Source organism: Lethenteron reissneri, unplaced genomic scaffold (assembly GCF_015708825.2).
Source record: "Lethenteron reissneri isolate LAM-NWPU_2019-01 unplaced genomic scaffold, ASM1570882v1 scaffold_1640, whole genome shotgun sequence".
NCBI lineage: Eukaryota > Metazoa > Chordata > Hyperoartia > Petromyzontiformes > Petromyzontidae > Lethenteron > Lethenteron reissneri.
In genome coordinates this window covers 741,320-1,006,541 of record NW_026891378.1, presented here as the reverse complement: position 1 = coordinate 1,006,541, position 265,222 = coordinate 741,320, and the positions used below count along the sequence as shown (strand labels likewise).

At 47.9% G+C, this 265,222-nt stretch overlaps 15 protein-coding genes and 1 long non-coding RNA gene across 23 annotated transcripts; 12 read left to right on the top strand and 4 right to left on the bottom strand.

Moving 5' to 3' along the window:
* The first annotated feature begins 5,545 nt into the window (after positions 1-5,545).
* On the top strand, positions 5,546-15,632 carry LOC133339169 (lamprin 0.9-like). 3 transcript variants are annotated; one of them, XM_061547320.1, is made up of 7 exons: positions 5,546-5,731; positions 6,100-6,159; positions 8,103-8,174; positions 9,720-9,779; positions 11,419-11,493; positions 12,505-12,558; positions 13,262-15,632. In XM_061547320.1, the coding sequence occupies exons 1-6, from the start codon at positions 5,668-5,670 to the stop codon at positions 12,543-12,545; spliced, it is 372 nt and encodes a 123-aa protein (XP_061403304.1). In that variant the 5' UTR covers positions 5,546-5,667; the 3' UTR covers positions 12,546-12,558; positions 13,262-15,632. The 3 variants fall into 3 exon arrangements, with proteins under 3 accessions (XP_061403304.1, XP_061403305.1, XP_061403303.1); XM_061547321.1 differs by having other exon boundaries at positions 5,563-5,731; positions 9,723-9,779; positions 13,240-15,632; XM_061547319.1 differs by having other exon boundaries at positions 5,563-5,731; positions 13,240-15,632.
* Positions 15,633-16,352: 720 nt separating this feature from the next.
* LOC133339043 (prostate stem cell antigen-like) lies at positions 16,353-21,543 on the top strand. Its single transcript, XM_061547167.1, has 3 exons — positions 16,353-16,568; positions 18,409-18,534; positions 19,937-21,543. The coding sequence occupies exons 1-3, from the start codon at positions 16,508-16,510 to the stop codon at positions 20,155-20,157; spliced, it is 408 nt and encodes a 135-aa protein (XP_061403151.1). The 5' UTR covers positions 16,353-16,507; the 3' UTR covers positions 20,158-21,543.
* A 16,413-nt stretch (positions 21,544-37,956) lies between these two features.
* Positions 37,957-45,820, top strand: LOC133339163 (B-cell receptor CD22-like). Its single transcript, XM_061547308.1, has 4 exons — positions 37,957-38,232; positions 41,239-41,283; positions 41,927-42,013; positions 44,591-45,820. Exons 1-4 carry the CDS (start codon positions 37,965-37,967, stop codon positions 44,617-44,619), a joined length of 429 nt encoding a protein of 142 aa, XP_061403292.1. The 5' UTR covers positions 37,957-37,964; the 3' UTR covers positions 44,620-45,820.
* Positions 45,821-47,248: 1,428 nt separating this feature from the next.
* On the bottom strand, positions 47,249-222,678 carry LOC133339158 (uncharacterized). Of its 6 annotated transcripts, none has more exons than XM_061547302.1 (7): positions 222,637-222,678; positions 54,879-54,953; positions 53,282-53,377; positions 52,429-52,541; positions 51,510-51,702; positions 50,237-50,409; positions 47,249-47,436 (listed from the first exon to the last, which is right to left on the bottom strand). In XM_061547302.1, exons 2-7 carry the CDS (start codon positions 54,916-54,918, stop codon positions 47,371-47,373), a joined length of 681 nt encoding a protein of 226 aa, XP_061403286.1. In that variant the 5' UTR covers positions 54,919-54,953; positions 222,637-222,678; the 3' UTR covers positions 47,249-47,370. The 6 variants fall into 6 exon arrangements, with proteins under 6 accessions (XP_061403286.1, XP_061403283.1, XP_061403288.1 ...); XM_061547299.1 differs by lacking the exon at positions 222,637-222,678 and adding an exon at positions 56,081-56,396 and having other exon boundaries at positions 54,879-54,951; XM_061547304.1 differs by lacking the exon at positions 222,637-222,678 and adding an exon at positions 56,081-56,396 and having other exon boundaries at positions 51,576-51,702; positions 54,879-54,951.
* LOC133339170 (cytochrome c oxidase subunit 6A1, mitochondrial-like) lies at positions 57,507-64,169 on the top strand. The gene is made up of 3 exons (XM_061547322.1): positions 57,507-57,698; positions 61,593-61,735; positions 63,276-64,169. Exons 1-3 carry the CDS (start codon positions 57,605-57,607, stop codon positions 63,369-63,371), a joined length of 333 nt encoding a protein of 110 aa, XP_061403306.1. The 5' UTR covers positions 57,507-57,604; the 3' UTR covers positions 63,372-64,169.
* Positions 70,345-77,359, bottom strand: LOC133339146 (prostate stem cell antigen-like). The gene is made up of 3 exons (XM_061547269.1): positions 77,241-77,359; positions 73,718-73,834; positions 70,345-70,840 (listed from the first exon to the last, which is right to left on the bottom strand). The coding sequence occupies exons 1-3, from the start codon at positions 77,290-77,292 to the stop codon at positions 70,653-70,655; spliced, it is 357 nt and encodes a 118-aa protein (XP_061403253.1). The 5' UTR covers positions 77,293-77,359; the 3' UTR covers positions 70,345-70,652.
* On the top strand, positions 92,082-92,760 carry LOC133339038 (uncharacterized). Its single transcript, XR_009754672.1, has 3 exons — positions 92,082-92,234; positions 92,287-92,491; positions 92,597-92,760. It is a non-coding gene; the product is annotated as an uncharacterized LOC133339038 (long non-coding RNA).
* Positions 93,562-96,030, bottom strand: LOC133339037 (single-stranded DNA cytosine deaminase-like). Its single transcript, XM_061547161.1, has one exon. It carries the CDS (start codon positions 95,186-95,188, stop codon positions 94,565-94,567), a length of 624 nt encoding a protein of 207 aa, XP_061403145.1. The 5' UTR covers positions 95,189-96,030; the 3' UTR covers positions 93,562-94,564.
* On the top strand, positions 128,311-132,442 carry LOC133339062 (lymphocyte antigen 6A-2/6E-1-like). The gene is made up of 3 exons (XM_061547184.1): positions 128,311-128,453; positions 129,977-130,105; positions 131,850-132,442. Exons 1-3 carry the CDS (start codon positions 128,399-128,401, stop codon positions 132,062-132,064), a joined length of 399 nt encoding a protein of 132 aa, XP_061403168.1. The 5' UTR covers positions 128,311-128,398; the 3' UTR covers positions 132,065-132,442.
* LOC133339067 (CD59 glycoprotein-like) lies at positions 137,721-146,417 on the top strand. Its single transcript, XM_061547189.1, has 3 exons — positions 137,721-137,865; positions 141,267-141,395; positions 144,473-146,417. The coding sequence occupies exons 1-3, from the start codon at positions 137,811-137,813 to the stop codon at positions 144,682-144,684; spliced, it is 396 nt and encodes a 131-aa protein (XP_061403173.1). The 5' UTR covers positions 137,721-137,810; the 3' UTR covers positions 144,685-146,417.
* On the top strand, positions 151,323-160,115 carry LOC133339091 (lymphocyte antigen 6E-like). The gene is made up of 3 exons (XM_061547209.1): positions 151,323-151,505; positions 154,039-154,164; positions 158,804-160,115. Exons 1-3 carry the CDS (start codon positions 151,451-151,453, stop codon positions 159,016-159,018), a joined length of 396 nt encoding a protein of 131 aa, XP_061403193.1. The 5' UTR covers positions 151,323-151,450; the 3' UTR covers positions 159,019-160,115.
* Positions 164,646-181,490, top strand: LOC133339054 (lymphocyte antigen 6E-like). Its single transcript, XM_061547174.1, has 3 exons — positions 164,646-164,890; positions 174,869-174,997; positions 177,669-181,490. The coding sequence occupies exons 1-3, from the start codon at positions 164,836-164,838 to the stop codon at positions 177,884-177,886; spliced, it is 402 nt and encodes a 133-aa protein (XP_061403158.1). The 5' UTR covers positions 164,646-164,835; the 3' UTR covers positions 177,887-181,490.
* LOC133339048 (ly-6/neurotoxin-like protein 1) lies at positions 193,176-203,572 on the top strand. The gene is made up of 3 exons (XM_061547171.1): positions 193,176-193,357; positions 200,389-200,517; positions 201,867-203,572. The coding sequence occupies exons 1-3, from the start codon at positions 193,303-193,305 to the stop codon at positions 202,079-202,081; spliced, it is 399 nt and encodes a 132-aa protein (XP_061403155.1). The 5' UTR covers positions 193,176-193,302; the 3' UTR covers positions 202,082-203,572.
* On the top strand, positions 208,818-215,137 carry LOC133339055 (lymphocyte antigen 6E-like). Its single transcript, XM_061547176.1, has 3 exons — positions 208,818-209,007; positions 212,885-213,013; positions 214,503-215,137. The coding sequence occupies exons 1-3, from the start codon at positions 208,953-208,955 to the stop codon at positions 214,715-214,717; spliced, it is 399 nt and encodes a 132-aa protein (XP_061403160.1). The 5' UTR covers positions 208,818-208,952; the 3' UTR covers positions 214,718-215,137.
* A 1,667-nt stretch (positions 222,679-224,345) lies between the features above and the next one.
* LOC133339087 (lymphocyte antigen 6E-like) lies at positions 224,346-232,322 on the top strand. Its single transcript, XM_061547204.1, has 3 exons — positions 224,346-224,536; positions 227,980-228,105; positions 230,654-232,322. Exons 1-3 carry the CDS (start codon positions 224,482-224,484, stop codon positions 230,878-230,880), a joined length of 408 nt encoding a protein of 135 aa, XP_061403188.1. The 5' UTR covers positions 224,346-224,481; the 3' UTR covers positions 230,881-232,322.
* Positions 232,323-237,846: 5,524 nt separating this feature from the next.
* LOC133339093 (lymphocyte antigen 6E-like) lies at positions 237,847-244,897 on the bottom strand. Its single transcript, XM_061547211.1, has 3 exons — positions 244,709-244,897; positions 242,372-242,497; positions 237,847-239,638 (listed from the first exon to the last, which is right to left on the bottom strand). Exons 1-3 carry the CDS (start codon positions 244,761-244,763, stop codon positions 239,424-239,426), a joined length of 396 nt encoding a protein of 131 aa, XP_061403195.1. The 5' UTR covers positions 244,764-244,897; the 3' UTR covers positions 237,847-239,423.
* Positions 244,898-265,222: the final 20,325 nt, after the last annotated feature.

Below are 265,222 nucleotides of genomic sequence, written 5' to 3'. Positions count from 1 at the left end.
TTAACATCTCGCCACTGCGGCAAGATTCTGGGAGACCAGCTCTGAGGTTTCAGGCTGGCAGTCTGTAACTTGCTGACCCGCCTCTCCTGGACACCTGTGAAAAAGAGCTTCATTGCTGATCGGATTCCTCCAGTTTAAATAAAAATTCTGATTCTATTGGCATTCGAAATGTATTGCTACGGTAGGATACCGCATCTAAACTGAACCCAAAGAGTGACCAACATATAAAAAAAGGTTGAACATAGAAGACGACCTGATGATGCAGATATCAATGAAAAGGAAACTGGCGCTATTTCGACACAAATGTAGGATGGACAACGGGAACATTAAAACTGTGTTTGAAAACATTGAATGAACCATAAAGAGAGGAAGACCTAAGAGAGAATGGCTTGATGATGACCTTAGAGATGTGTGCCAGAAAGACGTGCATGACTTGACCATAGTGACCATATTGGGACAAGACATTTCGTCATTTGTTTCCAAATGACGAAACGTGCAGTGGATACCTACGATCTTCCCATGGATCATGATTCTTTCATATGGCAAGGAGGTGGGGGTGGAGCAACAGTTTGTATACATGATGTCATAGTTGAATGCTAAGGTCCTTCAATCACTCCAAGGCGGCAGGTAGCCATTACAAATTTCGGCAAATCAACACGACTACGGTGAGAACATGCAAACTACAAATGTAAAGGCATCAGGGTTGGGATCGAAGTCACGACCTCCTGTATACCAGGCGAGGTAGTTAACATCTCCTAGCCACCGTGGCGTCCTGCCACGGTGGCCAAAAGACATAAGCCCACACGTCACAAAACACCACCACTGCTAAATTTCCCAGTCGCTCCCACTGATCTAGCACTGAATACATATTCACAAATGTATCTAAGAAGTAGTTTTACCCTGAATTTACTTTCAAAAATCACTGTGACTGCAGCAAGATGCAGTGCAAGACAGCTACTACTGGCCACCGATGGACTGCAAAAAACCCCTGCCTTGTGCGGTTTAACATTCAGGCTAAATAAGAAAGTTAGTTTTAGTGGGGAGGGGGGGGGGTAGATTGCGTAAATGTGTTGTTCATCCACCACCAAACGACAGAGCCAATTGGTAAGGGTTGTCACGTGACCAAAACGTGCTAATTTGTTACTACTTCACACACAAAGACAACGATAACCCGTATAGCCTTGACAGACCGTTGGGGAAAGTGCTGTTAGCGAGTAGCACCTATGAAGGCAAACACACGCACGCACACGTTTACACCCACATACAAAACAAAGACCCCCCCCCCCTATACAGAGGTGGAGCCAGGATTTTCAGGAAGGGGGGGCAACCCCTCCAGCAATGATAGGAATTATTCGATGCGTGTGCGGCGATGGCGCATTGCCTGAAAGTATGCGAAATGCCGATGTATCTCCATATATATAAAAGGTAAAGTTGTGATTATGTGTGTCTGTTCAAAATGTTTAGCGTACTTCCCGACATGCAACAAACTTGAAAATCGCTATGTGGGTACTTTCCAGACTATACACCATGCAAAAATTATAACAATACACTTTTTGTTGGAGGGGGGGGCTCAATAATGCATATATTTGTTGCACGGCAAGTGAGCTGTGACGTCAATCTGTCACGTGACCCGCGCATGTGGAAGCGTAACGCATTGTAGTGTAGCGGTTAGCGCGCTGCGCTACGAACCCGGCGACCCGAGTTCGATTCCCGCTCACGGCCACCGGTGACGATTATGTCAACCGGTCCTGGGCCTCCCCTTGGTCGACTCAGCCTCAAAACGAGTAACTGCTGTGGTGTGTGAACATCGCTACTGGGGAGACAAAGGCGGCCGGGCGTGGTGAATCCAAGTCCCGGGCGAAGCCGGGTAGTAAGGCTAGTTACTAATAAACCCCAATGATCCGATCGAAATTAGGTATTTCGATCGGATCATTGGGGGGGGCACGTGCCACCCCCCCTCCCCCACTGGCTCCGCCACTGCCCCTATAGCCTGAACAGACTGTTGGGTGCTGTGAGAGCGAGCAACTTTGAAGGCTGCCACAGCACACGAAGGCTTGGGTGGCCAATATCACACCTGGCTACATTTGTCTCCCCATTGGCGAAGTTTACCCATCGCACCAGATACTCATTTGAGGGAAATAATAAAATAATAAAAATAAAACATAATAAAATAATTCTCACGACGTTTCCTGCCACAACGCAAGCAGCCGTTCTCAGGTGAAGAACAGGTCTGTCGGAAAGACAGCGTCTACGTGACTTTACCGAAAGAACCAAGAAGATGAATCCCTGCAGTCACGAAAGCTTTAAATCGAAACTCATTTGAGGCTGAGTCTTTTTTCTAGGAAAGGCCCAAGATCGGTTCAGATAATCGTCGCTGGTGTTGAATCGTCGCTGGTGTTGGCAGTGAGCGAGAATCGAACTGGGTTCGCCAGGCGAGGTAGTTAATATCTCACCACCGTCACGCCCATATCGATATCTATAGATACAGAAAATGCGACTGCGTGTCTTTGTCTTGTGTGAATATATGCAACGTGGGTATAAACGCAAATATATGAGAGTACTGTACAGAGGTCGCAAACGGGTTTTGATTCCTTACCCGTACCCGGCCGCACCAGGGTCGCAAACGGGTACCCGTACCCGGCCGGGCACGGGTAGCCGGGTATCGGGTAGGGTACGGGTATCGGGTACCTGGTTGCGACCTCTGGTGCTGTATATGCGCCGCGTGTGCAGGCAGCGTCTCCCCGCTCCCGCTCTGTCTCCGTTTTTTTCTTGCCCCTCTTCCTGGCCCCCTCCATCACATTCCATTAAGTTAGGTTTTTTTTTGTTTATTACTTTTAAATTTTCTTTTGCTTCCGCGGCAGCGGCGGCTTCCCCTGGTGTTGGCCGCCTGCCGCTCTCGTCAGCCTGCCCATTGAAGCCATCGGCCTCCATAATACGTCTTAGATACATTTGTGAATGTATTCAGTGCTAGATCAGTGGGAGCGACTGGGGAATTTAGCAGTGGTAGTGTTTTGTGACGTGTTGGCTTGTCTTTTGGCCACCGTTGCAGGAAGCCACGGTGGCTATGAGATGTTAACTTCCTCGCCTGGTATACAGGAGGTCGTGACTTCGATCCCAACGCTGGTGCCTTTACATTTGGAGTTTGCGTGTGGATTTTCCTCCTGAGACCTCCGGTTTTTCACTCCACATTTAGAATCAGCATCCACGCGTTTAGAGTAATTGGCTGCTGCTATAAATTTCCACATGATAAGCCACTTCATTAGCATGTCATATGTATTTTTCGGTTTAAAGCTTTCGTGACTGCAGGGATTCATATTCTTGGTTCTTTCAGTAAAGTTATGTAGAAGGGAAAGAATAAAATAATAAAAATATAAAACAGTAAAAATTATCACGACGTTTCGACTGCAACACAAGCAATCATCATCAGGTGTGAAATCCACAGCAAGAAAATTTGAACAAAAATATAGAATTTTTTTAGTTTAGTATGTGATAATAAATAAAAGCATATATACGTATTAGATTGTTGGGGGGCGCCCCCCAACAACATAGTATTAACGCGGCACGGATTGCTTGTTTCCACCAAAAACCCAAGCACCACTAAAAACCGAAGAAAATACAAAAACCCTCCGAAAAACAAAATAACTCATTAAAAAGGCCAAAAACCACTAAAAGCCGAAAAACCCCACAAAAAACCCAAAAACCACTCAAAACTAAAAACCAGTAATACCCGATTTATTTCTTCCCCTTTTATGTCGTTTTGCAAATAAGTCGTTTCTTTATGAAAACCGCTGCCTGATTTGCGTCGCCTCAACCCCACACTTACATCGCTGACAGCACCGTCCGTCCTTTCTTCTTATCCGTCGCTTCTCAGCCTTCGCCTCCACCCAGGGGGCAACTATGGGGGTGGGTTATGGGGCAGCCTTGTGCGACGCATAGTGGGCCCAGTCGGCCACAAGGGGGCCCCGAATTAAAAGATAAACAAGTAATAAAATTTGAAGAGAAAGTATTCGACAAAAAATAGACACCAACAACCGTGAATGCCAAAAAAAACATAGATCCAAATGAAAAAATAACATTTCCGAAAAATGCACGCCACAAAATATTGTAGCACTGCTGGTGGTTGTCACTGAACACCGGGCTTTTGTTTGTTAATTGACATGCGTATGAAAGTAAAGACACGCGGTAACTTAATTGTGAGTAGTATTGTACCATTAAATCTCATGAATACTGCCACTGTGAGACTGTCTTCCTCTATACATCTTATAGCCTAACATATTATTACATACGGGGTTGAAAACATTCGAAGCGATTTCAGTAAAAGTGAGTCTTGATAAAGGAGGCAGGGCCCACAGTCGTATCTTGCATAGCCCCCCTCCCCCCCCCACTTAGGTCGCTGCGCGCCTGCTTGCACCTACTACCCTGTCAATCGCTTTGATTAACATTCGTTTCGATATTCGCCACTGCACCTTTCAGGAACGCATCCCCGACGTAAACCGCTGTATCGTAATCTGTCTAGAATTCACGATGGTTGGATGGAGTTGTTGAGTTAAGCTGCCTACAAAGGCATCGGAAGTGATGTTAACTACCTCGCCTGGTATACAGGAAGTCATGGGTTTGATCGCAATCCTGACTCCTGAATACTTTGAATTGGCATGTTCTCTCTGTGGTCGCGTGTATTTTTCTCCGGGTCCTCCGGTTTTTCCATCCACATTTAAAAGCAACATCACGGCATTTAAGAGCATTTGGCTGCTCAACGTGATGACAAGCCACCACTTCGTTCAGCTACCACTTGTGCTGGCCAGGTCGCTTCTGAAAAATGAGCCACACTAGCTCAGTAGAGGGGCTTACTAGGTCAAATAAAAGAAAACATACGTTTAGTTTTCGTTTAATATCGAGGCAAATGCGACATTTAGCGGCGTAGAGTGGAAATGTACAGACGCTCAATCAAAAAACGTAGCCCAAAAACATTTATAGAGGCCTCAACACCTCTCTGTTGGCCGTGTTTACCCTCCCAATGTTCAAACGAGGCCACCCCCTTCCTTATACGCGTTGAGGAAAAAAAAAGACATGGGGCCCCATTCAGACGCCACACGTTGACATTTAATTTTGCCCAGCCTTTGGCAAAACAGGAACTGAAAGGAGGTCCTGTTTCTGTTTGGGAACATCTCTCAAAGAGGATGCCTCTTGTTCAGCCAGTAGCAAGGGTGCTTCAGGCCACCCTCCATGTTTGCTATGATATTATTATTTAGCATGAAGCTGTTCACAAAATGTTGGCTTTTTCACATTTTAATTTCAGAATGAATCAAGCAGTTCCCTTATTTAGTTGAGCGTCTCTTTGTTCAACGTTTAATTAGAAAATTGTGGTATTTACGTTAGCAGGGTGGGAGGAGGACAGAGAGAGAATGTTACAGCTCCCGTATTTTGACAGGAAATAGACGGGGTGGCGTTTGCTTTGCTTTTGGCCGCTACCAGCGCGACACTGCACCTATTGAGGCTGGGCCCTGTTGCTGGCTGGGTCAGAGCCAGGCCCAGCCCCTGGTTGCTGCATTTAAAGCCGGGTCTCAAACTCCCAGGCTCGTCACTCCGAAGTAAAGCTTCATCTGCCTCAACTCAAGCCACTCTCTTTCTCGTCGTTGACAGCGAAAGCAAAAAAACCCCAAAAGAAAAATGGCCACCACCGCTATGCAAGCTCTGCTCGTCCTCGCCCTCCTTCACCTCGCCACCGCCACTCGTAAGTTGGACGGGATCTCTGTGTGAGTGTGGCGATCTGGCTGTCGCCTGATGAAGCTAGTTGTAATTACTGGAGAAACGTAGTACTCAGATTGTAAATGTTGTGGCTTGGCTCTCCAACGGTGGCGAATATTTGAACTGGTCCTGGGCCTTTCTTTAACCTGGCCTTATGAATGCGCATATGGTGCAGTGTACAAACATCACCGGTGGGGACACAAAGGCGGTTGCGCGTTGTGCCGGCCTTCATAGGTGCTGCTACTTTCTAACAGCACTTTCCCTAACATGATATGTAGGCTATGAAGGGGATTGATTGATTTTGTCTCAGTGTGTCTGTTTGTGTTGCGCACGTGTCATTCTGCCTTACTGCAGCTGTCATTGGCAAGCAGAAAGTGAGCACTTTCAATACCGGATATCTGGGACACCCTCTGGGTGAGTGAGGTTCATTACACTCACCACCACCACATTCAACTCACTCACCACCGCACACTCACTTAATTGCATTTAGTGAGTTAAAAATCACAATTGTTGACATTCAAAACGGTGTTATTGGCTCGTGTTGTCTCTGGGTCAACACGTGGGCTCACTGGGCCATGTACTAGATGTGTTGACCACCCTTCTGCGCTCTTGCACAATGTTCGGTGGGGGATGGATCCCCCCCCACACACACACATCTACGCCTCTATATAAGGAACGAAACAGTAAGACTTCACAAATCTGGCTGTCGCCTGATGAAGCTCGTTGTAATTACTGGCGAAACGGCGTACTCAGTTTGTAAATGTTGTGGGCTTGGCTCAGCAACACACCGGTGTGCTGTACTAGTGACGAATTGGCACGTTCTGTTTACGTGACAACCCTTACTAGTTGGCTGTGTAGGGTGGTGGTGGGTTTTAACGACACATTTATATATTTACGCGATCTAACCCAAAAACCTCTATTATGAATTGCATTATTATATTAATATTAAATAAGTTTGTCGGTTGTTATTTTGATATTGTTGTTATAAACAAATCTCGTGGTGGTGGGTTGTCAAGGGGGGACCCTAACTCATAGCTTTGGCCACCGGGGGTACAGCGGTTGGCTACCGCTGTACGAATGTATTGCTTCAATAATTCTCCTCCCTACTCCACTGCCTGACGTCTGTCTTTCCCTCTCCCACTACAACTCACACACACACACGTGCGCACATGCACGCACTCATATACTCACGCATACGTACACTTACTCGCATTCTCACTCACGCACTCACATTCCTTATCAATGTGTCTCCCTACCTCCCTGTGTCTCTTCAATAACTCGTGGACATCTTATAGTGGGTAAGTCATTGGCGCATCTCACTCACATCGGTCTGACCAATCAAGTGTCAGGTGCTCACCTAGATGCCTTGGCTTCCGGTTTCCGAACAAATACATTATAACGTCACACTCATTGCGTACAAAGTGCTTGCCACCAAGTGAACCACGATACCTCGCTGCGGATTTAGTCAAGTAGCAAAAAACACAATTCCGCAAACTCTGATAATTCTTGCAGCAGCGGCGGCTTTTGGCTAACCATCAAACAAAGATAGTGGTCACCGCATCACCACGCGGCGCTTTCAGATGCGCTTCTGCATCCATCTGGAACGCTTTTCCAATATTAGGAAGCCACTGGGGCTGTGCACTTTTAAATAATCATCTAGATTGCCAAACTAATTTCTTAGAACAGTTTGTAGTGTTTTGTTTATTGTACTTCCCCCGCAACCTCCGATGGGCCACAGTTGGCTACGTATGGTGCGAAAGAAGTTCAACATGCTTACACGAATCATCCTGTTCTACAAAATAAATGCATACACTCAGTTGTTGCCAGCCGCTAACACTGTTGCTGTGCTGTGAGCAGTGCCATTGGGGGGGGGGGGGGGGGGGCAGGCTGACGATAATCACCTGTTATGTCTATGGGACCCTTTTTGCCGGTATCAAAATGACGAAAAAAGAATCGGCTTTACTCTTTTTCTACAATAATGCAGGTGGTGTTAGGCTGTTCAAATACCGGATAGACACATGTTTGAAGGCGTCAAGCAGTTTGTCATTGACTGCTGAAAAGTGGCATTATGTTCGATGCGCGTTTTAGGTTGTGTAAAAAGTGTTGGCTCATGGAAGAACCCGCGTGGGCTATGTAAGCTGCGAAAGAAGTTCAGCGTACACACAACAACACGTCGCAGTGTGAGCACCACGCTTGCAGCAATTACTTGCCGAGCACTTAAAACAGGCCACCGCAACAAGGCCTACGTGGGGGGGGGGGGGGGGGGGGGGGGGGAGAACCCCATCCAGCAGCGGATTGAACCTGACACCTAACACTCTCTATTCTATCTCCCCCTCTCTCCTTACTCGCTCTTACAGGCGGTCTGGGCTATGGTGGTCTAGGCTACTATCCCGGAGTGGCCATTGCAGGGGCCTACAAGCACCATGCAGGTAAGAGATCCTTCCCCTTCCACTAGGCAAAAGACAAATTAACCTTATGGCAGGATCCTGCGGCAGAGGTCGCAATCGGGTACCCGATACCCATACCCTACCCGATACCCGGCTACCCGGCCGGGTACGGGTACCCGTTTGCGACCCTGGTGCGGCCGGGTACGGGTACGGGTAGGCCGTGAGTCACTGGTGAGTCACCGTTTGTCACTCATTTCCCAACGTCTTGACTCTTCTCACAATTTAAATTCCTAGAATCAACCCACCCGCGCCTGCAACATGGCTTCATCCCAGAGGTCACAATCGGGTACTCGTACCCGTACCCTACCCGATACCCGGCCGGGTACGGGTAGCCGGGTATCGTGTAGGGTACGGGTACCCGTTTGCGACCCTGGTGCGGCCGGGTACGGGTAAGGAATCAAAACCCGTTTGCGTCCTCTTCCCTGGGGTCCTAGAATAAACGGAAGTAAAAGGCGTTATTTATTTATTTTTTGGCGGCTCCGTCCCACCGCGCACATAAAAGGCGCGACCTGCCTGGCGTGGATCGTTCTGTTGTCATGTCGTGTCCAAGCGCAGCAGCGAGGACGAATGCGCAGAAGAAACAAAACTTTGAAACTTTGATTAGCGCATCGTGTAGAGCTCGTCGAGAGGAATAGATCGCCGTATCGTTCGCCTTCGACAGACGTAAAATGACATCGCAACACAGTTAATGCGAGAGCCTGGGGCTTATGGGACCCCGGGGTTCTGCCATAAAGTTCAAATATCCCCTCAGCTTTATGACGTAGTCCTCGCCCCATGCCACCCCCGCACCTCTGATTAGCGTGGTTGACTATGTAAGGTGCAAAAAAAGTTCAACGTACAAACACACGTACGTGCGAAACTACCGAGCTAGTTAGGTTAAGCTGCTTCCTAAAAGAACGTTAGCGCCACGCCCACTCGACTGCCCACTGATGATAAGCCCCACCCATTCCTCTTCCAGCTCCGCCCACTGCTCAGGTAGATCCTCCCCTGCCCAGAAGAGGAGTTGATCATGAGGGGAATAATATTTTTTTAACCTTGGCCGAAAAGCCACATTTCACGGGAACATAATCAACCGTTATGACTGTGCCAATCAAAGCAGAGCAGTTTGATAAGACCCATTAGCCCTTTGTCATTAACTATTAAATATTTGTTATTTTGCCAGGTAAGGGCCCCCTGAGCTATGTAGCAATTTTGTCAGAAGGAACCTGGCGATGACAAATGATAACCCTAACGAAGCGAGTTATCACGCTGAAATTTATAGCAGTCAAATCAACTCTAACCGCATATTTCTAAACGTGGAGCGGGAAAAAAACGGCGGGAGGACCCAGAAGAAAAAAAAAAATCAAAAACTTAAAATATACAACAGCAGGCATTGTCAGCGTCGGAATTGAACCCACAAACCCCCTGTATACCAGGCAAGGTAGTTATAACGTCTCCTAGCCACCGCATCAAATACATCCATCGACAATCTCATGTCGAACCTCCCCCCCCTCCCCGCGCATTAAACACGGAACTGTCTTTCCCTAGCAGCTGGACTCGTCCACCCATACGGTGGGCTCGGATACTATGGGGCCCCCTACCACCACGGTGGGTATGGTGCATGTGCATGAGCTTGCATGTGCTCCCCCACCCACCCCACCCCTTTCTAAATGTTTTAATTCAACATTTAAATCCCCTACCACCACCCTACTGCCACGACGACAGGCCAAAGACAAATGCGAGTCGCTAGTAACAACAACATCAATTATAAGAATAGGGTGTTTTCCCATTTTTTTCTGGCGAAAACTGAAACCTTTTTACGAGGAATCATGTCTGCATTAACCACAATACTTGTGGTCAAAATCCATGTACTGTGGTTAATGCAGACATGATTTCTTGTAAAAAGGTTTCAGTTTTGTTGCCAGAAAAAAGGGGAAAACATCCTATTCTTATATTTTGGTACTGGCAAAGGAGGTCTAATGATGAACAACAATTATTTCAAGTCAACGTTGAATTGGTTACAGCTGAAGTGTTGGTGGAGGGGAGGGGTTTAACAAAGTACTTAACGGCCATCTCCGATCATCATCGATATCATTACTTTCTCCAACCACTGCTGTTGTTTTATAATGGCACGTGACCGGTATTTTGTCCAAGGTTATAGCAACAGCAATGGGGCACGCGCACGAATGATGATACCTCGCGTCGATGATGATTTGCATTGATCACAATAGTGATAATGATCTTGTCATTATCGCTATTACCCTGACCGGTAACAACACGGCTCGATCAGCAGCAATTGTAACGCGTCATTGCAGTGTTAGCTGTGAGCACCGCTAATGTTGTTACTAGTTTGTATAAGTCACGAGACGAGCGGAAAGGCGGACGAAAACCTGCAGCCAACGGTTGCCCATGCTCTGTGCTCCCGTGTTGGGGATGCTTGGCCAATTCCATTCACGGGTTTAATTTTTTTACGAAGATAGAACCCGCAGGTGCGAACTGGTTAACACAGCATTCTCCAACAACTGCCAACACTCTGTGGCACTATACGTGTTGAGCCTGGACTTGTATTTATGGGGAACAGGGAAGTCAACAGCACGAATGACTGAACTAAAGGAAAGGAGTTCTAGACATTGCGGGCAGCAGGAGCATTATCGCAGAATGGGCGACTTCCCACCGAGTGACGGTTGACTTGCGGGCTTCGATTTTATGCCTTGGTTCATGGAGCCGGGAGTACATAGAGGGGATTAGAATGAAATAAGAGCGTAGAGGTAGGAGAGCGGGTGAAAGGCATAGAATGTTGATTACTGAAAGCAAACGAAACTCAAATAGGCCAATGGCATTTGCAACATGGCAGTGGAACTCTGGGTAACCTGTTGGTTACTTAAGGCAGAGGAGCCTGAAGTAGGCTGATGGCACTCCCAACATGCCAGTGGAACCCTGGGTAACCTGTTGGTTATCTTCTTCTTGGTTCTTTCGGTAAAGTCACGTAGAAGGGAACCAAGAAGATGAATCCCTGCAGTCACAAAAGCTTTAAATCGAAATTTAACCTGTTGGTTACTTAAGGCAGAGGAGTCTGAAGTAGGCCGATGGCACTCCCAACAGGGTTGAAAGGACCAAAGGCCATTGGCATCTCGATTATCCAATGTAAACCCACGTGTGCGGGTGTCTGTGTGTGACTGTGTTGCGGGAGTGTGGGTAGATGAGGTGTTTTGACCTTTAACCTCCTCTCTGTGTGTGTTGTTTGTAGCCCTCGGCGGGTTCGGCTACCCCCTGGGCATCGGCGCCGGCGTCGTGGCTCCCCACGTGGTCAACAGCAAACTGGGTGAGGGCTTCTCTTTACCCTCGGCCAATGCCCGGTGCAAAAATCGTTCCCAGCGTCTATAGAGCTATGGAGTGTGTGTTTAGTGTGTTTTTATTTTCTTCTGTAACGCTTTGTGGAAAAATCGCGTTCTAATAAATAATAAACGCATGAGATGACGATGCGTAACGCAGGGCCTGAAGAAAGACTGGAGGCACGTGTAGGAGAGCAGCGGTCTAGAAGCGTCCAGCAGCATCCCCATTGCCTTGCATGAAGATGCTACGCCGAAGTAGCAGCTGTATTACAAACCACAGCTCATATAATGTAGGGGTTAAAGCACATTCCATGGTAACGCGTGAGATTATGAGTAACGCAGGGCCTGAACAAAGACTGGAGGCACGTGGGTAGCATCTAGAAGCCTCCCAATGCCTTGTGTGATGATGCTACGCCAAGGCAGCAGCCGTATTAGGATCGCTTATTTCTTCTCGCACGACGTAGTTCCAAATTTGAGACCCTTTTGCCATGAACAAATTATGAAAAAATAAGAAAGTTTTACCCTTTCCGGCAAAGGGCGCGCGCGCATGGACAGTTAGGTTCCACTCCTTACATGTAGAATGACTTGGGAGACACGGACTGTAGAGGGTTTATTTTGATTTATTTTCAATCTCTTCCCAGCGTCGACTCAATCTCACAGCTACGACTTTGAGGACATAACGACTCCTGACTATATAGCTGACTGACTATATAGTGACGACTGACTATATAGCTGACTGGCTATATTACCACTCGTGGCTGCTAGTCCACGCACTGTCTCTACACATGGTTGGGGACTAGCAGCTAAGTGAGGCGGGGCCATTGACAGGTACTGTAAGTAGGGCCATTGACAGAGGTGAGCGGGGCCAGTAGCAGAGGTGGGGTGTGCGGCTGGCTATTCAAAAATAGTGGGTGGTCTCTGGCAGTGTGTCGTGGTGAATAATTGTTACACGCGCTTGGAGTGAATCTTTGTGTTATCTTTGCCTGTGGTGGTGGGTGCAGGTGCCGTGTATGCAGGTGCCCCATTCGCGCCCGTTGTCTAGGTTGTTGTGGCCGGTAAGTGACGCTCGCAGAGACACCATAGGCTCGCGCAGATACACATACACTACCCTAGAGACTCATAACACTTACCCAGAGACCCATACACCTTCCCAGAGACCCATACATTCACCCAGAGACCCATACACCTACCCAGAGACCCATACACCTACCCCGATACCTAAACACCTACTCAGAAACCCATACACCTATCCAGAGACCCATACACCCAGCCAGAGACCAATACACTGACCCAAGAGACCCATACAAAAAGCAGTGCTAAAACGATGACTTTTTAATTTAGATTTAAAGGTGCGTAGCTCCCAGTGGCTTCCTAAACTCGGAAGGAAGAGCTTACCAAACGGCCCCAGAAGCACGTTTGAAAGCACGTGTGCGATGCGGTGACTATCTTTGTTCGACGGTTAGCCAAAAGTGTGGTGTATAGTGAACCGTATAGTGTATTGTGCAAAGTATATTAAAGCGCGTGATATGGTGACCGTCTTTGTTTAACGGCTAGCCAAAAGCCGTCGGCGCTGCGAGGATGTCCGGAGTTTGCGTGATGACGGTTTATGCCGGTTTAGTTTTCATGACGTATCAGGTCCAATCTTCGCGTGGCCACGAATTGATTCTTAACGATGACAATGAATGATACTGATATCATTGAATGCAACCCACTAACGATCTGCAACGTATACCCAGTCCTGCGTCCCCATGTCTGCAGCCACTTCAGCAGGAAGTGCTACCTCCGGAAGTGACTCAGGACTATGGTGAAGAAGCAACTCGATGAAGAACGTTACGGACGGCCGCCCGCCGCCAACCACCACCACCACCACCCTGAAGGGGTGTAGGTTCACCACATACTCCGCCTCCCACAGCTGCCCCGCTCCTGACCCGCTCGCCTGCTCGCCCACTCACTCACCCACTCCCTATCTTGTCAAGCACTCCTAATTAGATAAACGTTTTCAAATCCACGAGCCCCGTCGCCTTTGCAAAGTCACAGCTCAGCCTCAGGAATCGACCCATTCCTGCCGGAGCGTTGAATTGTTATGTTCGCGATCTAATGGCGATGAGATTATAGCTTGCGCCAGGCTAGGTGCACTCTGGAGGCCACGGTGCGTCACGATGCATCATGCACCACACACATACATGCATATGCGCGTGTGTGAGTCTGTGTGTACGTGTCGCCAAATATAATTCAAGTTACTCACCTTTGCAATCAAGCGCATTGCAAAGTGTAAGTTCACCCACCTAAATCCATCCAGTCTAACTACCCAAGCATTGACTATGAAATTCTCATCGTCGGCAAGATGGTATCATTCCGTCATTCGTGAAATTCCTAACCCCCCACCCCCTCCATCACCGCACGCCAACTTCCTGCAAAAGACGCGAATCAGACCCTTGAGTGCGCGAGTGTGAGTGCGTGCGTGAATGAGTGAGCGATTGCGCGAGTGTGTGAATGAGTGAGTGAGCGAGCTTGCCGGCGGCAGTGGTCCTTAAAGTTTGTCTTCGAACTTCTTTGCATTTAAGAAAAAAAAACAACGATGGCTTCACGTGACCGGGGAGAAGAAGAAGAAGGAAACTAACAAATCAATATGAATGAAAAAATATATATATAATTAAGATATTTTAAAAGATCCCTGGCTTTAATCGAAACAAAAAACTGGTGCTGGTGGGAGGGCGGGTGGTGGGAGGGAGGGTTTCTGTGATCGGTGGGCTAAGAATATGACTCCGCGATGAACGCTGTGTGATGCGTTAATGAAACAGCAAATCGTAACGGTGCTTTGGGGATCGACTGTCAATAACCAACTGTGGCGGCCGGGCTGATTCTAATAGTCAGGTGGGATTGTAACATACGTACGTGTATGTGTGTATGTTGAACTTCTTTCGCACTGTACGTAGCCAAGCACGCTAATCAGAAGTTGCAGGCGGGTGGAAGGACAACTAAACTAAACTCGACGCAAAAACAAACTTAAGAACCCGATTGGGATAGGTGCAACACCCCGATAGGAGTTTAGTTTATGGATAGATAAACATATTTACATATATATACGAATGCATCTGGCATCGCAATTTTTTTATGACGAGTCGATTAACCCTTTTTTTGCCTTCGTTAACGTAGTCACTGGCGTTTTATTTTAACACGGAGGCAGCTTTGAAACCTCAGAGCTCGGCAGTGGAGGCATTTTCGCTCGAATCGAATCTGCCGTACCCCCCTCCACTTCGCTTGCGAGAAGCCCTCCAAAGACATCTCCCCACGTGTGTTTACGCGTGCCCTTACCCACCCCACCCGGCACCGAGTGTATGTATATCGTTATTTAGCTCTCCCGTCAGTACAGATTTTTTTTAACCGGTTGATAGCAGTACACGGAAGTTACGGTGGTCGCAGTTGCATATTCGGTTTTACGTGTTTTTTTTGGGGGGGGGGGGGGCGGTGTTACGATCATTTAATTCCTGTCAAACCATATGATTTACCTGTCATCTTGTACAGGGAAATTTAGTTTTCAGGTTCATACGGTGTACAGCCATTTCAACCTGGGCACATTTTTTTTGTCTATTTGTTTGTGTTTCTCCATTGTGATAAGAATTTGTAGGCTGAACGTTGAGATTCATAAGGGCAAGGTTTAAAATAATGTCTGAATTGGTCTGTAATAAGGTAGGCACTGACAAGGGTTTGACAGGTATGTCATTTTGTCGTTTTGGTTTGTTGTGCCATGCGTTGGCACAAAACCCCATCCCCTCCAAAAGCCCTCCTACTTTTTGTAGGTGGGCCTTTGGGTGGGGGGGGGGGCTCCCTCCCAATAAAATGGCCGCCACAACATGAAAAAAATGGCGGCGCTGGAACTGCCTGGAAAAAGAACAAAAACCATGCAACAATGACCAACTTCCGTGGGTTGTGTGCCCCGCAAAGAATCATCTCCTTGCGTCTTTGTCTCACTGCGGCTCTATTGGTTGAATGAGGATTGGTTACGAGTTTGATGGATAAAGGTTGTTGAGTCCTGGATATATCCAAACGTGACTTGGGTTGGGTTGTGCTCTGTGCAACTTCCTTTCTTTTTTTCTGGATTAAAATAAAACATCTGTACTGACTGCCATTACGTTTGTCGTTGTCTATGTTGTGAGCCTATTTATGACTTCGTGTGTGTGTGTGCATGCGTGCGCGCATGTGAGCGGTAGTGTAGTGGTTAGAGCGCAGCACTACGAACCCTCGTAATAGCCTTAACAGACTGCTGAGGCAAGTGCTGTTAGCGAGCACCTATGAATGCTGGCACTGTACGCTACTATACACTACGCTACTATACACTATACTCTTTGGTTCTTTCGGTAAAGTCACGTAGGTAGAAAAATAATAAAATAAAACAAAAAATCATATATCACTACACTATACGCTACTTTGCACTATACTATACACTACTACACACTCATACCTGTCAACCGATACGGTTTACCCCGTTTTCTTGAACAGGGAAATTGAGTATTTAGGTCCAGACGGCATACAGCTATTTCAATACGGGTAACAGAAAATGCGTCTATTTGTTCGTCTTTCTTCCTTGTGATGGGACTCTGTAGGATGAACGTTGAGATTTATAAGGGCAAAGGGTGACCAATAAGGTCTGAATTGGTCTGTAATAAGGTAGGCGCTGATAAGGGGTTGACAGGTATGCTGAAAGTGTCTCTAATAAATTAGCGATCCGTAAATACCTAAACCACGCCCCCTTTGAGGCCATGCTACCATATATGGGCAAGGACACGCCCACTCCCAAGTGTCCACTTTAATTTCACGTCAGCTTTAACCGTGTGTGCTGCATAAAAAGAGACCCAACCCCACTCCACTTTCGTGAGGCTCCTTCAGTCGAGCGCTCGGATCTCTCTGCTGACGCACACTCATTCCGCTCAGGGTTTAAACAACCCTCCTCCCCCCAAAAAAACTTTTTAATATTCTCAAACGGCCACAAAAGAAAGAAAAACCATGACTTTCTCAACTCTCCTGCTCGTTCTGATCGTCACGATGTCTGCTACCGTAACGCCAGGTAACAATCATCATCAGTGTAACGGTGATGCCTTCTATTCCCTGCGTGTGTTCTCTATCCCACGTGTTCGTCTCTGTCTCTCTAAGTGTCATCATCATCGCAGTGGTCTATCCACTACTAGATTATGATGATCAGTGTAGTGGCGATGTTTCTGTGCCCTGCCGTGTGTCATCTATCCCACGTGTTTCTCTCTGCCTACTCAGTGTCATCATCATCGCAGTGGTCTATCGACTGTTGGAGAATGATGATCAGTGTAGTGGCGATGTTTCTGTGCCCTGCGTGTGTTCTCTATACCACGTGTTGTTTTCTGTGTAATCATCATCGCAATGTTCTATCTACTGCCTGGATGATGATCAGTGTAGTGGTGATGTCTCTATTCCCTGCCGTGTGTCATTTATCCCACGTGTTTCTCTCTGCCTACTCAGTGTCATCATCATCGCAATGGTCTATCTACTGCCTGGATGATGATCAGTGTAGTGGCTGATGTCTCTATTCCCTGCCGTGTGTCATTTATCCCACGTGTTTCTCTCTGCCTACTCAGTGTCATCATCATCGCAGTGGTCTATCGACTGTTGGATGATGATGATCAGTGTAGTGGCGATGTCTCTACGCCCTGCGTACGTTCTCTATTCCACGTGTTCCTCTTCGCCTTTCAGTGTAATCATCATCGCAATGGTATATCGACTGATGGATGATGATGATAATGATCAGTGTAGTGGCGATGTTTCTACGCCCTGCGTGTGTTCTCTATTCCACGTGTTGTCCTCTGTGTAATCATCATCACAATGTTCTATCGACTGATGGATGATGATCAGTGTAGTGGTGATGTCTCTATACCCTGCGTGTTTTCTGTATCCCACGTGTCCCTATCTGTCTCTCTCAGTGTCATCATCATCGCAGTGGTCTATCGACTGTTGGATGATGATCAGTGTAGTGGTGATGTCTCTACGCCCTGCCGTGTGTTCTCTATCCCACGTGTTCGTCTCTACCTCTCTCAGTGTCATCATCATCGCAATGGTCTATCGACTGCTAGATGATGATGATCAGTGTAGTGGCGATGTCTCTGTTCCCTAGCCGTGCGTTCTCTATCCCACGTGTCCCTCTCTGTCTCTCCCAGTGTCATCATCATCGCAGTGGTCAATCCACTGCCTGGATGATGATCAGTGTAGTGGTGATGTCTCTATACCCTGCGTGTGTTATCTAATCCACGTGTTCCTCTCTGTCTCTCAGTGTGATCACCAGCCAGGGTTTACCCGCTGCTGCTGGATGAAGATCAATGTGATGATGATATCTTTAAGCCAATGGTTGTTCTCTAATCCACACGTCTTTCTCTCTCTCTCTCTGTCTCTCAGTGTAATCATCAGCCAGGGTCCAGCCACTGCTGGATGAAGCTACTCCCTGAGCCTCCATCATCATCATCATCATAAAGCCAGGGTTCACTTTTGATGTCCATTAGTGACGCATCCAGTTTCACGTGGAATACAGCGTGGACATTTATCGCAGCCAAATACTCTCAGCGCACGTTTTTAAAGGCGGAGTGAAAAACCGGAGGAGCCGGAGAAAAAACTCCAGGCGACCACGGGGAGAAAGAGAAATGCGAACTCCACATATACAGCAGCAGGCATTGGCAGAGTTCGGGATCGAACCCACACCCTCCTGTATACCAGGCGAGGTAGTTAACATCTCCTAGCCACTCGGTTGGCAAGAAGGTTCAACAACCCGGGGGTGCCAGTCGCCTAAAAAAAGGGCTTGAGAATCTACTGGTGAAGTGAAACCAACCGAAAGTTAAACTAACAGCAAGCGATGTTGTTTTCCCTCTCTCTACTACACACACACACAGCACGTGCTCTGCAATGTTTCACGTGCATAGCCGCACGCAGCAATGAGAACTGCAATGGGAACGGCCCCGTGAATTGCACAGAGGGCATGGACACCTGCCAGACGAATGTGATCGGCGCCATCGGGTGTAAGTACCATTAGAAGTCGCCGTCCGATAACACTGGTCAACAAAAAAAAAATTCTGGCCTGGACTTTTGCAGCTGTTTTAGACTAATTTCAGGGTGCTGATTCCAAATCTGATCTCAGATTTGCTCTATCACATCTCATTTTATGCTATCGGCATACCCAATTTTAATTGATTTTACCCGAAATTAACTCTGTCACTTATGATTGCAAGTTGTTGCGAGTCAGTGACTGCTTTAGTGTTAAAATATGGCGCTGTATTTTTAGGATAGTGTATTTATAATATAATTTTATGTATATATCCACATTTATTTAATATTTTTCTTCTGCAGTTTTTATTGAAAATGCAATATTTGATATCTCAAAAACCTGATGTGAAAGACAAAAACTGATGCCAGATTTGGAATCAGCACCCCAAAATTACCTTAAAACCGTTGGAATACCTTATGCCAGAAAAAATGTGTTGACCAGTGTAATCATCGTGATACTCATCATCATCATAAATACAGCCCGTTCTCCTATGACGCCGCGCGTGCGTGCGTTTTCAGAACGCGACTCGGATATGCGTAACGCGATCGACACATTATAGGGAACACGTCTCTTTTTTATAACGCGGGTGCCAATTGGATATAACGCGATTTTAGTGAACGTAACTCTAGGTCGCAGCACGAGTAGAAGTAACCTGTGGTTGGTAATACGGCTGCTACCACGGCGTACCATCATCATCGCACAGAGCATTGGGATGCTGCTGGATCATACTTCTAGACGCTACCCCAAATGTGCCTGCTGTCTTTGTTAGGGCCCTGTGTTATGCACCACCATCTCTTATTTTTTCACCTGAAAACGATTGCTTGTGTTGCGATCAAAACGTCGTGATATTTTTTTTTTTCTATTGACGTGGCTTTACCGAAAGACCCAAAGAATATAAACATCTATTTGTTTGTGTTTCTCTCTTGTGATGGGACTGTGGGATGAACGTTGAGATTTGTAATGGCACGGGGTGACCAATAAGGTCTGAATTGGTCTGTAATAAGGGAGGCACTGATAAGGGGTTGACAGGCGCTCTTCCGACAATCGGCCTCAACGTGCGCACGTGCATTGAACTTTTATGAAGGTTAAATTTCGATTTAAAGCTTTCGTGACTGCAGGGATTAATCTTCTTGGTTCTTTCGGTAAAGTCACGTAGAATGGAAGTAATAAAATAATTAAAGAAAGCAAACAGAACAAAACAATATAATTATATAATATATTAATATAATATAATAATATTATATTATAATTGGTTTATGAAGGTTACTAACATTATTAGAAGTAAAAAAAATGTGTTTAATCGTTTGACGGACATTATGGGCCATCCCGCCAACCCTCGCTTTACCCTTCCTACCCCCGGCACCTTCCCTACAAAGTCAACACCTTCACCAAGCTGTGCTCCACCTCGGGCGTCTGCGCCTCCCTGGCCCTCACCAACATCGACCTGGTGGTCGGAAGCGTCCGCACAACCTGCTGCACCGAGGACCTGTGCAACGCGTCGAGGGGCGGTCCAAGTCTCCACGCGCCCCTCGGCCTCGCTGGTTCACTCCTCATCCTCCTCCTCACCCTCCTCATCGTGGCCACGGCCACGTTCTAGTCAAGGGGGGGGGGGGTGGTGGATGGGGGCGGTGGCGTCGCAGCGATGGCAAGGAGCAGACAAGGGCTGGCGGTGTCGTCGCTCTGTGGTTGTTCTTCGTCTTAACCCGAGACCTGTGTAAAGGGGAGCAACCACGGTGGCTTAGGGAGATGTTAACTCTCTCGCGAGCACGTGAAACCCGACCCCTGGCGATGCCTGCTGTTGCTGCTGTATATTTGGAGAGAGAGACACGGAAACTTCAAATCTACAACAGGCGTCAGGGTGGGCATGAATTTCATGACATCTTGTATACCAGGCAAAAGTAGTAGTCGGGCCGTGGATAAGAGGGGTTTTTTGGCTCAGGATTGGCTCTATCAGTCCCTCCCTCCGTAAGCCACGCCCGCTTTTATATTGCCACACCCACTCAACTAACTAGCACCGCCCACTATCTCAGGTAGTCCCGCCCACTGAGCCACTAGCACTGCCCCTTTTAGCCACTAGCACCGCCCACTAAGGTAGTCACATTCATTAAGTAACTGGCACCGCCCACTATCTCAGGTAGCCCCACCCACTGAGCCACCAGCACCGCCCATTAGGGTAGTCACATTCACTAAGTAACTGGCACCGCCCATTATCTCAGGTAGCCCAGCCCACTGAGCCACGAGCACCGCCCACTCCGCAAGTAGCCCCGCCCACTGAACCACTAGCACTGCCTACTACTCAGGTAGCCCTGCCCACTAAGCCACTAGCACCGCCCACTACTCAGGTAGCCCTTCCCACTGAGCCACTAGCACCGCCCACTACTCAGGTAACCCTGCCCACTCAACTAACTGGCACCGCCCACGACTCAGGTAGCACTGAGCCACTAGAATCGCCCACTAATCAAGTAGTCCCACCCACTTAACCATCAGCACCACCCACTACTCAGGTAGCCCCGCTCACTGAGCCACTAGCACTGCCCACCACGCACGTAGCCACACCCACTCAGCTACTATCACGGCCAACAAAGTAGCCACACCCACTCAGACACTAGCACTGCCCACCAAGGCAGCCCCACCCACTACTCAGGTAGCAACCACCACTCAGACACTAGAACCGCCCACTAATCAGGTCCCACCCACTGAGCCACTATCGCCATCCACTACTCAGGTAGCTCCACCCACTGCTCAGGTAGCCCCGCTCATGTCCGTAAAAGGTATTGAGCATTAGGCCAGAACATTTTTCAGTTTTAAACCTGGGACAAAAAAAAATCCAGATTTTTTTTTTCACAGGGCAATTATGGACCCGCAGGGACTGTCCCGACCGAAGCAGGACAGTTTGGTAGCTTTTAATTGTCACGTATTTACCTCATATTTATCTACTGATTGCGATGATTTCTTCCAAAAATAATAATAATGATGATACAAAAATAAACGATAATCAATTATAATTGTCGGGATGATTCTTTGTCGCGTCGGCCTCGGGACGGCGAAGAGTCTATTTGGAGGTCTCGGCGAGCGGTGCAGCGCCCCCTTCGTGTGAGCCGACAGTCGATGGAGAATCCGGTAGATTCGATTAATCACGCTCGATTAACCGCGCTAACGTGACAGGCAGGACGGCCGCGGATAATTCAAAATCACGGACTATCCCAAAAAGTATAAATTTTTCCACGGATCTCTATCCCAAAAACCACTGATCTAGGTGTAAAAACATGTCTAACTTGAGATGTTTAACGGAACTGCCGTTTTCAAATTTACGTACAATATCCAGCGTCTGGTTTAAAGTTAAAACGACACGCTTCCGTTTCGCTGCCATGGGACACAGTTACGTAAATTAAACCCCCCCCAAAAAACGATCGGATAAATCGCCTAAAATTAAGCGCAACTGACTATTTCTATTGCTACTCATTCGATTGCGAACGAATCCTAACGATCGATGATGCGCGTGCTCGGTGATAAATAAGTATAACCCGTAAAAACAAAGTTTTTCACTATAAATCATTTATATGCGTGGCGGCTAGAGTCCTCTCGTCCTCTGGCTTGAGATGGATGCCACCTATGGGTCAGATGATTGTCTGCCAGTATTAAGCAATTGGTAATACAATATTTAATTTGTTTTCCCTAAACAGTGTAAAATTTTGGAAAAAAATTTTCACGAACATTAATTGTCTCGCACAACGAGTCTGTGTGGAGAATGTCAGCTCGATTGGATCACGGGAAGTGGGTTAAAAAACGACCGAAAGATTTGCACGGTCGTAAGCAAGCAAGCAAGCACGCAAGCACGCAAGCAAGCGAGCGAACTTAATATAAAGGATTTAAAAACACTTTTCTGACTCCGGCCCAGCAGAAGACTCGGTCCACTGGGTGGATGATAGCAGAGCCACAGCCAATCAACAATGAATCAAACTCCGCCCGACTGTTGTAAATATATTGCAACTACTGTACTTTAGAGGCGATCACGTTGAATTTCCAAGAACGAAAATTTATAACTGTTTTTACATAAGGGGCCGTCCATAAATGACGTCACGCACCTAGGGGGAGGGGGGGGGTCAGACATTTGTGACGATGTGTGACGGGGGGGGGGGGGGTTGAGAAATGTGACGTCACATTATAATGCGCAACTTTAAATAAATATAGACAACACGTTCTACTTAATTAAATATAATTTTTAATAAATGGTTTAGTTACTGCAGCTACATACTATTAACATACCTTCCCTTTATTAATGCTACCCCTATCCCCTCCCTTTGATGCTGCTAATCCTGCATAATGCACGGGCATAATATGACTTTGAAACCTCCCGCCCACCTCCTACGCATTTCACAAGTAGTGACTAATCCCATATCTGCATTTCCCATAAATATGCTAAATTCCTCTTGATATGCAAATTATTTTGTCAAGGCGCTCTTCCCCCTCCAACCCAGCTTAAATATACGCTCCAAGCCTGGTGGTGTTTCATTCAGACGCTGTCTTCCCGACAGACCTGTTCTTCACCTGAGGACGGCTGCTTGCGTTGTGGCCGAAACGTCGTGAGAATTATTTTATTATGTTTAATTTTATTATTTTATTATTTTCCTTCTACGTGACTTTACCGAAAGAACCAAGAAGATGAATGTTTTCTCCTATAACATCAGAGTTCAGCGCCACATTAAATACGCACTACAATGGCAATAGTTTAAAGCGATTTGAAGCATGTTTAATTTTTTTTGGGGGGGGGGGGCAGAACTTTGTGACGGTCATATTTGAGGGGGGGTCTGACTTTTTGTGATGCCGTGTGACGAAGGGAGGGATTTAAAAAATCGTCCAAAATCGCGTGACGTAATTTATGGACGGCCCCTTATTCATTTGGGCTTCAGGGAAAATCCTCGGTTAATTTATTTATTCGCATCCGCTGCTGCCATTGTGGTTGAAAGTTGGGCGGTGGAGCTTCGTGGAAGGTCAAACCCCAAGGGGCATCTTCTGTGGTTGGGTCTTGCACAAGCGCAGCGGCTAGCGGGAAGTCTCGTAGCGGTTAGCGCTAAGAATCCGGCAGAGACCACGCGAATCGATTCCCGCTCACGGCCACCAACGCTAACACCCAAGTGACAGCGATTATCTCAACTGATACCTGGGCCTCCTTCCATAGGTCGAGCTCAGCCTCAAAATTAGTTACCCGGTCCCGTGGCATGTAGTAAACATCGACATCAGGGGGAGACAAAGGCGGCCGGGCGTGCTTGATGCAGCCCCCCCCTCCTCCCCCTATAGGTGTGCCACAGTGTCGGCTTTCATAGGTGCTGACCGCCAACAGCCCTTGCCCTGACAGTCCGTTGAAGGCTACACGGGGGATCTTTTAACGTCTTTTATTTCCTTGTTAATAATTGTTATATTTGACCAGATTAAGGCCCCACCGAGCTATGGTGCCTCTCTTTTTCAGAAGCGACCGGCCTATCACAAACGATCGCCCCCCAAAAAAACGGCTAATATTGTCACGGAGCAAATGCACGACAGCCAAAGAGATACTCGAAACGCACGATTCTAAATGTGGAGGGAAAAAACCGGGGGACCCGGAGAAAAATCCACGTGACCACGGGAAGAGAGGCACAGGATGCGTCAGGGTCGGGATCGATCCCACGACCTTCTGTATACCAGGCGAGGTAGTTAACATCTCCGAGCAAGCATCTTTTTCTGGGCGTGGTGCAGGCCACCCAACCCCTCGTGTTTCAATGCGCCGACATTCATAGGTGCTCACTGACAGCACTTGCCCCAGGAGCCTGTTCGAGGCTACATGGGGGGTCTGTGTCTGTGTGTGGTGTAGTGCATAGTCACTGTTGCTACTCGCTCCTAACAGCACTTGCCCCTACAGCCTGCTAGAGGCTACACGGGGGACCTTTGTCGGTGTGTGGTGTGTGTAGTTGTAGTACATAGACACTGCTGCTGCTACTCACTAGCTAACAGCACTTGCCCCTACAGCCCTGCTAGAGTCTACCTGGGGGAGCTTTGTCTGTGCGTGGTGTGTGTAGTACATAGACACTGCTGCTGCTACTCGCGAGCTAACAGAACTTGCCCCTACAGTCCTGCTAGAGGCTACATGGGGGAGCTTTGTCTGTGTGTGGTGTGTGTAGTACATAGACACTGCTGATACTACTCGCTAGCTAACAGCACTTGCCCCTACAGCCCTGCTAGAGGCTACCTGGGGGAACTCTGTGTGTGTAGTACATAGTTACTGTTGCTACTCGTGAGCTAACAGCACTTGCCCCTACAGCCTGCTAGAGGCTATCCTGGGGGAACTTTGTCTGTGTGTGGTGTAGTGCATAGTCACTGTTGCTACTCGCGCCTAACAGCACTTGCCCCTACAGCCTGCTAGAGGCTACCTGGGGGAACTTTGTTTGTGTGTGCAGTACATAGTTGCTGTTGCTACTCGCTAGCTAACAGCACTTGCCCCTACAGCCTGCTAGAGGCTACCTGGGGGAACTTTGTTTGTGTGTGTAGTGCATAGTCACTGTTGCTACTCGCGCCTAACAGCACTTGCCCCTCCAGCCTGCTCGAGGCTACACGGAGGAGCGGCGTGTGGGGGGGGGGGTCCTTTGTCCTTTGTCCGAATTATCGACGCTTCTCAACTCTACGAAGGCAACACAACGAGACCACCGCCGTCGTTCCCTCTCCAAATGTCAAGTGGCCACTTTGCGAGCGGCAGCGTTCACCAAGCGAAGCCCTTGGACTCATCCCCCCCCCACCCCTCACTATAGCCACTCGACGCTCCCGCTTTACCGGCTTGAGACCCAACGTCAACACGTGCACAATATCCATTCCAAGACGCTATGCACGCCGATGCTTACGCACGCACACACGCACACATCATCTTGACTTAAAGCTTTGGTGACGTCACCACGACGCTTGTGCCAGGCTAGGTGCACCTTGAGGCCACGTGAAGTGTCGAACGTCCGCTGGAAGGAGGTCATGGGGCAGACCTAGGTGCCACGGGTCGACTGACTGAGATGACCGAGACGACTGGCTGATGCACCACCTGTGCCCCCTACTGTGCCAACTTGCTGTGCTTTAGCCACCCGGCGGCTCCGCTCGTTGTTGTGAGCGTCGCTCCTCCGACTGCCTCCAACTACCCAGTAGCAGCGTCCTTCACGAGCCTCCTCCACAGAGGCCGATCTTGACACCGCTGGTAGCAGTCATCGGCAAGTCCACTGAGCTCCACGTCCTCCTGTACCACATCACTCCATCTCTTCTCTAGCCCGTGCCGCGCCCGTTTAGCCCCCTCGATCCGGCCGAACAAAAGCTGTTTAGGCATGCGGTGGCTGGGGATGCGGGCTAAATGGCCCAGCCTAACGCAGCCTTGCCTGCCGGAGGAGCTCACCGATGGGACTTTTCCACGCACAACACACGTGCACACATCATCTTGACTTAAGGCTTTCGTGACTGCAGGAATTCATATTGTTTGGGTCTTGACTTTACCGAAAAACCCAAAGAGTATGGACCCTCCCCACCCAGCCCCTCCCTGCACGACGGACGGACGGACGGACACAATCATCCCCTGTGGGCTGGTGTAACCAGGAGGTTCCTACCAGTATAAGGAACAGTCTCTGAACCTTTACTGCTACCCTCGATAACAACGGAGTGGCTCATGGACTGCGAACAAAAGCAAAATAAACTCCTTAAAAAACGTTTTTTTAAACAACCGTTTTATTATTAACAAATTCGTACTGGTAGGAACCTCCTGGTTACACCAAACCACAGGGAATTATTGTGTCCATTCGTCGTGCAGAGAGGGGCAGGGAGGGGCAGGGTGGGGAGGGGAGGGGAGGGTGGGGACCTGTTCTTCTGATTCAGACGTCTTCCCGACAGTCCTGTTTTTCACCTGAGGACGGCTGCTTGCGTTGTGGCCGAAACGTCGTGAGAATTATTTTATTGGTTTATTTTTATTATTTTATTATTTCCCTTCTACGCGACTTTACCGAAAGAACCAAGCAGATGAATCCCTGCAGTCACGAAAGCTTTAAATCGAAAATTAGCGGCTTTATTGCGTGGTCATTTTTCGATTTAAAGCTTTCGTGACTGCAGGGATTCATCTTCTTGGTTCTTTCGGTAAAGTCACGTAGAAGGGAAGTAATACAATAATAAAAATAAAATGTAATAAATAGACACTCCAAGCCTAAGACGTGTCATTTAGACTCTGTCTTATCGACAGACATGTTCTTCACCTGAGGACGGCTGCTTGCGTTGTGGCCGAAACGTCGTGAGAATTATTTTATAATGTTTTATTTTTATTATTTTATTATTTCCCTTTTACGCGACTTTACCGAAAGAACCAAGCAGATGAATCCCTGCAGTCACGAAAGAAGCTTTAAATCGAAAATTAGCGGCTTTATTGCGTGGTCATTGTTGTGGCTCCGGGCAATGGAAACGAAATTCCGCGGCTGTAATAACAAGCACAGAGGGAGAGACGCCTTCTCCAGCCACCCATCCGTGACAACGTTGAAGAGCCCTCTCGACTCAAGCCACGGGGGTGAGTCGAGTGCCGTGCGCATACCAGCGCACTGTTGAACTTCTCATGCGCAATCGTACGGAGCCAACCGCGCCAATCTGTGGGCCTCTTGTAGGACCCTATGGGTGTCTTTGGGTCTCTGTGTGTGTATGTGTGTGTAAGTTGAATTTCTTTCGCACCACCGCAAGTAAGCCAACCGTGCTAATCTGTGAGTCTCTGTAGGTCTCCATGGGTCTCTATGGGTCTCTGTGTATGTGTGTGTGTTGAATTTCTTTCGCACCACCGCAAGTAAGCGAACCGTGCTAATGTGTGGGTCTCTGTAGGTCTCTATGGGTCTTTGTGTATGTGCGTGTGTGTTAAACTTCTTTCGCACGCCCGCACGTAAACAACCGTGCTAATGTGTGGGCCTCTTGTAGGGCCCTATGGGTGTCTTTGGGTCTCTGTGTGTGTATGTTGAATTTCTTTTGCACCACCGCAAGTAAGCCAACCGTGCTAATCTGAGTCTCTGTAGGTCTCTATGGGTCTCTGTGTGTGTATGTGTGTGTATGTTGAATTTCTTTTGCACCACCACAAGGAAGCCAACCGTGCTCATCTGTGAGTCTTTGTAGGTCTCTATGGGTCTCTATGGGTCTTTGTGTGTGTATGTTAAACTTCTTTTGCACCACCGCAAGTAAGCGAAGCGTGCTAATCTGTGGGCCTCTGTAGGTCTCTATGGGTGTCTGTGGGTCTCTGTGTATGTGCGTGTGTGTGTTTATACTTCTTTTGCACCACCGCAAGTAAGCGAACCGTGCTAATGTGTGGGTCTCTGTAGGTCTCTATGGGTATCTGTGTATGTGCGTGTGTGCGTTAAACTTCTTTTACACCACCGCACCTAACCAACCGTGCTAATCGGTGGGTCTCTATAAGTCTCTATGGGTCTCTGTGTATGTGCGTGTGTATGTTAAACATATTTTGCACCACCGCACGTAAGCAACCGTGCTTATGTGTGGGTCTCTGTAGGTCTCTATGGGTCTCTGTGTATGTGCGTGTGTGCGTTAAATTTATTTTGCAACCCTTCGCAACCCTCCACCACCCGACACAGCCAATCAGTAAAAAAATGTGTCATGTTAACAAAACGCCAATTAGTTACTTCTTCAGCCCACCAGTGTGTTTGAAGAGTGGATCCACAACATTTTGAATTTGAGTACGATATTTCGCTGGCAATTACATCCAGCAATTTCAGGTGAATTTCCAGAATATAATTATTATGAGCATTTAGAGTATTTGGCTGCTACTATAAATTGGGGTCCCTATGTGAGTCTGTTGGGTCTCTATCTGAGTCTATGGGTCTCTAACTGAGTGTATGGGTCTCTATATTAGTCTGTGGGTTTCTATGTGAGTTTTATGGTCTCTAAGTGAGTCTGTGGGGTCTCTATGCGAGTCTATGGGTTCTCTATGTGAGTCTATGGGGTCTCTATGTGACTCTGTGTGTCTCTTTGTGAGTCTGTGGGGTCTCAATGTGAGTCTATGGGGCCTGTAGGTGAGTATGTGGGGTCTCTTATTAAAAACGAAACTTTATTTGATTTTAACAGGTAAGTCCCACTGAATATTATAGCTCAACGAAGTGACTTATCATCATCATCATGTGAACATGTATAGCATCCAAATACATACTTGAAACGTCTGACGTTGAGTCTAAATATGGAAGGAAAAACCCGTAGGACCCGGAGAAAAATCCACGCAGTGACCACCACGGGGGAAGAGACGCAGACTCCAAATATACAGCAGCAGGCGTCGTCAGGGTCGGGAACGAACCCACGACCTCCTGTATACCAGGCGAGGGAGCTAACATGCCCCGAGCCACCGTGATGACGATGAAAGAGAGACGTTCTCCAAATATACAGCAGCAGGCATCGTCAAGGTCAGGGAACGAACCCACGACCTCCTGTATACCAGGCGAGGTGGTTAACATGTCCCGAGCCACCGTGATGGTGATGAGAGAGGGATGCTGACTCCAAATAGACAGCAGCAGGCCTCGTCAGGGTCGGGAACGAACCCACGACCTCCTGTATACCAGGCGAGGTGGTTAACATGTCCCGAGCCACCGTGATGGTGATGAGAGAGGGATGCTGACTCCAAATAGACAGCAGCAGGCCTCGTCAGGGTCGGGAACGAACCCACGACCTCCTGTATACCAGGCGAGGGAGCTAACATGCCCCGAGCCACGGTGATGACGATGAGAGAGAGACGTTCTCCAAATATACAGCAGCAGGCATCGTCAGGGTCGGGAACGAATCCACGACCTCCTGTATACCAGGCGAGGTGGTTAACATGCCCCGAGCCACCGTGATGACGATGAGAGAGAGACGTTCTCCAAATATACAGCAGCAGGCATCGTCAAGGTCAGGGAACGAACCCACGACCTCCTGTATACCAGGCGAGGTGGTTAACATGCCCCGAGCCACCGTGATGACGATGAGAGAGAGAGACGTTCTCCAAATATACAGCAGCAGGCATCGTCAAGGTCAGGGAACGAACCCACGACCTCCTGTATACCAGGCGAGGTAGTTAACATGTCCCGAGCCACGGTGATGACGATGAGAGAGAGACGTTCTCCAAATATACAGCAGCAGGCATCGTCAAGGTCAGGGAACGAACCACGACCTCCTGTATACCAGGCGAGGGAGCTAACATGCCCCGAGCCACGGTGATGACGATGAGAGAGAGACGTTCTCCAAATATACAGCAGCAGGCATCGTCAAGGTCAGGGAACGAACCCACGACCTCCTGTATACCAGGCGAGGTAGTTAACATGTCCCGAGCCACCGTGATGGTGATGAGAGAGGGATGCTGACTCCAAATAGACAGCAGCAGGCATCGTCAAGGTCAGGGAACGAACCACGCCCTCCTGTATACCAGGCGAGGTAGTTAACATGTCCCGAGCCACCGTGATGGTGATGAGAGAGGGATGCTGACTTCAAATAGACAGCAGCAGGCCTCGTCAGGGTCAGAAACGAACCACGACCTCCTGTATACCAGGCGAGGGAGCTAACATGCCCCGAGCCACGGTGATGACGATGAGAGAGAGACGTTCTCCAAATATACAGCAGCAGGCATCGTCAAGGTCAGGGAACGAACCACGCCCTCCTGTATACCAGGCGAGGTAGTTAACATGTCCCGAGCCACCGTGGCGCCCCGTGTGAGTGTGAGGTGTTTGGTGGCAGAACTAGAACTATACATTCTAGATTTTAAGCTTTCGTGAATGCAAGGATTCATATTCTTAGGTTTTTTCGGTAAAGTCACGTAGGTAAAAAAAATTTAAATAAATAAAAGTAAAATAAAAATGAAATAAAAATCTTTTTATTAATAAAAGTAAAATAAAAATCATTTTATTTAAAAAAAAATTTTCTTACCTACGTGACTTTACCGAAAAAACCTAAGAATATAGAACTATACACTAACACATTTTTTTCCGCAAATTATTTCCACTCGGTTCAAACCGCCTCACCCCCTCCCTCCCTCCAGACTCTGAGCTTCAGCCCACAAAATGTTACTCAGCCTCCCCCCTCTATCCCCCCAGCAAACCAAATGCACACTTAATCAATATATATTTCAGCAACTGGTATCACAGTTTTATTTTTCCGGCACGCTCAGCAGAATGGGGTGCAAAGCGTCGGCACAGGCCACGATGTTGCTACTCTTCGTCCTGACGGCGAATCTCGGAGGTGGGTGAACTTAACTAATTTAACTACCTTAAGATGGTATTCTTAGGTTTTTTCGGTAAAGTCACGTAGGTAAAAATAAAATAAAAATACACGACGTTTCGGAGGCAACACAAGCTTCCGTCTTCAGGTGGAACCGTCACAGCCACGACAGCTGTATCAAGTACATTTTTTATTTTTTTTATTTTATTTTTACCTACGTGACTTTACCGAAAAAACCTAAGAATATGAATCCTCGCAGTCACGAAAGCTTCAAATATAGAATTACCTTATGATGGCTTCACTATTCTGGCAAATCGCCCCGAAAATGGTGGATGTAAATACCAGAGAAACGTCGTACTCAAATTGTAAATGTTGTGACTAATGTTGCATGCAGACTAACATTGCCCCTAAGCTAATAATGCCCATGTGCTACATTTGCCATAGACTATCATGATCCATTAACGTACATGCTCATAGACTAACATTGCCCATACACTAACATTTCCAATAGACTAACATCGTCCATTGCCTTTCATTGCTCATAGCGTAACATTGTCTATGTACCTACATTGGCCATAGGCTATTGTCCATCGACGAACGATGTTCATAGATCATGGGACCTCCTTTGCCAGTACCAAAATATAATAACAGGTTTTTCCCCTTTTTTCTGGCAACAAAACAGGTGTTAAGATGTTAAAACACCAAACTGAAACATTTCACAAGGAATCGTGTCTGCATTAACCACAATGCTTGTGGTCAGAATGCAAGCAAAAAAACATACTCTGATAATATATGCATTGTCTTTAAAACTGATTGGTCTACACCAGAGACAGCTTTCTTTTGAGTCTCGTCCCAAACGATCTAACATGCTTCAAATCGATTTAAACTATTGTCATTGTAGTGCGTATTTAATGTGGCGCTGCACTCTGATGTCATAGGAGAAAACATTTATTACAATTTATATTTAATTAAGTAGAACGTGTTGTCTATATTTATTTAAAGTTGCGCATTTTGATGTGACGTCACAATTCTCAACCCCCCCCCCCTCGTCACACATGGTCACAAATGTCTGACCCCCCCCCCTAGGTGCGTGACGTCATTTATGGACGGCCCCTAAGCCACTCGATGTTATCGTGACCTCCGTGTTGTATTCGAGAAGCCAGTTTCAACTTGTTTGCTTCTGTAGCTGTGGGTTTTTGGTGGCTGTGTGTAACTAGGAGAGATAAGCCTTGTCGGTGCCTTGCAGCCACCACCAAACCCGGGGGAGGAGGGGGGGGGATCATGCTCGCATTAATACATTTTCGACTCGCATGAAAATATAAATGTCACGTACAGTGAGGGAAAAAAGTATTTGATCCCCTGATGATTTTGTACGTTTGCCCACTGACAAAGAAATTATCAGTCTATAATTTTAATGGTAGGTTTATTTGAACAGTGAGAAACAGAATAACAACAACAAAATCCAGAAAAACGCATGTCAAAAATGTTATAAATTGATTTGCATTTTAATGAGGGAAATAAGTATTTGACCCCCTCTCAATCAGAAAGATTTCTGGCTCCCAGGTGTCTTTTATACAGGTAACAAGCTGAGATTAGAGCACACTCTTAAAGGGAGTGCTCCTAATCTCAGCTTGTTACCTGTATAAAAGACACCTGTTCACAGAAGAAATCAATCAATCTGTAGGCCCTCTGTTAGATAGGATTGTTTCCTGACAAAACTTTCTATTAAATTGCAGTTCATATAGGTAGGCTAAGAATTTACCTTGTTTTTTTATCTTTACATTTTACTGTGCAATACGGTATTATAATTAATAAATACATACAGTATATCGTTTATACAGTACGGTACTGTAAATTGCTCTGTTTTGCTAAATTATCACCATTCTTTAAGACTCCTGGGTAGGCTAGGCCATCTTCGACTTACGATATTTTTGACTTACGATGGGGTGGTCGTAACGCATCTCCATCGTAAGTAGAGGACTACCTGTATAGTGTAGCATATCGTAGTGTATAGTGCAGTGTATAGTGTAGTGTATAGTAGTTTATAGTGTAGTGTATAGTGCAGTGTATAGTAGTTTATAGTGTAGTATATAGTGTATAGTAGTGTAGTGTATAGTGTAGCGTATAGTAGTGTAGTGTATAGTGCAGTGTAGTGTACAGTCGTATAGTGTATAGTGCAGTGTATAATAGTTTATAGTGTAGTGTATAGTGCAGTGTATAGTAGTTTACAGTGTAGTATATAATAGTGTAGTGTATAATAGTTTATAGTGTGCCGTGTACTGTATAGTAGTGTAGTGTATAGTCGTGTAATGTATAGCAGTGTAGTTCATAGCAGTGTAGTGTATAGTAGTGATGTGAACAGTAGTGTACTGGATAACGTAGTATATAATGGTGGAGTGTATAGTGGTGTACTGTATACTGTGGTGTATAGAAGTGTACTTTATAGTCGTGTATAGTAGTGTAGTTTATAGTCGTGTATAGTAGTGCAGTTCATAGTGAATAGTGTCAATGACATTCTTGGTTCTTTCGGTAAAGTCACGTAGAAGGGAAATAATACAATTATACAAATAAAACAATTACATTCTCACGACGTTTCGATGATGTTTGCTCTGCAGTTCCTCACATAAATATTTTCCCTTTTCCAATAAGTGCATGTAGGGGTTGGCCTATGGTAGCGAACTGTGGGACGAATTTCATGTAGTGTGAGACGAATCCTCGGAATCGTCTGACCTCGGGCGCTGATGTAGACGTAGGCCATTCCTGTATGCAGGCGGTTTGTGAGGGGTCAGTGGCATTCTCGGCTGACTACATGACCTAGGTGCCGGACTGATGTCTGTGCCAGGTGGCATTTGGCTGGTTTTAATTTCAGGTTAGCCTGCCGGATCCTAGAGAAGACTTGACTCAAGCGATTAAGGTGGTCGTCGGGAGTGTTTGTGAGCACGATAACATCACCGAGGTAGACGACGAGGCAGGTCTCCCATTCGAAGCCTGCCGACACCAGCTCCATGAGACGTTGAAATGTGGCCAGGGTCGTATGTAACCCCATCGGCAAAAAAGTTAAAATGGTAAAGTCCCTGCAGAAAAGGTCAAGTGTGGAGAAAATGTTTTGTCCCGGAGAGGGCTTCGAACGAGCCGTCGATGCGGGCGATGGGGTATTAATCTGCCAATGTGACCTTATTTAATGCGCCATCTGTTTTTCGCACAAGGACAACTGGTGCCACCCCCATTGTCTGTTTGATAGTGATTTAATATCGGCCTTTAACATTTCTCTGACGCTATCCTGAATGTGTAGTTGTTCGGTGGGGCTCATGAGGCGCAGATTCCCCCGTTTCTATGTGGTGCTTAAAAAGATGAGTGCACCCAAGATCATATTTGCGTTTGATAAATACATCTTGGAATGTGTGTAGCATAGAATGTAGCTGCGTGGTCTATGTGGGTGGCAATCGTGCAGTGTCTATGTTCATCTAATCTATCCGTGAGGCCTCCTGTTTATTTTGACCACTGTGTTGGATTCAAGCAGTCCCGTCCTCCTTTGAGTTGTCATGGTTCGCACTTAATTGCAATACATGTGCTAGGATTGCAAAGGTTTCAGTTTGGTGTTTTAACATCTTAACACAACAGTTTTATTGCCAGAAAGGGGAAAAACCTATTATCATAATTTAATACGTGCAAAGGAGGTCTCATGTTGTAGCTGCTCTCCCCGAGCTCTCAATGTCCTGATAGTGACATTGTCTTTGTGCTGGTCGCCTTTTGGCGTCCTCCGGTCGAACACTGTTTGAGACCAGGCTCTAAAGAAAACTGTCTCTGGTGTGGACCAATCAGTTTCAAAGACAATGCATATACTATCAGAGCATGTTTTTTTGCATGTTTACCACAAGTAGATGTGGTTAATGCAGACATCATTCCTTGCTAAGGTTTCAGTTTGGTATTGTAACATCTTAACACAACCTGCTGTTTTATTTCCAGAAAGGGACAAAAAACTATTATCATAATTTAGTGCACACAATCGACAGGAGGTATTAGAACAAATCCGCATGCATAATATAGGTTGATTACCATAAAAATAACCAAAAATGAAATGGATACCCATAGTCATTTATATGCATTCATGAATCACCTCCCAATTCGCGCTAAAAGTGCTCACGAGTGTCGTGATCACATCTACCCGTCTATTTAAGGAACGATACAGGAAGATTTCTCCACAAATGTGACTGTTGCCTGATGAAGCTAGTTGTAATTACTGGAAAAACGTCATTCTCAGATTGTACTCGTGACGAATTGGCATGTTCTGTTTACGTGACAAACCTTACTAATTGGCTGTGTCGGGCGGTGGCGGGTTTAATGACACATTTATATATTTACGCGATCTAACCCAAACAAACCTGTATTATGGAGTGTAGTGTATAGTAGTCCAGTCTATAGTAGTGTAGTGTATAGTGCAGTGTATAGTGTAGTGTATCGTGTGTACTGTATAATGGGGCCGTCCGTAAATGACGTCACGCACCTAGGGGGGGAGGGGGGTCAGACATTTGTGACGATGTGTGAAGAGGGGGGGGGGTTCAGAAATGTGACGTCATGTCAAAATGCGCAACTTTAAATAATTAATAATTAAATATAATTGTTATAACAACACACATTTTTATAAATTTTAATTATCATTTATTTGATTATTTAAATTTACTAAGGCCACCTATTATTTATTCCATGAAGGAGCATTTCGTTTCTCCATGGGAGAATGGAGAAGCATAAATTTTGTAAATTTTTTTAATGATTGTTATTAAATATTTTGATTCTAATGATTCTACCAGGGCTTTTAATTCTGTGAAATGAATATGTGATTGCTATAATTGCCCTCTCCATTTTGCTTCGTTTTACTATAAAGTTACAATTATTTTTTCATAGTTATAATTACTTTTAATATTTTATAATTACGACAGAATTTCAATATGATATTCTGAAGATCTGTAGTTTTAGTTACACGTTGAATATTTTCAAGTTATTTTTATGCTAAATTTCAGCTTTCCAACGCCTCATTTTTAATACACGTGTTTCCCTACAACATCAGAGTGCAGCGCCACATTAAATACGCACTACAATGATAATAGTTTAAAGTGATTTGAAGCATATAAATTTTTTAATAGTTCAGTCTTTAGTAGTGTAGTGTATAGTGCAAAATGGAAATATGGTTTTGGGGGGGGCGGGGCAGAGCTTTGTGACGTCATATTTGAGGGGGGTCTGACTTTTTGTGACGTCGTGTGACGTCGTGTGACGAGGGGGGGGGAGAGGGGGGGGTCAAAAACCGGACAAAATCGCGTGACGTCATTCATGGACGGCCCCAATTATGTATCGTAATGTATAATAGCGTATAGTAGTGTAGTGTATAGTAGTGTCGTGTATAGTGTAATGTATATTAGAATTTAGTAGTGTAGTGTATAGTAGTGTATAGTGTAGTATATAGTGTAGTGTATAGTGCAGTGCATAGTGCAGTGCATAGTCGTGTATAGTGTCGTGTATAGTAGTGTATAGTGTAGTATATAGTGTAGTGTATAGTGCAGTGCATAGTGCAGTGCATAGTCGTGTATAGTGTCGTGTATAGTAGAGTATAGTAGTGTATCGTGTAACGTACAAATGCGTGCCGTGTAATTTTTTTCCCTCTTTCGTTCCGCAGGTCCCGTGGGTGCTCTCGAATCCGTCGCCAGTTGCCCCGGAGCGTCCGTCACCCTCCGACGGAGGTGCACCATTCCGGACGGAGCCAGGTGGAGCTGGAACGTGATGCGAAAGGGAGACAAAAAAATAATAATTTACGATCTGGTCCGAGCGTCTGATTGGTCGTCTCAAGAACCCACCCCGAACTACAAGGGGCGAGTGGAGCTCACCGCTGACATGTCTCTGCTGCTCAAAGTGGTGGGCGACGGAGACCGGGGAGTCTACGAATTGGAATACAAACACAATCACACTTTGAAGAAGTGCCAGTCGTATGATTTGCGCGTCACAGGTACGTTCACGTCGGTTTATTGATCAACTGTTTTTTTTTCTTGTGCCAGGTGTAAAGAGGCCCCACCACTGAGCAGCTGTGTAGCTTCTCTTTCAGACAAGCGACCCAATCATAGCAGCTCAACCAAGTGGCTTATATCATAATCATCGTGTGGGAATACATAGCAGCAGTTAAAAACTCTAATCCCGTGGTGATGTTAATTTTAAATGTGGAGGGAAAAAACCGGAGGACCCGGGGAAAAATCCACGCGACCACCACGGGGAGAGGGAGACACACAGATACCAAATATACAGCAGCAGCAGGTATCGTAAGGGTCGGGATCAACCCCACGACATCCTGCATACCAGGCGAGGTAGTTAACATCTCCACGGGGAGAGAGAAATACAAACTCCAAATATACAGCAGGTATCGTCAGAGTGGGGATCAAACTGACGACCTCCTGCATACCAGGCGAGGTAGTTAACATCTCCACGGAGAGAGAGAGAGATGCAAACTCCAAATATACAGCAGGTATCGTCAGAGTCGAGATCGAATCCACGACCTCCTGCACACCAGGCGAGGTAGTTAACATCTCCACGGAGAGAGAGAGAGATGCAAACTCCAAATATACAGCAGGTATCGTCAGAGTCGAGATCGAATTGACGACCTCCTGCATACCAGGCGAGGTAGTTAACATCTCCTAGCCATCACGGCGCTGGTTACATGTCCACAAAGACAAAGGACCCCCCCCCCCGCCATGTAGCCTCTAACAGGCTATTGAGGGCAAGTGCTGTTACACATACGTACATATGTATGTATGTATGTTGAACTTCTTTGGCACCGAACGTAGTGTATAGTAGTGTATAGTGTAGTGTATTGTAGTATAGTAGTGTAATGTCAAGTGTATAGTGCAGTGTATGGTGTAGTGTATCGTGTAGTCTATAGTTGTGTAGTGTGTAGTAGTGTAGTGTATGGTGTAGTGTATAGTGTAGTGTTTAGTGTAGTGTATAGTGTAGTGTATAGTGTATAGCAGTGTATAGTAGTGTATAGTGTAGTGTATAGTAGTGTATAGTGTAGTGTAAAGTGTAGTGTGTAGTAGTGTATAGTAGTGTATAGTGTAGTGTATAGTAGTGTACAATGCATCTGAAAGTGCGTGCGACGCGGCTAGACGGTCGTTGTCCGTTTGATTTAATTTCCTTCGCCTTGCAGGGCCACCGCCCATGCCGTCTATAGACGTCCACCCCAACCGCATCGTCGAGGGCGGCAACGTCACCCTCAGCTGTCGCGTGCCCGACGGAAGCAGCGGAAGCGGCGACGACGTGACCGTGAGCTGGTTCCGAGACGGCTGCCCCTTGGGGGAGGACACGAGGGGCAACCGTTCGCTGGCGATGAACTCCGTCGACAATGGGGCCGTGGGTCACTACGGCTGCGTCGTGAGCAACGCGTGCGGACGCAGCCCCAGCGCAGAAGTCAGAGTCGACGTTCACTGTGAGTGGTGTCCCCCCTGCTCGTACGGTGCATTTTGCACTGCTCCACTAAACACTGCACTGCTATATACTACACTATACACTACACTACTATACACTACACTATACACTACACTACTATACACTACACGATACACGACACTATACACTACACTACTATACACTACACTACTATAAACTACACTATACACTACACTACTATAAACTACACTATACACTACACTACTATAAACTACACTATACACTACACTACTTTACACTACATGATACACTACACTATATTCTACACTATATACTACACCAAAATCCACTACACGGCTATACACTACACTACTATACACTACACTACAATACGCTACACTAGAATGCACTCCATTACACACTACACTAATGTACACTGCATTATATGCTACACTACTATACACTACACTATAATATACACAACACTACTATGCACTGCACTATACACTCCACAGTACACTACGAAACACTACACTATACGCTACACTACAATACACTACACTATACACTACACTACTATACAATACTATATCCTGCACCACTATACACTACATTATATAAACTACACATCTACACACTACACTACTATACAGTACACTATATACTACACTATATACACCACTATACACTACACTATACACACACCACTTTAGATTACACACTACTATACACCACACCACTATACACTACACTATTATACACCACACTATACACTATACTCTTTGGTTCTTTCGGTAAAGTCACGTAGGTAAAAATAAAAATAAATAATAAATCACAACGTTTTGATCGCAACACATGCAATCGTCATCAGGTAGAAAGATACAGCAGTGGAGTTGCTGAACGAGAAACGGCTGTTGCAACAAGAGGTTTGAGGTGGGTGTCAACCAAGGGTAAGTAGGCGGGGTCAGACATGCAAAGGAGCATCGTCGCCATACGCACGCACAGCAGCTGCGTTAATGGCAGAGACATACAGCCTATTGAACAGCGAGAGCTACCATTACACTATACACTACACTATATACACCACTATACACTACACTATATACACTACCCCACTATACACTACACACTACTATACACAACACTACTATACACTGCTATCCACTGCACTCTACTCTACACTATACACTACACCACTATCCACTACATAACTATACACTACACTACTATACACTACACTATTATACTTTACACTATACACTACTATACACTACACTATTATACTTTACAATATATACACTACCATACACTACACTATACACTACTCAACACTACACTACTATACACTACACTACTATACACTACTCTACGCTACTATGCACTACACGATTCACTACACCCTACTATACACTAAAAAACACTACACTACTATACACTACACGAATATACACTACTATACACTACACTATTATACACTACACTACAATCAATACACTACGATATTATACAACACTACTATACACTGCTATGCACTACACTGCGAAACACTGCTGTACATAATACAACTATACACGACACTACTGTAATTCCAGAAAAATTACCCCAAGTAAATGTGCAGCCTAATGGATATTCGACAATAAACCAAGGTCTCCGATTGGCCGAAAGAGGCCTCCACAGGGATTGGTCGGGAGGAAGTATGTTAAAGTGATTGGAGAAAAGGGTCTAAAGGAGAATTGGCAGGAAACAGAAGTGGAACCCAGAGGCGAAGGTTGGGATCCGTTGGAGGGGAACGACAGGGATTGGCTAAGGGGAAATACAGCGAGGGAACATTCCAGAAAGGATGCTACATATAAGTAATATAAAAAAAACACTTCTTTTTAAACACGCTTTAATGAAATGTATCGTACTAGTAATGAAAGAACTCCACGACTCCAAGAAGTGACCAGGAAGCTTGCCATAACGTAAGGGACCGTGGTGATTTACAGCCAACGTAAGTTGAGCGTGGACAATTAGACCCAAGCTGAAACATATAAAAAATAATGTTTAAAACTATTTTAATTTTAATGATATAATATAGTATTGTCATCAGTATGACATAAGTATACCAAGTTCGCAGTCGATACCACATTTGGAAGTGGGTAGAAATTGAGTTACAAGATTTGAGGATACAACAGACTCAGTGAGTTAATAAAAAGCGTGTAATAAAAGGGCAGAACACAGGGGGAGGGCACGTTCGAGGGAAGACAAGTTTAAGAACAAGATCGAGGCCCAGCGTCCCGTACTGTGGCTGTGTCCTGATAAAGTGGCTCTTCTTACTTTTTATCTTCTTGGTTCTTTCGGTAAAGTCATCACGTAGAAGAGAAGTAATAAAATAATAAAAATAAAACATAATAAAATAATTCTCAAGGGAATTAACACCAGCGCTCGCGGTGGAATCGTCATCGACTCTCCCACCGGGGCGTGTACTCTGGCGGCCTTTCCTGTCTCCGCATCAGGCCGCAAAAAATATGTTCTTTTCCCTGACGGCGTCTCAACACAGCCCTGGGCCATTATTATTTTAATCGGTTGCCACTCCGGCCAAAACCGATGTTCCCGTGGCTGCTTCTACCACTTGCCTCACTAACTTTTTCCACTTACCCCTAGATGTTGGCCAAATTTGCCCTGTTGTGCTGATCTGGGCTGCTGCGATCGAGTGGTGTGCCGGTGATGATGAAGATGAGGGTTTTGATAATGAGGTGTATGTGTGGGCTTGTGTCGTTCTGGGGGTGGTGGTGTGGAGGGTGGGTGGGTGACGATGGGGGGAGGGAGGTGGGAGGTAAGGGAGGGGAATTTTAGATCGAAATCACACACACAACTCCTGTCTTCTTGCCAGAAAGGACAGTGAAGCCTCTTCTTATTTTTGAGACTGGCAAAAAAAAATGTCCCATAGCTGCAACCGCTACCACTACTCGCTTGCTCTGTGAATGAATTCACCTTCATATGAATGAGGATTGCTTGATGGTTGATATTAATGTGCATTTATTGTTGTTGTTGTGATATGTTGCAGATGCCAATAACAAACTACCACTTGAAGGAAACGAATGGACGACTTGTGAGACTCCGCAAACCCCACAACACAACCCCATTGCATGCATTGCGCATTGGGGATCCTAGGATGGAATTCCATTCCTGTCAACCCATACGGTTTACCCCGTATTCTTGTACGGGGGAAATTGAGTTTTCAGGTCCATTTGGCGTACAGCCGTTTCAATACGGGCTTTGGAGGATAAACGTTGAGGTTTATAAGGGCACGGTGTGACCAATAGGGTCTGAATTTGTCTGGAATAAGGTAGGCACTGATAAGGGGTTGACAGATTGTAGTAGTGTAGTGTATAGTGTAGTGGATAGTAGTGTAGTATATAGTGGGGTGTATAGTGTAGTGTATGGTGGTGTGTAGTGGAGTACATAGTGTAGTGTATAGTGTAATGTATAGTGCTGTATAGTGTAGTGTAGTATATCGTGTAGTGTATAGGATGAACTTTGACCTATGAGGTTTGATTTGGTCTACAATAAGGTAGGGCACTGATAAGGGGTTGACAGGTATGGAATGCGGCACTATACATTTAATTTTTATTAGTAAGTACTCTCCGAGCAGAAGCTGCGCGCTGGAAAAGGTTCGCCAGACACCCCTCTAGGCGTGCCTCATGGTTTACTTCCCCACCGCCCCACCCCATTTGCCCCATCGTTTGTTACAGACCACCGCACTTGTACGATCTTAGCTGTGATCATCTCCGTCGCCATCATCAGCGCCGCCGCCGCCGTCGCCGTCGTCGTCGCCAGAGGTAAACCCTCGATCTCTTTGGGTTAAAAATCGCCACCGACCATCTGCCTTTTGGGTACTGGCCGCACTGGTACTGGGGCCAGACTCTGGCTCGGCGCTCCTTAGGGGCCGTCCATAAATGACGTCACGCACCTAGGGGGGGGGAGGGGGGGTCAGACATTTGTGACGATGTGTGACGATTGGGGGGGGGGGGGGGGTTGAGAAATGTAACGTCTCATCAAAATGCGCAACTTTAAATAAATATAGACAACACGTTCTACTTAATTAAATATAATTTTAATAAATGTTTTCTCCTACAACATCAGAGTGCAGCACCACATTAAATACGCACTGCAATGACAATAGTTTAAAGCGATTTGAAGCATGTTTTTTTTGGGGGGTGGGGGGGGGGCAGAGCTTTGTGACGTCATATTTGAGGGGGGGGGGGTCTGACTTTTTGTGACGCCGTGTGACGAGGGAGGGGGGTCAAAATCGTCCAAAATCGCGTGACGTCATTTATAGACGGCCCCTTAAGACGCGCTGAGCAGTGAGCGGCGCTAATCGACAGTGCTAGGTATTAGGCACGCCACCCTCGGCTGCCTGCTTAACTAACTAAAAACTATATTCTTAGGTTTTTTCGGTAAAGTCACGTAGGTAAAAAATGTAAATAAAAATGAATAAAAATTAATAAAAGTATAATTAAAATAAAATTAATCACGACGTTTCGGAGGCAACACAAGCTTCCGTCTTCAGGTGGAACCGGCTCCTCCCCCCTCAACCAGTATATATACAAGGTCGGGTCTCTTGGAATTTCTCTTTACTTGAAACAGCAATCGTGCTGTGACGGTTCCACCTGAAGACGGAAGCTTGTGTTGCCTCCGAAACGTCGTGATTTTTATTTTTTTTATTTAACTTTTATTAAGTAAAATTATTTTTTACCTATGTGACTTTACCGAAAAAAAAAACCTAAGAATATGAATCCTTGCAGTCACGAAAGCTTCAAATCTAGAATTAACTAAAAACTAATATTACCAGGTGTAAGGTCACACTGAACTACATAGCTCTTTATCAGAAGCGACCCAAGCCATAACAAAATGATAGCTGCTCAACCGAGTGGCTGATATCGTCATTAAGTTTGGGGCAAACCTTCGCCCACTTTTCACCCAGTCTCTAATACTAAACTAAACATGTGTTGATAATTTGTTTTTTTACCTAGATTTGAAGCTTTCGTGACTGCAAGGAATCATATTCTTAGGTTTTTTCGGTAAAGTCACGTAGGTAAAACATCAAAATTAATAAAAATAAAATAAAAATCACGACGTTTCGGAGGCAACACAAGTCTCCGTCATCAGGTGGGACCGTCACAGCCGGATTAGCTGCATCAAGTGAGGCAATGATTCAAGATGTAATCCCTTAAAAGCAAGTTGAGAGGGGAGAAGAGGGGGGGGGGGGAGCTCATCAGAATGTGGTAGCCAATGAATGGAACGTATCGGGAGGGAGGGGGGCGGGGCTCAAAGACGGCACGGAGTGCCACGTACAACGCATCGGGAGGGGGAGGGGGGGCGGGGCCAAAAGAATGGACGACGGCGTGGACGCGGTTGCATTTATTAATTTTGATGTTTTACCTACGTGACTTTACCGAAAAAACCTAAGAATATGTTTTTTTACCCTTTTATCTGGCAACAAAACTGACACCTTTTTTACAAGGAGTCATGTTTGCATAGACCACATTACCTGCAGTCATAATGCAAACAAAAAACATAACTCTGATAATGTATGCACTGTCCTACCATACACAACACTACTATACACTACACTACTATCCTGAATGCCAAACCGAGAGCGTAAGGTACACGACACTACTATACACTACACTACTACACTATACACTACAGCTCTGGATATAATTGATGCAGGCTGTGTGTATGAATGCGTTTGGTGCGTGATAAGTTTGGAAAACAAATTTGGATTATTATTTCCATATTGGGGCACGAGGCACTGGAGAGTCACCATTTTATACAATTCGGAATATTGGATAATTCGGCAAGGCTTGTGTGGTATTAACAAGAGGTTTTACTGTATATAAAAATCCGTTTTCCGCGTTATAACAAAAAATGCGTTGTCTGTAATAACACGTTTTCGTCGCGTTATATTACATTGTCTATCTCCATACTCTTTGGTTCTTTCGGTAAAGTCACGTATGTCGAAAAAATATTAATAGATCACGACGTTTCGATCGCAACACAAGCAGTCGTCATCAAGCGGAAGAAAGAGGGAAGCTGCTGATGCAGGCTGCATTTAAAGGTTAGAGATGGGCATAGCCCCAGAGTCATGAACGAATTGTGGGGGGAGGGGGCTAGTGATGTTAAAGTGAGACATCTGAACGTAAATGTACTGTGTAAATGTGATTAGCATGTCAATGTAAGCTGGCAGCGCGCCGTCTATCTCCAATTCGCGTTAAGGAAACAACAAGAGCTCAGGCGCTGCGTTACAGCAGAGCGGGCTGTATTTCATACAAAAAAAAACCACGCAAAGATGAATCTATTTGTTGCATTGTTTCACTCTCTTCCCCCATCCCCTTTGACACACATACACACAGCTCGGCGCATCGGAAACTTCGGAACATAACCCGGAGCCGCCCCGTGGCCAGTCCGGGGCCTGGAATCCAACCCATAGGTGGATTTGAAGATTGACAAACGACGGCAGTGTTGAACGATCACCTCTGGGTTGTTTTAAGTTGAAATCCGAGTTTCGAGTTGTAGCGCGTTGATGGTTTTGGGTCGTTCAGAATATTCGGACGACGACGTCTGCTCCTGTACATCTGGAGTCTGTGTGTCTCTCGCTCGTTCTCTCTCTCCCAATGGTGGTTTCTAGGTCCTCCATTTTTTTTACCTCCGTGTGTAGAATTAACATCACCACGCTTTTAAGAGTATTTGGCTACTGCTATACAGCAGAACCACCCCGTTTAATGACTAATCGCTTAACGACGGGCCTCCATAGAGCCCAATGTGTAATGTATAGTAGTGTAGTGTGTAGTAGTGTAGTGTGTAGTAGTGGTGTGTAGTAGTGTGGTGTGTAGTAGTGTAGTGTGTAGTAGTGTAGTGTATAGTCGAGAGTAGAACCCCTCTTAATGACCATCCCTGAAAACGACTAATCGCTTAATCACGGGCCTCCATCCAGCCCAATGTATTCGCTTACCCACCATACAGTAATGATGCATTAACTCATTGATTTAACCATGCTACTTGTTCATATTATGTGTTTATAACGTTGTTATCATCTTGGTGTATTAATAGCCATTGTTTAAATATAATGAAGTACCTTTTTTGTGGCGGAAAAGGGATAACCTTCGATACTATCGGGACGAAATAAGCCTTGAACGTGCATTTTCTATTACTCACTTAACGACCGGTTTCGTAGAACTAATTACCGTCGTTCAGAGGGGTTCTATAAATGTCCACGTGATGATGATATCAGTCACTCGTGTTGAGTTGCTATCATTTGTGATGGCCAGGTCGCTTATGATAAAGAGCCAGAGAGCATATTCTTGGTTCTTTCGGTAATGTCACGTAGAAGGAAAATAATTAGTATTATTTTATTCTTTCCCTTCTACGTGACTTTACCGAAAGAACCAAGAATATGAATCCCTGCAGTCACGAAAGCTTTAAATCGAAAAAGCTAGAGAGCAGTTCAGTGGGGCCTGATCTGGTAAAATGAAAAATGGTTTAGTTTTAGTATGGGTCTCAATGACTATGGGTCTCTTTGGGTCTCTTTGAGTCTGGGTCTCTGTGGGTCTCTATGAGTCTGGGTCTCTGTGGTTCTCTATGAGTCTGGGTCTCTTTGGGTCCCTATGAGTCAAGGTCTCTGTGGGTCTCTATGAGTCTGGGTCTCTGTGGTTCTCTATGAGTCTGGGTCTCTTTAGGTCCCTATGAGTCAAGGTCTCTGTGGGTCTCTATGAGTCTGGGTCTCTGTGGTTCTCTACGAGAATGGGTCTCTGTGTGTCCGTGGGCCTCTACGAGTCTGTAGAAACACCGGAACATAACAACGCCGGCAGGGGAGATGTTAACTACCTAGCCTGATACACAGGAGGTCGTGGGTTCGATACCTGTTGCTGTATATTTGGAGTTTGCGTGTCTCTCTGAGTTCCTCTGGGTTTTCCTCTCAACATTTAGAATGAACGTCACAGCGTTTAGAGTATTTGGCTGCTGCTATAAGTGTCCACGTGACGACGATGACGATGAAGATATCAGCCACTTGGATTGAGCTGCTATCGCTTAATGATGACCAGGTCGCTTCTGAAAAAGAGCCACATAGCTCAGTGGGGCTTTATCTGGTAAAATAAAAAGTTTCGTTGTATTATGGGTCTCTGTGAGTATGGGTCTCTGTGGATCTGTGGGTCTATATGAGTCTGTAGAAACACGCGTTTAGAGTATTTGGCTGCTGCTATACGTTCCCAAATGATGATGATGGTATCAGCCACTTGAGTTGATCTGCTATCTTGTTGCGATGGCCAGTTCAGGGCTTCTGACAAAGAGCTACGCAGCAGCTCAAAGGGGCATTACACCTGGTTTATTGAGTAATAGTTATGCATTTATGCGCCCCCCCCCACCCCCAATTTTTTTTACTGGCAAATGAGGTTCCAGTGGTGTGGGTGCTTGCCCCGAGCTCTCATACTCTGGTGGTGCATTGTCTTTGGGTTGTGCGCCTTTTGGCGTCATCTAGTCCAACACCACGTGAGACTAGGCTCTAAGGAAAGCTGTCTCGGGTGTGGCCAGTCGGCTTCAAGGACAGTGCATATATCGTCAGAGTTATGTTTTTTTGTTTGCATTATGGCTACAGGTGTTGTGGTCTATGCAAACATGACTCCTTGTATGAAAGGTGTCAGTTTTGTTGCCAGATAGAAGAGTAAAAAAACAATTATAATAGTTTTTTTTATTGTAATATTAGATTGACTACCCGGCTTCGCCCGGGACTTGTCTTGGATTAATACACGGCCTGCGCGGAGGGTGGGGGGGGGATGCGGACGTCAGCAGGCACACTGCGTGACGCTGCCGAATGCGGGTGACATCACAGATATGACGTCACCGCTCACTTGTGTGCCAAATATATGCATTTATGCGCCCCCCCCACCACCAAAATACAAAAGTAATTTTTTATACGTTTTCCATTGTGTACAGTCTGGAAGCTACCCACATGCCAAATTTCAAGTGTGTTGCATGTCGGGAAGTATGCTAAACATTTCGAACAGACACATATATTCACACATTTCCCTTTTATATATATAGATACAGCAGTATCATCGAGAGTTGATGGTCTTCCAATGGACCGGATAGACAAAAAAATCTCTGCATCCACATCGCGGGTTTTTTGTTGTCTTCCTCAGCGTCTGGCGGGTGACGATTGGAGAGACGTCAGATAGCGGATGTGATTCCACACACACCACACCTGTCACACGCACACACCACACAAAGATCTCTGCCTTATGTGTATACCTGTGCGTGTACACTCATGTGTGTACGTGTATACGCATACACGTGTGTTTACACGTCTGTGTGTGTACACGTGTGCGCTTCTAACACGTGTATGTGTGTGTGTACACAGGATCTACCGTGGAGTTGATCTGCCCACTGACCATTGGCTTGTCATCTGTATGATGCGCCTGCCATTCTTCCACTCCGGTGGTGGGTGTCCATCTAGGACCCCATTGAAACCCACAGTGGCCTGGTCTCAGCTCGCTGATGAAAGTTGCAAGCAATAATTTTATTATCGCATGCAGCTAAGGTTGGCATCGCCCCCCCCGCATCCTGATGTCGAGGGGAAATGGGTGAGGTTTAGGACTGTGGCTCATGTAGCTGCAATGGCTGCTTTGGGAACGCGGTCCAGACCTCAGAGACCCTGGCTGACAGCGGAGGTGTTCAGGCTTGCTGATATAAAGCGACAGGCCTCATCGTCTACAGCATCCCACGTCGGAGAAGGAGGCTTCCTGCAGCCTTCGCTCGGAAGTTCCGAGAGCCGTGCGGTGCTGCAAGGATGGGTGGTGATCACGGGTTGCTGAGGAGATGGAGTCTGCCATGAGTTGCTTGCGATCACAAATTAATCTTGAATTTCATCAAAAAAGTTTACTTGCAGCGCCACACATCACCATTCTTAGAGAAAAGAAAGGTGATCCGATCTCTGACCCCCAGGAACATGTTTGCAGATGTTCTGAGCATTTCTGTGAGGTCTTGGGGAGGGGAAATTCCTCAGCCTGGAAACCATCATGGGGCAAAGTGGGGATGACCCTGGTGAGGCTGCAGTGCCTCAAATATTGGAAGAAGTTGTCACCCCCAGTGAGTGGCTTGGCTGAGGTGCCATCTGTTGAGGAAGTACTGAAGGTGATCCAGAGCCGGAGACCATGAAAAGCACCGGTCAGAGATGATCTCCCAAGCGAACTGCTGAGGGAGGGTGGTGTTTCTGTGCAGACTGCCCTATATGACATCATATCAGTTGGACCACCGGGACGCGTTCCTCAGGATTGGAAGGATGCCCTGGTGACTCTACAGACTAACTACAAGGAGCATCTCACTCCTCAGTGTGTCGGGAAAGGTCCTGGCAAGGATTATTCAACATTACTTAGCCAGGTACGCTGAGGAGAGGCTTGCATAGCCCCAATGTGGTCTCAGGCCAGGGCGGTCCTGCACAGATGTCATATTTCCTGTCCATCTGATACAGCAGAGGTGTAGGGAATTTCCAATTATGACCTACATCTCTGCTTTATTGACCTGGTCAAGGCCTGTTATACTATCAACAGGCTTAGTCTCTGGGTTGATCTTCGTAGTTTCGGAGTCCCTAACTCTCTGCTCACAATCATTAAGGACCTTCATGATGGTGGGGAGTCAGAGCCACTTTCTGTTGACCTTGGGGTGCGGCAGGGATGTCCTCTGGCACCAACACGATTTAACATATTTTCAACCACGTAGTTCGAGAAGCATTCCATGGCTGCAACAGTGGAATTTCCATTGTATCTGGGACAGATACAATGGGAGGCTGATCGATGCTCGGGTGCAGGTCAAGGGATGACTCCCCATTGGTCAACCATGTTACGTATGCCGATGATCTGGTTATTGCTGCTCACTCAGAGGATGAGTTGGCTGCTGCTGCTGAGCCTGAAATTTGCCACCAAGAGGTGGGGCCTTACCATCAGCCCCTCAAAAACTAAGCACCTGCCTGGGTATTTTGTGTCATTGGACACTCCACCCCCCTCAACTCCACATTGGTGGGGCAGTTGTGGAGAGAGTGGAGAGTTTCCCATACCTGGGCAGTGTGCTTATGACCAGGTCCAGTTTGACAGTACAGGTCTCACTCCAAATCAGTCGAGTGCATTATCTTTTCATCAGCTGCGTAACGCTGTGTGGAAGCTACCTGATCTGTCGCTCCACACGAAGCTTCGGGTCTTCTCGGTCACAGTAATGCCCTCCCTTCTCTATGCTTGTGAAACGTGGGCCCCCCTAATGGAAAATATTCGCCAGTTAGAAACATTCAAAGGTGGCTTGCTTACGATCCGTCCGGGGTTCAACCAGGCTGGATTGTGTGAGGAGCTCACAATCCTCAAAAGATATGGACACAGTCCCATCGGTGAGCTCCTCCAGCAGGCAAGGTTGCATTGGCTGGGTCATGTAGCCCGCATGCCCAGCCACCGTATGCCCAAGCAGCTAGAGGGGGCAAAACGGGTGCGGCATGGGCTAGAGAAGAGATGGAGCGATGTGGTGCAAGAGGATGTGGAGCTGAGTGGACTTGCCAATAACTGGAACCAGAGGTGTCAAGATCGGGCTCTATGGAGGAGGCTCATGAAGGACGCTGCTACAAGGCAGTTGGAGGCAGTCACCCTCCAGCAACATTGGAGGGCAGAGGAGTGACGCTCACAACAACGAGCGGAGCGCCGGGTGGATAAAGCACAGCAAGTTGGCACAGTAGGGGGCACAGGTGGTGCATCAGCCAGTCATCTCAATCAGTAAACCCATGGCACCTGGGGGTCTGTCCCGTGACCACCTGCTAGCAGACGTTCGACACTTACTTGTAGCCTGGCACAAGCACCGTGGTGACATTACTGCCACCTAGTGGCGAATGGCAGGTTGTTGTGTGTGCTTTCAAAGATATTGCTCGCTACTACTTGCCCCAAGTCTGTTCAGGCTATACAGGGGGATCTTTGTCTTTGTGCATGCGTGTACACGCGTGAACGTGTGTGCGTGTGTGCGCGTGTCCACACCTCTACGCCCAGGCAAATCGCGCGCCCACTCATCAGCAGTGCCGTGCCGGCTGTGAGCAGTGGCAGTGTGAAGGGAGCCAGACCCAGTGGCTCTCGGTTCTGACTCACGTAGAGCCACAGGGGTAAGACGTCCAGACCCATGACGGCGAACAATCCCAGCGGCGTGCAGAACCCTACGCACACAAATGCAAAGGTGCCCCCCGTGTAGCCTTAACAGACTGTTGGGGCAAGTGCTTTTAGTGAGAACTATATATATATTTTTAAAGCGTCACGCATACGACGGCCGGCACTGTGGATGGGTGGCCAGCACCATGCCGCTACTTACCCACTCACTCATCAACTCACCATCTTGCTCACTCACCCACCCACCCACTCACCCATTCATCTTCTCACTAACTCACTCACCCACCCACTCATGCATCTTCTCACTCACCCACTCACCCATTAATATTCTCACTAACTCACCCACTCACCCATTCATCTTCTCACAAACTCACCCACTCACCCATTCATCTCACTCACTCACCCACCCACTCACCCATTCATCTTCGCACTCATCCACTCACCTATTCATATTCTCACTCATCTACTAACCATCTCACTCGCCCATTCATCTTCTCACTAACTCATTCACCCACTCACTCACCCACCCACTCACCAATTCATCTTCTCACCCACTCACCCATTCATATTCTCACTCACTAACTCACTCACTCATCCACTCACCTTCTCACTCATGCACTCGCCAACCCACTCATTCACCCGTTCATCTTGTCACTCACTAATCTATTCACTTAAACCACACATACTTGTGGTGCACATGCAAACAAAAAACATGCTCTGATAGTATATGATGCATTGTCTTTGAAACTGATTGGTCCACACCAGAGACAGCTTTCTTTAGAGCCTCGTCTCAAACAGTGTTAGACCAGAGGACGCCAAAAGGCGAACACAAAGACAATGCACTATCAGGACATTGAGAGCTCGGAGTAAGCAGCTACATCATGGGACCTCCTTTGCCAGTATCACAATATAAGAATAGAACCGGGCCAAGTACACTTATAAGACCAGGTTTTACCCTTTCTGGCAATAAAACATGGTTTGTGTTAAAATGTGAAAACACCGAACTGAAACCTTTTGCAAGGAATCATGTCTGCATTAACCACACATACTTGTGGTACCCGGCCGGGTATGGGTAGGGTACGGGTACCCATTTGCGACCCTGGTGCGGCCGGGTACGGGTACGGGTAAGGAATCAAAACCCGTTTGCGACCTCTGCGAGGGAGGTCCCATGATGAAGCTCGTGTTGTTTTTTTCTTTCCCCTCTCCCGCACAACACCGTTGGCCATGACGGCTTGAACCCAGCGTGGTGCTCCGTCGAATTTCTCCTTCCAGTCGGCTCCCAGCGATCGGTGATTGCAAACGAAGACGATCCACTCGAGCGCGGAGATCAGGTAGCCCCAGCCCTGCGTCGACGACGAAGAACAGAGAAGGCAGAGATTCGCCCCCCACCCCGTCCCCCAGTGCAGCCTTAACAGACTGTTGGGGCAAGTGCTGTTACATACACACACACGTCTACACACACACACACACAAAGTTCTCCTCGGTGAAGCATTCGAAAAACAGTGCTGTTGTCTCTGTGTATCTCTGTGTGTCTCTGTGTGTCTCTGTGTGTCTCTGTGTGCCTCTGTGTTGTATCTGTGTATCTCTGTGTGTCTATATGGGCTCTCTGTGAGGTCTCTCTGTGTCTCTGTGTGTCTCTGTGTGTCTCTGTGTGTCTCTGTGTTGTATCTGTGTATCTCTGTGTGTCTATATAGGGTCTCTGTGAGGTCTCTCTGTGTCTCTGTGTGTCTACGTGTGTCTCTGTGTATCTCTGTGTGTCTGTGTATCTCTGTGTCTCTCTGTGTGTCTCTGTGTATCTATAAGAGTCTATGTGTATCTCTGTGTGTCTATGTGTATCTCTGTGTATCTCTGTGTGTCTCTGTGTATCTCTGTGGGTCTCCATACCTGTCAACCCCTTATCAGTGCCCTACCTTATCGCAGACCAATTCAGACCTCATTGATCACCCCGTGCCCTTCATAAAATCTCAACGTTCATCCTACAAAGACTACGGGGTAAACCGTATGGGGTTGACAGGCATTGGCGGTAGGCGAGGGGGTGGGGTGGGGGTGAGTGAACCCCGGTTAGACACCTGGCACAGGTGACTCCACAGGAGCCCGCGTCCCAGGTTGTCGATGGCCACGTCCAGCCAGGCCCCGTAGGCGGAGGTCTGATGCAGGCGGCGCGCCAGCCACCCGTCAATCCCTGCACACGCCGGGGGTGGGAGTGGTGGTGAGGGTGGTGGTGGTGGGGGTGGTGGCGGTGAGGGTGGTGGGGATGGTGGTGGGGGTGGGAGTGGTGGTGAGGGTGGTGGTGGTGGGAGTGGTGAGGGTAGTAGTGGTGGTGGGGGTGATGGTTGGGGTGGTGGTGGGGGTGGGAGTGGTGGTGGCGGTGGTGAGGGTGGTGGTGGTGCGGGTGGTGGTGGGAGTGGTGGTGGGAGTGGTGATGGGGGTGGTGATGGGGGTGGTGATGGGGGTGGTGGTGGGGGTGGTGGCGGTGGTTGGGGTGAGGGTGGTGGTGGTGGGAGTGGTGGTGGTGGTAGTGGGGGTGGTGGTGGTGGTGGTGGGGGTGGTGGTGGGAGTGGTGATGGGGGTGGTGGCGGTGGTGGGGGTGAGGGTGGTGGGGGTGGTGGGGGTGGTGGTGAGGGTGGTGATGGTGGGGGTGGTGATGGTGGGAGTGGTGGTGGGAGTGGTGATGGGGGTGGTGGCGGTGGTGGGGGTGAGGGTGGTGGTGGTGGTGGGGGTGGGGGGTGAGGGTGGTGATGGTGGTGGGGGTGGTGGTGGGGGGTGGTGGTGGGGATGAGGGTGGTGGTGGTGGGGTTGGTGGCGGTGATGAGGGTGGTGGCGGTGGTGGGGGTGGTGGCGGTGGAGGGGGTGGTGGGAGTGAGGGTGGTGGCGGGGGTGGTGGCGGTGGTGGGGGTGGTGGCGGTGGTGGGGGTCACTCACAGTCCAGAGCTGCAAAGGTCGAGTATAGAGGCACGAACAGGTGAGGGGAGTCCAACCACCACCAGGCAAGCGCGAGGAGCAGTAGGCGGACATAGCCTGGCACGTGCACGCACAGACGACACGAGGGGCCGACGCACCCTCCGATTGGCGACGGTTGGGGTGACGTCACGGGTGGCGTATGACGTGCGTACAATGGCCGCTCGCTCACAACCCCTACCGAGGCGTCCAACTCACCGCCCACCCACTCACCTAGGAACTTGCGCACACTCACCCCACCCACTCACTTACCCACGAAATCACCGACTCACTCATCCACCCACCTATACACCAACCTATCCACCCACTCATTCACCCATCCATTCACCCACCTAATCAGCCACCCAATCACCCACTCACCCACCCAATCACCCACTCAACCACCCACTCGCTCACCACCCACCTACCCACCCACTCACCCACTTACTCAACCACAGGCTTACTCAATCATTCACTTACTCACTGGCTTAACCACTAATCCACTCATTCAACCACTCACCCACCCGCTCAACCACCCACCCACTCATTCACTGACTTACCCACTAACCCACCCACTCACTCACCCACCCACTCACCACCCACCCACCCACTCACCACCCACCCACTCACCCACTCACTCAACCACTCATCCACCCACAGGCTTACCCAATCACTCACTGGCTTAACCACTAATCCACTCATTCAACCACTCACCCACCCGCTCACTCACCCACCCGCTCAACCACCCACCCACTCATTCATTGACTTACCCACTAACCCACCCACTCACTCACCCACCCACTCACCCACTCACTCACCCACCCACCCACTCACCCAATCATCCACTCACCCACTCAACCACCCACCCAATCACCATCCACCCACTCACCCACCCAATCACCCACTCACTCACTCAACCACCCACCCACCCAATCACCCACTCACCCACTCAACCACCCACCCACTCACCAAGCACCCACCCACCCACTCACCACCCACTCACTCACTCAACCACTCATCCACCCACAGGCTTACCCAATCACTCATTCACTGACTTACCCACTAACCCACCCACCCACTCACCCACCCACTCACCCACCCACCCACCCAATCATCCACTCAACCACCCACCCACTCACCACCCACCCACCCACTCACCACCCACTCACTCAACCACTCATCCACCCACAGGCTTACCCAATCACTCACTGGCTTAACCACTAACTCACCCACTCACTCACCCACCCACTCACCCACCCACTCACCCACCCACCCACTCTTCCACCCACCCATCCACTCACTCACCCACCCACCCAATCACCCACTCACCCACTCAACCACCCACCCACTCACCAAGCACCCACCCACCCACTCACCACCCACCCACTCACCCACTCACTCACTCAACCACTCATCCACCCACAGACTTACCCAATCGCTCACTCACTGGCTTACCCACGAACCCACTCATTCAACCACTCACCCACCCACCTACCAGATTATAGGACGCACCCGCAAGTGTCTTACGATCCGGTATTTTGTCACAATCCTTGTTGAATGTTGGGAATGCGAGGAGTCTCACCTACAATGTTCGGAGTCCAAAATAGAACTTTCAACGGCATTCCGTCTCCCTATGGATGGTCCACTCCCGCTTCCTGCACGGTTTAAAGATTCACAAAGCTCCGGTTAGAACCAATTAAACTGGTCAACAAAAAAAATAATTTTCTGGCCTGGACTTTTGCAGCTGTTTAAGACTATTTTCAGGGTGCTGATTCCTAATCTGATCTCAGATTTGCTCTATCACATAATTTTTATGCTATCGGCATACCCCATTTTCATTGATTTTACCCAAAATTAACTCTGTCACTAATGATTGCAAGTTGTTGCGAGGCAGTGACTGCTTTAGTGTTAAAATATGGTGCTGTATTTTTAGGATAGTGTGTTTATAATATCATTTTATGTAGATATCCACATTAATTTAATATTTTTCTTCTGCAGTTTTGATTGGAAATGCAATATTTGATATCTCAAAAACCTGATGTGATAGACAAAAAACTGATACTGGATTTGGAATCAGCACCCCAAAATTACATTAAACCCGTTGGAATACCTTATGCCAGAAAAAGTGTGTTGACCAGTGTTAGCGTTACCTACGAATAACAAGACAACTCTTTTCTGAGAAGCGATCAAAAAAATTACAGCAGCTCAATCGGGTGGCTGATTTAATCACGTGGAAATTGATAGCAGCAGCCAAAATAACTCTAAACGCGTGGTGATGCTGATTCTACATCCTCCTCGAGGCTACACGGGTGACCTTTTGTCTTCGTGGCTAACGAGCACGCCCGGCCGCCTTTGTCTCCCCTGCGTTGATGTTACACACACACACAACACCGTGATATGGATGCTACAATTTTTCATGAACTAAAGGCCGACTCCGCCTACAATGCTCGCCCTTCAACAACACAACACCAAAGCTCCCCCAGGTAGCGTCTAGCAGGGCTGTAGGGGCAAGTGCTATTAGCTAGCGAGTAGCAGCAGCAGTGTCTATGTACTACACACACCACACACAGACAAAGCTACCCCAGGTAGCCTCCAGCAGGGCTGTAGGGGCAAGTGCTATTAGCTAGCGAGTAGCAGCAGCAGTGTCTATGTACTACACACACCACACACAGACAAAGCTACCCCAGGTAGCGTCTAGCAGGGCTGTAGGGGCAAGTGCTATTAGCTAGCGAGTAGCAGCAGCAGTGTCTATGTACTACACACACCACACACAGACAAAGCTACCCCAGGTAGCCTCCAGCAGGGCTGTAGGGGCATGTGCTGGTAGCTCGGTGGCGACGTTTCGTACACGCGGCTACACCAGGTTATTCATTTTGAGGCTGAGTCGACCTAGGGGAGGAGGCCCAGGCTACTGGTCGGCGAGAGGCCGCGGTGGTGACCGTGACATCGAACTTGGCTCTCGCTCCTAGCCGTGCACACACAACACACAATCATTAATTACAAATAAATAATTAAGCTGTCAATCAATTAACTCGCTCGCCCCTCCCCCCCCCGCCTCTGATTGGCGGGACAGCTCCAAATCACGTGGGCGCGACTCTCGGATCCAGGAAGCGATGACGTCACAGGGCTATTTTTAGCCCTCCGTGGACATGACGTCACCGCCCAGCGGGTTCTTACCCTTTCACTCCGTATGACGTCATCCGGCTCTTTTAAGTTCCTTTGGCGACACGCGTTTGACGTCATGCAGAGTTGCCTCGCGCGTAATGACGTCACGCACGCGATGACGTACGAATCCTTAAACCAAGCGAGATGATGATGTCACTGGCGAGAACGCGAGTCGACACGGTGACGTCACTATCCATCGAAGGCTCCATTGACTTGGGCCCCTCCCACTTACGTACGCGACGAGGTGACGTCAGCGTCCTTTTAATTTACGCGATGACGTCACGATCCACCTCACCTTGAGCATTGCCCCTCTCCCCCCTCCAACTGACATCGTGACGGGATGACGTCACACCCTATCATTATGGATCCAGCGCGATGACGTCACCAACCACCACATCACGGCACGTCTTCCAACCATTGGGCATCGCCCCACCACAACGTACGTCGCGACGTGGTGACGTCACATCCTTTCAATGTACACCCAACGCGATGACGTCACGCGTACGTTCTCCAAAACCTTTGGTCCCCCTCCCCCCCACATACGCCGGAACGCGGTGACGTCACATCCGCTCATCGTGCACCCAACGCGATGACGTCATCGTCCATCCACGTCGCGTACGTCCCCCAACGTCTCTTCTCCCCCCCCTCCACCCCTGCGTGCTCGGTGACGTCACACGAGACCGTGCGTGCTGACGTCACTCCCCCTCACGTACCCGCGAACATCACACAGGCCCGTGCGCGCTGACGTCACCCACCATCCCTACCACCCACCCCTTCGTGCGCGCTGACGTCACGAGTCCTTGCGTGCTGACGTCAGCCACCACCCCCACCACCCACCCAGCGTGCGTGCTGACGTCACGAACCCTTGCGTGCTGACGTCACCACCACCCCCACCACTCACCCAGCGTGCGCGCTGACGTCACGAGCCCGTGCGTGCTGACGTCAGCCACCACCCCCACCACTCACCCAGCGTGCGCGCTGACGTCACGAGCCCTTGCGTGCTGACGTCACCACCACCCCCACCACTCACCAAGCGTGCGCGCTGACGTCACGAGCCCTTGCGTGCTGACGTCACGGTTGTTTCAAGGTTGAGGAAGGCGGCCATTCGCGTATCTCGTCTCTCGTTCCCCGATCTCGGCGGCGATGTCTCCTCCGTTGTCTCTCGCCTCGTCCGCATGGCGCCTCGTCCGGGTGCCCGCGAGGCGGTACGCCTCGGTGGCGCACGAGGAGCACAAGAGTGAGTTGACGGGAGAGACGCGGGGGTTGGTGGTGTGGTGGTAGCGGTGGTGGTTAGGCAAGGTCAGGAGGAGGCTTCGGTGTGACGGACTAGGCCTCGACAAGTTTTTTTAACGAAATTTAACGTAGGTTTTAATTATACACTTTGGTTCTTTGGGTTTAAATCACGTAGGTAGAAAGTAAAATAAATAGCGACGTTGTTCAGCACTTCTACTGCTGGATTATATTTTTTTTCCGCTGGTGTTGCGGTCGAAACGTCGTTATTTATTTTATAATAACTACGTGACTTTACCGAAATAACCAACCAGTATGGATTCCTGCAGTCACGAAAGCTTCAAGTCAAGTTTTAATTAGAGTTGGAGCCTCTGCTAGACGTTCTGCTCACGCTAATTGGTGCGTTTCTTAACGTTTTGCGAGGCTTCGAGTTTACATTAACCACACACACAGTGTCCATACCTGTCAACCCCATATGCTTTATCCCGTATTCTTGTATAGGCGTACAGCCATTTCAATACGGGCAACAATTTTGTTTTCATCTTCTTGGTTCTTTCGGTAAAGTCACGTAGAAGGGAAGTAATAAAATAATAAAAATAAAACATAATAAAATAATTCTCACGACGTTTCGGCTACCACGCGTGACTTTACCGAAAGAACCAAGAAGATGAATCCCTGCAGTCACGAAAGCTTTAAATCGAAATTTTGTTTTCGTCTATTTGTGTTTCTCCCTTGTGATGGGACTTTGTGGGGTGAAGGTTGAGATTTATAGAGGCACGGGGGTGACCAATCAGGTCTGAATCGGTCTGTAATAAGGGCACTGATAAGGGAGGGGTTGACAGGTATTTAGTAGTGTATAGTGTAGTGTATAGTGTAGTGTATAGTAGTGTAGTATATAGTAGAGTGTAGTGCATAGGATGAACGTTGATCTTTACAAGGGCACAGGGGTGACCAGGTCTGAATTGGTTTGTAATAAGAAGGGCACTGATAAGGGGTTGACAGTTGTGCACACTGCACCACGATGCACTACACGATGCACTACACGATACACTACACGATACACTACACGATACACTACACGATACACTACACTACTATACACTACACTACTATACACTACACTACTATACACTACTGTACACTACTGTACACTACTGTACACTCATACCTGTAAACCCATACGGTTTACCCGTGTTCTCGTCCAGGGGAAATTGAGTTTTCAGGGGCAATACGCCGTATAGCCGTTTCAATACGGGCAAAAAAACAATTGTTTTTGTCTATTTATTTGTGTTTTTCCCTTGTGATGGGACTTTGTGAGATGAACGTTGAGATCTATTAGGGCACACGGAGAATTAGTTATTGCAATACACGATTCCTTGCAAAGGGTTTCTATTTGGTGTTTGCACATCTTAATACAACTCCTGTTTTTGTAAGAGTAAAAGCTCTTCTTATTATTTAATACTCTGATACTGGCAAAAGGTCCCATTTTGCTATGGCTTATTTTTTGTAAACTATGGATAACACTGGTGGCGATAGCCTATGTGTTAAAACTGATTTTTTAAAGAATTACGGACAGCGAGAGAGAGAGATGATTCTATCTGTGGGGCCTTTTTGACACAAGTATCATCTAGCAATTAAAACAGGAGTTGCGCTAAGGTGTTCACACATCAAATGGACGCGCACCTATTTCAAGACGTCGTCGAGTCTGCATCAACCACACGTCATCCTTGCGGTAAAACATGAAGACAAACGTTACCTTTGGTAATACTGTTGTATGCGTTGTCCTTGAAACCGATTGGCCTACACCAGAGCGACAGCCTCCTGTATGACCTTGTCTCTACACCAGCGTTAGTACACCAATGAACCACGGCTGACGTAGATGCACAGACAATGACTACTAATGGCACATCCAGGTGGTCAAGCCACAGAGCCACCGTGTCAGCAGAAGCAGTAGCGGAGTATTAATCATCACCGCAGTGATGTCTGTCTCCTACTCCGTATTTGTGGTCTATTCTGGATGACCACAGTCGTACACGACTGGTCGGTTTGTAATTTTCCATGAGTGTATCATCAGGCATCCGCATTTGCTTCAGTGGGGATGCGGCTTAGGATGGACCACGAGCTTAGTGGAAGTTAAAAGCAAGGGATCTTATGGGTCGTCCAGTTTTTCGGTTTGGCCACGTTTGTTTGTTGTAGTACAGACACGTAGGTAAAAAATTAAAGTTAATAAAAGTAAAATTAAATAAAAAATCACGACGTTTCGGAGGCAACACAAGCTTCCGTCTTCAGTTGGAACCGTCACAGCACGATAACTGTATCAAGTGAGAGATTCCAAGAAAACAGTCCTTGTATATATACTGGTTGAGGGTGGGAGGAGCCAAGGTAGGCCCTGAATATTATTTTTGTGATTGTCGGTGCGGTTCCACCTGAAGACGGAAGCTTGTGTTGCCTCCGAAACGTCGTGATTTTTATTTTATTTTTTATTTTACTTTTATTAACTTGAATTTTTTACCTACGTGACTTTATCGAAAAAACCTAAGAATATGAATCCTTGCAGTCACGAAAGCTTCAAATCTAGAAAATTAGTACAGAGTTAGACTGATGGCCTTAATCTAAGTTGTCTTGTGGTTGTTGTTGTTTGACTTGCATCCCACTGGGATTTTTGCACGCAGTGTTGGTGTACGGTGCTTTTTCTGCAATATTTTGCTGTCTTTTCTTGGATTTTTTGTTTGCACATAGTCACTTTAAGATGTTTTCTTGTTCATGTTTTTGTTTTTTTGTTTGTTGCGGTTGCAGCCGATTCAAGAGCCGAATGGCTCACAGGGCTATACCTAATAAATGAAACTTGAAACTATATCTATGGGATGTGATGCCTTGCAATAGGGGTGTCTATTGGGTGTTGAGACCTCTTAGCACTTCCTGTAATATTGCCGGGCAGGGTAAAGCCTTTTATTTTTTCATCATTTTGATACTGGCAATAGAGGGGTCGCATTTTAGGTATATATGATGCTATAGTACATGCGAGTTAACCATTTCCTGTTCCGGGCCATCTGCAGATTGCAAGGTGGGTGTGTGCTGTTCACCATTAAATCACCACGCAGAGACCCCATCGACTCACCACACAGATCCATAGACTCATCAAAAGAAACCCATAGACTGACCACACAGAGATGCCATAGACTCACCACACACACCCTATATAGACTTATTAAAAGAGACTCATAGACTCACCACGCAGTGACCCACAGACTCACCACACGGATACCCGTAGACTGACCACACAGAGACCCCATAGACTCACCACACATACCCCATAGCCTCATTAAAAGAGACCCATAGACTAATCACGCACAGACCCATAGATTCACCACACAGAGACCCCATAGACTCATCACGTAGAGACCCATAGCCTCACCACACAGAGACCCACAGACTCGCCACACAGACCCACAGACTCGCCACACAGAGACCCACAGACTCGCCACACAGAGACCCACAGACTCGCCACACAGAGACCCACAGACTCGCCACACAGAGACCCACAGACTCACCACGCAGAGACCCAAAGACTCATCACGTAGAGACCCATAGACTCACTACACAGACCCATAGACTCACCACGCATTGACCCATAGACCCACCACGCAGATACCCATAGCCTCACCACACAGAGACCCACAGACTGGCCACACAGAGACCCAAAGACTGGCATAGATTTTAGATTGAAAACTAATTTCTCGAGCGCTGCTTTTTTTGTGTTTTTTTAGTTGTCCTTGCCCCGCACCTCCCGAATGGCAGCGGTTTGCCTCCGTGCGGTGGTTTCCAAAAATAATTTCGGCGTACGTCAACATCAACACTCGTGTCATTCTCCCCTCGCCCCGTGTGTCCTGTGCCGTGCCAGGCTCTCGCATGTGGAAAATCCTCACCTTCACGGTCGCCCTGCCCGGCGTCGCCGTCTGCATGCTCAACTCCTACCTCTCGAGCCAGCACGAGCACGAGCGGGCCGAGTTCGTCCCCTATGAACACCTGCGCCTGCGCACCAAGGTGGGCCAACGCACGCGGGCGGGCAGGCTCACGCCAATACAGTGATCCCTCGTTTATCGCGGTTAATGGGGACCGGAACCCCTCGCGATAGGTGAAAATCCGCGAAGTAGGATTGGCCCCCTAGGAATTTCCGTATATGTGTGTGTGGGTACCAGAATGTTTAAAATATGTATATTTATACTTTATATATATATTACTTAAATCTATTTAATTATAAAACCTTAATATTATACATTCACTCTCTCTCATACGATACGTATTATGGTGTTCTACACTCGCCAATGACAGTAGTATCTTGAGACTTGACTCCAGTAATGACGACGATGACAATGACGACGATGACAGACCTGTGCAGTTCGATGAATGTGATGATGAATGATGATGATGATGGTGTTACTGCACAGGTATAATGAGGCCTTTAAATCAGTTCGAAAAATCCGCGATGCACTGAGGCCGCGAAACTTGAACCGCGAAGTGGCGAGGGATTACTGTACACGCAAATACACGCATACTCACACCCACACTCGCACGCACACCCATACGCGCCTGCACACTCGCAAGCACACTTACACGCACACTCACACCCAAACATGCCCGCACACTTATAAGCACACTAACACGCACACACCCAAACGCGCATACACACTAACACGCGCATACACACTAACACGCGCATACGCACTAACACACGCGCTAACACGTACACTAACAAGTACACTAACACGCACACTAACACCGCACCAGGTACTCATTTTGAGGCTGAGTCGACCTAGGGGAGGCCCAGGACCGGATCAGACAATTGCCACCGGCGTTGGCCGTGAGCGGGAATCGAACTCGGGTCGCCAGGTTCGTAGCGCGGCGCGTTAGCCGCCGCTATGGGCATGCGCGGACCCAACTCCTGTTTCATTGCCAGAAAGGGTAAAACCTATTCTTATCTTTTCATACTTTGATACTGGCAACAACAACAACAAGCAGCGGTTCTAAAAGCAATGAATTTTCGATCGTTAGATGCAAAGTGTCTCGCGCCAGTGGCTTCCTAATTTCGAAAGGAAGAGAGCGCGTTCCAGACGTCCGCAGATGCGGGGCACCCTGGAAGCACGATGCAGCGGTTAAATAAAATAGCTTCGTTCCATTTGCATATATTTATTTTACGTGATTTCTTTTTACCATTCCTATGCTGGGCACTTCACTATCGTGGTTGCGGGCACTGCCTTTGTCCGGCAACTTTTTGCCAGTATCAAGGTATGAAAAAAATTGACGATTCCTTGCATAAGGTTAATCTCCTTGGTGTTTGAAAATCTTAGCGCAGCTCCCGTTTTATATTTCCAGAAATGGTAAAAACCCTATTGTTATTTTTCATGTCGTGTTTGTTGTTGCAACGTTTTGACCAGTGGGGCCCTTCGCACCCCTTACCGGAGACATCCGGCGACAAAACAAGAGCTTCACAACTCATCGGATTCCTCCCGCGGTCCCAACAATTTCCGGATGTCCCGTCCTGACCTCTCTGTCTCTCTCTCTCTACCCCCTCCCACTCCGCCAGCGCTTCCCCTGGGGCGACGGGAACCACAGCCTCTTCCACAACTCCCACGTCAACGCCCTTCCCACCGGCTACGAGGAAAACGACAGCCACCACTAGAGGCGTCCTGCGCCGCTCTGCCCTCCCGTCTGTGCTGCCCTCTTGGCTCTGCTGCTGCTCCTCTGGGCTCCTAAGGCGTGCGCATGTGTGTGTGTGTGTGCGTGTGTGTGCGTGTGTGCGGGCAGAAGTGTTGGTGGCGTGTGGATTTGTCTCCGTGAAACCTTTGTGGGCGCCTCGATGATTTTAGAGGATTTTCTTTGGTTTCTTTTCGTTGGGTTACCCCCCCCCCGCCCCCACACTGGGTGGCCCCAATCTCCGTGCCGCTGGTATTTGCTTGACCTCCACCTAAGGCCTGGCTCGTTCGTCTGTCCTAAATGTATAATGCTCCAGGAGCCCTAAACTTAATTTTAAAGACGTTTTTTTTGACCAGGTGTCTAAAGGTCCTCATACACTGAGCTCTTCTACGTAGCTCTTCTTTCGGAAGCGACCTGGCCGATCACAAGTAAACTAAAGATATTTTTATTTTACCGCTTGACCAAGGGCGCCACGCACTTGAGCTACGTAGCTCTCATTTCAGTTCGCTTCTGAAAGAGCGTTGTGGTCTTACACGCCTGGTGAAGTACAAAAATCGTGAATAGATTTATAAGTTGGGGGTAGACGTTGAGCCAAAGGATGTAAATTGTTTATTTTCTTTCTCCGAGTGGGAATGATTGAACGCACGCACGGACGGCCCACACACGCCCACACACGCCCACACAAACGCAGGCTACACACCCCCAAAGCCACCTTTCAATTGCTGTAACAAGTTGCAAGGAGTCTTTCCCGGGCGCTGAAAATAAACACGCAGTCACAAACGTCTCGTTCGTCTCGGCCTGTCGTGTGATGGTGACTCGTCCGAGGTGGTAGCGCGTTGGCAGTGTGTTTGTAGTGTATGTAGTTTGGTATACAGTAGTATAACACATTTCTGCGGAGGGAGCTGGTAGGAACGTTGGGTTGCTCGGTCAATGGCCAGGGTCAACGGCGGCGTGGTGTATTCCGCAAATATGGCCGACTGATGGCGGGCACAAGCCGGCGTGAGTAGGTTAAACGTTGAGTTTTATAAGGGCACCACGGGGTGACCAGCCCCTCCCCACCCAGCCCCACCCCTCCCACCCCCCACCCAGCCCCACCCTCCCCACCCAGCCCCTCCCTACCCAGCCCCTCCATCCAGCCCCACCCCTCCCATTTTTGGATGCACGACGGACGGACACAATAATCCCCTGTGGGCTTGTGGAACCAGGTGGTTCCTACCAGTATAAATGCTGGTAAACTGCCCGCTGTTTACAGGCAAGGAGTGGTTTTGAAATTCAGTGTCTCATCGGTAGAACCAAAAATATTCAGTGTCTCATCTCTAAAGTGTCAGGCTCCCGTGAATCAATGCTGGTGAACTGCCCACTGTAGGTAAGGAACGGTTTCAACTTGATTTGAATTTTTCGTGACTGCAGGGATTCATATTATTGGTTCCTTCGGTAGAGTATAGTTGTGTGTGTGTGTGATGAATTGCCCGTCGGTACAGGACCACCACGTGAATGATTTCACTCGGAAGGTTGCCGTTCGTCGAGAAACGGAAGGCGGCATTTCCGAGTCAGCTCTGCCGTCAGCTTCTTCCGTTCTGGATATGTTCGTGCCATCCACAGCCGAGGAAAATCCGAAGGATCATAACGGCTGCTCCAACAATGTCCCCCCTGTGCACTGGGACCTAATGCCGGCCGACACAAATTTTTGAAGGAGTTTCTCCCGGCGCTTTCTGCCTTTCATCATGAGCACGTGCAATGTTTCAGTCGCGCAAGGTTGTCGACGAACTAGCCAGCGCCATGCCATAGTCACACCACGGTTGAAGAAGGCTGGAGCAAGACCCCTCTGACAAATTGTCGAGAGACTGGTATGTCCTCAGCTATCTGGAGCAAAATAATAAAATATGTAAAAAAACATTTTATTTAACCACGCTTTAATGAAATGTACTGTCCGAGCTGCCCCTGCCCCCTTCCCCCATCGCCCCTCCCCTCCTTCCACATCCTCCGCCCCTCGGCGTGGCTCCCCGAGGCTTGCCGTGACGTAAGGGACCACGTGGTGATTTACAGCCAACGTGAGTTGAGCGTGGACAATTAGAGCCGTAAGATTTGAGGATACAACACAGTGAGTTAAATAAAAAAAGCGTCTCAAATTTTTAAAAAATTATATTTTTTAATTTTAGAATATAGTATTGTCATCAGTATGACATAAGCATACCAAGTTTGCAGTCGATAGAACATTGGGAAGTGGGTAAAAATTTAGAAGATGTTTTGAGGATACGACAACAGACGGAGTGAGTTAAATAAAAGAGTGTAAAAACGGCCTCATTCCAAGCCTTCAATCATGAAACCAGCATGTTCACTCAACAGAGACGGCAATGCTGAAGGTCATCCATTACGCACTCACGGTGGCTGACCGTGGCGATGTCCCGCTGCTCTGACTACTAGACATGTCTGCTGCGTTTGACACAGTTGATCATAACACCTGCTTATGGTATACAAGGTACCGTGCTCTCATGGATTGAGTTCTTCATTACAGGTCGGACACAAAGGGTTAGCTTTGCCGGTAACCTGTCACAAAGGTCATCGGTGATGTGCGGTGTGTCACAGTGAAGTGTACTTTGTCATCATGGGACCTCCCTTGCCAGTATCAAAATATAAGATGAGGTTTTACCCTTTCTGGCAATAAAAAACGGGTTGTGTTAAAATGTTAAAACACCAAACTGAAACCTTTTGCAAGGACTCATGTCTGCATTAACCACACATACTTGTCGTGAACATGCAAACAAAATTCACATGCTCTGGTAGTATATGATGCATTGTCTTTGAAACAGATTGGTTTATGTTAGACAAAACTATCACGTTACCATACATAGCAGGCGTGACCAAAAAGATCTCCAAAATTCTAAACAAACATAAGATCCAAGTCCGATTCAGTACAGTGCATAAAATCCGTGATCTGATTCCATCTGTGAAGGATGTCGTTCCTGACTTACAGTATCCTGGAGTCTACAAATTGAGTTGCAGTTGTGGTGATTGCTACATTGGAGAAACGAAACGTCATGTTTTCTGATCGTGTCCGCGAGCACAAGTCAGATCTGAAACACGGCAGAACTGATTCTTCGGCCGTTGCCGATCATTGCTACAACTCGGTGGGCACTCATGAAATTGTCTTTTCCGAGACCAAGGTTCTCTGCAAACCTCCTTGCTACCATCAAAGGTTTGTACACGAAGCCATACAAATATACAAACACAGACATAATTTCAACCGTGATGATGGTTACAAACTGAGTAATCATTGGAAAGATGTGATTAACCATGCAAAAGAGATTTAACTACACTTATTTGGACCATCTTATTTGACAGACAACTATTAGAGGTTATTGATAGACAGCCAGGCTTGTTTTACCATGTTTAGTTTCTTTTTTCATACTTGTTATGTAGGCCAGGCTTAGTCACAAACCGTACCTCTCCATAACAAAGGCTCAGCCTCTTAAGCCTCACCTTACCATATTAATAAAAAGTGTGCCGTACTTGGCCCTCCCCCCCTCTCCAACCATTATATATACGGATGGTAGCTCTTGTAATCTCTCATTTACTTGATACAGCTGTCGTGGCTGTGACGGTTCCACCTGAAGACGGAAGCTTGTGTTGCCTCCGAAACGTCGTGATTTTTATTTTATTGTACTTTTATTTTAATGTTTTACCTAAGTGACTTTACCGAAAAAACCTAAGAATATGAATCCTTGCAGTCACGAAAGCTTCAAATTTAGAATTATGTTAGACAGCTTTCTTTAGGGCATAGACTCAAACGGTGTTAGACCTCAGGTCTACAGCATGTGTTTTGTATGAATGTTCACCACAAGGTATATCTGGTACTGGTAGGAACCTCCTGGTTACACCAGCCCACGGGATTATTGTGTCCGTCCGTCGTGCAGGGAGGGGCTGGGTGGGGAGAGAGGGGTGGGAAGGGGAGGGTGGGGAGGGGCGGGGTGGGGCTGGATGGGGAGGGGCTGGTCACCCCGTGGTGCCCTTATAAAACTCAACGTTTAACCTACTCACACCGGCTTGTGCCCGCCCTCACAGTCGGGCATATTTGCGGAATACACCACGCCGCCGTTGATCCTGGCCATTGACCGAGCAACCCAACGTTCCTACCAGCTCCCTCCGCAGGAATGTGTTTAATGCAGACATGATTCCTTGCAAAAGGTTTCAGTTTTGGTGTTTTAACATCTTAACACAACTGTTTTATTGCCAGAAAGGGTAAAACCTGGTCTTATAAGTGTACTTGGCCCGGTGCTCTTCATACTTTACACCGCTGATGTCAACGTCATCCCCTCTCGTCTTTGTATCGGTGCGCATTAATATTCCGACGACACGCAACTTTACTTCCATACGAAAGCCGATTCGTGCGTCTCGCATGTTCCACGCCTCGTGCGTCAATGAGATGAAGAACTGGATGACATCAAACCTTCTGAAGATAAACTCGAATAGGCCTAAATTCAGTTTAACACGTAAGCTTTCGCGACCTATATTATCCATAACAGATCTCTTTTTTTAAAATCCTTTATATTGAGTTCGCTTGCTTGCTTGCTTACGACCATGCAAATCTTTCGGTCGTTTTTTAACCCACTTCCCGTGATCCAATCGAGCTGACATTTTCCACACAGACTCGTTGTGCGTGACAATTAATGTTCGTGAAAATTTTTTCCAAAATTTTACACTTTTTAGGACAAAAATATTATATTTAATTACCAATTGCTTAATGGTGCAATGCAATCATCTGACTCATAGGTGGCAGCCATCTCAAGCCAGAGGACGAGATGACTCTAGCCGCCACGCATATAAAGGATTTATAGTGAAAAACTTTGTTTTTACGGGTTAATTTTTTGTTGATTTGGATCGCATAAATATTGTCAACGTGTCGTTAAAGCTGCCACTATCCGACGCAGCCAATTAGTCAAGTTTGTCACGTGAGCAGAACGTGCCAATTCGTCCTGTTTACGTGACGAGACTGAAGTTCATCGTACTTGGGACCCGCCATCAGCATGCTAGAGTAATCCGTAGAGTCTCTCTCCACATAGACGGCTGTGACATCTCAGTGTCGGATAAGGGCAACGTGGTTTCCTTGTCGACGGCGAACTTGACAGAGGCCGCCAAGATCCGGCGCCCGACTGGACGGCGCTTCCACCAGCTTCGACAACTGTGCAGAGTCCGTCGTGTTCTGATTCTGGAAACTGCTAGGATACTCGGAGAGTTGTGTGGAACTCCTGGACGGATGACCCCCCCCCCCCCTCTCTATTTAAGGCCTCGACACAGATGTGTTGTCTTTCTGTGTGTCTTTGTGTGTCTCTCCCTGTGTCTTTGTGTGAGTCTCGCTCTGCTTGTGTGTCTGTCTGTGTGTCTCCGTGTCTGTGTGTTTTGTCTCGCTCTCAAATTTAGCAATCTTTGGAAGAACGTTAATCAACCAGGTTTTGTACCAGTTTAAAAGGGTAAAAACCTACTACTATATTTTGCCACTGGTAAAAGAGATCTCATAGTGTAAATGCTTACCCCGAGCTCTCAATACTCTGATATTGCACTGTGTTTGAGTTGTACGCCTTCTGGTGTCATCTGGTCCAACACCAATGGGGACTAGGCTCTAAAAAAAGCCGTCTCGGGTGTGGACCAATCAACTTCAAGGACCGTGCATATTATTATCATTATCAGAGTTGCTTCTTTTTGTTTGCTTTTTTGACTACTTGTGTTGTGGTTATTGCAAACATGATGCCTTGAATAAAGGTGTCAGTTTTGTACCAGTTTAAAAGGGTAAAAACCTACTTCTATAACCAGGTATGGTGTTGACTGTTATATTAGCCGACTCTCTGTGCTGTATTGCATTGTATTTACAAGTTTACTAGGTTTGATCATTGTTTTTTTTACCCTTTTATCTGGCAACAAAACTGACACCTTTTTTTACAAGGAGTCATGTTTGCATTGACCACAATACTTGCAGTCGGAATAAAAAAAACAACAAACAACACAACTCTGATAATGTATACATTATCAGAGTTGTGTTTTTTGTTTGCATTATATTTTTTCAACTACGTGACTTTACCCAAATAACCAAAGAGAACGGTTTCAATATCCAGTGTCTCATCAGCAGCATCAGCAGAGTCGGACTCCCGTGAATCAATGCTGGTGAACTGCCCACTGTAGGTAAGGAACGGTTTCAACTTGATTTGAAGTTTTCGTGACTGCAGGGATTCATATTCTTGGTTCTTTCGGTAAAGTCACGTAGGTGAAAAAAAAAGAAAACAATAAAATATAATAAAATACTTAAAAAAAAAAATAGAAATAACTAAATTAAATCGCTAATTTAGTTATTTCATTTTTTAAAATATTATTTTATTATTATATTTTTTCACCTATAATAAAATAACATTAAAAAAAATAGAAATAACTAAATTAAATCACTAATTTAGTTATTATTTTTTTTTATGTAATTCTTATTTGTATTTTATTATTATATTTTATCATATTTTTTCACCTACCTGACTTTACCCAAATAACCAAAGAGAACGGTTTCGACATCCAGTGTCTCATCAGCAGCATCAGCAGAGTCGCTCTCGCCCGAGCCAGTGCTGTATGCCGTCGAGTAAATGACGTTCAGATCACGCGAACGATGTCAGCAGATTTAGCGTTTATTTCGCGATAGACGGCACGACATTTTAAATCACAGGATCATTTAAAAATCTGTAATCGAACCACCACCACCGCCATCATCGTCGGCGTCGCACTGCAGGGGTGTGGATTCACAAGCCATTGCGACGTTTGTTTCATTGATTTCTAAATATCTATAACTCTCGTACAGAGCTGCGTTGCTAATTAACAGAGGTCGCAAACGGGTTTTGATTTCTTACCCGTAACCGTACCCGGCCGCACCAGGGTCGCAAACGGGTACTCGTACCCGTACCCGGCCGTACCCGTACCCGGCCGTACCCGTACCCTACCCATACCCGGCCGGGTACGGGTAGTGTACGGGTATCGGGTACCTGATTGCGACCTCTGGGATGAAGCCATGTTGCAGGCGCGGGTGGGTTGATTCTAGGAACTTGAATTGTGAGAAGAGACAAGACGTTGGGAAATGAGTGACAATCACGGTGACTCACCAGTGACTCACGGTCTACCCGTACCCGGCCGCACCAGGGTCGCAAACGGCTACCCGTACCCGGCCGGGTACGGGTAGCCGGGTATCGGGTAGGGTACGGGTATCGGGTACCCGGTTGCGACCTCTGCCTGTCGCCCTTTGCTAGAATCCCACCGCGCTGCTGATGAGAGCCATCGCCGTGGCCACGATGATGGAAGCCACGCGGCGCGGGGAGCCGGATACGTTGCACAAGTCGGTGGTGCAGCAGGAGACTTTCGAGTTGCTCACGTACAAGTTGAGGTTCGTTGGCGTGCAGGGGGTGGTGATGCACGACTTGGTGTAGCTGCTATCTGCTCCTCGGGTCACGCAGGACGATGGCGATGATTATGGTGGTGATGGTGGTGGTGATGGTGATGTGATGGTGGTGATAGTGGTGGTGATGGTGGTGATGGTGATAATGGTGGTGATGGTGGTGATGGTGATGGTGGTGATGGTGGTGATGGTGGTGGTGATGATGATGATGGTGGTGATGGTGGTGGTGATGGCGACGATTATGGTGGTGATGGTGGTGGTGATGGTGGTGATGGTGATGATGGTGATGATGGTGGTGATGGTGATGATGGTGATGATGGTGGTGATGGTGGTGATGGTGGTGATGATGGTGATGGTGGTGATGGTGGTGGTGGTGGTGATGTGATGGTGGTGATGGTGGTGATGTTATGGTGGTGATGGTGGTGATGATGGAGGTGATGTTGGTGATGATGTTGATGATGTTGATGATGATGGTGATGGGTGGATTGGAGGTAGGGGAGGAGGCAATGGGTGGGAGGGGGGTGGGAGATCAAAGTGACGCGAATTCCAGAATCAGAATCATCATTTATCTTGCTGGAGGAATCCGATGAGCTATAAAGCTCTTTTGCACACGTGTCCAGTACAGTTAGGTCGTCAGAACGGGAAAATGTGAATGTGGGTGGGTGAGTGAGTGAATGGGTTAGTGAATGAGTGGGTGAGTTAGTGAATGGGTAAGGGAATGAGTGGGTGAGTGAGTGAATGAGTAAGTGAATCAATGGGTGGGTGAGTGAGTGAATGAGTAAGTGAATGAGTGAGTGAATGAGTAAGTGAATTAGTGGGTGAGTGAGTGAATGAGTAAGGAAATGCGTGGATGAGTGAGTGAATGAGTAAGTGAATCAGTGGGTGGGTGAGTAAGTGAGTGAATGAGTAAGTGAATGAGTGGGTGAGTGAATGAGGAAGTGAATGGGTGGGTGAGATGAATGAATGGGTGGGTGAGTGAATGAGTAAGTTAATGAGTGGGTGAGTGAGTGAATGAGTAAGTGAATGGGTGCGTGGTGAGTGAATGAGTAAGTGAATGGGTGGGTGAGTGAGTGAATGAGTAAGTGAATCAGTGGGTGGGTGAGTAAGTGAGTGAATGAGTAAGTGAATGAGTGGGTGAGTGAATGAGGAAGTGAATGGGTGGGTGAGATGAATGAATGGGTGGGTGAGTGAATGAGTAAGTTAATGAGTGGGTGAGTGAGTGAATGAGTAAGTGAATGGGTGCGTGGTGAGTGAATGAGTAAGTGAATGGGTGGGTGAGTGAGTGAATGAGTAAGTGAATGAGTGGGTGGGTGAGTAAGTGAATGAGTAAGTTAATTAGTGGATGAGTGAGTGAATGAGTAAGGGAATGGGTGGGTGAGTGAGTGAATGAGAAAGTTAATAAGTGGGTGGGTGGGTGAGTGAATGAGTGAGTGAATGAGTGAATGAGTGGGTGGGTGAGTGAATGAGTAAGTGAATGAGTGGGTGAGTGAGTGAATGGGTAAGGGAATGGGTGGGTGAGTGAGTGAATGAGAAAGTTAATAAGTGGGTGGGTGGGTGAGTGAGTGAATGAGTGGGTGGGTGAGTGAGTGAATGAGTAAGTGAATGAGTGGGTGAGTGAATGAGTAAGTGAATGAGTGGGTGGGTGAATGAGTAAGTGAATGAGTGGTTAAGTGAGTGAATGAGTAAGTGAATGAGTGGGTAATTGAGTGAATGAGTAAGTGAATGAGTGGGTGAGTGAGTGAATGAGTAAGTGAATTAGTGGGTGTTTGAACGAGTAAGTGAATGAGTGGGTGATTGAGTGAATGAGTAAGTGAAGGAGGGGATGGGTGAGTAAGTGAATGATTAAGTTAATTCGTGGGTAAGTGAGTGAATGAGTAGGTGAATGAGTGAGTGAATGAGTAAGTGAATGAGTGGGTGGGTGAGTGAATGAGTAAGTGAATGAGTGAGTGAATGAGGAAGTGAATGGGTGCTTGAGTTCTTGAACTTTTTTCGCAAAACCGCACGTAGCCAACTGTTCTAATCGGAGGTGCGGGGTCTAGTCTAAGGTGCAGTGTCGAGTCTATGGGCAGTGTTGAGGAGTCTATGGACAGTGTTGAGTCTATGGGCATTGCTGAGTCTATGGGTGGCAGTGTTGAGTCTATGGGGAGTGTTGAGTCGATGGGCAGTGTTGAGTCTATGGGTGACAGTGCTGAGTCTATGGGTGGCAGTGTTGAGTCTATGGGTGGCAGTGCTGAGTCTAAGGGTGACAGTGTTGAGTCTATGGGTGACAGTGTTGAGTCTATGGGCAGTGTTGAGTCTATGGTAGTGTTGAGTTTATGGGCAGTGTTGAGTCTATGGGCAGTGTTGAGTCTATGGGTGGGAGTGTTGAGTCTATAGTAGTGTTGAGTCTATCGTGCAGTGTCGAGTCTATGGGCAGTGTTGAGTCTATAGGCATTGCTGAGTCTATGGGTGGCAGTGTTGAGTCTATGGGGAGTGTTGAGTCGATGGGCAGTGTTGAGTCTATGGGTGGCAGTGTTGAGTCTATGGGTGACAGTGTTGAGTCTATGGGTGGCAGTGTTGAGTCTATGGTGGCAGTGCTAAGTTTATGGGGAGTGTTGAGTCTATGGGCGGCAGTGCTGAGTCTATGGGTGACAGTGCTGAGTCTATGGGTGACAGTGTTGAGTCTATGGGTGACAGTGTTGAGTCTATGGGTGGCAGTGCTGAGTCTATGGGTGGCAGTGCTGAGTCTATGGGGAGTGTTGAGTATATGACAGTGCTGAGTCTATGGGTGACAGTGTTGAGTCTATGGGTGACAGTGTTGAGTCTATGGGTGACAGTGTTGAGTCTATGGGTGGCAGTGTTGAGTCTATGGGTGACAGTGTTGAGTCTATGGGTGGCAGTGGCGGTGAGGAGTAAAAACGCAAGGCGTTACTCACAGCCTAACACCGAGCCGACGGTGGTTATGCACGTGCCATTGCAGGTCTCGCTCCCCTGCAAGTTGCATGCCGAGTTGCTGCTGGAGGCCGTGCATTTGTAGCATATCAGTGCGTTGCCTGCAGCAGCAACAACAACAACAAAAACCAGAATCAATGGAAAGCAAATATAACACTGGTCAACAAAAAAAAGTTTTTTTCTGGCCTGGACTTTTGCAGCTGTTTTAGACAAATTTCAGGGTGCTGATTCCAAATCTGATCTCAGATTTGCTCTATCACGTCTCACTTTTTATGCTATCGGCATACCCCATTTTCATTGATTTTACCCGAAATTAACTCTGTCACTTATGATTGCAAGTTGTTGCGAGTTAGTGACTGCTTTAGTGTTAAAATAGGGCGCTGTATTTTTAGGATAGTGTGTTTATAATATCATTTTATGTAGATATCCACATTTATTTAATATTTTTCTTCTGAAGTTTTTATTGAAAATGCAATATTTGATATCTCAAAAACCTGATGTGATAGACAAAAACTGATGCCAGATTTGGAATCAGCACCCCAAAATTACCTTAAAACGTGTGTATAATCTATGAGCAATCGATCGTACCGACTGACGTGGCACTGCAAGCTATCTAATGAATCTTTTAGCGTTACTCGTGGAGATAAATGTAAATTATGCTTTCAACTAACTTTTTTGGTCATTTATTTTCCATAACACCGATTTGTTAGATCGCCGAAAATATATCTAAGTTGCGTGTGTCGTTAAACCCGCCACTACCCGACACAGACAATCAGTAAACATTGGAAAGATGTTATCAACCACGCAAAAAAGACTTAATTACACTTTTTTGGACCATCTTATCTGACAGGCACTATCTTACTTTACTGTACCGAGTGTTAACATCCCCAGTTGTTTTTTTAACAGTACCCTCTTCATTGTTCAGCCAGCATTGGTATAAACATGGGCAATTTCGTTCTTTTGTCTATCATGTGTATCAGACCTCCCCTCCCCCTCTGTCCATTGTGTTGACGTGTGCAGCAGCAACTGCGTCCAAGCCGTCGTTCAATTTTTTGGCCCCGCCCCCTCCTCCCGATGAGTTGTACTAACATTCTGATGAGCTCCCCCCCCCTCTCCTCCCCCTTCAACTTGCTTATAAGGGATTACATCTTGAATCATTGCCTCACTTGATGCAGCTAATTCGGCTGTGACGGTCCCACCTGATGACGGAGACTTGTGTTGCCTCCGAAACGTCGGGATTTTTTGTTTTATTTTATTTTCATTAATTTTGATGTTTTACCTACGTGACTTTACCGGAAAAAACCTAAGAATAGGGGGGGAGGGGTGGGGGCTTGTCACGTGTGAACACAACACGTGCCGCTCCCCTTAGACCAGTTCAGCTCTAACCTGTTTGTTGTGTTCGCGTTGGAGAGCTAAAGCCACGATGCACATTCACAAATTCGAGTCGCGGTGTGGACATTTATTCCGGTGATCACAACCTGCAGTTTAACACGGAGGCCGTCGCAACAATGGGGCCTTGGCGTAATGCGCCCAAATACAAAGGGGCCGTCCATAAATGACGTCACGCGATTTTTGACGATTTTTGACCCCCCCCCCTCCTCCTCCTCCCCCCCATCGTCACACGGCGTCAGAAAAAGTCAGACCCCCCCCCCTCCTCAAATATGACGTCACAAAGCTCTGCCCCCCCCCAAAAAAACATGTTTCAAATTGCTTTAAACTATTGTCATTGTAGTGTGTATTTAATGTGGCGCTGCACTCTGATGTTGTAGGAGAAAAAATGAATTTCGATTTAAAGCTTTCGTGACTGCAGGTATTCATCTTCTTGGTTCCTTCGGTAAAATCACGTAGAAGGGAAATAATAAAATAAAAAATAAAAGAATAATAATAAAATATAATAAAATTAATTTATAGTCTTCTCGACAGACCTGTTCTTCACCTGAGGACGGCTGCTTGCGTTGTGGCCGAAACGTCGTGAGAATTATTTTATAATGTTTTATTTTTATTATTTTATTATTTCCCTTCTACGTGACTCACGACGTTTCGGCCACAACGCAAGCAGCCGTCCTCAGGTGAAGAACAGGTCTGTCGAGAAGACTATAAATTAATTTTATTATATTTTATTATTATTCTTTTATTTTTTATTTTATTATTTTCATTCTACGTGACTTTACCGAAAGTACCAAGAAGACAAAACACACTGATAATATAAGCATTGGACAATGCCTATTACTATATTTTGGTACTGGCAAATGAGGTCTAATGATTTACAGTCTTCTGTAAATGTTCTCAATGTTGTGGAATGGTTCTCCAACAAACCGGTGTGGCCGTACTCGTGACGAATTAGCACATTCTGTTCACGTGACAAAACCCCGTGACTAATTGGCTGTGTCGGATGGTGGCGGGTTTCACGACACAACATTTATTGTTACGGGATCTCACCCCCCCCAAAAACACCCCTGTATAATGGATAACGATGATGTTGGATGATGGTGATGATGGTGATGATGTCTCCTGCGTAATGATGTTGGATGATGATGGTGATGGTGGCGATATTGAATGATGATGGTGATGATTTCTCCTTCGTAATGATGTTGGATGATGATGGTGATGATGGTGATGATTTATCCTTCATAATGATGTTGGATGATGATGATGACGATATTGAATGATGATGGTGATGATGGTGATGATTTCTCATTCGTCATGATGTTGGATGATGATGGTGATGATGGTGATGATAACGATATTGAATGATGATGGTGATGATGGTGATGATTTCTCCTTTGTCATGATGTTGGCTGATGATGGTGATGATGGTGATGATGACGATATTGAATGATCATGGTGATGATTTCGCCGTCGTAATGATGTTGGATGATGATGGTGATGATTTCTCCTTTGTCATGATGTTGGATGATGATGGTGATGATGGTGATGATGACGATATTGAATGATCATGGTGATGATTTCGCCGTCGTAATGATGTTGGATGATGATGGTGATGATTTCTCCTTTGTCATGATGTTGGATGATGATGGTGATGATGGTGATGATGACGATATTGAATGATCATGGTGATGATTTCGCCGTCGTAATGATGTTGGATGATGATGGTGATGATGACTATATTGAATGATCATTCTGATGATGGTGATGATTTTTCCTTCGTAATGATGTTGGATGATGATGGTGATGGTGGTGATGATGGCGATATTGAATGATGATGGTGATGATTTATCCTTCGTCATGATGTTGGATGATGATGATGATGGTGATGGCGATATTGAATGATCATGGTGATGATGGTGATGATGGTGATGATGGCGATATTGAATGATGATGGTGATGATTGTGATGATGACGACGATGTTGGATGATGATGGTGATGATGGCGGTGATGATGGTTATGGTGATGTTGGTGATGATGATGGTGATGATGATGGCGGTGACGATGGTGGTGATGGTGATGCTGCTGATAATGATGGGGATGATGATGATGGATCTTACCAAGCGAGAAACTTGACACGAACAAGACGAAGATGATCACCCTGCAGTCCATGGCGACTTTGAACGTTCTCCTAGATGCGACCTTGACTCGAAAACTTGAAACCTCCACTGTCGATTGCCTCTCGTGAGGTTGCTGAGTGATCGGTCTGATCCCACTTGCTCTTATATAGCTATCCTGGCTGCACTGCTCACCACTCACCCACCCACTCACTCACCCGCTCACACGCCCACTCACTCACCCACTCACTCACCCACTCACACACGCACTGCAGCAAACTTTTCTTGTGTTTGTAGTTTGTTCTTCCACAGCACCTTTCGATTATCACGGTTGGCATACATCCGGTGCCATGTACATACCACACTGCTAGACATTACACTACACTCCTATACATTAAACTATTACACACTGCTATACACCACACTATATGCTACACTACAATACACTACACTCCTATACATTAAACTATTACACACTACTATACACCACATTATATGCTACACTACTATACACTACACTACACTCCTATACATTAAACTATTACACACTACTATACACCACACTGTATGCTACACTACAATACACTACACTATACACTACACTATACACTACTATACACTACACTATACACTACACTATATGCTACAATACTATACACTACTATATGCTACACTACTATACACCACACTACTATACATTACACACCACAACTTACAAATATGCTACACTATTATACTCTACACTATTATATACTAAAATACTATATACTACACCATATTTTACACTACACAACTATACACTACACTACTCATACTATACACTTGACTATACAATACACTATTATACACTACGTTACTACTATATTCCACTACTTACTATACAGTACACTATACACTACGATAAACTAACCTACATTTTGACTTAAAACTTTAGTAACTGCAGGAATTCATATTCTTGGTTATTTTGGTAAAGTCACATAAATATAAATAAAATAAAAATGAAAAAATGATTTAAAAATAAAAGCAATTTTAATTTATTTTCTAATTTAAATTATTTTCTAAAATAAATTTAGTTCTACCTGATGACGACTGCTTGTGTTGCAATCGAAACGTCGTATTCTATTGAATTTATTTTCTCTCTAGGTGACTTTACCGAAAGAACCAAAGAGCAATTCCTGCAGTCACGAAAGCTTCAAATCAAGTTGAATTTCTTTAGAACTGCATTTCCTTTGTTGTCCGATTAGCAACGGTTGGCTACGTACGGTGCGATGCAAAATAAGTTTAATGTACACACACGCGACACACACACACACGACACACATACACGACACACACACGACACACATACACGACATACACAACCCACGACACACACAACACACACCACCGAACACGATAACCATAATTTTAGAAAATAGATTTACGTATTAAAATTATACCTTTGGCAAACAATTTCTGAACCCTTTGAGTGGCCCGGGGGCTGCTCAAACTGTCCCTTGGTAACGCCAAGGAGATCTTTAGAAATGAAGGGGGATGCGTGATATTGACTCATACCCCCCCCCCCCCCTCTAGGTGAACAGAAGAAGCATTACACCATTGGAACCTCATTTTCCAGGAAAAGATATGATAATTAGTTTTTTACCCTTCTATCTGGCAACAAAACTGACACTTTTTTTTTACAAGGAGTCATGTTTGTATAGAAAATGTTTTTGGCGTCATCTGGTCCAACACCATGTGAGACTGGGCGCTAAGGAAAGCTGTCTCGGGTGTGGACCAATCAACTTCAAGGACAGTGCAAATTATCAGAGTTATGTTTTTTGTTTGCATTATGACTGCAGGTATTTTGGTCTATGCAAACATGACTCCTTGTAAAAAAGATGTCAGTTTTGTTGCCAGATAGAAGGGTAAAAAAACAATTATCAGAATAAGTATTATGAAGTTGAGATCGGTAGCAAACATCATGGACAGAGCAATCTGGTGCCGCATGGACAAGACGGCAGTGACGTGCACAGGGGTGGCGCAGTGGTCAACACGCATACTGTGGTCCGGAGACTCACAGAGAGACCCACAGACTCACAGAGAGACCCATAGACTCACAGAGAGACCCATAGACCCACAGAGAGACCCATAGACTCACAGAGAGACCCACAGACTCACAGAGAGACCCATAGACTCACAGAGAGACCCATAGACCCACAGAGAGACCCATAGACCCACAGAGAGACCCATAGACTCACAGAGAGACGCATAGACCCACACAGAGAACCATAGGCTCACACTGAGACCCTTTGACTCACACATAGACTCATAGACTCACACAGAAGCCCATAGACTCACACATAGACTCATAGACTCACACAGAGACCCGTAGACTCACAGAGAGACCCACAGACTCACAGAGAGACCCACAGACTCATAGAGAGACCCACAGACTCACAGAGAGACACATAAACTCACACAGAGATCCATAGACTCACACAGAGAACCACAGACTCACACAGAGGCCCGTAGCATTTTTTAGAAATATTTATTTAATTTGCACCTTTAGCAAACAACATCTTAACCCTTTTGATCAAAGACGTAGTCGTCTTGGCCGAGCGACCCGGGGCTTCTAAAGCTGTGTCTTGGTAACGGCGAGGAGATCTTTAGAAATTAAAGGAAGGGGACAAACGCTCGATGTCGCGTTGAGTTTGCGTTCCGTGGCGAACGCGATCGACAGAGAAATCCATTGCGACGTCGGTGGCGAGGGAGATGTTAGGTCCCTCGCCTCGTATGCAGGAGGTCGTTGGTTCGATCCGGGACCCTGACGATGCCTGCCTGCTGTTGAGAATCACGCGATTATGCTATAGATATCCACGCGATGATGATTATGAGGACAGCCACTTCGTTGAATCTGTTATCACGTGTGCTAGCCCAAGGTTCGATTCTGAAAGGAACGGCTGCATTTTTTTTTTCGATTTAAAGCTTTCGTGACTGCAGGGATTCATCTTCTTGGTTCTTTCGGTAAAGTCATCACGTAGAAGGAAGTAATACAATAATAAAAATAAAATATAATAAAATAATTCTCACGACGTTTCGGCTGCTTGCGTTGTGGCCGAAACGTCGTGAGAATTATTTTATTATGTTTTATTTTTATTATTTTATTACTTCCTTCTACGTGACTTTACCGAAAGAACCAAGAAGATGAACGGCTGCATGATAGCCTTAGTGGAACCTTCCACCCAGTAAAATAAAAAAACATTAGTTTTATTTATGAATTGTCTGTGTCGGGTTGTGGTGAGCTAATGACACATTTCTAATTACGCGATCTAATCCCCCTCCTCCCCCCCCTGCAAAAAAACCCCTTTTATCCCGATTAATATTTGGTCGCGAAAGCCGATATTAGCACCACCACTACAACTCCGTGTGAAAATATTACGCGATGTTACGTAACTCGCGGATCAGCTGTCGAAGCGTTCCTGAGCGCTACATCACTGACGACCTGGCGAAAAGCATCGTGACCGCCGTGACAAAAGCGACAATTATTGATGGGTGCGGTAACTACGCCAGTGGGTCTCTATGCGAGTCTGTGGGTCTCTGTGCGAGTCTATGGGTGTCCGTGTGAGGGTGCCGGTCTCCATACCAATCTGTGGGTCTCTATGCGAGTCTGCGGGTCTTTGTGCGAGTTTATGGGTCTCCATGCCAATCTGTGGGTCTCTATGCGAGTCTATGGGTCTCTTATTCTTAGGTTTTTTTCGGTAAAGTCACGTAGGTAAAACATCAAAATTAATAAAAATAAAATAAAACAAAAATCGCGACGTTTCGGAGGCAACACAAGTCTCCGTCATCAGGTGGGACCGTCACAGCCGGATTAGCTGCATCCTGATGACGGAGACTTGTGTTGCCTCCGAAACGTCGTGATTTTTTTTATTTTTATTAATTTTGATGTTTTACCTACGTGACTTTACCGAAAAAACCTAAGAATATGAATCCTTGCAGTCACGAAAGCTTCAAATCTAGAACTATGGGTCTCTGTGTCAGAGTGCGAATCTCCATGCCAATCTGTGGGTCTCTATGCGAGTCTGCGGGTCTTTTTTAGCGAGTTTATGGGTCTCCATGCCAATCTGTGGGTCTCTATGCGAGTCTGCGGGTCTTTGTGCGAGTTTATGGGTCTCCATGCCAATCTGTGGGTCTCTATGCGAGTCTGCGGGACTTTGTGCGAGTTTATGGGTCTCCATGCCAATCTGTGGGTCTCTATGTGAGTCTATGGGTCTCTGTGTCAGAGTGCGAATCTCCATGCCAATCTGTGGGTTTCTATGCGAGTCTATGGGTCTCGGTGTCTGAGTGCGGGTCTCTATGCCAATCTGTGGGTCTCTATGCGAGTCTGTGGGTCTCGGTGTCGGAGTGCGAATCTCCATGCCAATCTGTGGGTTTCTTTGCGAGTCTATGGGTCTCGGTGTCGGAGTGCGGGTCTCTATGCCAATCTGTGGGTCTCTATGCGAGTCTGCGGGTCTCTGTGCGAGTCTATGGGTCTCCGTGTCAGAGTGCGGGTCTCCATGCCAATCTGTGGGTCTCTATGCCAATCTGTGGGTCTCTATGCGAGTCTATGGTCTCTTTGCGAGTCTATGGGTCTCTGTGTGAGTCTATGGTTCTCTCTGTGAGTCTATGGGTCTCTGTGTGAGTCTATAGTTCTCTCTGTGAGTCTATAGGTATCTCTGTGAGTCTATGGGTCCCTCTGTGAGTCTATAGTTCTCTCTGTGAGTCTATGGGTCTCTCTGTGAGTATATGGGTCTCTCTGTAAGTCTATGGGTCTCTGTGTGAGTCTATGGGTTCCTCTGTGAGTCTATGGGTATCTCTGTGAGTCTATGGGTATATCTGTGAGTCTATGGGTATATCTGTGAGTCTATGGGTCTCTGTGTGAGTCTATGGGTCTCTGTGTGAGTCTATTGTTCTCTGTGAGTCTATGGGTCTCTGTGTGAGTCTATGGGTCTCTCTGTGAGTCTCCGGACCACAGTATGCGTGCTGACCACTGCGCCACCCCTGTGCACGTCACTGCCGTCTTGTCCATGCCGCAACAGATTGCTCTGTCCATGATGTTTGCTACCGATCTCGACTTCATAATGCTTCTTCTGTTCACATGGAGGGCGGTGGGGGTGAGTCGATATCACGCATCCCCCCTTCATTTCTAAAGATCTCCTTGCCGTTACCAAGAGACAGTTTGAGCAACCCCCGGGCCACTCAGGCGAGACGACTACGTCTTTGATAAAAAAAAAGGGTTCAGACGTTGTTTGCTAAAGGTGCAATTTAAATTGACACATTTGTATTCTAAAGAAAAAGATAATGGTTATCGTGTTTGGTGGTGGATACTTGCCTGTGTGTGTGTCATGTGTGTGTGTCACGTGTGTGTGTGTGTGTCAAGTGTGTACATTGATCCCAGCATCAATTGTCAATGGCCAGTAGTGTAGTGTATAGTGGTGTCGTGGAAAATATGGTGCGTTATATAGTAGTTTGGTATATAATAGTGTAGTGGATAGTAGTGTAATGTATTTGTAAGTAGTGGTGTGTAATGTATAGCAGTGTAGTGTATAGTAGTGTAGTGCACAGTGTTGCATATAGTAGCGTAGTGTATAGTGTCGTGTAGAGTAGTGTAGTATATAGTGTAGTGTATAGTAGTGAAGTGTATAGTAGTTGAGTATATAGTAGGGCAGTGTATAATAGTGTAGTGTATAGTGTTGTAGTGTAGTGTATAGTGTAGTCTATTGTAGTGTATAGTGTAGTGTATAGTAGTGTAATGTATCATGTAGTCTATAGTAGTGTATAGAGTGTAATGTATCATGTAGTCTATAGTAGTGTATAGTGTAGTGTATCGTAGTGTCATGTATAGTAGGGTAGTGTATAGTAGTATAGTGTAGTGGTGTAATGCATCGCAGTATAGTGTATAGTAGTGTAGTGTAGTCTATTGTAGTGTATAGTGTAATGTATTGTAGTGTATAGTAGCGTAGTGTATAGTGGTGTAGTGTATAGTAGTGTAGTGTATGGTAGTGTCATGTATAGTAGGGTAGTGTACAGTAGTGTAGTGTATAGTGCTGTAGTGTATCGTAGTGTAGTGTATAGTAGTGTAATGCATCGTAGTGTAGTGTATAGTAGTGTATTGTAGTCTATTGTAGTGTATAGTGTAATGTATTGTAGTGTATAGTAGTGTAGTGTATAGTAGTGTAGTGTATAGTAGTGTAGTGTATAGTAGTGTAGTGTATAGTGGTGTAGTATATAGTAGTGTAGTGTATCGTAGTGTAGTGTATAGTAGTGTAGTGTATAGTAGTGTAGTATATAGTAGTGTAGTGTATAGTAGTGTATAGTAGTGTAGTGTATAGTAGTGTAGTGTATAGTAGTGTAGTGTATAGTAGTGTAGTGTATAGTAGTGTAGTGTATAGTAGTGTAGTGTATAGTAGTGTAGTGTATAGTAGTGTAGTATATAGTAGTGTAGTGTATCGTAGTGTAGTGTATAGTAGTGTAGTGTATAGTAGTGTAGTGTATAGTAGTGTAGTGTATAGTAGTGTAGTGTATAGTAGTGTAGTGTATAGTAGTGTAGTATATAGTAGTGTAGTGTATAGTAGTGTAGTGTATAGCAGTGTAGTGTATAGTAGTGTATAGTAGTGTAGTGTATAGTAGTGTAGTGTATAGTAGTGTAGTGTATAGTAGTGTAGTGTATAGTGGTGTAGTATATAGTAGTGTAGTGTATCGTAGTGTAGTGTATAGTAGTGTAGTGTATAGTAGTGTAGTATATAGTAGTGTAGTGTATAGTAGTGTATAGTAGTGTAGTGTATAGTAGTGTAGTGTATAGTAGTGTAGTGTATAGTAGTGTAGTGTATAGTAGTGTAGTATATATTAGTGTAGTGTATCGTAGTGTAGTGTATAGTAGTGTAGTGTATAGTAGTGTAGTGTATAGTAGTGTAGTGTATAGTAGTGTAGTGTATAGTAGTGTAGTATATAGTAGTGTAGTGTATAGTAGTGTAGTGTATAGTAGTGTAGTGTATAGTAGTGTAGTGTATAGTAGTGTAGTGTATAGTAGTGTAGTGTATAGTAGTGTAGTGTATAGTAGTGTAGTGTATAGTAGTGTAGTATGTACGTTGAACTTTCGCATCACGCGTAGCCATCCGTGCTAATCGGAGGTGCGGGTGAAGGACAACAAAGTGAAACGCACAAACGCGGCCATTGTTTTTCGTCGTCTATTTTTAATTCCCGAGCACCGAAGATGTCTCCCCACCGCCCAAAACCCGGCGATCGTCGAGTACGAAAGCGCGACAAGTACACGCGTGTCGACCGCACATACATTGCGCGTGTTTTTTGGTTTGATTTGATTGTTAAGTGAGATTTGCCACATTTAAAAAAAAGTATGAACGGAATAGTTCAATCGTCAACTTTTCCGCACCTGAGCAACTATCCGAATTAAAATTATGACACACATAGAGAACACGCTTTCAATGTTCATTCAGCTCTCCCCGCACAATTGAAAGTCCGGTTTACCATGAGTGTCCAGTTTACCATAGCAGTCTAGTTCATCATGGAAGTCCAGTTTAGCATAGAAATTCAGTTTACCATGGAAGTCCAATTTACCATGGTAGTACAGTTCATCATGGCAGTCCAGTTTGCCATTGAAATTCAGTTTACCATGGGAATCTAGTTTACCGTGGCAGTCTAGTTCATCATGGAAGTCCAGTTTAGCATGGAAATTTAGATTACCATGGGAATCTAGTTTACCGTGGCAGTCCAGTTCATCATGGAAGTCCAGTTTAGCATGGAAATTCAGATTACCATGGGAATCTAGTTTACCGTGGCAGTCCAGTTCATCATGGAAGTCCAGTTTAGCATGGAAATTCAGTTTACCATGGGAATCTAGTTTACCGTGGCAGTCCAGTTCATCATGGAAGTTCAGTTCAGCATGGAAATTCAGTTTACCATGGGAATTTAGTTTAGCATGGCAGTCCAGTTCATCATGGAAGTCCAGTTTAGCATGGAAATTCAGTTTACCATGGGAATCTAGTTTACCGTGGCAGTCCAGTTCATCATGAAAGTCCAGTTTAGCATTGGAATTCAGTTTACCATGGAAGTCCAGTTGAACATGGGAGTCCAGTTCATCATGGAAATCCAGTTTACCATTGAAATTCAGTTTACCATGGGAATCTAGTTTACCGTGGCAGTCTAGTTCATCATGGAAGTCCAGTTCAGCATGGAAATTTAGTTTACCATGGGAATCTAGTTTACAGTGGCAGTCCAGTTCATCATGGAAGTCCAGTTTAGCATGGAAATTCAGATTACCATGGGAATCTAGTTTACCGTGGCAGTCCAGTTCATCATGGAAGTCCAGTTTAGCATGGAAATTCAGTTTACCATGGGAATCTAGTTTACCGTGGCAGTCCAGTTCATCATGGAAGTCCAGTTCAGCATGGAAATTCAGTTTACCATGGGAATCTAGTTTACCGTGGCAGTCCAGTTCATCATGGAAGTTCAGTTTAGCATGGAAATTCAGATTACCATGGGAATCTAGTTTACAGTGGCAGTCCAGTTCATCATGGAAGTCCAGTTCAGCATGGAAATTCAGTTTACCATGGGAATCTAGTTTACCGTGGCAGTCCAGTTCATCATGGAAGTCCAGTTTAGCATGGAAATTCAGTTTACCATGGAAGTCCAGTTGAACATGGGAGTCCAGTTCATCATGGAAGTCCAGTTTACCATTGAAATTCAGTTTACTATGGCAGTCCAGTTCATCATGGAAGTCCAGTTTACCATGGAAATTCAGTTTACCAAGGCAGTGCAGTTTCCGAATCAGAATATTGTATTTTATACTGGAGGAATCCGATGAGTTATGCAGTTTTTTTTCTCACAGATGTCCAGTAGGGACACAGGCTATGAACGTTACAACAACAAACACTGTCAAAAACACGATGGTATTGCAAAGTACAAGAAAGGTAAACCAATTGCCCAGATGCAGACACATGCAACACTAAACCATCCTACCAGGCAAAGGTCACTGAAGTATTAACTTCTTTTTCAGAAGCGACCTGGCTTTCACAAATGATAGCCGCTCAACAAAGTGACTCAGATCATGTGGACATTTATGGCAGCAAAATTATCTAAGCAGTCTCAATGCATGCTTCTAAATGTGGAGGCAAAAACCGGGGCTGACGCCCACCACCCCGCTCCCGTGAGCGGGCGGCAGAGGTCGCAAACAGGTTTTGATTCCTTACTCGTACCCGGCCGCACCCGTACCCTACCCGTACCCGGCGGAGTACGGGTAGGGTACGGGTATCGGGTACCTGATTGCGACCTCTGGGATGAAGCCATGTTGCAGGCGCGGGTGGGTTGATTCTAGGAACTTGAATTGTGAGAAGAGACAAGACGTTGGGAAATGAGTGACAAACAGTTACTCACCAGTGACTCACGGTCTACCCGTAGCCATATGGGTAACCGGGTATCGGGTAGCCGGGTATCGGGTATCGGGTACCCGGTTGCGACCTCTGGCGGGTGGGGCGTGACGTCCACCCCCTCCACTCCACCCTCCTCTTCTCGCTGGGCCCCCGCCGATCGGGTGATCGCCCCCCCCGGCACCAGCGCCTTCTCTGAGGGACACGGCTCAGTGGCTGGCTTACCACCGCCCGGAGTTATCCCACACACTCCCACGTATACCACCACTAACGCAGAGGTGGCTGCGTGCACGCACGTGCCCGTGCAGGCGCACATTGCCCACCACGGCTAGCACAAAAAAAAATTAACGCGTAAAAACAAAGTTTTTCACTATAAATCCTTTATATGCGTGGCGGCTAGAGTCCTCTCGTCCTCTGGCTTGAGATGGCTGCCACCTATGGGTCAGATGATTGCCTGCCACCATTAAGCAATTGGTAATTAAATATAATATTTTTTTCCTAAAAGTGTAAAATTTTGGAGAAAAAATTTTCACGAAAATAAATTGTCACGCACAACGAGTCTGTGTGCAAAATGTCAGCTCGATTGGATCACGGGAAGTGGGTTAAAAAACGACTGAAAGATTTGCACGGTCGTAAGCGCGCAAGCAAGCAAGCAAGTGAACTTAATATAAAGGATTTAATAGATGTATGAATACTCTTCGATTTAAAGCTTTCGTGACTGCAGGGATTCATCTTCTTGGTTCTTTCGGTAAAGTCACGTAGAAGGGAAATAATAAAAATAAAACTTAATACATAATTTTATTATGTTTTATTATGTTTAATTTTTATTCTTTTATTATTTCCCTTCTACGTGACTTTACCGAAAGAACCAAGAAGATGTATGAATACTCTTTGGTTCTTTCGGTAAAGTCACGTAGGTGACAAAATGTTGAAAATCACTAAATTAAATCACGTTTCGGAAGCAACGCAAGCCTCCGTTATCAGGTAGCCTTAGTTATTTTAATTGTTTTTTTATTATCATTATTTTTTATTTTCACCTACGTGACTTTACCGAAAGAACCAAAGAGTATGGATCCTGGCAGTCACGAAAACGTCAAATCTAGAATTAGCTGTATGAATATGCACACCCCGCCCCTCCCCCCGTGGATAAGCCCTAATCCGCGGGGTACCACTACTGATGCTACACGAAAAGAAGGAGATGACCTGCGGCAGGACCCTGGGTGCACGTCTCGCCGTTGAGGCTATTATTAAATCCTTTATATTAAGTTCACTTGCTTGCTTGCTTGCGCGCTTACGACAGTGCAAATCTTTCGGTCGTTTTTTAACCCACTTCCCGTGATCCAATCGAGCTGACATTTTGCACACAGACTCGTTGTGCGTAACAATTTATTTTCGTGAAAATTGTTTTTTCCAAAATTTTCCACTTTTTAGGAAAAAATAAATTATATTTAATGACCAATTGCTTAATGGTGGCAGGCAATCATCTGACCCATAGGTGGCAGCCATCTCAAGCCAGAGGACGAGAGGACTCTAGCCGCCACGCATATAAAGGATTTATAGTGAAAAACGTTGTTTTTACGGGTTAATTTTTCTACTGTGTAAATGCGCCGCGTAAAGCGCGCTGTGCAAACACGCAGGCGAGCGCAAGCACGCGGAAACGATGACGGCCGTATAGATGGTAATCTACGCGCACCTCACACACCAACCCCGCGCTGACACCCTGCAGCCCCGCGCTCGCTCTCTCATGCACCCAGCCCCGCACGCTCCACTCAAAAATCACAGACGCCACTCCGAAGTTCACCCACACACACATAAATCACACCACACCGATCTTCTGAACTGAAGTTTATTAATGGCGTGTCTAAAGGAAACTGTGCGGCCCGGAGTAAAAATTCTGCGAGCAGCGCCTAGCCTATTCCTATTCAATCCCTGGGTGTACCCTCACTCTACTTCTCACCTCGCAGACGCACTCACGGTGTCGCACGAACGCGGTGGGAGTCAAAGGGACGAGGTTCCGAGAGGTCTCTGCCTTGGGTCGAGTCATAGCAGCACTCGCTAGCGTCTCTCGGATGCTGCGAGTGACTGGGAGTCAGACCAGGCAGCTGAACGGCTGGAGAACTGCCCGACGTTTTTCCGCTCCCTCCTTTTATGCCCTCGGAATCCAAAGATCCAGGGACACGTGGTGTTATCCTGCGCGGCCAATCGGGCGCCTACCTTTTGATTTTAAACCGATGCCCCGCCCCTACCTGGAGCGTTGCTTTCCATTACGCCTCGATCCATTGTCTACGCCCCGTCCTCCTACCCCGTCCCGCGGAACACACAGCTGCAGTCAATCCAGAAATTTCTCTCCCACCCCCTCTTATGCGCTGCTCGCAGAGTGTTTGCCCTCGAGGCCCTATCTCCCTGTGCTGTGAGTGTCTCATTGCAGTTAGCCCGGTGAGCTTAGTCGCGCCCATACAATTTTAAGCCAATTCACGGGGGCTGCAATGCAATTTGGCCTGGGGGGGGGTCGGCCAATCTCCTGGCAATGGGAAACCGTGGAACATCCTCGCTATGGGACCCTCGGGTAAAAACCCATGGTACCAGGTGACCCCCCCACGAGACCCTACGTGGTGCGTGTGTGTGTGTGTTTAGTGAGGGTGGGCGTGAATTTGTGGGGAGGGGTGAGAGGACGGAGTTGCTCCTTGCTGTGGCACCACTGGTAGAGAAAGAGAGAGACGCAAACTTCAAACGTACAGCAGCAGCAGGCCTCAGGGTCGGGATCGAACCCCCGACCTCCTGCATACCAGGCGAGGTAGTTAACATCTCACCACCGTGGCACCCCTTTAACAAATAAACAAAATACATGAGTTCATGTTACATCTTGAATTCCTAAGCTTGGGAAAAGGGGCATTAAAACGGCAGCAACAGTCCCAGGCCACACCAAAACAACACCGCACAGTCCCTCAATAACAAAACATTGTCACGTTAACATCGAACTCTCAACACGTGGCCAAGGATTCGATTCGCACATCACGTTGGCAAATGTGGATGCATCCCCAGGCACCGATCTTCCGCTTCAGGATATTGTTCGAGGGACAATTCATGATGGTGAGGCGGGAAACAGGGTCGTCGTTCCGAAACGTCGCTGCTGCAGTGGCAAAGGCTTTGCGTCACCTCTTCTGATTCTCGTTCTTGGGATAGTTGAAATGGTAATTAGAGGGACGCCTTCGGATGTCTTGGGGTTGACAATGCCAGGGGTTCATTAATTAGCTAAATTTATCGCGCAGATTTGCCAAGGTGGAATGATTTTATGGATGGCCAGGGCACCCCAGTGTAGATTTCGTCTTGCATGAACTGATGAGAGATTGTATTTTAAGTCGAGGTCACAACGGTGGGTCCTGCATGGTACATTCAGTGCAAATCGACGAGCAGAACGATGAAGCGGCTTTTAATTTGTATTTACCATGGAAGTCCAGTTTACGATGGAAATCCAGTTAACCACGGGAGTCCAGTTTACCATGGAAATCCAGTTCAACATGGAAATCCAGTTTACCGTGGGAGTCCAGTTTACCATGGAAGTCCAGTTTACCATAGAAGTCCAGTTTACGATAGAAATCCAGTTAACCAAGGGAGTCCAGTTTACCATGGGAGTCGAGTTTACCATCGGAGCCCATTTTACCATGGTAATCCAGTTTACCACGGAAATCCAGTTTAACATGGGAGTCGACTTTACTATTGAAGTCCAGTTTACCATAGGAAATCAGTTTACCATAGGAGATCAGTTTACCATGGAAGTCCACTGCTAACCTCAGCAACAATGGTCATTGGCCAGCCCCTTCCCCCCCCCTCCACCCTCCTCCACAAAATCCGCACTGCAGATCCCGGCACCAATGGTGATTCATTCAGAACTGATCTGTAAGCGGCGTCGCCGCGGTTAAGACTTGCTGCGAGATGTGCGATCATCAGTGTTAGAATGTGAACTTTGAACAAATTAGTGCACCCCAGTGTCCAGAAGCACTAGGTTTGTTCAATGATGTTGTTTCTGAAGTCAATAATACGTGAAAGAGAATTAAACTGGATTTACCATGGTAATCCAATTTACCATGGGATTCCAGTTTACCATGGGAGCCCAATTTGCCACTGGAGTCGAGTTTATCATGGAAATCCAGTTTAACATGGGAGTCCAGTTTACCATGGAAGTCCAGTTTACCATGGAATCCAGTTTACCATTGGAAATACAGTTTACAATTGGAGTCTAATTTACCATGGGAATCGAGTTTATCAAGGAAATCCAGTTTAACATGGGAGTCCAGTTTACCATGGGAGTCGAGTTTATCATTGAAATCCAGTTTAACATGGGAGTCCAGTTTACCATGGAAATCCAGTTTACCATGGGAGCCAAGTTTTTCATGGAAATCCAGTTTAACATGGGAGTCCAGTTTACCATAGAAATCCAGTTTACCATGGGAGCCAAGTTTTTCATGGAAATCCAGTTTAACATGGGAGTCCAGTTTACCATGGAAATCCAGTTTACCATGAGAGACTAGTTTACCATGGAAGTGCACTGCTGATCCCAGCAAAACTGGTCATTGCCAGCCCACTTCCCCCCTGCCCCCTTCTCCTCTCTACCCTCCTCCACCAATCCACACCGCAGATCCCAGCACCATCAGTCAATGGCCAGCCCCCCCCCCCCCTTATCTGCAGGCTCCGTCCTCTGCTGGCTCATCGTGCCAGCCTTGGTCTCTAACAGTACGGGTACTGTGGCGGGCACAGGCGGGCAATCTCAACGGGGGGAACGCAGCGTCAAGGGGTGCGGTCGAGCCAAATTTTGTTTTATTTTTACCAGTCTCTGGGTCTGCTCTGCGTGATGAGCCTATGGGTGTTTCTGTGTGGTGAGTCTATGGGTCTCTGTGTGGTAAATCTATGGGTCTCTGTGTGGTGAGTCTATGGGTGTCTCTGTGTTGGGGGGTCTATGGCTGTCTCTGTGCGGAGAGTTTATGGGTCTCTGTGTGGCGAGTCTATGGGTCTTTGTGTGGTGAGTCTATGGGTCTCTGTGTGGTGAGTCTATGGGTCTCTGTGTGGAGAGTCTATGGGTCTCCGAGTGGTGAGCTATGGGTTTATGTGTGGTGAATCTATGGGTCTCTGTGTGGTGAGTCTATGGGTGTCTCTGTGTGGTGAGTATATGGGTCTCTGTGTGGAGAGTCTATGGGTCTCTGTGTGGCGAGTCTATGGGTCTCTGTGTGGCGAGTCTATGGGTGTCACTGTGTGGTGAGTCTATGGCTGTCTCTGTGTGGTGAGTCTATGGGTCTCTGTGTGGGTCTATGGGTGTCTCTGTGTGGTGAGTCTATGGGTCTCTCCATGATGCATCTATGGGACTCTGCATGATGAGTCTATGTGCTTCTGTGTAATGCATCTATGGCTCTCTGTGTGATGAGCCTAGGGGTCTCCATGCAATGAGCCACGCGGCCACGGGAAGAACATGCAGACTCCAAATATACAAGCATCAGCGGCAGGATCGAACCCACGACCACCTGTACACCGGGTGATGAAGATAAAATATGTGTAATGACAATAGAGCCTGCATGTGGTGTGATGTGACTATTGGCCACGGGAGGTAATGACAGGGGAGTCAGCCGACAGTGTGAATGCACTAGTGGCTACGGGAGGTAATGACAGGGGTATCAGTTGTGAGTGAAGAGACTGGTGGCTTCGGGAATGTTCGAGAAGGGGAGCGTGGTCAGGTGACGGAAGAGGATGGTGGAGTCTGCTGGTAGAGTGCGCGTTCAGAGTCAGCGAGAATGATCGAGAAAGGGGGCGTGGACTCGTGCTGATATATAATGGAGATGCACGGGGGACTGGTGGCTACGGGAGGTAACGACAGCGGGAGTCAGCTGAGAGTGTGAAGGGACTGGTGGCTACGGGAGGTAATGACAGGGGAGTCAGCTGAGCGTGTGAAGGGACTGGTGGCTACGGGAGGTAACGACAGCGGGAGTCAGCTGAGAGTGTGAAGGGACTGGTGGCTATGGGAGGTAATGACAGGGGAGTCAGCTGTGAGTGAGAAGGGACTGGTGGCTATGGGAGGTAATGACAGGGGAGTCAGTTGTGAGTGTGAAGGGACTGGTGGCTATGGGAATGATCGAGAAGGGAGCGTGGTCAGGCGACGGAAGAGGACGGTGGAGTCTGCCATTGGAGCGAGCGTCCAATCAGCGAGAAGGATCTGGAAGGGTGCGTGGCCTCCGTCGGTTTTCTAAGGGGGAGATGCGTGGGAGACTCGGGGCTGTTGCATTGGGATTTCCGCCTAATGTCAAGTGAACGTGTCTTCAATAAAGTGCCATCTCAAGAGACGTGTTTCAAGTCGTCATTACATATGTAAGGGGGTGAGGCGGTAGAGAGTCCTCTCCACTGCTTACCTATATCAGAGGACTTGGAACATCTTAATCCGCTGCCGCCCTTTTCCCATCCTATGAAACAAGTGTAGAACAACGATATTGTACAGTATTCCTATGTTCCCACTCATGTGCTCCTTAACAGGTTTCTAATTAGAAATTTAGTAGTTCTCGGGGAGGCACAGGACCTGTGGATATACAGCAGGCCCAGGACCGCCGGTAGTCAACATGTCCTAGTCACGGTGGCTAGGAGATGATAACTACCTCACCTGATATACAGGAGGTCGTCGATTCGACCCCGACTGTGACAATGTCTGCTGTATATTTGGAATTTGCATCTCTCTTCCCGTGGTCGCGTGGAATTTTTCTCCGAGTCCTCCAGTTTTTTCCCTCCATATTAAGAAACACGCATGAAGAGTAGTTGGCTGCTGCCACACATTTCCACGTGCTGATCAACTTTGTTGAGCTATAATTTGTGATGGCCAGGTCGCTTCTGAAAAAGAGCTACATAGCTAAATGGTGGCCCTTACACCTGGCAAAATAAATAAAAAATAGTTTTAGTTTAGTGCAACGCGCAACGAACCTGGCAGAGACCCGAGTTCGACTCCCACTCATGGCCACCACAAGTGATAGCGATTATCTGAACCGGTCCTGGGCCTCCTCTGGATCGACTCAGCCTCAAATGAAGAACTCTTACCAGCAAATCCTAAGCACAGCCTTTGTTCTCGATACAACAAATGATAACGTTCGCAGTGTGCGGTTTATTCGGAATGAAGCCAACTTATGATGTCCCATATATCCACATAGCTAGTGAAGAGCAGGAGGGTTAGTGGTGTGGTTATTAATCAGACTATTTAATTACACTGGAGGAATCCGATGAGCTAAAAAGCACTTTCATCACAAATGTCCAGTAGGGTCACGGAATAAGGACGTTACAACAAACCAGGTACAAAATCACGATAGTAGTTGTGCAAAGCACAAGCCAGATAAACACAACATCACCCAGACACATACAAAGACTGTACAACACTAAACCATCCCCATCCTACCAGGCAAAGCCCACACAGGTTATTAACTTATTGTTCAGAAGCGACCTGGCCACAAATGACAGCTCAACAAAGTGGCTTATCGTGTGGAAGTTTATAGCACCACAATACTCTAAGCAATCTCAATGCACGATATTAAATGTGGAGGGAAAAACCGGATGACCTGGAGTAAAAATCCACGCGACCACGGGGAGAGAGAGAGACGCAAACTCCAAATATACAGCAGCAGCAGGCGTCAAAGTTGGGATCGAACCCCCGACCTCCTGTATACCAGGCGAGGAAGTTAACATCTCCTAGCCACCGTGGAGACCCTTAAATACATAAACAAAGTCTATAACTTAAAATTGCATCCTCAATACCCAAGCTTCGAAAAAGGGAGCATTAAACAACATCAAAAACAGTTCCAGACCACACCAAGATCACACAGTCACTGAATAGAATTGTACATTAACATCAAACTATAAATACATTATTAATGTGAGTCTGTTACCCGAATTCCATCCGCATAGCCTCTAAACATCAGGAGTCTTAGCGGTGTGGAGTCTTTTTACCTGAATCATAATGGACAACTCGCTCCGTCGTGTAAGAGCTCGATTCGAAGTCTTCTTAAGCCATTTATTTTCATTCAAATTGCGGCCCAACGTTTGGATGTAGTTGTTCCAGCACCATTGGTAGTGTTCACCAAGCATTATTGCCAATCCAACCCCGTTATTTCTGAGGTTCCACAGCCCAATTTGATTCCGCTTAATGTTCTCGAAATAGAGTTTGCAAGCCCAGATTTTCAAAGTGTGTCCTTTCCCCATCAGCTTCTTGTTATACCAATTTAAGATCTTTTCAGCGCAATTTGCACACGGACTCCAGGATGAGTACCAATTTATCGTGTATTTTCCAGGGTTTTCGAGCAGGTACTCTTTGACTTTTTTAATGCAAAAAATTTCGGCGTGATATCCTAGGTCTGCCTCGCTCCGTGGTTTATTCACAGCATAGCCCCAAAAACGGACGCGGCTATTCTGCCGTTTTAATTCAAAGATAACGTAGCATATATGCGACTTGGATCTTTTAAAGTTTAAAAACTGCGTCCTAAACGTGCAGCTGTCCAACTTCTCGCCGACTCTCACGTACTCAGCGTTGGCCATATCTCCTGGTATCTCGACTCAAGGCCACCAGCAAGACGCTCGCTAATACTCTTTGGTTCTTTCGGTAAAGTAACGTAGGTGAAAATAATAAGAAAAGAAAATAAAAAGTAAAAACAACAAAAAATATTATTTTTTTCACCTACCTGACTTTACCGAAAAAAACAAAGAGTATGGATCCTTGCAGTCACAAAAACTTAAAATCTAGAACGCTGGCTAATGTCAACTCTGAACGCAACCCCCCCACCCAGCCACCTTCCTTATATACACGGCTCTGCCGTGTCACCTACTGCCCCCACCTGCGTAAACGGTGGTCGCGTCACTGGGTTTCAGTTTATGTCGTAGAATCGTGCGTGCATCACCACCAAATCATCAGCAATGCGCCCCCTCCCCCGGGATGGTTTGAGCCGCTTTAGTGAAATGACAGGATACACGGAACTCGTACGAGATGGCATAACTCGATTAGATTCCAGGCACTCTATCTCGCCCCTCTCATCTCACTCCACTCCGCTCCATGCACTCACCTGCCTCTGCCCTCTCATCTCACGCTATTCCCTACCTGTATTTATTTCTATGAAATTTGATACCTCTCCCTCTATACAGAGACCCATAGACTCCCACGGAGAACGATAGACTCACACCGAGAACTATAGACTCACACCGAGACCTATAGACTTACACCGACACCCATAAACTCATACTGATACCCATAGACTCACACAGATACCCATATGTTCAAACCGAGACTCATAGATTCACACAGAGACCTATAGACTCACACAGAGACCCACATACTCATAGACTCACTACAACAAGACCCACAGACTCACATATCGACCCAGTGTCTCACATAGATTATCATCTTGACGCACGCAGGTCAAACGCGACCGTGCCTATCGTGTTTGACCTTCGTCGAACAATGGTCAAGGAAGAGATAAGAACGGAAAAACCCCCACACCAAAAATGCACCTCTAAGTCAGTCAAAATTGCATTCACGCCTTTGAAGAGCCCTCCCAGCCGGCTTTGTCTCTCAAATTGTGCGCATATCACCTGCACCACCATGACCAGAATCACAAAATTGTATTCATACCGCAGTAGGAATCCGATGAGCTAAGCAGCTTTTTTTTAGCAAAGGGGCACGGGGGTCAGAATGTCACACCAACGACAACACCAACAAACAATGCAACAAAAATCCCCACGATACGATCGCAAAGTACAAGAAAGGTTTAAACGAGTCACTCGCAGCGTTGTATAGTAGAGGCGCCATTACATTCGATGGGTGTCGCGCACGCACGCGACGTCGAGAGCGAATGTGCGACGTCGCGTGCTCGTGACACTACTCTACTATGCACTATACTACTATACACTATACACGACACTATTATACACTACACTACTATACAGTACACTATACACTACTATACACTACACTGTACACGAAACTACACTATAGATTACACCACTATATACTACACTACTATAAACTACACTACACTATTCACTACACTATATATTACACCGCCATATACTACACAACTATACACTATAGTATACACTACTATAAACCACTATACACTACAATGTATGCTACACTAATCTACACTATACATTCTTCTTCTTCTTGTTCGTCCATCAAAGTTGATGATGACCATGGCACGTTTGTCATTTTGTTGGATTTTGATGAGTGCGCAGATGGCTGAAGAGGCCAATCCGAGCCCGGAATTCCCTGTGGCACACTGGACAGGTCAGGGAGAATGCAGAGCTCTGAGGTGCAGCCACACGTCCTTCCTTGGTAGATTTGCGCTGTTGCCTCTTCAAGATAGCACAGGAGCGTCTCCTACTCTCACAGAGGACTGCACCGTCCTGTACTTTTCTTCTCCAGGCAGGTCAGTCCTGTGCTAGGGATTCCCAGCTTTTCAGGTCGAATCCAAAGCTCTTCAAGGAAGCTTTAAGGGTGTCCTTGTAGCGCTTTTTGGGGCCACCTTGTGCTCGCTTGCCATTCCTCAGCTCGCCAAAGAATACTTGTTTTGGAAGTCTCATTCTGGTCACGTGGCCAGTCCATCTAAGCTGTTCCTTCGCAAGCAAGGTGTAGATGCTGGGGATATTTGCCTTGCTGAGGACTTCCGTGTCAGGGATTCTGTCTTGCCACTTGATCCTCAGCAGTTTCCTCAGACAGCTCAAGTGGAAATGATTAAATTTCTTGGCATGGCGCTGGTAAACTGTCCAGGCTTCGCACCCATACAGAAGAGTTGGTAAGACAACAGCCCGGTAGACCTTCAGTTTTGTCTCCTGCTTGATGCCAGTCCTTTCCCATACCGAGTCACGTAGACGTCCAAAGGCTGCACTGGCCTTGACAATCCTGATGTTAACTTCATCATCTATGTGCACAGCGCGAGACAGTGTACTACCAAGGTAAGTAAACTTGTCAATGGCTGAAAGCTTTTGCCCATTCACAAAGATGGTTGGCTCAGTGTAGGGTTTCCCAGGAGCAGGTTGGTATAGGACTTCAGTCTTCTTTGTGCTGATTGTTAGGCCGAAGTTGTTGCAGGCTGAGGAGAGGTGGTCCATACTGTCCTGTAGATCTTTATTTGAGTCAGCAGCCAGAGCACAGTCATCAGCAAACAAAAGTTCTCGAACAGTGATTTCCTCCACTCTAGTTTTGGCTTGCATACTCCGCAGATTGAATAGCCCACCGTCAAAACCAGGGGTCCTCAAACTTTTTAAACAGGGGGCCAGTTCACTGTCCCTCAGACCGTTGGAGGGCCGGACTATAGTTAAAAAAAAACTATGAACAAATTCCGATGCACACTGCATATATCTTATTTTGAAGTGAAGAAACAAAACGGGAATAAATACAATATTTAAAATGAAGAACAAGTAAAGTTAAATCAACAAACTTGCCAGTATTTCAATGGGAACTATGGGCCTGCTTTTGGCTAATGAGATGGTCAATGTCCGGTTCCATATTTGTCACTGCTAGTCGTAACAAGTGATGCAAGTGTGCATCCATTAGTCTAGATCTGGTTGGAGATTTCAAATGTTTCATTCTGGAAAAAGTCTGTTCACAGACATAAGTGCTGCCAAAGATGGTTGCCATTTTGAGTGCATGGTTCCTGAGATGAGGATATGTCTCAGAGGGGAGAGATGCATAGAAATTATGAAGGCTGCTTGACTTGAATGCGTCTTTCAGAGAGTCACAATTCTGCAGTTCAGCCAGTTCCATTTGGTAAATTGTATCCACATTTTCAATGTCAATAGAAAATGGGTTACGGAAAAGCTGTATGTCCTGTTCATGGAGATGAAGCTCTTTAAATACAAATTGGAACTCCTTTTGCAATTTTTCCAGTGAATCCACACGTTTTGTTTGGGAATGCAACCAATGGTTTTTCCGCTAACAGATTTTGAGTTGTGGGGAGATGGCAGACGTTTTCCTCCTTCACTTGTTTGATGAGGAGGCCTAATATTACTTCAAATGCTTTGACATGTGATTGCATATCACAGATGAGCTTCCCCTTTCCTTGAAGTTGCACATTGAAACTGTTGAGTAGCTCTGTTACATCTGTCAGAAAGGCAAGGTGCCATTTCCATTCTGCATCATTGAGCTCTGGTACTTCTTTGTTATTTTTAAAGCAGAAAAGCTGTAATCTGTGGAAGTAAGTCATAGAAACGTTTCAAAACTCTCCCTCGACTCAGCCAACGGACTTCTGTGTGATACAGAACATCTTCATAGTCAACATTTAGCTCAGACAGAAATGCCTGAAATTGTCTGTGGTTTAGTGCATGAGCTCTAATGAAGTTAACACAAGATACCACAAATTTCATAACCGAGTCCCACTTCAGTGATTTACTACACAGCGATTGTTGGTGGATGAGGCAGTGTATGGCTATTGGATGAGAATGGTTATGTTTGTCCATCTCTTGGTTAATGCGAGCAATTACTCATTTCTTAGACCCCACCATGCTAGGAGCACCATCAGTTGTCACACTGGCTAGTTTAGCCCAGTTCAGCTCCAAACCATTCACAGTTTGGCAAACCTTTTCATAGATATCCTCTCTTCTTGGTTCTTTCGGTAAAGTCACGTAGAAGGGAAGTAATAAAATAATAAAAATAAAACATAATAAAATAATTCTCACGACGTTTCGGCCACAACGCAAGCAGCCGTCCTCAGGTGAAAGCCAGGTCTGTCGGGGAGACAGCGTCTGAATGAAACAGCACACGAGCTTGGAGCATATATAAGCTGGGTTGGAAACGGGGGAAAGAGCGCCTTGACAAATAATTTGCATATCAAGAGGAATTTAGCATATTTATGGGACATGCAGGAATGTTATTAGTACTACATATGCAGCACGAGCATATGTAGTACGAATCACATTCCTGCATTTCCCATAAATATGCTAAATTCCTCTTGATATTGAAATTATTTTGTCAAGGCGCTCTTTCCTCCGCTTCCAACCCAGCTTATATATGCTCCAAGCTCGTGTGCTGTTTCATTCAGACGCTGTCTCCCCAACAGACCTAGTTTTCACCTGAAGACGGCTGCTTGCGTTGTGGCCGAAACGTCGTGAGAATTATTTTATTACTTCCCTTCTATGTGACTTTACCGAAAGAACCAAGAAGATGAATCCCTGCAGTCACGAAAGCTTTAAATCGAAAGATATCCTCTCCTGTAGTTGTTCCTTTGATGCTTTGCAGTGCAGCAAGCTCTTCTGTGACTTCAAAATAGTCATTCGTCGCACGAATAAAAATTTGAAGTTGTGCAGAATCACGAACATCATTGCTTTCGTCGAGTGCCAAGGAAAAATAGGAAAGTTTTTTTGTGGAGTTTTGCAAATGCTGATGCAAATTGTCTCCCATTTCTTCAATCCTCCGTGTAATTGTAGGTCCTAAAAGACTCACTGTACTAAATAAATCGGCCTTCTCTGGACACATCTCTTTGGCAACAGAAAGAAGGCATTCTTTAACAAATTCTCCCTCCACGAATGGTCTGCCAGTGCATGCTATTACCTTGGCAACTTGAAAACTTGCTCGCAGTGATGAAATATTTAGCTGCTTCTGCTTCACAAAACTATTTCGCTGAGTTGTTAATGTATTTTTCAGTTTTAATATTTTATCTTTTCTCACTTCTCCGACCAAACAAGCATATTTATCTTTATGTTGAGTTTTATAGTGTTGACGTAAATTGTATTCTTTGAACACAGACACTATATTCTGGCATATCAGACACACATCTCTTTCCTTGTACTGTATGAAAAAGTAATCATAAGTCCACTGTTCTTTGAATATCCTACACTCCGAGTCAATTTTTCTCTTTCTTGACATCATTGTTTCCTAGGGAGTCAAAATTGCTATTAGTAAAATACCAATATATATACAGCGCTACAAAAACAATATACCAGTAATAACTTTGCCCACACAGAGACATACAGACTGCACTGCCCATCAATGCAGTCTGATTGGGGGAAACTCCGCCCCCTCTCCCTCTTCCACCAATGACCGTCCTTCTCATGCAGAAAAAAAGTAACAGACAGGCAGCGGCGGCAAAAACACCCGGCGGGCCGGATAAATGTCCTCGGCGGGCCGCATGTGGCCCGCGGGCCGTAGTTTGAGGACCCCTGGTCAAAACGGTAGATGAAGTTATTCCCAGTGTTGTGGTTCTGGAATGAGTCTTGCAGCATGGCAGAAAACACCATGCTGAAGAGCGTTGGCGCTAAAACGCAGCCTTGCTTCACCCCGTTTGTGATTGGGAACGGATCAGAGAGTTCTTGCTGGTCTCTGATGCTGGCCATCATGCCATCATGGAGTTTGCGCATGATGCCAATGAACTTGTCTGGACACCCATATTTGGCCATGATTTTCCATAGGCCCTCCCGGCTGTGTCGAATGCTTTTGTTAGATCAACGAAAGCCATATATAGATCAACATTTTGTTCTTGGCATTTCTCCTGTAACTGCCGGGCAGTAAATACCATGTCAGTGGTTCCGCAGTCTTTTCTGAAACCACACTGACTCTCAGGTAGCAGACCCTGGTCTAGGTGGACAATTAGGCGGTTCAGAAGGATTCTTGCCAAGATTTTGCCAGCGACTGATAGTATGGAGATGCCTCTATGGTTGTCGCAGTCCTGCCGATTGCCTTTCCTTTTATATAGATTGATAATAGTAGTGTAATGCGGGCGTAAATGGGCGGGGCGGATATGACGATCCGAGAGGGAGGAGTCAGGGTCACGTGGGGGAGAAGTTATAGCGGGGAGACAGGAAGCCATCTGGGTCAGTCGGGGGAGTGAAGAGTGGTGAACACGTTGGGTGGTCGCCGTGCCTCAGCCTGGTGGCTGAGGGGCTCATGACGGCGCCAGCCAGCGGGGTGGAAGAGAGAGTTGGGGATAGAGAGAGAGAGAGGGGCGAGATCGCCACAGAGGCCACGCAGGGCTGAGGTTGGAGATGGCGAGATCGCCACAGAGGCCACGCAGGGCTGAGATTGGGGAGTGGTGAGACTCGGCACCGCCAGCCAGCGGTGACCGAGCACGGAGGAACAGGGAGCAGCGGTGGAGCTGCTGTGAGAGCAGCCGGAAGGCTGCACCAAAGGACCTGCAGCAGAGCTGCAGGAGCGCGGAAGGCTACGGGAGCGAAGGCAGCTGTGGAGCTGCCAAGCAGAGAGTCTCAGGAGGAGTGCCGTGTGGGAAAAGATACGAACCCAAATAAAGGACACAGGACAGAGAGAAGCGTCCGAGTCTTTTATTACAGTAGTATCCTTGAACTCCTTGGGAACGGCTTCTAATTTCCACAGAGACTGGAAGAGGTCGGTCAGTTTCTCGACTAAGCAAGGCCCTCCAGCCTTGTAGATTTCTGCTGGAATGGCATCGGACCCTGGAGCTCTGCCTGATGAGAGGAGTGTTATGGCTTTGCTGGTTTCCTCAATGGATGGTAGAACAGCCAGGGACTGGTTTATTTCAACTTGAGGCAGTCTCGCAATTGCCTCCTCATTTATGCATGATGGCCGGTTGAGGACCGCGCTGTAGTATTCGACCCATCTTGCAAGTATTTTGTGCTTTTCCGTGAGGAGTGTTGTTCCATCTGAATTCAGGAGAGGTGAAGTTCCTGAGTGTTGCGGACCATAGACCTGCTTGAGTGCATAATAGAGGCACTTGGTGTTGTTACTGTCAGCGTAGGATTGAATCTCCTCAGCTTTTGCGCACAGCCAGGCGTCTTGCATGACTGAGTCTCTGCTGGACAATCCTGCGAATGTTGAGGAAGGCAGTTTTTTTTTTAAACTTGAGCTGCTGTCATTCAGATATGCTTTATGCAGGCGGTGTTTTTCGTAAAGGAGTGCTCGGATTTCTGCATCGTTCTCATCAAACCAATCTTGATGTGTACGTAATGGAACACCAAGTGATTCAAGGGCTGTAGAATGCAGCACGGTCTTGAGAGCAGTCCAGTCTGCCTCAGCGTCTGTATGCTCGAAGCTTAGAGACTCCAGGTGATGATCTAGAGCCTCAACAAAGGCCAGTCTGGTGTGTTCCTATTGTAGGCGAGTGATGTTAAGATGCTTGACGCGTCTATTTCCTTGTGGGCGTCTGGGAGGCTTAATCCGGATGTTCAGTTTGGAGATGATGAGACGATGGTCAGTCCAACATTCAGCACCACACATTGCCTTGGTCACCCTGACATCATGCCGGTCGCTCCTCCTCACGATGACGTAGTCAATCAAGTGCCAGTGGTGTGAACGAGGATGCATCCATGAGGTTTTCTTGCGCTTTGGTAGTTGGAATATCGTGTTGGTGATGAGCAGGTCAAACTCAGAGCATGTTTTCAGCAGTAGAAGACCGTTGCTGTTACATTTTCCAATGCCATGTGCACCTATGACTCCATTCCATGATTGATGGTCACTTCCAACTCTGGCGTTGAAATCACCCAGTATCAGGAGTTTGTCCGAGCTGGCTGTGGCAGCAATAATTACTTCCAGGTCATTATAGAACTTGGTTTTGACCTCGTCAGAGTTGGTCATGGTAGGGGCATAGGCACTGATGATGGTGGCCACCTTTTTACCCAATAGGTGGAGCTGTAAGGTCATTAAACGGTCGTTTATCCCCTTGGGTTGGCTTGCCAGTTGGTTGACCAGGTGGTTTTTTACTGAAAAACCAACACCAGCATCACGTCTCTCCTCCTGGCCTCGTCCGCTCCAGAAGAATGTGTAACCTGCACCCACTTCAGTCACTTGTCCAGTATCGGCCAGTCGGGTCTCACTAAGGGCAGCAACATCCACATTGTATCTGGCTAGCTCTCTCCCCACGAGGGCGGTGCGTCTCTCAGGTATTTTTGACCCAGATGTGTCCATCAAAGTGCGCAGATTCCAGGCGCCAACAGTGAGTGGTATCACTTTGGTCTTTTTCATTTTATTTGTTTTTGTTTTTCGACCGCAAGTATGGGATCCCGCCAGCTGCGGTAGGCTGGCCAGGATGTTTTGAAGCAGACAATGTTTAGGGTACCTTTTCTAACCCTTTCCTCACTACGGAGGTGAGCAGTGTGATCTTGAATAGGGCTGCTCAGTCACTCAGGGTGCTGCCGGACTTCACTGCTGCTTCGGTCCAGTGAGGGAACGACCAATATCCTGAGCCACCTGCGTGCAGGTTTGCGGCTACAGCTTCCAGCATATCCGTGCCTACTGCTTCGTCGCTCACCCATCGCCACATGACTTGGATAATAACGATGGTAAATAAAGTGCCATGACTTGCGCAGAGAACTTGAATTTAAGTGAGGGTGATTTGCGCAGCGTCAACCTCACTCTCTCGACCAGCCGCATCTGTACCCAGTGGCAAGACGTAGTCAAGACGACTGGAGATGGTCTTGGTTGCAGTGGAAGGTCTAAAGACCCGTTTTGGTGGAATTTCCTCCACCAGGGGTTCCACATGCCCAGGCTCAGACAAGCTGAGTTTGTCGGGTTAGTTAACCGCCGCCCGGGGTTCGGCGTTGGCAGCTGCTGACTGTACCGACTCACCAGGGATGTTGAGCCTGGTGTGCGCCTCCGGTAGCAGCTAGAGGGCCGGGCCAGATGGAACAAGCCTGAGGCACAACTAGCTGGTCAGACACACTACAATATATGCTACACTAATGTACACTATACATTACACCACTATATACAACACTACGATACACTACACATACACTACACTACTATACACTACACTAATCACTACACTATTATACAATACACAATATATTACACCACTATATACTACACTACTATACACTACACTATACACGACACTATTACACACTACTCTACACGACACTATTCACTACACTACTATACACTACACTATACACAACACTATAACACACTACTCTACACTACACTATTCACTACACTACTATACACTACACTACTAGCTTTACTACCCGGCTTCGCCCGGGTATTTGGATTCACCACGCCCGGCCGCCTTTGTCTCCCCAGGGAGGATGTTCACACACGACACCAGTTAGTCGTTTGAGGCTGAGTCGACCTAGGGGAGGCCCAGGTCCGAACGTTGTTTATGAATAATGTTTGCTAAAGCGTACGTGTTACAAATTGACTAACTTTACTTCATAACCAGGCTACAGTGTACATGATAGACTGGCAGTACACGCACCCAGCTGAATAAGCAGGCTACAGTCTACATTCTAGACGGCCAGTACGCTGAAGCAGCTTAATGACTATTTGTACAAAGAACATTTAAAAAATCGATTATAATATCCAGGCTACAGTCTACATTGTAGACTGCCAGTACACCCACTCAGCTTGATAAGCAGGCTAGAGTGTACATGATAGAGTGGCAGTACGCTCACCGAGCGTAATAAGCAGGCTACAGTGTACATTATAGACTGCCAGTACACTGTGGCAATTTAATAAGCAGGCTACAGTGTACATTATAGACTGGCAGTACGCTCACCCAGCTTAATGACTATTTGTACAGTCACCATTAAAAGAATAGATTCTTGGCGCGTTGTGTTTAAAAGTTATATTAATTGCGCACATTGTGTTGGGGGGGGGAGTGAAGAGTACGTGAAAGTGTGATGAATTTACCTCAGAGTCGCGTGGTGGGTGTGGAGGCCTAGTAGCGTGCAGAGCCTCCGGCCTCGCCTAAATAGCCCACCCGGCAGAGGCAGGGTACGGGTGGCGTTTCCCCCCCCCCCCCCCAGCGCTACAATAATACAGTCTAATCGCTATAATGTTATTATCTACGGAGCCTATAATAGTAATAGAACACATTGTGGTGGGAGGGGAGTGAAGAGGACGTGAAACTTTGAAGAATTTACGTGAGAGTCGCGTGTTAATGCGTGCGCCTATTTTTAACGCTAATTCAAAATGGCGTCCACCCCGCGCCGAAGGCGTCGCTACCCGTTGGCAGGGGCAACCGCCGTCCAATGAAAGCGGCGAAGGCGTGGCTACCCGTTGGCAGGGGCAACCGCCGTCCAATGAAACTGCAGCCCTTGGCGAAGGCGTCGCTAGCCGTTGCCAGGGGCAACCGCCGTCCAATGAAAGCGGCGAAGGCGTCGCTAGCCGTTGGCAGGGGCAACCGGCGTCCAATGAAAGTGCGTATGGTCTGGCGACACACACACAGACAGACAGACAGATTCGCGATTTTATATATATAGATATATTGCCCCAGTTTAACGTCGCGTGAAGGGGAAAATAGGCACGTCAGTGATATTTGGCAGGTAAGGCCCACTGAGCTATGTAGCGATCACTAATGAGGATAGCTCAACAAAGTGGCTGATGTCATCATCATCATCGCGTGGGACTGTATCGCAGCAACCAAATGCTCTAAACGCATTCTGATGTTGATTCTACATGTGGAGGGGATAAGCTGGAGGGCTCGTAAAGAAAAATCCACGCAGCGACAGCTGCAGGGAAAGAGAAAGCGACACGCAGACTCCAAATATACAGCAGCAGGCGTCGTCAGGGTCGGGATCGAACCTACGACCTCCTGTATACCAGGCGAGGTAGTTAACATCTCCATAGGGAGAAAGAGAGACACGCACACTGCAAATATACAGCAGAAGGCATCGTCATGGTCAAGATCGAACCCACGACCTTCTGTATACCAGGCAAGGTAGTTAACATCTCTACGGGGAGAAAGAGAGATACACAGACTCCAAATATACAGCAGAAGGCATCGTCAGGGTCAAGATCGAAGCTACGACCTCCTGTATACCAGGCAAGGTAGTTAACATCTCTACGGGGAGAAAGAGAGATACGCAGACTCCAAATATACAACAGAAGGCATCGTCAGGGTCAAGATCAAACCTACGACCTTCTGTATACCAGGCGATGTAGTTAACATCTCCTAGCAGCCGTGACGATGGTGATTATGATGATGACAGAGAAAGAGAGACACGCAAACTCCAAATACACAACAGGCGTCGGCGGGGTACGCGGATCGAACCCACGCCCCGTCTGCATACCAGGCGAGTTAGTTAGCACGCTACCAACAGACATATGTAGTGAGTTCAACCGAGTCTCAAACGTACTCTTTGGAGGCAACACATTTCCTAACACGTACACACAGGGTAACTGCCTCTTTTCAGAATATTCAACCTATGGTGGTGACCACCAAGCTAACTACACTAATAACACCGTAACTAGCTACAACGGACCGGACCATAGCTTGAGTCCTGGTCCACGTGTTGGAGACTCTTGTCGAACGTAGACGAAAGTTTATTCAGGATGAACAACAGCGCCGGTTGCTCTGGGGGACCCGGCTTATACCCTCCGCGGCATGGCCGGCTCCGCCCTTGGCCACGCCCACCTTCGAAAATCCTCCAGCAGGATCTCGACCCAGACACGTGACCTCCCCTAGCCTCCACTTGGGGGGCCCCTGTGTAGATTTAACCGGTCACGTGTCCTCTGGGGTCAAGTTTCAAGTTTAATTTATTAGGTATAGCCCTGTGAGCCATTTGGCTCTTGCATCGGGTGCAACAGCAACAAACTTCTTTTTCTTCTTCCTAGCGTTGTTCCCGCTGTGGCACAGGGTCCGCTTTTCGGCATTGTCTTCTCCATTTGGCTCGGTCCAGGGCATCTTCGGGGGATGCGTTTACCATCTTCATGTCTTCCTTTATTCGATCCATCCATCGCTTCTTCGGACGTCCGCGTGGACGGCGGCCCTCTGGCTCAATACGCATGGCAGTCTTGTCCACTGATGACTCTTCACTTCGCATCACATGGCCGTACCACCGAAGCCTTGCCTCAAGCATCTTGTCCGCAATGGGGGCCACACCAAGTCGCTTCCGAACGTCTTCGTTCATGACACAATTCCATCGAGTCAGTCCAAGGCTCCATCTGAGCATCCTCATCTCCATGGTATGGAGGGCTTGTGGTTGGCCAGCACTCGCAACTGCAACAACAACAAAAACATGAACAAGAAAACATCTTAAAGTGACTATGTGCAAACAGAAAATCCAAGAAAAGACAGCAAAATATTGCAGAAAAGGCACCGTACACCAACACTGTGTGCAAAAATCCCAGTGGGATGCAAGTCAAACAACAAAAACAACCACAAGACAACTTAGATTAAGGCCATCAGTCTAACTCTGTGCAACAAACAAACATGGCCAAACCGAAAAACTTTTCAAAAATCACCAAAATAAAGCCATAAAAGCAATGAAACAGTGATCATAGGAACTGTGACCGAATTTTCACAATAAACGATGTAAACAACATGTATTACCAAACTCTGCAGCCATAGCTGGCTGCATGAGTCACTCCACAACAGTAGGTGCATCAGTCGGAGTATCAACATTTTTCAATGCACCTTTAAGATCAGCACACTAAATCAAAACACAGATCATACTTTGCATACTTTGTCGGTGTTTGAAGATCAAGAGGAGCTCCCCGTCGCTGCTGCCCCGCCATCTCCACCTGCCACTTGGCGGCTCGACCTCCAGCCGCTCCATAGCGCACCGCGAGCCAGCGGTTCCGGTAGAGAGCGGTGGTGAGCGCCACGTGGCGCGGGGCAGCGCAGTCACGCCAGAGAGCGGGTCGGCATCCGCGAGAACGAGAGGAGGTGGCTGTACGAAGATTTGAATAAATAATACGGAAAATTACTTACCGTGTCGAAGCCACGTATTACACCGGTACCGTGTGTCGTTAATGTAGTAATTTGATTCCTTGCAAATGGTCTCCAGTTGGTGTTTGAGCGCCTCAACACAACTCCTGCTGTTTTAATGTCAGAAAGGGTAAACACCTATTCTTATTTTTTAATACTTTGATAACTGTAAAAAAGGTCCCTTTACACCACACTATCTCCGTGGTACGTCTGGACTGAGGCGGAAAGCCGCGGGGGGGGGGGGGGGATAGGGACGTGCTCCTCTGGAGGGATGGCCATCGGTCCGTCTAAAAATAAACCCTTTCACATTCTGATGACGTCTACTATTTTTTTTTCCTGTGACACTTGCCAGTTTTTTCTTCTGATTCCTGTTCCTATGATGTACACGTATGTGGGTGGGGAGGGGGGGGGAAGCGAAGGATTGGGAGGGGTGGGTTTGGTGGGAGGGTGGTGGCGGTGGTAATTAACCCTTTCCTATTCCGATGACGTACATCACATGTTACACTTACCACTTTTTTCTCGTGTCACCAGTTTTTCTTGTGATTCCCCTCCTATGACCTACACGTGGATGGTGGGGGGTGGGGGGGCCTTTAGCCTGCTTTGGAAGCTTGCGAAAATCTGCGGCCCAGGTCTGTGGTGAGATCTCCCAGGTCGTCAACCTGTCTCATCATTTTTTTTTTTGCCGGTCTATAGAAGCCCCCCCCCCGACCTCCCCACCTTCCCACCCCCTCTCCCGCCTCCCCCAGGTTCTCTTTGGAATCGATAGGCCTCATTGAGTCTGTAACTATCTCTGTGTGTCTCTCCTGCCGGCCGACGATCAGGTGGACCGGTGCTTCCTAGGCACTTGTCCGTTGTGTTTTCAGCACGGCATCTCTAATCTGGAGACTCCTAAAGAGTTGAGAGTGGGGTGGGGGGTAGGGATATTATGGTTGGTTCGGAGCCTCTCGATAGGTTGGATCATCCTGTCTGTGGGTTAGAGTTCTTTTACATTTTTGTAGTGAGTTCAATGAGACGTAGACAACGTAGTCGGAGGCACACTTATTTATTATACTTTACACTCAGCACAGGCCAAGGTATACAACACTTGAAGGGGTAGCGGCCCCTTCACCCGTCTAACAGGGAGACCCTACTAACACTAGCCCGGCTAGCCTACTCCCAGGTCCTCCACTCGAGAGCTATGGGGGGCTAGCTGATCCAGCTCTGGCCAAGCTAGGATCACGGCACCCTTAGCCACCAGACCGGCTCTTACAAGAGCACCGGCTCTGGGCTCTCGGGGCCACGCCACTGGCTTGCCCTGGTCGGTCCTTAGAAGGACAGCGATCCAGGGGAGTCCCAGGGCCTATCTAGCCGGTATTCACTCTTCACTGGTTAAGCTGAACACTGAACCCCGAGCCCACCGGCTCACCGCCTTATATAGCAACACCCCCACCCCCCCGAGGGGTGGGGCCGTGGGAGATCACAGCGCCGTTACAGCCCCCCAGGGCTAACCGATGCGGACGTGGATGTAGGCATCCTTCCGCGTGCGGGCGTAACCACCCCTTGTGTGTTTGTTCGCCCTCCCGCAACACCCCTACACTTTCAAGGCCGGAGTCCCTCCAGCTATTCCAACGTATTGTCCTTCCTCCCAACCTTCAATGCCGGGTTGCTCCAGAGCGATGGGGAGTTTGTAAGTGGGTCCTCTCGGCCTCGCTGTGACCGCCCTCAGTAGGGACAGGTCAGAACTTTACAACAAACACAATCCAACAGCACGATAGGCGTGCAAAGCATAGGGAAAGCTAAACAAATCTCGAAAAAAATATAAATTAAACTATACATATTTTTTTTATCTTACTAGGTAAGGCCCACTGCGCTATGTAGCATATTTTTCAGACAAGCGACCTGGCCATCACAAAAGTAAGCAGCTCAACGACGTGATTGATATCATCATCGTCATCATCATCGTGTGGAAATTCATAGCGGAAAAATAACCTTCACGCATTCAGGTCACACATCAACATCGCATCACCGAGCAAATGTCGCGGAACGTAACTCGCTCGTTAAGTGTGAGCGCTCTGGAACAGGACAGAATTAATCGTGCCGATGACCGGTACCAGCGGTGTCCAGATCGGCCTCTGTGGAGGAATAGGAAGGAGGCTCGTGAAGGACGCCGCTACTGTGCAGTTGGGGGCAGTCGCCCCTCCAACAAGAACGAAGGGCAGAGTTACGAATGCTCACAACGACAAGCGGAGCGCCGGGCGGATGAAAAGCAGCAAGTTGGCACGGTAGGGGGCACCGGCGGTGCATCTGCAGTCATTTCAGGTAGTCAACTCATGGCACCTGAAAAGTCTGTCCCGTGACCTCCTAACAGCAGCGAGCCTTCGATACTTCACGTGGCTTCGGAGTGCATCTGTAATAACATTTACCATAGGCCAATATTTCCCCTAGATCTACATTGCCCGTAGACCTACTTTGCCCATAGACTTCCATTGTCCATAGACTTACATTATCTGTAGACTTACTTTTCCCATAGACTTACCCAGAGACCCATAAACTCACACAGAATCATAGAATAACACAGACCCATAGACTCATACAGAGACCCACCGACTCACACAGAGATATATACTCATACAGTGATCCAAAGACTCACACAGAGACCCATGTAATCACAGTTCCCATGTCTTAACTTTGTGTGTGCAGCAGAGGGCAGTAGTTAGTTATTAAGTTTGGGCAAACCTTCGCCCACTTTTCACCCAGTCTCTAATACTAACCTAAACATTTGTTTTTATCGTACCAGGTGTAAGCCCCACTGAGCCTTGTAGGTCTTTGTCAGAAGCGATCTAGCCATCACGATGATAGCTCAACGTAGTTGCTGTTATCATCAGCATGTGGACATTTATAGCAGGAGCTAAATACTCTAAACGCGTAATGTTGATTGTAAATGTGCAGGGAAAAACTGAATGACACGTGGGGAAATCCACACGACCACGGGAAGAGAGACAGACCCGAAACCTCCAAATATAAAGCAGGTGTCAAGGTCTGGATAGCACCGACGACCTCCTGCATGCGAGGCGAGGGAGTTAATATCTTTCCACTGTGACTCACAAGGACACCCATAGCCTCGCACAGAGACCTATGGCCTCGCACAGAGACCCATAGACTCATCACGCAGTGACCCATATACTCATCACGCAGAGAACCATAGACTCATCACGTAAACACCCAAAGATTAATCACACAGAACCCCATAGACTCATCACAAAGAGATCAAAAGACTCATCACACAGAGAACTATAGACTCATCACACCGAGACCCATAAACTCATTACACAGAGACTCATCACGCAGAGACCCATCGCCTCACACAGAGACCCATAGGTTCACACAGAGACCCACAGAGACCCATGTAATCACAGTTATTTCCCATGTCTTAACTTAGTGTGTGCAGCAGAGGGCAGTAGTTAGTTTTTAAAAAGAAATGTTGCCGGCTGGCTAGCATGGGACAAACCTTATCACAATTTTCAGCCAGTCTCTAAAACCCAACGATTGTTTTTATTTTACCAGGTGTAAACCCCACTGAGCTATGTTTGCAGAAGCGATCTGGTCATCACAAATTATAATCCAAATACGTGGCTGATAGCATCAGCATGTGGACATTTGTAGCATAAGCCAAATACTCTAAACGCGTGATATTGATTTTAGATGTGGAGAGAAAAATCGGAAATCCACGCCACCACGGGGAGAGAGAGAGGGGCATGCAAACTCTAAATATACAGCAATCGTCAGGATGGAATCTACAACCTCCTGTATACCAGGCGAGGTAGTTAACATCTTCAACCACCGTGACTCACACAGAGATCCATAGACTTTCACAGAGACCCAGAGATTCACACAGATACCCATAGACTCACACAGAGACCAATAGACTCACACAGAATCACAGACTCATACAGAGACCCATAGACTCATCACATGGAGACCCATAAACTCACACAGAGACCCACAGACTCACACAGATCCATAGCCTCACACAGACCCATAGAAACACAGAATCCCACATAGACTCACACAGTTAAAAATCAACATGACTGATCTTAGTGTGTGCAGCAGAGGGCAGTAGTTAGTTAATATAAAAAAATTGCAGGCTGGGTAGGATTGGGCAAACCTTAGCCCACTTTCAACCAGTTTCTATGTACGTACACTGTGCACAACACGATACACTATAGGACACTATACACTACACTACATACATATACTACACTATACACTACACTATATACTACACAATACACTGCACTATACACTACACTATACACTACACTATACACTGCACTATACACTGCGCTATACACTACACTATACACTACACTATACACTACACTATACACTGCACTATACACTACACAATACACTACACAATACACTGCACTATACACTACACTATACACTACACTATACACTGCACTATACACTACACTATACACTGCACTATACACTACACTATCCACTACACTATACACTACACGACTATACACTACACTACTATACACTACACTATATACCACACTACACTATATACCACACTATATACCACACTATACACTACACTGCACACCACACCATACACCAGTGGTTCTCAACCTGGGGGGGGGGCAGGGCACGCGGATCCCTGGGTGTGTGCGTGGATTCACACAAACCGCGTCTCACCGTTGGCGATCGAATGCTGACCTCTGCCCCTAGTACAGCACTAACCGGTGTGTTGGAGAGCCAAGCCACACCATTTACAATCTGAGTACACAGATTAGAAATTGTACAATTTGACTGTAAAATATGTTGTGGTTTGGCTCTCCAACACACCAGCGTGGTGTACTAGTATACTTCACTATACACTACACTACACTACTATACACTACACTATACACTACACTATACACTACTATACACTACACTATACACTACTATACACTATACTATACACTACACTATACACTACACTATACACTTCACTATCCACTACACTACACTATACACTACACACTACTATACACTACACCATACACTACACACTACTATACACTACTACACTATACACTACACTATACACTTCACTATCCACTACACTACACTATACACTACACTATATACTACACCCTACACTATACACTACACGACTATACACTACACTATACATTACACGACTATACACTACACTACTATACACTTCACTATCCACTACACTATACACTACACTATACACTTCACTATCCCCACTACACTATACACTACACGACTATACACTACACTATATACCACACTACACTATACACTACACTGCACATCACACCATACACCAGTGTTTCTCCCCCTGGGGGCATGGCACGCGGATCCCTGGTGGCGTGGATTGTGGATTCACACAAACCGACCTCTGACCCCCCCCTCTCATTAATCCATCCTCGAGGTCGAGGGCTGTGGCCGCACCCGTGGGGAAATGGGGGAGGTCAGCACAACCCCCCCGCGCTCCCCCCCCCCCCCCCCTTTGCCGCTGACCTCTCTGTGTGTTTGGGACATCTTCCCACCACCTCTTGCATCGTGAGCCTCGAACCCGTGGGCTTTCGACGTATACTGACTTTGACCCCCCTCCCCAAAATCTGGTGATAAGCGGTTGTATTTGCGCATCGCGCGATCTGCTTTTTTTTTCGGAGGCAAAACAACAACTAATTTTGGCTATCGTGACTTCAGGAATTCATAGGCTATGGTTCTTTCGGTAAAGTCACGTAGGTAGAAAAAACAATAACAATAAAATAATAAAAAAAGAAAATGAAAAAGTGAATAGTTTTCATTTTAATAATAACAACAATAAAAACATAAAAAAGTGATTATTTTCATTTTAATAATAACAATAAAATAATATAAATGAAAAAGGGAATATTTTCATTTTCATAATAACAATAACAAAAAAAAGTTAATATTTTCATTTTTATTGTCATTATGTTATTATTCTTTGGTTCTTTCGGTAAAGTCACGTATAAAGAAAAAATAATAAATTAAATAATAACATACGACGTTTCGATTGCAACACAAGCAATCATCATCAGGTATAATGAAATAGCGACATAAAATCTAACCAGAAAAAATTATAGACAGACATATAAGCAGACAGATATCACCAAGATACACACAGCGGGCAACACAGGTACAGAGAGGGGTGATCGTCTCTGTGGGGTGGCCTTAAATAGACAGAGACGATCACCCCTCTCTGTACCTGTGTTGCCCGCTGTGTGTATCTTGGTGATATGTCTGCTTATATGTCTGTCTATAATTTTTTCTGGTTAGATTTTATGTCGCTATTTCATTATACCTGATGATGATTGATTGTGTTGCAATCGAAACGTCGTATGTTATTATTTAATTTATTATTTTTTCTTTATACGTGACTTTACCGAAAGAACCAAAGAATAATTCCTGCAGTCACGAAAGCTTGTTATTATTTTTCTATCTACGTGACTTTACTGAAAAAACTATGTTGTCAACTGACTCGTCCACGTGCTTAACGCGTCACCGTAATTTGTTTGCGACATTAGTGGGGGGGTCAATGTCAAATGTACGCCACGCGAAACTGCACGCAGACACACACACACAGAATCAGAGAGCGTCCGTTGAAAAATAACTTTCAAAACAAACTTTATGGGAAAAAAATGGTTTTTTTTGGAGGGAAATTTTTTGTTACGATTTTTTTTTATGCTTTGCAACAAGTTGCATAATGTATTATTCGCTTGCAAAGTCACTCAGCCGGGCGATGTGGTTAATTACGATATCGACGTTTGTTTAACCTTCATAATCGCGTCACCTGTTGGGTTGTTAGGCAAAGGTGGGGAAGGGTGGGGTTTAAAGTTGCATTATATAACTCGATCGAAGCGAGATGATGCTGCGTCTATAGCAGCCGGGTCGATATAGAGACTGTAAAATGACGCCATGGCCTCTGTTGCTCGAGAACAAATTCGATCGTGGAGGATGATTTCGGAGATTAACCGAAGCGTATTTGTTCGCGTAACCACAATCCTCGTGATGTGTACTTAACACGTACTTGATAATGACCCTCCCTGCGATGGGCGCGGTGCGTGCGCGTGTGTCAGTGTTTGTGTGTGTGTCAGTGTGTGTCAGTGTGTGTGTGTCAGTGTGTGTCAGTGTGTGTGTCAGTGTGTGTGTGTCTGTGTGTGTGTGTCAGTGTGTGTGTGTCTGTTCGCCGGTTGGAAACATTTAGGCTGGCCTGCCTACGATCCATCCTGGGTTTAACCAGGCTGGATTGTGTGAGGAGCTCACAAATCCTTGAAAGATCTGGGCAAAGTCCCATCGGTGAGCTCCTCCGGCAGGCAAGGCTGCGTTGGCTGGGTAATGTAGCCCGCATGCCCAGCCACCGCATGCCTAAACAGCTTTTGTTTGGCCGGATCGAGGGGGCTAAACGGGCGCGGCACGGGCTAGAGAAGAGATGGAGTGATGTGGTACAGGAGGACGTGGAGCTGAGTGGACTTGCCGATGACTGGTACCAGCGGTGTCAAGATCGGCCTTTGTGGAGGAGGCTCGTGAAGGACGCTACTGGGCAGTTGGAGGCAGTCGCCCTCCAACAACAACGGAGGGTGGAGGAGCGACGCTCACATCAACGAGCGGAGCGCCGGGTGGCTAAAGCACAGCAAGTTGGCACAGTAGGGGGCACAGGTGGTGCATCAGCCAGTCATCTCGGTCATCTCGGTCAGTCGACCTGTGGCACCTGGGTCTGCCCCGTGACCTCCTGCCAGCGGGCGTTCGACACTTCACGTGGCCTCATTTAGGTTTATGTGGATCTTTGTGAATCTCTTTGTGTTTCTGTGGGTCTGTGTGGAGTTATTAGGTTATCTGTGGGTCTCTGTGGTTCTCTGTAGGTTTTTGTTGTTCTCTGTAGGTTTCTGTTGATCTCTGTGGCTTTCTGTGGTTCTGTAATAATCTTCCAGGAGACGGCTTCGGAATCAGTCCTTTTATTTCCACTCCACCATACACTTTTCTTACTCACTCTCCGTTGCTGGCAGACAACGGAGAGAGAGGACAGACTCCACACGCAGTTCCCTTCGCGCACGTGGCAACCCGAGGCTCCGTCCGCACGTGACCCTGCTTCTGTTATTTTCCGTCTGCTCTCGATCGTTCCCTCTCGCTCGCTCTTAAGACCCCCGTCACGTGGTTCCCCCAGCCAATCATGTATGGACAGCTCACACCATTCTCGATGGTTCCCTGTCAATCCCGGGACCACGCCCCTCATCCGGCTCCCCATTCGCTGGGGCCCGAATGGCTAGGCCAATCACTTCCGATGACCTGTCGTGATGACGCATGGGCCATGGTCCCAATCTCAACCCTTATTGGCTACGAGCAGGACCGGCAAGCCAATCCCCACGTGAACCCTCTATGGCTGTTATTACAGTTCTATGTGATTCTAGGGCACGAGTCAAATTTGCCTTTGGGACACAACCAATCGTCATCAGGCTGGGCACTACTATATGGCAACAGACTGGCCTCGAGAATTGTTCTCCGCGTCTTTCGAGTTTTCCCTCCACATTTAGAGTAGTTGGCTGCTCTAAATTCCCTCATGACGATAAGCCACTTGGTTGAGATATTTTTTGTGATAGCCAGGTCGCTTGTCTGAAAAATAGCTACATAGCTCACTGAGGCCTTACACCTGATAAAATAAAAATATATAAAAATAAGTTTTAACATGGGTCTCGATGGGTATTAGTCTCTGTAGGTCTTTGTGGGTCTTTGTGGGTTTCTGTGGTTCTATGTGGGTTTCTGTGGGTCTATGTGGGTTTCTGTGGATCTACGTGTGATTCTGTGTGTCTATGTGGGTTTCTATGGTTATATATGAGTCTGCATTTCTGTGGGTCATTATGGATCTTTTTGAGTATATGGGTCTTTATGGGTCTCTGTAGGTCTCTGAGTCTAAAGAAACGTGTGTTTCGCTGCTATAAATGTCCACGTGATAATGGTGACATCAGCCACTTGTTTGACCTGCTACCATGTGTGATAAACCTGGTGAAATAAATAACAAGTAAACCCGTAAAAAACGTTTTTCACTATAAATCCTTTATATGCGTGGCGGCTAGAATCCTCTCGTCCTCTGGCTTGAGATGGCTGCCACCTATGGGTCAGATGATTGTCTGCCACCATTAAGCAATTGGTAATTAAATATTTAATTTGTTTTCCCTAAACAGTGTAAAATTTTGGAATTTTTTTTCACGAAAATTAATTGTCACACACAACGAAAATGTCAGCTTGATTGGATCACGGGAAGTGGGATAAAAAACGAGCGAAAGATTTGCACGGTCCTAAGCAAGCAAGCGAACTTAATATAAAGAATTTTAAAATATATTCGCCTGTGGAGGACGCGGGGATCGATCCCGCGACCTTTGGCATGGGAAGCGAGGGCGCTACCAACTGCGCTACTCCGCCATGGCCTGTGGAGGGGCTACGCTCTGGGCTCTTACACTGTGACGTTCAGCCAAAGCCATGAATGAGTTCTATTTGAAAATATGTAAAATACATTTTTTTTGCCTAAAAAGTGTAAAATTTTGGGAATTTTTTTTCACGAACATTAATTGTCTCGCACAACGAGTCTGTGTGGAAAATTTCAGCTCGATTGGATCACGGGAAGTGGGTTAAAAAACGACCGAAAGATTTGCATGGTCGTAAGCAAGCAAGCAAGCACGCAAGCAAGCAAGCGAACTTAATATAAAGGATTTAAAAATAGTGTTAACTCTCCCTATCATTCGTAACGTGACGCAGAGGCTGGTGTATTCTATGTGCTATTAAGATGCGGCATTGCCCGAAACGTCGCTATTTTTTTCATTTTGAGACCATACACACACTTTGCAGGTATTTACTAATTTGTTTAGAACTGAATATATACATGGAGACGCATAGGATCATCACACAGAGACCTATAGACTCATCACACAGAGACCCATATGCTCATCACACAGAGCCCCATAGACTCATCACGCAGAGACCCATAGACTCATCACGCAGAGACCCATAGACTCATCACATCCAGAGGCATATAGAATCACCGTGCTGAGACCCATATACCCATAGACTCACCACACAAATACCCACAGACTCATCAAGCAGAGACCCATAGAACCAAAACGAAGAGACCCATAGACTCACCACAAAGAGACCCAGAGACTCATCAAGGAGAAACGAGACCCATCGACCCAACACACAGAGACCTATAGACTCACCACACAGATACCCATAGACTTACCACACAGAGACCCAGAGACTCACTACGCAGATACCCATAGACCCAACACACAGAGACCCATAGTCTCACCACACATATACCCATATACTCATCAAGCAGAGACCCATAGATCCAACACACAGAGACCCATAGTTTCACCACACATATACCCATATACTCATCAAGCAGAGACCCATAGACCCAACACACAGAGACCCATAGTCTCACCACACATATACCCATATACTCATCAAGCAGAGACCCATAGACCCAACACACAGAGACCCATAGTCTCACCACACATATACCCATATACTCATCAAGCAGAGACCCATAGACCCAACACACAGAGACCCATAGTCTCACCACACATATACCCATATACTCATCAAGCAGAGACCCATAGATCCAACACACAGAGACCCATAGTTTCACCACACATATACCCATATACTCATCAAGCAGAGACCCATAGATCCAACACACAGAGACCCATAGTTTGGCATTGATTTTAGATTTAAAACTCATTCTTTAGAAGTTCTTGTTTCGTGGGTGTTAGTTTGTCGTCATTCCCCCCCCCCCCCGTACCTCCGACGTGCTACGTGCGGTACTTGATGCTGTGAAAGAAGTTCAATGAACGCCCAACAGTGCTTGTGTCCCAGTTCAGTGATTGTGCTTTTGCTATTTCCACCTTTTTGATTGCAAACAAAGACAAAGATCCCCCGTATAGCTGTTCGCGAGTACCCATGATGGCTCGTAACGGCACACGAGGGGTTGGGTGGCCAGCCCCACGCCCGGCCGCTTTTGTATCCCCATTGGCGATGTTTAACGCACCGCACCAGGTACTCGTTTGAGGCTGAGTCGACCTAAGGGAGGCCCAGGATCGTTTAATATAATCGTCACTGGTGTTGGCCATGAGCGGGAATCCAACTCGGGGACCACCAAGTTCGTAGCGCAGCGTAGCGCTGACGGCTTCACAACTGCTCCCCACCTCTATGACCACAAACATACACACACAGTGAGTGAGAGATGTGAATGACTTTCACAAACTGGGGTTGGGCAGCTATTACGTAAAATAAATGTTGAGTGAGTCAGTGGCGTGTTTCCGTGCACTGTGAGTGAGTGCGTGTGAGTTACGTGGTGTTTGCACGTTGGGTCTCTGTATGAATGGTATATGTGTCTCTGTATGTGATGAGTCGATGGGTCTCTGTATGTGATGAGGCTATGGGTTTCTGTATGTGATGAGTCAATGGGTCTCTGTATGTGATGATTCTATGGGTATCTGTGTGATGAGTCTATGGGGTCTCTGTGTGATGAGTCTATGGGTCTCTGTATCTGACGAGTCTACGGGTCTCTGTGTGATAAGTCTATGGGGTCTCTGTATGGTGAGTATATGGGTCTCTGTATGTGGGAGTTCATTGGTCTCTGCGTGCTGAGTCTATGGGTCTCCATATATGATGAGTCGATGGGTCCCTGTGTGATGAGTTTGTGGGTTTCTGCATGATTAGTCTATGGGGTCTCTGTGTGATGAGTCTATGGGTCTCTGTATCTGATGAGTCTATGGGTCCTTGTGTGGTGAGTTTATGGGTCTCTGCGTTATGAGTCTATGGGTCTGTGTGTGGGAGCGGTAGTGTAGTTCGCAGGCTGTCCTATGAACCGTGTGCCCCAAGTTTGATTCCCGCTGAATGCCAACACCAGTGACGATTATCTGAACCGGTCCTGGGCCTCCCCTAGGTTGACTCAGCCCCAAATCAGTAACTGGTGCGATGTAGTAAATATCGCCACTGGGGCAGCCGGGCGTGGTGCTGGTCACCCGCCTCCTCGTGTGCCGTTCTGGCCTTCAGAGGTGCTACTCGCTAACAGCACTTGCCCCAACAGTTTGTTCAGGCTACATAGGGGTTGTGTGGTTTTGTTTGTTGGAACGGTTGCACGAGCCGGCGGCGATATAAGGCACTGTGAACCCGGCACCCCGAGTTCGATTCCCGCTCAGGGCCACCAACTCCAAACCTCATCACCTTGTACCGTCAGGACAGGTGCGACCTCTTGGAGATATCCACGACCAGGCTCCACCATCTGCGACGCCTGTCTCCCGCTGCCTCTCGTAGCACGGGTCAGTGTAGTGGCAAGGCCGGTGGTGTCCATGTGTAATAAAGGTCGTTAAGGCGACTTCTGGAATCCGGTCTTTAATTCAACTTGCATTTCAGCTTTCATTCACGCTGCTGACAGGCAGCATGAGAGGGATAGATAGAGAGACGCACTGCCACGTGGCAACCCGGAGCCCCGCTCACGCGTGGCCCCTTCCTCCATTCGTTCCCGTTCTGACCACGTGTCGTTCGTCTCCGCCCCTATTTAATACCCGGGTCACGTGGTACGTTTCCACAAATCCTGGTTAGCCTCCATGGAATATTCCAGGCTCCCTCATAGGCTCCCGGGACCACGCCCCTGACTCATCTCCCCATTGGCTGTGGCCAAAGCCAACAGAACCAATCCTCTACTTACAGCTGTCACCTTTCCATTACGTCAGGGCCACGCCCCTAGGCTTCCCCCCATTGGCTATAAACCAGGACCGGCAGAGCCAATCATCATGACGAGTTGTGATACGTCAGTGAGCCGGATATATCTTCACATTACACATGTTATCGTCCATCCACTTCCTTCCTTGGTCGACCTCTGCCCCGCGGCTACCTTCTCCATTGTCGATCATGACGGTTTCCTTTAGGTCCAGAGGTCATCATAACGTGTCCAACATATACGTCGATTTCTGCTTCACCAATGAGGTGTAAGAGTGGGAGCCCCCCCCCCCCCCACTCCGATCTCTCTCAAGACTGGACATGTTTGATACTTTGGCTGCCGACGGGATGACGTAGAACCCTCCTCCAGTGCCACATCTCAAATGCACCGATCCTCTTTCGCTCGCTCAATCTCGGCGTCAACGACTCACATCCATATACGGGCGACGGGGAATGCCAGAGCTTTGACGAGCCTCTCCTTCGTGTTCATGGTAATGCCCTTGTCTCTCCATATCCTGTTGGGATTTGACGTGGCTATTCTTCCGAAATCTGGCTGGCCTTCTGCTCCCCCGTCTTCAGCAATCAAGGAGCCCAGGAATTACAAAGTTCGTTGCAACTTCGATTGGTTACATTTTCCAGACTCAACGAGTTCACTTGTTTTCCGTCGCAATCACCATCGTCTTTTGGAGATAGAGGCAGAGTCTGGCCTTCTTAACCAGCTCCTTTAACATTTACCAACAAGGGGCTTCGTCATTTCAGCTTGGCTATTTGCTCGTCGGGTGGCATCCTTATCAGCAGCATATATTGAGTTGTCGATTCCTATGCCTCCGATCTTCACGCCTGCTCCGATAGAGTCCAGGCCCGCGTCTCACATAATGTGCTCGCCGCACAAATTTAACAGGCGAGGAGATAACGCGCAGCCCTGTCTTACTCCTTTCCCAATGTCTAATCCTCGTGTAATGACCGAAAGTAAGAGACACTCACCCCAAGCCAATGTGCAGCCAAACTGTAATTGAAACAGTAGGCCAAGGCCTCCCTATTGGCGGAAAGAGGTCTCCACGATGATTTGTCGTGGAGGCGAGAGTTTGAACAGACCGGAGGAAAGGATTCTGAACGAGAAAAAGCAGGAAACAGAAGCGGAACCCGGGGGCGATGGTTGGGAACCATTGGAGGGATTGGCACTGCGGTAAAAAGCAGTGAGGGGAAAGTTCGATAAAGGGGGGCTCGAGACAGATGAAAAGGGAAGAGCACGAGGAGAGGGGACGTTCAAGGGAAGGGACGAGCTTCAAGGTTAAGAATGAAGCCCGAGCCTCGTGTTGTTGCTGTGTTTACAATAAAGAGGCTCCCAGTAGACAGTCATCAGCTGTAATTTTCACTTGTGTCTTCCCCATACTCTTTTCTAACCATTGCTCTTTTGGTCGGCATATATATTGCGTGATTAGTCATACGCAAGGCGAGTTGGGAGTCCCGTTTTCTAAATTGTGACCGAACATCGTTTCACATGTCCACACGATCAACAACTGTGCTGTAGTCAATGAAGCAGGGGTACAGCTGTTGCTGGCATTCGTTTGATCTTACAATTATCTGTTTGATGTTCGCAAATTGGTTCCTCTACTTCTCCCGACACTTGCTTGAACTACATCTGGTAGCTTCTCCATTCTACATTGAAAAATCTTCAGCAAAATCTTGGCTGGTACGGGATATAGCTCTGTGGTTCATCGGAGTAAGCAAAGCCCCTCCAATGCGTAAAGGTGATGAATCAGGGTTGGGGGGGGACCAGCTACACCGGTGACGAATATCTGAACCGGTAGGTCCCCAGGGCCTTCTCCAACGAGGCCAATTCAGCCTCAAATGAGTAACGTGGTGGAGTGGTGGTGGTGTGCAGTAGTAAAGATCGCCACTGGCGGTGAGAGAGACAAAGGCGGCCGTGCTGGCGTGGTGCTGGCCACACAACCCCTTTAAGTGCCTGGGTCAAAAAGAGGACCTTGCGTGTGACTTCAAGTCACGGCGAAGGAGGGGACGCTACTGAGGTGCTGGTGAATGGCTAGGTGATTGTTTCCCTGCATTGTTTACCAAACCAGAGCCACGCAAATTTGTGTACACATGGCGAATAACCTTGCCATGGCAACGCGAGCAGCCACTTTCAACGACAATGAAACCACTCTGAACCAAGACCTTACAAACTATTAACATGTTTGTATTTATTTTACCAGGTGTTAAGGCCACACTGAGCTATGTAGTAGCTATTTTTCAGAAGCAGCGTTCTGGCTTTTACAAAATGATAACAGATCAACGAAGTGGCTGATATCATCATCATCATCATGTGGAAATTTATCGCAGCCAAATACTCGAAATGCGTGGTGATGTTGATTCCATATGTGGAGGGAAAAAAGACCTAGAGAACCCGGTGAAAAATCCACGCGACCACGGGGAGAGAGACTCAAAATATACAGCAGGCATCAGGGTCGGGATCCAAGTTACCATCTCCCTAGCCACGGTGGCATGCTAAAACACCCGTGGGAAATATTTCTAGAATTGGAGGCTCAAGCCAAATGCCCACAAGACAACAACAGCAGTCAAAGCATTTCGTTGTTGAGGACGACCGGAGCGCCGAAATACACTTATGAAAGTGACCTTCTGCGGCAAAAAACAAACACACACTGAGCGGTACTACCCCAGCACTTCAACCCATCTCGGGCAACGAAGCCGGGACCAGGCGCTAAACTTTTCTACGACCACATTCTTGGGTCTTTCGGTAAAGTCACGTAGATAGGTTCAAAGAAAATAACAAAAATAACAAAAAAACTACGACTTTTCGATGGCAACACAAGCGGTCGTCTTCCTGAAGACTTTGATTCTATCTTTACCGAAATACTTTGAACCTATCTTTATCGAAAAGACTCAAGACTATGAATTCCTGCAGTCAGGAAAGCTTTAAGTCTTCCACGACCACCTGAAGAACACGGTTTACCCCCAAGACCAAGGGGTCGAACCTGGTCCAGAAAGTGGCAAAAGCACAAGCACCAGTATTGACCAGGAGTTAGACACCAATCGAGTTGTTTATGTACCAACTGCGTACTCTGTAGCCGAGAACCTGTGTACTTGTATGGACCAGGAGTAAGACACCAATCGACTTGTTGATGTATCAACTGTGTACTCTGTAGCCGAGTACCTGTGTACCTGTATGGACCAGAGGTAGACACCAATCTACTTGTTGATGTACTAACTGTGTGCTTGTTTCGAGTATTTTGCTGCTGCTATACATTTGATGATGAAATCAGCCACTTCGTGGAGCTATCATTTGTGATGGCCAGGTCGCATCTGAAAAAAACAGCTACACAGCTGCTCAGTGCGGCATTACACCTGGTAAAATAAACAGGGTTTAGTATTTGGCTGCTATAAATGTCCATGTGATGAGCCTCTTTGTTGATTTGCAATCATTTGTGATAGCCAGTGTCGCTTCTGAAAACAGAGCTACATAGCTCAGTGGGCACTTATCTGGTAGATGCAGAGACAACGACTACATTTTCACATTCAGGTGGTCAAGCCAGACAACTGCGTCAGGAGTAGCAGTGGAATGCATTGCTGTGATGTCTCTATTAGCCTACGGGTCTCGGTCAGTCTATGGGTCTCTATGAGTCTCTGAGGCTGGGTCTACAAGAATGTCTGGGTCTGAGACTCCATGGATATCTGCGAGTCTCTGTGGGTGCCTATGCTTTTCTATGCCTCTCTATTGGTCTCTGAGTCTATGTTGGTCTCTGAGTCTCTGTGAATCTCTGTGGGTGCCTACGAGTCACTGAGTTTCTGTGGGTCTACAGATCTCTATGGGTGTTAACCAGTCTGAGCCTGGGTCTACAGGTGTCCCTGGGTCTGAGTCTCCACGGATCTCTGTAAGTCTCTGTGGGTGCCTACGAGTCTCTGCGGGCCTCTATGGGTCCTCTGTGTCTCTCTGCATCTCTGTAAGTTCTGGATCTGTATGGGTATCTATGAGTCGCATGTTCTTGTCACCTAGCAACGACTACCAATTTCCCAATTCAGGTGGTCACGCCACAGATTACCGCATCAGCAGGAGAAGTAGCAGAGGTAGTTGTATCACCATTAGCAGCATCTCTGTGACGTCTCCTTCTTCGTATTTGTGGATAGGGGAATTGCGGCCTGTTCTGGAGGACCACAGTGGCATGCTAATACTGGAAAGTTTGAAATTTTATATTCGTGCCTCATCTGGTATCCGCATCTGCTGCCGCCGCCATGATTTGTCCACTGGATGCGGTTTAAGGGGTGCAAAATGAGCAGCTTCTTGGCAAGTCAAGCCCCAGGGATTTTCTAAGGTTGGGTCTTTCCCAACATCGAGACGGCATTTGTTTGTGAGTTCCCTTTCGAAAATCCATTCAAGATCGCCAAGCATCATTGGAGGGGGGCGGTGGGTGGGGTTGAACTCGCACGCCGTTGAAAGGTTTAGTACCTGGGTCGAAAAGGGTGCCTTGCGTGTGACTTCACGCCTTGACGAGAGAGTGGACGTTATTGAGGCGCTGTGAATGGCGACGCGATTGTTTAACTGCATTGTTCACCAAACCATTGCCACACCAATTTGGGTACACATGGTGGATAACCTTGCCCTGGCAAGGCAAGCAGCTACTTTAAATCACACTCACCACTCATCCACTCACACACTCACCCACTCACCACACACCCACTCATACTCACGGCTCACACTCACCAATCACGCTCACCACTCACACTCACCACTCATCAACTAACACACGAACCTCACCCACTCACGACACACCCACTCATCACTCACGGCTCACACTCACCAATCACACTCACACTCACCACTCATCCACTCACACCCTCATCCACTCACCACACACCCACTCATTACTCACGGCTCACACTCACCAATCACACTCACCACTCACGCTCACCACTCATCCATTCACACACTAACCTCACCCACTCACCACACACCCACTCATCACTCACTGCTCACACTCCCCAATCACACTCACTACTCACACTCATTCACTCGGACACTCACCCTCATCTACTCACCACACACCCACTCCATCACTGCATTATTAGTTTATGGGTCTCTGTGTGATGAGTCTATGGGTCTCTGTCCGGTGTGTCTATGTGTCTCTGTGTGATGCGTCTTTGGGTCTCTGGGTGGTTAATCAATGGGTCTCTGCATGATGAGTCTATGGTTCTCTGTGTGGTGAACAAATGGGTTTCTATGTGGTGAGTCTATGGGTCTCTGTGTGGCGAGTCTATGGGTCTATGTGTGATGAGTCTGTAGGTCTCTGTCTGATGAGTCCATGGGCATCGGTGTGATGATTCTATGGGTCTCTGTGTGGTGAGTCTATGGGTCTTTGTGTGGTGAGTCGATGTGTCTCTGTGTGGTGAGTCGATGGGTCTCTGCATTATGAGTTTATGGGTCTCTGTGTGATGAGTCTATTTGTCTCTGTGTAGTGTGTATATGCGTATCTGTGTGGTGAGTCTATGGGCCTCTGTGTGGTGAACCTATGAGTCTCTGTATTGAGTTTATGGGTGTCTGTGTGGTCAGTTTATGGTTATCCGCGTGATTAGTCTATGGGTATCTGTGTGGTGAGTCTATGGGTCTCTGCACAATGAATCTGTGAGTATTTTGTGATGAGTCTATGGGCATATACATACATACTGAGGACGTTGCGAAAGGTTAATATTACACCCGTCATGATGGTGAGCAGGCCCGGGTAAAACTACGTGGCCGGGAGTCGGAGCCATTCCCTGTACGCTTTGGGGTGCGACAAGTATATCCTCTCCCACATTATTTAACATCTACTTCGACCACGTAATTTGTGAAGCCTTCAATAGCTGTACCGGAGGAATTTCCATCTGGTACAGATACAATGGGAGGCTTATCGATGCCCGGGTGCGGTCAAGGGATGTCTCCCTATTGCTCAACCACGTTATGTAAGCCGATGATTTGGTAATAGCTGCTCATTCAGAGGAGGAGCTGGAGGCACTGCTGCTGAACCCGGAGCTTTCCACTAAGAGGTGGGGCCTTACCATCAGCACCACCAAAACGAAACACCTGACTGGGTATTTTGTACCATTGGACAATCCACCCACACAACTCCCAATTGGTGATAGGGCAGTTGTGGAGAAAGTGGAGAGTTTCCCATACCTGAGCAGTGTGCTCATTACCGGCTCCAGTTTAACAGCAGAGGTCTCACTCCGAATCAGTCGAGCGGCATCACCTTTTCATCAGTTGCGTAACGCTGTGTGGAAGCTAACTAGTCTGTCGCTCCGCACGAAGCTTCAGTCATTCGCTCCCTTTTCTATGCTTGCGAAACGTGGAACCCCCTAATGGAACATCTTCGCCGGTTAGAAACATTTAGGCTGGCCTGCCGACGATCCATCCTGGGTTTAACCAGGCTGGATTGTACGAGGAGCTCACAAATCCTTGAAAGATCTGGACAAAGTCCCATCGGTGAGCTCCTCCGGTTAGGCAAGGCTGCATTGGCTGGGTCATGTCGCCCGCATGCCCAGTCACCTCATGCCTAAACAGCTTTTGTTCCGCCGGATCGTGGGGGCTAAACGGGAGCGGCACGGTCTAGAGACGAAATGGAGTGACGTGATACAGGAAGACGTGGAGCTGAGTGGACTTGCCGATGACTGGTACCAGCGGTGTCAAGGAGGCTCACGAATGATGCTACTGGGCAGTTGGAGGCAATCGCCCTCCAACAACAACGGAGGGAGAGGAGTAATGCTCACAACAACGAGCAGAGCACCGGGTGGCTAAAGCACAGCAAGTTGGCACAGTAGGGGGCACAGATGGTGCATCTACCAGTCGTCTCAGTCAGTCGACCCGTGGCACCTGGGTCTGCCCCGTGACCTCCTGCCAGCGGGCGTTCGACACTTCACGTGACCTCAACGTGCACCTAGCTTGGCACAAGCATCGTGGTGACGTCACCGCCACTTATTGGCGAATGGCGGTTGTTGTGTGCATGCAGGTGTGCGTAGGTTTATATGATTGCAGTGGAGAGAGGCAAAGGTGGCCGAGAGCGCGTGGCACTGGCCATCCACCGCATTCATCCCACCCACCACACCGACCACACCCCACTTCGTGTGCCAGCCACATTTGTATAAGCAACGAGCTCCGATAAATGTATATTTACAAACCACCCCCAACTGCTCATAGCGAATATGCAAATATGATTGTAGGAGTGTCTTCCCCAATCCCATTAATCTCTGGGGCTTATAAAGTATCCCAGTTCACCACGCAGACGCAGTCAACCCTCCAGAGATATATATCTCTCTCTGTGACTGTAACTCTGTCTCTCTCATCTCGCCGACTTTCCATCCCAAAGGCGCCACAACGCCAGGCTCCACGACTCGAACCATGACTTGCCACCTGCCTGGTCTGCTCCTCGTGGCGTTGCTGTTCGTGAGCGGAGGTGAGACAACTTCTGCGTGGCGAGTTGTTTGTTGTTGCAACAACACCAAAGCAACACCGATACAGCGATATATAGAGATGTTAACTACCTCGCCTGGTATACAGGAGGTGCATGGGTTCGATCCCACACCCTGACGATGCCTGCTGCTGAACATGACCGGACTTGTCATTATATCAGAATCAGAAAGTACCCAATAAATATTAGTTACAACTACATAGTAAATCGAATGCATATAATTTACAAAGACGTTGCCACAGTATCTCCAATATCGACACAGTTATTATACGTTTAACTTTTTCGGGGTGTTTAGTTTTGGTACACCCTTTGTGTTGGACTTGTTTGGTGCTGCGTATTCATGCCCGCATTCCATTTTGAAATTAAGTTAAGGGCTTCTCTTTTCGTTAAAGACTCAAGCGTTGAGACATTCATCAATCGTGTTTCGTCTCGAATAATTTGCGGTTTCTCGGTCCGTTTTTATTTTTACATTTTGTCATATTAACTAACTCTTCAATTCACTCACTATTTACAATTTTAATTTTACCAGGGGTAAGAGGCCACTGAGGCTACGTGTGTCGCTACGTGTGTAGCTGAGTGTTTGTCGTTAATACCTCCAACAACAACAACAACCGCTTGTGGCAGGCTATGTGCACTTTGAGGCCACGTGAAGTGTCGAACGCCCGCTGGCAGGAAGTCACGGGGCAGACCCAGATACCACAGGTCGACTGAGACCCTGTAGGTGACATGCGTTGACCGACTGAGATGACTGTGCAGATGCACCACCTGTGCCCCCCAACTGTGCCAACTCGCTGCGTTTAATCCGCCCGGCGCTCCGCTCGTCGTTGTGAGCGTCGCTCCACCTGCAGTCTGTTGTTCTTGGATGGGCGACTGCCTCCAAGTGCCAAAGTAGGAGCGTCCTTCACGAGCCTCCTACATAAATCCAGTACACACCCCGTACAAAGACAAAAAAACCCGTATAGCCTGAACAGACTGTTGGGGAAAGTGCTATTAGCGAGTAACAGCACCTATGACGGCCGGCAAAGACACACGACGCGGTGTGTGGCCAGCACCACGCCCAGCCACCTTTGTCTCCCCAGTGGCGATGTTTACTACACACCGCTACACCACTGCACCAGGAACCCATTTGGGGACGAGTCGACCTCGTGGGAGGAGGCCCCAGGGTACTTCTTCAGATAATCGCCACCTGTGGTGTTGGCGGCTGTGAACGGAAATCAAACTCGGGTCGCAAGGTTCGTAGTGGCAGTGCAGCAGCGTTATGATGATGATCGTCTGCCGTGATGATAATGATCGTCTGCCGTGATGATGATCGTCTGCCGTGATAATGATAATGGTCTGTCGTGATGATGATCGTCTGCCGTGATGATGATCATCTGCCGTGATGATGATCGTCTGCCGTGATAATGATAATGGTCTGCCGTGATGATGATGATGAGGATGATCGTCTGCCGTGATGATGATGGTGATGATTGGTGTTGTTCTTGTGTCTTGATTCTGTGGATATACAGTGCACAGCCTCAGATGCTACGAGTGCGATCCGATCATGAACAACACGGAGTGCAACGAGCGCGGCCTCATCACGTGTCCCAATATGCCAGGGACCACCTGCGGGACAATCCTAGTCTACAAAGGCTCCAGTAAGCGCGCAGCTTATTCTCGCAAAGTGCGGGTTGGGGGTGAACCCCTTGCGTTCAGCAGGGACTACCAGACGCATGTCTGCCCTCACTGTGTTTTGAGTCTATGGGGTCTCTGTGCGTTAAATTTATGGAGTCTCTGTGTGGCGAGTCTATGGGTCTCCGTGTGTGATGAGTCTATGGGGTCTCTGTGTGGTGAGTCTATGGGTCTCTGTGTGGTGAGTCTATGGGTCTCCGTGTGTGATGAGTCTATGGGGTCTCTGTGCATTGAGTTTATGGTGTCTCTGTGTGGCGAGTCTATGGGTCTCCGTGTGTGATGAGTCTATGGGGTCTCTGTGTGGTGAGTCTATGGAGTCTCTATGTGGCGAGTCTATGGGTCTCCGTGTGTGATGAGTCTATGGGGTCTCTGTGCATTGAGTTTATGGTGTCTCTGTGTGGCGAGTCTATGGGTCTCCGTGTGTGATGAGTCTATGGGGTCTCTGTGTGGTGAGTCTATGGCGTGTCTGTATGGTGAGTATATGCGTCTCTCTGTGTGATGAGTCTATGGGGTCTCTGTGTGGTGATGAGTCTATGGGATCTCTGTGTGTTGAGTTTATGGAGTCTCAGTGTGACGAGTCTATGGGTCTCTGTGTGTGATGAGTCTATGGGGTCTCTCTATGTGAAGAGTTTATGGGGTCTCAGTGTGGCGAGTCTATGGGTCTCTATGTGGTGACGAGACTATGGGTATCTGTGTGTTGATTCTATGGGTCTCTGTGAGTGATTAGTCTATGGATCTATGTGCACGATGAGTCTATGGGGTCTCTGTGCGGGGAGTCTATGGGTCTCTGCGTGGTGAGTCTATGGGTCTCTGTGTATGATGCTTATTTGGGTCTCTCTGTGTGTGATGAGTCTAAGGGTCTCTGTGTGTGATGAGTCTATGGGTCTCTGTGTGTATGATGATCCTAGGAGTCTCTGTGTGTGATGAGTCTATGGGTCTCTTCCCCAATGTGTTGATATTTCTCGGGGGTCCTCCGGTTTTTCCCCCTTCACATTATCAAATTGACGTCACGGCGTTCTGAGTATTTGTCTGCTGTTCTCCATTTTCACGTCATGATAATGTTGATATCAACCTACCGTTTGTGGTAGCAGCTTTTTGACTTGCTGTCGAACAAAGGTGGCCACTGCATCATCGCACGGCGCTTTCGGATGCTCTGATTCTGTGGCCATCTGGAACGCTCTTCCTTACAATATTAGGAAGCCACTGAGAGCTATGCACTTTTAAATCATCATCTAGATTGAAACTCATTTCTTAAAATAGATGTTTGTGTTATAGTTTGATTTCCTTCCCCGAGCACCTGCAATTAGCACGGTGGGCTATGTATGGTGCGAACGAAGTGCAACATATACACACATACATACACAGAGACCCACACACACCCATAAAGAACTACAGAAACCCACAGATGACAACGAATGGCTACATACGGTGCTAAAGAAGATCAAAATACACACATACACACACAAACATATACAGAGACCCACACACACCCATAACAGACTCATAGACACCCACAGATTAGCACGGTTGGCTACGTACGGAACGAAAGAAGTTCAACAAACACGTACAGGTCACTTCTGAAAAAGGGCTACATGACAGCTCAGCGGGGCTTACACCTGGTAAAATAACAATTACAAATATATTTTCACGTGTTTTTAATGAAAAATGTTTTACTTACAATGAGACCCGCGTGCCTTCTATTCTGCCCAGCCTACGTCATCGCCAAGAGTTGCCTCCCCAAGACCTATTGCGACACCATCAAAGTTTTCGACGCCACCTACAGCGGAGCCACGCTGAGCACCACGTGCTGCCAGAGCGACGGCTGCAACGTCAACGCCGCCCCTCGCCCGGTGGGCGCAGCTCACGTGACCCTGGCGCTGCTGGGCGTGGCCATCAGCGTCGTGGTCAGCAGGGCTCTGGTGTAGCTCGTGACGTCACAGCCGCACCCCCCCCACCCACGTGCCTGGGTTCGGTCCAATCACTTTTCCCCTTCCACTCGGTTGTCTCACGACGGTTCCACCAGTGGAGCTGTGCAACGTTTACATCGTCTTGATTGTCGCGTTACGCTGCTAAAGAAGTTCAACGTACGTATGGACAAAGATAGAGACAAGTACACTCGTCACGCAGAGAACCATAGACTCACCACATAGAGACCCATAGACTCATCACACAGAAACACATGGAATCGTCACGCAGATACCCAAGTGAGGAATGATATACCATCATTTATAGAGAAACAGGCAGTGGATCCCCGTAGGGCAGAAGATCATGGAAAGGTCTTTAACCTGGACTGGGAACAGGTCACGGAGGGTGTTCAGAGTGTGTGCAGATGATTGGGGGGTGAAAGTAAGTCCTATACTCAAGGGTGGGGTCGTGGGTGGGGTAGCAGATTTCGGTGACCCTTCCAATGGCATGTACAAGGTACTACTCGATGTATCGAATGGGATGCGTTTCTCTAACAACTAAAAACAGACTCACGCGCGTGAAACTAAATTTGTAATTCGCAACGGCTTTACCCATTTGGTTTAATTGCAATACACCTTTGTCACATTTGAGGGTGCAAAAAAAAGTATAATAACATTTCGATTTAAAGCTTTCGTGACTGCAGGGATTCATCTTCTTGGTTCTTTCGGTAAAGTCACGTAGAAGGGAAGTAATAAAATAATAAAAATAAAACATAATATTCTAGATTTGAAGCTTTCGTGACTGCAAGGATTCATATTCTTAGGTTTTTTCGGTAAAGTCACGTAGGTAAAAAATTTTAATTAATAAAAGTAAAATAAAAAAATTATGAAATAAAAACATAATAAAATAATTCTCACGACATTTCGGCCACAACGTAAGCAGCCGTCCTCAGGTGAAGACCAGGTCTGTTGGGGAAGACAGCGTTGTGGCCGAAACGTCGTGAGAATTAGTTTTATTATGTTTTATTTTTATTATTCTATTACTTCCCTTCTACGTGACTTTACCGAAATAACCAAGAAGATGTAATAACATTATAAAAAACGTGAATATAAAATTTTTAAATAATACATTTGAAAGAACTATTAATGAAACAAATTGCTGCATGTTCTAATGGTTGGATAGGGTGATGTGGAGACCGTTACCGTTGCACTATATAGGGACACTATAATACTGTCGCGGATCAGAATCTTTATCTAGACGGGAGGAAATCTGATGACCTACGAAGCTCTTTGTCACAGAAGTCCGATGACGCAGCCTCCCGGGTGGCTTTCTCGTTCGATGGGCGAGTGCCGTAGGAAATTCGATTACGCAGAAATTCGATTTTGTTGATTGCACCACGGTGGCTTGGGAGATGTTAACTTCCTCGCCTGGTCTACAGGAGGTTGTGAGTTCGATCCTTACCCTGACGATGCCTGCTGCTGTATTTCGAGTTTGCGTGTCTCTCTCTCCGTGTTCCTCCGATGTTTCCCCTTCACATTTCGAATCAACATCACAACGCGTTCAGAGTTGATAATGTTTTTTTACCCTTCCATCTGGCAACAAAACTGACACCTTATTACAAGGAGTCATGTTTGCATAGACCACAATACCTGCAGTCATAATGCAAACAAAAAACACAACTCTGATAATGTGCACTGTCCTTCAAGTTGATTGGTCCACACCCGAGACAGCTTTCCTTAGAGCCTAGTCTCACATGGCAAATGAGGTTCCAATGGCAGTTCAGAGTTATTTGCCTGCTGCTAGATATTTGCATGTGATGATGATGATGACGTCATGCCACTTGGTTTTAGCTGCCATCGTTTGTGATGGCGCAGGTCGATTCTGAAAGTGGTGGGGCCTTACACCTGGTTACAATATTAAATAAATGGTTTAGTTATACTCGATAGACAAAAAGCGTCTGTCATTTGTAAATCGCGTTCACGTGAAACTTCGTAACCGAAACGTTCATGAATCGAGGTATATCTGCCTGTACCTGATTACAATGCATATATCTGTTGTTCTATGATCTCCCACTCAACACACAATTGTCAAACAAAATGCATGCAGTATGTTGCTTGGAAGATGGGCGACTTTTAATGTTTTTACTTTTTATAATTAAATTCATCTTGCTCGAGTTGGCAACATTGTCTGTCATTTCAGAGTGATGTGTGACGAAAATTCGCCAACGACGCCCCTTGTAAACCAGTGGTGGAAATCAGTCAGAATCAGATTATTCATTAAGGTTGAATGAGGAAATTCGATGAGCTATAAATGTCTTTTTCATAGACGTCCAGGCGGGGCACGGGGGTCAGATCCTTACAACAACAACGAACACAATGCACACACGATATGAGAGCAAAGTATAGGAAAGGTAAACGAATCACTTACAAAAATACGAATACAACTACTGAGTCGAATGGTCGGATGAAGAGGCGCTACGAGCACTGCCATCCGTTCTGGATGATGACACTATGAAACAAAAACATTTTTCCTGGGTAGTAAGTGATATTTCGTAATTGCTTATGTCTAAAAAGTATAGAAAATGGCTATTGTTTCCCACAAACTTTGCTTTTGTGACCAGGAAAGTAATATTGGGAAATTTACCTAAGGAGAAAACAGGACGAATTTGTGTATTTAGTTCACATAAAATCAGACAAAAACAACGTATGAATCTAAATTAACATGTACTTATACTAAAGTAATACAAAGATGACTACAAAAGATTTAGAAATGAGTAGTTTTTCGAGATTTATGATTATCCTGTAAATCACTTTCACGAATCTGCCCCAAAATGTAGTTTCCCATCATGTTCTCGTCATATTGTCCTTTGTATCGGCGTTTAAAGTCCAGTATATCCCGGTGGAAGCGCTCGCCTTGCTCCTCCGAGTACGCTTCCATGTTCTCCTTGAATGTGTCAAGATGAGCATCAAGGATATGGACTTTAAAGGACATCCTATGAGCAGGTTCCCGGAGCTTCTGGACTGACTCCGCCTTTCACCTTTATCCCAGATACGCCCAACTCATAATTCGACATTACGTAACATGCCCATAACCACAATTACCCCTTCAGGCCGACATGTGGCACCCTGTACAGGTTGGTGTATATACATGTGTGTGTGTGTGTTTATGTACAAGTGTGTGTTTACATGTAAGTGTGTATATGCAGGTGTGTGTACATGCAGGTGTGAGTGTGTGTGTATATCTAGGGAGGGAATGACTGTGGCCGAGAAGACCCGAAGCTTCGTGCGGAGCAATAGACCAGGTAGCTTGCACACAGCGTTACGCAACCGAATAAAATAAATGCCACTCGACTGATTCGGAGTGAGACCTCTGCTGTTAAACCGGAGCCGATCATGAGCACACTGCCCAGGTATGGGGAACTCTCCACTCTCTCCACAACTGCCCCATCACCGATTGGGAGTTGTGGGAGGGGAGTGTCCGATGGTACAAAATACCCAGGCAGGTGCTTAGTTTTGGTGGGGCTGATGGTAAGGCCCCACCTCTTAGTGGCACACTCCAGTTTCAGCAGCAGCACCTCAAACTCATCCTGGACTATGTCCCATCGGTGAGCTCGTTTGGCAGGCAAGGCTGCGTTGGCTGGGCCATGTAGCCCGCATGCCCAATTACCGCATGCCTAAACAGCTTTTGTTCGGCTGGATCGAGGGGGCTAAACGGGCATAGTACGGGCTAGAAAAGAGATGGAGTGATGTGGTACAGGAGGATGTGGAGCTGAGTGGACTTGCCGATGACTGGTACCAGTGGTGTCAAGATCAGCCTCTGCGGAGGAGGCAGTCGCCCTCCAACAACAACGGAGGGCGGAGGAGCGATGCTCACAACAACGAGCAGAGCGCCGGGTGGCTAAAACACAGCAAGTAGTCACAGTAGGGGGCACAGGCGGTGCATCAGCCAGCCATCTCAGTCAGTCGACCCGTGGCACCTGGGTCTGCCCCGTGACCTCCTGCCAGCGGGCGTTTGACACTTCACGTGGCCTCAAGGTGCACATAGCCTGGCACAAGCGTCGTGGTGACGTCACCGCCACTTAGTGGCGAATGGCGGTTGTTGTATATGTTGGTGTGTTTTGCGTGTATATGCAGGTGTGTGTGTGCATATGTAAGTGTGCGTGTGTACATGCAAGTGTGAGTGTGTGTACATGCAGGTGTGTATATGTAGGTACGTGTGTATTAACAGGTGTACGTGTATGTACAGGTGTGTGTATGAAGAGGTGTGTGTATATGTACAGGTATGTGTACATGCAGGAGTGTTTGTTTTTGCAGGTGTTTGTGTATGTGCAGGCGTGTGTTTTTATTCAGGTATAAGTGTATACGTAGGTGTGTGCTCATGCATGTATGAGTGTGTGCGCTATCAACCTGGCGACCCGGGTTCGATTACTGCTCATGGCCAACACCAGTGACGATTATCTGAATCTGTCCTGGGCCTCCCCTAGGTCGACTCAGGCTCAAATGAGCACCTGGTGCGGTGTGTAAACATCGCGACAGGGGAAACAAAGGCGGTCGGGCATGGTGCTGGCCACCCACCCCCTCGTGTACCGTCCCGGCATTCATAGGTGCTCGCTAACAGCACTTGCCCCTACAGTATGTTAAGACTATAGAGGCATCTTTGTATTTGTCTTAGTGTGTGGATATGTACAGGTGTGATTGTGTATATATGCGTGTGTGTGCGTACATGCAAGTGTGAGAATATGCAGGTGTGTGCACATACAGGTGCTTGTATGTGTAGAGGAGTAGAGGAGAGTGGTGGCGTCGTGTGCGCTGTCCGGTGCGGTGACCTCACGGGACGTGGGGTCGCACGCGCTGAGCAGTGCACGTGACGTCACCCCTCCGAGGGTACTTAAGGGAGACCCCGTGACGTAAGCGGGGTCACTGGAAAAACGGGGATAGTGGAAGGGGTAAAGAGGGAACCAGGGATAGTGATAAGTGTTAATAAACCCTGGCGGAAGCCCCTAACTCAACCTCCGTCTCCGAGTACCTCCGTCTACAACGCAACATATGTATGTACGTGTGTGTGAGTGTTTGTATGTACACGTGTGTGAACATGCATGTGTGAGTGTATATGCAGGTGTGTTTACATGCAGGTGTGTGTGGGTATATGTACAGGTTTGTGTGCATTCAGGTGTGAGTCATGTTTGTTTGTTGTAGTACAGAGTTAGACTGATGGCCTTAATCTAAGTTGTCTTGTGGTTGTTGTTGACTTGCATCCCACTGGGATTTTTGCACAGTGTTGGTGTACGGTGCTTTTTCTGCAATAATTTGCTGTCTTTTCTTGGATTTTCTTTTTGCACAGTCACTTTAAGATGTTTTGTTGTTCATGTTTTAGTTTTTTTGTTTGTTGCGGTTGCACCCGATTCAAGAGCCGAATGGTGGGGAGAGATAAAGGCGGCCGTGAGCGCGTGGCGATAGCCACCCACCGCACCCACCACACTCCACTTCGTGTGCCAGACAAATTTGCGGCGATTGAACAACGAGCTCCGATAAATATATTTGCATACCACCTCCAACTGTTTGTAGGCCGTATGCTAATGAGTTTGTAGGAGTGTCTTCCCTGATCTCATTAATCTCTGGGGCTTATAAAGTCTCACAGTTCACCACGCAGACGCAGTCACCGCTCCAGGGATATATCTCTCTCTCTCTGACTCTGTAACTCTGTCTCTCTCAACTCGCCGACTTTCCATCCCAAAGCGCCACAACTCCAGGCTCCACGACTCTAACCATGACTTGCCACCTGCTTGGTCTGCTCCTCGTGTCGTTGCTGTTCGTAAGCGGAGGTGGGAAAACTTTTGAGTGGCGAGTTGAGGTTGTTGCCACACCACATCAACGTTGATACTGCAATACATAGAGATGTTAACTACCTCGTCTGGTATACAGGAGGTCGTGGGTTCGATCTGGACCCTGACGATGCCTGCTGTTGTATATTTGGATTCTGCGTGTCTCTCTCCCTGTGGGGATATTAACTACCTCGCCTGGTATACAGGAGGTCGTGGGTTTGATTCTGGACTCTTGACGATGTCTGCTGTTGTTTCGTTGGATTCTGCGTGTCTCTCTCCCTGTGGAGATGTTAACTACCTCGCCTGGTATACAGGAGGTCGTGGGTTCGATCCCGGACCCTGACGATGCCTGCTGCTGTATATTTGGAGTCTCTGTGTGTGTCTCTCTCTCTCCGTGGAGATGTTAACCACTTTGACTTGTATACAGGAGCACGTGGGTTCGATCCCTGACCCTGCCGATGCCTGCTGCTGTACATGACCAGACTTGTCATTATATTAGAATCAGAAAGTACCCAATCAATATTAGTTACAACTACGTAGTAAATCGAACGCATATAATTTACATCGACGTTGTCGCAGTATCTCCAATATCGACACAGTTATTTGACGTTTTAATTTTTCGGGGTGTTTAGTTTCGGTGCACCCTGTGTGTTGGACTTGTTTGGTTCTGCGTATGCACGCTCGCATTACCTCTTGAAATTAAGTTTAGGACTTCTCTTTTCGTTAAAGACTGCAAGTCGAAGCGTTGAAACATTCATCAATTGTGTTTCGTCTTGACTCCGCGGTTTCTCGGTCCGTTTTTATTTTTACATTTTTTCATATTAACTTCACTCACTATATTTTTTCATTGTACCAGGGGTAAGGCGCCACTGAGGCTACATGTGTCGTGTATGTCGACTGAGGCACACACACACCGTTGTAATAGGCAACGTGTTTAGTGTATTGGTTTAGCCATGTTTGTTTGTTGTAGTACAGAGTTAGACTGATGGCCTTAATCTAAGTTGTCTTATGGTTGTTGTTGTTGTTTGACTTGCATCCCACTGGGATTTTAGCACACAGCGTTGGTGTACAGTGTTTTTTTCTGCAATATTTTGCCGTCTTTTCTTGGAATTTCTGTTTGCACTTAGTCACATATTCACTTTAAGATGTTTTTGTTTTTTGTTTGTTGCGGTTGCACCCGATTCAAGAGCCGAATGGCTCACAGGGCTATACCTAATAAATGAACTTGAACTTGAAAACAATTCACTGTACACCGGATTCTGTTGCTAAGTGTGGCTAACTTGTCCTAGGCCGTTCACTATGCGCGCGTGTGTTTTAGCTTGATCGTCGAAACGGGCTCCCCTTTAATCCGTTGGCCCCGGCCCCGGCCCTTGCTGTATCAAGGACGGCGCCCCCGCTTCTGGCCACGTGTCCTTAACTCCTCCAATCGAGACACAACTTCCAGTCACGTGCCCTTAGCTCGTCCAATCGGGGCACCCGTCCGGTCCTCCAGTACTGTGGCTGTATTCACGACACTACACGTGTGTAGCTCAGTGTTCGCTAATGCCACTAAATGGCGGTGATGGCGGTCTGTGCCAGGCTAGGTGCACTTTGAGGCTATCACGTGAAGTGTCAAAGGCTTGCTGACTGGAGGTCTCGGGTCAGACCCAGCAGGTGCTGTGGGTTGACTGCTGTGCCAGACTAGTTGCAGGAGGAGGTGACGGGACAGACACTGCATGGGCCATGGGTTCACTGCTGTGCCAGGCTAGATGCATGGGGAGGTCACGGGACAGACCCAGCAGGTGCCATGGGTTGACTACTGTGCCAGGCTATGTTCATGAGGAGGAGGTCACGGGGACAGACCCTGCATGTGCCATGTGTTGACTGCTGTGCCAGGCTAGGTGCAGTGGGAGGTCACAGGACAGACCATGCAGGTGACATGTGTAGTGTACTAATTAAGAGACACTAGTAGGAGGCCAAAGGGGATAACTCCATGCCGGGTCGGGACAGCCAACATGCTTCTAGAACCACAGCTTGAATAGGCGAAGACCACGACGACAGCAGCATGATGAGTTCCATTCCCGTTGGCAGAAGCCCCGACTGTGAGTCGGAGCTCACCTTTTATTCTCCCCAACGTGGCCAGGCTCCGCCCTCGGCCACGCACCCTTCTGGATCCCCCAGAACGCTCCGGGCGTGGCCCACGGGTCCAACTGGTAGAACGGGCTGCTACCCCTAATTCCATTGTCTACCAATCTCATTCAATGTCATTAAACATGCGTTGACTGACAGAGATGACTGTACAGATGCACCACCTGTACCCCCCAATTGTGTCAACCCGCTGCGTTTTATCTGCCCGGCGCTCTGCTCGTCGTTGTGAGCGTCGCTCCACCTGCCCTCCATTGTTGTCAATGGGCGACTGCCTCCAACTACCAAAGTGGGAGCATCCTTCACGAGACTCCTACATAAACCCTGCACATATCCCGTACAAAGTCAAACATCCTCCGTTTCGCCTGAACAGGCTGTTGAGGCAAGCGCTATTAGCGAGTAGCAGCGCCTACGAAGCCCGGCATTGACACACGAGGCGGTGGTTGGCCAGCACCACGCCCGGCCACCCTTGTCTCCTCAGTGGCGATGTTTCCTCTACACCACCATTGCATCAGGTTACCCATTTGAGAACGAGTCGACCTCGTGGGAGGAGGCCCCAGGGTCCCGCTTCAGATAACCGCCACCTGTGGTGTTGGTGGCCGTGAGCGGGAATCTAACTCAGGTCGCCCGGTTGGTAGTGCAGCAGCGTTATGATGATGATGATGATCGTCTGCCTGTGAAGATTATAATGATCTGCCGTGATGATGATTATCGTCTGCCTTGGTGATGATAATCATCTGCCGTGATGATGATAATCATCTGCCGTGATGATGATCGTCTACCGTGATGATGATTATCGTTTGCCGTGATGATTATCGTCTGCCGTGATGATGATAATCATCTGCCGTGATGATGATTATCGTCTGCCTTGGTGATGATAATCATCTGCCGTGATGATGATAATCATCTGCCGTGATGATGATCGTCTACCGTGATGATGATTATCGTGATGATTATCATCTGCCGTGATGATGATAATCATCTGCCGTTATGATGATTAGCGTCTGCCGTGATGATGATCGTCTGCCGTGATGATGATTATCGTCTGCCGTGATGATGATTATCATCTGCCGTGATGATGATAATCATCTGCCATAATGATGATTATCGTCTGCCGTGATGATGATCGTCTGCCGTGATGATGATCGTCTACTGTGATGATGATGATGGTCGTCTGCCGTGATGATAATGATGATTGTCTGCCATGATGATCGACTGCCATGATGATCATGATGATCGGTATTGTTCTTGTGTCTTGCGTCTGTGATTATATACAGGGCACAGCATAAAATGCTACTCATGCAGGCCGACCTCCAACAATACGGTGTGCAACGAGGGCGGCCCAATTCAGTGTTCCGACAGCTCGCATAACGCCTGCGGGTCAATAGTCGCCTACGAGGGCTCCAGTAAGTGCGTCGTTTATTCTCGCAAAGCGCGGGTTGGGGGTGGACCCCTTGCGTTCAGCAGTGAGTCCCAGGCACATAATGCACTCGCAAGACGCATGTCCGCCCTCACTGTGTTTTGAGTCTATGGGGTCTCTGGTGTGGCGAGTCTATGGGTCTATGTGTGTGATTGAGTCTATGGGTCTCTGTATGGTGAGTCTATGGGTCTCTGTGTGGTGAGTCTATGGGTCTCTGTGTGATGAGTCTACGGGGTTCATATTCTCTGGTTCTTTCGTTAAAGTCACGTAGATGGAAAACAACAAAATAAATAAAAATAAAACTCACAACGTTTCGATCGCAACACAAGCGATAGTCATCAGGCGGAGAGAAAAGGGGGCCAAGCTTCCAACTGCAACTGTTTATAAAGGCTTTAAATTGGCGTAGCCCAAGTGTCAGAAGGAGTGGGGACAAGTGCTGTGGGGCAGCATGAATGGACGAGCTGGTGCTGAGCGGCGCAGTCCAAGTGTGTCAGCAGCATGGGCGGGGCAGCCAATGCTAATGCAAGATAAGACAAAGGGGAAGAGAAAGGGGGGCAGAGCTAGGGGGAGAAAGAGGGGGGGGAGAGATAGGGGGAGAGAGGGGGTAGAGATGGGGGGCATTGCACCTCGCTCCACACATCCACATTTTTGATGGGGGAGGTTGACAAGAAATTACCAATGATGTCATGACCAAAAGTGGTTGATGACATTTTTCCAATGATTGCTGAGTTTATAACCGTCTTCTTTCATGTATTTCCAACTATGAACACCTAACCAGTGAACTCAAATAAGTACACCAAGCTCCCAAGGCGAATTAATATTCTGACTCCACAATCCGCAAAGCCATCACCCCAACCGTGAGGAAGGAATCATCTGAAGATACAATCAAAACCATCACCTTCCCATACATAGCACGGGTAACCAAAAGGATTTCCAAAATCATGAACAAACACAAGATCCAGGTCCGATTGAACACAGTACATAAAATCCGTGATCTGATCCCATCTGTGATGGACAAGATTCCTGACATATAATATCCCGGTGTCTACAAACTAAGCTGTATCTGCGGCAGCAGTTACATTGGGGAAAATAAGCGACATGTCTCGGACCGTGTTCGTGAACATAAGGCATATTTCAAACACGGTGGGACCAATACTTCTGCCGTAGCTGATCATAATTTTAATGCGGCTGGCTTACACGAAATTGATTGATTGAGCAGTCGTCATCAGGCGGAGAGAAAATTAGCATTGGCTGCCCCCACCCATGCTGCTGAGCGGCCAGCTGAGCTTGCCGCTATGCACTAGGTCGTTCGTTCATGCTGCGCCGCAGCACTTGTCACCACTCCTTCTGACACTTGGGCTATGCCCATTTCAAGCCTTTATAAACAGCTGCAGTTGAAGGCTTGCCCCCCTTTTCTCTCCGCGTGATGATAACTGCTTGTGTTGTGATCAACACGTCGTGAGTTTTTTTTACTTAACATTTTTTTTTTCGATTTAAAGCTTTCGTGACTGCAGGGATTTATCTTCTTGGTTCTTTCGGTAAAGTCACGTAGAATGGAAATAATAAAATAATAAAAATAAAACATAATAAAATAATATTTTATTATGTTTATTATTTTATTAACATAATTTATTATTTTATTACCATAATAAAATACTATTTTTATACGTTTTATAATAATTTTATTATTTCCATTCTACGTCACTTTACCGAAAGAACCAAGAAGATTTACATTTTTATTTTGTTGTTTTATATCTATGTGACTTTACCGAAAGAACCAAAAAATATGAATTCCTGCAGTCACGAAAGTTTTAAATACAATTTTAGTCTATGGGGTTTCTGTGTCTGATGAGTCTATGAGTTTATTTACGTGATGAGTTCATGGGTTTCTGCATCCCAATCAGAGACTCGTCCCCAATGTGTTGATATTTCTCGGGGGTCCTCCGGTTTTTCCCCCTCCACATTTTAGAATTGACGTTATGGCGTTCTGAGTATTCGGCTGCTGCTATACATTTTCACGCAATGACAATGGTGACAATATCAGCCACCGTTTGTGGTAGCGGCTTTTTGGCTTGCTGTCGAACAAAGATGGCCACTGCATCATCGCACGGCGCTTTCAGATGCGCTGGTTCAGCAGCCATCTGGAACGCTCTTCCTTCCAATAATAGGAAGCAACTGGGAGCTATTCACTTTTAAATGTTCATCTAAATTGACACTCATTTCTTAAACAGATTATTGTTTTTTAGTTTGTTTTCCTTCCCCACGCACCTGCAATTAGCACGGTGGTCGATGTACAGTGCGAAGGAATTTAAACATACACACACACATATACAGAGACCCACACACACCCATAAAGAACTACAGAGACCCACAGATTACAACGAATGGCTACATACGGTGCGAAAGAAGTTCAACATACACACACAAACATATACAGAGACCCACACACACCCATAAAGACCTACAGAGACCCACAGATTACAATGAATGGCTACATCCGGTGCGAAAGACGTTCAACATACACATACATATACAGAGACCCACACACACCCATATAGACGTACAGACACACACATATTAGAACGGATGGCTACATACGGCACGAAAGAAGTTCAACATACACAAACATATAGAGACCCACACACATCCATAGAGACGTACAGACATCCACATATTAGAACGGATGGCTACATACGGCACGAAAGAAGCTTAACACACACATATATATACAGAGACCCACACACATCCATAGAGACGTACAGACATCCACATATTAGAACGGATGGCTACATACGGCACGAAAGAAGCTTAACACACACAAACATATACAGAGACCCACACACACCCATAAAGAACTACAGAGACCCACCAGATTAGAACGGATGGCTACATACGGTACGAAATAAGTACACACACTTAAGAGGTCACTTATGAAAAAGGGCTACATTGCAGCTCAGCGGGGCTTGCACCTGGTAAAATAACAAATAAAAATAGTTTTCTACGTGTTTTTAATTATATATTTTTTACTTACAATGAAACGCGCGTGCTTTCTCTTCCGCCCAGCCTTCTTCATCACCAAGAAGTGCTACAACATGGCCGAATGCAAAGCCCTCGACATAATGGACGTCATCTCCAACGGACACGCGATTATCACGTGCTGCCAGTGGGATGGCTGCAACTACAACGCCGCTCCTCGCCAGCTAGGCGCAGCTCACGTGACCCTGGCCCTGCTGGGCGTGGCCACCAGCGTCGTGGTCAGCAGGGCTCTGGTGTAGGTCGTGACGTCACAGCCGCCCCTCCCCCGCCCCCACGTGCCTGGGTTCGGTCCAATCACTTTCCCCTTCCACTCGGTTGTCTCACAACGCTTCCACTAGGGGAGCTGTGCAACGTTTAAATCGTCTAGATCAGGGGTCGGCAACCAAAATAACAAGAAGAGCCATTTCTTTCCAATTCGGTACAAAATTCAGTATTTCAAGAGCCGCAATGCATCTGAGTACATACTGTACATACGTACATATCGTCAAGAAGCAGCCCGTAAAGAGCCGCATGCGGCTCCGGAGCCGTAGGTTGCCGACCCCTGGTCTAGATTGTTGCGATACGCTGCTAAATAAGTTCAACGTACGTTTGTACATACATAGAGACAAGTAGACTCGTCACGCAGATACCCATAGACTCACCACATAGAGACCCATAGACTCATCATACAGAGACCCATAGACTCAATACACAGATACCCAAGTGGGGAATGATATACCATCATTTATCGAGAGCCAGACAGTTGATTCTGTATGGCAGAGGAGAATGGAAAGGTTTTTAACCTGGACTGGGAACAGGTCATGCAGGGTGTTCAGAGCGTGTGCGGATGATTGGGGGGTGAAAGGAAATCCTATACTCAAGGGTGGGGTGGTGGGTGGGGTAGCAGATTTGTGTGACCCTTACCAATGGCATGTGCAAGGTTCCACTCGATTTGCCGAATGGGATGCGCTTCTCGAACATCTAAAAAAATTAACCCGTAAAAACAAAGTTTTTCACTATAAATCCTTTATATGTAAGATCACCTCTTGACATGCCCGTATATTCCCGAGGGCACTAGCGTTGACCCGTTTTACCACTTTCAAGAACCTGGCGGCTTCAATTTAACTGCTCTATAAATAGTCTCCATTGTACAGCGTGGGAGCAGGGATTTCATGCCATGTGGTTAGTCAACATTTGCGTCATCATGAAACGGGCGGCGAGAGTCTTCTCGTCCTCTGGCTTGAGATGGCTGCCACCTATGGGTCAGATGATTGTCTGCCACCATTAAGCAATTGGTATATAAATAATTTTAAAAAAATTCCCTAAACAGTGTAAAATTTTGGAATTTTTTTTTCACGAAAATGTATTGTCACGCACAATGAGTCTGTGTGCAAAATGTCAGCTCGATTGGATCACGGGAAGTGGGTTAAAAAACGACCTAAAGATTTGCACGGTCGTAAGCAAGCAAGCAAGCACGCAAGCACGCAAGCAAGCAAGCAAGTGAACTTAATATAAAGGATTTAAAAACAGACTCACGCGCGTAAAACTAAATTTGTAATTCGCAATGGCTTTACCCATTTGGTTTAATACTAAAACTTGTGGGAATTGTATCGGACAGTCATTCCAACTCGGGAAAAAAAAATTGCAATACATCTTTGCCACTTTTTAGGATGCAAAAAAAGTGTAATAACATTATTTTAAAAAACCTGAATATTACAACAATTTAATAATAACAATACATTTGAAAGAACTATTAAAAAAACAAATTGCTGCATGTTGGAATGACCGGAGATGGTGAGAGCTACCCCAGGTCAGTAGTGGGGCCTTACACCTGGTTAAAATATTAAATAAATGGTTTCGTTTTACTCGAAAAACAAAACAGCAGTCTGTCATTTCTAAATCGCGTTCACGCAAAACTTCGTAAATCGAAACGTTCGTGAATCGAGGGATATCGCCTGTACCTGAGTACAATGCTTCTACCTCTCGTTCTATTATCTCTTACTCAACACACAATTGTCAAACAAAATGCATGCGGTATGTTGTTTGGAAGATGAGCGACTTTTAATGGTTTTTACTTTTTGAAATTAAATTAATCTTGCTCGAGTTGGTAACTTTGTGTGTTATTTCACAGTGATGTGTGACGAAAGTTCACCAATGACGCCCCTTTCAACCACTGGTGGAAATCAGTCAGAATCAGATTATTTATTTAGCATGGAGGAGGAAATTTGATGAGCATTAAATGTGTTTTTCCCAGATGTCCAGTCGGGGCATGGGGGTCAGATCCTTACAACAACAACAAACACAACACACACACGATATGAGTGCAAAGTATAGCAAAGGTAAACAAATCACTTACAAAAATACGAATAAAACTACTGAGTCGAATGGTCGGAGGAAGAGGCGCTACGAGCACTGCCATCCGTTCTGGATGATGTGCTCGCCTCTTACACCTCCCTTCTTGCATGCAGCAAGACCACGCTACAGGCAGCCTACGAGGGCACCTTCAGACGGTTTCAGGCCCGCCATTGGGGGGCTAGAGAGTTAAACTCTAGCCTACAGGGGTGCACTGCTGGTGTTGGCAAGGAGAGCCTTCCCTCGCCTGGCCAACGAGGCACTCGACAACTTCGTGGTCGAGCACCTTGCCGCCTACGCTTGTTGCACCAGAGTTGTTATGCCGGTGGTGACGCCGGACGAGGGAATCTCACTGTTGGCCGCCTGGATGCTGCAGGCCCATAAACAGGCCATGAGTTGGGCGCGACTGGTGGGCCAGGTGGTCGGCACCGCGGGAGGGAGCAGTCGGCCCATTACCACGGCGCTACCAGGGCCAGCGACACAAACCGCCAGGCCTGAACCGCCGCCAGCGTGCTGTCTACGCGGCAGCTCAGGACGGACCTCCAGCAGCTGAGTCGGAGCCATCGCTGCGGGTGGCATCGCAGCCGGGGGTGGAGTCGGGTCCCGAGGTTGCGTTGGGGCGGGTGGTGGCGTTTGGGCCGGGGGTGACGTCGGGACCCGGTGAGGACTTCGCCACGGGAAGTGTCGACGCTGTTTATCGGGAACGGCGGTGGGTAGCCAGGGCCAATGCCCCCGGTGCGGCAATAGCACACATGCTCACTGGCACGCCGGAGGGCCTTCTCGCGCACCGCCGCGCCCTCGCAAATGTGGTGGCGCGAGACGTGGCCTGAAAAGGGCAGGTGGGGCGGGTGGGGCGGGTGGGGTGGGTGGGGTGGGTGGCGCGGTTTGGGCGGGTGGGGCGGTTTGGGCGGGTGGGGCTGGTGGGGCACCCACACCCTGTACCACAATGGGGGGCCCACACCACATGGGAGACCCACCCCACATCATATGTGGGGCCCACCCCACATCAAATGGGGGGCCCACCCCGCACCACAATGGGGAGCCCACCCTGCACCACAATCAGGGGTCCATCCCGCACCAAAATTGGGGGCGCACACCACACCACATGGTGGGCTCCAACCCACATCACATGGGAGGCCCACCCCGCACCACAACGAGGGGTCCAAGACGACGTTCTTCGTGGCCAACGGAGGGAGTATGGGCTCCCTGGGCCAAGTTGAAGCCCCTATACAAATTGGGCAGTTGTCGGTAGCAGGACCCATCCTTGTTACCACAACGTTGCCCGTGCCCCGCCTGTTGGTGACGGACTTTCTGAGGCAAATGAAAATCGATCTGGACAATGGTCAGATGGAAGTCCAGGGAACACATCTCAATTTCCTGAAGGTGGAAGGAGTTGGCAGGTGGGTACAGCACGTGCAGGCTCTGGTCAGTGAGTCTGTCTCCATTCCCACGGTAGCCCAGATGCTGAGACCGCTGCGATATTGGTCCCCCATCGTGACGGTCCCAGCCGGACTCCCCCATCCTGGTGTCTCCAGCGCAAGCCGCCACGGATCGCCACACAATGGTGCGGGCCGAGACGATTGTGTCCAGGGGAATCAGCATCTGTTCATTCAAGTCCTGAACACCTCGGACAGGGAAACCGACAATGCGGGCGGGAATGGTTTTGGCCCATGTCAGTCGCTTGTCAATAGGAGTCTCTGGGACATGGCCAGAGCTCGTGGGAAGCGTTGGCAAGTCCGAGGACAGAGGGGACGACGCGTGGATGGACCAGCTGGCGGAGCCATGGCCAGATTAGCCGCCCACTGGCTGCACTCATTGGTCCGCGAGTTCTCCGACGTGTTCAGCTGGGGACGCACGCATCTGCTGCAGCACAACATCAGCACGGGGGGTGCCCCACCCCTGCACCAAAACACATATGGGATTAGCCCGATGGAAAAAGGGCACAACCAGCAAGCGGTGCAGGAGATGCTGCAGGCCGACGTAATTTCCCCTTCGTCAAGTCCATGGCAGGCTCCGGTGGTCCGAGTAAAAAAGTCAGGTGAGTCACTGAGATTCTGTGTAGACTTCCACTGCCTCAGCACCGTTATGCTTGCTGACGCATATATCCTACCGTGCATACATTATGCACCTGACGCATTGGCGGGAGAAAAATTCTTCAGTACGCGGGATTTATTGTCTGGTATAATAGTCACGTATACCATTGTATGGGCCTTCAGATTGCATCGGCAATCTTTCAGTTCAAAATTTAGTTGGCCTTAGCAGTCCTACAATGGTTTACATGCCTAATATACATGGACGATGTCAATATATTCATCCCGTTCTTCGCCGAATACATTGGCTCTATGTGATGAGTATATGGATCTCTGCATTGTGTGTCTATGGGTATCTGGCTGGTGAAACTAGGGGTCTCTGTGTGGTGAGTCTGTGGTTCTCTGCAATATAAGTTTATGGTGTGGTGTGTTTATGGATCTGTGTGATGAGTCTACGGGTCTCTGCGTGAAGAGTCTATGGGTCTCTGCGTGATGAATTTATGGGTCTCTGTGTGATGAGTCTATGGGTATCTGCGTGGTGTGTCTATGCGTATCTGTGTGGTTAGTACCGTATATGGGTCTCTGTGTGGTGAGTCGTTGGGCAACATCATTCCCAGAGTCGAACCCCCGGGATCCCTCTCGGGACCGCGCTATACCTAATGAATAAAATGAACTAATAAAATGAACTTGAACTTATAACTGCTCTGGCGTGGCCGGGCTCCTGCCCTTGGCCACGCCCCCCTTCCCAAACCCTCGTGGGGACTCTGGGTCCCCGTCACGTGATCCTCTGACCCCCAACTGAGGGTCCACCTGCACCCTCTCGTCCGGTCACGTGCCCTCTCGGGTTCACCTCGGGGTAAACGTCCTCACGCGACCTCTCTCTCAGTGACACCCGGGCTCCGTCCTTAGAGTACCACTCCTCACTCGGCACTGTTGCCACACCATGGTGACACCCTCGAGGCCATTAAACGTACATACGTTGCAAAATGTCAACATACACACAAACCTTTGAAAGCCAACCCGCAGGCACGGCATTTTATTAGTTCACTTCTCTTCCCATCAGAGTTATGCCACTCCCATCGATGTCACACCAACTCACTTCTCGAAACAGATCTTAAATATCAGCCGTGGTATGTGTGATGAGTCTACAGGTCTCTATGTGATGAGTCTACATTTATCTGTGTGGTGAGGCTATAGTTCTCTGCTTTATGAGTTTATGGGTCTGTGTGTGGTGAGTCTATGGGTCTTTGTGTGATGTGTCTATGGGACTATGTGTGGGGAGTCTATGTGTCTATGCTTCATGAGTTTATGGGTCTCTGTGTCGTGCGTCTCTGCGTCTCTGTGTGATGAGTCTATGGGTCTCGGTGTGGTGAGTCTACGGGTCTCTGTGTGGTGAGTCTACGGGCCTTTGTGTTACGAACCAGGCGTCCCGAGATGGATTCCCGCTCACGGCCAACACCAGTGGCAATTATCTACACCGGTACAGGACCTCCCCTAGGTTGACTCAGCCTCAAATGTGGACCTGTAGCGATGTATAAATATCGCTACTGGGGAGACAAAGGCAGCCGAGCGTGGGGTTGGACAACCACCCCCTTGCGTGCCGTTCTGGCCTTCATAGGTGCTCGATAATATCACTTGCCCCGAGAGTCTGCCAAGGCTATATTTGCCTTTATGTTTGTATATGTACAGGTGTGTGTGTATGTACAGGTGTGTGTGTACGTGCAGGTCTGAGTGTATAGGTACAAATTTCGATTTAAAGCTTTAGTGACTGCAGGGATTCATCTTCTTGGTTCATTCGGTAAAGTCACGTATAATGGAAATAATAAAAATAATAAAAATAAAACATAATAAAATAATTCTCAAGACGTTTCGGCCACAACGCAAGCAGCGTTGTGGCCGAAACACCTGCATTCAGACTCTGTCTTCTCGACAGACCTGTTCTCCACCTGAGGACGGCTGCTTGCGTTGTGGCCGAAACGTCGTGAGAATTATTTCATTATGTTTTATTTTATTATTTTTATTATTTCCATTCTACATGACTTTACCGAAAGAACCAAGAAGATGTATAGGTACAGGTATGTGTATTTACAAGTGTGAGTGTATATGCAAGTGTGTGTTCATGCAGGTGTCTATGTGTGTACATGCAGGTGTGAGTGTGTGCATATGCAGCTGTGTGTGTAAATATATATATGCAGGTGTGTGTGTACATGCAGGTGTGAGTATATGTAGGTATGTGTTTGTACAGTTGTGTGTATGCGCATGTGTGTTTGTGTGTATGTACAGGTGTGTGTGTGTGTACATTCAGGTGCGAGTGTGCGTATATGCAGATGCGTTTGTTTCTTTGCAACTCACCCCACTTCGCGTGCCAGCCACATTTGCTGATGTTGAGCAACGAGTTCAGACAAATATATTTGCAAACCACCCGTAACTATTTGTATGGGATATGCAAATATGTTTGTAGGAGTGTCTTCCCCGATCCCATTATACTCTGGGGCTTATAAAGTCTCCCAGTTCACCACGCAGTCACAGTCACTGCTCTAGGGATATCTCTCTCTTTCTTTCTCTGACTCTGCAACTCTGTCTCTCTCAACTCGCCGACTTTCCATCCCAAAGCGCCACAACGCCAGGCTCCACGACTCTAACCATGACTTGCTACCTGCCGGGTCTGCTCCTCGTGGCGTTGCTGTTCGTGAGCGGAGGTGAGACAACTTCTGCGTGGCGAGTTGTTTGTTGTTGCAACAACATCAAAGCAACGCCGATACTGCGATATCTGGAGATGTTAACTACCTCGCCTGGTATACAGGAGGTCGTGGGTTCGATTCTGGACTCTGACGATGCCTGCTGTTGTATATTTGGATTCTGCGTGTCTCTCTCCCTGTGGAAATGTTAACTACTTCGCCTGGTATACAGGAGGAGCATGGCTTCGATCAAGGACTCTGATAATGCCTGCTGCTGTATATTTTGAGTCTCTGTGTGTCTCTCTCCCCGTGTAGATTTTAACTACCTCGACTTGTATACAGGAGCACGTGGGTTCGATCCCGGACCCAGACCATGCCTGCTGCTGTAGATGACTTATATCAGAAACAGTACCCAAAAAATATCCACAACAAGTTACAACAACATAGTAAATATAACGCATATAATTTAATAATTTACATCGATGTCACTGCAATATTTCCAATAGCCACACAGCTATTCGACGTTTTAATGTTTTGGGTGTGTTTAGTTTCGGTAATCCTCGGGCTGAACGTTTAATCGATTTCAAATCAAAATCGCAATTTGAAACAATGCGATCACAAATCGCAAAGGCTGCGATTTTTTGCGATTTGAAAAGTCCTATTACTTTCTTATTTTTCTCGTTTATTTATTATTATTGTAACTTTATTTATTGAACTTGAAAAATTGTTCTCTTTTTGATTTTTATATTTCATTTTTTTCTATAAATACATGTTGAAAGCAATTAATATCTTTTAAGTTCTCATCCTTGCATGAGAATATACAGAGCAGTTCATATTTTGATGGTATTATGTGTTAAAGCTCCATCAAATCGCAATAAATCTGTCAGAAAAATCGCAATTAGATATTTTCCCCAAATCGTTAAGCCCTATTCGGTACACCCTGTGTGTTGGGCGTGTTTGGTGCTGCGTATGCACGCTCGCATTCCCTTTAGAAGTTGACTTCTTTTTCCCACTTAAAACTTTCGTGACTGTAGGAATTCATACTCTTGGTTCTTTCGGTGAATTCACGTAAACATAGATAGAAAAAGAAAATACAAAAATAATAAAATAATAATAATAATAAATTGAAAATAATTAAAGAAAAAAACCCACGACGTTTCGATTGCAACACAAACGGTCTTCATCAACCACACCAACAACCACAACAACCAAAACAGCCACAACTACAACAGCAACAACAATCAGCAGCTTCATCAGGCGGCGAGTTGCGAAAATGTGTTCGAAAATGCCACAAAGTGGCGGTGACGGCGGCCTGTGCCAGGCTAGGTGCAGTTTGAGGCTATCAAGTGAAGTGTCGACGGCTCGATGACTGGGGGTCTCGGGTCAGACCCAGCAGGTGCCGTGGGCTGACTGCTGTGCCAGGCTAGGTGCAGGGAGAGGTCGCGGGACAGACCCTGCAGGTGCCATAGGTTGACTGCTGTGCCAGGCTATGTGCAGGGGGAGGTGACGGACGGCCCTGCAGGTGCCATAGGTTGACTTCTGTGCCAGGCTAGGAGGTCACGGACAGCCCCTGCCGGTGCCATGGGTTCACTACTGTGCCAGGCTAGGTGCATGAGGAGGAGGTCACGGGGACAGACCCCGCAGTTGACATGCATTGACCGACTGAGATGACTGTGCAGATGCAGCACCTGTGCCCCCCAACTGCGCCAACTCGCTGAGTTTTATCTGCCCGCGTCGCTCCACCAGCCCTCCCTTGATGTTGGATGGGCGACTGCCTCCAGCTTCCAAAGTGGTGGCGTCCTCAACGAGCCTCCTGTACACACCACGTACAAAGACAAACATCCCCCATTTGGCCTGAACAGATTGTTGGGGCAAGCGCCATTAGCGAGTAGCAGCACCTATGACGGCCGGCAAGGAAATACGAGGCTGTGGGTGGCCAGCACCACGCCCGGCCGCCTTTGTTTCCCCAGTGGCGATGTTTCCTCCACACCACCACTGCACCAGGAACCCATTTGAGGACGAGTCGACCTCGTGGGAGGAGGCCCCAGGGTACCGCTTCAGATGATCGCCACCTGCGGTGTTGGTGGCCGTGAGCGGGAATCAAACTTGGGTCGCCCGGTTCGTAGTGCAGCAACGTTATGATGATGATGATCGTCTGCCGTGATAACGATGGTGATCGTCTACCGTGATGATGATGGTCTGCCGTGATGATGATGATCGTCTATCGTGATGATGATGATCGTGTGCCGTGATGATGATGATGGTGATCGTCTGCCGTGATGATGATGATGATCGTCTGCCGTGATGATGATCGTCTACCGTGATGATGATCGTCTGCCATGATGATGGTGATGATCGTCTGCCATGATGATGATTATGATTGTCTGCCGTGATGATGATGATCGTCTGCCGTGATGATGATCGTCTGGCTTGATGATGATCATCGTCTGCCGTGATGATGATCGTCTGCCGTAATGATGAAGGTGATGATCGTCTGCCGTGATGATGATGATGATCGGTGTTGTTCTTGTGTCTTGTGTCTGTGAATATACAGGGCACAGCCTCGATTGCTACTCGTGCAGCACGAACAACGACAATGCTGCGTGCAACGCGGGCGGCCCCACCACGTGTCTCGCATCGTACGACACCTGCATGACAATCCTAGGCTACCAGGGCTCCTGTAAGCGCGTTGCTATTCTCGAAAAGCGCGTGTTGGGGGTGGACCCTTTTCGTTCAGCAGTGACTCCCAGGCCCATGATGCACTCACGAGACGCGCGTCCGTCCTCACTGTGTTTTGAATCGATGGGTCTCTGTATGGTGATGAGTCTATGGGGTCTCTGTACTTTGAGTCTATGGAGTCTCTGCGTGGCGAGCCTATGGGTCTCTGTGTGTGATGGGTTAATGGGGTATCTGTGTGGTGATGAGTCTATGGTGTCTCTGTATGGTGATGAGTCTAAGGGTCTCTGTGTGTTGAGTCAATGGGTCTCTGTGTGATGAGTCTGTGGGTGTCTGTGTGATGAGTCTATGGGTCTATGTGTGTGATGCCTTTGTGGGTCTATGTGTGTGTGATGATTCAAGGGGCCTCTGTTTGTGATGAGTCTATGGGTCTCAGTGTGTGATGAGTCTCTGGGGTCTCTGGGTGGTGATTATATGGGTCTCTGTGTAGTGCGTCTATGGGCCTCTGCGTGTGATGAGTCGATGGGGTCTCTGGGTCTGATGAGTTTATGGGTTTATTTACGTGATTAGTTCATGGGTTTTTGCATCCCATTCGGAGACTTCCTCAATGTGTTCATATTTCTCTGGGGTCATCCGGTTTTTCCCCCTTCACATTTTTGAGTATACGGCTGCTACTATACATTTTCATGCGATGATAATAGCCACCATTTGTGGTAGCGGCTTTTTGGCTTGCTGTCGAACAAAGGTGGCCACAGCATCATCACACGGCGCTGTCGGATGCGTTGCTTCTGCGGCTCTCTGGAACGCTCTTACTTCCAATATTAGGAAGCCACTGAGGGCTGTGCAATTTTAAATCATCATCTAGATTGACACTCATTTCATAAAACTAGTTTGTTTCCCTTCCTTGCGCACCTGCAGTTAGCACGGTGGGCTATGTATGGTGCAAAAGAAGTGCAACATACACACATACATATACAGAGATCTACAAAACAACCACCATTCGCCACTAAGTGCCATTGACGTCACAACGACGCTTGTGCCAGGCTATGTGCACCTTGAGGCCACGTGAAGTGTCGAACGCCCGCTGGCAGGAGGTCACGGGGCAGACCCAGGTACAACAGGTCGATGACTGAGATAACTAGCTGATGCACCACCTGTGTCCCCTACTGTGCTAACTTGCTGTGTTTTAGCCACCCGGCGCTCCACTCATTGTTGTGAGCGTCGCTCCTCCGCCCTCCGTTGTTGTTGGAGGGTGACAGCCTCCAACTGCCCAGTAGCGTTCTTCACGAGCCTCTTCCACAGAGGGCAATATTGACACCACTGTTACCAGTAATCGGCAAATCTACTCAGCTCCACATCCTCCTGTACCACGTCACTCCATCTTTTTTCTAGCCCATGCCACGACCGTTTAGCCCCCTCTATCCGGCCGAACAATAGCTATTTAGGCACGCGGTGACTGGGCATGCGGGCTACATGACCCAGCCAATGCAGTCTTGCCTGCCGGAGCAGCTCACCGATGGGACTTTGTTCCGATCTTTCAAGGATTTGTGAGCTCCTCACACAATCCAGCCTGCAGGTTAAACCCAGGATGGATCGTAGGCAGGCAAGCCTAATAGTTTCCAATCTACGAAGATGCTCAATTAGGAGGTCCAAGTTTCGTAAGCGTAAGGAAGGGATGGAATGACCGTGGCCGAGAAGACTTGAAGCTTCGTGCGGAGCGACAGACTAGGTAGCTTCCACACAGCATTACGCAACCGATGAAAAGATAATGCCGCTCGACTGATTCTGAGTGAGACCTCTGCTGTCACACCGGAGCAGGTCATGAGCACACTGTCCAGGTATGGAAACTCTCCACTCTCTCCACAACTGCCCCATCACTGATTGGGAGTTGTGGGGGTGGAGTATCCGATGGTGCAAAATACCCAGACAGGGGCTTAGTTTTTGTGGGGCTGATGGTAAGGCCCCACCTCTTAGTGGCACGCTCCAGTTTCAGCAGCAGCGCCTCCAACTCCTCCTCTGAGTGAGCGGCAATTACCACATCATCAGCATACATAACATGGTTGACCAATAGGGAGCCACCCCTCGACCGCACCTGGGCATCGATCAGCCTCCCATTGTATGTAAACTCCTCTTGTACAGCCATCAAAGGCTTCATGGACTACGTGAACGAAAAAGATGATAAATAATGTGGGAGCCAGAGGACATCCCTGTCGCACCCCAAGGTGAACAGGGAATGACTCCGACTCCCGGCCACGTAGTTTAACCCGGGCCTGCTCACCATCATGAAGGTCCTTAATGATCGTGAGCATATGGTTAGGGACTCCAAAAGCACGAAGAACAACCCAGAGCCCAGGCCTATTGATGGTATCATAGGTTTTGACCAGGTCAATAAAGCAGAGATGTAGGTATTGTTGGAATTTCTTACACCTCTGCTGTAGTAAACGGACAGAAATATGGCATCCTTGCAGGACCGCCCTTTCCTGAAACCACATTTCGGGCTCCGCAAGCCTCTCCTCAGCGGGCCTTGCAAGGCGATGTTGAATAATCCCTGCCAGGATCTTTCCCGGCACACTGAGGAGTGAGATGCCCCTGTAGTTGTTACAGTCTGTGCAGTCCCCCTTCTTAAAGAGGGGGGCCACAAGGGCACCCTTCCAATCCTGCGGAACCCGTCCACTGGTCCAGACTGTTATAATGTAGGACAGTCTGTGCACAAACGCCACCCTCTCTCAGCATTTCGCTTGGGAGATCATCTCTGCCCGGTGCCTTTCCTGGTCTCAGACTCTGGATCGCCTTCCTCAAAAGTTGGCACCTCAGCCAGCCACTCACAGGGGGTGACTTCTTCAAATATTTGAGGCACCGCAGCCTCAGCAGAGTCATCCCCACTTTGTCCCACGATGTTTTTCATGTCTAAGGATTTCCACGATCCCAGGACTTCACAGAAATGCTCAGGAAATCTGCAAACCTCTTCCTGATGTTAAGAGGTGTGGTGCTGCAGGTTACTTTTTTGATGGAGTTAAATAGAGATTTATGATTGCGGGCCATTGAGGCAGACTCGATTTCCTCAGCAATCTGCGACCACCACCCATCCTTGCAGCGCCTCACGTCTCTCCACAACTTCCGACCAAAGGCTGCGGTAAGCCTCTTCATTCTCTGACGTTGAATTCTGTAGACAATTAGAGTGGGCCTGTCGCTTTTTTTCAACAATCCTGAACACCTCCTCTGTCAGCCAGGGTCTCTGAGGATGTCTGGACCGCGTACCCAAAGAAGCCATTGCAGCTGCATGAGTCACAGCCCTAAACCTCGTCCATTTACCCTCGACATCAGGAGGAGTAGGGGACGATGCCAACCCCAGTCGCAAGCGATGATGAAATTCTCGCTTGCAACTTTAATCAGCTAGCTGAGACCAGGCCACCTTAGGTTGAAATTGGGTCCTGGGTGTACACCCACCACTGGAGTGGAAGAATGGCAGGCGCATCTTACAGATGACAAGTTGATGGTCAGAGGGCAGTTCAGCTCCACGGTAGGTCCTGGTGCCAAAAACATGGGCTCGCATCCGCTGTTCCGTCACTATGTAGTCCAGCATATGTTCTTGATTGGACCCGGCATGCATCCATGATGTTGTGTGGATGCGCCGATACCAGAACAGCATGTTGGTAATTACAAGCCCATGGGCTGCTTAAAATCTAGCAGCCTCCTACCGTTGTTATTGAGCTGATCTGGCCCATGCCTTTGAATCACTCCAGACCAGGTGCCAGCATCATGACCAACTCGGGCATTGCGAGGCCACTTTAGCCAGCACCTGTGACAGGTCATAGAAGGCATCTGACTCATCGGCCTTGCCTGCATTCCTCCATGGATGTTCGTCTTCGGTGGGGGCATAAGTAACCACGACCACCACTCCTCGCCTGCGGTTGATGGGAAGGCGAGCCCAAAGTAGCCTGGGGCTTACAGCTTCCCACACCTCACCGCCACGCTCCCACGCCCTCTTCATTATGTTCAAAAAAAGAGCCACACCCTGTTGTTTGGCAGTCTCCTGCTCCGAGTAGAGGACTGTCCACCCCTCATGGTGGCAGGAGCCAGAGCCGGTCCACCGGACCTCCTGAATGCCACAGAGATCCAGGCAGTACCAGTCCAGCTCCCGACAGAGGAGTGGCAGCCTCTCCTCCGCAGTGAGCATTCGAACATTCCACGTGGCCATCCGGAGTGGCTTTTCGTTGTTTCTGAAGGAGCCCCGAGGATAAAGATTCAATCTCTTGGATCCGCCAAATGGGGTTTGGCTAGGAGATATCATAGACGCCTGTTCTTTCGGGGCCTCCGGCACAAGCTTATTAATTATATATTTTAGACGTGGTTTAGTGGTAATTTATTGACGCTGGAGGGGTTACCAGCCCATTGCACCCATCCAGAGCCCCAATTTAGCCGCTGTGGTGGCTACATAGACACCCACAGATTAGCACGGTAGGCTATGTACGGCACGAAAGAAGTTCAACACACACGTACAGGTCACTTCTGAAAAAGGGATACATGGCAGCTCTGCTGGGCTTACAACTGGTAAAATAACAATTACAAATATTTGTTACGTGTTTTTAATTACATACTTTTTTTACTTACAATGAGACCCGCGTGCTTTCTCTTCTGCCCAGCCTACGCCGTCAACAAGCAGTGCGTGACCAAGGCTGCATGCGACGCCGTCAAGAAATACGACGGCACCACCAACGGAGTCACAGTGCTCACCACGTGTTGCCAGAGCGACGGCTGCAACGTCAACGCCGCCCCTCGCCCATTGGGCGCAGCTCACGTGACCCTGGCCCTGCTGGGCGTGGCCATCAGCGTCGTGGTCAGCAGGGCTCTGGTGTAGGTCGTGACGTCACAGCCGCACCCCCCCCCCCCCCCCACGTGCCTGGGTTCGGTCCAATCACTTTCCCCTTCCATTCGGTTATCTCACGACGCTTCCACCAGTGGAGCTGTGCAACGTTTAAATCGTCTAGATTGTTGCGTTATGCTGCTAAAGAAGTTCAAAGTACAAATACATAGAAACAAGTAGACTCATCACACCGGGACTCAAAGACTCATTACACAGAGACCCAGAGACTCATCATACAGTTACCCAAGTGGGGAATGATATACCATCACTTATATAGAGCTAGACAGTGGATCCTGTATGGCAGAAGAGAATGGGAAGGTCTTTAACCTGGACTGGGAACAGGTCACGTAGGGTGTTCAGAGAGTGTGCGGATGATTGGGGGGTGAAAGGAAGTCCTATACTCAAGGTGGGGTGGTGGGTGGGGTAGCAGATTTGTGTGACCCTTACCGATGGCATTTACAAGGTTCCGCTCAATTTACCGAATGGGATGCGTTTCTCGAACATCTAAAAAACAGACTCACGCGCGTAAAACTAAAGTTGTAATTCGCAACGGCTTTACCCGTTTGGTTCAATACTTAAACTTCGGGGGGGGGGGGGGTGTATCGGACAGTCATTCCAAATCGAAAAAAAAAATGCAATACATCTTCGTAACTTTTGAGGATGCAAAAAATGTGTAATAAAATTATAAAAAAACGTGCATATTACAACGATTAAATAATAACAATATATTTTAAAGAACTATTAATAAAACAAATTGCTGCATGTTGGAATGACCGGAGAGGGTTAGAGCTACCCCAGGTCAGTAGTGGGGCCTTACACCTGGTTAAAATAGTAAATAAATGGTTTAGTTTTACTCGAAAAACAAAACAGCGTCTGTCATTTCTAAATCGCGTTCACGCGAAATTTCGTAAATATAAGACGTTCGTGAATCGAGGGATATCGCCTGTACCTGATTACAATGCTTATACCTCTCGTTCTATTATCTCTTACTCAACAAACAATTGTCAAACAAAATGCATGTTGTATGTTGCTTGGAAGATGGCCGACTTTTAATGGTTTTTACTTTTTAAAATTAAATTAATCTTGCTCGAGTTAGTAACTTTGTGTGTTGTTTCACAGTGATGTGTGACGGAAGTTCGCCAATGACGCCCCTTTCAACCACTGGTGGACATTAGTCAGAATCAGATTATTTGTTTAGCATGGAAGAGGAAATTTGATGAGCTTTAAATTTGTTTTCACAGACGTCCAGTCGGGGCATGGGGGTCAGATCCTTACAACAACAACAAACACAATACACACACGATATGAGTGCAAAGTATATGAAAGGTAAACAAATCACTTACAAAAATACGAATAAAACTACTGAGTTGAATGGTCCGACGAAGAGGCGCTACGAGCGCTGCCATCCGTTCTGGATGATGATGTGCTCGCCTCTTACACTTCCCTTCCCGTGCGCAGCAAGACCATGCTACAGGCAGCCTACGAGGCTTTGGGGGAAATCCACTCACCTGCCGAGGGTGCCTTCAGACGGTTTCAGGATCGCCAGTGGAGGCTAGAGAGTTAAACTCTAGCCTACAGGGGTGCACTGCTGGTGTTGGCAAGGAGAGCCTTCCCTCGCCTGCTGACGAGGCACTCGAGAACCTTGTGGTCGAGCACCTTGCCGCCTACGCTTGCCATGCCGGCGTTGTTATGCCGGTGGTGACGCCCGACGAGGGGATCTCACTGTGGGCCGCGCGGATCCTGCAGGCCCATAAACATTGGTTGGGCGCAACCGGTGGGCCAGGTGGTGGGCACCATGGGAGGGAGCAGTCGGCCCATCACCACGGCGCTACCAGGGCCAGCAATACAAACCCCTGGGCCTGAACTACCCCACTGTCTATGCGGCAGCTCAGGACGGATCTCCAGCAGCTGCGCCAGAGCCATCACTGCAGGCGGCATCTGGGTCAGGGGTGGTGTCGGGGACAAGTAGTGGCATCGGTGTCTGGTATTGACTTTGCGGCAAGAGGTTATGCCGCTGTTTATCGGTGATGCTGGTGGGTCATCATCGCTAATGGCCCCGGGGCGGCGGTAGCACACGCGCTTCCTGGCACGCCGCAGAGCCTTAGCAATGCGGCGGAGACAGACGTGGCCGAAAAGGGCAGTTGGGGCGGGTGGGGCATGTGGGGCGGGTAGAGAGGATTGAGCGGTTGGGGCGTGTGGGGCCACCACCCACCCCTTACCCCGCACCACATGGGGGGCCCACAGCACATCACATGGGGGGCCCAAACCCACATCGCAATGGGGGCCCACCCCACACCACAATGAGGGGTCCAAGACGGCGTTCGTCATGGCCATTGAAGGGAGTATGAGCTTCCTGGTCCAGGTTGAGGCCCCTATACAGATTGGGCAGCTGTCGGTAGCAGGACACATCCTCCACAACACTGTCCATGACCCGCCTGTTGGCGACGGACTTTCTGAGGCAAATGCCGATGAAGATCAATCTGGACAACTGGCGGATGCAAGTCCAGGGAACGCATCTCCATTTCCTGAAGGCGGAAGGAGTTGGCCGGTGGGTACAGCACGTGCAGGCTCTGGTCAGTGAGTCTATCTCCATTCTCACGGCAGCCCAGCTGCTGAGACCGCCGTGATATCGGTCCCCCATCGTGACGGTCCCATCACCGATCGCCATGCACTGGTGGGGGCCGAGACCATTGTCCAGGGGAATCAGCATCTGTCCATTCAAGTGCTGAACACCTTGGACAGAGCAACCAACAATGCGGGCGGGAACGGTTCTGGCCCACGTCAGTCCCTTTTCAATGGGAATCCCTCGGAAGTGGCCAGAGCTCATGGGAAGCATGGACAAGTCCGAGGATAGAGGGGGACGACTTGCGGATGGACCAGCTGGCGGAGCCATGGCCAGATTTGCCACCCACCGGCCGCACTCATTGGTCGACGAATTCTCCGACGTGTTCAGCCGGGGATGCACGCATCTGCTGCAGCACAACATCAGCACGGGAGGTGCACCAAAACACATATGGGATGAGCCCTATGGAAAAAGGGCACAACCAGCAAGCGGTGCAGAAGATGCTGCTGGCCGACATCATTTCCTTTTCGTCAAGTCCATGGCAGGTTCCGGTGGTCCTAGTCAAAAAAGTCAGATGAGTCCTGAGATTCTGCATAGACTTTTACTGCCTCAGCACTGTTAGGCTTGCTGACGCATATCCCCTACCGTGTATAGATTACACACTTGACGCATTGGCGGGAGGAAAATTATTCAGTAGGTGGGATTTATGTCTGGCATATTAGTCACGTATACAATTGTATGGCCATTCAGATTCCATCGGCAATGGTCCAGCTCAAAATTTAGATGGACTTAGCAGTCCTACAATGGTATACATGCCTAATATACATGAACGATGTCAATGTTTTCATCCGGTCCTTCGCCAAATACATTGGCCGATCGCATTAGTTATTCCTGCGGTTCCGGAACGCAAACTTGAAGCTCAAGCCATTGAAGTCTATGAGTCAATGAAGTCTCTATGTGATGAGTATATGGATCTTTGCTTGGTGTGTCTCTGGGTATCTGGGTGGTGAATCTATGGGTCTCTGTGTGGTGAGTCTGTGGTTCTCTGCAATATGAGTTTATGGTGTGGTGTGTATATGGATCTCTGTGTGATTAGTCTATGCGTCTCTGCATGAAGAGTCTATGGGTCTCTGCGTGATGAGTTTATGGAACTCTGTGTGATGCGTCTATAGGTCTCTGCGTGACGTGTCTATGGGTATCTGTGTGGTTAGTATATGGGTCTCTGTGTGGTGAGTCTATGGGTCTGTGTGTGGTGAGTCTATGGGTATCTGTGTGGTGAGTCTATGGGTATCTGTGTGGTTAGTATATGGGTCTCTGTGCGATCAGTCTATGTGTCTCTGCGTGGTGTGTCTATGGGTATCTGTGGGGTTAGTAAATGCGTCTCTATGTGATGAGTCTATGGGTCTCTGCGTGGTGTGTCTATGGGTATCTGTGCGGTTAGAACATGGGTCTCAGTGGTGAGTCTATGGGTCTCTGTGTGCTGAGTCTATGGGTCTCTGTGTGGTGAGTCTATGGGTCTCTTTGTGGTGAGTATATGGGTCTCTGTGTGGTGAGTATATGGGTCTCTGTGTGGTGAGTCTATGGGTCTCTGTGTGGTGAGTCTATGGGTCTCTGTGTGGTGTGTCTATGAGAATCTGTGTGGTGAGTCTATGGGTCTCTCATTGTTGTGTCTATGGGTATCTGTGTGGTTAGTATATGGGTCTCTGTGTGATGAGTCTACAGGTCTCTGTGTGTTGAGTCTATGGGTCTCTGTGTGATGAGGCTACTTGTCTCTATGGATGTGCGTATGCGGAACTTCTTTGCCACCATAAGTGGCCAACCACGCGAATCGGAGGTGCGTGTGGAAGGACAACAAAACTGCGCACGAAAGAATACGTTTCAAAAAAACTGCTTTAGAGGGAATTTGACATGAATAGGAGGCCCGTGTATGGAATAGAAACCGGGCTGACAAGTAAAAAAGCTAAACGTCCCCAATATCGCCTTAACAGACTTTTGGGGCACCTGGGAGGCGAGTTGGGTGGGAACATAAAATTTGAAATCAGCCGTGGTCTATCCACCGCTCGATTGTCATCACGGAGTCTCAGGACTTGCAGGATGCAGGGTTCGATCCCGGACCCTGATGATTACTGCTGTACATTTGGATTATGCTCCCCGTGGAGATGTTATGGGTGTCTGTGTGGTGAGTCTACGGGTCTGTGTGTGTGTAGCGATAGAGAAATATTTAGCGATACGCTGCACTACGAACCAGGCGTCCCGATTTGGATTCCTGCTCATGGCCAACACTCGTGCCAATGATCTAAACCGGTACTGGGCCTCCCCTTGGTCGACTCAACCTTAAATGAGGACCAGTAGCGATGTGTAAACATCGCCATTGGGGAGACAAAGGCAGCCGGGCGCGGTGTTGGACAACCACTCCCTTTGCATGCCGTTCCGGCCTTCATAGGTGCTCGATAATATCACTTGCCGCGAGAGGTTGTCAAGGCTATTTGTCTTTTTGTTTGTATATGTACGGGTGTGTATGTATGTACAGGTGTGTGTGTACGTTCAGGTCTATGTGTATAGGTACAGGTATGTGTATTTACAAGTGTGAGTGTACATGCAGGTGTGTGTGTACTTACAGGTGTGTGTGTATGCAGGTGTGTGTGTACATGCAGGTGTGGGTTTATATGCAGGTGTGGGTTTATATGCAGGTGTGCTTATGTGCAGGTGTGAGTGTGTGTACATTCAGGTGTGAGTATATATAGGTATGTGTATGTACAGGAGTGTGTGAATGTAAAGGTGTGTGAATGTACAAGTATATGTATACATGATTGTGTGAGTGTGTATGCAGGTGTGTGCCAACGTGCAGGTGTGAGTTTGTGTATATGCAGGTATGTGTTTGTAAGTACAGCTGTTTGTGTCCATTCAGGTGTGAGTGTGTGTATATGCAGATGCGTTCGTTTCTATTCAACCCACCCCACTTCGTGTGCCAGCCACATTTGCTGATGTTGAGCAACGAGCTCCGACAAATATGTTTGCAAACCACCCAAAACTATTTGTATGGGATATGCAAATATGTTTGTAGGAGTGTCTTCCCCTATCCCATTATTCTCTGGGGCTTATAAAGTCTCCCAGTTCACCACGCAGACGCAGTCACTGCTCCAGTGATATCTCTCTCTTTCTCTCTCTGACTCTTGTCTCTCTGTCTCTCTCAACTCGCCGACTTTCCATCCCAAAGCGCCACAACGCCAGGCTCCACGACTCTAACCATGACTTGCTACCTGCCGAGTCTGCTCCTCGTGGTGTTGCTGTTCGTGAGCGGAGGTGAGACAACTTCTGCGTGGCGAGTTGTTTGTTGTTGCAACAACACCAAAACAACGCCGATACTGCAATATATATAGAGATGTTAATTACCTCGCCTGGTACACAGGAGGAGCATGGGTTCGATTCCGGACCCTGATAATGACTGCTGCTGTACATGACCAGACTTGTCAATGTATCAGAAACAGAAAGTACCCAATCTTGATTTGAAGCTCACGTGACTGCAAGAATCCATACTCTTTGGTTCTTTCGGTAAAGTTACGTAGGTATAAAATAAAATAAATCACGACGTTTCGGGCGCAACACAAGCGTCCGTCATCAGGTGGGAAAGCATGGTCTGCTGCTGAGGCAGCTGAGGCAGAGCAGCAGACCATGCTTTCCCACCTGATGTCGGACGCTTGTGTTGCGCCTGAAACGTCGTGATATATTATATTTTATACCTACGTGACTTACCGAAAGAACCAAAACGTTTAGAAAATACCCAATAAATATCCACAACAAGGTACAACTCGATAGTAAATCTAACGCATATAATTTACGTTTTAATGTTTTGGTGTGTTTAGTGTCGGTACTCGGGCTAAACGATTAATCGATTTCAAATCGACATCGCAATTTGGAATTGTTTAATTTTTTATTATAATAAATTTATTTATTGAACTTAACAATTGTTCTCTGTTTGATTTTTCTATTTCAATAAAATGTTTTATTTATAAATAAATGTTTAAAGCAATTAATATATTTTAAGTTCTCATCCTTGCATTAGAATATATAGAACAGTTCATATTTTGATGGTATCATGTGGTAATGCTCCATCACATGTTTTAAATCTATTACACAGTGAATATTGAACTGAAGCTTTACTTAAAGATGTTTAATCGCAAATCAAATCACAATAAATTTGTCAGAAAAATCGCAATTAGATATTTTCCCCAAATCGTTAAGCCCTATTCGGTACACCTTGTGTGTTGGGCGTGTTTGGTGCTGCGTATGTGAAGTATTGGAATTGACGGCAGGAACTTCTTGACGGGTAACACACTTTTATTAAATCTTGACGTGTCACAATACAACGTGTGGTCTCTATCCTTTGGACTATACACTCCACTTAACTCGTGTAGACTCTATGCCTCTGGCTACACACAATACACTTGACTCGTGTAGACCCTATGCCTCTGGCTACACACAATACACTTGACTCGTGTAGACCCTATGCCTCTGGCTACACACAATGCATTCGGCTCGTGTAGACCCTATGCCTCTGGCTACACACAATACACTCGCCTCTGGGTTACACAGAGTCCCGGTCCCGTTAGGACAGCGGGACTAGGTACCGCAGGGCCCTATGTCTTCATCCCCGTCTTCATTCTTCGCTGGTTACATACTGCCCTTACGCCTGTGTGCATCCCCTTTTATAGCCCCTGCTCACGAGAGACGGAGCTGATGCGGACGTCGACGTGAGCATCGCTCCTTAGTGAACCAATCACGACGCACTCTCTCTACGATCCGTTTTCCCCAGCGCGTGTTAACACTACTCCACCAATCACACCGCGCTGCCACCCGATCACTCCCTCTCAGCGCGTCACCGGCACACAGCCAATCAGTACTCCGTAACCCACGACCCCGCGCTGACCCCTGATCCTCCACCGTCAGCGCGCGTCACCACATACACAGCCAATCATTAGGCGCTGGCATACAATCCCTAATCCCAGCGCGTATCACCACTACATCACCCCCTCCCACATAGCTTGCAGCCGGCCCGGCTGTTAACCAACAACACAACCCAACGTTAACGCAATAATAAAAAAAAGAACCCCATCCCCCCAGTGTGCCCCGTAACGCAACAACAACAACACAACAGCAACACTTAATTAAGAAGCAATATACAGCCCGACGAACAACACAATAAAAGCGAACTCCAGAAAACGAACGCGCCAAGTGTCTCTGTGACTAAACGCAGTGACGAGGCGCTCCGGCTGCCTCGACTCCTCACGTGGTAGGTCATAAAAAGTAGCGCGACCTAGCGCGAGTCCGTCTGGCCGGTCCGTCGTATGGGACGGGACGCTGGCGACCGTCCGGTGGCTCCGGCAGCTCTAGACGGCGCGGATCGGGCCTGGAAGGACCGGCCCCGCCGCGAAGATTCGGCCGCCGGTGGTCGGCAGCTGTCAGTTCCGAGACACCTGGGAGCGGATCAGGCGGAGACATGTGAGGATCAGGCAAAGACATTTCCCCCTTAGGGTCGTCGGTCACGTCACATGCTCGGCCCTCACGACACAAGGGGAGGCCATATGGAGGCGAGAACGGTTTCAGTCGGGAGGGGTGGACGTACCAACGGCGTTTTCCCCATTTTATCTGAACGCACTGGGGGCGTGCAACCCGCACGACCTCCACGGGTCCCCGCCATGGCTTCAACAATTTAGGCGACGTAGCCAAAGGTGCCTGAGGGCAATGCAGCCAGGCCCTGTCACCTGGTTCCCAGTTGTGCACGGACACCTTCCGTGCACGCAACCGCTCGTTTGCAATTTGGCGAGCCCGCGAATTAAGCCGTGCGGCCTCCCTTGCCTCTGTCAGCTTATGAATATTAAATTTAATATGCTCTGCCAATTTCGAATTATTTCGTGGTGCGGGCAGGCCCAGCTGCGTTTCCATGGGCGGGTCGGCTTCCCGACCGTACATCAGATAAAACGGGGAAAATCCCGTAGCTGCATGGGGGGCCATTCTATACGCGGCGAGGACCCCAGGGACCTGCAGGTCCCAATCAACATGTGCCTCACACACCTGCTGGCACAGCATAGAAGTCAATGTCCTGTGGAGCCTCTCCACCATCCCGTCCGTCTGCGGGTGGTACGGGGAGGTACGCACCTTCTTAGTACCCAACAGGTCGCACACCTCTTGCAGTAATTTACTCGAAAAATGTTTCCCTTGGTCGGTCAGCAAGCGTTCGGGAGCCCCCTTGTCCAGGACGTAGCCCTGGACAAAGGCGTCCGTCACAGCCGCCGCCGACTGGTTGGCGAGTGGCCATGCCATAGGCCACCGGGTAAAATATTCGACCCCCACCAACAGGTACTTATTACCCCTAGGCGTGACTGGAAAAGGCCCCAGAATATCGAGTGCAACGAGCTCGTTAGTGCGCGAGACCTGAATAGATTGCAGCGGTGGATTAGCTGCCACGGGCGGTGGTTTCCGTCTGGCGCACTCAACACAACCCTTCAGAATATTCACCACGTCACTCCCCATTCCCGGCCAATAATAGTCACGCTGAAGCAGGGCAAGCGTTTTGTTAACTCCCAAATGCAAGAGGCGTTCGTGTGCGGCCAAGACAACCTTCCCCCTCACAGCAGAAGGCACCACAATCGCGTGCCGCCGGGACAAACTGTCCCATCTCATTAACAGGCCTTGCTTAAGTACGTAGGAGCCAGTTCGTTCATGGTCACCTTCGGAACCCCCCGTCCTGCGGCGCAATGCTAGCAGGGAGCTGTCCGCCATTTGGAGACGGCCCCACTCAATCAGCGACAGTGAGAGCAGCGAGTCCTGACCCCCTGGGGTAGCGGGAACATCCCCAATTGGTGTGCCCGCGGTTGCAACCAACGCCTCCATACCTTCCGTAACTGGCGGTTTACAGCGCGCCGATCCCGATAAGCACGCACATTTGTGACAAGGCAACAACCGCGACAGGGCATCGGCATTTGTGTGTCGCAACCCCTTACGGTATGTAGTCGTGAACTGATAGTCCTGGAGGACTTCCAACCACCGCGACAATTGGCCCGAGGGCTGGGCGACCCGCAATGAATACTGGAGCGCCGCGTGGTCCGTCCGGACCGTAAAGTGACGACCATAGAGATATGGTCTGAATTGTTGTACAAAAAAAACAATGGCAAGCAGCTCGCGACGGGTGACGCAGTAGCGCTGCTCTGCCGGCGACAACACCCTGCTACCATAGGCGACCACCCGTTCGACCCCCCCAACGACTTGGGACAGCACCCCCCCAATGCCCGTGTTGCTAGCATCCGTGTCTAGCAAGAAGGGACTCGCAAAGTCAGGATAGCGCAAGGGTGGGGCCCCTACCAAGGCGTCCCGGAGGGAGCAGAATGCAGCCTCCTCCTCCGGTCCCCATCGGAACTTCACTCCTTTCGCCGTTAGAGCGTGCAAGGGTTTTGCAATGGTGGCGAAGTGCTCAACGAATCGGCGATAATAAGAAGCAAAACCGATGAAACTGCGCACGTCCAAAACTGACGTGGGCGTCGGCCACGAACTGACACAGTCCGTCTTCGCAGGATCGGTAGAAATCCCCGAAGAGTCGACAATGTGACCCAAGTATCTAACGGATTTACGAAAAAGGTGGCATTTGGCCGGTTTAAACTTTAATTTAGCCGATCGCATTCGCAAGAACACCCCTCTCAATCGCTGGAGGTGTTCTTCAAACGTTTTACTGAAAACAATGACATCGTCAAGGTAAATCAGGCACGTATCCCATTGCAAGCCCGACAAAACCAACTCCATAAGGTGCTGAAACGTCGCAGGAGAGGAGTGAAGTCCCATGGGTAACCGGTTAAACTGAAACAGGCCCCCTGGAGTCCGAAATGCAGTCTTAGGCTTAGACTCTTCGTCGAGTGGCAACTGCCAGAATCCGGATAATAAATCAAGAGTCGAAAAGTATCGCGCACCAGACAATGCATCGAGGGACTCGTCCATCCTGGGGAGCGGATACGCGTCGGCCACAGAGATCTTATTCAGGCGACGGAAATCGACGCAAAATGGCAAGGACCCGTCCTGCTTTTTAATGAGCACAATAGGTGCTCCCCAAGGACTGGAAGAAGGCGAAATAATGTCGGGATTTAGCCTGACCGGTGCCGCATCGCCCGTTTCAATGTGGTGGCGTAACAGGTCCGTGCACCCAATGTCATACTTATGTTTACTGAAGACATCCGAAAATTCAATCAGCAACCCGCGCAGCGCACCCAACTGTACCGCTGACAAATCGTCAGAGTCCGCGCACAGCGAATCGACCCATTCGAGGTCCTCCTTCGGTTTAACGTTTTGCGTGGGGCTCGGATCAGCCTGCGCAACCAGCCGCTCTTCCGCAGGGACCCGCGCCGCGTGAGCTAGCACGGTGCCCTGCTGAATGACGGCCGGCCGCGACCCAGCGTTTAAAACCATCACAAACGGATCCCTGTCAGCCCCAACCAAAGTGTGAGCCACCGACAAATCGAGACCTCCAACAGCCCTATTAGAAGGACCCAAAAGCATGCCTTGTTCCGAGGCCTCCCTCACCCATGGTTTCCGCAACCGGAGGGGAATTAACATTTGTGAACCCGGGGGCACGTGCACGGTCTGTGTCGCTAACGCTTGTATCGTAGCGCACACCGTCCGAATTTCAGTAGGGCTCGTCATAAATGAAATACGGCAACCCGATGGTAGTTCAATGCAACGCTGATCAATGAGAATTTTGATGGGCATTTTTGCCAAAAAATCAGTGCCCAATAGACAAGGAACCGCCAGGGAGGACGAAACGAAAACGGGTACCGACAATTTGATATCTCCAATGCAAATGGACGCCCTAATCTGAGCGATAATGCCCAACGATCCCCCGTTAGCGGCGTAAAATGGCACATCCACCGGAAGAAGCGGACGACATTGTACAGGGAGAATGTTATAAATGAGGTCCGATATAATAGTCGCCGATGCCCCCGTGTCCACTAACACCCTGACCTCGACCCCATCAATAGATCCCGTAACGATGGATGAACCCGCTGAGGCAGCCACTATTCTGTGCCCCAACTCTGACCATTTAATGTCTCCCCGGTCCCGGCCGAACCCCCCTCGCCGAACCGAATCCCCGAACCCTACTCGGCTCTCCTCCGCCGCAACGCGACGGCCCATGCGTGTCGAGTATGCGGGCCGAGTATGTGAGGTGCCGCGACTTGCCGGGGTTTGTAGGGATGACTTGGGGCCTTGTTCGTCGTCCAGCCGAGGTCCCATGGCGCGCTGACGTGGGGCGCGGCAACCGGAGGCCACATGGCCCCGGAGGCCGCAGTTATAACACGTGATGACAGTCGTCGGAGATCTCGGTTGCTCCAGCTTGCGGGCCGATCGCAGAGGCGAACGACCCCCCGACCTCCAGTCCCCCGGTCGTCCCGCGATGAACGCCTCCTCTCGTGGGCTGACGACTTGGGGCACGGTGACTACCGGGCCCGGAGCTGAGGCCACGGCAGCGTTGCAGACGACCCCCTGTTTACGTTGAAGGACCTCGTGCGCTTGTATGCTCGTAGCGACCTGTAAGAAAGAAATATCGGTCTCGTCGGCCGTGTTGATGGGGACCCCCAGGTCCTGCGCCAACTTGAGCAGTTGCTCCAAAACCATCGCATCTTGGCCCTCCTCGTCCATACGAGGGAACGCGGCGTCGGCGAGAGCCAGCAACGCCGTGCGATAGGCGAGCACGGTCTCCGTGTCCGCCTTCCGTCTTGCATAAAAATGATGGCGACACGCCGAGGGAGGACCGTAGACCTTGGCCATGAGAGCCAGCGCATCCTTGAGCGTGGAGCGGTCCGACCTGCGTGCGGACGTGAAGGCCGCGAGCGCGTTGTCGTCTAGCATGGCAGGCAGTGCCCGCAGTGCCGTAGCGTCGGACCAGGCGGACATCTCCTGATGCGCCAAAAACCTGCGCTGAAATTGGCCCCAGTCCCCGCCTTCCGCCTTGAAGGCTGACAACGTGGGAAGGCGCTGTTGAAAGATGAAGTCGTCCTCCGCCTCGTGCCTCCTCTCCGCCGCCCCGTCGGTGTGTAAGATGGCGGCCCCAGTGGCGGGTGTTTGATGGCGGTCCGCAGCGCGCGTTGGTGACGTAAGCGGGCGCGCTTGGAGAACCGCTGCCACGTGGTGATGGCCGTTCCCGCCAAAAGTCGGCGCAGATGAAATGGCGGGAATCGCCAAGTCATTTTGGCGGGAATCTGCGGGGCGACCCTGTAGAACGTCCGCCGCCGTCCCCGCTCCTCCCGACGAGCTGATCTCCGCCAGGATGGACGCGGCGGCGAGCAGCAGCTCCGCCAGACGGGAGTGCGCCTCGCGGAGCACGGCGTCGGTCCCCCGTCGCTCGTCCGGCGCCGTCGGCGGATCCTGCAGCGTGGGCAATTCCTCGTCCTCACCCCCCGATGCCAGCTGGCCCGAGTCGTCGAGGTTGTCCCCGCGGTCAATCCCGTGGGTCCGACGGGTCTTCCTTGTATCCATGCTTGGAAGACCGTTTCACTTCTGACGCCAGTTGAAGTATTGGAATTGACGGCAGGAACTTCTTGACGGGTAACACACTTTTATTAAATCTTGACGTGTCACAATACAACGTGTGGTCTCTATCCTTTGGACTATACACTCCATTTAACTCGTGTAGACTCTATGCCTCTGGCTACACACAATACACTTGACTCGTGTAGACCCTATGCCTCTGGCTACACACAATACACTTGACTCGTGTAGACCCTATGCCTCTGGCTACACACAATGCATTCGGCTCGTGTAGACCCTATGCCTCTGGCTACACACAATACACTCGCCTCTGGGTTACACAGAGTCCCGGTCCCGTTAGGACAGCGGGACTAGGTACCGCAGGGCCCTATGTCTTCATCCCCGTCTTCATTCTTCGCTGGTTACATACTGCCCTTACGCCTGTGTGCATCCCCTTTTATAGCCCCTGCTCACGAGAGACGGAGCTGATGCGGACGTCGACGTGAGCATCGCTCCTAAGTGAACCAATCACGACGCACTCTCTCTACGATCCGTTTTCCCCAGCTCGTGTTAACACTACTCCACCAATCACACCGCGCTGCCACCCGATCACTCCCTCTCAGCGCGTCACCGGCACACAGCCAATCAGTACCCCGTAACCCACGACCCCGCGCTGACCCCTGATCCTCCACCGTCAGCGCGCGTCACCACATACACAGCCAATCATTAGGCGCTGGCATACGATCCCTAATCCCAGCGCGTATCACCACTACATATGCACGCTCGCATTCCCTTTTGAAAATAAATTGACTTCTCTTTACCACTTGAAACTTTCGTGACTGCAGGAATTCATACTCTTGGTTCTTTCGGTAAAGTCACGTAAATAGAAAAAATAATAATAAGATAAGATGAAAATAATAAAAGAAAAATTATAAATTGAAAATAATAAAAGAAAAAAACCCACGACGTTTCGATTGCAACACAGGCGGTCTTCATCAACCACACCAACAACCACAACAACTAAAACAGCCACAACTACAACAGCAACAACAATCAGCAGCTTCATCAGGCGGCGAGTTGCGACAATTTGTTCGCGAATGCCACGAAGTGGCAGTGACGGCGGCCTGTGCCAGGCTAGGTGCACTTTGAGGCTATCAAGTGAAGTGTTGAAGGCTCGATGACTGGAGGTCTCGGGTCAGACCCAGCAGGTGCCGTGGGCTGACTGCTGTGCCAGGCTAGGTGCAGGTGGAGGTCACAGGACAGACCCTGCAGGTGCCATAGGTTGACTTCTGTGCCAGGCTAGGTGCAGGTGGAGGTCACGGGACAGACCCTGCAGGTGCCATAGGTTGACTTCTGTTCCAGGCTAGGTGCAGGTGGAGGTCACGGGACAGACCCTGCAGGTGCCATAGGTTGACTTCTGTGCCAGGCTAGGTGCATGGAGAGGTCACGGGACAGACCCTGCATGGGCCATAGGTTGACTGCTGTGCCAGGCTTGGTGCCGGGTGAGGTCACGGACGGCCCCTGCAGGTACCTTAGGTTGACTTCTGGGTTAGGCTAGGTGCATGAGGAGCAGGTCACGGGGACAGACCCTGCAGGTGCCAGGGGGGTGACTGCTTTGCAAGGCTAGGTGCAGTGGGAGGTCACGGGACAGACCCCGCAGTTGACATGCATTGACCGACTGAGATGACTGTGCAGATGCACCACCTGTGCCCCCCAACTGCAGCCAACTCGCTGCGTTTTATCCGCCCGCGTCGCTCCACCTGCCATACGTTGTTGTTGGATAGGCGACTGCCTCCAGATGCCAAAGTGGTGGCGTCCTTCACGAGCCTCCTCCATATACCCTGCAAATACCCCGTGCAAAGACAAACATCCCCCGTTTAGCCTGAACAGATTGTTGAGGCAAGCGCTATTAGCGAGTAGCAGCGCCTACGAAGGCCGGCAAGGAAACACGAGGCTGTGGGTGGCCAGCACCACGCTCGGCCACCTTTGTCTCCCCAGTGGCGATGTTTCCTCCACACCACCACTGCACCAGGAACCCATTTGAGGACGAGTCGACCTCGTGGGAGGAGGCCCCAGGGTACCGCTTCAGATGATCGCCACCTGCGGTGTTGGCGGCCGTGAGCGGGAAGCAAACTCGGGTGGCCCGGTTCTTAGTGCAGCAGCGTGATGATGATGGTGGTGATCGTCTGACGTGATGATGAACGTCTGTCGTGATGATGATGGTGATCGTCTGCCGTGATGATGACGATGGTGATCGTTTGCCGTGATGATGATCGTCTGCCGTGATGATGATCCTAGATTTGAAGTTTTCGTGACTGCAATCCCCTGCCCAACCGCCCGCGACGCCACACGGCCTGCCGCATTGCACCCCCCCCCCCCCGACCTCTTGACTCCTCCCCCCCTAACACCCTATATAAAGACGTTGTCTCTGAATAGATCTCTTCATACGCTACAGTAATTTTGCTGGAGTAGTCATACCTGATGACAGATGCTTGTGTTGTTCCAGAGTCATCGTGATTTATTTCATTTTTATTTTATGTTGTTTTCACCTACATGATGATGCTCGTTTGCCGTGATGATGATGATTGTCTGCCGTGATGATGATCGTCTGCTGTGATGATGATCATCTGGCATGATGATGATCGTCTGCCTTAATAATCATGACTGTCTGACGTGATGATGACGATCGTCTGACGTGATGATGATGATCGTCTGCTGCGATGATGATGATGATGATCGGTGTTGTTATTGTATCTTGTGTCTGTGGATATACAGGGCACAGCCTCAATTGCTACTCGTGCATCATGAACACCAACAATACGGCGTGCAACGTGGGCGGCCCCACCACGTGTCCCCTCGCATCGCAGGACACCTGCGCGACAATTCTATTCTACCAGGGCTCCTGTAAGTGCGTTGTTTATTCTAGCAAAGTTCGGGTTGGGGGTGGACCCCTTGCGTCCAGCAGTGACTCCCAGGCCTATGATGCACTCGCAAGACGCGCGTCCAATCTAACTGTGTTTTGAGTCTATGTGGTCTCTGTGTGGTGATGAGTCTATGGGGTCTCTGTGTGGTGATGAGTCTATGGGGTCTCGGTGTGGTGATGAGTCTATGGGGTCTCTGTGTGGTGATGACTCTATGGGATCTCTGTGCTTTGAGTCTATGGAGTCTCTGTGTGGCGAGTCTATGGGTCTCTATGTGTGATGAGTTTATGGGGTTTCTGTGCTTTGAGTCTATGGAGTCTCTGCGTGGTGAGTCTATGGGTCTCTGTGTGTGATGAGTCTATGGGGTATCTGTGTGGTGATGAGTCTATGGGGTCTCTGTGCTTTGAGTCTATGGAGTCTCTGCGTGGCGAGCCTATGGGTCTCTATTTGTGATGAGTCTATGGGTCTCTGTGTGGTGATTAGTCTATGGGGTATCTGTGCTTTGAGTCTATGGAATCTCTGCGTGGTGAGCCTATAGGTCTGTATGCGTGATGAGTCTATGGGTCTCAGTGTGGTGATGAGTCTATGGGGTCTCTGTGTGGTGATGAGTCTATGGGGTCTCTGTGCGTTGAGTCTATGGCATCTCTGCGTGGAGAGTCTATGGGGTTTCTGTGTGTGATGAGTCCATAGGGTCTCTGTGCTTTGAGTCTATGGAGTCTCTGCATGGCGAGTCTATTGGTCTTTGTGTTTGATGAGTCTATGGGGTCTCTGTGTTTGATGAGTCGATGGGGTCTCTGTGTGTGATGAGTTGATGGGGTCTCTGTGTCATGAGTCTATGGGTCTCTGTGTGTGATGAGTCTATGGGTCTCTGTGTGGTGATGAGTCTATGGGGTCTCTGTGTGGGGAGTCTATATGTCTCTGTGTGTGATGAGTCTATGGGTCTCTGTGTGTGATGAGTCTATGTGGTCTCTGTGTGTGGAGTCTATAGGATCTCTGTGTGGTTAGGCTGTGGATCTATGTACGGTGAGTCTATGCATCTCTCTGTGTAAAGAGTCTATGGGTCTCTTTGCGGTGATGATTCTATGGGTCTCTGTGTATTGATTATAATAATGAGTCTCTGTGTGGTGAGCCTATGGGTCACTGTGTGGTGAGCCTATGGGTCTCTGTGTGGTGAGCCTGTGGGTCTCTATTTGGTGGGTCTATGGGTCTATGTGTGTGATGCTTCTGTTGGTCTATGTGTTTGTTTTGATTCTAGGGTTCTCTGTGTGTGATGAGTCTATGGGTCTCAGTGTGTGATGAGTCTCTGGGGTTTCTGGGTGGTGATGAGTATATGGGGTCTCTGTGTGTGATGAGTCTATCGGGTCTCTGTGTCTGATGAGTCTGCGTGATCAGTTCATGAGTTTCTGCATCCCAATCGGAGACTCTTCCCCAATGTGTTCATATTTATCTGGGGTCCTCCGGATTTTCCCCCTTCACATTTTTGAATTTACGTCACGGTGTTTCGAGTATTCGGCTGCTGCTATACATTTTCTCTCGATAATAATAGTGATGATATCAGCCACCATTTGTGGGAGCGGCTTTTTGGCTGGCTGTCGAACAAAGGTGGCCACTGCATCTTCACACGGTGCTGTCGGAAGCGTTGCTTCTGCAGCCATCTGGGATGCTCTGCCTTCTAATATGAGGAAGCCACTGAGGGCTTTGCAATTTGAAATCATAATCTAGATTGACACTCATTTATTAAAACTACTTTTTGTGTTTTAGTTTGTTTTCCTTCCTCGCGCAGCTGCAGTTATGTATGTTACGAAAAAAGTTCAACACACACATACATATGTAGTGCTCGTCTTGACACGACAGCTTCTTGCTTTTCTCTCTCACTTTATTTCGCTTATACCGATCAATATTCCTCCTGCGAGCACCAATCAACATTCCTCCAGCGCGCTCTCCGCTCGCTCGCCGCGTGCTCACTCCGCATCTCTCCGTCGACTCTCCTCTCCACTCTCCCTATCACAGTTCAGCCCCTTCTCTTCATCCCCCAGCCAATTAATCTTCAATTAATCTGAAGCATCCCCCGCGTCGCCACTCGCCCCCAGCCCCCGCTGGCACCTGCAATGTTTTGCCAGACAATGCGGCGCCACTTAGCGACAACAACAAATTATCGGCCAATCAGCACCCTGCGTCCTTAATCATCCCTTACCACCTGCTACTGTCATCAGACAGCGCGGCACCACCTTTGGACAATAACAACTCCCAGCCAATCAGTGCCCTGTGTCCTTAGTTGCCCCCTACTCGTCTCTGACCTTCTCCCTACGCCTAACGACAACAACACCCTCGACCTCGTTTGCTCCCACTGTACTCCGCACGCGCGTACACCCACTCGCGCGAGTGACGCGTATTTTCAGGCACTACACATATACAGAATCCCACAAACACCCATGATAGACTCATCGGCACCCACAGATTAGCACGGTTGGCTATGTACGGCACGAAAGCAGTTCAACACACACGCACAGGTCACTTCTGAAAAAGGGCTACATGACAGCTCAGCGGGGCTTACACCTGGTAAAATAACAATTACAAATATATTTTTACGTGTTTTAAATTATACATATTTTTTAAACTTACAATGAGACCCGCTTGCTTTCTCTTCCACCCAGTCTACATCGTCACCAAGCAGTGCGTGAGCAAGGCCATTTGCGATGCCGCCAAAGAATTCGAAGGCATCACCGCCAACGAAGCCAAGCTGAGCACCACGTGCTGCCAGAGCGACGGCTGCAACGTCAACGCCGCCCCTCGCCCGGTGGGCGCAGCTCACGTGACCCTGGCCCTGCTGGGCGTGGCCATCAGCGTCGTGGTCAGCAGGGCTCTGGTGTAGGTCGTGACGTCACAGCCGCACCCCCCACCCCACGTGCCTGGGTTCGGTCCAATCACTTTTCTCCTTCCATTCGGTTGTCTTACGACGCTTCCACCAGTGGAGCTGTGCAACGTTTAAATCGTCTAGATTATTGCGTTACTCTGCTAAAAAAGTTCAACGTGCGTATGCACATACATAGATACAAGTGCACTCGTCACGCAAAGACTAATAGACTCATCACATAGAGACCCATAGACTCATCACACAGGGACCCATATACTCATCACACAGAGACCCATAGACTCAATACACAGTTACCCAAGTGGGGAATGATATACCATCACTTATATAGAGCTAGACAGTGGATCCTGTATGGCAGAAGATAATGGAAAGGTCTTTAACCTGGACTGGGAACGGGTCATGTAGGGTGTTCAGAGAGTGTGCGGATGATTGGGGGGTGAAAGGAATTCCTATACTCAAGGTTGGGGTGGTGGGTGGGGTTGCAGATTTGTGTGACCCTTACCAATGGCATATACAAGGTATTGCTCGATTTACCGAATGGGATGCATTTCTCGAACAACAAAAAAGACAGACTAACGAGTATAAAACTAAATTTGTAATTCGCAACGGCTTTACCCATTTGGTTTAATACTAAAATTTGGGGGATGTGTATCGGACAGTCATTCCAACTCGGGAAAAAAAATAGCAATACATTTTTGCCACTTTTTAGGATGCAAAAAAAGTGTAATAACATTATTTTAAAAAACGTGAATATTACAACAATTTAATAATAATACATTTGAAAGAACTATTAATAAAACAAATTGCTGCATGTTGGAATGACCGGAGAGGGTGAGAGCTACCCCAGGTCAGTAGTGGGGCATTACACCTGGTTAAAATATTAAATAAATGGTTTCGTTTTACTCGAAAAATCAAAACACCGTCTGTCATTTCTCAATCGCGTTCACGCGAAACTTCGTAAACCGAAACGTTCGTGATTCGAGGGATATCACCTGTACCTGATTACAATGCTTATACCTCTCGTTCTATGATCTCTTACTCAACACACAATTGTCAAACAAAATGCATGCAGTATGTTGCTTGGAAGACGGGCGACTTCTAATGGTTTTTACTTTTTAAAATTAAATTAATCTTGCTCGAGTTGGTAACTTTGTGTGTTATTTCACAGTGATGTGTGACGAAAGTTCGCCAATGACGCCCGTTTCAACCACTCGTGGAAATCAGTCAGAATCAGATTATTTATTTAGTATGGAGGAGGAAATTTGATGAGCTTTAAATTTGTTTTTCACAGACGTCCAGTCGGGGCATGGGGGTCAGATCCTTACAACAACAAACACAATACACACACGATATGAATGCAAAGTATATGAAAGGTATATGAAAGGTAAACAAATCGAATGGTCGGACGAAGAGGCGATACGAGTGCTGGCATCCGTTCTGGATGATGATGTGCTCGACTCTTACACCTCCCTTCTTGCGCAAGCAAGACCACGCTACAGGCAGCCTACGAGGCTTTGAGGGAAATCTACTCACCTGCCGGGGGCGCCTTCAAACGGTTTCAGGCCCGCCATTGGGGGGCTAGAGAGTTAAACTCTAGCCTACACGGGTGCACTGCTGGTGTTGGCAAGGAGAGCCTTTCCTCGCCTGGCCGACGAGGCACTCGAGAACCTCGTGGTCAAGCTCTTTGCTGCCTACGCTTGCCGTGCCGGCGTTGTTATGCCGGTGGTGACGCCCGACGAGCTTACCTCACTGTAGGCCGCCCGGATACTGCAGGCCCATAAACAGGCCATGAGTTGGGTGCGACCGGTGGGCCAGGTGGTGGGCACCGCGGGAGGGAGCAGTCGGCCATTTACCGTGGCGCTACCAGGGCCAGCGACACAAACCGCCATGCTTGAACCACTGCCCGCGTGCTCTCTACGCGGCAGCTCAGGACGGACCTCCAGTAGCTGAATTCGGAGCCATCACTGCGGGTGGCATTTGGGCCGGGGGTGACGTCGAGACCCGGTGTTGACTTCGCCAAGGGAAGTGTCGACGATGTTTATTGGTGACACCAGTGGGTTGCCAGGGCCAATGCCCCCGGTGCGGCAATAGCACACCTGCTCACTGGCACGCTGCAGAGCCTTCTCGCGCACCGCCGCGCTTACGCAAATGTGGCGGCGCAAGACGTGGCCTGCAAAGGGCAGGTGGGGCGGGTGGGCTGGGTGGGGCACCCACACCCTGCACCACGATGGGGGGCCCACACCACATGGGAGACCCACCCCACATCATATGTGGGGCCCACCCCACATCACATGGGGGGCCCACCCCGCACCACAATGGGGAGCCCACCCTGCACCACAATCAGGGGTCCATCCCGCACCAAAATTGGGGGCCCACACCACACCACATGGTGGGCTCCAACCCACATCACATGGGAGGCCCACCCCGCACCACAATGAGGGGTCCAAGACGACGTTCTTCGTGGCCAACGGAGGGAGTATGGGCTTCCTGGGCCAGGTTGAGGCCCCTATACAAATTGGGCAGTTGTCGGTTTCAGGACCCATTATTGTCTCCACAACGCTTCCCGTGCCCCGCCTGTTGGCGACGGACTTTTTGAGGCAAATGCCGATGAAAATCGATCTGGACAATGGTCGGATGGAAGTCCAGGGAACGCATCTCCATTTCCTGAAGGTGTAAGGAGCTCGCCGGAGGGTACCGCACGCACATGCAGCCTCTGGTCAGTGAGTCTGTCTCCATTCCCACAGTAGCCCAGATACTAAGACCGCTGCGATATCGGTCCCCCATCGTGACGGTCCCAGCCGGACTCCCCCATCCTGGTGTCTCCAGCGCAAGCCGCCACGGATCGCCACACAATGGTGCGGGCCGAGACGATTGTGTCCAGGGGAATCAGCATCTGTTCATTCAAGTCCTGAACACCTCGGACAGGGAAACCGACAATGCGGGCGGGAACGGTTCTGGCCCATGTCAGTCCCTTGTCAATAGGAATCCCTGGGACATGGCCAGAGGTCGTGGGAAGCGTTGACAAGTCCGAGGACAGAGGGGACGACGCGTGGATGGACCAGCTGGCGGAGCCATGGCCAGATTTGCAGCCCACTGGCTGCACTCATTGGTCCGCAAGTTCTCCGACGTGTTCAACCGGGAACGCTGGAAAAAGGGCACAACCAGCAAGCGGTGCAGGAGATGCTGCAGGCCGACATCATTTCCCCTTCGTCAAGTTCATGGCAGGCTCCGGTGGTCCTAGTCAAAAAGTCAGGCGAGTCACTGAGATTCTGTGTAGACTTCCACTGCCTCAGCACCGTTATGCTTGCTGACTCATATATCTCCTACCGTGTATAGATTATGCACCTGACGCATTGGCGGGAGAAAAATTCTTCAGTACGCGGGATTTATTGTCTGGTATATTAGTCACGTATACCATTGTATGGGCCTTCAGATTGCATCGGCAATCTTTCAGTTCAAAATTTAGTTGACCTTAGCAGTCCTAAAATGGTTTACATGCCTACAATACATGGACAATGTCAATGTATTCATCCGGTTCTTCGCCGAATACATTGGCTCTATGTGATGAGTATATGGATCTCTGCGTTGTGTGTCTATGGGTATCTGGGTGGTGAAATTATGGGTCTCTGTGTGGTGAGTCTGTGGGTCTCTGCGTGATGCGTTTATGGGTCTCTGTGTTATGAGTCTATGGGTATCTGCGTGGTGTGTCTATGCATATCTGTGTGGTTAGTACAGTGAGGGAAAAAAATTTTGATCCCCTGCTGATTTTGTACGTTTGCCCACTGACAAAGAAATGATCAGTCTGTAATAAACCTTCTTGAGACGGCTTCTGGAATCAGTCTTTTTTATTGTCAACTTCCACAGTTACACTTTACACACACACTCTCCGTTGCTGGCAGACAACGGAGAGAGGGCAGACTTCTCGCCAAGTCCCCACCGCGCACGTGGCACACAGAGCCCCGTACGCGCGTGACTCCCTGCTCACGACTGCTCCCTCTCTCTCTCTTAATCCCTTCGTCACGTGGTACCCCCCAGCCAATCCTCCATAGACAGCGTTGACCATTCCAGATGGTTCCCTGTCAATCCCGGGACCACGCCTCTGATCCGGCTCCCCATTAGCTGAGGCCCCAATTGGCCAAGCCAATCACCCCTGCTAACATGTCGTGATCACGCCGAGGCCATGCTCCCTGGCTCATCCCTTATTGGCTACAAAGCGGGACCGGCAAGCCAATCCCCACGTGAATCCTCTATGGCTGTTATTACATCACCCCCCCCCCCCGGTGAAAAAAATCAGCCGTCTCGGCTGGGAAAAGGGTGATTAACCAATTCCGTAAAACATCTTATTAGGGCACCAAGGTGCATGTAACAATAAAGGGTGAAACGGCGTCCCCGCGCCGAACAACACTTAAAAACAGAGTCACCCATAAAAAAACCCGACGTACATTAGGGCGCCCCTGCAGCGCGGTAACGACAGGGAAGAAACAGCTAGACGATCAAACGTTAACGAAACGGGAGAGATTTGGATCGCGTACGCGACGCAGGACCCTCTCCGTTCCTAGCGCATGGTCGCTTTACTTCCGGATCGACAGGAGGTGGTAGGCTTGAAGAAGAAGAAGGTCGTTGGTCCTCGGTCATGTCCAGGGCAGGCCCCGTTGGAGGGGGGGCAGCGGGGGCTTCCTCAGCCCTCAGAACCTGTTCATCTGTAGGAGGCACAACACAGTCCCCTTTGGGATCAACGGGCGTGGCAATCGGCATAATCGGCACGGCAGAACCCGGCAGGTCAGCTAGTGGGGATGAAGGACCGACACGCGTGTCAACATAGGGTTTAAGTCGCGAGGAATGAACATACCACCGACGTTTTCCGTACTGAACGCGGATACTTTGTGAGTTTTGAACATCTACCAGCGTTACGGGCCCCCGCCACGGCCTGTGCAGTTTAGGGGATGTGCCCGCCGGTACCTGGGGGCAGTGGAGCCACGCCAGGTCTCCCACTGACCAAGGCATGCGAGTACGCGATCGACGCGCATACCGTTCGTTCCTTGCCTGGGCACGGGCCGTCGCACACCTGGCAGCCTCTCGCGCCTCCGTAACTCGCTCAAGCGAGTCCCGCACGTGATCAGGCAAGGAGCGGGACGGTTGTTTACTCGGCTTACCCAGTTGCACATCGATGGGTGGAACATTCTCACGGCCATACATAAAAAAAATGGTGAGTATCCCGTGGACGTGTGTGGAACCATGCGGTATGCTGCTAAGACGCCTGGTATGTGCAAGTCCCAATCGGTTTGCTTTTCACTGACCGTGTGACAAAGCATAGCCGAGAGGGTACGGTTGAATCGTTCCACCATACCGTCTGTTTGTGGATGGCATGGGGAAGTGCGAATTTTCTTTGTACCCAGCGCGTCACAAACTTCCTTAAGCAATTTAGAGGAGAAGTTCCGCCCTTGATCTGTGAGCAGCCTCTCAGGTGCCCCCTTGTCCATGACATACCCGTTCAAGAAAGCGTCGGTGATGGACGCTGCCGTCTGGTCGGGTAGAGGCCAGGCCATCGGCCATCGAGAAAAATATTCTACCCCGACCAGAAGGTATTTATTGCCCCTAGCCGACGGGGGAAATGGGCCCAGAATGTCCAGAGCAACTAATTCGTTGATGCGGGACACCTCAATGGAACGTAACGGCGGTACATAGTGGTTCCGAGGCGGTTTCCTCTTCGCACAATCATGGCATGAGCGGACAAAGTCATTGACGTCCGCCGTCATACCGGCCCAGAAAAAATCCTTTTGCATCGCGGCCAAAGTCTTTTGGACGCCGAGGTGCATCAACTTATCAGCGTGCAGAGCGCGAAGCAAGTCGTAGCGAAGCGAAGTAGGCACGACCAAGCGTGGTCGGTCCGACAACCCGTCGGTGCACATTAACAATCCCGACTTGCCTCGGAACATCTGCCACTTCCATCCCGCCAATGGAGATTTTTGCTTCCCTACCAATTTCCGTAGCGGAGACAGCGAGGCATCAGCCTCCTGCTCACGTAACCAGACCGCGTGCGGCAGCCGTAAGGTATCATCGGTGTCCACCGACACCTGCTGGTCGTCCTCCTTTGCTTTCGCCCCAGCGTCGTCCTCATTCGCTATCGCCCCCATAACCGGGCAGGGCGAGGTGAGTGGTGCCGCACAATGGTGCGTGCCCGTCAGGCAAGTGCACGGAGGAACGGGCGGCAGCCTTGAGAGCGCGTCAGCGTTCGTGTGACGGGCCCCCTTACGATATGTAATATCGAAGGAAAATTCCTGTAACGATTCCAACCACCGAGCCAATTGGCCTGACGGCTGATCCAATTTCAAGGAGTATTGCAAAGCCGCATGATCAGTGCGAACCAGGAATTTCCTTCCATACAGGTACGGCCGGTACAATCGAACAAAATGCACAATTGCCAAAAGTTCCCGCCTTGTCACGCAATATCGCGTTTCCGCAGGGGACAGAACCCTGCTGCCGTACGCCACCACTCGCTCAACCCCGTCCTTACGTTGCGACAAAACGGCCCTAATGCCAATATCACTAGCATCCGTATCAAGGATGAACGGCTGCGAGAAGTCTGGGTAATCTAGCGTAGGCGCCGTGGCGAGGTGATCCCGAAGTGCTCTAAAAGAACTTTCTTCCTCCGCTCCCCATTTAAACCTTTGATTTTTGCCCGTTAGAACGTGTAATGGTTTCGCCAACATCGCAAAGTTCTTAACGAAGCGGCGATAATAGGAAGCGAATCCAATAAACCGCTGAACATCACCCACTGAAGTGGGTGTGGGCCACTCTCGAACACATTTGGTTTTCAGAGGGTCAGTTGACACGCCGTCTGAGCTGACAATATGACCCAAGTAACGGACGGAGTGTTGCAAAAGGTGGCATTTCTTAGGTTTAAACTTGAGGTCAGCCGCCCGCATTCTTTGAAAAACCGTCTCTAGGCGTTCGAGGTGTTCCTCGAACGTGCGGCTGAAGACAATTATATCGTCTAGATATATGAGGCACGTTTCCCACTGTAGTCCAGCCAACACCAATTTCATGAGCCGTTGAAACGTCGCCGGAGCCGCATTCAAGCCCATAGGCAACCGATTTAATTCAAAGAGACCTTGCGGCGTGCGGAATGCCGTTTTGGCTTTAGACTCGTCATCGAGGGGAAGCTGCCAAAAGCCCGAGGACAGATCAAGGGTGGAAAAGAATTTAGCACCCGATAAAGCATCCAACAAGTCATCCATCCTCGGTAAGGGGTACGCGTCCGCCACCGAAATTTTGTTCAACCGGTGGAAATCAACGCAAAATCTTGTACCACCATCTTTTTTCTTAACCAGAACGACGGGCGCGCCCCAAGGGCTGTTGGACGGCGAAACAATATCTGCCGCCAGCAATTCATCTACTGCTCCGCGCACATGTTCCCTTTCCGCTGGGCTCATGCGATGAGGGTGCATACAGATGGGAGGTGCCGCACCGGTGTCAATATGGTGCGACAAAAGCGACGTGCGGCCGAGGTCCAAATCATTTCTGCTGAAAACATCAGCGTACCGTAGCAATAGTGAACGCAGGGCATTCCTTTGTTCATTCGACAAGGAAGAATTTTCTCCGCATAAATTCGCAATCCAGCGTTCTTGCGAACGATCGTGCGGAGGCCCACCCACGGGCATCCGGGCGCGCGGCGCTTCGTCACAAGAGGCGAAATCGGTAGTGGCGTGAGCCAGCACCGATCCCTCCGGAACAACAACGCGGTCAGGTCCCCCATTCAACACCTGTATGAAAGGTGCCTGACCTGGTCGCACGATCGTTCGTGCCGCCGCCAAAGAAAAAGATTTAGATACCGAATTGGATAGGGATAATAGCACTCCCTTCGCATCCCTTCCCATTTGAAGGGGTTTTCGGTAACGCAGCGAAATGAGCATTTGCGCTCCCGAAGGAACCTCCACCGTAGCAGCGACTACGGCAGTAACAGCGTTACCTGTAGGCGCACCGGCCAGCAGAGAAGGCAGGAACGCCATCCTACAACCCCCCGCATTTCCAAACAATCCTGGTCGCCCCGTATTTTCAGCGGCATCCGGCGCAGGAAATCAGTACCAAGTAAGCATGGGACAGCTAGCGAGAGATTAACACAGGTCCTGCGGCGATAATATTTCCGATAGCGATGCTCACCTCTACCTGACCACAGATACCCATGCTTCCCCCATTTGCGGCAACACACGCATCATCAACCCTGCGTATCCGCGACGTAGGAATGGACAACAAATGAAAAATAACATCTGAAATGATGGTAGCAGACGCGCCAGTGTCCACCAAAATACGGACGTCAACGCCGTCGATGGTACCCCGTACCGTCGACGAGCCCGACGCCGCAGCTACAACCCTGCGAGCCAATTTCTTCCACTGTGTAGCAGAGCGTGTAAATGGAGCTGGAGAAGTAAAATTATCCTTAGGAGTGCAAGAATGGGTGCGAGTGGATGAGTGATGTGACACGACCTGCCAGGTGTCCAATTTGTGCCGACTCGCCCGAGGTTGTTGCAGCTCCGCAGCAGGTGGAGGAGATGGAGGTCCCCGTGGCGGAAGAGGCGATATCAGAGGTCGGCAGCGGCAGTCGCGGGCGAAATGGCCCCATCTGCCGCACTTGAAACACGCGGCCGTCGTCGGCCGGTGGTCGGATGACCCGGCCCCCGCACGTGGACGGCCTGCGTAGTCGCCACGCTGGTCGCGCAGCCGCCGTCCCGGAATCCTATGCGGAACAGCAGCAGCCAGCATGTCGTCGTCGCCAGAGTCGTCGGAGCAGTGGACAACCAGTCGTGGAGACCACCCCAAGGGCGGCCCGTCGATTTCGGGTTTCCCCGTCCACGCCGCCATCTGGTCCTAACGCTTGATATTAAACTTAACGTCCAGGCAGCGCGCCACCCATCGCGATGTAAGCGGTTCGTGGCCGCACACTGGTAGAGAAATGTTGAGCTCCTGAGACAACTCCAGCATACGGGAAAGGATGAGAGGATCCAAATGATCGGCCGTCGCGTCGGGGTAGGCAGCCATGGCCAGCGCCATCAACGCCCCCCGATAAGCCAAAGGCGACTCCTCCGATCCTCGGCGACACGAAATAAATTTTCTGGTGGCTGACGTCGGTGGGTCGTAAAATTCCGCCATCTCTGCGAACGCATCTCGCAGTGTCTTCTTCTTGGACGCCGGGATGGAGCGGAAGACCCCCAGAAAAACATCATCAAGCAGTGTAGGTAGCGCTCCCAGCGCTTCATCCTCCGTCCAGTTCACGGATCGAAAAGCTGACTCGAAGCGCCACGTAAAAGCACTCCAATCGCCCCCGGCGATAAATTCTTTAATCTGTGGAAGGCGATGTCCACGGTGGCAAGCGCGCGCCGCGGGCGTCTCCGACTGCTGTTCCCGCGCTCCACCCGTTGCAGGCAAAATGGCGTCCGGCGGCCGCGTGGCGGCAGGCGCGCCCAAAATGGCGGCCAACGGCTCCCGCGCAGCCGCCCCGCCCAAAACGACGGCGTCTTCCCGCGTGGCAGGAGCAATGGCGGACTCAGATTCTTTCGCCGGACCCCTTCCCGCGGTGTCCAGCTGATCCGCAATCTGGCGACCCACGGCTGGTGAGGACGCCACCGCGGTTACCAGGCTTAGCAGAATGGCGCGTAGCGACTCGATCTGCTCCGCCATCAGCCGCCATTCGTCTTTTGTTCCTGTGGTGGTCGCATCTTCTCCCAGTCGACGCTGAGAGGCGTCGAGGAGAGCAGTATCAGCAGGTGGCATAGGGGCTGTAGCCCCCAACAGCTCATCTTCATCCGTCTCAACCTCTTCCTCCGATGGAGGCACGGGCAGGTTCTTCTTTCTGAGGTGCTTGGACATCTTGACGATCGTCCAAACGGTCGCAGAAGAACTTCTGACACCAATGTAATAAACCTTCTTGAGACGGCTTCCGGAATCAGTCCTTTTTATTGTCAACTTCCACAGTTACACTTTACACACACACTCTCCGTTGCTGGCAGACAACGGAGAGAGGGCAGACTTCTTGCCAAGTCCCCACCGCGCACGTGGCACCCAGAGCCCCGTACGCACGTGACTCCCGCTCTTCTCGTTCCCAAGTCTGCTCACGACTGCTCCTTCTCTCTCTCTCTTAATCCCTTCGTCACGTGGTACCCCCCAGCCAATCCTCCATAGACAGCGTTGACCGTTCCAGATGGTTCCCTGTCAATCCCGGGACCACGCCTCTGATCCGGCTCCCCATTAGCTGAGGCCCCAATTGGCCAAGCCAATCACCCCTGCTAACATGCCGTGATCACGCCGAGGCCATGCTCCCTGGCTCATCCCTTATTGGCTACAAAGCGGGACCGGCAAGCCAATCCCCACGTGAATCCTCTATGGCTGTTATTACAAGTCTATAATTTAATGGTAGGTTTATTTGAACAGTGAGAGACAGAATAACAACAAAAAAATCCAGAAAAACGCACGTCAAAAATGTTATATATTGATTTGCATTTTAATGAGGGAAATAATTATTTGACCCCCTCTCAATCAGAAAGATTTCTGGCTCCCAGGTGTCTTTTATACAGGTAACGAGCTGAGATTAGGAGCACACTCTTAAAGGGAGTGCTCCTAATCTCAGCTTGTTACCTGTATAAAAGACACCTTTTCACAGAAGCAATCAATCAATCAGATACCAAACTCTCCACCATGGCCAAGACCAAAGAGCTCTCCAAGGATGTCAGGGACAAGATTGTAGACCTACACAAGGCTGGAATGGGCTACAAGACCATTGCAAAGTAGCTTGGTGAGAAGGTGACAACAGTTGGTGCGATTATTCGCAAATGGAAGAAACACAAAAGAACTGTCATCTCCCTCGGCCTGGGGCTCCATGCAAGATTTCACCTCGTGGAGTTGCAATGATCATGAGAACGGTGAGGAATCAGCCAAAAACTACACGGGAGGATCTTGTCAATGATCTCAAGGCAGCTGGGACCATAGTCACCAAGAAAACAGTTGGTAACACACTATGCCGTGAAGGACTGAAATCCTGCACCGCCCGCAAGGTCCACCTGCTCAAGAAAGCACATATACATGCCCGTCTGAAGTTTGCCAATGAACATCTGAATAATTCAGAGGACAACTGGGTGAAAGTGTAGTGGTCAGATGAGACCAAAATGGAGCTCTATGGCATCAACTCAACTCGCCGTGTTTGGAGGAGGAGGAATGCTGCCTATGACCCCAAGAACACCATCCCCACCGTCAAACATGGAGGTAGAAACATTATGCTTCGGGGGTGTTTTTCTGCTAAGGGGACAGGACAACTTCACCGCATCAAAGGGACGATGGACGGGGCCATGTACCGTCAAATCTTGGGTGAGAACCTCCTTCCCTCAGCCAGGGCATTGAAAATGGGTCGTGGATGGGTATTCCAGCATGACAATGACCCAAAACACACGGCCAATGCAACAAAGGAGTGGCTCAAGAAGAAGCACATTAAGGTCCTGGAGTGGCCTAGCCAGTCTCCAGACCTTAATCCCATAGAAAATATGTGGAAGGAGCTGAAGGTTCGAGTTGCCAAACGTCAGCCTCGAAACCTTAATGACTTGGAGAAGATCTGCAAAGAGGAGTGGGACAAAATCCCTCCTGAGATGTGTGCAAACCTGGTGGCCAACTACAAGAAACGTCTGACCGCTGTGATTGCCAACAAGGGTTTTGCCACCAAGTACTAAGTCATGTTTTGCAGAGGGGTCAAATACTTATTTCCCTCATTAAAATGCAAATCAATTTATAACATTTTTGACATGCGTTTTTCTGGATTTTGTTGTTGTTATTCTTGTCTCTCACTGTTCAAATTAACCTATCATTAAAATTATAGACTGATCATTTCTTCGTCAGTGGGCAAACGTACAAAATCAGCAGGGGATCAAATACTTTTTCCCTCACTGAATATGGGTCTCTGTGTGGTGAGTCTATGGGCAACATCATTCCCAGAGTCGAACCGCCGGGATCCCTCTCGGGACCGCGCTATACCTAATAAATAAAATGAACTAATAAAATGAACTTGAACTTGAACTTATAACTGCTCTGGCGTGGCCGGGCTCCTGCCCTTGGCCACGCCCCCCTTCTCAAACCCTCGTGGGGACTCTGGGTCCCCGTCACGTGATCCTCTCACCCCCAACTGGGGGTCCACCTGCCTCTCTCGTCCGGTCACGTGCCCTCTCGGGTTCACCTCGCTGTCACGTCCTAACGCGAACTCTTTCTTAATGACACCCGGGCTCCGCCCTTAGAGTACCACTCCTCACTCGGAACTGTTGCTACACCATGGTGACACCCTCGAGGCCATTAAACGTACATACGTTGTCAAAGTTCAACATACACAAAAACCTTTGAAAGCCAACTCGCAGGCACGGTATTTTATTAGTTCACTTCTCTTCCCATCAGAGTTATGCCACTCCCATCGATGTCACACCAACTCACTTCTCGAAACAGATCTTAAATATCAGCCGGGGTCTGTGTTATGAGTTTATGGATTTGTGTGTGATGAGTCTACGGGTCTCTATGTGAGGAGTCTATAGGTATCTGCTTTATGAGTCTATGGGTCTTTGTGTGGTAAGTCTATGGGTCTTTGTGTGATGTGTCTATGGGACTATGTGTGGTGAGTCTATGTGTCTATGCTTGATGAGTTTATGGGTGTCTGTGTCGTGTGTCTATGTGTCTCTGTGTGATGAGTCTAAGGGTCTCGGTGTGGTGAGTCTACGGGTTTCTGTGTGGTGAGGGTATGGGTCTCTGTGTGGTGAGTCTATTGGTCTCTGCATTATGAGTCTATGGGTGTTTGTGTGGTGAGTTTATGGGTCTCTGCAAAATGAGTCTGTGGGTCTTTGCGTGGTGAGTTTATGGGTAGACACATACACACTATGGACGTTGCGATATTTTAGCATGCATACGTCAATACCTTGAGAAAGTCCAAAGTTCAACTTCCGCTCAAAGTTTGAAGGTCACTTCTCTTCCCATCAGAGTAATGCCACTCCCATCGATGTCACGCTAACTCACTTCTCGGAACAAATCTTAAATATCAGCCGGGGTCTGTGTGATGAGTATATGGGCCTCTATGTGATTAATCTATGTGTCTCTGTGTAATGAGTCTACAGGTCTCTGCGTGGTGAGTCTATGGGGATATGTGTGATGAGTTTACGGGTCTCTGTGTGATGAGTGTACAGGTCTTTGTGTGGTGAGTCTATGAGTCTATGTGTGATGAGTCCAAGGCCGTAGCTATGGAGTCAACATTGGAGGGGACCAAATCCTCCAGGCCCTCTCGGGGTCCCCCCCAGAAAAAAACATCTAAATTTGATAACTAATTTCCTGACATTTCCTGCCTAAAATATTTAAAAATTCACCAACACATGGGGATGGACTTTTTATTTATTTTTTAGAATAATGTCAAATAGTGCATTGTATTCCATTGCTCTATGTTTTTCTTTTTAACCTTTTCTTGTTTCATTGTATGTAATGGCAGAGATTAGGGATTAATAAAGTACAACCATAACCACAATCCATAGTCTTTGGTTCTCTCGGCAAAGTCCCGTAGTTAAAAAATAAATCAAATCACGACGTTTCGGGCGCAACACAAGTGTCCGTCATCAGGTGGAAAGCATGATCTGCTGCTAAGGCAGTCTGCCTCAGCAGCCTCAGTCTGCCTCAAAGAGTATGGATTCCTGCAGTCACGACAGCTTCAAATAAAGCTTATAACCACAATCATATTAACATAAATCATGTGAAGACAAGTCCACATATTGTGGCCAAGGTTTCGCAAATAGTTGTTTTTATTTACATTGCATTGCAATTTTCACTTTTTAAAAATATTTTGAGCATATGTGAATATAATTACGGCCTTGGATGAGTGTATGGGTCTCTGTGCGATGAGTCTACGGGTCTCTGTGTTGTGAGTCTATGGGTCTCTGTGTGGTGAGTCTACGGGTCTCTGTGTGGTGAGTCTACGGGCCTCTATGTGATGAGTCTACGGGGTTCTGTGTGATGAGTCTACGGGTCTCTGTGTGGTGAGTCTACGGGCCTCTATGTGATGAGTCTACGGGTCTCTGTGTGGTGAATCTACGGGTCTCTGTGTGGTGAATCTACAAGTCTCTGTGTAATGAGTCTATGGGTCTCTATGTGATGAGTCTACGGGTCTCTTTGTGATGAGTCTACAGGTCTATGTGTGGTGAGTCTATGGGTCTCTGTGTGATGAGTCTGTGGGCCTCAGTGTGGTGAGGCAATGGGTGTCGGTGTGATGAGTCTATAGGTCTCTGTGTGGTGTGTCTTTGCGTCTCTGTGTGATGAGTCTATGGGTCTCTATATGATGAGTCTACGGGTCTCTGTGTGATGAGTCTATAGGTCTCTGTCTGGTGAGTCTATGGGTCTCTGTGTGTAGCGTTAGAGCAATAGATCGCGCTACACTGCGCTGCGAAACAGGCGTCCCGAGTTGGATTCCCGCTCACAGCCAACACCAGTGGCAATTATCTACACCGGTACTGGGCCTCCCCTAGGTTGACTCAGCCTCAAATGAGGATCAGTAGCGATGTATAAATATCGCTACTGGGGAGACAAAGGCAGCCGGGCGTGGTGTTGGACAACCACCCACTTGCGTGCCGTTCCGGCCTTCATAGGTGCTCGATAATATCACTTGCTCCGAGAGTCTGCCAAGGCTATACGGGGGATCTTTGTATTTGCCTTTATGTTTGTATATGTACAGGTGTGTGTATGTACAGGTGTGTGTACGTGCAGGTGTGTGTGTACGTCAAGGTCTGAGTGTATGTGTACAGGTATGTGTATTTACAAGTGTGAGTGTATATGCAAGTGTGTTCATGCAGGTGTTTATGTGTGTACATGCAGGTGTGAGTGTGTGCATATGCAGGTGTGTGTGTATATATATATATTTTCAGGTGTGTGTGTACATGCAGGGGTGGGCTTATATGCAGGTGTGCCTACGTGCAGGTTTGAGTGTGTGTGCATTCAGGTGTGAGTATATGTAGGTATGTGTACGTACAGGTGTGTGTGTGTATGTGTGTTTGTGTGTATGTACAGGCGTGTGTGTGTACATTCAGGTGTGAGTGTGTGTATATGCAGATGCGTTTGTTTCTTTGCAACCTACCCCAGTTAGCTTGCCAGCCACATTTGCTGATGTTTAGCAAAGAGCTCAGACAAATATATTTGCACACCACCCGTAACTATTTTTATGGGATATGCAAATAAGTTTGTAGGAGTGTCTTCCCCGATCTTATTAGTCTCTAGGGCTTATGAAGTCTACCAGTTCACCACGCAGACACAGTCACTGCTCCAGGGATATCTCTCTCTCTCTCTGACTCTGCTACTCTGGCTCACTCAACTCGCCGACTTTCCATCCCAAAGGCGCCACAACGCCAGGCTCCACGACTCTAACCATGACTTGCTACCTGCCGGGTCTGCTCCTCGTGGTGTTGCTGTTCGTGAGCGGAGGTGAGACAACTTTTGCGTGGCGAGTTGTTTGTTGTTGCAACAACACCAAAGCAACGCCGATACTGCGATATATATAGATGTTAAGTACCTCGCCTGGTATACAGGATGTCGTGGGTTCGATTCTGGACTCTGACGTTGCCTGCTGTTGTATATTTGGATTCTGCGTGTCTCTCTTCCTGTGGAGATGTTAACTACGTCACCTGGTATACAGGAGGAGCATGGCTTCGATCACGGACTCTGATAATGTCTACTGCTGTATATTTGGAGTCTCTGTGTGTGTTTCTCTCCCCGTGGAGATTTAACTACCTTGACTTGTATACAGGAGCACGTGGGATCGATCCCGGACCCTGGCGATGCCTGCTGCTATACATGACTTATATCAGAAACAAAAAGTACCCAATAAATATCCACAACAAGTTACAACAACATAGTAAATATAACGCTTATCATTTACATCGATGTCACCGCAGTATTTCCAGCATCAACAGCTATTTCACGTTTTAATGTTTTGGTTTGTTTAGTTTCGGTAATCCACGGGCTGAACGATTAATCGATTTCAAATCCAAATCGCAATTTGAAACAATACGATTAGCAAATCGCAAAGGCTGCGATTTTTTCGGATTTGAAAAGTCCTATTACTTTCTTATTTTTCTTGTTTATTTATTATTATTGTAACTTAATTTATTGAACTTAACAATTGTTCTCTGTTTGATTTTTATATTTAATTTTTTTTTAATCAATGGCCGGCAAAATCCCATCACCACCTCCACGCGGTGCCGGCTGGATTCCAACCAACGGTGAGGGTCTTTGGCGTCAGATGGAGCGACCCACCGGCCAAAGTATTTCTGTGTCGCATCTATGGCAACGTCAAATCAACTTGGAACAAGCTAGGGCGCCCCTCGGGGGAAACGCGCGCCGTCCTCGCCCAAACGACGCGAGAAGTGGACGAGGGCTACCTGCTCATGGATGGGGCAGGCTAAAGAAGTTAGTCCGACTACGGCTGGGAACACTCAACATCGGAACATTGACAGGGAGAAGTCGAGAATTGTCAGCTGCCCTAAAGGCCCGTCGTATCGACATCGTATGCATCCAAGAAACGAAGTGGACTGGAGCAAAGGCCAGGGAGATTGGAGAAGGATACAAACTGTTCTACAATGGTGAAAGAAACACCAAGAACGGCGTTGGAATCGCAGTCAGCCAAAATCTACGAGACAATGTCGTGGCCGTCCACCGTGTTTCCGACCGCCTCATGTCCATCGAAATCGACTCAAACGACCTACGCCTCCGGGTGGTATCTTGTTATGCGCCGCAGCCCGGCTGCCCAGCAGATACCAAGGAGGAATTTTGGGAACAATTTGATGGACACATGCAATCGATAAATGGAGAAGAGCAGTTAGTAATTGGTGGAGACCTAAATGGACACGTTGGAAGCGCCCGGGATGGATACCCTCGAAACCATGGTGGCCAAGGATATGGTACCCAGAACGATGAGGGAAACCGAGCCCTGGACTTTGCGGAAGCCCATGATCTTGTCCTCGCCAACACCTTCTTCAAGAAGAGATCTCTCATCTCATTACGTACGCCAGTGGTGGGAGATCAACTCAAATTGATTACTGGCTTGTCAAGCGGGATGGGCTGGGGACGGTGGCAAACACTAAAGTCATACCGTCGGACGGCATCGCCCCACGGCATCGCATCCTGGTCATGGACATAAAAATGGACATTGGCCAGCGACGTCGCCCACCAACAACTGGACAGCAGCGAATTGGGTGGTGGCGGATGAAGGAATGCAAGGATCAGCTGAGAGTCGCCTTTAATCAGATTGACGTGAACACCAACCGACCAGCGAATGCGATTTGGGAAGATCTCGTCGGCCAACTGTGCACAGCAGCAACGGAAGCACTGGGGCTAACTAAGCCGGGAAAACACTTCATTGACAAGCAAATATGGTGGTGGAACGAAGAAGTTCAGCTAGCAGTGAAAGAGAAGAAGCTAGCTTTCAAGAAGTGGCGCCAAACGCTCGCAGATCTGGATTACCAACAATACAGAAACTGCAAATCGGCAGCGAAGCGAGTAGTTGCAGCGGTGAAATTAGCTCAATACGACCAACTGTATGTCGAACTGGACACCCCAGAAGGTGCCAATAAGATCTATCGACTGGCAGAGGCGCGCCATCGTTCGACTCAGGATATTGGTCAGGTCAAATGCATAAAGGATGAGAATCACAGCGCTCTCAGAGACCCGCCCGCCATCCTTCAACGCTGGAGCGACTACTTCTCTGGAATCTGCACCCAGGAATTTCCCCACCCACCTATTATTAGCGCTGAACACGTCCTCGGTCCGGTTTCACCTATCACCATCACCGAAGTGGAACAAGCTATCGGGAGAATGAGGAATGGGAAGGCGACTGGCCCGGACGATGTCCCTGCTGAGGTCTGGAGGATCCTTGGCAGGCAGGGTGCTGCCCTCCTTGCCCAGCTCTTCAGCACCATCACGAGCACCAGTGAGGTCCCAGAAGCCTGGTCGACCAGCACGACGGTTCCAGTTTGGAAGGGTAAAGGGGACGTGGCAGAATGCTCGAATTACAGGCCAATCAGGCTCCTGTGTCATGCGATGAAGATCTTTGGGCGAGTTTTGGACACGAGGATTGGAGGCATCATCGCCCTGTCACCCAACCAATGCGGCTTCGTCGGAGGGTGTGGCACTGCGGACGCCGTGTTCGCGGCGGGGCTCCTGCTGGAGAGGCACAGGGAGAAGAACAAAGCTGTGCACGTGTCGTTCCTCGACCTTGAAAAGGCATTTGACAGGGTCCCCCACGACCTCATCTGGCACTCGCTTCGATCCCATGGAGTCCCTGAAACCTACGTGCATTGGGTGCAACTCCTATACAAGAACGTCACCAGTGCAGTCAGGTGTGCAGTGGGCATATCACCGCCATTTCCCATCAGCGTTGGAGTGCACCAAGGATCGGCCCTGTCACCACTCCTGTTTATCCTGTGCATGGACACGATCACTGCCGACCTGCACACGCCCCTTCCATGGTCAGTTCTCTACGCGGATGGCGTCCTCCTCTCAGATGAAGAGAGAGGAGAAGTGGAAAGACAAACGCGCCTGTGGAAGGAGCGTTTGGACGAAAACTGGATGGGGTTCAGCATCGAAAAGACGGAGTATATGGAGTGTGGCCCCCAAACCGACAGCACCATCAGTATTGACGGAGAAGATCTGAAGAAAGTGACGGACTTTAAGTACCTGGGCTCCACCATCAGCTCAGATGGTAGCATCACGACTGATGTGAGGTCACGAGTCAATGCGGCGTGGATGAAATGGAGGCAAGTCACCGGAGTCCTCTGTGATCGGAAAATGCCGGATAGGCTGAAGGGAAAAATATACAAGACCATCGTCCGACCGGTGGCACTCTATAGATCCGAGTGCTGGCCAGCCACAACTCTACACGAACAAGCTCTCCACACCATGGAGATGAGGATGCTCAGATGGAGCCTCGGGCTCACTCGATGGGATCGTGTCAGGAACGAAGACGTTCGGAAGCGACTTGGTGTGGCCCCCATTGCGGACAAAATGCTTGAGGCAAGGCTTCGGTGGTACGGCCATGTGATGCGAAGTGAAGAGTCATCAGTGGCCAAGACTGCCATGCGTATTGAGCCAGAGGGCCGCCGTCCACGCGAACGTCCGAAGAAGCGATGGATCGACCGAATAAAGGAAGACATGAAGACGGTCAACGCATCCCCTGAAGATGCCCTGGACCGAGCCAAATGGAGAAGACAATGCCGAAAAGCGGACCCTGCGCCACAGCGGGAACAACGCTAGGAAGAAGAAGAATTTTTTTTAATCAATACATGTTGAAAGCAATTCATACATTTTAAGTTCTCATCCTTGCATGAGAATATATAGAGCAGTTCATATTTTGACGGTATCATGTGGTAATGCTCCATCACATGTTTTAAATCTATTACACAGTGAATATTGAACTGAAGCTTGACTTAAATAAGTTTCATCGCAAATCAAATCGCAATATCCGTCAGAAAAATCGCAATGAGATATTTTCCCCAAATCGTTAAGACCTATTCGGTACACCCTGTGTGTTGGACGTGTTTAGTGATGCGTATGCACGCTTGTGTAATGCGAGCGTAAATGGGGTTGTTGCTGGGCTCGGGTCCAATCACGCGGCCCGGGGTATTGGGGGGCGGAGCCTGGTCTGCGGGGCGTGTGGGAGGGGCCACCGTTCACCTCGGCTCCAATGGGAGGCGAGGTGAATGGGGGCGGAGCCAGCGGGGTAGTATGGGAAGGCCGGATCTGACGATCCAGAAGGGGAGGAGTCAGGGTCACGTGGGGGGAATGTATATAAGTGGGAGTCCGGAAGAGATCGGGGCAGTCGGGGAAGTTAAGAGGCTGAGCCACGTTGGTTGGTGAGGAAAGATCCGCGCCATCGGCCATGTGGCCGAAGGACCTTAGCACGCCGTCGGCCAGCGGTGTGCGGAGTGCGGGAGTAGAGGAGCTAACGGAGGAGCATGCGTGGCACGCGAGAGAGCGTGCGTGGCACGTGAGAGGGAGTGTGCGCGGGGCGCGCGTGAGACGACACTGGTCCGAGAGGAGGCCAGTGGGGGGTGCGGAGAAGAACCTAAATAAAAGACAAACGGAGACCAGCATCGCCTGACGGAGTCTTTTATTACACTTGCATTCCCTTGTGAAATTAAGTTGACTTCTCTTTTCAACTTAAAACTTTCGTGACTGCAGAAATTCATACTCTTGGTTCTTTCGGTAAAGTAACGTAAAAATTATTTTATAAAAATAATAAGATCAAATAAAAATAATTAAAGTAAATAAAAAAGATAGTAAATTGAAAATAATAAAAGCAAAAAAACCCATGACGTTTCGATCGCAACACAAGCGATCTTCATCAGGCGGAGAGAAAAGTGGTTGTTGTGGTTGTAGTTGTTGTTGTGGATGTTGTTGTGGTTGCTGTTGTGATTCTTACTCTTTGCTTCTTTCGGTAAAGTCACGTAGATATAAAATATAAAGTACATTTTATACCTACGTGACTTTACCGAAAGAACTGAATAGTATGGATCCCTGCAGTCACGAAAACTTCAAATCTAGGTTGTGATTCTTGTTGTAATCACACTGAGCGGAACATCACGGTGACAGGAGTGTATAAAGGCGTGTTGTGCGTTTAACTCTCCAACACACAACAACAGAACAACCGGGTTAGCGCTTTATCTTCTTGGTTCTTTCGTTAAAGTCACGTTGAAGGGAAATGATGAAATAAAAATAAAACGTAATAAAATACAATTCTCACGACGTTTCGGCCACAACTTAAGCAGCCGTCCTCAGGTGAAGAACAGGTCTGTCGGAAATACAGCGTCTGAATTAGCGCTGTACTAGTCAACCACATCGGCACGTGTTGCGTGACGTGGGCACAAACCTCCCCTTTACTGATTGGCTGTGTCAGGTGGCGGTGGTGGTGGAGAGTTTAACAACACACACTGAGTTACACACGTAGCCTCAGTGGCGCCTTACCCCTGGTACAATTAAAAACAAAAATAGTTAGTGAAGTGAAGAGTTCGTTAATATGACAAGATGTAAAAATAAAAACGGACTGTGATTGATTCGAGATGAAACACAATTGATGAATGTTTCAACGCTTGAACTTGCACTCTTTAACGAAAAGAGAAGTTCATATTCTTGGTTCTTTCGGTAAAGTCACGTAAATAGAAAACAAAACATTTGAAATAAAAATAAAATAATTGGATCAAATACAAATATTAAAGTAAAAAAAATATGATAAATTGATGATAAAAGCAAAAAAAAAAACACGACGTTTCGCAACACAAGCCGTCTTCATCAACCACACCAACAACAACCACAACAACCAAAACAGCCACAACAACAACAGCAACAACAACAATCAGCAGATTCATCAGGCGGCGAGTTGCGAAAATTTGTTCGCGAAAGCCATTAAGCGGCGGTGATGGCAGCCTGTGCCAGACTAGGTGCACTTTGAGGCTATCACGTGAAGTGTCGATGGCTCGCTGACTGGAGGTCTCGGGTTAGACCCAGCAGGTGCCGTGGGTTGACTGCTGTGCCAGGCTAGGAGCAGGGGGAGGTCACTGGACAGACCCTGCAGGTGCCATAGGTTGACTTCTGTGCCAAGCCAGGTGAAGGGGGAGGTCAGGGGTCAGACCCTGCAGGTGCCATGGGTTGACCGACTGAGATGACTGTGCAGATGCACCACCTGTGCCCCCAAACTGCGCAAACTCGCTGCATTTTATCCACCCGATGCTCCGCTCGCCGTTGTGAGCATCGCTCCACCTGCCCTCCCTTGTTGTTGGATGGGCGACTGCCTCCAGCTGCCAAAGTAGGAGCGTCCTTCACGAGCCTCGTACACAAACCTTGCACACACCGCGTACAAAGACACAAATCCCCCGTTTAGCCTGAACAGATTGTTGAGGCAAGCGCCATTAGCGAGTAGCAGCGCCTACGAAGGCCGGCAAGGAAACACGAGGCTGTGGGTGGCCAGCCCCACGCCCGGCCACCTTTGTTTCCCCAGTGGCGATGTTTACTACACACCACCACTGCACCAGGAACCCATTTGAGGACGAGTCGATCTCATGGGAGGAGGCCCCAGGGTACCGCTTCAGATGATCGCCACCTGCAGTGTTGGCGGCCGGGAGCGGGAATCAAACTCGGGTGGCCCGGATCGTAGTGCAGCAGCGTGATGATGATGGTGGTGATCGTCTGCCGTGATGATGAACATCTGCCGTGATGATGATGGTGATCGTCTGCCGTGATGATGATGATGGTGGTGATCATCTGCGTGATGATGAACGTCTGCCGTGATGATGATGATGATCGTCTGCCGTGATGATGGTGATCGTCTGCCGTGATGATGATAATGATTATCATCTGCCTTGATGATGATGATCGTCTGCCGTGATGATGATGTTGATGATCGTCTCACGTGATGATCATGATGATCGGTGTTGTTCTTGTGTCTTGTGTCTGTGGATATACAGGGCACAGCCTCAATTGCTACTCGTGCAGCACGAGCACCAACAATACGGCGTGCGACGCGGGCGGCCTCACCACGTGTCCCCTCGCATCGCTGGACACCTGCGCGACAATTCTATTCTACCAGGGCTCCAGTAAGCGCGTTGCTTATTCTCGCAAAGCGCGGGTTGGGGGTGGACCCCTTGCGTCCAGAAATGACTCCCAGGCCCATGATGCACTCACAAGACGAGCGTCCGATCTCACTGTGCTTTGAGTCTATAAAGTCTCTGTGTGGCCAGTCTATGGGTCTCTGTGTGGTGATGAGTCTATGGTATCTCTGTGCTTTGAGTCTATGGAGTCTGTGTGTGGCGGGTCTCTGTGTGTGATGAGTCTATGGGGTCTCTGTGTGGTTATGAGTCTATGAGGTCTCTCTGCGTTGAGTCTATGGAGTATCTGTGTAGTGAGGCTGCGGATCTCTGTATAGTGAGTCAATGCATCTCTCTGTGTAAAGAGGCTATGGGTCTCTGTGCGGCGATGATTCTATGGGTCTCTGTGTATTGATTATATGGATGGGTCTCTGTGTGGTGAGCCTATGGGTCACTGTGTGGTGAGTCTTTGTGTCTCTGTGTGTGATGCTTCTGTGGGTCTATGTGTGTGTGATGATTCTAGGGTTCTCTGTGTGTGATGAGACTATGGGCCTCAGTGTGTCATGAGTCTCTGGGTTCTCTGGGTGGTGAGTCTATGGGTCTCTGTGTGTGATGAGTTTATAGGGTCTCTGTGTCTTATGAGTCCATAGGTTTATTTACGTGATGAGTTCATGGGTTTCTGCATCCCCATCGGAGGCTCTTCCCCAATGTTTAGTTTTTTCTCTGGGGTCATCCAGTTTTTCCCCCTTCACATTTTTGAATTAACGTCACGGTGTTCCGAGAATTCGGCTGCTGCTATACATTTTCATGCCAAGATAATGATGATGACATCAGCCACCATTTGTAGTTGCGGCTTTTTGGCTTGCTGTCGAACAAAGGTGGCCACTGCATCATCACATGGCGCTTTCGGATGCGCTACTTCTGCGACCATCTGGAACGCTCTTCCTTACAATATTAGGAAGCCACTGAGAGCTATGCACTTTTAAATCATCACCTCGATTGACACTCATTTCTTAAAACTGCTTTTTGTGTTTTAGTTTGTTTTCCTTCCCCGCGCACTTGCAGTTAGTATGGTGGGCTATGTATGGTGCGAAAGAAGTTCAACATACACGCATACGAATATAGAGTCCTACAAACAACCATAACAGACCTATAGACACCTATAGATTAGCACGGTTGGCTACGTACGGCACGAAAGAAGTTCAACACACACGTACAAGTCACTTCTGAAAAAGGGCTACATGGAAGCTCAACGGGTCATACACCTGGTAAAATAACAATTAAAATACATTTTCACTTGTTTTTAATGATATGTGTTTTTCTTACAATGAGACCCGCATGCTTTCCCTTCTGCCCAGCCTACGTCCTCCTCAAGAGTTGCCTCCCCAAGGTCTATTGCGACGCCATCAAATTACTCGATAACGACTACAACGGAGCTACGCTGAGAACCATGTGCTGCCAGAGCGACGGCTGCAACGGCAACGCCGCCCCTCGCCCGGTGGGCGCAGCTCACGTGACCCTGGCGCTGCTGGGCGTGGCCATCAGCGTCGTGGTCAGCAGGGCTCTGGTGTAGGTCGTGACGTCACAGCCGCACCCCCCCCATCCCCACGTGCCTGGGTTCGGTCCAATCACTTGTCTACTTCCATTCGGTTGTCTCACGACGCTTCCACCAGTGGAGCTGTGCAACGTTTAAATCGTCTAGATTGTTGCGTTATGCTGCTAAAGAAGTTCAAAGTACAAATACATGGAAACAAGTAGACTCATCAAACCGGGACTCAAAGACTCATTACACAGAGACCCAGAGACTCATCATACAGTTACCCAAGTGGGGAATGATATACCATCACTTATATAAAGCTAGACAGTGGATCCTGTATGGCAGAAGAGAATGGGAAGGTCTTTAACCTGGACTGGGAACGGGTCATGTAGGGTGTTCAGAGCATGTGCGGATGATTGGGGGGTGAAAGAAAGTCCTATACTCAAGGGTGGGGTGGTGGGTGGGGTAGCAGATTTGTGTGACCCTTACCAATGGCATGTGCAAGGTTCCGCTCGATTTACCGAATGGGATGCGCTTCTCGAACATCTAAAAAAAATAACCCGTAAAAACAAAGTTTTTCACTATAAATCCTTTATATGTAAGATCACCTCTTGACATGCCCCGTATATTCCCGAGGGCACTAGCGTTGACCCGTTTTACCACTTTCAAGAACCTGGCGGCTTCAATTTAACTGCTCTATAAATAGTCTCCACTGTACTGCGTGGGGGCAGGGATTTCATGCCATGTGGTTAGTCAACATTTGCGTCATCATGAAACGGGCGGCGAGAGTCTTCTCGTCCTCTGACTTGAGATGGCTGCCACCTATGGGTCAGATGATTGTCTGCCACCACAATGAGTCTGTGTGCAAAATGTCAGCTCGATTGGATCACGGGAAGTGGGTTAAAAAACGACCTAAAGATTTGCACGGTCGTAAGCAAGCAAGCAAGCACGCAAGCACGCAAGCAAGCAAGCAAGTGAACTTAATATAAAGGATTTAAAAACAGACTCACGCGCATAAAACTAAATTTGTAATTCGCAATGGCTTTACCCATTTGGTTTAATACTAAAACTTGTGGGAATTGTATCGGACAGTCATTCCAACTCGGGAAAAAAAAATTGCAATACATCTTTGCCACTTTTTAGGATGCAAAAAAAGTGTAATAACATTATTTAAAAAAAACCTGAATATTACAACAATTTAATAATAACAATACATTTGAAAGAACTATTAATAAAACAAATTGCTGCATGTTGGAATGACCGGAGATGGTGAGAGCTACCCCAGGTCAGTAGTGGGGCCTTACACCTGGTTAAAATATTAAATGAATGGTTTCATTTTACTCGAAAAACAAAACAGCGTCTGTCATTTCTAAATCGCGTTCACGCGAAACTTCGTAAATCGAAACGTTCGTGAATCGAGGGATATCGCCTGTACCTGAGTACAATGCTTCTACCTCTCGTTCTATTATCTCTTACTCAACACACAATTGTCAAACAAAATGCATGCGGTTTGTTGCTTGGAAGATGGGCGACTTTTAATGGTTTTTACTTTTTGAAATTAAATTAATCTTGCTCGAGTTGGTAACTTTGTGTGTTATTTCACAGTGATGTGTGACGAAAGTTCGCCAATGACGCCCTTTTCAACCACTGGTGGAAATCAGTCAGAATCAGATTATTTATTTAGCTTGGAGGAGAAGATTTGATGAGCATTAAATGTATTTTTCACAGACGTCCAGTCGGGGCATGGGGGTCAGATCCTTACAACAACAACAAACACAACACACACACGATATGAGTGCAAAGTATAGGAAAGGTAAACAAATCACTTACAAAAATACGAATACAACTACTGAGTCGAATGGTCGGGCGAAGAGGCGCTACGATCGCTGCCATCCGTTCTGGATGATGATGTGCTCGACTCTTACACGTCCCTTCTTGCATGCAGCAAGACCACGCTACAGGCAGCCTACGAGGCTTTGAGGGAAATCTACTCACCTGCCGGGGCGCCTTCAGACGGTTTCAGGCCCGCCAGTGGGGGGCTAGAGAGTTATACTCTAGCCTACAGGGGTGGACTGCTGGTGTTGGCAAGCTTCCCTCGCCAAACCGACGAGGCACTCAAGAACCTCATGGTCGAGCACCGCTTGCTGCGCCAGCGTTGTAATGCCGGTGGTGACGCCGGACGAGTATATCTCACTGTCCGCCGCCCCGGATCCTATCGGCCCATGAACAGGTCATGGGTTGAACGCGACCAGTGGGCCAGGTGGCGGGTACTGTGGGAGGGAGCAGTCGGTACATTACCGTGGCGCTACCAGGGCCAGCGACACAAACCGCCAGGCCTGAACCGCCGCCCGCGTGCTGTTTACACGGCAGCTCAGGACGGAAGTCCAGCAGCTGAGCCGGAGCCATTGTGATGCCGCCGCTGTGAAGCCGCTCGGCGGGCGCCCCATCTACGACCTCGCCACCACCAAGCGACGGGACCGACCCCACTTCCCCCTCCCCGCCCCCCACATAAACACACCCTCACACATTTCCCCCCCCCATAGAGCTTCGAGGGGAGGTCACCTGGCCAACAGGTTTTGACCCGGAAGCCCTCATAGGGATGATCTTCACGATTTCCTGCGGCCAGGGAATTGGGCGACCTCCTCCGATGATAATTCGCACCACGGCGCTGTGATCTGGTTTGAGATTGCATGGTCACGGCGGGGGCTGTCCAGCCACCATGGTTGAAACGCACCCCCCCCACACACGGATCGGCAAGGCAGGCAGGGGGGGCCGCAGTCACGAACGAGGGGAGAAGCCAGGGTGGGTGGCTGATTGGCATAGCGGGTGTGCTCGGGGACCACCGCCGAGCAGCAGCCCGCGGCGAGCCCTTTGTTACGGAAACCGCGGCTGATTAGCATAGCAAAGGCGCACGTGGACCGGTGCCGCAGCCAGCGGGGGCCCATTGTTCGGGAAACCGGGAGTGTGGCTGAACAGGTACGTCGACCTGATTGGTCGAGAAGGCCCTCGGGTCGGCTTTCTTTGATGAAGGTTAACCATAAAAGGGGGGCGCAGAAAGGTAGAGGGGTCTCTTGCTCCAAAAGTCAGCACTCGTGACGGTCTCCGGTTCGGCCACTCGAACGTCCGTGTGACACGTCGAAGTGAGCAGCGAGGATGAGACCCCCGGAGCGCCGTACTCATCTAACTGTGAGTAAGAGGAAAGAGAGTATTGAGATTTAGTCTAAAAACCAAAGCGGCTTAGATCGTATCAAACTAGATAAATCGAGTACAGACCATCGGGAAATAGTGTAAGCCTGCCTCGCTGATTCCTGCTGACTCAACAGTGGCTCACAGTGGGCCGGTAATAAATAGTTAATAACTAGCCACAGTTTCCTGTGGATTCTACGAGTGTGTTGAAAGCGCGTGGTGCTGTGTGTGCGCACTCGTAACGTGGGTGGTCGGTGTTTTCGCGGGTGTGCGCTCCGTTCTGTCGCCGTGGAGACTCGTGCTGCGTGAGGGCTCACACCCACCGTAAACATCTGTTCCACGGCCCCGTTAAACGAGTGTTATCACCCGCTCACGGCGGCTGCGCATGTGCGAGCAAAGCTACTGCCCTCTGACCTCCGACCCCCAGCTGTCATGCCATTTCTAGAGCGTGCACGGAGTTGAGTAGTAGCGTGCGGGTAGTTATTAGCAATGTTTGAGGGAAGGCGCGCGGAGGGTGTTTGAATGAACAAGATGACCAGGGGGCCAGCCGAGAGTTATGTCTCACAGAGAGGAATCGGGGGACAGTAGCCCCCACACCATCGCTGCAGGTGGCATCGCGCCCGGGGGTGGCGCCGGGGCCAAGTAGTGGCGTCAGAGCAGTAGGTGGCATTGGGGGCCTGTGTTGACTTTGCCACGGGAGGTGAAGCCACTGTTTATCGGTGACGCCGGTGGGTTGCCAGGGCCAATGGCCGTGGGGCGGCGGTAGCACACGCGCTCGTTGGCACGCCGCAGAGCCTTCGCAATGTGGCGGAGCCAGACGTGGACCGAAAAGGCAGTTGGGGCGGGTGGGGTGGGTGGGGCCACCCCTTACCCCGCACCACATGGGGGGTGTTGGATATATGACCCTTTTTCCAAAATACATATTAAGAATAATTTGGCCAATCAACCGCGGTGTAGCACGAGACAAACAAAAATTGTAACATCCACTCTCACCACAGCTGCCTTTTACACTCGAGGCCAGAGAGCAGGAAGGGAGCCATACATGGGTAACACGTAAAAAAAACACCACGAGGGAAGGTGAGAGCCATCTAAAGCGAACCTTCCTTTGTTGGCGAGGAAGCCCATTATCACCCCCAATAAAGTGAAACAACACACGGACCCCGGACGAGGAACGCCGAAACAATCCGGTTTTTTTGGTTAATAATTTTTTTTTCATGTTCCTTCTAACAGCGATAAAAGTTCAAAACGGGCGACAAAGATTAAGCGAACATTACACTGGTCAACACACTTTTTCTGGCGTAAGGTATTCCGACGGTTTTAAGGTAATTTTGGGGTGCTGATTCCAAATCTGGCATCAGTTTGTGTCCATCACATCAGGTTTTTGAGATATCAAATATTGCATTTTCAAAAAAAACTGCAGAAGAAAAATATTAAATAAATGTGGATATCTACATAAAATTCTATTATAAATACACCATCCTAAAAATACAGCACCATATTTTAACACTAAAGCAGTCACTGACTCGCAACAACTTGCAATCATAAGTGACAGAGTTAATTTCGGGTAAAATCAATGAAAATGGGGTATGCCGATAGCATAAAAATGAGATGTGATAGAGCAAATCTGAGATCAGATTTGGAATCAGCACCCTGAAATTAGTCTAAAACAGCTGCAAAAGTCCAGGCCAGAAAAACATGTTTTTTTTATTTTGACCAGTGTTATCGATTCTCACATTCACTCCAATTAAAAACCAGGCTACACTCTACATCAGTGGATCATTACTCCTCATTTATTAAATCAATACGAATGTTAGTTTTACCTTTAATAATTTTCTAAACGACCTGACCAAAGCATCAAAGAAGAAGTCTGGCATTCAGGGTTGTTCCTAAGCCAAAACGAATTCCCTAACCTCGGGATATCAGATAATAATAATAACTCGAGAACAAACAGCACAAACCCAGGATACAGGCAGTGGAATATACATGGACGATGTCAATGTTTTCATCGGGTCCTTCGCCGAATACATTGGCCGATTGCATCCGTTATTCCTGCGGTTCCGGAATGCAAACTTGAAGCTCAATCCATTGAAGTCTATGAGTCAATGAAGTCTCTATGTGATGAGTCTATGGAGCTCTACGTGGTGTGTCTATGGGTATCTGGTTGGTGAATCTATGGGTCTCTGCGTGATGAGTTTATGGGTCTCTGCGTGGTTTGTCTATGCGTATCTGTGTGGTTAGTATATGGGTTTCTGTGTGGTGAGTCTATGGGCAACATCATTCCCAGAGTCGAACCCCCGGGATCCCTCTCGGGACCGCGCTATACCTAATGAATAAAATGAACTAATAAAATGAACTTGAACTTATAACTGCTCTGGCGTGGCCGGGCTCCTGCCCTTGGCCACGCCCCCCTTCCCAAACCCTCGTGGGGACTCTGGGTCCCCGTCACGTGATCCTCTCACCCCCAACTGGGGGTCCACCTCCACCCTCTCGTCCGGTCATGTGCCCTCTCGGGTTCACCTCGGGGTAAACGTCCTCACGCGACCTCTCTCTCAATGACACCCGGGCTCCGTCCTTAGAGTACCACTCCTCACTCGGCACTGTCGCTACAGCATCGTGACACCCTCGAGGCCATTAAACGTATATACGTTGCCAAAATTCAACATACACACAAACCTATGAAAGCCATTCCGCAGACACGGTTTAATATTAGTTAACTTTTCTTCCCATCAGAGTTATGCCGCTCCCATCGATGCCACGCTAACTCACTTCTCGGAACAGTTCTTAAATATCAGTCAATGTCTGTGTGATGAGTTTATGAATTTGTGTGTGATGAGTCTACGGGTCTCTTGTGGCGAGTCTACGGGTCTCTGTGTAACGAACCAGGCGTCCCGAGTTGGATTCCCGCTCACGGCCAACACCAGTGGCAATGATCTAAACCGGTAATGGGCCTCCCCTTGGTCGACTCAGCCTCAAATGAGGACCAGTAGGGATGTGTAAACATCGCTACTGGGGAGACAAAGGCAGCCGGGCGAGGTGTTGGACAACCACCCCTTTGCGTGCCGTTCCGGCCTTCATAGGTGCTCGATAATATCACTTGCCACGAGAGTCTGCCAAAACTATCGGGGGATCTTTGTATTTGCCTTTATGTTTGTATATGTACGGGTGTGTGTGTATGTACAGGTGTGTGTATAGGTACAGGTATGTGTATTTACAAGTGTGAGTGTATATGCAAGTGTGTGTTCATGCAGGTGTCTATGTGTGTACATGCAGGTGTGAGTGTGTGCATATGCAGGTGTGAGTATATGTAGGTATGTGTTTGTACAGGTGTGTGTATGCACATGTGTGTTTGTGTGTATGTACAGGTGTGTGTGTGTACATTCAGGTGCGATTGTGTGTATATGCAGATGCGTTTGTTTCTTTGCAACCCACCCCTGTTAGCGTGCCAGCCACATTTGCTGATGTTGAGGAACGAGCTCCGACAAATATATTTGCACACCACTCGTAACTATTTTTATGGGATATGCAAATATGTTTGTAGGAGTGTCTTCCCCGATTCCATTGGTCTCTGGGGCTTATAAAGTCTCCCAGTTCACCACGCAGACACAGTCACTGCTCCAGGGATATCTCTCTCTTTCTCTCTCTGACTCTGTAACTCTGTCTCTCTCAACTCGCCGACTTTCCATCCCAAAGCGCCACAACGCCAGGCTCCACGACTCTAACCATGACTTGCTACCTGCCGGGTCTGCTCCTCGTGGCGTTGCTGTTCGTGAGCGGAGGTGAGACAACTTTTGCGTGGCCGATACTGCGATATATATAGATGTTAAGTACCTCGCCTGGTATACAGGAGGTCGTGGGTTCGATTCTGGACTCTGACGATGCCTGCTGTTGTATATTTGGATTCTGCATGTCTCTCTCCCTGTGGAGATGTTAACTGCGTCGCCTGGTATACAGGAGGAGCATGGCTTCGATCACGGACTCTGATAATGCCTCCTGCTGTATATTTTGAGTCTCTGTGTGTGTCTCTCTCCCCGTGGAGATTTAACTACCTTGACTTGTATACAGGAGCACGTGGGATCGATCCCGGACCCTGACGATGCCTGCTGCTGTACATGACTTATATCAGAAACAGAAAGTACCCAATAAATATCCACAACAAGTTACAACAACATAGTAAATATAACGCTTATAATTTACATCGATGTCACTGCAATATTTCCAGCATCAACAGCTATTTCACGTCTTAATGTTTTGGGGTGTTTAGTTTCGGTAATCCACGGGCTGAACGATTAATCGATTTCAAATCCAAATCGCAATTTGAAACAATACGATTAGCAAATCGCAAAGGCTGCTATTTTTTGCAATTTGACAAGTCCTATTACTTTCTTATTTTTCTTGTTTATTTATTATTATTGTAACTTAATTTATTGAACTTAACAATTGTTCTCTGTTTGATTTTTATATTTCAAAATTTTTAATGAATACATGTTGAAAGCAATTCATACATTTTAAGTTCTCATCCTTGCATGAGAATATATAGAGCAGTTCATATTTTGACGGTATCATCTGGTAATGCTCCATCACATGTTTTAAATCTATTACACAGTGAATATTGAACTGAAGCTTGACTTAATTAAGTTTAATCGCAAATCAAATCGCAATATCCGTCAGAAAAATCGCAATGAGATATTTTCCCCAAATCGTTAAGACCTATTCGGTACACCCTGTGTGTTGGACGTGTTTAGTGCTTCGTATGCACACTTGTGGAATGCGAGCGTAAATGGGGTTGTTGCTGGGCTCGGGTCCAATCACGCGGCCCGGGGTATTGGGGGGCGGAGCCTGGTCTGCGGGGCGTGTGGGAGGGGCCTCCGTTCACCTCGGCTCCAATGGGAGGCGAGGTGAATGGGGGCGGAGCCAGCGGGGTAGTATGGGAAGGCCGGATCTGACGATCCGGAAGGGGAGGAGTCAGGGTCACGTGGGGGGAATGTATATAAGTGGGAGTCCGGAAGAGATCGGGGCAGTCGGGGAAGTTAAGAGGCTGAGCCACGTTGGTTGGTGAGGAAAGATCCGCGCCATCGGCCATGTGGCCGAAGGACCTTAGCACGCCGTCGGCCAGCGGTGTACGGAGTGCGGGAATAGAGGAGCTAATGGAGGAGCGTGCGTGGCACGCGAGAGAGAGAGAGCGTGCGTGGCACGCGAGAGGAAATGTGCGCGGGGCGCGCGTGAGACGACACTGGTCCGAGAGGAGGCCAATGGGGGGTGCGGAGAAGAACCTAAATAAAAGACAAACGGAGACCAGCATCGCCTGACGGAGTCTTTTATTACACTTGCATTCCCTTGTGAAATTAAGTTGACTTCTCTTTTCAACTTAAAACTTTCGTGACTGCAGAAATTCATACTCTTGGTTCTTTCGGTAAAGTAACGTAAAAATTATTTTATAAAAATAATAAGATCAAATAAAAATAATTAAAGTAAATAAAAAAAATAGTAAATTGAAAATAATAAAAGCAAAAAAACCCATGACGTTTCGATCGCAACACAAGCGATCTTCATCAGGCGGAGAGAAAAGTGGTTGTTGTGGTTGTAGTTGTTGTTGTGGATGTTGTTGTGGTTGCTGTTGTGATTCTTACTCTTTGCTTCTTTCGGTAAAGTCACGTAGATATAAAATATAAAGTACATTTTATACCTACGTGACTTTACCGAAAGAACTGAAGAGTATGGATCCCTGCAGTCACGAAAACTTCAAATCTAGGTTGTGATTCTTGTTGTAATCACACCGAGCGGAACATCACGGTGACAGGAGTGTATAAAGGCGTGTTGTGCGTTTAACTCTCCAACACACAACAAGAGAACAACCGGGTTAGCGCTGTACGAGTCAACTACATCGGCACGTGTTGGGTGACGTGGCACAAACCTCCCCTTTACTGTTTGACTGTCAGGTGGCGGTGGTGGGGGAGAGTTTAACAACACACACTGAGTTACACACGTAGCCTCAGTGGGGCCTTACCTCTGGTACAATAAAAACAAAAATAGTGAAGTGAAGAGTTCGTTAATATGACAAAATGTAAAAATAAAAATGGACTGTGATTGATTCGAGACGAAACACAATTGATGAATGTTTCAACGCTTGAACTTGCACTCTTTAACGAAAAGAGAAGTTCATATTCTTGGTTCTTTCGGTAAAGTCACGTAAATAGAAAACAAAACATTTAAAATAAAAATAAAATAATAGGATCAAATACAAATGTTACAGTAAAAAAATATGATAAATTGATAATAATTAAAGCAAAAAACCCACGACGTTTCGCAACACAAGCCGTCTTCATCAACCACACCAACAACAACCAAAACAGCCACAACAACAACAGCAACAACCACAACAACAATCAGCAGCTTCATCAGGCGGCGAGTTGCGAAAATTTGTTCGCGAATGCCACTAAGCGGCGGTGATGGCTGCCTGTGCCAGACTAGGTGCACTTTGAGGCTATCACGTGAAGTGTCGAAGGCTTGCTGACTGGAGGTCTCGGGTCAAACCCAGCAGGTGCCGTGGGTTAACTTCTGTGCCAGGCTAGGTGCAGGGGGAGGTATCGGGTCACACCCAGCAGGTGCCATGGGTTGACTTCTGTGCAAGGATAGTTGCATGAGGAGGAGGTCACGGGGACAGACCCTGCAGGTGCCATACGTTGACTTCTGTGCCAAGCCAGGTAAAGAGGGAAGTCAGGGGTCAGACCCTGCAGGTGCCACGGGGGTGACTGCTTTGCCAGGCTAGGTGCAGGGGGAGGTCACGGACAGACCCTGGAGGTGCCATGGGTTGGCTGCTGTGCCAGGCTAGGTGCATGAGGAGGAGGTCACGGGACAGACCCTGCAGGTGCCGTGGGTTGACCGACTGAGATGACTGTGCAGATGCACCACCTGTGCCCCCCAACTGAGCAAACTCGCTGCGTTTACTCTACCCGACGCTCCGCTCGCCGTTGTGAGCATCGCTCCACCTGCCCTCCCTTGTTGTTGGATGGGGGACTGCCTCCAGCTGCCAAAGTAGGAGCGTCCTTCACGAGCCTCCTACACAAACCTTGCACACACCGCGTACAAAGACAAACATCCCCCGTTTAGCCTGAACAGATTGTTGAGGCAAGCGCCATTAGCGAGTAGCAGCGCCTACGAAGGCCGGCAAGGAAACACGAGGTGGTGGGTGGCCAGCACCACGCCCGGCCACCTTTGTCTCCCCAGTGGCGATGTTTCCTCCACACCACCACTGCACCAGGAACCCATTTGAGGACGAGTCGACCTCGTGGGAGGAGGCCCCAGGGTCCCGCTTCAGATAATCGCGACCTGCAGTGTTGGCGGCCGTGAGCGGGAATCAAACTTGGGTCGCCCGGTTCATAGTGCAGCAGCGTGATGACGATGGTGGTGATCGTCTGCCGTGATGATGATGATGATCGTCTGCCGTGATGATGATCGTCTGCCGTGATGATGATGATCGTCTGCCGTGATGATGATCGTCTGCCGTGATGATGATAATGATGATCGTCTGCCGTGATGATGATAATGATGATCGTCTGCCGTGATGATGATGATCGTCTGCCGTGATGATGATGTTGATGATCGTCTCCCGTGATGATCATGATCGGTGTTGTTCTTGTGTCTGTGGATATACAGGGCACAGCCTCAATTGCTACACGTGCAGCACGAACACCAACAACACGGTGTGCAACGCGGGCGGCCCCACCACGTGTCCCTTCACATCGCAGGACACCTGCGCGACAATTCTAATCAACCAGGGCTCCTGTAAGTGCGTTGTTTATTCGAGCAAAGCGCGGGTTGGGGGTGGACCCCTTGCGTCCAGAAGTGACTCCCAGTCCCATGATGCACTCACAAGACGAGCGTCCGATCTCACTGTGCTTTGAGTCTATAGAGTCTCTGTGTGGCCAGTCTATGGGTCTCTGTGTGGTGATGAGTCTATGGGATCTCTGTGCTTTGATTCTATGGAGTCTATGTGTGGCGGGTCTTTGTGTGTGATGAGTCTATGGGATCTCTGTGTGGTGATGAGTCTATGGGGTCTCTGTGCGTTGAGTCTATGGAGTCTCTGTGTGGTGAGGCTGTGGATCTCTGTATAGTGAGTCAATGCATCTCTCTGTGTAAAAAGTCTATGGGTCTCTGTGCGGCGATGATTCTATGGGTCTCTGTGTATTGATTATATGGATGGGTCTCTGTGTGCTGAGCCTATGGGTCACTGTGTAGTGAGTCTATGTGTCTCTGTGTGTGATGATTCTGTGGGTCTATGTGTGTGTGATAATTCTATGGTTCTCTGTGAGTGATGAGACTATGGGTCTCAGTATGTGATGAGTCTCTGGGGTCTCTGGGTGGTGAGTCTATGGGTCTCTGTGGGTGGTGAGTCTTTGGGTCTCTGTGTAATGCGTCTATGGGTCTCTGTATGATGAGTCTATAGGGTACATCTGTGTCTGATGAGTCTATGGGTTTATTTACGTGATGAGTTCATGGGTTTCTGCATCCCCATCGGAGGCTCTTCCCCAATGTTTAGTTTTTTCTCTGGGGTCATCCGGTTTTTCCCCCTTCACATTTTTGAATTAACGTCACGGTGTTCCGAGAATTCGGCTGCTGCTATACATTTTCATGCGATGATAATGATGATGATATCAGCCACCATTTGTAGTTGCGGCTTTTTGGCTTGCTGTCGGACAAAGGTGGCCACTGCATCATCACACGGCGCTTTCGGATGCGTTGCTTCTGCGGCCATCTGGAACGCTCTTCCTTCCGATATTAGGAAGCCACTGAGGGCTGTGCAATTTTAAATCATCGTCTAGATTGACACTCATTTCATAAAACTACTTTTTGTGTTTTAGTTTGTTTTCCTTCCTCGCGCACCTGCAGTTAGCACGGTGGGCTATGTATGGTGTGAAAGAAGTGCAACATACACACATATATACAGAGATCTAAACACACCTATAGAGACCTACAGAGATCCACAAATTAACACGGATGGCAACATACGGTGCAAAATAAGTTCAACAAACACACACATACATATACAGAATCCTAGAAACACCCATAACAGACTAATCGACACCCACAGATTAGCACGGTTGGCTACATACGGCACGAAATAAGTACATGTCACTTCTGAAAAAGGGCTACATGGCAGCTCTGCGGGACTTACTCCTGGTAAAATAACAATACAGTAAAAACTTTTTAAAGTGTGTTTAATTACATACTTTTTTACTTACAATGAGACCCGCGTGCTTTCTCTTCCACCCAGCCTACGTCATCACCAAGCAGTGCTTGACCAAGGCCGCATGCGACGCCGCCAAATTACTCGACGGCACCACCGCCGGAGTCACGCTGAGCACCACGTGCTGCCAGAGCGACGGCTGCAACGTCAACGCCGCCCCTCGCCCGGTGGGCGCAGCTCACGTGACCCTGGCGCTGCTGGGCGTGGCCATCAGCGTCGTGGTCAGCAGGGCTCTGGTGTAGGTCGTGACGTCACAGCCGCACCCCCCACCCCCACGTGCCTGGGTTCGGTCCAATCACTTTCCCCTTCCATTCGGTTATCTCACGACGCTTCCACCATTGGAGCTGGGCAACGTTTAAATCGTCTAGATTGTTGCGTTATGCTGCTAAAGTTCAACGTACATTTGTCCATACATAGAGACAAGTAGACTTGTCACGCAGATACCCATAGACTCACTACATAGAGACCCATAGACTCATCACACAGAGACCCATAGACTCAATACCAGTGGCGGCTCCTGCAAAATCTCTCAGGGGGGGTAAATGTCTGGATGATTGATAAGGATAAGGTCCACCCATGCAAAGGATAAATTAACAGCTTAAGCATGTAAAGGCAATTTCACTTCTTTAATATTAATGAAAAATAAAGTGACTCTTACAATACATCTTGTTTGTTTCTATACTCACTATTATTACAATCCACTCAGTTTCTTTTATTAAAGATTCCACTAGGTGGCGACAAATAATATTGTTGACTGAAACGTGCTTACGTATGATGACGTAGGCACGTTAGTGCGAGACCTCCCGGAAGCCGTAGAGAATGCATTGCAGCGCCCGCCGTTCGAAAAAAACATCTTTGAATGTAAGATTATGGGAACAATCTGGGCGATTCTCAGCCGGAGTGAAATCGCCCAAAAAGAGGCGGTACTCCACAGAACGTGAACTGACGCTGATTGGACTATATCCAGAGGCACAGTAACGGCTCGCATAACTCTGTGGTTGAATGAGATTGGTGGTGCGTCGCCCAATCGCCCTAATGAAGAAACCGCCCCTGCTCAATACACAGATACCCACGTGGAGAATGAAATACCATAATTTATCGAGAGCCAGACAGTTGATCCTGTATGGCAGAAGAGAATGGAAAGGTTATTAACCTGGACTGGTAACAGGTCACGTAGGGTGTTCAGAGATTGTGCGGATGATTGGGTGTTGAAAGGAAGTCCTAAAAAACAGACTCACGCGTGTAAAACATAATTTGTAATTAGCAACGGCTTTACCCGTTTGGTTTAATACTAAAACTTCGGGGGGGGGGGGGGTGACAGTCATTCCAAATCGAAAAAAAAATGCAATAAATCTTCGTAACTTTTGAGGATGCAAAAAATGTGTAATAAAATTATAAAAAACGTGCATATTACAACGATTAAATAAAAACAATATATTAAAAAAAACTATTAATAAAACAAATTGCTGCATGTTGGAATGACCGGAGAGAGTGTATGCTACACCAGTTCAGTAGTGGGGCCTTACACCTGGTTAAAATATTAAATAAATGGTTTAGTTTTACTCGAAAAACCAAAACAGCGTCTGTCATTTCTCAATCGCGTTCACGCGAAACTTCGTAAATCGAAACGTTCGTGAATCGAGGGAAATCACCTGTACCTAATTGCAATGCTTATACCTCTCGTTCAATGATGTCCCACTCAACACACAATTGTCAAACAAAATGCATGCAGTATGTTGCTTGGAAGATGGGCGACTTTTAATTGTTTTTACTGTTTTTCTGCTTGGTTCTTTCGGTAAAGTCACGTAGAATGGAAACAATAAAAATAATAAAATAAAACATAATAAAATAATTCTCACGACGTTTCGGCTACAACGCAAGCAGCCGTCTTCAGGTGAAGAATGCAGTCACGAAAGCTTTAAATCGAAATAGTTTTTATTTTTTAAAATTAAATTAATCTTGCTCAAGTTGGTAACTTTGTGTGTTATTTGACAGTGATGTGAAAAAAAAGAATAATCAAATTGAATAAATATTAAGATTTTTCCACTGACCTGTGTTATAAATGTCATTTCTGTACGATTCCCATCATTTTTATAGTCAAAATCGTCAAATTTGCGGAGCTCCGCTGCAAATACAGGAAGAGACGAGGGGTGAGGCAGCGACGAGCTCAGCCTCCCCTCTGATTGTGCAACCCCTCAGTAACTGGATGGAGCGCGGGCAATAAGCGCGTGCCTGTTACTATCTCAGTATGTCACCAATGTAATGTGTGTAGACCCCTTCATTTCATGTCCTCGCATTCCATACTCCAGGTAACTTTTTTCACGTATTTCTGTATAAAGATATTTAGGCTCGCTGGTCTCGTCATGAAACTGCAATGAAAAAGCACCAGGGGAGGCAGCTATCACATCTGACTCACTGAGGGGGGCGTGTTAGACACATCCCCCTCAATGAGGCCACTCCCCTTCAGTGTGTGAATCTGGCTCTGACACGAGCCAGTGCCTCCCCAGCCATTGACCTCACCGCTCGTCACTGATGTGATGAGTTTATTGGTCTCTGTGTGGTGTGTCTCTGTGTGATTATTCTATGGGTCTCTGCGTAATGAGACTACAGGTACTTGCGTGATGAGACGACGGGTCTCTGCATGATGAGTCAATGCAGTCTTTGTGTGATGAGTCTATGGGGCTCTGTATCATGAGTCTATGTGCCTGTGTAGAGGCGGTAGTGTAGTGGTTAGAGCTACGCTGCACTACAAACCCGGCGACCCGAGTACGATTTGTGCTTACGGCCAATTTCAGCGACGATTATCTGAACCGGTCCTGAGCCTCCCCTATATCGACTCAGCCTCAAATGAGTACCTGGTGCGGTGTGTAAACATCGCCACTAGGGAAACAAAGGCGGCCAAGCGTGGTGTTGGCCAACCACCTCCTCATGTGCCATTCCGGCCTTCATAGGTGGTGCTACTCGCTAACAGCACTTGCCCCAATAGTCTGTTAAAGATACACGGGGGATCTTTGTCTTTGGTCAGTTTATCGGTCTCTAAGTGTGTGTGTATGTCGAGCTTCTTACGCACCACCATACGTAGCCAACCGTTGCCAAACCGTTGTTTTGAAGAACAGGTTCAGAGAGAATGTTAACATTCGACACCGATAGGACACCCGAGTTTGGAATCGAACCCCGAATCACACACCCCGTTGTGACGTCACACCCACCTTCACTTCCCAGCAGATAATTCCTGCCTCCCATTCTACGTCACGGCCACCCACGTCGCTTTCTCAACAACAACTAAAAGCTTTGAGATTATGAGCACGATAAGTCCACGCCTCGTATGTACGCGTGTGCGAGTGTGTCTCTGTGTGTGTCCGTGTGTATGGGGAACAGTGGAGCAGCTATTATCATGCTGCGCTACGAAGCAGGCAAGCCCGCGTGAGATTCCCGCCAGTGACGATTGTATGAACCGGTCCTGGGCCTCCCCGAGGTCGACTCAGCTTCAAATGAGGACGTGGAGTGAGTTGTGAGTTTTGGTGGTAAGTGGGTGAGTGGTGATTGGGGGTGAGCGGTGAGTGTGTAGGTGAGTGTGGGTTGTAAGTGGTAAGGGTGAGTTATCTGCGTGGTGAAGTGTGAGTGGGGGAGTGGGTGGGTGGTGTGAGTGGTGAGTAGGTGAGTAGTTAGTACGTGGTGTGTGAGTTGTGTGTGAGCGGGTGAGTAGTGAGAGAATGGTCAGTCGGTGAGTCGGTGAGTGGTGTGAGTTGGCAAGTGGTGATTGTGAATGGTGAGTTGGTAAGGTGTGAATGTGGTTGAGATGTAAGTGTGGATGAGTGGTGAAGGTGAGTGGGTGAGTGAGCTTGTGAGTGGATGAGTGGGTAGGTGAGTTTGAGTTGTGAGTGGGTAAGTAGGTGAGCGTGAGTGGTGAGTGGGTAAGTGAGTGGGCGAATGAGTTGGTGGGTGAGAGAGTCGGTGAGCGCTGAGTGAGTGAGTGTGCGATTGGGTGGTTACCGAGTGGGTGGTGACTGAGTGGGTGTGGGTGGTGGATCTTTGTCTTTCCAGTCAGCCCGGACATTTGTATTTGCACAATCTCTGCCGAGCACACGGTAAGCTCTTGGTATTCAATACAAAATAGCGTTAACTATGTTGCAAAACCGGCTCTCGACCCAGGAGACGGATATGCAGTAGTGCGGATTATACCTCGCAATTGTGGTTGCTTCGAGGGAATGATCGTTTGAAATCAACGCAACCACCCAATTAAAATGAACCGCAAAATGGGCCCTGTTATTACCTGGGGTTGTGCATTCGCCTGTGGGTGTGTGGGGATGGGTCCGTGTGTGTCTGTGTGTGCGTGGTAAGGCCGTAATTATAATATATATTGGGGGACAAACATTCCCCCCAATATTCAAATATGCTAAAAATGTCCCCCCCCCAAATATATTTCGATAAAATAGTTTTCTGTTTATATTATTGTGGTTATGGTTGTACTTTATTAATCCCTAATCTCTGCGATTACATACAATGAAACAAGAAAAGATGAAAAAGAAAAAACTGAGCAATGTAATACAATACACTATTAGACATTATTGTACAAAATAAATAAAAAGTCCATTCTATATGTTAGTGAATGTTTAAATATTTTAGGCAGGAATTGCCAGGAAATTCGTTTTCAAAATGAGATTTTTTTCAGACCCCCTGGAAGATTTGGTCCCCCCCAATATTGACTCCATGGCATCGGCCTTTGTGTGTGGCAAGGGCGCCGCTGCTACTGGGCAGTTTGAGGCAATCGCCCCTCCAGCAGCAACAACGGAAGGGCAGATGAGCGACGCTCACAACAACGAGCGGAGATCTGGGTGAATAAATAAGTATAACCCGTAAAAACAAAGTTTTTCACTATAAATCCTTTATATGCGTGGCAGCTAGAGTCCTCTCGTCCTCTGGCTTGAGATGGCTGCCACCTATGGGTCAGATGATTGTCTGCCAGTATTAAGCAATTGGTAATTAAATATTTAATTTGTTTTCCCTAAACAGTGTAAAATTTTGGAACAAAAATTTTCACGAACATTAATTGTCTCGCACAACGAGTCTGTGTGCAAAATGTCAGCTCGATTGGATCACGGGAAGTGGGTTAAAAAACGACCGAAAGATTTGCACGGTCGTAAGCAAGCAAGCAAGCACGCAAGCACGCAAGCAAGCAAGCAAGCGAACTTAATATAAAGGATTTAAATACAGCAAGTTGGCACAGTGGGTTGGGGGGGTACAGCTGGTGGTGCATCTATCTCGCGGTCATCTCAGACAACCCACGGCACCTGCTGGGTCTGACCTGAGACGTCCAGTCAGCGAGCCTTGGACACTTCACGTGGCCTCATAGTGCACCTGGCCTGGCACAGTGGTGACGTCACCGACACTTAATTGTGAATGGCGGTTATTGTGTTTGGTTTGTGTGTGGGGAGTGGTAGTGTAGTGGTTAGCGCTATGCTGCGCTTACGAACCTGGCGACCCGGGTTCGATTCCCCCTCACGGACAACACCCAGTGACGATTATCTGAACCGGTGCCGGGCCTCCCCTAGGTGGACTCAGTCTCAAATGAATACCCGGTGCAGTGTGAAAACATCGCCACTGGGGAGACAAAGGCCGTCGGGTGCGGTGTTGGCGACCCATCCCATCGTGTGCTGTTCGGGCCTTCATCGGAGGTGCTACTCGCTAACAGCAATTTCATCGACAGCCTGTTAGAGGCTACACGGGGGATCTTTGTGTGTAGGTGCTGCTACTTGCTACTAACAGCACTTTCCCCTGAAGCCTGTTATAGTCTACACGGGGGATCTTTGTGTGTAGGCGCTGCTACTCGCTACGAACAGCACTTGCCCCTACAGCCTGCTAGAGGCTACACGGGGGATCTTTGTCTGTGTGTAGGTGCTGCTACTTGCTACGAACAGCACTTGCCCCTACAGCCTGCTAGCTGCTACACGGGGGATCTTTGTGTATAGGTGCTGCTACTTTCCGTTCCAGCCTGCTAGATTCCACACGTGGGATCTTCGTCTGTGTGTAGGTGCTGCTGCTTGCCCCTACAGCCTGCTAGATGCTACACGGGGGATCTTTGTCTGTGTAGTGTGGTCCTACTTGCCCCTACAGCCTGCTAGATGCTACACGGGGGATCTTTGTCTGTGTAGTGTGGTCCTACTTGCCCCTACAGCCTGCTAGCTGCTACACGGGGGATCTTTGTGTATAGGTGCTGCTACTTTCCGTTCCAGCCTGCTAGATTCCACACGTGGGATCTTCGTCTGTGTGTAGGTGCTGCTGCTTGCCCCTACAGCCTGCTAGATGCTACACGGGGGATCTTTGTCTGTGTAGTGTGGTCCTACTTGCCCCTACAGCCTGCTAGAGGCTACACGGGGGATCTTTGTCTGTGTGTAGGTGCTGCTACTTGCTACGAACAGCACTTGCCCCTACAGCCTGCTAGCTGCTACACGGGGGATCTTTGTGTATAGGTGCTGCTACTTTCCGTTCCAGCCTGCTAGATTCCACACGTGGGATCTTCGTCTGTGTGTAGGTGCTGCTGCTTGCCCCTACAGCCTGCTAGATGCTACACGGGGGATCTTTGTCTGTGTAGTGTGGTCCTACTTGCCCCTACAGCCTGCTAGATGCTACACGGGGGATCTTTGTCTGTGTAGTGTGGTCCTACTTGCCCCTACAGCCTGCTAGCTGCTACACGGGGGATCTTTGTGTATAGGTGCTGCTACTTTCCGTTCCAGCCTGCTAGATTCCACACGTGGGATCTGTGTCTGTGTGTAAGTGCTGCTACTTGCCCCTATAGCCTGCTAGATGCTACACGGGGGATCTTTGTCTGTGTAGTGTGGTCCTACTTGCCCCTACAGCCTGCTAGATGCTACACGGGGGATCTTTGTCTGTGTAGTGCAGTGCAACCACACGAAGACGAGGAATGCTACTCGGGCTGCTTGTCGTTTATTTACACACACCGCATCCTTCACTCACACCAGTTGCAGGTGCACGCTACCCTCGGTCCTTCACACGGACACCCCGCGAACAATACAACGCCCTAGAGGTGGGGGGGGGGTCAGACATTTGTGACGATGTGTGACGAGGGGGGGGGAGGTGATAAATGTGACTTAACGTAAAAATGCACAACTTTAGATTAATATAGACAACACCTTCTACTTAATGAAATAGACTTTTTGATAATTGTTTTCTCCGACAACATCAGAGTGCAGTGGCACATTAAATACGCACTACATTGACAATAGTTTAAAGCGATTTGAAGCATGTTTTATTTTTTTGAGGGGGGCAGGGGCAGAGCTTTGTGACGTCATACTTGAGGGGGGGGGGGTCTGACTTTTTGTGACGCCGTGTAACGAGGGGGGGGGGGGGGTCAAAAATCGTCCAAAATCGCGTGACGTCATTTATGAACGGCCCCATTGCCCTAACGACGACCCCGAGCGCAGGCAACGTTGTCCCTTTAAACCTTCTGCGTTGGCTCCTCCCTCCGGCTAGGCTCCACCCACATTGAAAAAGTGCTTTCCTGAAAGTCACTTACGTCACCTCTCAAAGTTACATCATCCACACCCTTACGTAACCTCTCAACCAACCCGTACTTAAATTTAGATGTAAAGCTTTCGTGACTGCAGGGATTTATATTCTTGGTTCTTTCGGTAAAGTCACGTAGAAGGGGGATAATAAAATAAAAAAATATATTAAACAATAACAAGTATTTATTTTTTTCCCTTCTACTTGACTTTACCGAAATAACCAAGAATATCAACCCGTATTCTTGGGTTTTTTCGGTAAAGTCACGTAGGTGACTCCCTAGTTGATACAGCAATCGTGCTGTGACGGTTCCACCTGAAGACGGAAGCTTGTGTTGCCTCCGAAACGTCGTGATTTTTATTTTATTTTTTATTTTACTTTTATTAATTTACCTACGTGACTTTACCGAAAAAACCCAAGAATATGAATCCTTGCTGTCACGAAAGCTTCACATCTATAATATCAACCCTCACTTCCCTACACTCGCCCCTCATTGGCTACTTGTGGTGCTCCTCTACATGTGTGTAGGTGCTGCTGCTCACTCCTAACAGCACTTGCCCCTACAGCCTGCTAGAGGTTACACGGGGGATCTTTGTCTGTGTATAAGTGCTGCTACTAGTTACTAACAACACTTGCCCTACAGCCTGCTAGAGGCTACACGGGGGATCTTTGTCTGTGTATAGGTGCTACTCGCTACTAACAGCACTTGCCCCTACAGCCTGTTAGAGTCTACACGGGGGATATTTGTCTTTGTACGATTGCAGTGAGGAGAGACAAAGGCAGCCGAGGATGGGTGGGCGCTGGCTACCCACCCCCGCGACCCACCCCATCCACCCTACCCCACTTCGTGTCCCAGCCACAGTTGCGTATACGGCTCAACGAGCTCCGATAAATACGTAATAAGAGAGCGCCATCTCCTGTATTATTGTGGGGGTTACATTACCTATCATACCGTCCACTGATTCTTCCGCCGTTGCCGATCATTGCGACAACGCTGTGGGCTCTCATGAAATTGTCTTTTCCGAGACCAAGGTGCTCTGCAAACCTCCTGGCTACCATCAAAGGTTTGTACACGAAACCATCCAAATATACAAACACAGACATAATTTCAACCGTGATGATGGGTACAAACTTAGTAATCATTGGAAAGATATTATTAACCATGCAAAAAAGATTTAACTACACATATTTGGACCATCTTTTTTCACACACTGGTTTTCCTACTTTAAGTTTTACCACACATATTTGGCAAATCTAGAATTAATCCCAGAAACGTAGCAAAGTGCTGTTTCGACTACATAACAAAGGCTCAGTCCCATTCACAGCAGCCGCACCTTTACATCAGTCGCACCTTAACAACTCTTAGAACCTCCCAGTTCAACCAGTCTACACAACAAAGACTCATTCCTGGCAGCGGTTTCAGCCGCACCACCTCTACATAACAAAAGGCTCAATCCCATTTACACGCACCTTTACATCAGCCGCACCTTAACAACTCTTGGAACCTCCGAGTTCAACTAGTCTACACAACAAAGGCTCATTCCTAACAGCGTGCTTCAGCCGCACCGAACCTCACAATAATAATATCCAGGGCCTACCTTGGCTCCTCCCACCCTCTATATATACAAGGACTGTTTTCTTGGAATTTCTCTTACTTGATACAGCTATCGTGCTGTGACGGTTCCACCTGAAGACGGAAGCTTGTGTTGTCGTGATTTTTATTTTATTTTACTTTTATTAATTTAATTTTTTTTTAAATACCTACGTGACTTTACCGAACAAATCTAAGAATATGAATCCTTGCAGTCACGAAAGCTTCAAATCTAGAACAAGAGTAAAGTTGAATTTGCAAACAAATAGACTTACGAACTGACCTCTGGAAACTACCTCGCCAGGAGATGTTAACTACCTCGCCTGGTATACAGCAGGTCGTGGATACGATACTAACCCTGATCAATGTTGTATATTTGTAGTTTCCATGTTTTCTCTCCCCGTGGCCGCCTGGACTAAGAGTCCTCCGTTTTTCTCTCCACATTTATAATAAAAAAAACACACGTTTCAAAGTATTTGGCTGCTGCTAAAATGTCCACATCACGGCGATGGTGATATCAGCAACTTCGTTCAGCTGCTATCATTTGTGATGGCCAGATCCCTTCTGAAAAAGAGCCACATAGCTCAGTGGGACCTTACGCCAAGTAAAATAAAGTAAAAGGTTCAGTAAAATAATGTGTTAGGTACTCACATACGGGCCCTTATGCGTTTCCGTGTATGCATTCTCTGTGCGTGTGTGTACAATAACATTTGTAGGAGTGTCACCAACTTCCTTATTCATCCATCTCTAGGGTCATATAATATCCTGTCGATGCTCAGACTCAGTCAGTGGTCGAGGGATCTCTCTCAACTAGGCGAAAGTTGCTGACTTTCATTCTCATCATCGACTCAACTCAACTCTAATAACACTAGCCCGACCACGACTCGAACCATGACTGTCTACCTGCTGGGTATACTCCTCGTGGCATCGCTCATCGTGAATTCAGGTGTGAAAACAATGATCTGCTGTTGACTATACGTTTTTTCTACAACAAAGACTGACAATACAATTAAGTTGACTTGAGTTAATTCACTTGGCTCGTCAAAGTTAGTTTGGAAACTTCTGAATGGGTACCGAGTTGCGGGCTTTTTGAGCTCCGCGGAATTTCCGCGCCTCCTCCCATTGTACGTGTCGCTGAACTTTCTTTGGCATTTGACTCCGTCACGTAGCCAGCCGCTGCTTATCGGATGTGCGTGGGCGAAGGACAACTAAAGCACAAAAAGCAAATCTAAAGAAATTAGTTTTAAATGTAACAAATATGCTAGTCCATGTGTTTTCGTGTGGTGAGTCGATGGGGTCTCCTATGTTTGTACGTTGAACTTCTTTGACACCGTACATAGCCAACCGCTGCCAATCGGAGGTGCGCGGGAACGACAATAAACTACACACAACAACCAGCAGTTCTAAAGAAACGAGTTTGTCAATCTAGATTATTTAAAAGCACGTAGCTCCAGCGGCTTTCAAAATATCGGAAGAGCGTTCCAGACGGCCACAGAAGCGCATCTGAAAGCGCGAGATGCAGTGCTCGTCGTTGTTCATTGGTTAGCAAAAAGCCGCTTGCTGCTTGCGAGGATTAATGGAGTTGGCGTGGTTGCAAGACAGTGCATGCTATAGGTGGATTTATTGCATCGTACGATCGTGAGAGGTGGCAATGGCTTTAGCACGGTTGGCTACGTACGCTGCGAAAAAAGTTCAACAGACATGCGTCCATGGGGCATCACGGTGGGGTGATGTTGATTACCTCGCCTGGTATGCAGGAGATCGTGGGATCGATCCCGAACCTAACGATGCCTGCTGTCTATTTGGAGTCTGTGTTTCTCTCCTCGTAGAGATGTTAACTGCCTCGCCTGGCATACAGGAGGTCATGCGTTCGATCCCGACCCCTGACGCGATGCCTGCTGTATACTTGGAGTCTGTCTCTCTCCCCGTCGAGATGATAACTATCTCGCCTGGTATACAGAAGGTCGTGGGTTCGATCCCGAACCTGACGATGGCTGCTATACATTTTGAGTCTGTCTCTCTCCCCGTTGAGATGTTAACTACCTCGCCTGGTATACAGAAGGCCGTGGGTTCGATCCCGACCCTGGCGATGCCTGCTGATGTATATTTGGAGTCTGTGTTTCTCTCCTCGTAGATATGTTAACTGCCTCGCCTGGCGTACAGGAGGTCATGGGTTCGATCCCGACCCCTGACGCGATGCCTGCTGTATATTTGGAGTCTGTCTCTCTCCCCGTCGAGATGATAACTATCTCGCCTGGTATACAGAAGGTCGTGGGTTCGATCCCGAACCTGACGATGGCTGCTGTACATTTTGAGTCTGTCTCTCTCCCCGTTGAGATGTTAACTACCTCGCCTGGTATACAGAAGGTCGTGGGTTCGATCCCGACCCTGACGATGCCTGCTGCTGCTGTATATTTGGATTCTGCATCTCTCTCTCTTTCCCCGTGGCCGCATGCATTGGGGGAGGGGGGCTGGAGGGAGGGAGGAGAGGGGCTGGGGGGAGGGTGGGGGGAGGGTGGAGGCAGGCTGGGGGGAGGGTGGAGGGGGCTGGGGGGAGGGTGGAGAGGGGCTGGGAAGAGGAGTGCTGGGGGGAGGGTGGAGGGGGATGGGGGGGAGGGTGGAGGGGTCTGAGGGGAAGGAGGAGGGGGTCTGGAGGGAGGGAGGAGGGGGTCTGGGGGGAGGGTGTGGGGGGCTGGGGGGAGGGTGGAGGGGGGCTGAGGGGCAGGTGGCTGAGGGTTTTGGGGTGGCAGGGTGTTCACTATGTACATCAAGCCCTTGCCCCAATACGGCTGGGGTTACGTTGAACTGAACTATTGGAGTGAACAGAAGTTTAGTGACCTTAATGTGGCACACAATAGGTAGAGGAGGAGCCCAGAGAATGATGGCTAATCCGCCCAGATTGGCTGGGAAACTCGACGGAATTTGGCATCAAATCCCCCGGTGACGACAGAAAGAAATCCGGGAGATATTCTTTTGGTTCTTTTGGTAACGTCACGTAGATAGTTTCAAAGAAGTCAGTGGCGGAGCTAGTGGGGAGGGGTGGGGTGGCACGTGCCCCCCCAATGATCCGATCGAAATCCTTAATTTCGATTGGATCATTGGGGTTTATTAGTAATTAATCGGAATTTTGCGACCCACATTGCCACTGTGTAGCATATTATTACGTGCCAGGGACACTACGAGATGATACGACGATAGTCTGAGTCCATAATTGGCAATAATTAACAGCAAAGCAGTTGTAAGTGACTCAGAATTGTGCGCAATTGTGTATACAGTACACGACTTCCCTGAAGGCATACCTTCTGCGAGCGCTATGCCGATCACACACGTGTCGAATAAAAAGCAAGGGACATTTTTACTAACAACTCCTATCATTTTTCATTGCTGGAGGGGTTGCCCCCCCCCTACCTGAAAATCCTGGCTCCGCCACTGCATAGACTTCTTGGAATCTATCTATGACTTCTTTGAACCTATCTCCGTGATTTCTTTAAGTCACGTAGTTAGGTTCAAAGAATTCACGTAGATAGGTGTAAAGAACATATCTATGTGACTTCACCCAAAGAATTTGAATTCCTGAAGTCACGAAAGCTTTCAATCAAGATTTTATCCGGTAGATACAAAAAACGATCTTTTAAGAAAATACATTAAGTATACATTTAAAACATAAATATATAATCTCCCGGAATAGCTTCATTCAGAGCTGGCAAACCTAAGCCCAGATGATGGGCAGGGAGTTTGAGTGGTGATCTCTAACCTGCCGCCAGCAATAATGTGCGACGGAAACAAATCTAACGACATCGCCGACACGTAGTAGCCGATTGGGCGTCTAGTGCGATTGACAAAAGGTAGGCGTTATATATGTGAACGGTTTAAACAAGCCATCTGCTCAGAGCCAACTCAACTCTGCAGACACACAACGTAGACACGCAATATTGCCTCCGTAATTGTCCCATTTGTTGCTTTCATTTCTTCTTTTTTTAAATCCTTTATATTAAGTTCGCTTGCGTGCTTGCTTGCGTGCTTGCTTGCTTGCTTGCGTGCTTGCGTGCTTGCTTGCTTGCTTACGACCGTGCAAATCTTTCGGTCGTTTTTTAACCCACTTCCCGTGATCCAATCGAGCTGACATTTTGCACACAGACTCGTTGTGCGAGACAATTAATGTTCGTGAAAATTTTTTTCCAAAATGTTACACTGTTTAGGGAAAACAAATTAAATATTTAATTACCAATTGCTTAATACTGGCAGACAATCATCTGACCCATAGGTGGCAGCCATCTCAAGCCAGAAGACGAGAGGACTCTAGCCGCCACGCATATAAAGGATTTATAGTGAAAAACTTTGTTTTTACGGGTTATACTTGTTTCTTCCTTCTGTTCGCGTGCGTCGCAGCCGAAGCCCTTATGTGCTTTTCGTGCAACCTGGACACGTCGAACGTCGCGTGCAATCAGCACGGCCCTGAAACGTGCTCCGCCAGCTCCGACACGTGCATGACCACGGAGTCTATCATCGGCGATAGTAAGTCAAACCACCCACCCACCCTCTCTTCATCCCCTACCTCAGAGATTGGATTGCAGGTCCACTCTTTTTCAACTTTCTTGTTCAATAACGATCATCGTATTTCTTTGCGTATGACGTTTTTTCAGGCGCTACCCGATGGTCGAGGTCTGTTACAGCTACGACGAGAGGGCTTTTCAGGACAGGGTTTGTGTAGTTTTGCTGTTCCTCCTCCTCTCTTGAAGCAGCGCAAATTACAGTGATTTACTAAACCAGTGGTTTGCAATACCAGTGGTTTACTATACGAGTGGTTTACTACATCAGTGGTTTCCCACACCAGTGATTTACTATACCAATGGTTTAGCACACCAGTGATTTTCTAACCAGTGGTTTCCCACACCAGCGGTTTCAACCTTTGTTGGCTCCTGGCCTTGTTGAATTTTGTTTCAACCAAGTAACCCCCCTTGCCTGACCCAACATTGTTCTGAGAAATAAATCTACGAATAATGTACATCAGGAAGAGCAATGGAGATAAGGGGGTTTTGTTTCGAGGTGAAATGGAAAAAATAGAGAGTGCAAACACATACAGGAAATGGACAGCGACTCAGCATCCTTCAGTCCAATAACAAGAATGAGTTCAACAAAGGGGGGGGGGGGGGGTGATAATTTCAGACCCAGGAAAGCAACCCTATTTTTCCCATAAGGTCTATTGTTTTTCGATCAGGGTTTTGTCCAATGCGCCATTTTCCAGGAGCATAATCCTCGCATTCGGTGCAGTCTGCCTATACAAATGTGTATTACTGTTATTTATAAAATTTCAAGGACCCTACACTGGGAGGCCGCAAAATAGCCATACAATTTATATACATGAAAATAAAAAGAACGGTAAAAAAACTTAATCGCCCCATACGCAGACGAGTGCCCATTTGCAGGATGGTGTGAGCCTTCCTCGACAAGGAAGAAGGTGCAGAGCCTACTACAACTAAAAACACACCAGGCAGTCACTCAGAACAATAAAATGGCCGTCTTATACCTGCAATAATGACCAGACACAACCTCATCATTTTCCACGTTGCACAACACCTCAGCAAAGTCCCTTTGTTGATAGGATTGAGCGCCAGTGTTAATAGTCTAGACACAATTATTAAACGTATTTTACATAATGAAATGAACTTCAGTATCAACGTCTCAATTGTGAATATCTTCATCGCTGCCAATAACTCATCAACAGTCAATTTACATTTCTGAGTCCCTCTCATTCGATTTACATTCAAGTAATATTGTTTTAACAGTTATATTTAACATTTTAATGGCGCTCGTGTCGTGTGCATTTTACCAGCACGGAGCCACCCCAAATCTGAATTGGGGGTGTTCCCCGTACTCTGAATAGTCTACACACTGCTGGGCGTGGCCAACCTGTGCACGTGAGACTTGAGGTCCTTTCTCTGATCATCATTGCCTTCATTTATAATAATAATAAACGCACCTGGCTCTCCGTAGCAATAACAGCAGCTAAGTACTGCGGCATATGACATCCCGGGACGACTCTCGAACATCTGTCCAAGAATTTGTCAAAAATATGTTTGTTACTGGTCTAAATTCGCACCAAAATGTATGTCACACATTTGGCCATAACTCGACCAAATTCTTTTTTTTATTTTAATTTGGTGGTCTTCATTTGATCTGAGTGCCCTAGGAGGTCTCCAAATTGTATGACTCTCATCCAAAAGATAGCCACTTTAGACACAAACACATTCGATGTTCCTGTATGCTGCGATATGTTGCAGAGTGCACAATTATACGTGCAATTCATCGCATGTAAGTCCACACCAGCTACACTAGCGTGGTACAAGCGCTGTGGTGACATCACGGAAAAAACTGATGACGTACACGTACATCATTGGAACGGGAAAGGTTTAAGGTGCTGCTCGCTAACAGCACTTGCTCCAACAGTCTGTTAAAGGCTACACGGGGGATCTCTGTCTTTGTATGTATGTACAGGTGTGTCTGTGTGTGTGTATATGCAGGTGTGTGAATATCATTTTACTGGGTAGAGATAAAGGTGGCCGTGCGGGCGTATGTGGTTATTTGTTTGCTCTATGGCATTTGTATGTTCTACCCTGGTTTCCTACAAATATTGCTTGTAAATATTGCTGATGGACCAAAAGCGCATATCTTTACATGTGGAGTTCTGCTTTAAAAGCAACAAAAATCATAGTCAATTGTCACGAAACAGTAAATTGGCACGTGCCTGTGGGTGAGGTTTACTAGATTTGAAGCTTTCGTGACTGCAATGATTCATATTCTTAGGTTTTTTTCCGGTAAAGTCACGTAGGTAAAAACATTAAAAAGTAAAATAAAATACTTTACGGTACCACCTGAAGACGGAAGCTTGTGTTGCCTCCGAAACGTAGTGATTTTTATTTTATTTTACTTTTTAATGTTTTTACCTACGTGACTTTACCGAAAAAACCTAAGAATATGAGGTTTACTACTTGGCGCTGGACCAATGCCCTCGTAAAGCTGCTTCGGTTCACGTCGCTCATTTCTCTTGCTGCACATCACACAGGTTACTTCATTTCCAAGCAGTGCGCCATGGCCAGCGTGTGCGCTGCGATGACGGCCGGGAACATTGCCGGCAAATATTTGCATACCTCGTGCTGCTCCAGCAACCTGTGCAACGTCAACTCCGCCCCGCCGCGTTCTGTCCGGGCGGCCTCACTCCTTCTCCTGCTTCCCGTGGTCATCGGCCTCCTCAACGTCATTGGCTGCAGTGGCGTCGCAACTCATCTGTAGTTCACATTCGTCGTTCTCATCATCGCCGTTATCATCGCCGTTATCATCGTAATCATCATGGTCATCATCATCGTCATAATCATTGTCGTCATCGTCATCATCGTCATAATCATTGTCGTCATCATCATCGTCATCATTGCCATAATCGTCGTCATTATCTTGGACATCATCCCAATCACGTGGCAGCGTGGCGCAGTGGCAACACTCGTGCCTCACTGACAGAAGGGGCCTGGGTTCGATTCCCCAAATCGGTCGCCTTTCTGTGTGGAAGTTCAAATGTCAAAATAATGATAATCATAACACTTATTTCGGTTCTGTATGCCATAATACATGCAAATTAGATTTCACAACGCTGTACAATAATTACACGCGTTATTATATTATGGGAAACATTATTTTCATAGCAATTATTAAGTAAATGAAACCCCGCAAGGAAAAATAATAATGAACAAATCTAGAAGTGGTACAAAAGCAAAGGTATAAACAACAAAAAATAGTTATTACAAAAAAGTTATAGAAAGTTACATGTGGTACAAAGGTCTACTAGCTCTTAGCTCCTCACACCAGCAAGAGCAATTAGTCCACTCATTGTGCTGCTCCTGTTCAAAATGTATTTTATCTGGCTTCTCCGAATTCCTCCCGTACATTGTAACTGGAATGGGACAAATATTCCAATGCTGAAAAATCCACTGCAAAGTACTCAATTGCGGTTACATAGAGCAGCAACATCACCCCACCCGGACAGAAATAGCTTGGCTTGACCATCTTGAATCATGATGTCATGAGACTCGGTGAGGAATTATTGGCTAAACAAGTGAAATAAGAACAAAAATAATTAATAGACATGATCAATCGACTGCTGGGTGTATGTATGTTTAACTTCTTTCACACCATACGTAGCCAACTGCGCTAATCGGAATTGCTGGGGTAGGACTACAAAAAAAATCAGTTATAATGAAATTAGTTTTCAATTTAGACAATTAGAAAGTGTACAGCTCCAGTAGCTTCCTAATATCGGAAGGAAGAGTGTCCCAGATGGCCACAGAAGCGTATCTGAAAGTGCGCAATTCTGGGGTTTAAATTTCATATTTCTGTCATGTTACGGCAATGTTGTGTGACAGTAGCTTGCTATTGTGTATTGTACTACATAAACCATTGCGTTTCGGTAAATTTCGTTTTTAAACTTGGTGGCCATTTGTTTTTATTATAGTTCTGGTTTATTCTGTTTGATGGTTTCGTAGAATCCTGGATTGTTGTACAAGTTAAAATATGAATAAAGATTTGTGGATATATTGCTATTTCGAATGTGGAATTTATAACAGGTAGCTGTGAGTTTTCAACTTAATGTAATAGTTATCATGATTGATTAAATGTTGATATAGTCATTGGGAAATATAAGCTGCACAAATAAATACACATATGAATGAGTGTGTATTCATTATTTTAAAAAATGTTGAATATCATTGAATAAATGCCGATAACTATATTACTCTGAATGTGCCTTATCTTGTCAGTTATCTGATCAATAGTGCCCTTTAATAATATAATTCTTTCACTTGCACATCCCACTACACTCTACATTAAAATTATTAATAATGGTTTCTACCCCTGTGACCTCTTTTTATACAGTCGTCTTGGTCACGTAAATTTAGTTTTTTAAATATACACAGTCAACGGTCGATTATCATCGCTAATGACATTTTCCGCAGATATCTATGCAAAAAACCACAAATATACGAGTATAAATTAAGAACGAATACTAACGATCAACTGATCAATGCGCGTGCTCAGCGATAAGGAGCCGTCCATAAATTACGTCATGCACCTTGGGGGGGGGGGGGGAGGTCAGATATTTGTGACGATGTGTGACGACGGGAGGGGGGGGTGAGAAATGTGACGTCACATCAAAATGCACAACTTTTAATAAATGTTTTCTCCTACAACATCAGAGTGCAGTACCACATTAAATACGCACTACAATGACAATAGTTTAAAGCGATTTGAAGCATGTTTCATTTTTTTGAGAGGGGGGGGCAGAGCTTTGTAGCGTCATATTTGAGGGGGGGGGTCTGACTTTTTGCGACGCCGTGTGACGAAGGGAGGGGGGGGGGTAAAAAAATCGTCCAAAATTGCGTGACGTCATTTATGAACGGCCGCTAATAACACTTCCCTGCTCCCGCCCAGCAGAAGACCTGCCCACTAAGTGGATGATAGCTAATTCAATAACCCCATTGTCAAACCCAAGAAACCCAAGACGTCCTTCAAAATGCCTTTCAACTATCCCAAGAACGAGAATTGGAATAGATGACAAATCCTTTGCCTTTGCAGCATCAACGTTTTGGAACGACATGGTTTCCTCTATGAACATCATGAATCCTCATTAAATCAACATCCTGAAGCAGAATATTTTTTCCACCACATTAAGAAACATGCATTTAGAATATTTTAGATGCGATAAATTTCCACGTGATGATAAAGCCACTTCGTTGATCTGTCATTTGTGGCCATATCGTTTCTTATAAAGAGCTACATAGCTCAGTGGATCTTACCGATTAAGATTTTTAAAAATGTTGTTTTATTTGTAGATCTACCTTTTTAAATCAAATCTTTTTTAATTCCACATCCTCTCTCACGTCATACATTGCAACATCCTGACGTTCTGAATGGTATTTACTCGGGACATCGATGGTATAAGGCACGCCACACTCATCGGAGCAGGTGGGGGGAGGTGATTTTCTTTGGGGAATTATTGCCGTTCTGGGCTCCGCTATTTAAGACTGGTCTAAGGTTTAGGAATGGACCCAGTGTACGTGTGTATTTTTCTTCCTTGTCACTGAGCTTATAGGCCAGATGCTCCAGTGCTGACATTGGGCGAATTAATTCAGCCATTGAGTATGGGAGAGGGGTTAGAGATTCTTCCACATAGTCAATACGTCATGGGACCTCCTTTGCCAGTATCAATATATAAGAATGGGGTTTCCCCTTTTTTCTGGCAACAAAACAGGTGTGAAAATGTTAAAACACCCATTTGAGGTTGAGTCGACCTAGGGGTGGCCCAGGACCAGTTCAAATAATCGTCATCATTATAGTGTAGCGGTTATCGATATAACCCTAAAAAAAACTCTATTACGGATGATATTGGTCGCGAAAGCCAACGTGTTAAGGTGATATTTTTGTCGTGAGATTGTTGCCATTTCCTGCCTAAAATATAAAAAAAATCACTAACACATAGGATGGACTTTTTATTATTTTTTTACAATAATGTCTAATAGTGTATTGTATTACATTGCTCTGCTTTTCTTTATTTACCATTTCCTGTTTCATTGTATGTAATGGCAGAGATTAGGGATAAATAAAGTACAACCATAACCACAATAATATAAACATAAATCTATTTTATAGCAATATATTGGGGGGGACATTTTGAGCATATGTGTCCCCTCCAATATATATTATAATTACGGCCTCGTCACACACACGGATACACACGGACCCGTCCCCACACACCCACAGGCGAATGCGCAACCCCAGGTAATAACAGGACCCATTTTGCGGTTCGTTTGAATTGGGTGGTTGCGTTGATTTCAAACGATCATTGGCTCGCCGCAACCACAATTGCGAGCTATAATCCGCACTACTGCATATCCGTCTTCTGGGTCGAGAGCCGATTTTGCAACAGCGTTAAAGCTATTTTGTATTGAATACCAAGCGCTTGCCGTGTGCGAGGCAGAGATTGTGCAAATACAAATGTTCGGGCTGACTGGAAAGACAAAGATCCACCACCCACACCCACTCAGTCACCATCCACTCGGTAACCACTTAATTGCACCCGATTCAAGAGCCGAATGGCTCACAGGGCTATACCAAATAAATGAAACTGAAATGAAACTGAAACATCACTCACCTACTCTCTCACCCACCCACTCACTCGCTCACTCACTCCCCCATCAGTGAGGCAGATGTGATAGCTGCCTCCGCTGGTGCTTTTTTATTGCAGTTTCATGACGAGAGCAGCGAGCCTAAATATCTTAATACACATACGTGAAATAAGTTGCCTAGAGTATGGAAGGCGAGGACATGAAATGAAGGTGTCTACAAACATTACATTGGTGACACACTGAGATAGTAGCAGGCACGCGCTTATTTCCCGCGCTCCATCCAGGTACTGAGAGATTGCACAATCAGAGGGGAGGCTGAGCGTGTCGCTGCCTCACCCCTCGTCTCTTCCTGTATTTGCAGCGGAGTTTCGCAAATTTGGCGATTTTGACTATGAAAATGATTGAAATCGTACAGAAATGACATTTATAACACAGATCAGTGGAAAAATATTAATATTTATTTAATTTAATTATTCTTTTATTTTAATTTTTCGTAACAGCTATCTTCATTCGGGTATGACAGGTGAGGCTCTGCCTCCCTTGACCACACGTCCCTGCATCACACAGAGATCCAAAGACTCATTATTCAGAGACCCCATAGACTCATCTCGCAGAGACCATTAGATTCACCACACAGAGACCTACAGACTCAAAATATATAGACCCATAGACTCATCAAGATAGAGATATCATTGACTCATTGACTTCAATGGCTTTAGCTTCAAGCTTGTGCTACGGAATCGCAGGAATAACTGACGCAATCGGCCAATGTGTTCGTCGAAGGCCTGGCTGAAGACATTAACATCGTCCACGCATACGATACCACTGTAGGCCTGGTAAGGCCACCTCAATTTTGGACTGGAACATCGCCGATGCAGTCTGAAGGGCCATAGGAAGGCAGTTTAATTTCAACAGTCCAAGTAGGCTGAGAGTCCACGTCCATTGGGACCTGCCAGGAACCAGACAATAAATCCAGTGTACTGAAGAATTTTGCTCCCGCCAGTGCATCAAGTGCCTAATCTATACGTAGTAGGGAATATGTGTCAGCAAGCGTAATGGTGCTGACGTGGCGGAAGTCTACGCAGATTCTCAGTGACTCTCTGACTTTATTTTACTAAGACCACCGGCACCCGCCATGGACTTTACGATGGGGAAATGATGTCGGCCCTCAGCATTTCCTGCACCGCTTTCTGGTTGTGTCCTTTTTCCATCGGGCTCATCCTATATGTGTTTAGGTGCAGGGGTGTGGCATCCCCCATGCTGATGTAGTGCTGCAGCAGATGCGTACGTCCTCGGGCATGGCCCCGCAAGCCGGTCCATCCGCGAGTCGTCCCCTCTGTCCTCGGACTTGCAAATGCTTCCCACGAGCTCTGGCCCTGTCCCAGGGACTCCCATTGTCGGTTTCCCTGTCCGAGGTGTTCAGCACTTGAATGAACAGATGCTGATTCCCCTGGACAATCGTCTCGGCCCCCACCAGTGCGCTGGAGACACCAAGATGGGTGAGTCCGGCTGGGACCATCACGATGGGAAACCAATATCGCAGCGGTCTCAGCATCTGGGCTGCCGTGGAAATAGAGACAGACTCACTGACCAGAGCCTGCACGTGCGGTACCCCCCGGCCGGCTCCTTCCGCCTTCAGGAAATGGAGATGCATTCCCTGGTGCAGGGTGGGCCCCCCAAGTGATGTGGGGTGGGCCCCCCATGTGATGTGGGGTGGGCCCCCCATTGTGGTGCAGGGTGAGGGTGCCCCACCCGCCCCACCCGCCCCACCTGCCCCACCTGCCCTTTTCAGGCCACGTCTCGCTCTGCCGCATTGCGAGGAGGAGGTGCGCGAGAAGGCTCTGCGGCGCGCCAGCAAGCGCGTGTGCTACCGCCGCCCCGGGGCCATTGGCCCTGGCAACCTGCCGGCGTCACTGATAAACAGCGGCGTTATGTCCCGTGGCGAAGTCAACACCGGGCCCCGGCGCCACCCCCGGCCGCGATGCCACCCACAGCAATGGCTCCCACTCAGCTGCTGGAGTTCCGTCCTGAGCTGCCGTGGTGATGGGCCGACTGCTCCATCCCATGGTGTCCACCACCTGGCCCACCGGTCGCGCCCAACTCATGGCCTGTTGATGGGCCTGCAGGATTCACGCAGCCCACAGTGAGATGCCCTCGTCAGGGCATCACCACCGGCATAACAACGCCGGCACGGCAAGCGTAGGCGGCAAGGTGCTCGACCACGAGGTTCTCGAGTTCCTCGTCGGCCAGGCGAGGGAAGGCTCTCCTTGCCAACACCAGCAGTGCACCCCTGTAGGCTAGAGTTTAACTCTCTGGCAGAGGTCGCAAACGGGTTTTGATTCCTTACCCGTACCCGTACCCGGCCGCACCAGGGTCGCAAACGGGTACCCGTACCCGTACCCGGCCGTACCCGTACCCTATCGGGTACCTGATTGCGACCTCTGGGATGAAGCCATGTTGTAGGCGCGGGTGGGTTGATTCTAGGAACTTGAATTGTGAGAAGAGACAAGACGTTGGGAAATGAGTGACAAACAGTTACTCACCAGTGACTCACGGTTTACCCGTACCCGGCCGCACCAGGGTCGCAAACGGGTACCCGTACCCGGCCGGGTACGGGTAGCCGGTTATCGGGTAGGGTACGGGTATCGGGTACCCGGTTGCGACCTCTGCTCTCTAGCCCCCACTGGCGGTCCTGAAACTGTCTGAAGGCGCCCCAGGCAGGTGCCTGTAGCGTGGTCTTGCTGCGCACGGGAAGGGAGGTGTAAGAGGCGAGCACATCATCATCCAGAACGGATGCCAGCACTCATAGCACCTCCTGTCCGACCATTTTATTCACATTTTTGTAACTTATTTGTTTGCCTTTCCTATACTTTGCACTGCTATCGCGTTTGTATTGTTAATTGTTGCTGTAACGATCTGACTCCCGTGCCCCTGACTGGACGTCAGTGGAAAAACACATTTATTGATCATCGAATTTACAACCCCAACCTAAATAAGCAATTTGATTCTGACTGATTTCCACCACCTGTTACAAGGGGCGTCGTTGGCGACGTTTCATCACCATGAAATGACAAGAAAAGTTGCAAACTCGAGCAAGATGAATTTAATTTCAAAAAGTAAAAACAATTAAAAGTCGCCCATCTTCCAAGCAACATACTGCATGCATTTTGTTTGACAACTGTGTTTTGAGTGGGAGATCATAGAACGACAGGTATATTCATTGTAATCAGGTACAGGCGATATCCCTCGATTCACGAACGTTTCGGTTTACGAAGTTTCGCGTGAACGCGATTTACAAATGACAGACGCTTTTTTGTCTTTCGAGTAAAACTAAATTGATTTTGTATTGTAACCAGGTGTAATGCACCACGACTGAGCTGGTGTAGCTCTCTTTCAGAAGCGACCTGGGCCATCACAAACGATGGCAGCTTAACCAAATGGCATGACGTCATCATCATCATCTGGAAATTTCTAGCAGCAGGCAAAAACCCTGAACGCACGGTGATGTTGATACTAAGTGTGAAGATGAAACATGAAACATCGGATGACCACGGAGAGAGAGACACGCACATTCCAAATACAGCAGCAGGCATCGTCAGGGTAGGGATCAAACTCATGGCCTTCTGTAGACCAGGCAAGGGAAGTTAACAGCTCCCGAGCCATGGTGGCGCAATCAACTAAATCGAATTTCTACGTAATAGAATTTCCTACAACACTCGCCCATCTAGCGAGAAAGCCACCGGAGAGGCTACGTCATCAGACATCTGCGACAAAGAGCTTCGTAGGTCATCAGATTTCCTCCCCCTCTCCGTCTAAATAAAGATTCCGATCTGCGACAGTATTATGGTATCCCTATACAGTGCAACGGTAACGTCTCCACATCAGCCTTTTCCAGTCATTCCAACATGCAGCAATATGTTTTTATTAATAGTTCTTTCAAATGTATTATTATTTAATCGTTGTAATATTCACGTTCTTTAATAATGTTATTATACTTTTTTGCATCCTCAAAAGTGACAAAGATGTATTGCAATTTTTTTTAAAGTTGGAATGACTGTCCGATACATCCCCCGAAATTTTAGTATTAAACCAAACGGGTTAAGCCGTTGCGAATTACAAATTTAGTTTTATGCTCGTTAGTCTGTTTTTTAGATGTTCGAGAAACGCATCCCATTCTGTAAATCGAGCGGAACCTTGTACAGGCCATTGGAAAGGGTCACATAAATCTACTACCCCACCCACCACCCCAACCTTGAGTATAGGACTTCCTTTCACCCCTCAATCATCCGCACACTCTGTGAACACCCTACATGACCCGTTTCCAGTCCAGGTTAAAGACCTTTCCATTATCTTCTGCCATACAGGATCAACTGTCTGGCTCTCGGTAAATTATGGTGTATCATTCCCCACTTGGGTATATGTGTAATGGGTCTATGGGTATCTATGTGATGAGTCTATGGGTGCCTGTGTGATGAGTCTACTTGTCTCTATGTATATCCATACGTACGTGGAACTTCTTTAGCAGCATAACGCAACAATCAAGACGATTTAAACGTTGCACAGCTCCACTGGTGGAAGCGTTGTGAGACAACCGAATGGAAGTACACAAGTGATTGGACCGAACCCAGGCACGTGGGGTGGGGGGTGCGGCTGTGACGTCACGACCTACACCAGAGCCCTGCTGACCACGACGCTGATGGCCACGCCCAGCAGCGCCAGGGTCACGTGAGCTGCGCCCAGCGGGCGAGGGGCGGCGTTGACGTTGCAGCCGTCACTCTGGCAGCACGTGGTGAGCAGCGTGGCTCCGTTGGTGGTGCCGTCGAGTAATTTGGAGGTGTCGCATTCGGCCTTGGTCACGCACCCCTTGGTGACGACGTAGGCTGGGCGGAAGAGAAAGCACGCGGATCTCATTGTAAGTAAAAAAGTATGTAATTAAAAACACGTAAAAAAGTTTTTTTTTATTTTACCAGGAGCAAGCCCCTCAGTGCTGCCATGTAGCCCTTTTTCAGAAGTGATCTGTACGTTTGTGTTGAATTGCTTTCGTGTCGTACATAGCCCACCGTGCTAACTGCAGGTGCGTGAGGAACGAAAACAAACTAAAACACAAAAAGTAGTTTTAAGAAATGAGTGTCAATCTTGAAGATGATTCAAAATTGTATAGCCCTCAGTGGCTTCCTAATATTGGAAGTAAGAGCGTTCCAGAAGGGGTGGCGTTGCGTGGGATCGTAGATCCCCCGCAGCCCCCCCCCCCCCTCTTGGCAGTACGGGGTACCCTTGCAGATGGACCTCCTCTACCACTGCCGGTAAGCGTGGCCCATCTACGGCACTTCACAGAGACCCCATAGACTAATCACACACAGAGACCCCATAGACTCACCACACACAGAGACCCATAGGCTCACTTCACAGAGACCCATCCGTATAGTAAATACACAGAGACCCATAGAATCATCACCGCACAGAGACCCATAGACTCTTTACACAGAGAGATGCATAGACTCACCATACAGAGATCCACAGCCTCAGAGACAAATGGGATCGGGGAAGACACTCCTACAAACATATTTGCATATCCCATACAAATAGTTACGGGTGGTGTGCAAATATATTTGTCGGAGCTCGTTGCTCAACATCAGCAAATGTGGCTGGCACGCGAAGTGGGGTGAGTTGCAAAGAAACACACGCATCTGCATATACACACACACTCACACCTGAATGTACACACACACACCTGTACATACACACAAACACACATGCGCATACACACACCTGTACATACACATACCTACATATACTCACACCTGAATGTACACACACACCTGAAAATATATATATACACACACCCTGCATATGCACACACTCACACCTGCATGTATAAACACACCTGCATGTACTCACACACCTGTATGTACACACATAGACACCTGCATGAACACACACTTGCATATCAGTCCCTCCAGAAAAACGCGATTATGCGATCGCAAGATTCCACGCAAAATCAGCCAAAGTCCGCATATTTATGCGGGGGGCGCGTTTTTTCAAATACGCCGCACTTTCGCCGCATAAATTGCAGATTTCCGCGCGCAAAATATGCGGGCTTGCATGATTTTTCGTTGCAAAAAGTCACATATATCTTACTTCACACAAGCTCAGCCATTTCCCCTGTTGCCATGGGAACGTTATGAAGTGTTAGAGGCTACGTAGTTAATTTTATTCAGGAGTTTATGCAACTTTACAGTTGTAAGATTGCACTTTTTTGTTAGTAGTATGTAAATTTACATTACTGTAAGACTGTACTGTTACTGTATTGCTTACGTTACTGTGCACTGAAAACACTTATTTTAACAGATGTCTGTTTTGTATAGCTACCTCTGTAAAACAGGAAGCACACATTTTATTTTTTTATATTTTATTTATTCATTTTTACAGAAGTTGTAGCATATTCATTTTGTAAAGCTACAGAACTTGTTCGACTCAATGTTTTGTAAGTTTGAGCCATCTGTTTGTTAAGGTCTGAAATAAAACAAGATGAGAACTTAAATATTCCCAGCACTTTCTGTGATGTAGTATGCTTGCTTATCATAGGAAGTAATAAGAAATGACTCTTTACATTAAAGTAGTAGCCTAGTGAATAGGGTGTTGGGGGAATCACTTTTTTTTTCTCTTTTTCATCAAACCGCAGTTTTTGCAAGTTCCCGCAATTTTTGCAAGTTCCCGCAATTTAATCGCATAAAATTGCATAAATATCCCGCATATTCCATCGCATTTTTTAAGAAAACGTGCCGCATAATCAAGGATTTTTGCCCGCAACAATTACCAAAAAACTCCGCGTTTTTCTGGAGGGACTGGCATATACACTCACACTTGTAAATACACATACCTGTACCTATACACTCAGACCTGCACGTACACACACACCTGTACATACACACACACACACCTGTACATACACACACCCGTACATATACAAATATAAAGGCAAGTACAAAGATCCCCCGTATAGCCTTGACAGACTCTCGGGGCAAGTGCTAATATCGAGCACCTATGAAGGCCGGAACCGCAAGCAAGGGGGTGGTTGTCCAACACCACGCCCGGCTGCCTTTGTCTCCCCAGTCCAGTAGCGATATTTATACATCGCTACTGGTCCTCATTTGAGGCTGAGTCGACCTAGGGGAGGCCCTGTACCGGTGTAGATAATTGCCACTGGTGTTGGCTGTGAGCCGGAATCCAACTCGGGACGCCTGGTTCGTAGCGCAGTGTAGCGCTAACTATTGCTCTAACGCTACACACACACAGACCCTATAGACTCCCCACACAGAGACCCATAGACTCGCCACACACAGAGACCCATAGACTCGCCACACAAACCCATAGACTCATCACACACAGAGACCCCATAGACTCATCACCACACAGATACCCCATAGACTCATCACCACACAGATACCCCATAGACTCAACACCACACAAAGACCCATAGACTCATCACACACAGAAACCCATAGACTCAAAACAAAGTTAGATCGAACGCGCATCATGGGCCTGATAGTCACTGCTGAACGCAAGGGGTCCACCCTCATCCCCAGCTTTGCGAGAATAAGCAACGCGCTTACAGGAGCCCTTGTAGAGGAGAATTGTCGCGCAGGTGTCCTGCGATTCGGAACACGTGGTGGGGCCGCCCGCGTTGCACGCCGTGTTGTCGGCGTTCGTGCTGCACGAGTAGCATTTGAGGCTGTGCCCTGTATATCCACAGACACAAGATCAACACCGATCATCATTATAACGGCAGATGATCACCATCATCATCATTATCACGGCAGACGATCACCATCATCGTCACAGCAGACGATCACCATCATTATCGTCACAGCAGACGATCACCATCATCATCACGGCAGACGATCACCATCATCATCATCACGGAAGACGATTACCATCATCATCATAACGTTGCTGCACTACGCACCGGGCGACCCAAGTTTGATTCCCGCTCACGGCCACCAACACCGCAGGTGGCGATCATCTGAAGCGGTACCCTGGGGCCTCCTCCCACGAGGTCGACTCGTCCTCAAATGGGTTCCTGGTGCAGTGGTGGTGTGGAGGAAACATCGCCACTGGGGAGACAAAGGCGGCCGGGCGTGGTGCTGGCCACTCACAGCCTCGTATTTCCTTGCCGGCCGTCATAGGTGCTGCTACTCGCTAATGGCGCTTGCCCCAACAATCTGTTCAGGCCAAATGGGGGATGTTTGTCTTTGTACGTGGTGTGTACAGGAGGCTCGTTGAGGACGCTACCACTTTGGAAGCTGGAGGCAGTCGCCCATCCAACATCAAGGGAGGGCTGGTGGAGCGACGCGGGCAGATAAAACTCAGCGAGTTGGCGCAGTTGGGGGGCACAGGTGCTGCATCTGCACAGTCATCTCAGTCGGTCAATGCATGTCAACTGCTGGGTCTGTCCCCGTGACCTCCTCCTCATGCACCTAGCCTGGCACAGTAGTGAACTCATGGCACCGGCAGGGGCTGTCCGTGATCTCCCCCTGCACCTAGCCTGGCACAGAAGTCAACCTATGGCACCTGCAGGGTCTGTCCCGCGACCTCTCCCTGCACCTAGCCTGGCACAGCAGTCCCACAGCACCTGCTGGGTCTGACCCGAGACCCCCAGTCATCGAGCCTTCACGTGGTAGCCTCAAAGTGCACCTAGCCTGGCACAGGCCGCCGTCACCGCCACTTTGTGGCATTTTCGAACACATTTTCGCAACTCGCCGCCTGATGAAGCTGCTGATTGTTGTTGCTGTTGTAGTTGTGGCTGTTTTGGTTGTTGTGGTTGTTGGTGTGGTTGATGAAGACCGTTTGTTTTGCAATCGAAACGTCGTGGGTTTTTTTGCTTTTATTATTTTCATTATTATTTAGATTTTATCTTATTTTTTTTGTTTACGTCAATTCACGGAAAGAACCAAGAGTATGAATTCCTGCAGTCACGAAAGTTTTAAGTGGGAAAAAGAAGTCAACTTAACTTCGAAAGGGAATGTGAGCGTGCATACGCAGCACCAAACACGCCCAACACACAGGGTGTACCGAATAGGGCTTAACGATTTGGGGAAAATATCTAATTGCGATTTTTCTGACAGATTTATTGCGATTTGATGGAGCATTACCACATGATACCATCAAAATATTAACTGCTCTGTATATTCCCATACAAGGATGAGAACTTAAAAGATATTAAATTCTTTCAACATGTATTTATTAAAAAAAACAGTTGAAATATAAAACTCAAACAGAGAACAATTGTTAAGTTCAATAAATAAGAAAGTAATAGGACTTTTCAAATCGCAAAAAATCACAGCCTTTGCTATTTGTGATCGCATTGTTTCAAATTGCGATTTTGATTTGAAATCGATTAAACGTTAAGCCCGAGGATTACCGAAACTAAACACACCCAAAACATTAAAACGTCGAATAGCTGTGTGGCTATTGGAAATACTGCAGTGACATCGATTTAAATTATACGCGTTAGATTTACTATGTCGTTGTAACTTGTTGTGGATATTTATTGGGTACTTTCTGTTTCTGATATAAGTCATGTACAGCAGCAGGCATCGTCAGGGTCCGGGATCGATCCCACGTGCTCCTGTATACAAGTCAAGGTAGTTAAAATCTCCACGGGGAGAGAGACACACACAGAGACTCAAAATATACAGCAGGAGGCATTATCAGAGTCCGTGATCGAAGCCATGCTCCTCCTGTATACCAGGCGAAGTAGTTAACATCTCCACAGGGAGAGAGACACGCAGAATCCAAATATACAACATCAGGCATCATCAGAGTCTAGAATCGAACCCACGACCTTCTGTATACCAGACGAGGTAGTTAACATCTCTATGTAGTGCAGTATCGGCGTTGCTTTGGTGTTGTGGCAATAACCACAACTCGCCACGCAGAAGTTGTCTCACCTCCGCTCACGAACAGCAACGCCACGAGGAGCAGACCCGGCAGGTATAAAGTCATGGTTCTAGTCGTGGAGCCTGGCGTTGTGGCGCTTTGGGATGGAAAGTCGGCGAGTTGAGAGAGACAGAGTTACAGAGTCAGAGAGAGAAAGAGAGAGATATCCCTAGAGCAGTGACTGCGTCTGCGTGGTGAACTGGGAGACTTTATAAGCCCCAGAGACCAATGGGATCGGGGAAGACACTCCTACAAACATATTTGCATATCCCATACAAATAGTTTCGGGTGGTGTCAAAATATATTTGTTGGTGGCTCGTTGCTCAACATCAGCAAATGTGGGATGTGGTGGGTGGCCAGCGTCACGCGCTCACGGCCGCCTTTGCCTCTCACCCAGTGCAATCATGTACACCCACGAACACCTGCATGCACACAGACACCTGTACATATACACTAACAACTGCATGCACACACGCATGTACATATGCACAAACCTGTAGATATACATACACACCTGCATGTACATACACTCACGCCTGCATGTACAACAACAACCGCCATTCGCCACTAAGTGGCGGTGACGTCACCACGATGTTTGTGCCAGGCCATGTGCACCTTGAGGCCACGTGAAGTGTCGAACGCCCGCTGACAGAAGGTCACGGGGCAGACCCAGGTGCCACGGGTCGACTGACCGAGATGACCGAGATGACTGGCTGATACACCACCTGTGCCCCCTACTGTGCCAACTTGCTGTACTTTAGCCACCCGGCGCTCCGCTCGTTGTTGTGAGCGTCGTTCCTCCGCCCTCCGTTGTTGTTGGAGGGCGACTGCCTCCAACTGCCCAGTAGCGTCCTTCACGAGCCTCCTCCACAGAGGCCGATCTTGACACCGCTGGTACCAGTCATCGGCAAGTCCACTCAGCTCCACGTCCTCCTGTACCACATCACTCCATCTCTTCTCTAGCCCATGCCGCGCCCGTTTAGCCCCCTCGATCCGGCCGAACAAAAGCTGTTTAGGCATGCGGTGGCTGGGCATGCGGGCTACATGACCCAGCCAACGCAGCCTTGCCTGCCGGAGGAGCTCACCGATGGGACTTTGCCCAGATCTTTCAAGGATTTGTGAGCTCCTCACACAATCCAGCCTGGTTAAACCCAGGATGGATTGTAGGCAGGCCAGCCTAAATCTTTCCAACCGGCGAAGATGCTCCATTAGGGGGTCCACGTTTCGCAAGCATAGAGAAGGAAGGGAATGACTGTGGCCGAGAAGACCTGAAGCTTCGTGCGGAGTGACAGACCAGGTAGCTTCCACACAGCGTTACGCAACCGATGAAAAGATAATGCCGCTCGACTGATTCTGAGTGAGATCTCTGCTGCCAAACCGGAGCCGGTCATGAGCACACTGCCCATGTATGGGAAACTCTCAACTCTCGCCACAAATGCCCCACATACCTGGACATCCACACACAAACATACCTGTACATACACAAACCTGCATACACACGCACATACACACCTGTACATAAACACACACCTGTACATACACACACACCTGCAAATACACAAACACACCTGTCTGTACATACACACACATTCCTAAAAATATATACCCACACCTGCATATACACAGACTCACACCTGCATGTTCGCACACCTGTACATACACACGCACCTGTATATACACATAAACACCTGCATATACCCACACACACCAGTATATACACTCACACCTGCATGTACACACACCTGTACATACACACACCTGTATATACACATGCCTACATATACACACACCTGAATGTACACACACCTGCATATAAACTCAAACCTGCATGTACACACACACCTGTACATACACACACATCCGTACATATACAAACATAAAGGCAAATACAAAGACCCCCCGTATAGCCTTGGCAGACTCTAGGGGCAAGTGATGTTAGCTAGCACCTATGAGGGCCGGAACGGCATGCAAGGGGGTGGGTGTCCAACACCACGCCCGGCTGCCTTTGTCTCCCCAGCAGCGATGTTTATGCATTTGAGGCTGAGTCGACCTAGGGGAGGCCCAGTACCGGTTTAGATAATTGTCGCATGTTTTGGCCGTGAGAGGGAATCCAACTCGGGACGCCTGGTTCGTAGCGCAGTGTAGCGCTAACTTTCTCTATCGCTGTACACACACAGACCCATAGACTCACCACACAGACACCCATAACATCTCCACAGAGAGAGAGAAAGACACAGACTACAAATATACAGCAGACGTTAGCGTCCGGGATCAAATCCACAACCTCCTGCATACCAGGCGAGGTAGCTAACTTCTCCACGGGGAGCATAATCCAATTGCGAGTCCTGAGACTCCGTGATGAGTACCATCGACAATCGAGCTGTGGATAGACGACGGCTGATTTCAAGTTCTTCTCTTCCGACCCAACTCCCTCTTAGTTGCCCCAAAAGTTTGTTAAGGCGGTATGGGGGATGTTTATCTTTTTTCTTTGTCAGCCCAGTTTCGATTCCCTATACGGGCGTCGTATTCATGTCAAATTCCCTCTAAAGCTGTTTTTTTAGAAACGCATTTTTTCGTGCTCAGGTTTGTTGTCCTTCCACCCGCACCTCCGATTAGCGCGGTTGGCTACTTCTGGCGTCAACGAAGTTCAGCATACGCACATACATAGAGACCCGTAGACTCATCACACAGAGACCTGTAGACTCATGACACAGAGACGCAAAGACTCATCACACAGAGACATGTAGACTCATCACACAGATCCATATACTCATCATACAGAGGCCCATATACTCATCACACCGACCTCGGCAGATATTGAGGATCTGTTCCGAGAAGTGAGTTGGCGTGACATCGATGGGAGTGGCATACCTCTGATGGGAAGAGAAGTGAACTACTGTAATAGAAAACCGGGTTGGCTTTCAAATGGTGCGTGTATGTTGAACTTTTGCAACGTCCCTAGTATGTATGTATCTACCCATAGACTCACCGCACAAAGACCGATAGACTCATTTTGCAGAGACACATAGACTTACCACACAGACCCATACGCTCAAATGAAGAGACCAAAACACTCACCACACAAGAGACCCATACCCTCACCACAGAGAAACCCGTAGACTCTCCACACCGAGACCCATAGACTAATTTTGCAGAGACCCAAATACTCACCACACAGAGTCACATTGGCTCATTATGCAGAGACCAATAGACGCACCACACAGAGACCCATACCCTCACCACACAGAAACCCGTAGACTCACCACACCGAGACCCATAGACACATTACACAGAGACACATAGACACATGACACAGAGACCCGTAAACTCATCAAGCATAGACCCATAGACTCACCACACATAGTCCCATAGACACACCACACAAAGACCAATAGACTCATCAAGCAGAGACCTATATCCTCACCACACAGAGAACTGTATACTCATCACACAGAGACCCATGGACTCTTCACACAGAGACCCATATACTCATCACACAGACCCCGGCTGATATTTAAGATCTGTTCCGAGAAGTGAGTTGGCGTGACAGCGATGGGAGTGGCATACCTCTGATGGGAAGAGAAGTGAACTACTGTAATAGAATATCGGGTTAGCTTTCAAATGGTGTGCGTATGTTGAACTTTTGCAACGTCTCTAGTATGTATGTATCTACCCAGAGACTCACCGCACAAAGACCCATATACTCATTTTGCAGAGACCCAAATACTCACCACACAGAGTCGCATAGGCTCATTATGCAGAGACCAATAGACTCACCACACAGAGACCCATACCCTTACCACACAGAAACCCGTAGACTCACCACACCGAGACCCATAGACACATTACACAGAGACATATAGACACACGACAGAGATACCCATAAACTCATCAAGCATAGACTCATAGACTCACCACACATAGTCTCATAGACACACCACACAAAGACCGATAGACTCATCACACACAGAGACCTATAGACTCATCACACAGAGACCAATAGACTCATCAAACACATACCCATAAACTCATCACATTGAGACCCATAGACTATTCACGCAGAGACCCATAAACTCAACACATGTAGACCCGTAGACTCATCACACAGAGACCCGTAGACTCATCACACAGAGACGCAAAGACTCATCACACAGAGACATGTAGACTCATCACACAGAGACACGTAGACTCATCACACAGAGACGCATAGACTCGCCACACAGAGACCTGTAGACTCATCACACAGAGACACGTAGACTCATCACACAGAGACATGTAGACTCATCAAACAGATCCATATACTCATCATACAGAGGCCCATATACTCATCACACAGACCTCGGCTGATATTTAAGATCTGTTCCGAGAAGTAAGTTGGCGTGACATCGATGGGAGTGGCATACCTCTGATGGGAAGATAAGTGAACTACTGTAATAGAAAACCGGGTTAGCTTTCAAATGGTGCGTGTATGTTGAACTTTTGCAACGTCTCTAGTATGTATGTATCTACCCAGAGACTCACCGCACAAAGACCCATATACTCATTTTGCAGAGACCCAAATACTCACCACACAGAGTCGCATAGGCTCATTATGCAGAGACCAATAGACTCACCACACAGAGACCCATACCCTTACCACACAGAAACCCGTAGACTCACCACACCGAGACCCATAGACACATTACACAGAGACATATAGACACACGACAGAGATACCCATAAACTCATCAAGCATAGTCTCATAGACACACCACACAAAGACCGATAGACTCATCACACACAGAGACCTATAGACTCATCACACAGAGACCAATAGACTCATCAAACACATACCCATAAACTCATCACATTGAGACCCATAGACTATTCACGCAGAGACCCATAAACTCAACACATGTAGACCCGTAGACTCATCACACAGAGACCCGTAGACTCATCACACAGAGACGCAAAGACTCATCACACAGAGACATGTAGACTCATCACACAGAGACACGTAGACTCATCACACAGAGACGCATAGACTCGCCACACAGAGACCTGTAGACTCATCACACAGAGACACGTAGACTCATCACACAGAGACATGTAGACTCATCAAACAGATCCATATACTCATCATACAGAGGCCCATATACTCATCACACAGACCCCGGCTGATATTTAAGATCTGTTCCGAGAAGTGAGTTGGCGTGACAGCGATGGGAGTGGCATACCTCTGATGGGAAGAGAAGTGAACTACTGTAATAGAATATCGGGTTAGCTTTCAAATGGTGTGCGTATGTTGAACTTTTGCAACGTCTCTAGTATGTATGTATCTACCCAGAGACTCACCGCACAAAGACCCATATACTCATTTTGCAGAGACCCAAATACTCACCACACAGAGTCGCATAGGCTCATTATGCAGAGACCAATAGACTCACCACACAGAGACCCATACCCTTACCACACAGAAACCCGTAGACTCACCACACCGAGACCCATAGACACATTACACAGAGACATATAGACACACGACAGAGATACCCATAAACTCATCAAGCATAGACTCATAGACTCACCACACATAGTCTCATAGACACACCACACAAAGACCGATAGACTCATCACACACAGAGACCTATAGACTCATCACACAGAGACCAATAGACTCATCAAACACATACCCATAAACTCATCACATTGAGACCCATAGACTATTCACGCAGAGACCCATAAACTCAACACATGTAGACCCGTAGACTCATCACACAGAGACCCGTAGACTCATCACACAGAGACGCAAAGACTCATCACACAGAGACATGTAGACTCATCACACAGAGACACGTAGACTCATCACACAGAGACGCATAGACTCGCCACACAGAGACCTGTAGACTCATCACACAGAGACACGTAGACTCATCACACAGAGACATGTAGACTCATCAAACAGATCCATATACTCATCATACAGAGGCCCATATACTCATCACACAGACCTCGGCTGATATTTAAGATCTGTTCCGAGAAGTGAGTTGGCGTGACAGCGATGGGAGTGGCATACCTCTGATGGGAAGAGAAGTGAACTACTGTAATAGAATATCGGGTTAGCTTTCAAATGGTGTGCGTATGTTGAACTTTTGCAACGTCTCTAGTATGTATGTATCTACCCAGAGACTCACCGCACAAAGACCCATATACTCATTTTGCAGAGACCCAAATACTCACCACACAGAGTCGCATAGGCTCATTATGCAGAGACCAATAGACTCACCACACAGAGACCCATACCCTTACCACACAGAAACCCGTAGACTCACCACACCGAGACCCATAGACACATTACACAGAGACATATAGACACACGACAGAGATACCCATAAACTCATCAAGCATAGTCTCATAGACACACCACACAAAGACCGATAGACTCATCACACACAGAGACCTATAGACTCATCACACAGAGACCAATAGACTCATCAAACACATACCCATAAACTCATCACATTGAGACCCATAGACTATTCACGCAGAGACCCATAAACTCAACACATGTAGACCCGTAGACTCATCACACAGAGACCCGTAGACTCATCACACAGAGACGCAAAGACTCATCACACAGAGACATGTAGACTCATCACACAGAGACACGTAGACTCATCACACAGAGACGCATAGACTCGCCACACAGAGACCTGTAGACTCATCACACAGAGACACGTAGACTCATCACACAGAGACATGTAGACTCATCAAACAGATCCATATACTCATCATACAGAGGCCCATATACTCATCACACAGACCCCGGCTGATATTTAAGATCTGTTCCGAGAAGTGAGTTGGCGTGACAGCGATGGGAGTGGCATACCTCTGATGGGAAGAGAAGTGAACTACTGTAATAGAATATCGGGTTAGCTTTCAAATGGTGTGCGTATGTTGAACTTTTGCAACGTCTCTAGTATGTATGTATCTACCCAGAGACTCACCGCACAAAGACCCATATACTCATTTTGCAGAGACCCAAATACTCACCACACAGAGTCGCATAGGCTCATTATGCAGAGACCAATAGACTCACCACACAGAGACCCATAGACACATTACACAGAGACATATAGACACACGACAGAGATACCCATAAACTCATCAAGCATAGACTCATAGACTCACCACACATAGTCTCATAGACACACCACACAAAGACCGATAGACTCATCACACACAGAGACCTATAGACTCATCACACAGAGACCAATAGACTCATCAAACACATACCCATAAACTCATCACATTGAGACCCATAGACTATTCACGCAGAGACCCATAAACTCAACACATGTAGACCCGTAGACTCATCACACAGAGACCCGTAGACTCATCACACAGAGACGCAAAGACTCATCACACAGAGACATGTAGACTCATCACACAGAGACACGTAGACTCATCACACAGAGACGCATAGACTCGCCACACAGAGACCTGTAGACTCATCACACAGAGACACGTAGACTCATCACACAGAGACATGTAGACTCATCAAACAGATCCATATACTCATCATACAGAGGCCCATATACTCATCACACAGACCTCGGCTGATATTTAAGATCTGTTCCGAGAAGTAAGTTGGCGTGACATCGATGGGAGTGGCATACCTCTGATGGGAAGATAAGTGAACTACTGTAATAGAAAACCGGGTTAGCGTTCAAATGGTGCGTGTATGTTGAACTTTCGCAACGTCCCTAGTATGTATGTATCTACCCATAGACTCACCGCACAAAGACCGATAGACTCATTTTGCAGAGACACATAGACTTACCACACAGATCCATACGCTCAAATGAAGAGACCAAAACACTCACCACACAGAGACCCATACTCTCACCACAGAGAAACCCGTAGACTCTCCACACCGAGACCCATAGACTAATTTTGCAGAGACCCAAATACTCACCACACAGAAACCCGTAGACTCACCACACAGAGACGCATAGACTCGCCACACAGAGACCTGTAGACTCATCACACAGAGACACGTAGACTCATCACACAGAGACATGTAGACTCATCATACAGATCCATATACTCATCGTACAGAGGCCCATATACGCATCACACAGACCTCGGCTGATATTTAAGATCTGTTCCGAGAAGTGAGTTGGCGTGACATCGATGGGAGTGGCATACCTCTGATGGGAAGAGAAGTGAACTACTACAATAGAAAACCGGGTTGGCTTTCAAATGGTGCATGTATGTTGAACTTTCGCAACGTCCCTAGTATGTATGTATCTACCCATAGACTCACCGCACAAATACCGATAGACTCATTTTGCAGAGACCCAAATACTCACCACGCAGAGCCCCATAGGCTCTTTATGCAGAGACCAATAGACTCACCACACAGGTGTGGTAAACCACTGGTATGATCAACCACCAGCGATATAGCTCACAGTGATGGCATCACTTTTACTCCTCTATTTAAGACCAACATAGGAAGACTTCTTCACAATTATGGCAAATCGCCTGATGAAGCTGGTTGTTGTTGTAATCACCAGCGAAACGTCACAGTACTAAAATTGTAAATGTTACAGTCATGGGTTTATTCTCGAACTTACACCGGTGTGCTGAAGTAGTAACCAGCACGTGTAATTTACGTGACAAACCTTACTAAATTGGCTCTGTCGGGTAGTGGTGGGTTTCCAACTCATTTTTACGCAATCTAAACAAAACAAAAAACTTAATTATGGATGTTGGTGATGGTGATGGTTGACGGTAATGGATGGTAGTACCTCATTAAATCCCTATCTAGGGTCAGCTTTGCTTAGCTTCAAACATCTGATGACATTGGAAGAAGCAGTTTGACTGATTTTCTAACATATTACGTCTATCTCGAAATTGTTTTCCGTTGTGACCAGCACCAGGCCCGGCCGCCTTTGTCACTATAGTCGTGACAATGGTTACACACCGCACCAGATGCTCTTGTGAGGTTCAGTCGACCTAGGGGAGGCCCAGGATCGTTTCAAATATATTGGCCACTGGTGTTTTGACCGTGAGCGGGAATCGAACCCGGCTTTCTGGGTTCATAGCGCAGTACGCCAACCATTGCGCCACCACTCCCCACATTGCATACACAACTTTTGGTGAAAAAAAAAACAATAACCTATTTCCTTCTCTAAAACACTGATGTGCAAGGAGATTTGCAATTCCGAGGAATGAAATACATCCTGAGGTATGAAATTCTTTACATTCCATGTGGGTAAATTGTTTTGGTCGCGGTTGTTCTCGCGTGATCTGTCAACGTGGTGCCAAAATAACCGAGCGGTCAATGGGGCCAGCCTCACTCATCTCTAATCTTAATTTGAAGCTTTCGTGACTGCAGGAATCCATACTCTTTGGTTCTTTCGGTAAAGTAACGTACGTAGAAAAATGAGATAAAATACAAAATAAATAATATATCACGACGTTTCGATCGCAACACAAGCGTTCTTCCTCGGGCGGAAAAAAGAATCCAGCAGTGGAACTGCTGAACCAGGAAGAACACAGCGAGAGAGCTGTTACAACAAAAGGTTACTCTCTCTCTCCCTCCACACCAGATACAACAACAAATACTGGAGACGTCCCATCAGCCATAAAGACAATGCGATTTAAAGACACACAAAACTTTGGACAGGTGTCAGTGTATCGTCAGCAGAGTTATATACGTGGCAGAATAGACGTGGGCACCCTCCTAATTACTTTCTTTTTTCTGTCAAAAGTGTATGATCAGGCACATTCAGGGCAACACTGAATATAGACTCGACACTGCCCCATAGTCTCGACACTGCCCATAGACTCAACACTACCCATAGATTCGACACTACCCATCAACTCTACACTAACACATAGATTCGACACTGCCCACAGACTCAACACTGCCCATAGACCCAACACTGCTACCCATAGTCTCAGCACTGCCACCCATAGACTCAGCATTGCCCATATTCTCGACACTGCACCATAGACTCGACACTGCCCATAGACTCAACACTGCCCGAAGAATCAAAACTGCCCATAGACTCAACACTGCCCATAGACTCAACACTGCCCATAGACTAACACTGCCCATAGACTCAACACTGCCCATAGACTAACACTGCCCCTGTAGATGAAGCAGTTTCCCTGCTTAACCTCCTTCCGTTCCCTCTCTTAAAGCCTTGCCTCCTCTTCTCTATCATCGCCCATTCCCCTTCCTCTTCCCTGCACCTATCCGCACGCAACTCCATCCCGTGATGGTTGACGGTAATGGATGGTAGTACCTCATTAAATCCCTATCTAGGATCAGCTTTGCTTAGCTTCCAACATCTGATGACATTGGAAGAAGCAGTTTGACTGATTTTCTGACATATTACGTCTATCTCGAAATTGTTTTCCGTTGTGACCAGCACCAGGCCCGGCCGCCTTTGTCACTATAGTCGTGACAATGGTTACACATCGCACCAGGTGCTGTTGTGAGGTTCAGTCGACCTAGGGGAGGCCCAGGATCGGTTCAAATATATTGGCCACTGGCGTTTTGACTGTGAGCGGGAATCGAACCCGGCTTTCTGGGTTCATAGCGCAGTACGCCAACCATTGCGCCACCACTCCCCACATTGCATACACAACTTTTGGTGAAAAAAAACAATAACCTATTTCCTTCTTTAAAACACTGATTATGCAACAAGATATGCAATTCCGAGGCATGAAATACATCCTGAGGTATGAAATTCTTTACATTCCATGTGGGTAAATTGTTTTGGTCGCGGTTGTTTTCGCGTGATCTGTCAACGTGGTGCCAAAATAACCGAGAGGTCAATAGGGCCAGCCTCACTCATCTCTAATCTTGATTTGAAGCTTTCGTGACTGCAGGAATCCATACTCTTTGGTTCTTTCGGTAAAGTCACGTAGGTAGAAAAGTCAAATGAAAATAATAATATATCACGACTTCTAGATTTGAAGCTTTCGTGACTAATATATCACGACGTTTCGATCGCAACACAAGCGTTCTTCCTCGGGCGGAAAAAATAATCCAGCAGTGGAACTGCTGAACCACGAATAACACAGCGAGAGAGCTGTTACAACAAAAGGTTACTCTCTCTCTCTCTCCACACCAAATACAATAACAAATACTGGAGACGTCCCATCAGCCATAAAGACAATGCGATTTAAAGACACACAAAACTTTGGACAGGTGTCAGTGTATCGTCAGCAGAGTTATATACGTGGCAGAATAGACGTGGGCACCCTCCCAATTACTTTCTTTTTTTCTCTCAAAAGTGTATGATCAGGCACATTCAGGGCAACACTGAATATAGACTCGACACTGCCCCATAGACTTGACACCGCCCATAGACTCAGCACTGCCACCCATAGACTCAGCACTGCCCATAGTCTCGACACTGCCCATAGACTCAACACTGCCCATAGACTCGACACTACCCATCAACTCTACACTAACACGTAGATTCGACACTTCCCACAGACTCAACACTGCCCATAGACTCAACACTGCTACCCATAGTCTCAGCACTGCCACCCATAGACTCAGCACTGCCCATATTCTCGACACTGCACCATAGACTCGACACTGCCCATGTAGATTAAGCAGTTTCCCTACTTAACCTCCTTCCGTTCCCTCTCTTAAAGCCTTGCCTCCTCTTCTCCACCATCGCACATTCCACTTCCTCTTCCCTCCACCTATCCGCACGCAACTCCATCCCGTGATGGTTGACGGTAATGGATGGTAGTACCTCATTAAATCCCTATCTAGGATCGGCTTTGCTTAGCTTCCAACATCTGATGACATTGGAAGAAGCAGTTTGACTGATTTTCTAACATATTACGTCCTTCTCGAAATTGTTTTCCGTGTGACCAGCACCACGCCCGGCCGCCTTTGTCACTATAGTCGTGACAATGGTTACACACCGCACCAGATGCTGTTGTGAGGTTCAGTCGACCTAGGGGAGGCCCAGGATCGGTTCAAATATATTGGCCACTAGCGTTTTGACTATGAGCGGGAGTAGAACCCGGCTTTCTGGGTTCATAGCGCAGTACGCCAACCATTGCGCCACCACTCCCTACATTGCATACACAACTTTTGGTGAAAAAAAACAATAACCTATTTCCTTCTCTAAAACACTGATGTGCAAGGAGATTTGCAATTCCGAGGAATGAAATACATCCTGAGGTATGAAATTCTTTACATTCCATGTGGGTAAATTGTTTTGGTCGCGGTTGTTCTCGCGTGATCTGTCAACGTGGTGCCAAAATAACCGAGGGGTCAATAGGGCCAGCCTCACTCATCTCTAATCTTCATTTGAAGCTTTCGTGACTGCAGCAATCCATACTCTTTGGTTCTTTCGGTAAAGTCACGTAGGTAGAAAAATGAAATAAAATACAAAATAAATAATATATCACGACGTTTCGATCGCAACACAAGCGTTCGTCCTCGGGCGGAAAAAAGAATCCAGCAGTGGAACTGCTGAACCAGGAAGAACACAGCGAGAGAGCTGTTACAACAAAAGGTTACTCTCTCTCTCTCCCTCCACACCAAATACAATAACAAATACTGGAGACGTCCCATCAGCCATAAAGACAATGCGATTTAAAGACACACAAAACTTTGGACAGGTGTCAGTGTATCGTCAGCAGAGTTATATACGTGGCAGAATAGACGTGGGCACCCTCCCAATTACTTTCTTTTTTTTGTCAAGTGTATGATCAGGCACATTCAGGGCAACACTGAATATAGACTCGACACTGCCCCATAGACTTGACACTGCCCATAGACTCAGCACTGCCACCCATAGACTCAGCACTGCCCATAGTCTCGACACTGCCCATAGACTCAACACTACCCATAGACTCGACACTACCCATCAACTCTACACTAACACATAGATTCGACACTGCCCACAGACTCAACACTGCTACCCATAGTCTCAGCACTGCCACCCATAGACTCAGCACTGCCCATAGTCTCGACACTGCCCATAGACTCAACACTACCCATAGATTCGACACTACCCATCAACTCTACACTAACACATAGATTCGACACTGCCCACATACTCAACACTGCTACCCATAGTCTCAGCACTGCCACCCATAGACTCAGCACTGCCCATAGTCTCGACACTGCCCATAGACTCAACACTACCCATAGATTCGACACTACCCATCAACTCTACACTAACACGTAGATTCAACACTGCCCGAAGAATCAAAACTTCCCATAGACTCAACACTGCCCATAGACTCAACACTGCCCATAGACTCAACACTGTCCATAGACTCAACACTGCCCGAAGAATCAAAACTGCCCATAGACTCAACACTGCACCATAGACTCAACACTGCCCATAGACTAACACTGCCCCTGTAGATGAAGCAGTTTCCCTGCTTAACCTCCTTCCGTTCCCTCTCTTAAAGCCTTGCCTCCTCTTCTCCACCATCGCCCATTCCACTTCCTCTTCCCTCCACCTATCCGCACGCAACTCCATCCCGTGATGGTTGACGGTAATGGATGGTAGTACCTCATTAAATCCCTATCTAGGATCGGCTTTGCTAAGCTTCCAACATCTGATGACATTGGAAGAAGCAGTTTGACTGATGTTCTAACATATTACGTCTATCTCGAAATTGTTTTCCGTGTGACCAGCACCAGGCCCGGCCGCCTTTGTCACTATAGTCGTGACAATGGTTACACACCGCACCAGATGCTCTTGTGAGGTTCAGTCGACCTAGGGGAGGCCCAGGATCGGTTCAAATATATTGGCCACTGGCGTTTTGACTGTGAGCGGGAATCGAACCCGGCTTTCTGGGTTCATAGCGCAGTACGCCAACCATTGCGCCACCACTCCCCACATTGCATACACAACTTTTGGTGAAAAAAAACAATAACCTATTTCCTTCTTTAAAACACTGATTATGCAACGAGATATGCAATTCCGAGGCATGAAATACATCCTGAGGTATGAAATTCTTTACATTCCATGTGGGTAAATTGTTTGGTCGCGGTTGTTTTCGCGTGATCTGTCAACGTGGTGCCAAAATAACCGAGCGGTCAATGGGGCCAGCCTCACTCATCTCTAATCTTCATTTGAAGCTTTCGTGACTGCAGGAATCCATACTCTTTGGTTCTTTCGGTAAAGTCATGTAGGTAGAAAAGTCAAATAAAAATAAATCACGACTTCTAGATTTGAAGCTTTCGTGACTAATATATCACGACGTTTCGATCGCAACACAAGCGTTCGTCCTCGGGCGGAAAAAAGAATCCAGCAGTGGAACTGCTGAACCAGGAAGAGCACAGCGAGAGAGCTGTTACAACAAAAGGTTACTCTCTCTCTCCCTCCACACCAGATACAACAACAAATACTGGAGACGTCCCATCAGCCATAAAGACAATGCGATTTAAAGACACACAAAACTTTGGACAGGTGTCAGTGTATCGTCAGCAAAGTTATATACTTGGCAGAATAGACGTGGGCACCCTCCTAATTACTTTCTTATTTTCTGTCAAAAGTGTATGATCAGGCACATTCATAGCAACACTGAATATAGACTCGACACTGCCCCATAGACTTGACACTGTCCATAGACTCAGCACTGCCACCCATCGACTCAGCATTGCCCATAGTCTCGACACTGCCCATAGACTCAACACTGCCCATAGACTCGACACTACCCATCAACTCTACACTAACACATAGATTCGACACTGCCCACAGACTCAACACTGCCCATAGACTCAACACTGCTACCCATAGTCTCAGCACTGCCACCCATAGACTCAGCACTGCCCATATTCTCGACACTGCACCATAGACTCGACACTGCCCATAGACTCACACTGCCCGAAGAATCAAAACTGCCCATAGACTCAACACGCCCGAAGAATCAAAACTGCCCATAGACTTAACACTGCCCATAGACTAACACTGCCCCTGTAGATGAAGCAGTTTCCCTACTTAACCTCCTTCCGTTCCCTCTCTTAAAGCCTTGCCTCCTCTTCTCTATCATCGCCCATTCCCCTTCCTCTTCCCTCCACCTATCCCCACGCAACTCCATCCCGTAGCTCCCCAATAGCCCTTTCGTGACCCCCAGCAGTAGGAGAGGTGCAATAGGTCCCCCGCTGTTTCCGTTCCCTCTTGTAAGGCCTCACACCTCTTCTCCATCGCCTCTTCTCTGGCGTTTAATAGTAATTTTGCTGCTGCTATACATTTGCATGTGATGATGATGATGATGATATCAGCCACTTCGTTATATATATTTGATAATCGATTATCCGGCGCGTGATTATCCAGCTGCTTCCAACATTATCAGGCGGTCCCGGGTCGATCCGGCGAAATCAGCAAAACCGCTCCAAAGGCTGTGACCTCATCTGGTGATCCGCACCACGTGCGTGACTTAAAAAGGGTATCTATGCTCGATTTCAGCGTCATATGTTACGTAGGTTACATTATACACTACATACATACAACTTAAACAATGCAAATGCTACATGTGTGCATACATTTTAAATGACTCATGACCACAGGAGTAAAAAACTGAAAATTGTACACATTTTGAAAAGTTGCGTCGTGTAATTCGATGTTCGACAGAGCACAGGGTCTAAAGTCTGCATCAGTCCGGCGATCGTCAAACACATCACGATTGTGTTGAAACAAGAGCGTAGCAGTGCTGCGTGCATCACCCCATGCAGAGTTTTCGAGATTGGAGTGGTAAGTATGGTACAGTAAGTACGATAACTTTTTACAGGAGTACATTTCTGATTGTCTATTTTTATGTTTATTTGTGCCAATTTCAAAAAGCAATAGAAAATACTAAAATATGTATACACTTCGATTTAAAGCTTTCGTGACTGCAGGGATTCATCTTCTTGGTTCTTTCGGTAAAGTCACGTAGAAGGGAAGTAATAAAATAATAAAAATAAAACTTAATAAAATAATTCTCACGACGTTTCGGCCACAACGCAAGCAGCCGTCCTCAGGTGAAACCCAGGTCTGACGCTGTCGCCTCGACAGACCTGGTTTTCACCTGAGGACGGCTGCTTGCGTTGTGGCCGAAACGTCGTGAAAATTATTTTATTATGTTTTATTTTTATTATTTTATTACTTCCCTTCTACGTGACTTTACCGAAAGACCCAAGAAGATATATATACACCTAAAAATATAACGATATCCAAGAATGTGCAAAAATAGGCTTTTTTTAATAATGCTGCTTAAGTGATTATCCGGAGTTTTTTAGAATCCGGCGCCCCTTCCCCCTGGAACCACCGGAAAATCGATAATCTACTGTCGTTGAGTTGTATTATGGGTCTATGGGTCTCTGCGGGTTTCTGTGGGTCTACTCGAATGGTAAATGTTGTGGATTTCCTCTCCAACTCACTGGTGTACTCAGAGCCGGCCCAGCCACTAAGCGACCCTTGCAATTGCAAAGGGCCCCGTGGCCAGCAGAGGGGCCCCTAGAGTCACTGCTAGCAAGTGGGTGAAAAAAATCATACATCAAAGGGGCCTCCAACCAAATTTTGCTTAGGGCCCCCAAAGGTCTAGGGCCGGCTCTGGGTGTACTATGCTAGTAACGAATTGGCATGTTCTGTTTACTTGGCGTCTTTATGGGTTTCTGTGGATTTCTGTGGGTCTCTATGGTTCTATATTGAGTCTCTAGATCGCTGTGGGTCTCTATGAGTATGGGTCTCTGTAGGTCTCTACGAGTCTGCGTTTATAGTACAGTATTTGGCCGCCACTATACATTTTCCTCGTTATGATGGCAAGCCATTTCCTTGAGCTTATCACCTGGAAAAAGTACAAATAGTAGTTTAGCTTCCATTTATCCCCCCCCACCTTCCTCTTCCCTCCACCTCGCCACCCACCCACCCACCCCGTAACTGTCAACCCCATATGAGTGCCTACCTTACTACAGACCAATTCAGAACTTATTGGTCACCCCATGCCCTTATAAATCTCAATGTTCATCCTATACACTACTATACACGACACTACACTATAGACGACACTATACACTACACTATACACTACACTACTACATGCCTGTCAACCCCATATCAGTGCCTGCCTTATTACAGACCAATTCAGACCTTATTGGTCACCCCGTGCCCTTATAAATCTCAACGTTCATCCTACAAAGTCCCATCACAAGGGAGAAACACAAATAGACCAGAAAACAACATTTTTGTTTGCCCCCATTGAAACGGCCGCATGCCATATGGACCCCCAGAACTCAATTTCCCTTGTACAAGAATACGGGATAAACTGTACGGTTCTAGATTTGTAGCTTTCGTGACTGCAAGGATTCAAACTCTTAGGTTGTTTTCGGTAAAGTCACGTAGGTAAAATAAATAAAAAATGTTAATAATATATAATAATAGAAATAAAATAATAAATCACGACGTTTCGGAGGCAACACAAATCTCCGTCATCAGGTGGGACCGTCACAGCTGAATTTCCTGTATTAAGTGATACTTTACGATTTTTTATTTTATTTCTATTATTATTTCTACAATCAGTGTTATTTATTATTATTATAATTTATTTTTACCTACGTGACTTTACCAAAAAAACCTAAGAGTATCAACTGTATGGGGTTGACACGGTACGCCACCCACCCAGCCACGCCCCCCAAACCCCCAAGTCCACGTCATTCGCTCGCCACGACGACAACCACCGCGGCGAGCAGGGTCACCAGAGTCACTTGACCCAGGACCCGCCCGCCGCCATTGCAGCCGTCGACCCTGCAGCACGAGGTCTGCACGGTTGTGCCGGCCGTTGTGCCGTCGCCCTTCTGCGTCTGTGCGCACGTCGCGGCGTCGATGCAGTCCTTGGTGTAGAAGTAGACTGCGAAAGTGTGGGAGGGTGTTGGGAAAAGGAGGAGGGGGGGGGTGAAATAAACAAAATGGCACAGTTTTACGGTTCCTTTTTAACAACATTGAACAAAATGTGATGAGTCTAGATTTGAAGCTTTCGTGACTGCAATGATTCATATTCTTAGGTTTTTTTCGGTAAAGTCACGTAGGTAAAACATTAAAATTAATAAAAGTAAAAAACCTAATATAAAAATGCGATGAATGTGCATGCCATGCAAAACAATGCTTTAATCGTATCAATGTACGTATTTGCGTACGCCTATTGTATGTATGTGCGTGTAGTGGAGTGTGTCTAGTGTAGAATAGTGTGCATAGTAGTGTCTAGTGTAGAATAGTGTACCTAGTAGTGTAGTGTGTATCGTAGTGTGTATTGTAGTGTATATTGCAGAATAGTGGGGAGCGATAGTGTAGCGGTTAGCGCGCTGCGCTATGAACCCAGCGACACAGGTTCGATTCCCTCTCATGAGCAACACCAGTGACGAGTATCTGAACCGGTCCTGGGCCTCCCCTAGGTCGACTCAGCCTCAAATGAGTACCTGGTGCGGTGTGTAAACATCGCCACTAGGGAGACAAAGGCGGTCGGGCGTGGTGCTGGCCCACCCACCCCCTCGTGTACCATTCCGGCCTTCATCGGTGCTTACTAACAGCACTTGCCCCTACAGTCAGTTAAGGCTAGAAGGGGGATCTTTGTCTTGCAGAGAAGTGTGCCTAGTAGTGTAGTGTGTACAGTAGTGTAGTGTGTATGTGAGTGCCACGGTGGCGAGATGTGGGTTCGATCCTGACCCTGACGCCTGTATATTTGGAGTTTGCATCCTCTCCCCATGGTCGCGTGGATTTTTTTTCCCGGTATTCCGGTTTATCCCATTTTTAATCAACATCACCGCGCGTTTGAAGTATTTCGCTGCTATGAATTTCAACGTGATTATGATATCAGCCACTTCATTGGCCTATCATTTGTAATCGCCAGGTCACTTCTGAAAAGATCAGCGTAGCTCAGTGGGGCCATACCTGGTCAAAATAAAAAAAAATCGTTTAAGTATGGATCTCGATGAGTATGAGTCTCTATGGGTCTTTGTGGGTTTCTGTGGGTCTCAGTGGGTCTCTGGGGTTCTAATTGAGTATATGGTTCTCTGTGGGTCTCTATGAGTATGTAGAAACACGCATTTAGAGTATTTAGCTGCTGCTATAAATGTCCACGGGATGATGATATCAGCCACTTGTAAGAATGTTTACCCTTTCTGGCAATAAAACGGGTGTTAAGATGTTAAAACACCAAACTGAAATCGTTTGCAAGGAATCATGTCTGAATCAAGCACATATACTTGTGGTGAACATGCAACAACAACAAAAACATGCTCCGAGAGTATACGGATTGTCTTTGAAACTGATTGGTCCACGCCAGAGACAGCTTTCCTTAGAGTCAAACAGTGTTAGCCCAGAGGACGCCAAAAGGCGAACAGCACAAAGACAATGCCACTATCAGGACATTGAGAGCTCGGGGTGAGCAGCTACATCATGGGACCTGGCAATGCGTATCAACTCACCTGCCTGTCAGCTCACCCACGTATCATCTCAACCACGGGTCAACTCACCCACCTATCAGTCAGCTCACCCACGTGTCAGCCCACCCACGTGTAGTGTATGTCGACTGAGGCGCACACACACTGTTGTAGGAGGCAACGCATTTATAAACAATTCACTGTACACCGGATTGTGTTGCTAAGGGGCCGTCCATAAATGACATGACGCAATTATGGACGATTTTTACACCCCCCCCCCCCCACCTTCGTCACACGGCGTCACAAAAAGTCAGACCCCCCCCCCTCAAATACGACGTCACAAAGCTCTGCCCCCCCCCCCCCCCCACAAAAAAATAAAACATGCTTCAAATCGCTTTCAACTATTGTCATTGTAGTGCGTATTTCATGTGAGCGCTGCACTCTGATGTTGTAGGAGAAAACATTGATAAAAAAACGTCTATTTAATTAAGTAGAACGTGTCTATATTAATTTAAAGTTGCGCATTTTGATGTGACGTCACATTTCTCAAACCGTCACACATCGTCACACATCGTCACAAATGTCTGACTTCCCCCCTCCCCCCTTAGGTGCGTGACGTAATTTATGGACGGCCCTTAAGTGTGGCTAACTTGTCCTAGGCTGCTCACTATGTGGGTCTCTATTAACTCGCTTGATCCCCGAAACGAGCCCCGAGTCCCCCATTATGCTCCCCCTTTATCCCTTGGCACCCGCCCATTGCTGTAACAAAGACGGTGCTACAAGCTTCGGGCCACGTGTCCTTAACTCCTCCCAATCGATGCACCGCATCAGGTCACGTGTCCTCTACTCGTCCAATCGGGCACCGCTTCCGGTCACGTGCCCATAGCCCGTCCAATCGGGCACCGCTTCCGGTCACGTGCCTCCGGTCACGTGCCTTTAGCGCGTCCAATCGGGGCACCTGGCGTTCGGCTCCCCTCCAACACTGTAGCTGGCACGACCCACAGAGAGATCTAACTGTGTCTCCACACAGTAGTGAGCTCTATTCACGACACTACACACGTGTCAGTCTACTCACCTGCGTGATAGTCAACTCACCCGCCTGTCAACTCACTCACGTGTCAGCTCA

Excerpts from the sequence above, each read along its gene's own strand:
- LOC133339169 (XM_061547320.1), top strand. The coding sequence starts at position 5,668 with ATGGCCACCACCGCTATGCAAGCTCTGCTCGTCCTCGCCCTCCTTCAC. Across the intron at positions 6,160-8,102 it reads ATATCTGGGACACCCTCTGG|GCGGTCTGGGCTATGGTGGT; the intron begins GTGAGTGAGGTT and ends TCGCTCTTACAG. Across the intron at positions 8,175-9,719 it reads GGCCTACAAGCACCATGCAG|CAGCTGGACTCGTCCACCCA; the intron begins GTAAGAGATCCT and ends GTCTTTCCCTAG.
- LOC133339043 (XM_061547167.1), top strand. The coding sequence starts at position 16,508 with ATGACTTTCTCAACTCTCCTGCTCGTTCTGATCGTCACGATGTCTGCT. Across the intron at positions 16,569-18,408 it reads GTCTGCTACCGTAACGCCAG|CACGTGCTCTGCAATGTTTC; the intron begins GTAACAATCATC and ends ACACACACACAG. Across the intron at positions 18,535-19,936 it reads TGTGATCGGCGCCATCGGGT|TCAACACCTTCACCAAGCTG; the intron begins GTAAGTACCATT and ends TTCCCTACAAAG.
- LOC133339163 (XM_061547308.1), top strand. The coding sequence starts at position 37,965 with ATGCCGTCTATAGACGTCCACCCCAACCGCATCGTCGAGGGCGGCAAC. Across the intron at positions 38,233-41,238 it reads AGTCAGAGTCGACGTTCACT|ATGCCAATAACAAACTACCA; the intron begins GTGAGTGGTGTC and ends GATATGTTGCAG. Across the intron at positions 41,284-41,926 it reads AGGAAACGAATGGACGACTT|ACCACCGCACTTGTACGATC; the intron begins GTGAGACTCCGC and ends CGTTTGTTACAG.
- LOC133339158 (XM_061547302.1), bottom strand. The coding sequence starts at position 54,918 with ATGCCGTTGAAAGTTCTATTTTGGACTCCGAACATTGTAG. Across the intron at positions 52,542-53,281 it reads GACCTTTGCAGCTCTGGACT|GGATTGACGGGTGGCTGGCG; the intron begins GTGAGTGACCCC and ends CGGCGTGTGCAG. Across the intron at positions 47,437-50,236 it reads CGATTTGCCTGGGCGTAGAG|GTGTGGTGTGTGTGGAATCA; the intron begins GTGTGGACACGC and ends TGCGTGTGACAG.
- LOC133339170 (XM_061547322.1), top strand. The coding sequence starts at position 57,605 with ATGTCTCCTCCGTTGTCTCTCGCCTCGTCCGCATGGCGCCTCGTCCGG. Across the intron at positions 57,699-61,592 it reads GGCGCACGAGGAGCACAAGA|GCTCTCGCATGTGGAAAATC; the intron begins GTGAGTTGACGG and ends GTGCCGTGCCAG. Across the intron at positions 61,736-63,275 it reads ACCTGCGCCTGCGCACCAAG|CGCTTCCCCTGGGGCGACGG; the intron begins GTGGGCCAACGC and ends CCACTCCGCCAG.
- LOC133339146 (XM_061547269.1), bottom strand. The coding sequence starts at position 77,292 with ATGGACTGCAGGGTGATCATCTTCGTCTTGTTCGTGTCAAGTTTCTCG. Across the intron at positions 73,835-77,240 it reads CGTGTCAAGTTTCTCGCTTG|GCAACGCACTGATATGCTAC; the intron begins GTAAGATCCATC and ends TTGCTGCTGCAG. Across the intron at positions 70,841-73,717 it reads CGTCGGCTCGGTGTTAGGCT|ATAGCAGCTACACCAAGTCG; the intron begins GTGAGTAACGCC and ends CCCGAGGAGCAG.
- LOC133339037 (XM_061547161.1), bottom strand. The coding sequence starts at position 95,188 with ATGGCCAACGCTGAGTACGTGAGAGTCGGCGAGAAGTTGGACAGCTGC.
- LOC133339062 (XM_061547184.1), top strand. The coding sequence starts at position 128,399 with ATGACTTGCCACCTGCCTGGTCTGCTCCTCGTGGCGTTGCTGTTCGTG. Across the intron at positions 128,454-129,976 it reads GTTGCTGTTCGTGAGCGGAG|TGCACAGCCTCAGATGCTAC; the intron begins GTGAGACAACTT and ends GTGGATATACAG. Across the intron at positions 130,106-131,849 it reads CCTAGTCTACAAAGGCTCCA|CCTACGTCATCGCCAAGAGT; the intron begins GTAAGCGCGCAG and ends TATTCTGCCCAG.
- LOC133339067 (XM_061547189.1), top strand. The coding sequence starts at position 137,811 with ATGACTTGCCACCTGCTTGGTCTGCTCCTCGTGTCGTTGCTGTTCGTA. Across the intron at positions 137,866-141,266 it reads GTTGCTGTTCGTAAGCGGAG|GGCACAGCATAAAATGCTAC; the intron begins GTGGGAAAACTT and ends GATTATATACAG. Across the intron at positions 141,396-144,472 it reads AGTCGCCTACGAGGGCTCCA|CCTTCTTCATCACCAAGAAG; the intron begins GTAAGTGCGTCG and ends TCTTCCGCCCAG.
- LOC133339091 (XM_061547209.1), top strand. The coding sequence starts at position 151,451 with ATGACTTGCTACCTGCCGGGTCTGCTCCTCGTGGCGTTGCTGTTCGTG. Across the intron at positions 151,506-154,038 it reads GTTGCTGTTCGTGAGCGGAG|GGCACAGCCTCGATTGCTAC; the intron begins GTGAGACAACTT and ends GTGAATATACAG. Across the intron at positions 154,165-158,803 it reads CCTAGGCTACCAGGGCTCCT|CCTACGCCGTCAACAAGCAG; the intron begins GTAAGCGCGTTG and ends TCTTCTGCCCAG.
- LOC133339054 (XM_061547174.1), top strand. The coding sequence starts at position 164,836 with ATGACTTGCTACCTGCCGAGTCTGCTCCTCGTGGTGTTGCTGTTCGTG. Across the intron at positions 164,891-174,868 it reads GTTGCTGTTCGTGAGCGGAG|GGCACAGCCTCAATTGCTAC; the intron begins GTGAGACAACTT and ends GTGGATATACAG. Across the intron at positions 174,998-177,668 it reads TCTATTCTACCAGGGCTCCT|TCTACATCGTCACCAAGCAG; the intron begins GTAAGTGCGTTG and ends TCTTCCACCCAG.
- LOC133339048 (XM_061547171.1), top strand. The coding sequence starts at position 193,303 with ATGACTTGCTACCTGCCGGGTCTGCTCCTCGTGGTGTTGCTGTTCGTG. Across the intron at positions 193,358-200,388 it reads GTTGCTGTTCGTGAGCGGAG|GGCACAGCCTCAATTGCTAC; the intron begins GTGAGACAACTT and ends GTGGATATACAG. Across the intron at positions 200,518-201,866 it reads TCTATTCTACCAGGGCTCCA|CCTACGTCCTCCTCAAGAGT; the intron begins GTAAGCGCGTTG and ends CCTTCTGCCCAG.
- LOC133339055 (XM_061547176.1), top strand. The coding sequence starts at position 208,953 with ATGACTTGCTACCTGCCGGGTCTGCTCCTCGTGGCGTTGCTGTTCGTG. Across the intron at positions 209,008-212,884 it reads GTTGCTGTTCGTGAGCGGAG|GGCACAGCCTCAATTGCTAC; the intron begins GTGAGACAACTT and ends GTGGATATACAG. Across the intron at positions 213,014-214,502 it reads TCTAATCAACCAGGGCTCCT|CCTACGTCATCACCAAGCAG; the intron begins GTAAGTGCGTTG and ends TCTTCCACCCAG.
- LOC133339087 (XM_061547204.1), top strand. The coding sequence starts at position 224,482 with ATGACTGTCTACCTGCTGGGTATACTCCTCGTGGCATCGCTCATCGTG. Across the intron at positions 224,537-227,979 it reads ATCGCTCATCGTGAATTCAG|CCGAAGCCCTTATGTGCTTT; the intron begins GTGTGAAAACAA and ends CGTGCGTCGCAG. Across the intron at positions 228,106-230,653 it reads GGAGTCTATCATCGGCGATA|GTTACTTCATTTCCAAGCAG; the intron begins GTAAGTCAAACC and ends CACATCACACAG.
- LOC133339093 (XM_061547211.1), bottom strand. The coding sequence starts at position 244,763 with ATGACTTTATACCTGCCGGGTCTGCTCCTCGTGGCGTTGCTGTTCGTG. Across the intron at positions 242,498-244,708 it reads GTTGCTGTTCGTGAGCGGAG|GGCACAGCCTCAAATGCTAC; the intron begins GTGAGACAACTT and ends GTGGATATACAG. Across the intron at positions 239,639-242,371 it reads TCTCCTCTACAAGGGCTCCT|CCTACGTCGTCACCAAGGGG; the intron begins GTAAGCGCGTTG and ends TCTTCCGCCCAG.